We start from the raw sequence: 288358 nt of genomic DNA, 5'->3' as shown, positions 1-288358 counted from the left end.
AGTACAGTAATGAAGTATTTGTACTCCACTACTTCCCACCTCTTATTAATACTTCAAAATGAACCAAGTTCCTTCCCTCTGATACTCGATCTTTGGTTAATGAACTGTTGACTGATTTTGACACAACATGTCATCAGTTAATCAGGCTACCAACCACAGTGATGCACGATGAGTCTCTCCACTGCATGACATCAGCAGTAATCACTGTTATCACACCAATCCAAAGGCCAACAGCAAGGGGTTATGGGTACATTCCCGCTCCAGGGTAGTATTAATGTGTCACCAGATTTCCATAGAGAGGGGTGTGTTAGTCACTGTTTTCCTGTACGAGTTAACCTTTAACTGTTGAGCTGGAATCGGTCTATTAATAGTTCAGAGGACAATGAGGGCGACCAGGGTACATTAGATGTGAAACATTAAACAGCAGTAAATGATTGCAGATCAAGATGAATCCATGATTGAGTAATGTGCAATCTGGCAGGTCAGGTTTTGGAGGGAAATCTGATGTATTGCTTGACAGCACAAAGGGCACCGTTTATCCTACTGAGCAAACTAAGGTCAAGTTGACTGGAGTAAAAGGCTGAGACTTACAACACGTTAACTCTCAGGGGCAACATGCACAGGGTTGAGAAATGTTGTCTGAATTTGGAAAACCAATAAAACTGACAGCCATTTTTTGTTCCTCTTTCTGACCTGTTTACAGTCCAGTAACACACACTTTATGTGGGAAAATTATTTGTACAAATACTTTATCCTACAATTTTTAGGGATCTTATAGAAATTCTGGGATCTACTGGAAAGTGAATGAGCTTTTTAGCCAAGAATGGCCATGAGTGTCATCGGTTCACACCTGTGGCGCAGACTGAAACATTACAACAGTTGTTTAATGGATCAACATACAGTTCAGATCATACATTCATGGTCCCCAGAGGATGAGTTATAATAATGTGCCATGGTCCCAATTCCCATCAACCTCAGCTAAGCGTTTAGTTTTGTAGCTCCAGCTAGCAAATGCTAATGCTAATCAGCCTTTCACACCTAATTCCTTAGTGACAGGTGCGTAAGATAAACATCCGTCTCAAAATGTCACTTGTACCTTATGGACATTTCTTGCTTCAGCCATGAATGAAGTTCAACTTTGCTATTTGAAAATTGTCAATAAACACCAGGGCTTTCAAAGCTCTCAAGTCTCACGCATTTGGCGTGAGACACACGCATTCCACTCCATTCACACGCTCACACGCCACACCTTGTATTTCTCACGCAGAGATTTCTTTCCAGGGTACCGCCCACCAAGTGGCGCCGCAATTTTGTAAACAAACTAGTACAGAATCACTGTAGCCACGCATCAACCAATCAAAAGAATGTAAGCTGTCGAACAGCCAATTAGAAAATAACATGGCTGTATCCGGGTAGGATTTAGACATTCTGCCCTATACTTTATAGACAGGTAAGGGTTTCAACATTTTCCAGGATTTCAATACTTTGATTGAATACATTAATCAGTTCTTTACACATGGTTCTCTTTTTAGATTTCAGGAACTACTACCTTTCCATGGGCCGGAAGAACAGGACAAGGACGTGTGAGGAGTTCCTGGAATATCAGCTGATGGATATCCCCATGCCCCAAGATCCCACCACCTTTAATGTTGAGGAGTTTTGGGGGAGTATGTCCTCAATCAAGTGCAAGGTAAGAAATATTTGGCACCACATGACATACACATAATCAATTGAAATCAAAAGCAAAGCATTTGAGTAATAGAGTCTCTTGGTTCCTTTTTTTAAAGGTGACCGGTTTGAGCCAGTTTGGGAGGCTCACTAAAATAGCTCAACTTGTTCTAGTGCTCCCTCACTCTAATGCCGACGCGGAGAACACCTACAACAAAACACACACACACACACACACACACACACACACACACACACACACACATCCCTTCACTAAGAATGAAATAAATATGTTTTTATTTGTATGAATTTATGTGTCATTTATCAGATAAGCTGCCAAAATCTCACTCTGAACTCTGTTCAAAACTTGAGAGCCCTGGCTTTGGTATTGTGAGCGTGTTGCTAAAAGCACGGCTGCACCACACTAACTGCCTGATTTTCCACCAGTTGTAATTGAAAATCTTCTGACAAATAATTGACATGTATGGCTCGATTAACCGACAATACATTTAAAAACAGAGAACTTGAATCATTGAATGTGAAAGTTTTTGGTTTTTTTATCTGTAGCCTTGTTTTTTATAAAGTAATATTCACTTTGTGCATTGTCCCTGTTCATTTCCCAAGTACATTTATTATAATCTATGCAGTGGGTGTTTTCACAGTGGGCTTGTAAAAAATGTTTCCCTGTGTGAATCATCTGCAATTTCACTAACAATTAACATTAAAGAAACAATTTCTCTCTCGTAAACGTGTAATCATTTACAAAAGGTTTCAAAGGCCCAATGGTCGCGGGAAACCCAACAACCTGGGACTGCATTGTTGTTCTGGTTACTCAGACGGCTAAACATCCTCCTGGTGGTTTCCAGGCTGTATCAAAGCCTTCCTGCTCTCAGCTGATGTCACTGGTGCCCAGTCCAATTTACAAACCCCCATTCATGTCCTTCCATAATAGCTCACACACCAGTGAACACACACAGCACTGCAGCCAAACATGAACGAGCTGAACTGTGTTTAGGGATTCCTGTTTGGAGAGCCAGAATAGTGGGTGACCTCATTGTTGTTGAGATGAATGGTTTGTTTGAAACAAAAAAGAAAAAGCATCTGGAAAAAAGCTTTCCCAATCAGTCCGAAGTCCTCTGGGATGAGGGACATTAAGCAGGGCCGCCGCCTAACACAGAGCGAGTGTTTATATACTGGATTTCCTGCCATTGCCACCATGACAGCAGGTGACCAGCTGCTCCTCCAAACCTTCATCTGTTCTCTCACCATTTTCTGCCTTTAAACAATGGAGGACAATTACAGGAAAAAGGCAGGAGAAGAAGAGGTTGTTGCCACCTCTCTGCTCACTTCCCTCTTCCCAATACTGATGTGTATCTATCGGAAGAACCTCAGTGTTCACAGCACACACAGAGAAAACATCAGACACTCGGGTTCATACGTTTACCATCATAACAAATCGTTAGAAGAATAATGGACCTGCCCAGTAACCTGAGAACTACACTGAAATCAGACGATTCTGTTCATCTATTTAGGTTCAATGGTAATGTCCAGCACCGCAAAGATGTGCATCCTTGTTGAAATAACTAGCATGATCCCCAGAGGATACATCTTACTGACGCCACTTAGTCTTCCACACCACATTATCTATCACACGATTGCAGACTTGTTTGGTTTAAATTGTGAAAAACCTCAACTGGTGAAAAAACATTTAGCTCAAAGCACAGGTTCCTCGTTAACGTTGCTGTCCCCAATGCTGTACTCTTTACCTTTCTGCATATCATGTTGATACAAAGTCAAAGTAGCTTTGTTGTCAAAATTACTACATGTGTTATACATCCATACATCTCGAGATATCGTTTCCCGCAGTCCCACAGTGTGACATATACATAACACAAACAAATAGGGCCTAGATAAACGGGGTATACAATTTAAATGGCTCACAATTATTCCCTATACATGTGTCAGATGATTTGCACTTTTGGTTATCTGCTGAACTCATCTGCTATGCTACATTTTAAAATCTTTAAAATCTTTGCAATGACAATGACAGTCTAATTGAGTCTAATTGAGTTCACTACACCCTAGAGGCAATTTTTCGACATTATATTTGATATCTTAATTTTGCACTTTATACTTTAAAATGTTAAGAGCTTTGTTTTGTTTAAACATGGGCTTGTTGTTGTTGTTGTTGTTGTTGTTGTTGTGCATACAGAATGCTTTGGTAGAGTGTTAGGGCATGATATAACAACAAACAGCTTTAAAGTATTTTTGTTTAGTGGAATCCTGCTTACCGTCCATCATCCCACGCCACCCTGAAAAGACCTCTTGCCAACCGCTTGCCCCCCTATGTCAACATGTCTAGATCCTCCACTGATGGGTGAATGCTGACGTGTAAATGTGAAAGCACTTTGAGGGGTTGTCGGGCAGAACACGTTATTTAAACACAGTCATTGGATTGGCATTGTCAGAGATGGCAAAAGTCCACACATTTCAAAGCCTCTTTACTTTGACTTGAGTAAAGGTACTCAAGTCAAAGTAAAGAGGCTTTGAAGTGTACTTCAGTAAAAAGTGCCCATAACTACCAGCTGTTTTAAAGAGTACCTGACCTCCCTTTATATTAATAGAACAATAATGTCGTTGTTAGCTAATGAATGTTTCCATGCCGACCAACGGCAACATGACAACGTTTCCATTGGTCCCTCTTCTTTAGAGAAGACCAGGAAGTGATGGATACACGGATCGTGTTTCAATCAATAGGCACGCAGTGACTCTAAAGAATAATGATCACGCACCAAACACACATTCAGACTAAAGGAACCAGCTGTTTGGGAAATGAGAGAAGTAGAAAGTACAGGTATTTGAGTTCAACTTGTGAGAAGTAGAAAGTACAGGTATTTGTGTTCAACATGAGAGAAGTAGAAAGTACAGGTATTTGAGTTCAAAGTGTAAGAAGTAGAAAGTACAGGTATTTGTGTTCAACATGTGAGAAGTAGAAAGTACAGGTATTTGAGTTCAACATGTAAGAAGTAGAAAGTACAGGTATTTGAGTTCAAAGTGTAAGAAGTAGAAAGTACAGGTATTTGAGTTCAACATGTAAGAAGTAGAAAGTACAGGTATTTGGGTTCAACATGTGAGAAGTAGAAAGTACAGGTATTTGAGTTCAACATGTGAGAAGTAGAAAGTACAGGTATTTGGGTTCAACATGTGAGAAGTAGAAAGTACAGGTATTTGAGTTCAACTTGTGAGAAGTAGAAAGTACAGGTATTTGTGTTCAACATGAGAGAAGTAGAAAGTACAGGTATTTGAGTTCAAAGTGTAAGAAGTAGAAAGTACAGGTATTTGTGTTCAACATGTGAGAAGTAGAAAGTACAGGTATTTGAGTTCAACATGTAAGAAGTAGAAAGTACAGGTATTTGAGTTCAACATGTAAGAAGTAGAAAGTACAGGTATTTGAGTTCAACATGTGAGAAGTAGAAAGTACAGGTATTTGAGTTCAACATGTAAGAAGTAGAAAGTACAGGTATTTGAGTTCAAAGTGTAAGAAGTAGAAAGTACAGGTATTTGAGTTCAACATGTAAGAAGTAGAAAGTACAGGTATTTGAGTTCAAAGTGTAAGAAGTAGAAAGTACAGGTATTTGAGTTCAACATGTAAGAAGTAGAAAGTACAGGTATTTGAGTTCAACATGTAAGAAGTAGAAAGTACAGGTATTTGGGTTCAACATGTGAGAAGTAGAAAGTACAGGTATTTGAGTTCAACATGTGAGAAGTAGAAAGTACAGGTATTTGAGTTCAACATGTAAGAAGTAGAAAGTACAGGTATTTGAGTTCAACATGTAAGAAGTAGAAAGTACAGGTATTAGTGTTCAACATGTAAGAAGTAGAAAGTACAGGTATTAGTGTTCAACATGTAAGAAGTAGAAAGTACAGGTATTTGAGTTCAACATGTAAGAAGTAGAAAGTACAGGTATTTGAGTTCAACATGTAAGAAGTAGAAAGTACAGGTATTTGTGTTCAACATGTAAGAAGTAGAAAGTACAGGTATTTGAGTTCAACATGAAAGTAAAAAGTACTGATACCAGAAACATTTACTTAAGTACAGTAACGAAGGATTTGTACTCCACTACTTCCCACCTCTGGGCATTGGACATATTGACAGTAAAAGTTCAACATCATGACATTGAGACATTGTCCTCCTTCCAACAGTCAGGTCCGTAAACTTGTCAGTAAATCAGGTCAGTCAGAAGTCGGCTTGACGTCCCTTGATGCCGCCGACCTTCTTTCAGTGTTTCTGATTCGGCGGCTCGACACTGCAGCAGCTTGTTCTGCGGCATAAAGACCTGTCTACTGTTACACACCAGCATCCCTTTTCTCCAGACGCAGAACCTGAGACTTTAACTTTAGCCGGCGCTGCTTTCTGACGGATCCTCATCCTCTTCAATGCTCTGTCTGTCTCTGTGTGTCCAGGGAGAGGTCGGGCCTCTCGCTGTCCCGCTCCCATTGTCCCTCGGCTATTGAAGGAAGGAGCGTAAACCAACACTGCCGTTCCCATTCGGATTCAATATGGCCGAGATCCGACACCATGTGAAGCGATGGCTCGGCTTCTCTCAGAGGGATCTGGTTGCTGAGGCAGAACCGTAAAAAAGCTCAGGTCCAACCTCAGCGTTATAGGGAGGGAACCGTGTCAGCAGGTTTAGAGGAAAAGGAGGAATACATGTGAGATAATTGAAGACAAAATGATTACAGCATGATTCGGCAAAGTTGTACTATTTTTTCACAGAAAGAAATCCCTTAGAAAAGTCCTTAGTTTTTACCCGAGTTAGAACAAAGCACAGCCTTTTGGGGGGTTTTCCCTTTCCCGTTGTGTGTTATATTGGTTGTGTAGTGCATGTAAATGGTCTGCAAAGGCTACAATCCCAAAGTTGCACACCCCCCCCTGCCTGAAACGCATTCGTTGTACTCCTTTGTTTACTTCCTAAACATAGTGACATCACTATGTAACACTCACACTTCTATTGGCTGGCGGCGCTCAAACACATTGTACGTGATAGGCTAAGGGGCGGGACATCTCTAGGTGGCTGACCAATCACAACAGAGGCGGCCAGCTAACCAATCAGAGCAGACTGGGCTCTGGTTTCAGACAGAGGGTGAAAAGAGGTGCTGCAGCACAGGCAGTATGAGAGGAATAAAGAGCTTTTTGAACATTAAAGCATGGAGACATGTCCCAGGAGAGGAACACAATACAAATACGAACCTGAATATTTAGCAGGATATGTCCTCTTTAACTGTCTGTTAACATCTGGTGAGATTCTGATCATTATTTCCAGAGATACATGTGATAAGGCAGACACAGTCCCCTTTCCCGAAGCCTACATTTCTACGCTTTTTGTTCAAGGAAAGGATAAAAAAAAAAAGAATTGCAGTTAAACATTTGTATACATTCTTTCATTAAAAAAAATAGACATATTAAAGTATGTATAAACTCTGCTCTTTCACAACTTTTAGCGACCTCAGTTCCTCTACCCTCCCTGAGGATGTTGTATTTTAAATTGTTCTTCCACTCCTCTCAGGTTTATTACTTCCATTCCTCAAGTGCAGCAGAAAACAACTTCTCCGACTCTAATCAGTCAGCTGCAGCCGCTCCTCCATTATAACTACAATTCAAGCGGGAGAGAGTGTGCTCAGTCCATGTGGAGGTGAGTCAGCACTATTTGTTTCCTGCACGTCCAGATGAACCTGCCTCTGGGCCCTGGGGCAAACGAGAAACCCCCCTCTGTCATGTGTACATTTGTTTACTGGAATAAATCCCTAGTTGTGGTCATTTCAGAATATTCTCCTAATTTATTTCAGAATATTGACAATTTTAGCATAATATTAATATAAATAGTGTAAGTTAGCAGATCAACCTTAAGGTGTTCTGATACATGTCTCAAAAAGTCAGTCAAATGAAAACACACACTTACATAACATATACATACATTGGGGGTTTTATTTTCTTGTGTTTTATATTGTTCGTACATCGTGTATGAGAGTTTTTCAGTCTGTGCCTATGGTTTTATTGTCTTTTGTTTTTACATTAGTTTTTTGTCCTTTCGGTTTTGTCTAAATGTATTTATGCTGCCTTTTATATATAAAGTTTGATCGGATTGGATATTCTGGAACATGTTAAGGCCCTTGCTTGTTTTGCGTTTGCAGAAAACAATGTTAGTGTTATTTCTTGTTTTGCAGGTTTAAAAAGATACACAAGAGGATCAATTATCCATTGTTATGAACCGAGATACAGGACGCAGGACCCAAAAGCAGGATTCGGAGACAGATGTCCAAAAATAGAATGTTCTTTAATCACAAACTAAATCGTACTTTCACAAAAAATAGAAAGTAGATAAAAAGCCAAAACAAAGTTGTACAGCAACACAAAAACTCACTTGACAAAAGGTCTAAATCCCAAGGTAGGTATCAGGAGTCAAAAGGCCTGGGTGCTCACGACATGAAACATAACGAACTGACAAAGGAACAAAGGAACACCAGGGCTATATATAGGTGAGGGGGATGGGCACAGGTGAAAACAATCAGGGCAGGGCCAAGCAATCTCACGGGCGGGAAACACACAAAGGCAGGAACTGTGGGATCTGAAATGACAGGAAAGATTACTTTCAAAATAAAAACATAACTAAACCCAACATATCTGTCGAGTCACCACATTACCCCCCCCCCTCTAGGGACGTCTCCTGACGGCCCAGGCAGATTAGGATGTTGCCTGTCGAAATCCCAACGTAGCGAGACGGGATCCACATCCTATTCTCTGCACCATAGCCTTTCCAGTTAATGAGGAACTGCCTGCCACGTCCCCTTCTCCGGCCTGCCAGCAGTTTCTTGACTGTATAAACAAGGCCACCATCAACCATTCTGGGGGGTGGCGGAGGTTTAGTTGCGGGCACCAAACTGCTTTCCTTGACAGGCTTGATCTTCCCAACGTGGAATGTAGGGTGGACCCGCAGGGATCTGGGGAGTCGCAGGCGATCTTCGTTATTGGAAAGGGACCAACAAACCTGGGGGCTAATTTTCTTGAAGCGACATGGAGGGGTAGATCTTTCGTGGACAACCACACCTTCTGCCCAGGCTGATACACTGGAGCTGGCCGGCGGTGTCGGTCAGCCCCCCTCTTCATTGAAGAAGAACTCCTTAGAAGGGTTCGAGGGGCAGCCGCCCAGATGCGATGGCAACGTCTGACCAGGGCATGTGCAGACGGGACCAAGACCTCCTTTTCAGTCTCAGCAAACACGGGTGGTTGGTAGCCAAAGACGCACTGGAAGGGAGTCATACCAGTGGCAGAGGTAGGGAAGAGAATTGTGGGCGTATTCCACCCAGGTTAGATGCTTGCTCCACGATGAGGGATTCTGAGCCACCAAGCACCTCAGACATGTCTCCAACACTTTATTTAATCTCTCCGTTTGTCCGTTGGACTGGGGGTGATACCCAGAGGAGAGGCTAGCGGTGGCTCCAATGAGACTGCAGAACTCCTTCCAGAACTTGGAAACAAACTGTGGGCCCCGGTCTGACACAATATCCCATTGGAAATCCATGTATCCGGAACACATTGACCATCATAATTTCCGCCGTTTCCTTGGCCGAGGGTAGCTTGGTCAATGGAATAAAATGAGTCATTTTCGAAAAACGATCTACCACTGTTAGTACAGTGGTCTTACCTTGAGACACCGGGAGTCCAGTAACAAAGTCCATGGATATGTCAGACCAGGGCCGTTGGGGAATGGGCAACGGCTGCAGCAACCCAGCCCGAGGCATGGAAGAGGTTTTGCTGCAAGCACAAACAGGACAGGCATTCACATATTCACCAACATCTTTAGCCATGGACGGCCACCAGAAACGCTGCTTAAGTGCGAACATGGTTCCTCTAATCCCAGGATGACAAGTGAGCAAGGACGTGTGAGCCCAGTGAATGATCTTGGAGCGTAAGGGCACTGTAACAAACAGCCTATTAGGCGGACACTCACTAGGTGCTGGATTCTCAACATTTGCTTGCTGCACCTCTTTTTCTATCTGCCAAGTTACCGCTCCTACCACACGGTTCAGTGGTAGGATGGGTTCTGGTTCCTTGGCAGCAGGCTCAGGGTCAAACAGACGGGACAAGGCATCTGGCTTGGTGTTCTGGGAGCCAGGTCTAAATGACAAGGTAAAATCAAAACGACTGAAAAAAAGTGTCCATCTAGCCTGGTGTGAATTCAGTCTCTTAGCCTTTTTCATGTATTCGAGGTTCTTATGGTCTGTCCATACCAGGAACAGCTGAGCGGCCCCCTCTAGCCAATGTCTCCACTCCTCCAAGGCTTGTTTCACTGCCAGTAGTTCACGATTGCCCACGTCGTAGTTCCTTTCCGCTGAGGACAACTTACGGGAGAGAAAAGCGCAGGGATGGAGCTTATTATCCTTTGCAGCCCGCTGAGAGAGAACTGCCCCCACACCGAGGTTAGAGGCATCCACCTCTACCACGAACTGTCTAAGTGGATCTGGGATGGTGAGGATGGGAGCAGAGGTGAACATCTCCTTTAGAGCTTGAAAAGCATTAGCAGCTTTGGAGTTCCATTCAAACGGGACATGAGGAGAGGTAAGTACATGTAGCGGGGAAGCAATAGAACTGACATTTCTGATGAAACGTCTATAAAAATGTGCAAACCGCAGAAACTGCTGTAGTTTTTTCCTGTTGACAGGAACTGGCCACTTGGCCACGGCACTGACCTTGGCAGGGTCCATCTTTAGTTGACCGGGGGCAATGATGAAACCCAGGAACGATGTGGTTTGGACATGGAACTCGCACTTCTCTGCTTTAACATAAAGTTGGTTCTGTAGCAGGCGGTCGAGGACTTGACGGACATGCTGCTGGTGGGTTATGTTGTCATCAGAAAAAATCAAAATGTCATCAAGATATACAAACACAAACTTATTCAGGAAGTCCCCCAACACCTCATTTATGAGGGCCTGAAATACTGCCGGTGCGTTTGTCAAGCCAAAAGGTACTCATAGTGTCCACTAGGTGTGTTAAATCCAGTCTTCCATTCGTCCCCCTCCCTGATTCTCACCAAATGATAAGCATTCCTTAAATCCAGTTTGGTGAAAATGTTGGCGTCTTGCAAAAGTTCAAAGGCGGAGGAGATGAGTGGGAGAGGGTACCTGTTTTTGATGGTGATTGCGTTCAGAGGGCTGTAGTCTATACAGGGCCGGAGTGATCCATCTTTTTTGTCTACGAAAAAGAAGCCCGCTCCCGCCGGTGACGAGGAAGGGCGAATGAGTCCGGCCTGCAAGGAGGTCTCAATATAATTGTTCATGGCCTCCCTTTCGGGTCCGGAAAGAGAGTAGAGGCGACCCTTTGGAATTGGGGAGCCAGGTACCAAGTTTATTGCACAGTCATTAGGCCTATGTGGTGGCAGGGCAGTGGCTCGGGCTTTACTAAAAACCTCCTTTAGGTCCCAATAGCAACTGGGCACCTTGGACTTGTCAGGGAAATCTTGCTCCTGTACTTGGATAGCCTCAGTCATTTCTGTACATGCAATCCTTCTAGCATGGGGAGTGTTGTCATCAGTCTTATTGTCTCTCAAACAGAAATGCTTGCAGTCCTTTCCCCATCCCTTAACTCTCCCAGATCTCCGGTCTATGTGTGGGTTGTGCTTGACTAACCATGGGTAACCAAGAATAAGTGGATGCTGAGCAGAGTCAAATAAATGGAAAGTCATGTGTTCAGTATGTGTTGCATTTACGGTTACTTCAATGGGCATAGTACAGTGGGTAACGGTAAACAATAACCGACCATCCAGAGCAGAGGCCTTTAACGGTTGCGTCAAAGGAATTACCCCACAGTTCCACTTCTTGGCCAACCCCCAATCCATTAAACTTTCATCCGCACCAGAGTCTATGAGAACCCCCTGAGTTAAAACATGTCTGTCTATTTGTACTTGTACCTGTGTCAAGGTACAAGGAGGGAATCCAGATGACAGTCGGCTCACCAGGGTCCTCCTCGTCCCTGATGAGCCCGATCTTTTGCTGTACATGAAGCCAGGAGGTGCCCCTGCTCCCCACAGTCAAAACACCTGCCCTCCTGAATGCGCCGAAGACGTTCCTCCGGAGTCAACTTAGCCCGACCCAACTGCATGGGCTCTTCTGAGACACTAGGGAGCACTCTTCTCTCAGGAGTAGTATCGGTAGGAGGTCTCCAGGCGGGACGATGGCTTGGTGTGTCCCCTTGGTGTCGAGGCAGACGTGCCACACTCTTGAACCTTTCTTTTTGTCTTTCGGCCAGTCTATTGTCTATTCGAACTGCCAGTGCAATGACAGAATCCAAGTTTTCTGGGAGGTCCAAAGGTATTAACTGGTCTTTAATGGAATCCGAAAAACCAGACAAAAAGGCGTCGAGCAGTGCTGCAGAATTCCAGCCACTATCTGCTGCAAGGGTCCTGAACTCAATGGCATAGTCCGATACTCTGCGCTGACTCTGCTTAATCTGCATCAGTGCTCTGGCTGCCTCCCTTCCAGGAGCCGTGCGATTAAACACCTTGTTGAGAGTGTCTGTAAATACATCCAGAGAATTACAGGTAGATGAATCTCTCGCCCATTCGGACGTAGCCCAGGCCGCTGCTCTCCCCGTTAAGTGGCTCACCATGAAGGCCACTTTGGAGTGATCAGTGGGGAATGCAGCAGGGTTATATTTATAATGGAGATCACAATGAACAATGAAAGGGCGGCAGTCACCGGAATCTCCGGAGAATCGCTCTGGAGATGCCAGACGAGGCGGTGGAGCATGGAGTGGCACATGGTCAGCTGGAACAATAGGTGTGTGAGCAACAGCAGGGTGCTGAGGGGATGAACCAGCTTCCAGGTGAGCGAGGACACGGTGCAGCTGTTCGGCAAGGTGATTCACCTGAGTATTGACTGAGGCTTGAACGTTTTCCTGACGGCCGGTCAGTTCCCTCACCCCCAGGTTGATGGCGCCCAGCTGCTCCTCAGGCTGGTGTAGTCTTGTTCCTTGAGCTCGCAGAGCTATCTTCACTGTCTCTGAATCCGCTGGGTCCATATTTTGGTCAGTTCGTACTGTTATGAACCGAGATACATGACGCAGGACCCAAAAGCAGGATTCGGAGACAGATGTCCAAAAATAGAATGTTCTTTAATCACAAACTAAATCGTACTTTCACAAAAAATAGAAAGTAGATAAAAAGCCAAAACAAAGTTGTACAGCAACACAAAAACTCACTTGACAAAAGGTCTAAATCCCAAGGTAGGTATCAGGAGTCAAAAGGCCTGGGTGCTCACGACATGAAACATAACGAACTGACAAAGGAACAAAGGAACACCAGGGCTATATATAGGTGAGGGGGATGGGCACAGGTGAAAACAATCAGGGCAGGGCCAAGCAATCTCACGAGCGGGAAACACACAAAGGCAGGAACTGTGGGATCTGAAATGACAGGAAAGATTACTTTCAAAATAAAAACATAACTAAACCTAACATATCTGTCGAGTCACCACATCCATGGCTTCTTGACAGCACAACATTAAAACATAAACATCTACACGTATATACCTGCCTGTCTATCTTGAGAATCTACTGCAGGGCTTCTCAAACTCCGGACCGAACTGCAAATCAATCCGGACCGAACCCTGTGTCCCATTATATATATATATTTTTTTTTTTAAAAGTGGACCTATATTGGAAAAATATATTGTCGGGCCATACCTATACAAAACATGTCTGTGAAGTTCTTTGCTTAAAATACCAAACAGATCACCCGTTGTAGCCATGCCTCAAACTGCTCAAACCCCTCTTTTGAAGCCCTGTTAGAGAAACGCGGATTTTGGGTCCTTAGCTTGAAAAAAAAAAAGAGGAGGCGGAGCTAATGCCTGATCAGAATTCTACCGGAGATAAAGTTAAATTCTGCTGTGATAAAACGCCATCCTGTTCTAAACCACATCAAGGATTATTTCTGAAACAGTCTGGAGCTCAAATGCTTTTCTCTTGCAGGTTTATCACAAGGTGAGTTCTTTTTTTTATTTCCTGCTTTTTAAACACATGTGCTCTCCAGTACAGGTTAGCTCTGAGTGTTAGCGAGGCTTGCTAATGTAAACAAAGACGAGATTACATCCAAAACACGTCAGGCATTGTTTCTGATAGCAACTTTCTGCGGGTCTGCTGCCGATTTGACGACAGATCGGCAGCAAATCTGTATCCGCTCGTTGTAAAAGATTTGGGTACGGAGGAAAAGAGAGAGGGTTTTATTTTCTGACGCTGCGTGAGTTTCCCGACGCACCGGGACACATATTTATGTATAAAAGACATCACAAAGCGCATTTTGCATGATAGGTCCCCTTTAATGTATATTTTCTTGTGTCTGACGCGTTGTGAGAATGAACGTGCATATATATTTACTTGTGTGCGCGAGCGTGACACGCATTGCAGACCGCAAGTTAACCGCAAGTTTACCTTGACTTGCTAATGCTTCTCATGCCATTTCTCCCACTAGTTCAAGCCATCATATGTATGTATTGAATGTGTGTGTGTATACAGGGGCGCGGTTTACCGACATGCAAGTGCTTGGACCAGAAGGGGCCCCCAAATAAAGTAGATTAATCCAATCCAATCCAACTTTATTTATATAGCCCTTTAAAACCTCCAGACCAAAGTGCTGTACAGAGAGATACATCAAATATAAAATCACACAGCTCAGCTCACAAAACATAACATAAATAAATACATTTAAAATAAAAGATACAAACACAAAACAAACCAGAAGAAACGTAATAATTAAAAAAAACAAAACATAAAAAAGATCAAGAAGGTCCACAGCAACGACAACATGACACACCCTTTAATTCACTGCAACGACATGTCGGGAAACCCCCTCAAGGGGCCCCATGCATAGCGCGCCGAAACTGCTGGGGGGGGGACTTTACTGGCATTGATCCGGACCATTGACCTTGTATAAAATTCACAAGTGGACCTTTAACCAAAAAGTGTGAGTCCCCCTGATCTACTGTACATCATTATTGAAATGAAGTGATCAAATATTTCTGTTTTTCGTAGGAATGCAGCGGGCTGATTGTGTGCATGCTGACTCAGCAGACCCTTTGATTGGTTAATTGTTTACAGTTGACTTGCAGAGCCAATATGAGAACGATCCCTACAGTTTGTGGATGACTCAGTTATAATTAGCTGCTCCATCATGAAGTTAATTCCTCCAACTTAAATTATAAAGACAACTGATGATCTCTCTGAATATGTTTTACAGCTGGACTAGTCGATTGCATGTATTGTTATCTTACTTAAATGTCATTAAGTCATCAAGTTTATTTATACAGCACCTTTCAACACAAGGCAATTCAAAGTGCTTTCCAACAATGAAAGACATTAAGAAACATTATGTGTAGGGCCGGGACTTTAACGCGTTAATTAAGATTAATTAATTACACAAAAATTAACGCGTTAAAAAAATTAACGCATTTTAATCGCACTTATTTTTGCACAGCGGAACGTTTCTCACTGGATGAGTTTCAGGCGTACCGATTATACTGGAGCACCAACTAACGTTCATGACTTCAGCATGGGACTTCAAACAACAACAAACCACGGTGAACAAGAGTCAAACATGAACGAACAAGCTGATGAGACCGCTTTGGTCGGCCCCGTGGATGGGACATTTTGTTTTAAATAACGGACGGATGGAAGCGTCGACAAGAGCACGGTTGTGTGCAAATTACGCAAAAAAGAATTTGCATATCACCGCAGCTCATCAAGCCTAAAGTATCACCTAAATGCAAAGCATGTAGCAGCTAGCGTGGACGTTAGCCCGACTCCGAGTGCAAGGAACCACACCCTGACCCTGAAGTCCACGTCTGAGAAAATAACCAACTCCCTGGCTCACTGGACTGCACTCGACTGTCGACCACGTGGAGTAAAATCCATGGGAAAATTGCTTCTCACTGTTCTCAGGTCAAATATGTATGTTTGATTAAAAATGCGATTAATTTCGATTAATTAATTACAAGGCCTCTAATTAATTAGATTAATTTTTTTAATCGAGTCCCGGCTCTAATTATATGTGTTATGTGTTACTCACCCCTCTTGCTTCAGAGTCACCACTTCCTGCCCTTGATTCCACGCCTGTATACTCATCCCAATTAGTCTCACCTGCCCATTATCATCTCTCTCCCTCTGTATTTAGTCTGTGCCAGGTGTACTGGGAAGTGGGAGTATCCGAGTTCCCAGTTGGAAATTTCAACTTGAACTACCCGAGATCCGAGTCGCCTCATGTGACCATTAAGAGAACACTTCTTTACTATTTGTGTCACTATAGGCGCGTTCAAACCGCAGTACTTTTCCCACTTTAGTTCCGATATAGTTCCGAAATGTTGCGTTCACACCAAAAAGAGCCGGAACTAAAATTAGTTCATGAGAACCTTTTCACCCCCTTTTCCGTCCCTGCTAGAGAGCAGGGACTTTCGTGGGAGAAAAAGGTTCCTATGTCTGATTGGCTGGGCGGATTGCAAACCACGCCCCGGAAAACTCCCAAAAAGTTTTGTGAAGCCGCCATTTTATTATCCTTGCATTAGCATTATTAGCATTAGCATTATTAGCATTAGCCCAGCGCAGAAACGCAGAGAGACTAACTTATGGCAACACAAAAGAAAACATGGGAGCGGTGGAGATGAGGAGGTGTCGGCGGTCTGGCGATTTACTCGGAAGGCTTCAGTAGAAGCTGCTGGGAGTCCCAGCAGCTTCTACTGAAGCCAGTCCCCAACTCCGGGGACTTCCGGCCGGGGACTTTGGGCGGCAGTATACGCCGTGAAGTGGTTTGCGGCCTGCCAGTAAACCCAAAGCAGAAGAAGAAGAAGTGACGTCAGCGGCTTCATTTGCCTAATCCTCCCCCAGGGACTTATTCCGGTGTGAACACGATCTGTACTTAGTTCATGCGAACTAAAGAGTTCCCATGAACTAAGTTCTCATGAACCTTTGTGGGAAAAGTACTGCGGTGTGAATGCGCCTATTAAATCTTCTTTACATGTGGTACTGCCCATCTTATATCTGTGGGTATGTTGCTATACGATGTGTGTATTCACAATTACAAAATATAGTGTAGTTATCAACCGGTATTGCTAACAATCGCTAACCGGAGGTGACTGCCAAAGCCAAAGTGAACAACTTTCCTGCGGGCGTCCATCTTTTTCCGAATTGTACGACTGGAACGCAGTTAACTCGAATGTGCCGTCACTTCCACTTCCAGCCTCCGACTTCAAATGTAAATGCAAGTGTTTCCCCGTTCCCATCTTTGCCAGTTTGTCTTTGTACCTCAGAGTTGTTCCAGCAGTTCTTCCCCAGTGTTAAGTGTTCATCGTGTACCTGATCGTGCTACGTTTCCTGACCCTGCTTTCGCCTATTCCTCGCCTGTTTGATCCACCGTGTACCGACCTTTTGCAAAGTAAAGACTGTTTGACTAAAGCCATCGTCTCCGAATCGTGCCGTTGTCAAGTCATTACTTGCTTTTTAATTGATGCAGAGCTTCTGAGTTACTCTTGACTAATGTTGTGTTTTTTAAATAAAAAGATGGACTTATTCTGGAGGAAAGAATTATATAATTTACTGCAGGACATTCCTGTAAGTGGAAATACTTTAATAAATTTCTTTCAGCCGGTCGGAGTTATATAAATTGCCTCAGCTTTCTTTGGATTGAATGTGTTTTGGCCAAATTTGCAGAAAAATTCAAGTAATGGAAACGTATCAGTTGTATAACGGTCCACCGTGTGACCTACTTGGCCGCCGTGAAGGAATAAAGCTGAAGTTTCCACAGAGTCCTGCTGACTGGTACAACCTCATGTTTGGTTAAACGGAGGAAAAATGTGAATCACTTCATTCTTTCCTGCATTCATAACGTTCCCCTGGAATGAAACAGCTGAGCCCTCAGCCTCTCACTGGGACAGCAACATTATCAGGAGTTTGTTCCCTGCAAACATTACTCAGTTTCAAATGTCTGTCTGAGTTTGGGAACTGAAAATAATTCGACAAGGCTTTTTTATAGTGGTGGTTAGACAAAAATCAATGCTGACGTTATACAGAAGTTCATCGCAAGTTAAGTAGAGCGGAAAAGCACATACATCCTTAAAGGGGCTCTTTCATGTTCACTTTCAGGTTCATATGTGTATGTTTGCCTCTACTGTCTCCATGCTTTTATGTTCAAAAAGTTCTTTATTTTTCTCATACTGTGCTACAACACCTCTTTTCACCCTCTGTCTGAAACCAGAGTCTGCTCTGATTGGTTAGCTGGCCGGCTCTGTTAGGATTGGTCAACCGCTTAGAGATGTCCCGCCCCTTATATTTAAGCAATAGCTCACGACAGGCCGTGGTATATGCTCATTATATCACAGCTAAGGGGCGTGGTTCGGCCCGACGCGAAGCCATTTGCTTTTCAGCCCAACGGTATACTGTTTTTCTCAAACACGGAGGGATACTGATTTGTTGTGAAAAGTAACTTACAATTCTACCCGTGGTATACGCTCAGTATATCACGGCTAAGAACCAATCAGATTGCTTGATTTGACTTGTCCGTTTTATAAATATATATATACCCTTATATCGCGTACAATGTGTTGGAGCGCTAGCCAATAGAAGTGCAGTGTTAAGTAGTGACAAGCAGAGGACACATACCTCGTGTAGTGGAGAGGGTCGTAACACTGTTATTTTGGAAATCCCAGCAAGAGTGAGTTCGATTTTTTTAATTGTCTAAACTAATAATTATTCCAATTAAAGTAGCGAGCACAACTTGCTCTATAAGTTGCTAACTATCGCGAGAAAGTCACCAAGTTGCAACACTGACAGCCCCTCTCTTCTGGCCTCCCTCCACTCCCCCAAAATGATCATTATTATCAAAACATATCATAATGAACTTGGACAACAACGATTTTTAGCACTCACAGCTATCACTCTGTCTTTCGTGCAATGATTTAAGGCAGGGGTGTCAAACTCAATTTCATCTCGGGCCACATCAGCATCATGGTCGCACTCAAAGGGCCGGTTTTATATACATACAAAAAAATACATATATAAATATTTAATATATTTAAAAGAATGTATTATATTACATTATTGTCGTCTGCATTGGATTATTATCGGATAGGGTAATAACTTAAGTCTCTTCAGTGAGAATGTCACAAAATGATTTAAAAAGAAAAGCCAAATTCTGGAAAAAAAGTCAAAATAAAATAAGTGACATTTTGAAAAAGAAGTCCGATTCTGAGAAGAAAAGTCAAACTTGAGATGCATTGTGGGACATGTAGTTTATGGGCAACGTGCTTCTGTAAAGTAGCATGTAACCGTATAGTAAACATATTATATTCTTTGCAGGCTCTTGTGGGGCCACATTAAATGAAGTCACGGGCCGGATTTGGCCCCCGGGCCTTGAGTTTGACACCCCTGATGTAAGGGATTAAGAACAGTCCTTCAACAGCCTTTCTTCTGCTTGAGCATTCCATTTAAATGTGTTATGGATGCAAGTCAACATGAAACCTTTTTGGCTCAATTTGTGACCATACGAGACACCAAACCTGAGAGACTGTTAACAGATAAAAACACATTTTATTTATGATATAATTAACATTCACATCAAGCTAGAAAAGTATGTAGGATTGGCCAAGAAGAACAGGAAGTCTAAGGCTGCGGCCCCACGAGGACGAAAACGGCTAAACGCATAGGATTAACGCAAACGCAATCGCAAACGGCTTCCGTCCACATGCAATAATTATCCGGATAGTGTCTGCCCACACGAGACCGCTCCGTTTAGCTCCAACCGCTGGAGAAGCTGCAGTACATATGCCGAGCCTGTACGTGGCGCTGTAACTTCCTCCACAAAAGCAGCGAAGAAGCATGGTTGTCATGGTTGCCCTTCTGTTTATTCTCCGCGGTGGGGGCCGAGGGAACCGGACAGAGTTTTTCGCCAGTCAGCGTGTATTAAAGTTGAAATCTTCCGGACAAAATTATAAAAGTGCCGGTCAAAGGTCTTCTTTGTTATTTATTGAGCTTTAAAACAAATGAATAACGACTCTATATAATATAATGATAAAATACACGGAGCCTCTCTTTTTCCTCCCTCTCTTCGGACAGCGCCAGTGTCTGTCTCATGCAGCAGCTCATCCAGTAATCAGTGACCCGGCCGACTGTAAAAATAAACATCTTTATAACTAGTTTAGGGAGTTTGAGAGGTAATTAAAATAGCTAAGGGTGATGATCTGACTTGAAGTGTGTGTTTTGCTGCAGCGGGAGGAGCTGCAGGTGGGCAGAGCTGCGTGTCTCCGTCCTGTCAGATTAGACTTCACTCGCGAGAGAAAGATAAATTATCTGAATTCAGGGTGCAGTTTACTTTGACGTGGGGGGGAGAGGCGGGGCTATTGCCTCATCATTATTGCTGTAGATGTTGCACAAACAACTGTAGCATGGTCAATAGCGTCCGGAGCACGATAGCAACTCTGCGATCCGCCATTGTTGTTGTTGTTGGTGGCGAAACACTTCAGCACTGGCGCGGGGTAAGCGGAGGTGAGCAGAAGAGGTGGGGAGAGGCGGGGCTATTGCGCAATCACTATCAGTGATCTGAAAATGTCCATATAGGGCGCACACACGGAGCCGTTTGACCCCCCAGAGAGTGGCGTATGCATTTCTATCCACCTTGGGACCCGTTGTCGTTTCCTCAGTCGTTTAGTGCCGTATTCGGTCGTCCTCGTGTGGCCGAACGGTCTATATGACACTAAACAGTAACGCAAACGACCAAATTCGTCCTCGTGGGGCCGCAGCCTAAGCCAGCCACAACAGGATTAGTTTCAACTAATATAACAAAAGATTGTTTCTAAAATCCAGGCTGGATGTAATATAAAGCAGATAAAAGTGCTCACTTGGTTCAGACATCTTTATAGAATGTCCTCTTTTCTTCTGGCGTTAAACTCGCTCAGACGAACTGACCACCTCCAAACCGAAGCCTTCCTCCCCGTGGAGAGATTCAGAGATTTCAAATTCCTCCCCTGATGTCGGTGAACTTCACTCAGTTGGCTGCGCTGCTTCTCCTCTGATTATTAGCCGGCGGAGCGCCAGGAGAGTTGTTAGCTCTTTGATGGGGAATATGGGAACTTTCTGCTTGAATAGAAATACCAAAGAGCTCCTATTACCCACAATGCATTATTCAAACACCTGCCGCTGAGCCCGGCTGATGCAAAATGGAGCCTAATGGAGAGATTTAAAGATCCAGACAGACGGTGGTGCATGTTTTAGCTGATTGACTTTAAACCCTGTATATTTTACATACATTATTCTCATTCTTTCTTTCCCTCTAAGCAGAAACTTCTCTTCACTCCTATAAAAATCTACTTTAGAAGTGTCCATTACAGTCAGTCATATTATGCTTTGTCACATGGAAATGCCATAGGAAATCAAAACTCTTCATGGTGATACTAAAAGGCCATTATTAAAATTATAGTTTGTAAATGAGTTAGCCTCCCCATGCTACCTTGAACTCTTCATCAAAAACCTTTCTTGTTGTGTGCTTCAACGGATAATGCAAAAACAGAGATAGGTTTTAAATGACGAGGCCCTACAGTATTATGCTTTTGGAGGTGTTCCCTTCCCTGTAGTGTGTTATCTAGGTTTGTGTGCATGTAAATGGTCTTCAAAGTCTAAAATCACCAATACCTACATATATTTGATGTTGTTAAATGCAATTCATCAAGACTTTTCTCAGTTCTTCCTTTGCAACAAAACAACATCTTCAAGAATTCAAGGTCAAACAGACTGAGTAACTGATACACGAATAGTTATTTTAAGGGTCAAGTGTTGCTTTAATTTCACTACTTACTGACTTCCCACCACTGAGTGAAAGTAATCACCTCACTAACACAATAGAGTTGGAAAAGTGCTAACATGAAGCTTTGTTCTACATGTCAGGCGATTCGATGACTCGGGCTCTGAATTTGCATACTGTGTTTACATACACGAACACACCCTCTCGTTTGGAGCCTGCAAACCACAAACACACACACACACACACACACACACACACACACACACACACACACACACACACACACACACACTCATACATCCATGTGTTTGCTGACGTCTCGTGTTTGTCCTGCCCAGCTCTGACCTAGCGTCCCTCCGTAAAACTTGTTGGTTGGGTTTATAAAAGAGGCTGTAACAGGAGGGCGTGTCCCTAGGCGCGCCGACCAAAACAACCACAGGGCAGAACGTGACTGATGCATGATGGGAATTGCAGAGAAACCACGGGCGCGGCTGACCTCCCTAAATATAGAGTGGAGAGCGTGAAACTGAGAGAGCAGGCTGCATGTTTACATGATCCATTGACTCTGTGGCAGCCATGTTGGAAATACTTGAATCTGAACCCAGACCACAAAGTTCTGCCATGAACACTTTGATCCAGAACCATTTCATTCAGTGTGTCGTCGGTGCGCAGAGGGGATACTTTCACTTTACTCAAGAACACATTTTACATCCACATGGAAAATGTGGACATGATGGAAAACCAAGAATGTATAAAAGTAGAAAGATTTTGTTCGTATTATTGTCTTCTTGTTTTGTTAAATCATGCACATGCTCATATTTCTTCTTGGGAACCCATGACAACACGAAACAATTCACAACTAAAAACGTATTCATCAGCAAAAAATAGATCTTTACCTCAGGAGTTAGTGGAGACTAAAAACACAGCTACATAATACATGACATAAACTCATCATGTCGACAGAAACACAAATACTCCACCACTCAAATACTTGAATACATGTCTGGTTCTTGCTTTTAATGTATTGTATATTAATGTATATCATTTTCTTTCTTTCTTTTTTTGTGGTATGGGTTTTTTAATCTTGTATTTGCTTTTTTTTTTATATCTTTTTTTTATCTACTATTATTTGTTTCGTTTTTATTTCAATTACATTTAAATATGTTGGCATTCTCAAGGTGTTTTACCATGTATATTTGTGACCTTTTATTGTCGCCTTTGTTGCACTAACCTGTAAGACAGGTGGAGACGTTGACACCTGAACACACCACCATGACATCTATCTGTTGTTTCCACCCCGCAGGTGTGCAAGCAGAACAACTTGATTTGTCTTCTTTTGAAGTGTGTGTGTTCATGGGGCTGAGGCTGCTTGCACACACACTTATTGCACTGTAGTACTGAACACACCCACACCCACCCACACACACACACACACACACACACACACACACACACACACACACACACACACACACACACACACACACACACACACACACACACACACACACAATATGTCATCAGCAGTAATGAAAACCAGCAGCAGCCTGAGGGGACGTCGCTGTGGAACGACAGAGAGAACGGAAAGAAAATATGGAGGAAGGAAATGTGAAATCTGAGAAGGATTTTTGCAGACAAAGACACACAGGAGCTCCTTACATCTGTTTGGTTGTGAATGTAACCCACCCAAGATGTTATATATATTCATCAATTGTCGAATTACTTATAAAAATAACATCGTCTGCAAAGGCTAAAATCCATGTGTTCCCTCCAGAGGGAGTTTCTTCAGCTAACCATTCAGAGCAGACTGGGCTCTGGTTTCAGACAGAGGGTGAAAAGAGGTGCTGCAGCACAGGCAGTGTGAGATGTCACAGTAAAGACACACATTACAAATATGACCCTGAAAATAAAATGGCCCCTTTAAAGGATCGGAATTAGTTTCCAAATAGAGATGCGATCTTTTTGTCCCTCGATCAAGCCGTGTTTTTTCTTCCCTGCTCAACAAAGAGCAACACATTTCAGAGCTGACGGTCGATGGTGACGACGTTACATCATGAACACTGAGATGATGAAGGAGACAAAGAGAGAGGAAGAGGAGGAAGCGGGGGAAGAGGGGGGGGCGTATCTGAGAGGCCTGAGAACAACTTGTAGCCGCAGAGCTATTTCTGTCACGACTCCCAGAGGAGGGAGGACGTGTTTGAATGTCTGTGTGTGTGTGTGTGTGTGTGTGTGTGTGTGTGTGTGTGTGTGTGTGTGTGTGTGTGTGTGTGTGTGTGTGTGTGTGTGTGTGTGTGTGTGTGTGTGTGTGTGTGTGTGTGTGTGCGTGCGTGCGTGCGTGCGTGCGTGTGTGTGTGTGTGTGTGTGTGTGTGTGTGTGTGTGTGTGTGTGTGTGTGTGTGTGTGTGTGTGTGTGTGTGTGTGTGTGTGTGTGTGTGTGTGTGTGTGTGTGTGTGTGTGTGTGTGTGTGTGTGTGTGTGTGTGAAGGGGGGGTTGTATTTAATTCAGGGTGAGCTGCAGAGAGAGATATGTTCTTGCATTCCAATGAGAGCGTGGCCGTGCAAGCCAAAGAGCTGTCCTTTCTACACGTCTCATCTTAATCTTCAACACACACAACCACACACACACACGCTCAATCATGCATGACTTCTTTACATGTTTATAAATGGAAGCCGTAAAGTCTTGAAGTCAACACAGAGGAAGTTTATCTCGCTGCCCACAAAGAGTTATAAAACTGAGTGGACGGATTCTAAAAACAAAATAAATCACATGACACTGGAAGGGCACTCGCCAAGGCCATGCCCTACTTCTCAATGTTAATGAAAGTGGAAACTACTTTGTGTAGACTTCGGTTCAGCTCCAAGATTAAATTGGTTCTTCCACCGAGTTTCAAGAAAATTGTGCAAAACCGCAAACATGACCTCCAATGTTTTGTCTATAATTGTATTTTAGTGGAATTTGAATACATTAGAGGACGATATAACTTAGCAAGAGGGACACCAATACAGTTTGAATAATAATAACTAATACATTGGATCTTTTGAAATATAATTAAATAAAAAACCTAGAACTATGAAAAACACCAAGCTAATAATAACCTGAAGTTAGACGTAAAGAAAATGAATGACATTGACTTTTTATTATAAGGACCAACAAGGACATTTGAAACAGGACTAAGACTGAATTAAAAATGACGCAAATTCGCAATAGCTGCTGCCACGTATGCACACACACACACACACACACACACACACACACACACACACACACACACACACACACACACACATGTATACACAGCTTCATGAACACTTGACTTCCATGCTACATTTCAGCCTCATAGGTCATAAAACGTGGCGGGAAAAGTTAATTTTTTTCATGAACTAAAAAAGCTGACAAAATAAAAAAGATTAGATTAGATATGAAAGGGATAATGTGCTAGAATGCTTATTAGACGGCCACATACTAAATAATCCATTAACATGACTCACAATATGTATTAGAAATGATTGAAAAGCCTCTGCAGATATACTGACGATTCTCTGTATTCACTTAGTAATCCTGAGCCTGGTCCACAGAGCATACTGTATAATGGAAATGAAACATTATGTAAATGTATTCTAGGCCGAAGGGGATGAAGCCAGCTGTTTCCCCGGTAACCAGCTGTTAATGAATGGGTCCTGAGTCGCTTCAGGGACATGAGATAATTAATACACCTCCTCTAAATGATGCAACCGAGTGAACTGAGACCAAAGACGATTCCTACTGTAACCACCGAGCAGAAAACAGACCGAGCAGCAACAGGTCTGCTGCGGGAGCAGAGAGGATTCTGGGTATTGTTGCAACAGCCTCGTGGTTTAGAGAGATGTAAATGTAATCAATGCAATAAACCATATCTGGGTTGTGCAATCAACTTTGATGTCACTCAAATCAGCTGATCCGCTGAGGACTGTTAAGAATCAGATATGAATATGTGCTTTCCTGGAGTTACGGCTGATTAAAACTAGTGTGTTGTGCAATCAAATGCACGCACTGGTTACACGTGTCGTAATGCATGCTAAATGAAAAATACATCAATAAAAGTAAATTAAATAACATCGAGAAGAAAGATTATTCTGGTGTAACCGGTCTTAGGTTAAAGTCCAATAGTTATTTCTAGTCGACATAAAATGGACATGCGGAGTGCAAAAGACAGAAATTACAATAAATAAAATGCTGCTAAATATTATTAAAGTGCTCGTCATGGAGGATGTAAGTATCCCTGCTGCCAAAGGCATCATATACCTGTATGGGCTCAGAACTGCCTCATAATACACACAGAAGGATTCACACTTGTATTTCATGATCCGCAAAATGATCCACACTTGTGTTTTTCAATGCACACACAAATGTGTTCCGTTTCATATGCATGTAAATAAAGTCCAAATACAGAAAAAAGTTTTACATATGTATTTTTGATCCTCACATATTTGTTTTCCGTGTAAATCCGCTGAACCTGCAAACCGCTTCCTGTGCACGGATCGCTGTGCATTCGTGTGTGGGTTTTTTGAGACTCCCCTAACGGTCAGCCGATTCGTACTTGTAATTTTTTCTATCTATAGCCAATCAGATGTCTCCTTCATTCTAAGCCAATCACATGAGCGCGCCCCCACGAGGGTATGATTTCTTGCGAAACACATTTGTGTGTGCATTGAAAAACACAAGTGTGAATCATTTTGCGGATCATGAAATACAAGTGTGAATCCTTCTGTGTGCATGTGTGTATTATGAGACTGTTCTGAGCCCATATGCCTGTTCATAGAAACCAGGGGTGTCAAACTCAAGGCCCGGGGGCCAAATCCGGCCCGCAACTTCATTTTCTGTGGCCCCACAAGAGCTCTGAAAGAATATAATATGTTTATTATACGGTTACATGCCGATTTACCGAAGCACGTTGCCCATAAACTACATGTCCCACAATGCATCTCAAATTTGACTTTTTTCTCAGAATTAGATTTTTTTTTTTTTAATGTCACTTTTTTCCCAGAATTTTGCTTTTCTTCTTAAATTATTTTGTGCCATTCTCACTGAAGAGACTTACATTTACTTGCCCTAGACTTCTGCTTTCAGACATAGTTAATTATTAAGTTATTACCCTATCAGATAATAATCCAATGCAGAGGCAATAATGTAATATAATGCATTATTTTATATATATTAAATATTTACATATGTATTTTGATATAGTCTTAAAGTTACAACCGGCCCTTTGAGTGCAACAATAATTCCTACGTGGCCCGTGATGACATTGAGTTTGACACCCCTGATATAAATAAACACACAGCTAATATAAACCAGGGGTGTCTCCGCAAATTCTAAAAGTATAATGTAATACGGCCCACACATGAAACGTGTGCTTGTCTTATATTGTACTTCTTGAATACATATGTAAATATATATCAGACAGTATTCATGTGTTAACAATTAGCGATTTTTTTCAAATAAATTCAGTCAATCTCAGTTGATAAAGACAATAACTTATTTACATAGTAAGCTTGAAATACACCCTTCCTATTTCCCCTTATTACATCTGAGGGTTCTGTTTTAAGGGATGAGCTGCAACACTGTTCGTAACAGAATAAATGAAACCCTGTGGAGAGCTGGGATGTAGTCTGTAAAGTATATTCAAGTATCATAATTTACCAACATTTGATTGATTTCGCTGCTTATAACGTAACTTATGAGGCAAAATACTCACCTCTAGTGAGTGGCCTTTGTACATGTTTCTGTATGCAGCCCTCCGTTCAAAAAAGATTGGACGCCCCTGATATACAAATCAACAGAGATGGATGAACATATGTATTGATGCAAGATACTTTTTAGAAAATGAATTGTGCTCTAAAAAAGAGATGTGGACAAACTCGTCCATTTCAAAAAGCCTCAGTGTAAACGCCACCTATGACCTGCTGCAGTTTGTTCCTAACAGGTTGTAAGAAATGTTGCTGAATATTTGCCAGACTTATCGTCCTCCCGATCTGTCGCGCGATGACAAACGAACGTCAACAATTGCGAACATTCCTCCGGGGTCAAACGGTTTGTGTGACCTTTAACTCCCGGCTGACGCAACACGCAGCAGCTCGTGAGATTTCATAAGAGCGTTTTCTCTGCAGATGCCCGCAGGCTGCGTGACAGACTACACCCACCATGCTCTCACAGTGTACACACACACACACACTCTGTGACACACACGTTGAGTCTTTGTGTTGAGGAGGTCAGAGGGAGTTCTCCATGGTGAGTCACTGTCGACAAACAAAATAAAAACCTGCTCGGGCTGATGTTGCGACACCAGAATGTTTCCCTGTCAGCAGCTTTCACACACAGGCATCCTCAGCGTTTATGCAAATAGGTTTTAGTTACTGAGTTCCACATCAACACCTCCAGTAACATCAGGTTTTACAAGCTGTGCTGGAAAGTACCTAAAGTCCCGTACTTTCCCTTGAGTCTTTGTTGTTATGCCACATCCCACTTTTACTCCATTGCATGTATTCGACAGCTTAATTTACCTTGAACAATTATATATGAATTAAACTCACCGTTGAAACAAAACAAAGTGCATTTACTCAAATACTGTATAAATACAAGGGATCATTTAGTTACTAGTTACTTTTCACAAGTTAGGTTGTATACACTCATTAGAGGAGCCATTGTCTGCTCATTTTCATGTTCATATATGTTGTGTCTCTGCTGGGACATGTCTCTCTCTGAACATAATTAGATAAGGCTTTTTTATAGTGGTTATGCTTAGAAAAAAATCAATGCTGACGTTATACAGAAGTTCATCGCAAGTTAAGTAGAGCGGAAAAATACATGAATCCTTAACGCGGGCGGCTCTTTTATTTGATGTTCATTTTCAGGTCCATATCAGTATGTCGTGTCTCCACTGGGACATGTCTCCTTGCTTTAACAAAGGAGTCCAATGGACCATTTTGCAACCATTTACATGCACAAAAACCTATGAAACACTACAGGAAACGGAAAACCCCAAAAAGCACAATTGGGCCCCTTTGAAGTGTGCTCCACGTGTACCACTGCTGGTGCTTGATGTCTCCACTGCCGTTAAACTCACCTGTCAAGTCCAGCCACACCTGCTTGTCCTTTTTCCTCCACCTGCCCTTTTACTGATTCCCAGAACGTAGTACTTCTCTATTAGCATTCAGGTGTGAGCACGTCACACATACTGACACACACACACACACACACACACACACACACACACACACACACACACACACACTGGACATTGTTCAAAAGCAGCGATCTGATTCCAGGCACGTCGGCCTGCGTGGCAGATGAATGGCCGGCACTGTTGGAGAGAGCCGCAGGAGAGGGATAATGGAGTCGTTTGATGTATGTATGTGTGTGTGTGTGTGTGTGTGTGTGCGCGTGTGCGTGCGCGCGCGTGTGTGTGTGTGTGTGTGTGTGTGTGTGTGTGTGTGTGTGTGTGTGTGTGTGTGTGTGTGTGTGTGTGTGTGTGTGTGTGTGTGTGTGTGTGTGTGTGTGTTATATATGGGGAAATATCATTTTACAGTATCACGTCATGGGGAACGGTTTTAAGCCTCATTCAAATGAAGTGTTTATCTGAACTGGATTTGCCTTTAAAAACAGTCCAGACGTACTGGTACTTACTGACAGTGGTGTAATGTACCAAAGCATGTGTACTGAAGTACTGTACTTAATTACAAATCCAAAATACTTTTACTTTATTTGAGTATTTCCATTTCAAAAATAATACTTCAACTAAACTATTGAATTGAATTCGACTACAAAATATTATATAAAGGAGTTCAAATTAGCACAACCTTAAACATACAGCAGTAAAATGCAACATACTTATTAATGCAGCACTAATATTAATACAAAAAACATAATGTATAATGGTAAAACACGCACAGGGAACATTTCACTGCACAATAATTGCTTTTACTTTTCATACTTTAAGTACATTTAGCAGACTTGCTTTTACTTGAGTGAGGTTTTGAATCCAGGAGTTTAACTTGTAATGGTTAATGTGGTGTGTCAGTCAGTGGCGAACCGTGCCTATCACAACTGGACCTTCTGTAGACACACCCCCCCCCGCCACCCCCGCCAACCGCCGTCTTGAAAAGGGTACTCCGCAACAACTTCATCTTCACCTGTTGCACTTGTCATTTCAACGTTAAAAACAATAAAACTGCATGAACTGCTTCGTCGCATTCATCTAGATCCTCTGCCTCCAGCCAGTTAACTAGCGGGCCTTCGCAGTGGTTCCCAACCTGGGGGGCGCCAAAGATCGCAGGGGGGGCGCCAGGCCTCAGATGATTTGAGGCCAAATATCATATTTAGACTTTTTTTTGTTTACATATAAAGCAACACATGATTGTTTCTAATAGCCTTGTCTCTATATTACAATAAAATATACACAATAAGTGATTAATACATTTTAATACAAATTCAAGTTAGTAGCTTTTAAAGGCATAAAAAGACAGAAATGTATAATTCTTTCTTTAATAGAAATGTTTCTTCTGCCCGTAAAGTGTCCAAACCAGGCTTGTCTGGATAAGCGCATTTTTAAAACATAGTCATTGTCCATGCCGGTTTCAGTTGGATGATTTGTCACAGTTGCTCCGATCAGATCGGTCTCCTCCATTTTGTAGATTATTTACAACTTTTGAATCCACATAAACACATCGGCAAAATCCGGCTTACTTTGAGCATGTGTTTTAAACAGTTTAATACCTTTGTGAATTGTTTCCACTTCCACGCCGTCCTTTAATTTCTTCATACAGCGGGAATCCAAATGAATTAATCCTGAGTCCAATAACCATCAAAGTCGCTCCAATAGTGCTCCTTGATTATGCTTTCATTCTCCTTTAACAACACACTTCACATTCATCCAGTTTGCGACAGTAGTTGTAGCATTTTTGAGACTTTTAAACTTGAATTACCGCTGTTACCCCCTTGTGTGTGTGGGGGGGGGGGGCGCAACTTAAGACAGGAGTCATTTGGGGGGGCTCTTGGGAAAAAAAGTTGGGAACCCCTGTTCTAGAGCACCCTGGAACCGAGGGAAACTCTGAAAGAATACGCCCATTGGCTACAAATCAATATATCAGGGGTCGGCAACAGGCGGACCGCTGTCCGGAACCCGGACCCAGACAACGACCTATACGGACCCGGACCTATAATCAATACATTAATAGGGGATTTCAATTTTGACGGGGCGATTCTATTTTAACCGCCGCCAACAGGGGGCGAAAGAGACGAGTGAGCGATACAGGGAGAGAAACACAGAAGAAGAGATGAGAGCGCGGCAGAGAGAAGCGGAGAGGAAAGTGAACAGGCGTGTTAGCAGCAGACAGGGAGAGACAAATAATTACACATGGTGCTCTCCAAGAAGAGGAAAGTGGACAGTGAGAACAGAGCCTTTAACCCCGAGTGGACGGACTCATTCATGTTCATCCTGCCCACTGGGAGCACAGAGTTTCATTTGTTCAGAGACCGTGGTGCTTATTAAAAGTGCCAAAACACAAAGTGTTTGGCAAAACATTCCCTCTCAAGTCAGAACTGAGGTCACAAAAAATAAGCAGTCTCAGAGCCCAATATGATCAGTCCACCAGGATCAAAATTAAAACTAAATATCATTCCAGGGCACCATTTCAGCCCAGATTTAACCTGTTAGGCCCCGAGCCTGTTTTTCAGGTCTCAGGCTCGAAAATGACATTCCCAGAACAAATGACCATATCTTCCCTTCTAAAAGGGTTAGATTAATAATCTTTTTTCTCAAAGCAATGATAAACCTGTGAGTTGGATGTAGAAGAGTCAGAATCAATATAGATGTTTTTTATTTTAAAGAAAATTCAGATTGAACATAGTAAAAAGCTGTAAATTATAGTGTCCGTCCAAAAAATATGTTGTACTTATAGTGAAAACTAACCTTGGATGATGGTTTAGTAGACTAACATTTTTAGGAATCCAAATTACAACATATAATAAGTACCCTGTATCAAGATTGATGCAAAACAAGTGATATTTGAACTTTTTAGACAGATTTAGCAAAAAAAACCTCTTCTGGGGCCATTTGGGTGGATTTTCCTTATCTCTGGCCCCCCTTGCTCGATTTTGACATGGGACATCTCTTTCTGACCGTTAGAGCCAATAGAATCCAAGGGAAATCGACCCACACACACTCATGTTAAAAGAAAGTAGCCTCTCTGCGCATGCTGGCTTGCCTTAAAGGGGAGAAATATCGCTGCTCTGATATCAAGCAACGGAAAAGCTGTTTTATTGCTTATGGATTATCAGAACATTTCAAAGGGGACGCAGTCACATTGGATTAACCTATGGATTAACTACACCATCGTTTTTATCGTTTTAATGCCATTGAAGACCAGTTTAGACCAGACAAAATCAAGGTAAACCATGTTAGCGTTGTGGGCTACCTAGCGCCACTTGTTTTGATGTACGTTTTTGTTGATAACGTCGCGAGTTTGTATCTTTCAGTGTTGAGGTGGGCATCGTTAGATTCTGTGTCTTTACGATCATAAACGATGTGTTGGATGTGCGGCTAGGATAAGTAATAAGGGAGCTAGGAGTGATTATCGGTGCAGTAATAGGTTAGCATTTTTCGCTCAGGAGTCATTTTGATGCTTCTTATGAGACTTGTGTTTTGTTTGGTTAAAATGGTTTGTATCGTCAGTTAGCTGAGATTATTCCCGTTAATCTGGTATAACACATTAATAGGTTCTTAAATATTAAGATCACCTGAGACCAGTGTTGGGACTAACGCGTTACTGTATAGTTCAATGCTAATTGACAATAAATATTGTTGTTTTTTAATTGTACTTTCTTTATTTGATTGGCAGTCAGTTGTTGATTACATGCAGATGTTGATAAAGCTGCAGGCTACTTATATATCACACTAATTCATAAAGCAACTTAGACATTTTGATGTTCCGGACCTTTGCATGGGGAGATTTTCTCTAACTGGACCTCGTTGAATTTTAGCTGAATACCCCTGCAATATATGATTGGTTGATCAAACTGTCAGTCCAAACGTACGCTCTCATTCAGTGCAACGGCCAGGGCATTCGATCAAGGATGTAGAATACCTGGTTGAAGGATATTCTACCCAGAGACCCAGAACACGATCTGATTGGTTGCTTTCACAAAACCACTGAAATGCGTAGGGCATGGTCCGAGAAGGACAAACAAATCAACGTAACACTGTGATATCACAGATCAACAACACAGATGCGACTCTCATTTATTCATTTTATATACATTTTATTTATATAATTAAATCGATGTTTTGTTTGTTTTATCTGAGTGTTCCAGGGTATTCTCTGAATACCTTGAAGGCCCCGACGGTTCGCCACTGGTGTCAGTACTTTTCCTTCAGTAAATACTCTGAGTACTTCCTCCACCCTTATTCTTTATCTCTTAGGTGTCATTTTGGACGGGTTCCACTTCCTGCCTCCTGTTCCCATGACTGTGTGTTATGTCTGGTATGTCTGACGTGATGTTAAACTACTGGTGTGTTTTTCTCTAATAACCTGCAGCGCTCCTGTCACACTGAAGTGGATTCACTAACCTGTTTTTACAAACAACTGGTTCTTCAAGTGTAATAAATCATGGAGACAAAGCAAAATGTCACAGTAGTAGCCCTAGGGGATACAAGATTAATTACACCTCGTAACACAACGTCATTCTGGCATTTTAGCTTCCTCACCTCAGACAAATGGCGCCATGAGGAATACAAAACCGGTAGGTTAGCATTATTTGTTGTTAATGCAGGCTCACAAAGACATGTAGATAGACTTATTTTTGAATACTGCATACCAAGTACAACACATGTGAAGTATTTCAATGGTTTTAAGTGAGTTTCTTTAATCCTTAATGAGGGAAATATCTATAACTAAACTGTCATGACGAGATACCCATCATAGTGACAAATGTGGATTAATCCACCGCTTAAAATAGTCCCACCTCAATGCACTACACCCTCCTGTTTGTTTGATAAACACTGCCGTGGTCAGTATTTAAGGTATGGTTGATTAAATGCTTTATTTTCATATTTTTCTGTTTTATTTCATTTCCAATGTTTTGTTCCCTAATATTCTAGGATTAAAGGGAAGTAACAAAACATAAAATACCCGGGAGAAAAAAAGTGAACAAAAATGTAAAATATTGTTTAGTCAATCAAAATAAAAAGGGCTCACCATCCAAGTTGCACAACACAAACTGCTGACAAAACAAAATAACTTTCTTACAAAAGAAAGCGAAAACAATAAACACGATAAAAAATATAGACACTTAACAAAACACTTGTCAAAACTAGATAACACGTATCACACAACACACACACAACACACACAACCTGAAGGGAGACAATCAGGGGGAGAGAGACACACACACACCCTACGGCACCTAACAATGTATTAAGTAAGAGAGCAGCAGCCTGGAAGTCAGACAATATTGAGAAACAAGCAATCAACACATTTCTGTGAGTTTCTAAATACAGTCTTACTTCCTTTTTCGGCAAAAAGGTGCGTTTTTTAATCTGGATTTAAAAATAGGAAGTGTTTCAGCGGACGTGCACGATTTGGGCAGTTTGTTCCAAATTGTTGGGGCATAATAACTAAAAGCTGCTCTTCCATGTTCAGTGGTTATTCTCGGAACAGAGAGCAGACCCGAGTAGTAGTAGTAGTAGTAGTAGTAGTAGTAGTAGTAGTAGTAGTAGTAGTAGTAGTAGTAGTAGTAGTAGTATAGTAGTAGTAGTAGTAGTACAATGCAGAATAAGGTATTATTTAATATATATTTAAAAATAAACTGTCAGTGAATGTATTTCCTGCATATGCCCTCTTCCTGTCGTCAGACTACCTTCACGCACCCTCGCGCTCATACCGTCTGTTACCTGGCAACCCTGATTTGACACGGGGCAGCTTGTTGCCATGTCAACGATGATGCTGAAGTCCTGTTCCATTTGGGGGGGTTTCTGTTGGACCCCATTGTTTTGAGGTGGTAGTGACTCCTGGAGTGTCTTTCACACTGAAAATCATTCATAAATAAATACATTTATTAAATGAATTATGTCAACAAGTGTCACATAAGTGTATTAAGTTAGTTGAAAGCAATAATTAAAACCTATTTAAACGTAATATTATCGCTTTAAAGGTCCCCTATTATTCTCTTTTCAACAATAAAGTATGGGATATTATAAGTTGTAGTAATGAAATATAATGTGGAAGGATGTTGGACATATCTTTTAAAAAATGTAATTATGATTTTGTATCTTAAACAAAGAAAATGTTACCTTCAGCTCAACTTTTTCCTCTAATGTTACTTTTTTTGTATTCTAATTTAATAAATGTAATAAAAGGAAAGTCCTCAAATATTACTTTTTCCCCAAATTAAAGACTTTTGTCATGCTTTTCCCTCAATATATTAAAACATGTTTATTACTATATAAACAGTCTTGTTCTTGTAAAAGCAAAAAATCAATAAAACAAGTCCTAACTGTTTCTTGTAAACTTACACATTTGGTCTTTTAATATATATTTGTTCTCAAATAATAACTTTATTCTTGTGACAACTTTTTCACAACCGACTTTAATACCAACATTAACATTCATTCTCCTTCTGTGGCATCTGCTGTGTTACTCAACTTTCCATTTGAACTTTACTTTGTTTCATAAAAAAGAAGGGATTTCACAACAGGAAAATGCAATAAAATTCAACAAAACAACCAAATAAAAACACCAGAACATTTTCATAAAAGAAGGATGTGTTCCATCCGATGTTCTTGTGAGTTTGTACACACAGTCCAATGACAGAATAACGAAGCTGTGCTGTCAGAGTTGATCAGCGCTGACCATAAATCCCACTGAGACACTGGAGTGAGAGGTCCCACCTAACAACACTTTAAACTGCAGGGACAAACAGAGGAGGGGTCCTGCAGGGCGGAGTGTGTGTGTGTGTGTGTGTGTGTGTGTGTGTGTGTGTGTGTGTGTGTGTGTGTGTGTGCGTGCGTGCGTGCGTGCGTGCGTGCGTGCGTGCGTGCGTGCGTGCGTGCGTGGTGTGTGTGTGCGTGTGTGTGTGTGTGGTGTGTGTGTGTGGTGTGTGTGTGTGTGTGTGTGTCTGCTGACTGATTCATGTCCACAGTCTGCAGAGGGAGAAACTGTCTGAGCGATGCATTCAAGGACCAACGGGGGAATTTCTTTCTTCAGAGAGTAAACAGATCATAACACGCTGTATCTGTGAGAGCTATCGTCCAGACGTGCAGAACAATAAATCTCCACATGCTGCAGATTAAACTCCGCTGAACATCTGAACATCTGCAGGGGCGGGATGTTACTCACTATGTTTATTAAGGACTGCACTGAAGTACATATTTGAGATACTTTGACCTTATTTGACTATTTTTTGACCTTTATTTGACTACCTTTATGCCGGCTTTTGCTCAGGGAGTCAGCAGTAAAATCCCACCTCTTGAAGACTTGTTGAGACGTCCTTGGGCAAGAAAATTAACCCCACATTTCTCCCATAGGCATGTCTGCGAGTGCCTCGAGTGTATGTATGTAATGTAAGTTGTTTTGGAGAAAAGCATCAGCTAAATAATATGTAATGTAAAGTAGTTTATCTGAAAAATGTAGATACTTTGCAAAATATTGTGATTTTCTTTACACACATACAGCTTTTCAAAATATGATGCATTGTTAGAAATAGAACTACAATTTGAATGATTATAGTTTATACAAGTACAGTACACACTATTATTCAATCAACAAACAAAAAATGTGTAATTTAAAAGACCATTTTGTGGTTCCAGCTTCACAACTGTAAGGATTTTCTGCTTTTCCTTTGAATGCCGTGATTGAATTAGTATGTTGGGCTGATATGTACTATGTGTGGGCTGTTAGTTAGACAAACCAACTTTGTGAGGAGTCACTTTGGGCTCTGGGTAATTCTAAAGGTATTTCATATTATGTGCTAACATAGTGCCATGCTCCCTTGGGATGCACTTGTGCTTTTTGGGTTTCAAAGTGAGTCCATGTACACGGTGTCAACGCGACATCATGAGTATAAAAGCTCCTATTAAAATGTTAGGGCCTGTATAACGTCAAAACCAAATTAAATGAGCACACCTAGGGTGCTATGAACGCTTTGGAAAGAAGTCACAGTTCAGATTTGCCGATACAAATAGAGACAGCTTCATTTCAAAAGCAGTGTACTTATTTCCACACGCCTTTTTCCAGACATTTTACGAATAAAACATGGCAACGCGTTAACACACGGTGTTAACGCCGTTAGCGGACATGGTCTGTATGACTTTTTTTTTACTTTTGTAGCTTAGTTAGCGCATATGCTAACCAAATCCGGATGGGCAAACTGAGCATTTGAAGTTCCTGCAGCTACTCGGCAACAGACACCCCAATTCTGAAGGAGAATGGTTTTAGGTTTAGGGAGATAATCATAACTCGCATATACACACACACACACACACCACACACACACACACCAACACACACACACACATATAAACACACATAGATGTCTGTGATTATAGAATGACACAGCAGTAGCCAGTTTATTAGGAACACATAGCTTAAAGTAAGAGTCCAATAAAATAACCTTGCACCAAATCTCCCATCATGAAGGTTATAACGTTCAGTTTGGGTTAGTTTTATATTGCAGAGAGATTTTTATTCCAACTCTAAATGTAGTGGACGATATCACACATATGGGTCTCAGTGTAACACAACGCTGTGCTGTCAGGACGTTTAGCACAGTGTTTCCTTTCTGTAGAGAATGTAAAACATGGAGAGGAAGAAGAGGAGAAGAAGATGTCCGCCGCTGCAGGGAGCTGTAAAGCAAACATGGCTGCAGTCGGAGGGAAACTTCAAAGCTCAGCGTGACATCTCAGATAAAGACATCAAACGGAGAAAGCCTCTCAGATGAAGACTCTTCCTGCCTTCGCCCTGACATTGGCTTTATGAAGAATACTGTCATGACATGTTAGAGAGCGCTCAGACATTCCAGTTTTATTCTGATATAATACATTTGACAGTAAGTCATATTTTTACAGTATCCTCAATAGAAACTCAGGTCCTTGGGAGTTTTAAGGCCAATTTAAATCTGAAGTTTGTGAACTTGTGAAGACGTGGTAATAACAAATCAAACAGACATGTTGCTTGACAAAAAATCTCAACTCAAATGTCGACTATCTTTTTTCGGGTTTTCAGCAATGTTATGGGGTAAAACTGAATTAAAAAGACACCTAATTTTTTTGTGCACGATAAAACACCATAGGGTAATTATAACATTCATAACTCAGTCTAGCTTGTCACGCTAACATATGCTGAAGTGTCTTTATATCAATGCAGTGGTACAGGAATACAACTGCATTGAACAAGATAGGGCACAGAAAAAGGTACTTGAGTACTAGCATAATAGTTAAAGGTAGTGAAAGAAAGTATGGTCTTCAGGCATTTTCATGTATGTAACAAGCAAACTGCTGTCCGACAGAATTAGCTAATAACACAACGTGAAAATACTCGTAGAAGTAAACGTCCTGCATCAAATTCGTATTTAAGTAAAGGTACATGCATAAGGGTGCCGTAAAACATGGCAGCCTCTTCCCTCCAACATGTCTCTATAAAAACAATGCGTGTGTATTCACAGACTAATGTGTGTCCATGTATGTGTGTATTTGTAATGTGTATATAAACTAACACGTATATAGTATATGTAATAATATGTATAATTATTTTTGGATTATAATTAGTGATGAATTAAGGTGTTCATCGCTTGCAGCGGGGAAAGATAGAGCCATTGGTAATTACTCTATAAATGAACCGGTAGTTTTAATCTATATTAATGCACCATAGTTTATTCATACATTTGTATTTGATATGATACATCTGATTCTGCAAAGTGTAATGTAGTGGAAATGCACAGCAGTCAAAAGTTAAAAGTAGCAGAACAAGGAGATAGCACAACTACCTAATAATGTGTATAAATAAAGTACTTGAGGAAATCTTTGTAGGTACTTTCACCCACTGGTACTTTTCCAGAGATCCAGAGAATAAAAAGGAACCATTTCAGACTGTGTGACTGTTTTTTTCCTACAGCCTAGTTTGTGTTTTTTCGGGAATTTCCTGCTCTCAGTGGAGTTGTGTTGAAGCGTGTAGTGAGGATGACAAATGTGATGACACATGTATTTGGTTAGGAGGTGATTTCTCAATTCAGCAGACATGTTGGATGACGGAGGTTTTGGATGATGAACCGCATTCGATTTACGACCACCAATAGCAGCAGCAGAACACACTTCCAAACACATCTGACTGCACAGCATCACTTTCTGTGTGTGTGTTGTGTGTGTGTGTGTGTGTGTGTGTGGTGGTGTGTGTTGTGTGTGGGTGTGTGTGGTGGTGGTGGGTGTGTGTGGGTGTGTGTGTGTGGTGTGTGGTGTGGTGTGGTGTGTGTGGTGTGTGCGTGTGCGTTGTGGTGTGTGTGTGTGGGTGTGTGCGTGTGTGGGTGTGCGTGTGCGTGTGTGTGTGTGTGTGCGTGTGTGGGTGTTGTGTGTGTGTGTGTGCGTGTGCGCGTGCGACCTCAATATCTAACAACATAGCAGACATCACCAATACAAGAAGAAACACAAAACCTCTCTGTGTCTTTCTGTCTGGATGGTGTTGTTGAACCAGAGCATATACAGGAAGTAGGGGTGTGCGAATAACAGAAAAAGAGTGAATGAGCGAGCGAGCATGTCACAGAGAGACAGAGAGAAAGAGTCGTGGAGGTCAGATTGCATCATCACAGTTTCCCTCCATGGCTGGGCGCTGGTCAGCTCGGCCATGTAAACAGGAAACAGAAAGAGAGGAAAAGAGGACAAAGGCTTTCATCATCTGAACATTTCCCAACCCTACGAGGGAATTCAAATGAATGAAAATAGAAAAAATAAGGTGTTATTATATTTCGGCATGCATTCCTGAAACGTTCTGTGAGAGTAGGTTTTTATGCAAACACACTGATCATTTAGCTTTTCTGAGAGTTTTAAAGGAATAGTTCAACATTGTAGGAGCTGGAGTCAGGAGTCAGGACGTGGTTAGCCTAGCTTAGCATACAGCCTAGGAGCGGAGGTACACTAGACTAGCTTAGCATTAAGACTGGGAGCAGGAGGAAACAGCTAGCCTAGCTTAGCATAAAGACTGGAAGCTGGCATTAGGACGTGGAAAGCCTAGCTTAGCATACAGCCTAGGAGCGGAGGTTCACAGCTAGACTAGCTTAGCATTAAGACCGGGAACAATGGGAAACAGTTAGCCTAGCTTGGTACAAAGGCTGGATGCTGGCATTAGAACGTGGAAAGCCTAGCTTAGCATACAGCCTAGGAGCGGAGGTACACAGCTAAACTGAAGTCGAATAGTCCATTAGCTTAGGAACCTACCCTAAAGGAGTGAAATGACCCGGAAGTCCCTCAGTGGCAGCCATGATAAGTGCCGTTCGAATTCTCTAGAATGATGAGAATGATAGGAAAGGAGGTTTCAAACTTCCTTTATAACCTCCTTTAGCTTAGGAACCACTGGACCTCCCTCACCGAGAGGAGAGGAGAAATGCTGCCCCCACAATGCCTTGCAGCCGCAGCATTTGCCGTCACCTCAACAGTCGGCCGTTCACGGAACACAACCGATTATGACCGAGAACTGATATCATGAAAGTTACGGTGCTTATTAAGCTTTTTTAAAACGTATTGTGGTAAGTTGCCAAAGTGCTTTGTTTTGAACGTTCATCAGTATTATAATCAAAAAGAGAAATATGAACGTTAGTTTTCACTGAAATTATCAAATAAAGTCAACATCTCACAGTCTTTACTGAGCTGTGTGGGGTTTGTTCAACTTTTAAAAGATGTTTGAATGGTGAATATACACAGTGATAGATGTTAAGGACTAACGTTTATATAAATACATCTGTATTGATTTAAGATCTTTAGTTCATACACTCATACGTATTGGGATCATTTGTATTAATGTGGACCGGAGGGCGAGGGTGACGAGCATAGGTTTCACTTTCCTTTTTTATTTCAATTCCAACTTTGGTCATGAAGAATATGTTTCTCTGTTGTCCACGTTCATAAAGCAAAGCAACAGCATCGAGCACGGTGCAGAGTCTCTAGATGAGTTTACAGTAGTCCCTCGTTCTTATTAAACATCCATGTTGTAGTCCGCTGTATAGAAAACTGTAGTTTCCATAGTTCCCCCACAGCAGCAGACGCACATTCATGACGTCCGCTGGCGCATCATAAACACGTCGGATAGTGAAAGTGCATTCGGATTCTCTAAAGTACCGCAGTCTCTTCTCCTAAGTCCTTTTGAATTCTCCTGTCCACTATCCCTTAACCCCGTGACGTTTCACTCAGAGGTCAAGGAATAGACGATAGGGTTAGAACTTAGGAGCTGATTTTTAAACTATCCGACTGCAGCCCTAGACTAGCTTAGCATTAAGACTGGGAACTGGCATTAGGACGTGGAAAGCCGAGTTTAGCAATCAGAATAGTGCCGGGAAGACAGCTAGCCTAGATCAGCATATCTGTTGCACTTTTAATCAACTCTAACAAGAGTTTAAACTTCCAAAAACAAAATAGTGTTGAAGATATTTAACAGTCATGTTGATGGTTCAAAGATCTGCTTTAAAACTAATACTGTAATAAGTTTCTATTTCACAGAGATTATGCACCAAATATTTTTGCGGCCATCCTGGAATAACTTGGACACTCAGAAAGTTAGATAATATTCCCAAATGTTATCTTCATTTAAGAATTCTTCACTCTTTCTAGTGTAAATACACCAGGGCATGATCAATAAATCAATCAATGTTTATTTATACAGCCCAATATCACAATGTTACATTTCTCTCAGTGGACTTCACAGTGTGTACAGAATATCAGTATGACAATACGGACACCCTCTGTCCTTAGACCCTCACATCGTACAAGGAAAAACTCCCTGAGAAAACCCAGTTTAAAGGGAAAAATGGGAGAAACCTCAGGGAGAGCATAGAGAGGGATGCCTCTCCCAGGACGGACAGACGTGCAATAGATGCCGTGTGTAATCGAAAAGATAATACATTTGCAACATAGGTAGTCCAAATGAAGAAGGAAGATGAATCCACTAGGATATCCATCCAGGACCTATGATCCAGGACCACAGCCACGACTCAAGATCCAGGGCTCGCGATGCAGGACACAGGACCGCAGGATCATCCATGGACTCCGGATCCCGGCGTATATAGACACCAAAAAGAAAGACATTTGGGGAAGCTGGGTTAATCGGAACATGAGAGTACACAGGTATAGACAGAGAGAAGGAAGAAGTAAGATGTCTCTCGACTAACTAAGCCTATATCAGCAAAACTAGGGGCTGAATCTAATCAGGCCCATAAGCTTTATCAAAAAGGAAGGTCTTAAGCGACTTGACTGACTTCTTGGTACACCCTGATAATAAGGAGTTACAATAATCCAGCCTTGAAGTAACAAATGCATGGACTAGTTTCTCTGCATCGTTTTGAGGCAAAATATGCCTGATTTTTGCAATGTTACGTAGATGGAAGTAGGCGGTCCCTTGAAATTGATTTTATGTGGGCGTTAAAGGATAAATCCTGATCAAATATAACACCAAGATTCCTTACAGGAGCCAAATTAATGCCATCCATAGTTAGTATATCTTTAGATAATTTGTTTCATAGATTCTTCGGGCCAAGTACAATAACTTCAGTTTTGGTCGTGTTTAACATCAAAAAGTTTAAGGTCATCCACGTTTTTAAGTCCTTAAGGCAGTCTTGAATTTTATTTAGATGATTAATTTCATCAGGCTTGATTGATAAATATAGTTGAGTATCATCCGCATAACAATGAAAATGTACAGAATGATTCCTTGTAGTATTGCCTAACGGAAGCATATATAATGTGAACAAAATAGGTCCGAGCACTGAGCCCTGTGGCACTCCATGGCTAACTTTGGTTTGCGTGGAAGATTCATCGTTAACACGTACAAACTGAGAGCGTTCAGATAGATAGGACCTAACCAGCCTAAAGCAGTTCCCTGTATGCCAACTAAGTTGCTCTAGTCTTTGCAATAGGATGTCATGGTCGATAGTATCAAATGCAGCACTGAGATCGAGCAAAACAAGAATAGAGACAAGTCCCTTGTCTGAGGCTATTAGAATGTCATTTGTGACTTTAACCAGAGCTGTCTCTGTGCTATGATGTGTTCTAAGCCAGACTGAAAATCTTCAAATAAATCATTTGTTTTTTATGTCATCACACAGCTGTTTTGCGACCGCTTTCTCAAGAATTTTTGAGAGGAACGGAAGATTAGAAATAGGTCTATAGTTGGATAAAACCTCTGGATCGAGGTTGTGCTTTTTAAGAAGCGGTTTTTATCACTGCTACTTTGAATGATTGTGGATCATAGCCTGATAATAATGACATATTCATAATATTTAATAAAGAAGTGCTAATTAATGGAAAAACTTCCTTCAACAGCTTAGTTGGAATTGGGTCTAACATGCACGTTTATGGTTTAGAAGAGAGAATCATTGAATGTAATTGTTCAAGGTTTATGGCTGAAAAGCATTCTAGTTTACTATCTAGTGTAATATTAGACTTACGTTTCCGGGAGCTGTTGATAACACTATACTGGTCAAGGCAAGAGGTCATTAATTTTGTTTCTAAGAGTAACATGTTATCGTTAAAAAAGCACATAAAATCATTTCTACTGAGTACTATGGGAATAGAAGGCTCAATGGAGCTGTGGCTCTCTGTCAGCCTGGCTACAGTGCTGAAAAGAAATCTTGCATTATTCTTATTCTCATCTATTAATGAAGAGTAGTAGGCTGCTCTCGCTTACGCAGTGCTTTCTTATATTCATTGAGAGTAATATGCCAAATTAAACGAGATTCTTCAAGTTTAGTGGAACGCCATATCCTTTCAAGTTGTCTTGACTATTGCTTTATTTTGCGGGTTTCGGCATTATGCCATGGAGCTAATCTATTTTGTTTTATTTTCTTCTCTTTCAAAGGAGCAACAGAGTCTAATTTTATTCGCAGAGCATCTGTAGCACTATCAACAACATGATCAATTTGGGGTGGTGTACATTTTGTATAAGTTTCCTCCCCTACATGCAGACATGCTATCGAGTTAAGTATTGGTGGAATATCTTCCTTAAATTTGGCTATAGCACTAACAGATAGGTTTCTGCTGCAGAAGCTTTTGACTAATGCGTTGTAGTCTCGTAACAGTACTTCAAAAGTTACTAAGAAATGGTCGGATAGAGCAGGATTATGCGGTTCGACTAATAGTTGCTCAATTTCAATACCATAAGTCAGAACAAGGTCGAGAGTGTTATTTACACTCTGACAGAAACCAACAGAATCTAATATAGAGTTAAAGATCAGTGTCTAGCAGTCACCAGAGGGACATTTAATCTGACTCTCTTCTTCAACACTTTTTTACTTTAAATGCGCTGAATGAGAGCTGAAGTTTAACACTTTCAATGTAGACGTCAACATGTAAAACGGACTTGACCTTAGTTGAGTTTTAGAGGTCACTTCCTGTCAGTGTAAACAGAGTTTTTCCTGAGAGATGTGATGTCAGACTTCACGCCTCTGTCACACACAGACAGAGAGGATGCTGGGAGTTTGCTGCCTGGAGCCACAGCGCCCCCTGCAGAGAAGAGCTGCAGAAGGTTACCATTAATTTAGCTCTTACATCAAACAACTTTGTCCCTTATATACTTTATCAACCGTTCGTGTTATAATCAACAAGCATACATTTTCTTATGTAAACTATTCTCATTTGTATTGCCAAATCCTGTTATACCGTCACATATTTCTTCATTTCTTAAATAATATTAGAAATATTGGATGAAAAAGCCTTAACTTTCTACAAAAAAATGGAAACTGATAACAACAATATGTTGCAAGTGTGTGTGTGTGTGTGTGTGTGTGTGTGTGTGTGTGTGTGTGTGTGTGTGTGTGTGTGTGTGTGTGTGTGTGTGTGTGTGTGTGTGTGTGTGTGTGTGTGTGTGTGTGTGTGTGTGTGTGTGTGTGTGTGTGTGTGTGTGTGTGTGTGTGTGTGTGTGTGTGTGTGTGTGTGTGTGTGTGTGTGTGTGTGTGTGTGTGTGTGTGTGTGTGTGTGTGTGTTCTCAGCAGAAGGCCGGTCACTGACACACTCTGCAGGACGTTTTCATCCAAGCTGCCATCAGTGGTGGAAAATAGCCAAGAATAACCTCAAATACTGCCCTATAGTACAATTGTGTGTTATTTTATTGAGTATGTTCTTGTTATTTCACTTAATACTCCTCTACATCTCTGAAGAAAATAGTGTACTTTTTACCTTGACATTTTATTTCAGATTCAGATTCAACAATTCAATATTTGATGAACAAATAAATGGCCATTGTTATGTGTTTTGTCCTTTAATCAAAGATATGTTTTAGAACATTTTAGAGTGGAAAAATCCTCTCTAGTCCTGTCTGATAGAGTGACGCATGAATATTAATGTGAAGTATGGTTTGATTGCAATTTAATAACCTTAATCCCGACAAGGAGGAGGAATCTGCAGCCATGCAAGGACAGAGTCTGGTTTTGTGGAGGTGAGAGTGTCATGAATATTAAAAGCTCCTTCCTCCAGGTTGTGAAGGGAACACATGAACTTTTAATGAGCCGCAGGTTAAATGGGACATTTTATGTCTGCAAATGGCTCATCAAGTGAGGCTGAACTGTTCGCTGAATATCAACAAGGACGCGGTCACTTTTACTCCCTGAAACCAAACTGGACACAGACCTCCGCAGAGTCTAATACAGTAAATGCAGTGTTCTCTTATTTTAATGTCGGATCTGCTCTAATTTGACCTAAAGAGCACGTATCATGTTCAGGTGTATATCAGCATGTAGTGTCTCCACTGGGACATGTCTCCATGCTCTAATGTTCAAAAAGCTCATTATTTTTCTCATACTGCCTGTGCTGCAGCACCTCTTTTCACCCTCTGTCTGAAACCAGAGCCCAGTCTGCTCTGATTGGTTGGTAAACTGCAATGTCCCGCCCCTTAGCCTATCAATAACCAATAGAAGCCAGAGTGTTACATAGTGATGTCACTTTGTTTTTCTGAGTGGGAAAAATATATAAAAACAAAACCCAACTTGTAAAGAATCAGTATAATCCTTTAAGAGCTTTAAGTGCTTAAGTGAATATTAAAAGGCAAAGTCAGTGTGTCAGTGTGCGCGTGTGTGTGTGTGTGTGTGTGTGTGTGTGTGTGTGTGTGTGTGTGTGTGTGTGTGTGTGTGTGTGTGTGTGTGTGTGTGTGTGTGTGTGTGTGGTGTGTGTGTGTGTGTGTGTGTGTGTGTGTGTGTGTGTGTGTGTGTGTGTGTGTGTGTGTGTGTGTGTGTTTGAAGCTGTGCAGGATTCACTGACTTGGGGAAACTAAAGTGAAAAGTTAAATCTTTAATGTAAAAGTTTATTCTCCCTGATTTCCTCCTCTATAAACCCCAGAGTCTGTTCATGGATGAGAAAGACAAAACCCATTTCCCAAACAAGAGTAAAACCAGACTGCGTAATGTGTGTGTGTGTGTGTGTGTGTGTGTGTGTGTGTGTGTGTGTGTGTGTGTGTGTGTGTGTGTGTGTGTGTGTGTGTGTGTGTGTGTGTGTGTGTGTGTGTGTGTGTGTGTGTGTGTGTGTGTGTGTGTGTGTGTGTGGTGTGTGTGTGTGTGTGTGTGTGTGTGTGTGTGTGTGTGTGTGTGTGTGTGTGTGTGTGTGAAGCTTCAGTAACTGCAGAGATTCTTCCTCAGGAGGCCTGCGGTCACCGGCTGATTGCTGCAGGACATTAAACTGAACCTCCGACTGAAATACACTCCGCCGTCAAAGAAGAAGTAAGGAGAGCGTCAGGCAGGAGAACAACGACAGCACAGCCACGACTCGGGATCCACGACTCAGGAATCACTTATATATTAGAAAGTTACCCGCAAATGCTTTTTAGTTATTTGTAAATTATAATATTCACAGATCTTCTTTATTTGTGGAAGTAGTTTGCGTATTTGTAGATAATTTTTATGTTTGCAAAAAAACATATTTGTGAGTTGAGACAATTTTTTGCATTTCTGGAATGTGTTTTACTTTTACAGATTACACACGGATTATTATTCTGTTCACACAAAGAATACTGAGACACATCTACCTCCATATCCTGTGTAGTTATAAGACGTTCAGCGCCTAACATTGGACATGAAAAATATTTGAAATATTCAACCAAAGATTTGTTTAAAAGAAAGCAGTACAAAAGGAACATGCAATGATAACAATACGTCTACTATAAACCACTATATTGAATAAGTAATTTAAAAGACCACAGAGTGTGAAGCCCTGCTCTTATATGTAAGGTTACATATCTTTTTGTTTGAATAATTAAAGGTAGGGTAGGTACATTTGAGAAACCGGCTCGAGATCGCTAGAATTTGAAAATACACAACCGGAGAAAATCTGCCACTTCCTCACAGAGCCCCTCCTCCAACACACACGAACGCGCACATGACCAATGAGGGCACGAGATAAGTGTGTGCCCCGATGGAAGGCTGACAGGCAGGTAGGCCATCCAATCCGTTTAACTGGGCCGGCTAAACGGATTGGTTGTACTTTTTACAGTATTACGGCTTCTACAGATGACATTTTTTTATGGATTTTTTGTCAAAGCACTTCAGATATTCATTGCTATCGGGATGTTGAGAGATGTTAAGATGTCCATGGAATATAACAAAAAGTGTATCTCCAGCCGGTTTCTGAAACTTACCTACCTCACCTTTAATGTAGCTGCTCTTACAGTAAGCACTGTCGCATGCAGTATTACACAATATGCACCATGAACTTTAAAGCCTCTTTTTCATACTCCACTGTGCTCAAATATGTCAGATTTGCAGAGAAAACCCCGATGTATTGGTACATATTCAACTTGGCTCATGGCATACTATAGTTGAATTAAAGTAGTCTGTTTCCTCCTCTGCAGATTCAGTGGACGTGATCACTTTTTTGTTAATTCAATTACAGTTAATGGAGCGTGAAGTGAGTTTCAGTGAGATCCACTCTCACTAGCTCCTCTAATGACGTCTGTAATTAAAAAAAAAAAAGGAGGAGGAGGAGGTAATGACTAAACCACTGCACCACTTTCTCACAACAGATACAACTGTTGTGAAGCAGCAGAAAGCGAGCGCCTCTTTGTGGATGTTACGTCCCCACTAAGGTCTAGGGGACCTGGAGACAATAACGTACAACCAATAATTATGAAAGAGTCAGAGTAAAGGTTGACAAAAGATTAAACATAACATAAAATTAAACAGAAACACTCTGTTGGTGAGGAGGAGGAGGAGGAGGAGGAGGAGGAGGAGGAGGAGTAGTGTGCCAAACAAAAGAAACAAGCATAACAAAACCAGGCCTATCTCTACTATCCTTTGAAACCAAACTCAAACAAAAACCTTCACTAACTAACTACAAAGAATTTGACAAAACAATATACAGGGGTGGCAACAATCCGCTTACCTAGTGGGTCTAAACAATAGTTAGCTCGGTGGTGAGAAATGTACAGGGTGCCCCAGACGTACCTAACTCCTCCACCTCTCAACACACACACATTAACAAACGTCGGAGTATTCAAAGAGCTTTAGTTGCTAAACACAGCCGTGTTCCTTCCTCAGCAACAGGCCCAGAGTGAGAGAGAGAAGACTTCCTGGGTGCCTCCTTTATGGTCGGCCCTGGTTGCTGATAGGCCAGCTGAGGGTGAGAGGATCCAATCAGCCATCAGACTCAGGTGCACGGGCAGATACCGATCAGCTGCTGATTAGCTGTGCAGAAGACAGGGGCTGCAGTCGGATAGTTTAAAAATCAGCTCCTAAGTTCTAACCCTATCGTCTATTCCTTGACCTCTGAGTGAAACGTCACGGGGTTAAGGGATAGTGGATAGGAGAATTCAAAAGGATTTAGGAGAAGAGACTGCGGTACTTTAGAGAATCCGAATGCACTTTCACTATCCAACGTGTTTATGATGCGCCAGCGGACGTCATTGTGTGCGTCTGCTGCTGTGGGGAAACCATGGAAACCACAGTTTTCTATACAGCGGACTACAACATGGATGTTCAATAAGAACGAGGGACTACTGTAAACTCATAGAGACTCTGCTCCGTGCTCTGATACTGCTGCTTTGCTTTATGAACGTGGACAACAGAGAAACATATTCTTCAGGACCAAGCTGGAATTGAAATAAAAAAGGAAAGTGAAACTTATGCTCGTCACCCTCTCCCTCCGGTCCACATTAATACAAATGATCCCAATACGTATGATTGTATGAACTAAAGATCTTAAAATCAATACAGATGTATTTATTATAAACGTTAGTCCTTACCATCTATCACTGTGTATATCACCATTCAAACATCTTTTAAAAGTTGAACAAACCCCACACAGCTCAGTAAAGACTGAAATGTTGACTTTATTTGATAATTTCAGTAAAAACTAACGTTCATATTTCTCTTTTTGATTATAATACTGATGAACGTTCAAAACAAAGCACTTTGGCAACTTACCACCTATGTTTTAAAATGCTTAATAAGCACCGTAACTTTCATGATATCATTTCTCGGTCATAATCGGTTGTTTCCGTGAACGGCCGACTATTGAGTGACGGCAAATGCTGCGGCTGCAAGGCATTGTGGGACAGCATTTTCGCTTCTCCTGTCGGTTAGGGAGGTCCAGTGGTTCCTAAGCTAAAGGAGGTTATAAAGGAAGTTTGAAACCTCCTTTCCTATCATTCTCATCATTCTAGAGAATTCGAACGGCACTTATCATGGCTGCCACTGAGGGACTTCCGGGTCATTTCACTCCTTTAGGAAGGTTCCTAAGCTAAATGGACTATTCGACTTCAGCCAGGGAGAAGAGAGAAACACAGAGGGAAGGAAAACATGTACAGCCTGCCTGGCACGTGACAGTGGACGCTTTAAAACAAATGTGTGATCTGATTTACTTTAAAATGTGTACACTTGTTCATGGTCAGCACTTGCATCAATCACAAGTGACGAAACATTTAAAAACGGTGAATGTAACGTATCTTCATTTGAGGAATGGGAAGTGTTTATAGTCACATTAAACTTAGGAGTTTTGTTTTAGTTGATTTTATAACTCTACATGTATTTGCTCTGTGTATTTTTCTTTGTTATTCTTATTTGATCATTTATGTATATATCTTAAAGGTAGGGTAGGGAAGAATGGAGAAACCAGCTCGAGTGCGCTAGAATTTGAAAGTACGCAGACTGTCTTGCAGAGCCCCTCCTCCAACATACACATGACCAATGAGGGCACGAGATAAGTTTGTGCACAGATGGAAGACTGACAGGCAGGTAGACCATCCAGTTTACTTTAGCCGGCTCAGATGATTGGTCGTGCTTTTTACAGCACCACGGCTTCCACAGATGACATTTTGTTATGGATTTATTGTCAAAGCATTTAATATATTAATTGCTATCGCCTATCGGGATGTTAAGAGCATTCCATGAAATATAACAAAAAGTGTTTCTGAAGTGAATTACCTACCCCACCTTTAAGTGATATCCATCAGTTATTTATAGATTCCTTTATGGATTTTACGTCCTAAAATATTGTCAATATTGTTCCTTGTTTTACAGTTTGCATTTTAAAAATGTGCTTTGGCAATAACATGTATTAATGCAAATAAATCCTCTTTAAAATGTAATATCTGAAACCAAAATAAAGTTAGTTAAAGTCAGATGTGGTTTTACTATCACGATGCAATCTAATTATCCTGAGTGAGTGAGAAAGTTGGAGAAAGTATTCAGATGCTTAAAAGTGAAGATACTACCACACTGCGTTAGCAAAAAATGTCCCCTATAATTGTAATATCTTAATCAAATGCAGTAAAGGATATACATAATACAGCTAGTTATCAGCTCATCTTAGAGTTAGACCTAAAATATGGATTTCTGATCAATTGAGGGAAGCTCTGTGATCAGATGTGTGGATCTTTGCTGCCATCTAGTGTCTGGACATAGGACATTTATTGGATGTTTTTTTACTGGATGTGGACGTACAGAAACTGATTTATGAACCTTCTGCACAACTATTCAACTCGACAGCCTCACTTATGTCCCACAATGCACTGCAATATAGTTTGGATAAGTGAGGAGGAACGGAAAGAGTCAGACGCAAAACTGCTGACTGTCAAATTTGAGGTACTTTTTAAGCATTAGGCTAAAACTTTAAACATTTTACTCCAGCTAGCACATCTTAGGAGGTACATATTGTACCGTTCACTATTTGAGAGCTTTAATTACGCTCAGATAATTCTCCTTCCCATCCAGAGAAAAACATTGAGATGTATTGAGTTTGAATATTTGTGATGTAAAAGTGTAGTTTATAAACACTTTTAAAACGCTTATACAGACACTTCCAAATGGTGCCTTTCCTGAAAAAGTGTTTGAAAATCTGCAGCAGCATATAATATACAAGTAATACTTTTAATAATTGAGTTTCAAGAGGGGCTTTGAATCTAATGAAGTCATATTTGATCAAGCAGAACCACCACACAGCAGTCATTCATTACATAAGATTTATTGGATCCACATACTTTAATTAAAATCCCAAAACAGTAACAAATATTACAATAAATACAACATGTTTTTTTCTATTTACAGCAGATACGGAGGCCAGCAGCCGCCTCCTCCTCCGCCGCCATTTAATACTGAATAAAATGTAAAGCTATGAGCTCTGTGCGTCAGTGTCCGAACATCTCCTGTGAGGCGTAGGTCATGTAGAGGAAGCCGTCCTCGTCCTGGTGTTCTTTGTAGACCTGAGCCATGGTGAGGGACATGGAGGCCAGACCGCTGTTACTGATGAGCAGGTAGAAGGCCTGAGTGGGCAGCAGCGCCATGCGGTTCCTGAGGGACAGAGAGGAGACATTAATGAGGGACAGAGAACCAGAGGGAAACAGTACATACATCCTTTACTCAAGTAGAAGTACAGATACTCGTGTTTTAAAGATACTCTGGTTAAAGTAGAAGTACTGACTAAACGTCTTTACTCAAGTCAAAGAAAAGAGGCTTTGAAATGTACTTCAGTAAAAAGTACCCATAACTAGCAGCGGTTTTAAAGAGTACCTGACCTCCCTTTATATCAATAATGTCATTGTTAGCTAATGAATGTTTCCATGCCGACCAACGGCAACGTTTCCATTGGTCACTCTTCTTTAGAGAAGACCAGGAAGTGATGGATACACGGATCGTGTTCAAATCAATAGGCACGCAATGACTCTGAATAATAATGATCAGGCACCAAACACACATTCAGACTAAAGGAACCAGCTGTTTGGGAAATGAGAGAAGTAGAAAGTACAGGTATTTGAGTTCAACATGTAAGAAGTAGAAAGTACAGGTATTTGTGTTCAACATGTGAGAAGTAGAAAGTACAGGTATTTGAGTTCAACATGTGAGAAGTAGAAAGTACAGGTATTTGTGTTCAACATGTGAGAAGTAGAAAGTACAGGTATTTGAGTTCAACATGTGAGAAAGTAGAAAGTACAGGTATTTGTGTTCAACATGTGAGAAGTAGAAAGTACAGGTATTTGAGTTCAACATGTGAGAAGTAGAAAGTACAGGTATTTGAGTTCAACATGTAAGAAGTAGAAAAGTAAGCAGTATTTGATTCACATGTTAAGAAGTAGAAAGTACAGGTATTTGAGTTCAACATGTAAGAAGTAGAAGTACAGGTATTTGAGTTCAACATGTAAGAAGTAGAAAGTACAGGTATTTGAGTTCAACATGTGAGGAAGTCAAAGTAAAAAGTTGTCAGTAAAATAAGTAGTGGAGTAAAGTACTGAAACCAGAAAAATGTACTTTAGTATTTGTACGTCCACTACTTCCCACCTCTGCAGAGGACAGAGAGAAGACTTTAATGAGGGACGACCAGCACACGTTAGCCGCAGCGCTAATGGTGAAGCTGCTATTGTTTTATCACCAGCAGCTCTGAGAACATTCCAGTGTTAAAGTCTGAGTATTTTAAGTATGCGTGTTCACATTCGGAACTCAGATGCATTGCACAAGGAAAAAAGGTGCTGCGCCACAGCAATAATGAAATAAGAAAAACATTGTAGACACGCAGAAAAACAGCTCAAGAAACATTATTTTTTTTTAAGTTTACGTGTTGGGGAAAAAAAAAATGGATAAATAAGAGGTTGAGATGACACTCAATTGAGGCAAAAATAAAAAGCTTATGGGAGATTATCCCACCAGCAAAGAAAACGCTATGTAAATGTTTTATTTTCTCAATCTAGTGTCAGGGCTGACCAGATTCCAGTCTTCATGCTGAGCATTTTACTTTGTGAAATTGCACTGCACCACAGCTCATAGTGTTATATAAAAAACACCACTAAAGTGTAGTATGTAATGATTGAAAACTTGAGTCACAAGTTCTTCAACAACGCAATTACAATACTTAAAATCAAAAAATAGTGCAAGCTCAGGCATTCAGTAGTCTTATGGCCTGTGGGTGATCTGTGATGCCTCTCAATCGATCAAGACGATCTTACCCAAGGCTGCCGACGTCAGCCCTGAACAAAGGCCTCTTAAACCTGGGCATTTTAGGCATTTGTGCTCACATTGGAAAACACAAGAATGCGTCGCACAAAGACAAAGTAGAAATACAAAAAACTAACAGGAAAAAGTGATAAGAGTTTGGAAAAGAAGCCTCCGTTAGATTTATCCCAATTAATCCAAACAGTCATTTTAAAAGTGTTGATTACCCCGACACAACATTAACAAATGCTTCCCCTCCCCTAATCCAACATTCTTCTGTTGTACAAACAATAATCCCAGATTAAATGGCGACAGATTTAACATTAAATGAAGTAGACACAAGTGACTTCATCCCTTTATAAAATATACTTAATCTTTCTTCTTCATAGAAAGACACTATTGTATTATTGCATACTGAACACCGAGTGGTTGAATTGTCAAATCCAGCAGAGACGACCAGCTGCTAAACTGAGATTAAAGGAAACTTCAGAAACTATTCTCCAGCAGATCCATGTGGACACCAACTCTGCAACAGACCTTTAACATTTACTTTTAAAGTATAGTTTATTTAAGCCGCGTCGTTTGAAACTAAGCAGCATGTCCTAGTGTAAAATGACTATCCAGTGCACTACCAGCATGTAGTATTGATTTGGGACAGTGTTGCGTGAGGAGCATGTTCACACGTCATGCTTTTTAAAAAACGTGCTTTTTGCAGTTTCGTCATATTCCATGATGGAAGCTGGAACTGATCACGGAGCAGTCAGGAGATTAACACGCTCTTTACCTCTGAAGATGAAGTGCTGATTTTCTGCGGTGTAACGGTGACAAACACAAAATCAGGAACCAAAGAAAGTGAAGGGGTTATTGCTTAAGAGCAGAACAACAACAGTTTGTATTCTTTGTAGAAATATGTTGCATTTGATTATGTTTTGGTTTCATGTAACTAAGTATTTGTAAACTGTGACTGACGGCCAGTGATTTTTTTTTTCTTCAACAGTTTAGAAAGATTGTGTAAAGTCTACATGTTCGTTTTATAATAATTGCCATGAGTGGAATCTAATAAATATTATCAACATTATCTAAATTATTACAAATAATCTTCACAGTTAAGGAGAATCACAGATTATAATCCATCACCATTATTATTTTTTAAAGAAGCAATCTTTGAGTATTAACTACATGGAGAATAAAAAAAAAAAAGTAAGCCATCGACCCATGAAGATTGCAGTACAGCGCTGCCATGCGACAATGCAGTTCATCCAGACTTAGACAAGGAGGGCCAGGTTAAGAACTAGACCAAGTAATGTCACTGTTAAGGTTCTTAGCGCGACAAAATAAAACCCATTTACTTCCATCAAACTATTGGCAGAACAAAAAGACACATCTGACAGCTTCTATAAATCAAACTATCTTTAGAAAAGAGAGACGGGATTAAAAAAAGGTAAAAATGTATTCAAGAGCTGCGTCCTTACATTCAAATACGTAATTTAATTGATTAAACAGCAACATGTATTAACAGGCTGCTTGGATCCAAGTGTAATTATTACGCTAAAAAGCAGCAGAGACGAGCGTGTGACCGACCATTTATTTTAAATCTGAAGTGACCGTGTCAAACAGTCAGATGTTTTGTAACAAACATCCTCGAGACACTTTACATAAAGCAGACGTCTGCGCTGTAATCCATTAATATTATAGATCACCCTTTTAAAATGAGCATTGTTTAATATGTTGATTACATTTTAAAGAATAGTTGAGGACTCCAAAGTGTGCATTAGGACTCAGCATTAGAAGAGGAACAACAGTGTGTAGTAAACGGGCACACTCAGTTTCTGCCGTGTAATCATGACTAACAGCATCTCAGGAACTCCAGACTCAGAGTGACGTTTCTTTTTCTATAGATTAACATTTAGAGAAGATACACCCTAACCCACATCTCCTTACTAAACAGATATATATTTTAAATCTCTCCTCCAGCTTCACACAGTACCACTTGCCAATGTAAAAGAGCAGCCTTGAATTAAAGTAAAGACAACTTAAAAAGAAAAAGCAAAATGTGCAAACGTGTATTTAAGATTAAATACATTTCCACAAAACAATACTCCATAGTTTTAAATTAAAGCTTAAACAATTGAGCAGATATTGAGTTTTTTTAGCAAATGCCATTTTTCAATAAGAAAGATGTCCAGTCCCCAAGTGTATGAAAACCCTTTAAGTTTTGGAGGGTTGGTTTACAACAAGGGGCTCAACAGGTTACTACCTTTCATAGGCAAATCAATCAGGAAATCATCAGCACATTAATCGATAAGATAAATCCCATATCCATCAAAACTGGAATACATATTAAAACCTGGTTGATCACCTGGTTTAATGGATGCAAATTCCAGCAAATAGTCAGATCCTAATGTTTAAAATATTTGTAAACAGATCAATGAAGCCCTTTCTAATGTAGGTGCATGTTCAACATGTATAATACATTTAATTTGTTAGCGCTTTTACAGGTGCTCAAAGACGCTTTACAGATATAGTGAAGGGAAAAGAAAGAGGAAGGAACAACAAATAAATATATATATATATAGTTAAAGTCAAATAATATATATATATAGACTTTTGAAAAACAGTGAGATTGTACCTGATGATGGTGACAAACTGAGTCATGGTGAGTTCATGCGGCACCAGGAACTTGGTTTTATCCAGAGGAGGCAGATACTTCTCCCTCTCATAGCACTCGATGATCACCTGCAGACACCAGGCGAACCGGTGAGTACACGGACATGTAGAAAACACTTTTAACGCTTAAAATGGAGGCATTTCTGCTGCAAACTTACCGGGATTTTGTTGGGGAATTCAACCTGATCGCCGCCACTTCTTGTTTCCTTGTAGCTGCAAGAAAACACAAATCACCAGAGTTTTTAAAAGAGTTTTTTTAAAGAAGTTTGTCTTACTTTTTTTCTCATGTTTTGAGACATTTACCGAAGCTCTTCCTCAGTTTGAAGGACTTGCTCTGCACCTGGGTCTTGTCAAACGGAGGCTGATGTATGTCACCCTGTGTGTGTCACCCTGTGTGTGAGTGTGTGTGGTGCAGGAGAGGAGTGGAATGGGCTTAACATGATGCTTGCAGAGAGCAGGAGTTAAATAGCGGGGACAGGCGGCTGTGGCGCATCAGCTGATTGGCACATGGCCGCAGAGCATGGTGAATCATCTGAAATCAGGTCAGATCAGGTCAGATCCGCAACTCTCTGTCCAGGCCCGGTTCTACGGGGGTGCATAAGGGTGCATTGCACCCTCAGTTGAGTCGTTATGCACCCTCATTTGAAAAAAAAAAAAAAAAATTACATTTGCCTACATTATAACAAAGTAGTAAAATAATAATAATAATAGAAGAGAAGAAGAAGAAGAAGAAGAAGAAGAAGAAGAAGAAGAAGAAGAAGAAGAAGAAGAAGAAGAAGAAGAAGAAGAAGAAAAGAAGAAGAAGAAGAAGAAGAAGAAGAAGAAGAAGAAGAAGATAGTTTAAATAAAATAAATTGTAATTGTGATTGAATAGCATTGTCAGCTGCATTTATTTGATCAATTTAAACGGTAAGTAACGTTATTATGTCAGGTGCGCGTGACCTGTGCCGCTGCACATTCATCATCTGCAAGGTGCTTACACAGCAGTCAATGATGGATCAGAAAATGGTTAAAACAACCAGCCCTTATCGCCAGCATACACTGCATCTACTGCAGGTAATAACAGTTCAGATCTTGGGGACATTACGTTACTGTCGTGGACACTAACGTCCTCCTGCCCGACTCGCCGGCTTTGCCCGCCTCGCCCACAGAGGCGGAGCAGCCACAGCCGTCTTCGTTACCCCAAACACCGCCACCCCTCGGCGGCCCGCAAGTGCCAGAGGACCTCTGCAAAACAGAGCCTGTCCAGGTATATTTAAAAAGTACCCAACTCGCCTGTACATTGGGGTGAGGCGCTCATTTTGCAGCTCATGGTTTCAAAACAGAGATTGGCTGGAATATTCATGTAAAAAAGATGCCATCTTCTGCTATGCATGTAGACATTTCGGTTCAAGTAAGTCAGATGCCTTCACCACAACAACTGGCGCCATGCTCTTATAGGCTACGTGATAAGGGACTGGGAAGGCATAATCAAGCAAAGAGCACATAGATCCATAGATCTCTTAATGTTGCTCTCAAAGTGCACCAGATTGATGCTTTTAACTTCAATATTTAAAAACAATTCTTCCCGGGGGAGCATGCCCCCGGACCCCCCCAGAGGAGGTGAGGACCCCCATAGAGGGTGTTAGGTCCACTCCCCACTTATAAAAATAGCACTTTACCACTGCACCCTCTCTAATCTCAGATGCACCCTTAGTCATTTTGTTCTGGAACCGGGCCTGTCTCTGTCAGACCCTGAGCTGAAGTACACATACTAAGACCACAAATACTTTATTAGAGGTAGAAACGCTGAATTGAACATAGGCTACTTGAGTAGGATAAAAGTACACACATGTAAACAGAGGTGGAAGAAGTACTGAGCTGTATTATCTTTTACATTGTTATAGTTATAGTAGATCATATTGATGATTATATGTTGTATTATTTATCTGAATCTACAATAATAGCACCTCAGAATTGTATTTGAATAAATGTTTCTCATTGATTACGCAGCAGAGGAGGGAGAAGTACTCAGATTATGTACTTAAGTAAAAGTGAAGTACCAGAGTGTAGGAATACTCTGTTACAAGTAAAAGTCCTGCATTCAAAATGTTAGTAAAATACAAAAGTATTGGCATAAAATATAAAGGAATCAGTGCTCTATTGATTGTTTCATAAACACAAGCTGAGAAGTCATAGCTTACTTCTTTCACCACTGCTCAAAAGTATATTACAACCCAGAACAGCAGCAAAGGTGGAAGAAGTACTCCGATCTTGTACTTGAGTAAAAGTATAAGTACTCAGAGTGTAGGAATACTTAAAAGTCCTGCATTCATAATGTAACTCAAGTAAAAGTAGAAAAGTATTATCATCAAAATATAGTTAAAGTAGTGACAGTAAAAGTAGTCGTTGTGCAGATTGGTCCATTTCAGAATAATATATATGATATGTTTTATAATGATGATCATTAAAGTGTTCTCAAAGCTGGTAAAGGTGCAGCTAGTTTGAATGGCTTTGTAGACTGCAGGGTTGCTGGTGAATTTACAGTGGAACTAAAGTCTGATTTATTATTTAAAATAATATGTTCAATTTTCAAAATGAATATTAATAAAGACAAGTTAAAGTCTACATGGCCAACAATTGTGTTTGTTCATATTTAATTAGGACTCCATGACTTAAAAGGAGTAAACAAATATTTAATTTTGTTTTATTTCATTTTATTTAAACTCTGAGACTATAATGAGTTATTAAATAAATGCTAAAAACTCAATTTGTAAGAAACATGAACCTAAGATCTGCTTCACACATAGCGTGGTGATGCCCACGCTCTTCTTTAATTCCATAGTTTTCTTGTCATTCATCTGATCAGCCAATGGTGTGACAGTATTTACAGTAGTGGGAGGGACTAAGCTGGGTTGATGTCACCGCACAGGTGTGTCAAGAGACGTTACATTAGCCAAAGAGATACCGGTATTAAAACGGCTGTGCCTTCAAAATAAAAGTCTTCGTCGAATTTTAGTGAGTAAAACAAGTTCTCGTTACTATTTGAAATAGATCATCCAAAAATACATATATATTAAATCCTGAATGATTTTTAAAAAAAAAACATGATAACCAACATAGTACATAATAATAGATTCATAGTCAAACAAAGAATGGACTAAATAAAACCCTTTAAAATTATTATTTTTTTGTAAGATGTGTTATCTAACTATTTTCAATGTCAAGTTGAGTATGTGTGACATTTGGTAATTGAATTAAATAATGTATCTGCTATTGTCATTGCATCCTACTGTTGTGTCATGTTTTTGTATCTCTTGACTCGACTGAAAAATATCATAATTCACTAAATACACAAGAAATACTACATATTTCCTATTTAATCATTATTTTTACTTTGGTGTCTGGTATTGTTATTATTATTATTATTATTATTATTATTATTATTATTTATTGTTATCATTATTATTATCATTATTATTATTGTTATCATATGCATCATATGGGACTTTTGGGACATTTCCACACCACTGTTGGAAATTGCCAAATGTATCCCCACCACTAAGCATTTTTCTCAAAATAGTATGCACAAAGAATTGTACACTTTGAGTTTATTTGCACAAGAGAACATGTACAATCTCCAGGACTGTTCACACTTGTTGGGTGTACCTCTGTTGCAATTTGGACCTGCAACACTTTTTAATATGAGTAATAACTTAATAGAGAATAGAAAAGAAAGTGTTTCTCCCGTGTATTGTTGCAGTAGTGTTTTTTATATCTGAGGAAAGTGTCCCCACCACTTTCTCTAAAAAAGGGACGTCCATGATTGTTATGTACTGTATTCATTTTTGAGTTATTGTACAGTGCAACAACGTTTATTTTATTTTGAAATCGTACACCAGAAGTGTGCGTCTGTATTATTTCCGGTACCTCGCAGTCGTCGCATCATCTGACAGCTGCTTCAGACAGGAGTTGTATTGCAGAAACAGGACCGTTTTTAATGGACCGTATTTCCCTCCGGAGGATATTTTACCGACTCAGGTGAGAGTACCGCACCCGAAGAAGATGCAGCATCAGCCCGCTCCGGCCATGGACGAGCAGGCGGCCCCCTTCTTCAATAACAACAACAACTCGGGCTTTCCTGGGAATATTAAAGCTCCGCAGACTGTGGACGCGGGATGCGGAGAAGCGGCCAGATCTCAGTACAACATCCCAGGGATCTTACACTTCCTCCAGCATGAGTGGGCCCGCTACGAGGTGGACAGGGCGCACTGGGACGTGGAGAGGGCCGAGCTGCAGGTAAGCAGTCCTGGAGGTTTCCATTGTCGGACACTGTTTGGTTTGCTACGTTGCGCCGAACCACGTTAAACAAATGTCCATTTTAAGGGTTTCATTGCTCATTTACGACTAAATATTCATGGTAAAGTAATATATGTAACTTGGGTTGGGGGAGGAACATCTATTCTTCAATTCGGCATTGTTTTTATCCAGATACCAACACATTTTGGTTATAACATTTGCACTTGTATGGATGCTTGAAGCTCTGTTCTGTGGTGTTGAATTCTGAAAACGTTGCGTTGAACCACGTTGAAAATATTGGCGTTTTAAAGGTTTCATTGCTTATTTGCGACTAAATATTCAAGATAAAGTAACATTTAGAACTTGGGTTGAGTGAGGAAGATCTAATCTTTAATTCGGCATTGTTTTTATCCACATACCAACACGTTTTATTTATACTATTTGCACTTTTAGGGATGCTTGACGCTTTTTTCTGTGGTGTTGAATCCTGAGAACGTGACCAAACATGTGTGTTTTAACTGTTGTATTGCTCATTTATGACTAAATATTCATGGTAAAGTAATACATGGATCTTGGGTTGGGTGAGGAACATCTATTCTTCAATTCGGCATTGTTTTTATCGAGATACAAACACATTTTGGTTATAACATTTGCACTTTTAGTAATGCTAGACGCTCTGTTCTGTGGTGTTTCGTTGAACCATGTTGGAGAAATTAGTCTTTTAACGGTTTAATTGCTTATTCGCGAATACATATTAACGTAAAAGTAAAATGTATAACTTAGGTAGAGTGAGTAAGATCTATTCTTTAATTCGGCATTATTTGTATTCAGATTCCCACACATTTCCTTACAGTATGTTCACTTTTAGGGATGCTTGACGCTCTGTTCTGTGGTGATGGGAAGCAGCCTCAGTCACTGAAAGTTCCATTGTCGGACACTGTTTGGTTTGCGATGTCGCTTTGAATTATGTTGCGTTGAACCACATTGAACACATCGGTGTTTTAACGGTTTCATTGCTTATTGGGGAATACATATTCACGGTAAAGTAACATGTATAGCTTAGTTTGAGTAAGACATATCTATTCTTTAATTCGGCATTATTGCAATCCAGATACCAACACATTTTATTTATAATATTTGCACTTTTAGTGATGCTTGACGCTCTGGTATGTGTGTACGTTGCTCTGCAAACGGAATGACGCACGTACTCTCTGACATGTAAAGTTTTCTGTTATACCAGCTGCTTTGTTGATCAATTTAATACCGAATAAAAGTGCAAGCTCAAATGCATCTAACAGGGGTGTGTGGTGTGTGTGTGTGTGTGTGTGTGTGTGTGTGTGTGTGGTGTGTGTGTGTGTGTGTGTGTGTGTGTGTGTGTGTTGTGTGTGTGTGTGTGGTGTGTGTGTGTGTGTGTGTGTGTGTGTGTGTGTGTGGGTTGTGTGGTGTGTGTGTGGTGTGTGTGTGTGTGTGTGTGTGTGTGTGTGTGTGTGTGTGTGTGTTGTGTGTGTGTGTGGTGGGTTGTGTGTGTGTGTTGTGTGTGTGTGTGTGTGTGTGTGTGTGTGTGTGAAGCAAGACGACATAGACTTGCGTAATATTGAAATGGATATCAATTCCAATTATATCTACTCCACTGCCCTGCCTGATACAAATATAAGCTGTGGTGGAGATGTAAATACGTTTCTGTTGTTAAAGTATCGATTGTGATTATTCACATCACAATCTAATTACATGCTTGTATATTTAATATAAATGAGCCAACCTACGTAGTTTGATGTATGTTGGTCAGTCACCTGTGCAGCGCTTTATGTGAGATCCATTATCGGACATGCAGCTAGTGCCTGATATTTTTCTGGTGTTTTCTCGGATTCCCACTATTTTTCTTTCATAATTATCTCTTACTAACACATAACAATCACTACCACGCAGAGCCGGGAACCTGACTCAGACTGCGTGTGGTGCTTAATATTGTCCGATAATGGACGCATATGTGTTGCATTTCCATGTAGTTCGTGATGATGTAGTTGAGTCACTACACTGTTGGCGTTTTTGTGTATCAACTTAATAACAGGAGCTAACCTAAGGGGGTCTACTGAAAGGCTCCAGTGTTTCCTCTGCATGGCCAGGCATTCTGATTCACCCCCTTGAAAACTGTTTACCATCCGCATGAGTAATATAACCTAATGTACCTACCTACTTATTATTTGTAAAGGATGTCCTGTATGGTAATAGAGCATACCTAACAAACTGTAATGGATAATTTGTCCCTGTCAGGATATCTTGCTTATAACACATCTGAATTATCTGGCAACAAAACATGATGTGATATTGATATTATTGTACATTTGTGCACACAGCACAAGGTACTTTATTAATTAGCCTTTTCATTGACCTGATTGTAGAGGAATGGAGGCCAATCTCAGTCTGTATTTTAGTCTTATTTACTGTCATGACACCTGAATTATTATCTTATCCTGTCTTATCTAGCAGCTGTGAACAACATATACTGTAAGACTCAGTCATATCCATGTATAAAACACATAGAATATACTGCTTTAACTTCATTATCAGTCTATTTTTTGATGCCGCTGCCACATTTTCTGAAATATCTGAGATTCCTAAAACTGATATGGTAACAGGCTGACACATGCGATGCAATGACCCCGCAGGATGGTTGTTATTGTTATTATGTTAAGTGAAGTAGGAGGCTTTATCTTCCGTGTCACTGATGACCAAATGTAGCTTCACTGTGTATTAAGCTCAGTCTAACAAGAGGAGCGCTCTCTGTATATTAAGTAAGTAAGGGCATCCATATAGGGAAGCACGCTGAGTTAATGATGATAAAGTGGCTCCGTTTACCTCCACTAAAACCTCCATGCCTCTCTCAGCAGCTCCTGTGTCTCACCTGGCTGTTTGAGGACTTTTGTGTTAAGGAAATTGAAGGTTTTGGCTCCACAGAGCAAGAGACTGTGTGAAAGCTCCACTCTACAGCCCCGGTGATTTTTATTTTCCTTCCCATTGAGCCGGGAGCCGATCAGAGCGTGACGGAAACGAATTTCATCTGTAAATCCATTTGTTCTGCTGCCGTGTTCAGTGTTTCCACAGATCTGAAATATACTTGGGGGGAGTGGTGGTAGCGCGGGGGGGGGTGGTGGTGACGTGACGTGCAGTGCAGTGCAACCACATTAACATGAACCTTTCTGTTGGTCGCTTGTTCGCAGACCCTTCACGCGATGGCAGAGCGAAACAGGTACAGGCAGGGCCCTATAGTTTAAATTGACGACCCACAAATAAACATGGACATGGGTTACTATTTAAAAACAATGGAAAATGTATTTAGGAACCTATCAATGTGATTTTTAAGTGGGGGTGGTCCTCAAATCTTCTAGGGGGGTTTCGGGGGCATGCCCCCCCGGTAAGATTTATTTTTTTATTTTGCAGTTAAATGCATCAATCTGGTGCATTTTGGGGGGGAAAATAAAGAGACTAGATCTATGGAAACACCTATATGAAACAGAACTGTATACATTTCAATAATCATAAAATCATGGCCATAACCAATAACATACCATTTCCAATATGAAAAAACACTGAAACTTGTTTATTTATTTATTTCATTTATAGTTGTGAGTGTGTCTGTGCTCCTGAATCAGCCTCTCCTGTCTCCCTCCTCTCCCCCTGCTCCTCTTTGAGGCAGCAGCAAAGACTAGTTTTAGCTCTCAACAAGTTTTAAAAGTGTATCTTACCTTTTTTCACCCAGTTAACTTTTTATTTATTTATTCATGCATATTTTACTAATCACTACCCTCTCAAATAGAAATATGTGTTTACATAACCAATCAAGGGCTTTGATTTATGATCTGTATGACAGTGGCCATGTCGGCAGGCCACATCATGTAGACAGCCAGTCACCCTGTGTGAGGCAGGCCACTTAACAGGCCAGGCCATCGGGAAACCCCCCAGTCCTCCCGATGGCCAGTCCGGGACTGGGTACAGGAGGCGTAGAGCGAGGGATCATTGTCCACAAGTTAATCGATCGCAGATGGCGTCGTGGTCACGAACGAATACAAAAAAAACAACTAAATGGGTCGCGAAATATACTTGGGCGGCCATTATACCTGGGTGGCCCGCCCAAGTATAGTCTGTGTGGGAAACCCTGCGTGTTGTTTGAATGTTCTGCTGCAGAGCGACTGCGTGTCATTAGAGACGGAGAGTCACTTCCTCCTCGGAGTAAACCCTCTGCAGGGAAGAGGAAGAGGAAACGGAGGAAGCTGGCACTCAGGCCGGATTACCCAGAGTTCATTATCCGAAAACAAAGAAAGGGTCTTGTGTCAACGAGGTTTCCTGGAGAGAGGGAGGAGGTTCAGTTTGATTCAATCATAACGACTCTCAGATCCAGTTTGTTCAGGACTGGACTGCTAGAGTTTACAGTTTAGAGATGAAATCAGACTGCGAGGTGTTTCCAGATGTATCACGCTCTCATGTTCAATTGTTCCTGTACGAAAAGTGAACAGCCAACACGAAATAATAGAGAAAAAACATAGCATGACAGGAATACCATACTTAATGACATGCATGCATCCATTTAATTAGGTTTTTACATAATAATTATTCACATATGTACCAAGTACCACATTTTATAGTCGGAAAATAACTAACTACATTCTGAAATAACTCAAAGTAACATATTACTGGCCTATATATGCTACCAAGAATATAATGTAATAAAAATAACATTTCTTGATCCCGAAATGGGAAATTCAGGTTGTGCAAAAGTAAAAAAGAAAGTAATGAATTAAATATATAAAATAACAATACTGTATAATACAAATAATTGTACTACAGCAAAGTGAGCAAAGGATACTACGGTGTTCACAGTAAATTGATTATTCGAAGCTATTTTCAATAAAAAAGATTAAGAGTATATTTCATTTTAACATTAGTAGAATGTATGTGATATATTAACGTAACATGGAACAAAAGGCATACTTATAATCATGTTATAGGTGATGATTTGCCATATTGTGATATAAATGGTGATTCAGATTTACATTGTAATATTAATTTCTTCGTCTAGATTTCCTTCTCTAAACAAATCACTTTTTCACAAGGACATTGAATTAGCAAGTACAGATGTTGTCTTGTCTCAGGACATAGGACCTCCTCTCCAAATAACCATATTTATTACCATATTTATTATCTTTTGGACGTTACCGTCGGTCAATTACACCCAAAATAAAAAGCAATTTTCTTCCTGGAGGCTTTGAGGTGAAGTCATGCATGAGCCCTGTGAGCGGGTTACACACAGGATGTCATCCGCTCAGCTTCCTTCCCCTCCGGACTGCTATAAATACACGACGACTGGCCCACACACACCACACACACACACACACACACACACACACACACACACACCCCCCAACATGAGGAGAGAGGCAGTGATGGTGCACTAGGCTCACCTGACAAATAAAGAAAAAAGACCCCCGTCACAAATCTATTTTTTAAAAACATCTTTTAATACCAAAAGAAGAAGTTCAGAATGGTCGGTTTCAGAATAATATTTTACTGGATTTGATTGGCCATTTTCAACTTCTTTTGTTCTGTCAGGTATTAGATGATTTATATCTTCATTTATAAAATGGACAAGTCAAATCAAGCAATCTGATTGGTTCTTAGCCGTGATATAATGAGTGTATATCACGGGTAGAATTGTAGTTACTTTTCACAAGTCATGTATCCCTCCGCATCTGAGAAACAGCTACAACCGTTACAGCTGTTACATTACGTCCGTTACAGCTGTTACATTACGTCCGTTACGAAACTAACTAACTAACAAAGCTTAAGATGGAAACATTTAAGGTTAACTTCGACCTCCGGGTGGCCTTACTATGGAGGAGTGGATTGAGCAGTGCCCATCTCCAGAAAGCACCTAAACGACGACATGCAGAGCTACGTGAAGAGCAGGTAGACCAACTGGAAAAGTAGCACCATTCAAAAGCTTTCTGATGCGGGCCTTGAAACAAAGCAGAGAAATTATGACCGTTAGTGGCCACAGGTGCGAAAGCTCTCTCTAGAGCGACTGGAAGCCCAATCTCGGGGACCGGAGAAAGTGGAGCAATATTCTCACCACGCCAAGCAACAGCCGAGAACAACCTCAACCTATACAAGTAACCTCGTAAGCCATGCTGCTGGTGCTGGACAGGTTTTCAGTGGCTGCACAACAAACGGCAACAAACACATGAATGTAAATAAATAGCCAAATAATGGATCAACGCTCTCCGTCTAATATGTTCGCTAGCTATTAGTGTTGTTGCATAGCAACCACCTCGCACTATGTTTCCTGCAGAAGGCAACGGAGGGACTATTTTATTTTGAACATAATTATTTACTAATAAAATCTATTTAAATTAGTGTGTGTGTGTGTGTGTGTGTGTTGTGTGTGGTGTGTGTGTGTGTGTGTGTGTGTGTGTGTGTGTGTGTGTGTGTGTGTGTGTGTGTGTGTGTGTGTGTGTGTGTGTGTGTGTGTGTGTGTGTGTGTGTGTGTGTGTGTGTGTGTGTGTGTGTGTGTGTGTGTGTGTGTGTGTGTGTGTGTGTGTGTGTGTGTGTGTGTGTGTGTGTGTGTGTGTGTGTGTGTGTGTGTGTGTGTGTGTGTGTGTGTGTGTGTGTGGTGTGTGTGTGTGTGTGTGTGTGTGTGTGTGTGTGTGTGTGTACACACGTTGTTCACATTCCTCCCTCCACGGCGCTGCACATGCTTCATACAGGAGACGCACTGACTCATGCACAATCTGTGTTGTTCCTGATTTAGATGTAGTGCAGAAGACATTCGGCTTCAGGTTCAGCTGGGTTTGTTTCTCCAGCTTCTATGTGCAGTCTGCTCTGGACGGTGGGATGATTCTGCAAACAGGACAAAGGAAATGATTGTTGTTGCAGCTTCCTGACGCTGGATTTGTGTCTCAATACAGTTGCATAGTTAGTGTTCTGTAACCCGATTGGTTTCTCATTGAATACGTTAAGTGCTCATAAATTACATAGTGTTCTATTTGTGAAGGCTCTACATCTGCCCTTTCCAAGAAGATGCACATCTGAGATCTGGAAGAAGATATGTGCTGTATGGCATGATGTCTGCAAGTCACAGTTGATGTACTGCATTAAAGTCATACAGGAGACAAAAACACTACACACTCTAAAGTGTCCTGCCTTTAGTTTCATAGAAAAGGAGCATTTTGCGCACATCCAGCTGCTAGGGTTAGGGTGCACACCGAAAGAAAAGGCAAGCCTAAATTGTTACCAATAAAATGTTCTGAAAAAAGAGTTATCACATTTGAACAACTATCTTTGGTGCTGTTTACCAACTGGAGGAATCTGCTGTGTGGAGAAACTCCTCTTAACTGTTTCTCCTCGACAAGCTGTTTATCCAGCTGGAAGCCTTTTTCCAGAACCAGAATACCTAGATGCATTGACACAAATAGGATTTTGATCAATTAACGTTTTTAATTTGCATTAGTAGGCATGTATGTGCAGGATTCTGATTTGAAACCGGTTGCTTGCAGATTATTTTGAGTCTTGTTACAAAGGTAAACCAGACAGATTTGCTGCTTATGTTGTTTCTTTTATGAGACTATTATTTACAACCGTTTCCTTGTTCTAGTCTAACAACATGACTGTTGAGCTATAGGTTAAAGTTCCCCCTTCATCCATTGAGTTTTAAACATTAGCATGTGCAGCTAACTCATCCAACTTTGCCTAAAAAAATGGTCTGTCTTTTCCGAACAATAAATATGGTTGCTATCTGGTGAATGTGCTCTCTGCAAACTCACGTGTATTCAGCCCGAGATGGAGTGTTTCTTGTGGGGAAAAACAAAATGAGGAGAAAACTAAAATCAATTAAAAAAATGTTGCTTTGTTGGAACTCGAACACTTTTCTCCTTTATCACCTCCTTAGCCGCTTTCACACCAAGTACTTTGCCGTACTTAGTGCCGGCACCTAGTGCCCCAGGGCACTGAGTACCACTCGCGTTCACACCGGAATAAGTTCCTGAGGGAAGATTACGCAAATGAGCCGCTGACGTCACTTCGTCTTCTTCTGCTTTGGGTTTACTGGCAGGCTGCAAACAACTTCACGGCGTATACTGCCACCCGGAGTCCCCGGCCAGAAGTCCCCGGAGTTGGGGACTCCAGCAGCTTCTACTGAAGCCTTCTGAGTAAATCGCCAGAACTCCCACCGCTTTTTTTTGTGATGCCATAAGTTATTCTCTCTCCGTTGGTGCGTGGGGCTAATGCTAATGCTAATAATGCTAATGCCAGCAAATACAATGGCGGCTTCACAACACTTTTCAGAGTTTTACGGGCCGTGGTTTGCAATTCGCCCAGCCAATCGAAATTGGTACTTTTTTGGTACCACCTCTCTATCAGGCACTAAAAATGGGGGTAAAAGTTCCCGGCACTAAGTACTCTTTTTTTGTGTGAACGCGACATCAGGGGTACTAACGGAACTAAACGGGAATAGTACGGGGAAAAGTACTCCGGTGTGAACGCGCCTCTTGTGTCATACATCTTATAAACAAGGTGTTAGAGCCAGTATTTTGATTTTATAAGAAAGGCCACCTAATTGTCACATCTGTAGTCAACGCACTATAAAGGACTACAATTCCCACGGCGCCTGCGCTAAAGCCACAGTGATGGGCAACCTGTTTGAGAGACGCCGTCGAGGAACAGTTTTTAACCGTGGCTTGATAGAAAGACAAGAGGCGCTTTCACACCGGAATACTTTTCCCGTTTAGTTCCGATCGTGCCTGGAATTTTTAAATTAAAATAATTTCAGTTTGAACAAGAAAAAATAAATAAGATGGAGTGTTACGATTTGATAAATAAGATAGATATAGAAATCTATAATAATCTAAATAGACTCAAATCCTGAAATGATGTTCAAAATGAAATTGAATTTCTTCCCCTCTTACTATGAAGACATCTCAGTCGGATAGTGTCTCTTGTGACTCCGAGCAGCACCACTCCCACACTTCAAATCTAAATAATGCAGCTGGAGGTTCCCACAGTGTATGAAGTTACACAAAGGAAAGAAAAGTGTCTTACGTAACCACTGAACATGACGAGCTGTGAGAACAATACTTCCTCCTTCTCTTCAAACAAAACAACCCAGCCGGACGACCTCTCTCAAACCTCCTTTAATACTTTTCTTTCTGTCTGTGCAAATGTGCCGTATAAGGAATGGCATGCACACCTGCTTGTTTTGCAGACGGTACCCGCTCCAGAGGAAAATGCCACGCCTCAGCGCCGTAACCAGGCTTTGTTTCACCGGGCCTTCTGCCAACATATTCCCTGACATGAGCTTTCAGCCTCACGTGAACCGAGAGATACAGTCAGAGCTGTGCTCTCGAAGCATCAGTAGTTAGCTAAGATAGTGCTGGATTTCTGACGTTCAAAAAGACAAAAATAGCGGATTAAAACAGTGCGAGTCATAATAACACACAGTTTCATTTGGATGTTTTTGAATGTGTTTTATATTATCCGGCGTGTTCAGAGTAACCGGTTTGATGAGAAATCTCTTTGATATCTAAGATCAAATCATGAATCCCGTAGCTCAAATTCCACTGTCATAGCAGCAATCAGAGGTAGGACCGAAAGAGTTCACACAAGGATTATTGGAATAACAAATGTCATTAAATCCACATGTGAAAGTGAAAGTCCAAGTTAGTACATCAAGAGCAGTCATATGTGCATAAGGTGCAGGTTGTTAAAAGTGTTTACGTTTTTGAGTGGGGTCGAGCCTCAGTTATGGACCCTGACGGCTGCTGGCACCAAGCGCTTCGTGGTAGGGATGGGCGATATGACGATATATATCGTCGTGACGATATTAGGTCTCCACGATATGCTTTTTCAGAGATATCGTATATATCGTGATGAAAAAAAAAAAATTGAAAAAAAACCTATAAAAAAATAAACTTTTCCCTTCAGTTATGCTAAAGTCTTTTATTGCACTTCAAGTCTAAGTTTACATTTGAATTGTTTGGTACTGACTTTTCCTCATTGATGTTTTACCCTCCTTTTCATGTTTATTGATGTTCACTGCTAGTGCTACCTCAGAAAGTTAATTTGTATACTGAGAAACTGTGCCTTGAAGCCATATCAAAATGTTGAATTGTTCATTTCAGAATTCAAACCAGCTTGAAATGCTGTTTTGGTCTGCTACTCCTTTTTGTTTTAGTTTCTGTTACCTTGTACTGTTAAGTAACTTGAAAAATAACCGACATGAAAAAATATCGTGATATATATCGTCTATCGTGATACTGCTTGAAAGATATCGTGATAATATATTTTTCAATATCGCCCACCCCTACTTCGTGGTGTGTCGAAGAGGTATGAATATGTGGCTGAACGTGCTCCTCTTCCTCACTAGATGTTTTTAGATGTGTAACTATCACGCCACGGGTCCTTTAACTTATAACGTTCTGCTTTTTTAAGTAGCAAAATATCTGGCAAGTCAAATACTTCTGTCTTTCCTACTATTTCATTTGAATAAAACACAAGAATGTTTGACAGATGAGCTTATTGGTTGCTTCTATGTAAGTAAAGAAACCTTCATTTAGGTTCTAGTAATTTACGAGGAATGAAACGGGAGAAGCCGAACATTAGGATAATCAAACGGTAGCATCCACTATTACACTTTGAGGAGCTTCAGAGGAGGATCGTCTCGTTAATCCCTCGTGTTTCCAGCGGGTTGGTCTGATGCTGTGGATCCGAGTTGGTATTTAGTTTGAGTTGCTGGGACGACCGTGGATGCTGTGATGCTCTAAATCCGTCAGACTGGTGACCTGATTCCAGTTTGACCTCGTCTGAGCAAATCAGACCCACTGCAGATCCTCAGCCCTGATGCCGGGCAGAGAGAGGAGAAGGCTTGTTTTTCCACTGTCTTTTGAACATGTGTGACAGACCCAATATCAAACCATGTTCCATAAACCGTCCCGCTGTTAGAAGAATAAACGGAGGATATGTATACCTCTTGCACGACTGATTGCTGTGTTTTGATTCACGTCAGGTTTACTCTGTGAGGAAAGCCAGAACCCGGTCGACTCATAACAAAGCGTTAATCATCATCTCTGGCTTTGATGACCTTTGACCTCCCTCTGTTGACAGCTCTCAGTTAGAGGCTGACAATTACCAGGAAGTTATTCACACACACACACACACACACACACACACACACACACACACACACACACACACACACAAATAGGACAGTACACAAAGTACCCACACACACTGATATCATCTCACATACTTTCAGCAGTGACTGGCCTGGGGATTTGAAGGCTTGCTCACACACACACACACACACACACACACACACACACACACACACACACACACACACACACCACACACACACACAGAGAGTGAAGTGGAGTGTATAACTGTCAAGCGTAGGTGGTGTCTGGCGTGAATGTGAAACACAAACACACATACAGTGAATTCCTCTTGTCTGATAAAAGTTGTGTGTGTGTGTGTGTGTGTGTGTGTGTGTGTGTGTGTGTGTGTGTGTGTGTGTGTGTGTGTGTGTGTGTGTGTGTGTGTGTGTGTGTGTGTGTGTGTGTGTGTGTGTGTGTGTGTGTGTGTGTGTTTGTGTGTGTGTGTGTGTGTGTGTGTGTGTGTGGTGTGTGTGTGTGTGTGTGTGTGTGTGTGTGTGTGTGTGTGTGTGTGTGTGTGTGTGTGTGTGTGTGTGTGTGTGTGTGTGTGTGTGTGTGTGTGTGTGTGTGTGTGTGTGTGATGAAGAAATTAGATCTCCTTAATGAGATTGCTTATCAGAAGAGATACAGATGGTAAACATTAGAGAATAACTTTCCAAACAGTCACTTTCCCGGTGCAGTTGTGTCGGTCTGTTTTAAATCCACTGTCGCTTCATGGATATTATTAAGAAAACTAGTTACAATATTTGTGAAAATAACTAATCGCAATTATTTTTGACATGTTTTAGGATTGACTGATTGCAGTAGGACTAACGATGAAGTCGGGATTGATCTCTTTACATTATTAATTATATTAAAATGATCAAAGTGAGGATCTATACCGAAAGCGATTTGCAGGCTGGGATATCTCTCCAGCTCCACATTCAAAATGGACTCATATGTAGCCATGAACAAACATTGTGCTTCCTACAATTGCACTAGTCCATGTTGCAATTTCGATAAAGCATTGATTAATAGCCTTGAATAAAACTAGGACACCGTTATGAACCAGTGGCTCAAAAATGGATGTATTAACCAAACTGGTGGTCATCCCTCCTCGTACATAATCACGCATACAAAGCAAATCAATACCAGCATGTACAGCAAGATGACAAACAACACAAATTGCCCCCTGGGTAACATTGGACAGTTAGTCTTCATTCCTCTCCTCATTCTCCTTGGAGCACAGCTTCAGGGTTTTCTCCTGGGGAACACTTTCGCCAAGAGTGTGATGTTAATAAATCACCGCCTCTTACTGTGGCTCAGTGCTGGACCTCCACAAAGACCACGACAGACAAGTTCCTCCAGTCTCTGAGGAGAACCCATGTATAGCGGCCAAAATCATAAAAATATAAGAAAGAAATATAACTCAAAGTAAAGCGCCGCTGTGGCACCCGTCAGCGAATCTTACGCATGGGTAAAAATCAAGGTCCGAGCAAAAGTCGTTTCAGTGCCATTTATTATCAACACATCAAGCATTTTCTCTTCCTTCTTACCCGATGGTAAAAAACCATAAGCCTACCGGGTGCGCCGCTCACTACCACCTGTATCCCATATTTATAATGAGCAGGCCTCCCCTCCCCCGGCGCCCAAAGGCTGCCTTTACAAAAAACAGAGGCATAGTACAACTTATTTGATCAACTTAAATAATAATTAAAAGGAAGATTTACTATAAACAAAACAGAACAATAAAATAAATGGATAACTATTAAATAATATTAGCTCCTAGATATGGCTTCATCACCATGAATATCAGCACCACCGTCTTAGTTAGCTTTCTCTGGTGGGGATATAAAGAGCTTTGAGGTACAGCATATCGGCACATTTTGATGTCTTTTGGGACGTCTAAGTTCAGTCAAAACATATATTATTTGTGACAAAGTCTCAAGTTATTCTGGACAAGTTATGCCAAATGTCGATTTATTGGAGAAAGGCTAACTCAGAAGATATTTGGGATAAGTCAAGGGTTTTACGAGTGAAGTCGAAGTCAATTCTCAAGATATTTGAGACAAGTTGACGTCACAATCCAAGTCATATGACACAACTTCAAGTGACGTCCAACATCTGAGCGGGAAAGTACCGGTCCAGTCTCAAACTGATTTGAGAAAAGACCAAAACAAGACTCAAGCTTGTCAGAGCATTTCGAATGGAAGTCTCTTGTCGAGTACATTTTCCTTCGAGTCTGACATCTGAGAGGACGAGAAGAAGTCAAGTTATTTGAGACGAGTAATTCAAGTTTCTGATGTCTCTGAGGAATTACAAGGCAAACCAGAAGTTATTTGAGTTCGTTAAACCATAACTCCAATAAGGCAAGTCAAAGTATTTTAGACATGATCTTGACAAACCGGTCCTAGTCGAGTCCAAGCTTGTGTTGTTGATAAAGTCATCAGTGATGGAGAGGACTGATTGGAGATAATTATAGTTCTTGTACGTTTCTGTCCATCCAGTCGTTTCCCTGATGCTGTTAACTCATCTGATTGACATTTGGGCGACATCAGAGTGTGAATGTGGCACCTGGTGGATCGTTGAGGACAAACGCTACTGTCATTGTTGACGAGACAGAATACAAAAGATTTTAATTGGTTGAGAAAGTATTTTGTGACTGATATTTCGTTATAGTTGTGCTGTGTACCTGAACACATTATGTTTTCTTAATCCCTTTAAGAGATGATGTTGATTGTTCAATATCCTCAGTGGATCTGTCCGTCCGTCTGCCGTAAAATGTGGTGGAGGGATTACCAAAAGAAACCTTTCCATCCAAATCTGCGATGGCTTTTGATCGATTATCTATTAGACCATGTCAATTCTGGAATACAAAATTCGGCCATACCATAACATGATTTTGTTGGAGTCATTATCTTGTCAACAAAAAGGAGTCCTCGAGAATGGTTGTTTCCTTTGTCTCTCCCGGAGAAATCTCTGCATACATTTTGCGCCAAGACAGACTTGATGGTTGGCGAAGACTTTCTTCCTCCTCCTCCTCCTCCTCCTCCTCCTCCTCCTCCTCCTCCTCCTCCTCCTCCTCCTCCTCAGCTCTGCTCTCGAAGTCTTGATGTTGTTCTAATTAAAGTCTTGTCAGCTTCAGAGGGGCATGCGTTTCGCTGACGCTCCCCGAGGGCAAGAAGTGAGTGGGCAAGCGTCTTCATCGCGTATAATTTTGTTCCCAGTTCATCCCGAAGACTTCCCTTCCCCCTTCGCCTTCTCCATTTCTGTGTCTTTCTTGATCTGTGCACCTCTGGGCATCTTATCAAAAGACCCAACGCGCCCCTCATCCGATGTCTAATTGAAGCGTCCCCTCCTTCCACGCGTCTCTTCACCTCCTTTGTGAAACCAGAGTTTGGCATCAGCGTGGTGGTGCCAGCGGCGTCTGTAAATCTGAAGTGCCAAGACTCTTTTTCGCAATATAGAAAATGAGGGAAATTGTGAGGAATTGGAGCATTTTAAATGAACGTGCTGGTGCTGGGGGTGGATTACATTGAGGAAGGTTTGTCTTCGTCCTCCTTCTAGAATCGGTTAGCGCCAATTCTGATGTTTCTATGGAGGCGGTGTGTTTCCTAACAACCACTTGCTGAATGACAAACATGGAGAACGAACCAATCGGCAGCTATTAATCAATCAATTAGCCAGTTGATCAGTCAGTCGGCACATCTAAACTGGAAAGTTATGCAATTTAATTTATTTTGCCTGAAAACATTCAATAAGGAGCAGATATATATTTTAAAATACAGTATTTCCTGTATGATATATTTCTATGTCGTTAATATTGACCCGTTCTTTCCTTTTTGTTTGAACAGAGAAACTTGCCTACTTTGTCCACTCCATTTATATTAATATTGGAAGGCTAAATAGCACCACTACCTGTGTTACACACCAATATGAGTATACAAATGTGTATTTAAAGTAACTAAAAGGTGAGGTATGTAATTTTGGAGAAACCAGCTCGAGTGCGCTAGAATTTGAAAATACACAGCCGGAAAAAATCTGCCACTTCCTTACAGAGCCCCTCCTCCAACACACACGAACATGACCAATGAGGGCACGAGATAAGTTTGTGCCCAGATGGAAGGCTGACAGGCAGGTAGGCCATCCAGTTACTTTAGCCGGGCTGGCTCAGATGATTGGTCGAGCTTTTTACAGCACCACGGCTTCCACAGATTACATTTTGTTATGTATTTATTGTCAAAGCATTTGTGGCAACAACAAGTGTTTCTGAAATAAATTACATACCCCACCTTTAAGCTCACAGATAGTGTAGTGAGGGGAAAAGTAGACTTAGACCTTTTTTAAATAAAGTACAGCAGAAGTAGAAAGTGGCAAAAAATGCATAGTGAACAGAGATGGGGTCGTTACTAAAAAAAAGTAATATCTTACATATTACTTTAAAAAAAAAAAGTACTATATTACACTACTTCGTTACACTCTACATAAAGTAACTCGTTACTTTACTCGTTACTTTACTCGCAGGGCCGGCCCACCACCCCTCCCTACAGGCAGATCACGCAGACTTCGGCGCACCTACAGTGTAAGCGCGCCACAGTTTTGCCTCTGCGAGACTCCACTTGCACCCCCAATTACTATTGCATTAAGGAAGACATAACACAAGTCTTTCTTATGCTCTAAAATAGGCTACCAGCCTAGCACAACAAGCTAACAGTCTGTGAAGCGTCAAGACACTAATTAATGAAACCAGTTCAAGACGCATTATTCTTATCATTCCTTATGAGCGCAGTAACGGTAAGGTATCTAATTACTTATTTATTTAGTATTCCATAACTTAGTAACAGAGATGGTCAAACTAAAGTGGTAGAGGCAGAATTCCTACAATGAAGCGGGACATTGAACTGTTCACCGGTGAGAGGGCGATCGACAAAAGAGAGCGAGCGGCCCGGTTGAGGGAGTTTCCAGATGAGAAGACTCAGCCATGTTTATGCAGCACTGCACGTGGAGATGTGGTCTCGCAGGTCGCGCAGATTACACAGGCCTACATGTATGTAAACCTGCGGCGGAAACCCCTCTTGTCTGTCAGTGAGTGTGATTATTTTATAAAAGTAACTAAGTAACGCGTGTCGGGGCAAGTAATATTATTACCCAACTCTGATAGTGAAGTACCTCAAATTTGTACTTTACTTGAATACATTTATTTAAAGACTTTTCACCGCTACCTCACCCATTATGGGGGAAATGTGGCTCCTCGATATGACTACTTTTCCCTGGAATGAAGATCCAGCTTTTCTGAAGTCTCAGACAGAAGTGATCTTCTCCTCTTCATCCCAACAACTCCTCCTCCCCCTCTCTCTCAGCAGCTTATCCTCCTCTTCACCCTCTCATCTCCCCGGATGAATAATCCCCTCACTGCTCCAGATTTAAGCGGCAGGAAATCCCCCTCCCACAGGATTCTTCTTACATCGTGTCCCAAAATATGGCTGCATTGTGAATAAGACGTCAGGGAAGGGTCATGCGTCGTCATCATTTAAAACGAAATGCATTGGCTATTGAAGGTGGTTAAAGGGTTAAAGCTCAGGTGACTGTATTATGGGACCCTTTTGTTTGATATGTGCACACTATCTGTAATGAAACAAATATTCAAAAACCCTCGTCAGTGTTTTTGAATGTTTTAGCCCATTTACTGCAAGTCATAGCTGCGTACTAATTTCCAAACCTACTCTTACGGTACGTCCACACAGCAGCTTTTCAAAAATCTTGAAAATCTTGGAGCTGGGCGTGTCTGACAGCTTGGGGATTTTTTGCGAGCAATGCGACCAACAACCAATCACATGAATCTCCCGCCCCCGACATACAAAGCAAAAAAAAAACGGGGTTTTATGCGAGCAATATATATATATATATATATATATATATATATATAAACTCCCCAAACAGGCGAAAACCTACCAGTTTCCCCCACTGTCTCTGCCACCTCCCTCCATGCCTGGTTCCTCCGGTTTGTATCCCGTTAATAGTTCTGGTCGTAAAGAACCGGGTGATTTGCTACCGTAATTTCTCGTTTGGAATATGAGGAAATGAACTGCGGTCTGGTTCTCCCTGCTTACACGCGGTTTGGTTGGCTAGCGCTTCTACTGTCAGATTTGCATAAACGTGTTTGATTGGCTGACGCTTCCAGCTCAGCTTCAAAAGTTGAACATTGCTCAACTTTCGAATCCTGGAAATCCTGGACATCCTGGAAATCTGCGCTTCGCTCCCCCACAATGCAGTTCAGCGAAAAGCGAGGCAAAGTGACGTCATCCCCATTCAAAGTCAATGGGCAGAGAAGCGTTGGAAGCGGTGGAAGATTCTTCTGAAGCTGCTGTGTGGACGTACCGTTAGTCCTTACTGTACATTGACTTCCTTCTTTCCAGTGAGCCTTTTTTTTTTGTACATACATTTCCATGAACTAGCAGAGAAAGTTATCTGGAACGAAGCCAATCAAGTCAAAAGTTATTCAAGTTCAGTTCAAGTCCGGTCTTAAGATATCTGAGAAAACGCCAAGTCACGTTCCAGGTTCAAGTCAAGGATCACTTGGTGGTAGTGGGACAGAGGAAAAAGATTTTGTTTCCTTCACTTAAGTATGACATTGAATGCAAGACTTTTTATTGTAATATGTTTGCTGTCGTATTTTACCGGTAGTATTTTGAAGTACTTCTTCCACCATCTTACATTTGTACAAGACACCAGTACAACAGCCCGTTAGCAGGAACACTTGAAACTCACATGAAATCATTTTGTTTTGATTTGGGCTGTAACTAACAGTCATTTTTATTATCGATTAATCAGGCAATTCATTCTTAAATAAACGATCCACTGTTTGGTAAATATGAAGAAAGAGAGTGTAAAATGTCTTGATTTGTCCAAAACCCAAAGATATTCTGTATAATATAATATACCGTACTTTTCGGACTACAAAGCGCACCTGCATATGAGCCGCAGCAGCTAAATTGTCCGTCTGTCTTGCTCTCGTTCTGTCTCTCGGTTCCACTTTTACTTTGGCGCGCTGCCTGTCTCACTCTTTTCCGGCCTCCAGCTTTTCCTGCTGGAGCCCGCCCTTAAAGGTGGCGGGCGCGGACCGGTCCTAGAGCCCATAGCGTTAAAGGTGGTTAATTTTACCTGTGAAATCCATAGATTTAGGAGGTTCCCTAGTGGCCGGTAGCTGTACAAAAAAAATGGGGAAAAAAGTCGCGGCTTATAGTCCGAAAAGTACGGTAGTCCACACATGTATATATCGCCATATACAATATTTGTTCCCACTGTACGGTATTTTTTGTTGCGTTGTGTTTCATCTTATTCTATTTGACGTGTATATATTTAACTTAACTTTAGCATTGTACTTGCCCCCTTATGTCCCTGTTGGTATTTTATTTATGTATTTTAAGTATGATGTGTTACATGGTTGGAGGATCCTGCTATTTAAGATTAGCCAACAACTACTGTATGCTCTGGCTGTTGTATCAGAATAACACCATTTTATTTATCATACATTTTCAATTTACAACACCGTACAGAAGACAATTCAGGTTGCACAACATTTTGGATTAATTCAATCCATAATAACATTGAGTCTTTAATCTGCTGAATGTGAAACAGAGTAAAGCACCGTGTCTTTATGTAAGAGGCTGAAAGGTGCCGTTTCGACCATGTTTGCATGAAAAATGATCTGTGTGTGTGTGTGTGTGTGTGTGTGTGTGTGTGTGTGTGTGTGTGTGTGTGTGTGTGTGTGTGTGTGTGTGTGTGTGTGTGTGTGTGTGTGTGTGTGTGTGTGTGTGTGTGTGTGTGTGTGTGTGTGTGGTGTGTGTGTGTGTGTGTGTGTGTGTGTGTGTGTGTGTGTGTGTGTGTGTGTGTGTGTGTGTGTGTGTGTGTGGTGTGTGTGTGTGTGTGTGTGTGTGTGTGTGTGTGTGTGTGTGTGTGTGTGTGTGTGTGTGTGTGTGTGTGTGTGTGTGTGTGTGTGTGTGTGTGTGTGTCCTCCCACGCGCCTGTCCAGCAGGACGAGGTGTTGTTTTGTTTCTTTCCGTTTGTCTCGGAGGTGAAATGTCGACGGCAGCAGTGAAACCTTCTGCAGCAGCTCCTCAGGGGGCTGTAGTGAGTGGGAGCGCACAGTATTGATCTTATATACAAATGGAATCAGTTTTAGTATTCCGACATCCCACACGTTTGTAGAAAAGCAATGCGTTGTGTTTACCATATTCTGGACATTTTAATTCAACGGTTTTATTGGCATACGCACAAAGCTACAGTGTAGAAATGGTAACGGAGTTATTCTGACCTGAGCTTTTCCCACAATGCAACATAACAAAATACAAAAATAAAAAGTAGTTCCAAAGTCAATATACATGTCGATAGAATATGGGGTGTCTCGTACAGCACCCCGTTTCATGTTTAAGATAAGATGAATAAGTTAAGAGGCACTTTATTGATAGCACATTTGGACATGTTTGCGGTGCGGCAGCATAAAAAACAAAACGAGGCATTTCAGAAAAGTAGAAATGTAAAGAGTAGAAGCAAACAATACTAGAAATTAAACATTTCAAAATAGATTTAAAACAGCATTAGAAAGTAGAACATATACTGTGAAGATAAACAATCTATAAACTCTGACAGTAAAACAATATTTTGTTAATTTTCATCAATATATTACAGCTCTCAGATATATACAGAACCTGTCTCTGATTGCAGCATTACCCATAATCCCCTCTGTTTCCAAAGTGCTGATTCTCTGTCTGTTACTTTAGATGAAAATAAGGAGCCCCTCCCCACGCCCCTCTGAGAGACATTTGTTAAAAAGAACTCAGAACATCGTGATGACATCATAAAGTGGCCAAAATCTGATCAGCTCATTTTCAGACAGGTTTTTATAGAAATGGATCAAAAAGAGAGAGAATCTTTGTTCCTGAAACTTTCAGAGTCTCTTTCCACAGAGGGGACACATGTTGATGTAGAAGAGACATGAAGAAGAGGGGACACATGTTGATGTAGAAGAGACATGAAGAAGAGGGGACACATGTTGATGTAGAAGAGACATGGAGAAGAGGGGACACATGTTGATGTAGAAGAGACATGGAGAAGAGGGGACACATGTTGATGTAGAAGAGACATGAAGAAGAGGGGACACATGTTGATGTAGAGGAGACATGGAGAAGAGGGGACACATGTTGATGTAGAAGAGACATGGGGAAGAGGGGAAACATGGTGATGTAGAAGAGGGGACACATGGTGATGTAGAAGAGACATGAAGAAGAGGGGACACATGTTGATGTAGAAGAGACATGGAGAAGAGGGGACACATGTTGATGTAGAAGAGACGTGAAGAAGAGGGGACACATGTTGATGTAGAAGAGACATGAAGAAGAGGGGACACATGTTGATGTAGAAGAGACATGAAGAAGAGGGGACACATGTTGATGTAGAAGAGACGTGAAGAAGAGGGGACACATGTTGATGTAGAAGAGACATGAAGAAGAGGGGACACATGTTGATGTAGAAGAGACATGAAGAAGAGGGGACACGTGTTGATGTAGAAGAGACATGGAGAAGAGGGGACACATGTTGATGTAGAAGAGACATGGGGAAGAGGGGACACATGGTGATGTAGAAGAGGCATGAAGAAGAGGGGACACGTGTTGATGTAGAAGAGACATGGAGAAGAGGGGACACATGTTGATGTAGAAGAGACATGGGGAAGAGGGGACACATGGTGATGTAGAAGAGGCATGAAGAAGAGGGGACACATGTTGATGTAGAAGAGGGGACACATGTTGATGTAGAAGAGGGGACACATGTTGATGTAGAAGAGGGGACACATGTCAATCAACACATAAATAGCCAACCCTTTTCATTATGAGGACAACTTCTACTTCATGGTGTTTTTTCTGTACATAATTGACTGAACAGTTGCTTCTTCTTAAGAGTTATTACAACACTTAGTTGAATATCTGATGGAATGGCCTTGTTTAAAGACCAACTGAAAAGAAAATGTGCTTTAATTTTATATATTAAAAAAAAAAAAAGTGTATATTTGTATTGAAGTTTTCAGATATAACGAACATTACACACACCAGTCAGCGAGGTGGCAGACAAAGTGTCAAATCAAATGAATAGGCATGTAAATAAACACAGTTCAGTATACAGATGATACGGATAACAAAGTCCAGAAATCTGAAAGAATATGACGTGGGCTACTACACTTTATATTTGTTTGCTAGCTGTAAAGCACTAATGCCGGCATATGTCGACACTTCTCAAACGTTGACATAATATGAATTGCTAACTTAAGAAGGCGACAGCGCTGGTTGAACATTATCCCTCTTATGATTCATTAACAATATATTTATAAATCAGAGACTTGTGATTGCCCCTTGAACCCGATAGTCAGAAGGGATCGTGGCATGGGTTGATTTAATACGTATTATTTTACTTTGTACACTTTTGCATTATAGCTTAAAGAAAACGTAAATATGTCACTGTCTATATCAGGGGTGTCAAACTCAAGGCCCGGGGGCCACATTCGGCCCGCGACTTCATTGCATGTGGCCCCACAAGAGCTTGCAAAGAATATAATATGTTTATTATACGGTTACATGCTACAGAAGCACGTTGCCCAAAAACTACATGTCCCACAATGCATCTCAAATATGACTTTTTTTCTTCAAAATATGCATTTTTTTCATAGAATTCCTTTTTCTCAGAATTAGATTTTATTTCAAAATGTCACTTCTATTTCTTTTTTCTCCAGAATTTGGCTTTTCTTTTTAAATCATTTTGGGACATACGCACTGAAAAGACTTGCAATCTTTTGCCCTAGACTTCTGCTTTCAGACGTATTAATTATGAAGTTATTACCCTATCCGATGATAATCCAATGCAGAGGCAATGATGTAATATAATACATTATTTTATATATACGATATATTTATATATGTATTTTTAGATAGTCTTAAAGTTACAACCGGCCCTTTGAGTGCAACCATAATGCTGATGTGGCCCGCGATGAAATTGAGTTTGACCCCCCTGCTCTATATAATCCATTATAAAATGTTAAATGCACTCCGTTCACATCACATGTTCTGTTACTTCCATATAGTCCTGGTTGTTGAAAATAGAACATATTCAGTACCTCTGTGTTCAGAGCTGATAACACACTTTAGGAGGCTGGTAGTTGTAGTCGAACGCTGACTGTACATTCAGAGCTGTATTGTAGTTCCGAGCAGACGTGTTGTTGTTTCTGTCTGAGTGGTGTTTCCTGTATTGAGGGCAGCTGAGAGCCGACACAATGTAATCTTCCTGAGGCCTGTAATCCCTGTTGTCTTAAAGAAGACAAAGTAAAACTGTGCAGTCCGACACTTCCTGTGAGCCGACTGCCGCTCAGCGAAAAAGAGCTGAAGGCAGCAAACGTGCTTATCATGATCAACTTCTGTCGTTTCACCCCAGAGACTGAAAATCCACATTTTGTATTACATTAAGCGACGGGAAGTAAACCATCGAGGTCTAGGTCAATAAAAAAAATCCACATTTCATGTTTAACTTAACGTTTAAACACCTATACTTAATATTTGTTTGATAGCAATGTATACATTGACAGAGCAGTTCAGATGTATGGAGGGTTTGAGCTAGTTTCATATCTCATGTCCACAACCTGACTTGTTTGGTTCACTCTCTCTGCTCTCATATCATCCTTTTCAGAATAAAATATATAAAAAGTAACTTTATACTACCTGGAAAACAGCAAATGGCTCACTGAAACAGAATAGATATTGAATTAAATTAGAATTTAGCAGCTAACGAGAGAGATATTTCCCTCAGGAGGTGGAGGAGACCAGACACTGAGCTATGGAGAGAATATGGAACTTCATCTGTATCTACTGCTTCCCAGCGGCTCACAGACGACACAACATTCAGTTAAAACGACACTATATACTTATGAAGACTGTTGAGACGGTTAACAGCTCACAAGTTGAGTAATGTGCTATTTGACTTTGTCCTTTTCGTTTCAAGTTGTGTTAAATCATCGAGTGTCCTCAGCTTCATGCACTAAAATAACAACCACCACAAAGTGTAACTTGACATCTTGTTGAAACTCATCACAGATTTTTTTTACTTTCACTGCGTATCCTTATTAGGAGTTTCCAAACGTATTATTATTACCATCACTTTCTCTCAGTGCTCAAAGCAGCTGTTTTGCACATCTGCTCCTTCTCTGATGTGATGTGGAGCACCGACTCGTTCTGAATCAGACGAAAAAGGCAGAAGGTAATTTTTAACAAGTGGGTTACCCAGTTAGTCCTGCATTTAGACCGAATGCCGCTCTGAGGGGTCGCCCTCGCTGACGGAGAGTTCCTCTGCAAAAACGTGGTTTAGTCGAAAACTCTTGTACGTGCTTCTAGAGAGGATTAGTTTGTGGCCCTAATCCTCTTTTGCTTCAAACCGTGAACTCAATATATACATATCACTCAATTCAATCTGCAAGTTACCTACATAAGAGTCTGGTGCACTTGCAAGTAGTATTTATTAAGACTTATATGCATTTGTACATGTTGATATACATGCTTATGTTCACTACTTCACTTTCAAAAGTGCAGTCATACATGTATAGGGAAAGATACTCAGTGTTTATACTCTTATTTTTTCAAATTTCTATTCAAATTGTTCTGGTTTTTTTATATTTTAGTTTCATTTGTATTCTTATTAAAATATGTTTCATGTTTTATAATCCATTTTTTGTGTAACAGTGAATCTGTATGGTAGTCATATTTATATGCATTCATACATTGACTGACTTATGAACATATCCTGTGTCCTTGGGCAAGACACTTCACCTGAACTTGCTCCTGTGGGTATTGTCCACAGTACATGACCATTGCATGTATGTGTAATGTGTATTTGTGAAGCGCTTTGAGCATCTGGAAAAGCGCTATAATAAATATAAGGAATTATATAAATATTTAAATGTAACTACTTCACTTTCAAAAGTGTAGGGATAAAAGAACTCATCTCTTTCGACTCCACTTCGAGCGATAGAATGACTAACAAAGAACTATTAACAAAGCACTTATAAACTAAAAAAGGACTGGCTTATCTAAAGCCAGTTGAGTAGCACTTGAAATGCTTGGCTCTATGAAACCTGATGTAGCCTACTTATGATTCTGTTTTCCTCAAGGTTGTGTCTTCCTGGTCGAATGTACTTATTGTAAGTCGCTTTGGATAAAAGCGTCAGCTAAATGCAATGTAGTTATTATTATTATTATTATAAAAAAATCCATACATTTGTATTTTATATATTTTAATATTGTGCCTCATGTTGTAATATTCATCCTTCATGTGACGGCAAATCTGTCTGGTTGCTGAACCACTGAGTTTATTTTAAATGTTAAAAAAAGACTCATAGTTATTATTGTGGTTTTATAAATTATATTTGATTGAGATAACGCAGTTTCCCACTGTGATGGTTTTTCATATCCTGGGATTTAAATGTGTAAACACAGAGAACATAAGGGCATTAGTTTACAGCAGAATGTGCTTTCCAACCTAGTTCACATATTAACGCATTCACTTGATGTTCAGCCGAACTGGAGTGGAAAGCAGAGTGAAAGAAACACAGGACTAAACCACAGAAGAAGAGCCGTTTGAGGGGCTTTAAAGGTCCCCAATTATACTGTTTATCATCAGTGTATCACAGCTCTCAGATATATACAGAGCCTGTCTCTGATTGGCTGAAACACCAAACAGATCATTGCAGCATTACCCATAATCCCCCCTGTTTCAGCCCTGTTTCCAAAGTGCTGATTCTCTGTCTGTCACTTTAGATGAAGATAAGGAGCCCCTCCCCACGCCTCTCTGATGCGGCTTTCACACCAGCGCTTTCCCCGTTCTAGCTCCGTGCTAGAGCTTTTCTGGTTCAGAACCGGTTTCCCTTTTCTGTTCACACCGCAGAGAGCCGGGGTGGTGCTGCGTCATTGCCTCATCGTTTGCGTCATGACGTGACCGTTTACGTGCCTGCTTCATAAAAGCCAAACCGCGCGGAAATCCCTCACGTCGACAACAACAACAATGGCCGATTTTATTGAAGCGCTGTTCGCTTTGGTCATCGCCATCGTTGTGTACAAACTGGATAAAACGCGGGCATTTTGTTGTTGTTCAGGAGGTTGATCCCGCCCCTGCCCCCGCCTCGACATAAGAGAGACGTAAGCGGCCTCTTAGCTCCGGAGTCTTGCTTCTAGACCGACAATCTTTTGGAGCTGGAAACGAACCGGATTCTGGAGCTAAGAGGCGGCGCCTCTGCGGTGTGAAGAGGACAAAACGGTACTTTTCAGGCTCTAGCTCCGAGCCGACCCTGAAAACGCGTTGGTGTGAAAGGGGCATCTGAGAGAGATTTGGTTAAAAATAACTCAATGGTGCTCTAGGAGGAGATTCAGGTGATAAGGTGGGGGGGGGGGGTTACCTTGGTTGCTGATTGGCTAATGGCTACACAAGACAATACATCGTTATGACATCATAAAGTGGCCAAAATCTGATCAGCTCATTTTCAGACAGGTTTTTATAGAAATGGATCAGGACAAAAAGAGAGAGAAACTTACTTTCTCTTTACACAGAGGGGACAAATAAAAGACATGAAGAAGTGGATTTTGCATAATAGGTGACCTTTATTTAAAAAACGCTGGAACATCTTGTAATTGTAAAGAGTCGTGATGAGTGTGACCGCTGCTATCAAAATGTTTTCTGCCTCCACATTCAGACGGGGACATTCAGTACTTCAGCATCCAAAACATGACATTCAGACATAACATTGAAATCTATAATCATGAGATAAGACACCTCCGACGTGATGCAGATGCCTTCCTACACAAAAGCTTGTTAAACACCATCCATCCTCAGACGCCATGGCAACAGACGAGGGGCCATCGCTGGAGGTGGCAGACGCGCTGAAGGTGTGTTCAATATAGGCTGCAAAGCATCTCCATGGATATAAACTCAGTGCCCTTCATATTGTAATAGCGTCTTGCTTCCAGAGGACGTACTGTAACACCGACAGAGATCAGCAACCAATCAGATGCAAGGGAGGGAGGTTAATGTGACTGATTGGAGACACAGAAATAATTTAATATTAAAGATCAAATACCTGGATATTGATATTGCCCCGATATTGTGTTATGTACTCCTGGTGTGTTCACAAATCATTGGATGTGTGGATAGGACAACTGACTGGGTAAAGACAAATAATGACAGGGCACCTCTTGTCACGGTCTGTTTATGTTTCAGTCTTATTTTGAAATGACCTCTTTGTGTCTTTTCTAGTTTTAAGGCCCTTACACACCGAGCCGATTTTTGCAGTCGATAGATGTCTGGCCGTCGATGAGCGTCCTGTCGCCCTACTCAGATTGGTATGTCCCGCACCGTCGTGTCTTTTCGGCCGTGCCGACACCTTCCGCCGCCGATCGGGAGGCTGTCAGCAAAATAAATCACTCTGATTGGCTGTTCAGCTTAGCTAATCAGTGCATGAGAAGCGAAACGGAAGTGAAGAAGGCACACACAGACGGCTATTACTTTTCTTTTTCCAGTACCGCACTAAACATGTTTTCGATAAGTCGTTCTGTGAAACAGTCTGTGATGGACGAGAGTGAAAATGGAACGCACGCTATTTTTTTGTTTGTATATATCACGCAGTCTGTCTTCCGGTTGCCTCTTTTGAATGACGAATACACACTACCGCCGCCTGCTGGTTAGGAGAGTTATTGCCACTCACGCATGCGCAGTGCGTACGTGCTACTTGGCTGTCGGCTTGAAGTCTTTGCGGTGTGTTTCGGTGCGACTTTTTGGCCAAGATGCAGGAGACTTGAGGCGACACAACAATCGTGTCCGTCAGGACGTGTCCTTTGGTGTCAGTTTGGTGTGTCAGGGCTAGAGATGTCCCGATCCGATCACGTGATCGGGGATCGGAGCCGATCACGTGATTTTCAAAAAATCGGGGATCGGGAGAAAAAAATCGGGGATCGCGATTTTTTCTTTTTTTATAATTTTTTTTTTATTATTTAATGTTACAAAACAAAAATGACCATGTTCACGTCTTAAAGTCATCCTGAGGACTTAGTTTTGGTTTAAAGTTACACAACATCATGTATGTGTTGCTTTCTTTGGGCTTGTTTTCAGACCTGGTTGCTTATTCCTCTCAAATCTGGCAACAGAGTGGGCGCAGTGTCTAATAGTAGCAGTAAGCTAACGAGAGGCTACGTTCAGCTGGTGACTCGGGACAGAGAACATTTCAGGAGTTTGGAAGTATTATAAAATTGAAAGCGAAGGCAGTGTAACAGCCAGATGCAATGTTTGCAAGGCGGAGGTTCCGCGTGGTGGAAAGAACAGAGCTACGTTCAACACGACCAATCTAATACGCCACCGGAGAAACAAACGCCAACAACAACACGGCGAGTACACAGCGGCCACTCGGGTGACGGCACTGAAACAACCGACACTTTCAGAGACTTTTAAAAGGAAAGAGAAACGGCCCCAGAACAGTGAAAAGGCCAAACAATAACAGCCAAGGTAGCTGAATTCATCGCGTTGGATGACCAGCCGTTATCGGTTACTTTTTTCTCTCTTAATGCATTGCATAAAGATCGGATCGGGAAAAATCGGTATCGGCAGATTGTCAAAATCAAATGATCGGAATCGGATCGGGAGCAAAAAAAGGTGATCGGGACTTCCCTAGGCAGGGCCTCACTTGTCTTTAGTTTCCCGGTGATTGTCTGACTGTGTTCGCCTGGTGCCCTTGTGTTCCTCAGCCCTAATTGGAGATCATCTTAACTTAGCTGTCTGGAAGCAACAGGATTTGTGTAATTGAATAAGAAATAATACAACAGGATCTTAACAAACAACAGTCTTCGTTACTTAGCTGGATTCGATTGTTACACATTTTAGTGTTGCCAGTTTAGTAACCGAGTTAATATAAGAAATCAATTCATCATCACGGTAATAATTCAAGCCAAAACACTAAATAATCGCTGGTTCCAATTTGTTAAATGTCCCATCACTCAAATCTCAGATGTCAGATTGTCTTTAAACACTACGCAGTTACCCAAAGTCATTCATTTTGATAATGTGATCAACGTCCTTGATTTTATTAGTCATATGAGACGAACACTGCACCAACAGGAGCAAGAAGACGACCATGTCTGTAGTACATCACGACACTTTCCACAAAAGTTTAAATCTCTACAATGGCTACAGGAAAGCTTCTTTAACTTCAAGTTCTTTTTCTGAGAGACTTTTTCTCCCCTTCAGAATTAAGTTTACGGTCATCATCATCATCTCGAGGCAGTTGCCCCGAATGCGGATCGACCCAGTTAGTGTGTGTGTGTGTGTGTGTGTGTGTGTGTGTGTGTGTGTGTGTGTGTGTGTGTGTGTGTGTGTGTGTGTGTGTGTGTGTGTGTGTGTGTGTGTGTGTGTGTGTGTGTGTGTGTGTGTGTGTGTGTGTGTGTGTGTGTGTGTGTGTGTGTGTGTGTGTGTGTGTGTGTGTGTGTGTGTGTGTGTGTGTGTGTGTGTGTGTGTGTGTGTGTGTGTGCTGTGTGTGTGTGTTGTGTGTGTGTGTGTGTGTGTGACTACATGCTGCTCCATTTCTGAATATGTAAGAGAAAGTGTATAAGCATTTAAACTCAAGATCAAATATTATGCAGATTTTAAATTCAACAGAAAATTCTTCAGAAACTACTTTTTTACTTATTTTTCTTTTTTAATAGTATTTATTAAAGTGTCTCTACTGGGACATGTCTCCATGCTTTAAAGTTCAAAAAGCTCTTTATTCCTCTCATACTGCCTGTGCTGCAGCACCTCTTTTCACCCTCTGTCTGAAACCAGAGCCCAGTCTGCTCCGATTGGTAAGCTGGCCGGCTCTGTTGTGATTGGTCAACCGCTTAGAGATGTCCCGCCCCTTATCCTATCACGTACAATGTGTTGGAGCGCTAGCCAATAGAAGCGTGAGTGTTACATAGTGATGTCATTATGTTTGTTTGCATGCACAGGAAAGGGAAAATAGGGCCTCTTTAATATGTTATCAGGGGATCCCTGTTAGCTGCAACCAAAGTATAAAGTCACCAATATCAATATATAAATCCACCCGTACCTTTGCTGCTGTAACGCCTTAAATGTCCTCGCTGCGGGACGAGAAAGGATTTCTGATTCTGAAATACTACTTTTTGTAGCATCTTTTATTTTATGTGGAAGACTCAGGTGACAAAACACAAACCCTCGTGTACGCAGTGTTTCTCCTGCCAGCTGCTACCGTTTGTTTTGAACTCTCATGCTAAATATAACATCTGCCCTGATTCTCATACCGTTAGTAAACGCAAACAACTGTCACTGAGAGGAAGAGGGGGAGGAGGAGGCAGTGACGCAGATAACCTCTGGGGTGCAGAGCGGTCTGTGGGGTGGGTGGGGGGGGGGGTCCTGCTGCCTGCTGCCTAACAGCTGACTCCATCCTGCACAAACAGCAGAGTCATGGTGTTATAGTGGAAACAATATTGGTAAACTAAACTGACATGTCATTGTTTCAGACCACAAAACATGTAGCTACTCCACAGAGATGGGCAATATGATGTGTTGTTGATTCAATATAGAAATCTATATTATATTTATTTTTCGAAAGTGTTTTTAGGTCGTTTATGGGCTGGATCTATACACAGTTATGTTGCTTATTATTATGATGAATGCATCAATCAATCAAACGTTATTAGTACAGTACATTCTGTTAGCCTTAGACTCAAAAGGTAGCTGTGAGCCTCTCCGCTCACAGTGTTCAAAGGGACGGAAAGAGCAGGTCACAGGCTTTTATTAGCTCCACACAAAGTCTACACCGGTCTCCAACGTTGCCCGTGTGGGACCCTTCACAGGTCCTTTGGCGACCTCCAAGGATCCCGCCTACTGCAAAACAGACCAGAACCAGGTTACGACATGCTTTTATATTTATTATTTATATAAATACATTTATTATTTATTTATATTATGCCTCCGGCCGAGCCCCTCCCTTCACGCCAGCAGCCGGCGCCCTAACCACACCCCGCTGCCACAGTAACCCAAAGAGCTTCACAAACCAAAAACAAATAATAAAAGAAATACCTTCCCACCTAACTTTGTAACTGATAAAACAAACAATAGAAGTAAAAAAAAAAATACAAATAAACACAGGACCGGATAAAAAAAAAAAAAAGTTTCTTTATTTCACTTAAAGCTGTTAAAGGCAAAAATACTTTACACATGTTAGTATTTATTTGACACCAAATCAGTGTTGACCATGTGGCCAAGTGAGTGTTTGACACACAGCTCATGGTTTCAGGGCCGACTCCTCTTCTGCGTTCTTCTTCTCCTCTCACATTATTTCATATAACAGATTCTTTAGTTTCTGAAGCCCCAGTGCGGGTCGTCAGAGCTCTACCCACTGATCTGTACGGCGGTCACATGGTGGTCTGTTCCCACGCTGCTCTCTGAGTCGCTGCCTGGCGTCCGCCTCGCGTCTGAGAGGCGACTTTAAGACGGATCAGACGCAGAGACGTGTCACAAGTTGCCTTTGACCCCCCCGTCACATTTCCCAGGAGGCTTTGGGACATTTTCTACTTAAAGTGCATTTTCCTTCTTCTTCACACCGTCTGTTCTTTTTAGCCTCATGCAATTAACTTCTCTTAGGTGTTAAATAGAAAACACACAGCAGGGATCAGGAGGTCTTATTGACTCGAGGGATAAAAGACAGTAGTAAGAAGTAAAAATATGGTTTTCTTTCTCCTCTCCGTGTAGTCATCGTTTGTGTTATATTCTGCTGCGTTTAAAGTTCTTAACAAATAATCTGAGGGGAATTTCTTGTTGTTTATTTTTAACGTGTGATGTGTCATTCTGTAAAGCACTTTGAGCTGCATGTGTTGTATGGAAAGTGCTATATAAATAAAAGCTTTATTATTAAGTATTTCCTGTGTGTCCTCCAGGCGCAGATCGCCTTCCTGCAGGGCGAGCGGAGAGGCCAGGAGAACCTGAAGAAAGACCTGGTGAGACGGATCAAGATGCTGGAGTACGCCCTCAAACAGGAGAGGTGAGGACGCACACGTGCAGAAATAAAACTTACATTTGATTAAATTAATCTGGTTTTTCTGTTCCACATTTCAGCTTTTTTAGTTTTCTTTTTTTTCCTGCAGAATTCAGAAAAGATTCGGATGTTCTTTATGTTTTTATTCTAAAAAGGAATGTGCTTTGGTGTATATTCGTTGACACATAAACACAACAAGAGAAATAAATCTGAAATACAGTAGGAGCACATCTTGAAATGTTCTAACGACATTTGTAAAAAAAACGATATTAAATTCAAATAGATTTAAAAGATATTCAATCAAATGCTATTTGTCTCGGTGTATAATCGTACAAAACACAGTAAGAGAATAACACGTTTTTAAAGAGCAAATATGTAATATTCTAAAAACTATTATAAAATAAAACAGATTTTGTTTTTTATATACAAATAAAATAAAAAAGGAAAAACATGGTATTTGCTTTGGTTTTCAATAGCGCATGACACACTGTAACAAAAACACAAATTTAAAGGGGACCTATCATGCGAAATGTCTTTTATACATAATGTGTCCCCGGGATCTCACGCAGCGTCAGAAAATAAAACCCTCTCTCTTTTCCTCCGTAACCAAATCTTTTAAAAACAGGGGTACAACGAGCGGATACAGATTTGCTGCCGATACAGAAAGTTGCTATCAGAAACAATGCCTGACGTGTTTTGGACGTAATCTCGTCTTTGTTTACATTAGCAAGCCTCGCTAACACTCAGAGCTAACCTGTACTGGAGAGCACATGTGTTTAAAAAGCAGGAAATAAAAAAGAACTCACCTTGTGATAAACCTGCAAGAGAAAAAGCATTTGAGCTCCAGACTGTTTCAGAAATAATCCTTGATGTGGTTTAGAACAGGATGGCGTTTTATCACAGCAGAATTTAACTTGATCTCCGGTAGAGTTCTGATCAGGCATTAGCTCCGCCTCCTCTTTTAAGGACCCAAAATCCGCGTTTCTCTAACAGGGCTGCAATAGAGGGGTATGAGCAGTTTGAGGCATGGCTACAACGGGTGATCTGTTTGGGATTTTAAGCAAACAACTTCACAGACATGTTTTGTATAGGTATGGCCCTACAGTATATGTTTCCAATATAGCATGATAGGTCCACTTTAAAATAAGAGAACATTTAGAACAATAAGACAAATGACTCAACTGTGTGCAGTCAATCTGAGTTTAAAAGTCACTGATTGAGCGTTTGAAATGTATCCGTCTCCTCACAGAGCAGCTTATTGAGTTATTAGTAATAAATCACATAATCTGGCGACAGGGTTCACAGTTCAGTCGTCCGAGTGTTTGATTAGCAGCTCTGCGTGTTTACTGAGGCGTGAGGAAGAGGAGGAGGGGGGGGGGGGGTGTGACTTCCTAAAGGTCGTGACCGGACACCTCAACTCTGTTTAGCGTTAGCTGCTCTTTAAAGCACCATGTTTGTGTTTGTCGCAGCTTCCTTCCTTTGCTTTCTGTCCAAGCCACTTAAACACACATTTCTAACACGTTTTCCTGAGATAACACACATGTGGATGACTTGCTTGGCCTCCGGTGGTGTGTTGATATTGTGCTATGCATTTACTCCAAAGAAAATAATAAACTGTTCACACAGTCAACAAGGAAAACAGGCCTTTACAACAGTCCAAACATAAGAGGCAAAACAACTTTGCCTGTCTGTCTGTCTGTCTGTCTGTCTGTCTGTCTGTCTGTCTGTCTGTCTGTCTGTCTGTCTGTCTGTCTGTCTGTCTGTCTGTCTGCCTGTCTGCCTGTCTGTCTGTCTGTCTGTCTGTCTGTCTGTCTGCCTGTCTGCCTGTCTGTCTGTCTGTCTGTCTGCCTGTCTGCCTGTCTGTCTGTCTGTCTGTCTGTCTGTCTGTCTGTCTGTCTGCCTGTCTGTCTGTCTGTCTGTCTGTCTGTCTGTCTGTCTGTCTGTCTGTCTGTCTGTCTGTCTGCCTGCCTGCCTGTCTGTCTGTCTGTCTGTCTGTCTGTCTGTCTGCCTGCCTGTCTGTCTGTCTGTCTGCCTGTCTGTCTGTCTGTCTGTCTGTCTGTCTGTCTGTCTGTCTGTCTGCCTGCCTGTCTGTCTGCCTGTCTGTCTGTCTGTCTGCCTGTCTGTCTGCCTGTCTGTCTGTCTGTCTGTCTGTCTGTCTGTCTGTCTGCCTGCCTGTCTGTCTGTCTGTCTGCCTGCCTGTCTGCCTGCCTGTCTGTCTGTCTGTCTGCCTGTAACTTTAACTTAACAGTAATACCATCTTTTAAAATGTATTTATTTTTGTTGTAACCTGATGGTTTGATTTAATTTCTGTTATAAATCCACTATAAAACAATACAGTGTTTCATCATTATCATTTAAGAAAGAAGAGACACACAATTTTGTTATTTTAGTTTGTTATCCTATATGTATGTAGATTATTTTTAGTAATTGTCTTCTATATTGCAGATTATAAATCTTTAGGATTAATGTAATTAAGATTGTTTTGATCTTAAAACGTGTCTTATCTGTTCTGTACTAAAAGTAAGATAAACTGATTCCAGTATTTTGAATGCCACTTTGAGAACACGTTTTGATTAAAAGTGCATCAATACTATGAATCAAATCATCCTGACCAGGCATATTGTGACATGATATTTTTATAACGTCCCGAAGCTGACTTTACTTCGATGTGTTCGCCCTTTATGGTCTTTTATTGACAATTGATCCAAAAATAAGTCTCACATAGCCAGTTCATTGTTATAATGAATGTGTCACCCCCAGGGCCAAGTACCATAAGCTGAAGTACGGGACGGAGCTGAGCCAGGGAGAAATCATACCTCCGAGCTATGACTCAGGTGAGACGAACCTCTCTGTTATTGAAATGCTGCTTGTATTGTAATGAAAATGTGCAGCCCTCGGATTGAAGCCGTTGTGGTCAGACCCGCCTCTTAATACGACCTTTCAGATTAGGAAACACACATTCCTGTCATGGTTTCTCAGAGAAACATGACGTGTGAACAAACAATGGCATCCTGGGCGACTGTGGCTGCGAGGGAGTGCGGTCGTCTTTCAACCAGAAGGTCGTGGGTTCGATCCCAGCCCATGCAGTCAACATGTCGATGTATCCTTGGGCGAGATACTGAACCCCGAGTTGCTCCCGATGGCCAACGGTGTGTGTGAATGTTAGTTCCTAGAGTAAGACTGCTCTGTGTGAATGAATGAACGACATGTAGTATGTAAAGCGCTTTGAGTCTTAAAGACTGGATAAAGCGCCACATAAGTACGTCCACACAGTACTTATGCAGCTTTTCAAAAATCTTGAAAATCTTGGAGCTGGGCGTGTCTGACAGCTTGGGGATTTTTTGCGACCAACAACCAATCACATGAATCTCCCGCCCCCGACATACAAAGCGAAAAACCCCGGGGATTTTATGCGAGCAATATATATATATATAAACTCCCCAAAAAGGCGAAAACCCACCAGTTTCACCCACTGTCTCTGCCACCTCCCTCGATGCCTGGTTCCTCCGGTTTGTATCCCGTTAATAGTTCTGGTCGGAAAGAACCGGGTGATTTGCTACCGTAATTTCTCGTTTGGAATATGAGGAAATGAACTGCGGTCTGGTTCTCCCTGCTTACACGCGGTTTGATTGGCTAGCGCTTCTACTGTCAGATTTGCATAAACGTGTTTGATTGGCTGGCGCTTCCAGCTCAGCTTCAAAAGTTGAACATTGCTCAACTTTTGAATCCTGGACATCCTGGAAATCTTCGCTTCGCTCCCCCACAATGCAGTTCGGCGAAAAGCGAGGCAAAGTGACGTCATCCCCATTCAAAGCCAATGGGCAGAGAAGCGTTGGAAGCGGTGGAAGTTTCTTCTGAAGCTGCTGTGTGGACGTACCGTTAGAGTGAACTTGTCTGGCAGCACGCAATCACCCCGCCAGCTCCTACATGCTTAACGTTGTAAGACTGATAGATGGTCCGTGCTCCTATTGGTCCACGATAAAGTCATTAAAATGTGCTTGTTGACAGAAGCAACATGGGGTGTTTCAGATCAGTCGTGGCCTCATGACCTCGTTATGTGGGGTTCAAGTTCTGTTCAGACTCACTAACAAAGGAATGTACTCGTAAGATAATGCCTTAAACCGGCGCTAAGGCCAGAGACCAGCGCGAGGTGTTTCGGATCAGCACGCCTCTTGGACGCCTCCATGTGGATGTTTTCTGAGCACCAACGGGAGAGAAAGCCTGAGAGCAGACACGCACTCTGGGGGGTTATTCCTCCCAGCTGGAACGTCAGGATCCCCCAGCAGGGGGAGCTGCAGGATGCTGACGCGTGAATGAATGAATGAATGTAAACATGTTGCTAATTAGTTCTGTCCCACACACAGACGAGGGGAACGACAGCGAGGCTGCCAGTCCTCCAAACAGCAGCCATCAGCTCAGCTGGAAACAAGGACGCCAGCTGCTCAGACAGTGAGTTCACACACACACACACACGCACGCACGCACACACACATACATGAACACACACACATACATGAACACACATACACACACACACATACATGAACACGCACACACACACGCACACACACACATACATGAACACACATACATGAATACACACACACATACACACACACACACATGAACACACACACGCACACACACATACATGAACACGCACACACGCATGCACACACACATACATGAACACACATACATGAACACACACACACACGCACACACATATACATGAACACACACACACATATACATGAACACACACACAAACACATACATGAACACACACACACACTCATTTAGACGTTCACAGTGTCATGGGACAGCTGAGTGTGTGTGTGTCTCAGGACAGAAAGCGGAGTCAATCTTCTTAATGGAGATTAACACTTTTAATGGGAATCAAACAGTAATCCAGTGGGAACAGAGCTGACGGAAGAATTAGAATAAGAATACCAAAGAGTTCAACATTTAAAACAACGAGGTAAAGGCAAAGAGTGATGAAGAGAACAGGTTATAAGTTACAAGATATAGAAAAAGCGTTAAAAAGATAGAAATAAAAAGTGTGTGTGTGTGTGTGTGTGTGTGTGTGTGTGTGTGTGTGTGTGTGTGTGTGTGTGTGTGTGTGTGTGTGTGTGTGTGTGTGTGGTGTGTGTGTGTGTGTGTGTGTGTGTGTGTGTGTGTGTGTGTGTGTGTGTGTGAATGGAGGATTGTGTGAGGCCTCCTGCGATCGGAGAGGCTGGTACAGAGACACCCCCCCCCCTCTCTCTCTCTCTCTCTCTCTCTCTCTCTCTCTCTCTCTCTGTGAACAAACACGCTTCATGTTATACAGAATTAAACCTCCGTCCTCTGAGGGTAAAGCTCTAACGCTGCTCTCAGGTCAGCCAGGTCGTCCTCTAGGTGTCCCGGGGTGAAGGTACAGTACAGAGATTAGGTTCCTTTGAGCAGCTTCTTTTGGACCTTTGCTTGATTCTGATTGGATGATGCAGGTTAAAGGGTAATTGTGCTTCTTTGCAAGTATTATCACATTTGTGGATTGCATTATTTGTAACCATGTCTTCCTACTTGCATCTGCACAAAGACGTGTTCCTGTGTCTTATTTCCTACTTTTTACATTTTATTTAGACTGTTGTTTTTATTCGTATCCTCGTGTGACCGTATGTTCTGACACCTTACATCCAAATCAGACCAAACTTGTATTTGTCCAAACATCGAATAAAGTGCTAAATAATTATAAAATTAAAGAAATATTACAGGTCAATGAAATCAGCCACTCAGTCATTGATAGTTGAGCAAAAGAAAACTAGACTTTTCTTGCCAAATATTCCGTATTTCCTCCATTTTTGTTCTCGTTCTGCGTCTTGTTAAACCCCGGCTGAGCTGCAGCTTTGCACAGAGGACACGCAGTGTGCTCGAGTTCCTAAACGTGGTGGCACGGCCCTTTTTAAGACGCTGCTCCATTGATGATTGTTGTGTTGTGAGGCTGAGCGGGTACAGCACGGCACCGGCGCTGCAGGAAGAGACTGGTGAACTGAATGGAGAGTTCAGTCCGGACAGACGTTTATAAAAGTCTCTGGAGAAGTCGGAGAAGGTCGATGGGTTTTACAGGTCCGAGTACATCACATTACATCCCAGTGCATTTAGCTGACGCTTTTATCCAAAAGCGTCAGCTAAATTGTCCGTCTGTCTTGCTCTCGTTCTGTCTCTCGGTTCCACTTTTACTTTGGCGCTACCTGTCTCTTTTCCGGCCTCCAGCTTTTCCTGCTGGAGCCGCCGCTTAGAGGTGGCGGGCGCGGACCGGTCATAGAGCCCATAGCGTTAAAGGTGGTTAATTTTACCTGTAAAATCCATAGATTTAGGAGGTTTCCCTAGTGGCCGTTAGCTGTACAAACAAAATGGGGGGGGAAAGTCGCGGCTTATAGTCCGAAAAGTACGGTAAGTGCTTTGTTAGTAATTATTTGTTAGTCATTTTGTGGAGTCGAAAGAGATGAGTTTTCAGTCTGGAAGGTGTGTAAGCTTTCTGCCGTCCTGATGTCAATGGGAGCTCATTCCACCATTTTGGAGCCAGGATAGCAAACCCACGTGTTTCTGCTGATGGGAACTTGGGTCCCCCTCGCAGCGGGGGGGCAGCGAGCCGTTTGGCCGATGCAGAGCGGAGTGCACGTGCTGGGGTGTACGGTTTGACCCTGTTGACTTTTACTTTTCACATGAACTCCTGATTCTCCCCTGACCTGTCTCTTGTCTCTTGTCTCCGTCTCCCCTCAGATACCTGCAAGAGGTCGGCTACACGGACACCATCCTGGATGTGAAGTCTCAGAGAGTGAGATCGCTGCTCGGTCTGACCGGAGACTCCGGAGACAAACCTTCGGAGAACAAAGCCGAACACATGGTGAACGGCACCGAGCCGTCCTCCATGAAGGACAGCGGCATGGTCGGGTAGGAGAGGAAACCGTTTATGTGACCCGCTAAAAAATCCTAGTTTGTTTTACCATACTTTAAAGGTCCCCTCTTCTCCATGTCTCTTCTACATCAACATGTGTCCCCTCTTCTTCATGTCTCTTCTACATCAACATGTGTCCCCTCTTCTTCATGTCTCTTCTACATCAACATGTGTCCCCTCTTCTCCATGTCTCTTCTACATCAACATGTGTCCCCTCTTCTCCATGTCTCTTCTACATCAACATGTGTCCCCTCTTCTCCATGTCTCTTCTACATCAACATGTGTCCCCTCTTCTCCATGTCTCTTCTACATCAACATGTGTCCCCTCTTCTCCATGTCTCTTCTACATCAACATGTGTCCCCTCTTCTCCATGTCTCTTCTACATCAAACACGTGTCCCCTCTTCTTCATGTCTCTTCTACATCAACACGTGTCCCCTCTTCTTCACGTCTCTTCTACATCAACATGTGTCCCCTCTTCTTCATGTCTCTTCTACATCAACATGTGTCCCCTCGTCTCCATGTCTCTTCTACATCAACATGTGTCCCCTCTTCTCCATGTCTCTTCTACATCAACATGTGTCCCCTCTTCTCCATGTCTCTTCTACATCAACATGTGTCCCCTCTTCTCCATGTCTCTCTACATCAACACGTGTCCCCTCTTCTTCATGTCTCTTCTACATCAACACGTGTCCCCTCTTCTTCATGTCTCTCCTACATCAACATGTGTCCCCTCTTCTTCATGTCTCTTCTACATCAACATGTGTCCGCTCTTCTTCATGTCTCTTCTACATCAACATGTGTCCCCTCTTCTTCATGTCTCTTCTACATCAACATGTGTCCCCTCTTCTTCACGTCTCTTCTACATCAACATGTGTCCCCTCTTCTTCACGTCTCTTCTACATCAACATGTGTCCCCTCTTCTTCACGTCTCTTCTACATCAACATGTGTCCCCTCGTCTCCATGTCTCTTCTACATCAACATGTGTCCCCTCTTCTCCATGTCTCTTCTACATCAACATGTGTCCCCTCTTCTCCATGTCTCTTCTACATCAACGTGTTGTCCCCTCTTCTTCATGTCTCTTCTACATCAACATGTGTCCCCTCTTCTTCATGTCTCTTCTACATCAACGTGTGTCCCCTCTTCTTCATGTCTCTTCTACATCAACGTGTGTCCCCTCTTCTTCATGTCTCTTCTACATCAACGTGTGTCCCCTCTTCTCCATGTCTCTTCTACATCAACGTTGTGTCCCCTCTTCTTCCATGTCTCTTCTACATCAACGTGTGTCCCCTCTTCTTCATGTCTCTTCTACATCAACGTGTGTCCCTCTTCTTCATGTCTCTTCTACATCAAGTGTTGTCCCCTCTTCTTCATGTCTCTTTCTACATCAACATGTGTCCCCTCTTCTTCATGTCTCTTCTACATCAACATGTGTCCCCTCTTCCTCATGTCTCTTCTACATCAACATGTGTCCCCTCTTCTTCATGTCTCTTCTACATCAACATGTGTCCCTTCTTCTTCATGTCTCTTCTACATCAGCATGTGTCCCCTCTTCTTCATGTCTCTTCTACATCAGCATGTGTCCCCTCTTCTTCATGTCTCTTCTACATCAACATGTGTCCCCTCTTCTTCATGTCTCTTCTACATCAACATGTGTCCCCTCTTTCTTCATGTCTCTTCTACATCAGCATGTGTCCCCTCTTCTTCATGTCTCTTCTACATCAACATGTGTCCCCTCTTCTTCATGTCTCTTCTACATCAACATGTGTCCCCTCTTCTTCATGTCTCTTCTACATCAGCATGTGTCCCCTCTTCTTCATGTCTCTTCTACATCAACATGTGTCCCCTCTTCTTCATGTCTCTTCTACATCAACATGTGTCCCCTCTTCTTCATGTCTCTTCTACATCAGCATGTGTCCCCTCTTCTTCATGTCTCTTCTACATCAACATGTGTCCCCTCTTCTCCATGTCTCTTCTACATCGACATGTGTCCCCTCTTCTCCATGTCTCTTCCACATCGACATGTGTCCCCCTCTTCTTCATGTCTCTTCTACATCAACATGTGTCCCCTCTTCTCCATGTCTCTTCTACATCAACATGTGTCCCCTCTTCTCCATGTCTCTTCTACATCAACATGTGTCCCCTCTTCTACATGTCTCTTCTACATCAACATGTGTCCCCTCTCTCCATGTCTCTTCTACATCAATACGTGTCCCCTCTTCTTCATGTCTCTTCTACATCAACATGTGTCCCCTCTTCTTCATGTCTCTCCTACATCAACATGTGTCCCCTCTTCTTCATGTCTCTCCTACATCAACATGTGTCCCCTCTTCTTCATGTCTCTTCTACATCAACATGTGTCCCCTCTTCTTCATGTCTCTTCTACATCAACATGTGTCCCCTCTTCTTCATGTCTCTTCTACATCAACATGTGTCCCCTCTGTGGAAAGAGACTCTGAAAAGAGATTCTCTCTCTTTTTGATCCATTTCTATAAAAACCTGTCTGAAAATGAGCTGATCAGATTTTGGCCACTTTATGATGTCATAACGATGTGTTGTCTTGTGTAGCCATTAGCCAATCAGCAACCAAGGTAACCCCCCCCCCTCCCCTATCACCTGAATCTCCTCCTAGAGCTCCATTGAGTTCTTTGTAACCAAACCTCTCTCAGAGGGGCGTGGGGAGGGGCTCCTTATTTTCATCTAAAGTAACAGACAGAGAATCAGCACTTTGGAAACAGAGGGGATTATGGGTAATGCTGCAATGATCTGTTTGGTGTTTCAGCCAATCAGAGACAGGCTCTGTATATATCTGAACCTCAAAGAGCCTTCAGCTCTGTATTCACTGTGAGGATTGACTGGAGCACAAAGGATGCTTCAGTCCGACTTCATTGTATCTCCGATTGGATGGTAGCAGTTGTCTTGTTTTATTACCAGACTAACCTCCTCTCTTCTCTCGCTCTCTTCTTCCAGTAAACCTGACCTGTCGGACTCGGCCACGGTGTTGGAGGCCTTTAAATTCATCGAGAGCGCTGCAGCAGAATTCAGCGACGATGATGATGAGGAAGACAGCGAAGGGAGGGACAAGACCATCTTAAACATGGCCACAGTAAGACATTTACACACTTCTTTCAAACGTCTGTTACCCTTCAGCAAATCACAGCTCTTGGTAAAGTTGCGGAGGAGGTATTCAGATCCACTACGTGTACGAGGTCTGCATTTAAAACCTTACTGTAGTCAAATCGTGTGAGTATTATCAGGGAAATGTACTTCAAGTAAGTTTAAGTACTCACTGTGCAGTTAAACGTTCCCTTTCAGTGTTTTACTATTATACAGAATATGATGCTTTGGGATTCATATTGGCATCGATGTGTATGGATGTTGAGATTATTTGAACTCCTATAAGAGTTGAGACGTTCTTTATTGATCCCAAATTGGGGAATGTTTGCATTGCAGCAGCTTAAAAAACAACAAAACAAAACAAGGCATTGCACATAAGTAGATATTAAGAGTAGAAAAAAACAATACTAGAATTGAAACATCTCAAAATAGAATTTAAAGCAGCATTAAAAAGTAGAAAATACACATGAGGCCGTATATATATACTGTTGGGTAGTTTCAAGTTCAAGTATATCCAAAAAGCTTTAAAAGAGTTTATTTACTCTAAGAAGGTAATTTCTTCTCAACCCATAAGGAACACCTTATTCTTCAGTTTAGCACAAACATTCAAAAATCAACACATCTGGAGATAAATGATCTCCACTGGACAGGAAGGGGAGGACAAGCTGTCAGACGTCTGGAGTGGAGTTAACCGTGGTGTGAGGTTGAAGGAAATGCAGATACCTGAAGTTTGTACTTCAGTGCAGTTCTTAATGGGGTTGGAAGTAGAGGAGTACAAATACTTTGTTACTGTACTTAAGTACATTTTTCTGGTATCAGTACTTTACTCCACTACTTATTTTTCTGGCGACTTTTTACTTTGACTTCTTACATTTCTAACACAAATACCTGTACTTTCTACTTCTTACATGTTGAACACAAATACCTGTACTTTCTACTTCTTACATGTTGAACACAAATACCTGTACTTTCTACTTCTCACATGTTGAACTCAAATACCTGTACTTTCTACTTCTTACATGTTGAACACAAATACCTGTACTTTCTACTTCTTACATGTTGAACTCAAATACCTGTACTTTCTACTTCTTACATGTTGAACCCAAATACCTGTACTTTCTACTTCTTACATGTTGAACTCAAATACCTGTACTTTCTACTTCTTACATGTTGAACACAAATACCTGTACTTTCTACTTCTTACATGTTGAACACAAATACCTGTACTTTCTACTTCTCACATGTTGAACTCAAATACCTGTACTTTCTACTTCTTACATGTTGAACACAAATACCTGTACTTTCTACTTCTTACATGTTGAACTCAAATACCTGTACTTTCTACTTCTTACATGTTGAACCCAAATACCTGTACTTTCTACTTCTTACATGTTGAACTCAAATACCTGTACTTTCTACTTCTTACATGTTGAACTCAAATACCTGTACTTTCTACTTCTTACATGTTGAACACAAATACCTGTACTTTCTACTTCTCACATGTTGAACTCAAATACCTGTACTTTCTACTTCTTACATGTTGAACTCAAATACCTGTACTTTCTACTTCTTACATGTTGAACTCAAATACTTGTACTTTCTACTTCTTACATGTTGAACACAAATACTTGTACTTTCTACTTCTTACATGTTGAACTCAAATACCTGTACTTTCTACTTCTCACATGTTGAACACAAATACCTGTACTTTCTACTTCTTACATGTTGAACTCAAATACCTGTACTTTCTACTTCTCACATGTTGAACACAAATACCTGTACTTTCTACTTCTTACATGTTGAACTCAAATACCTGTACTTTCTACTTCTTACATGTTGAACTCAAATACCTGTACTTTCTACTTCTCTCATTTCCCAACAGCTGGTTCCTTTAGTCTGAATGTGTGTTGGTGCGTGATCATTATTCTTTAGAGTCACTGCGTGCCTATTGATTTGAACACGATCCGTGTATCCATCACTTCCTGGTCTTCTCTAAAGAAGAGGGACCAATGGAAACGTTGTCATGTTGCCGTTGGTCGGCATGGAAACATTCATTAGCTAACAATGACATTATTGTTCTATTAATATAAAGGGAGGTCAGGTACTCTTTAAAACAGCTGCTAGTTATGGGTACTTTTTACTGAAGTACATTTCAAAGCCCATACTTCTTTACTTCTACTTGAGTAAATGATGTGTGTACTTTTACCATCTCTGGTCACAGGTATGATGATGGTATATTTGAGCATACATGTATTTTACCAACAGAGGATTTAAGGCTTCATCATTCCACCTTAGTGAAAATATTCAAACTATCTCTGGCTCCTCAAGACATTCCTGAAACTGCTTCAAGCTGCAGAACGGAGACGGAGGTGACCTGTGGTTTCATTTCCTGTTGGGATGTTGTCAGCAGTAAGAGACATATTTTGAGTCTTCCTCATCTGTGTAACTCCTAACAGATGGTGAGGAAGAAGCATTCGTCTACGCCTTCCTCCACGACCTCTGACCTCAGCGACGACCCCGACACGGAGGAGGCTCTGAAGGGCTTCGATTTCTTAGCGAGTCCCGACGAGTTGGACGGATCGACTGAGTCCAGGAGCGGAGAGGACAGTGGAGAGTGGGGTGAGACTTGCAAAGAAACTGTAAAGCATATTCAACCAATAGCAATGTGGAGAAATGTGGGTGTGTACATTCCTTTAAACCAGGGGTGTCCAAACTATTTTTAATCGGCCCTCACGTAGCAAATAACAAAAGTATAATGACTTGTATTGTACTTCTTAAATATATATATCACACAGTAGTATTCATGTGCTAATAGGCCCAATTTTCAAATAAATGCAGTCAATTAAAGTTGAAAACATGTTCTAACAAATCTAAGTTGATAAGAAAAAAGCCCAATAACACATTTTCATAACAACCTTGAAATACACCCTTTATATTCCCTCTTATTATAATCAATCTGAGGCTTCTGTTTTAATGTCATGGCCATTTCCACTGATCATAATTCCATTGTTGAGCTCTACTAGAATAGATTTATACTGTGCAATTTTCCAAACTCACATTGTTTCGCATACAGCATCTCTGTAAAGTATGTGTATTCACTCTCTCCACTAAACGGCTCGTTGCAGCTCTTGCCCCCCCCCTCCCTATGAGCCCAGTGTGCTCCGATTGGTCGGGACCAGTCGGGACGTTGTGAATCGCGCTAAGCTCCGTGGAGGTGTTGTTTCCTTGTTAGCGATACACAGCCAAACTCACCCTGCAGCAGGGAGGAGAGATCAGCTGAGCTGCGTGTGTGTGTGAGGAAGTCCGTGGATTGGTCAATTTGGACCAATCAGCGGGGGCTTAACGTAACGGCTCCACGGATTGGTCCATTTCGTTCCGGGGACGACATGACATCATGACGTCCCCGGAAGAATCAAATGGACAGTGACGTGTCTCCAACGAGGCTTTTTGGGGATGTATTTTCTGTGTTAGAGTTTTACTCGCTACAGGGTGTACTTTGAGGGTTTTGACTCTGCAGACCGTTTACATGCAGACAAACCTTCATAACACAAGGGGACGGGTACTAACCGGAAAAGCATGACATGGGACCTTTAAGGAATGAGCTGCTAACACAATCATTGAAACCCTCCGGAGAGCTGTGAGCTGTTTTTCTCTTACAGCATTTTCAAGTATCAAGAATAATTGACCTGCTTTGGATTGGCTTTTCCAACGTATAACTGAACTTATGAGGCAGTATACCTCGCCTCTAGTGAGCGGCCCAGCCCTTCGTATATTCCTCTGTATGTGGCCCTCGTGAAAAAGGTGTGAACACCCCTGCTATAAACTGTACGTCTACAGGTTTCAGTTTACGTCAAGAAGACATTTAACCACGGGAAGAGCCACCAAGATTATCTGAATTTGACTCTTTTTTTGTATTCATGTTTTCTTTTCCAGAGTGACTTACTACTTCAACGTACCAATAGAAAAAGAATAAACCTGAAATCTTCTCAGTCGTAAAGAAAACTATCGACATGATTATCCTGCAGATAATTACAATTTGACACTCGTGTCTTTTATTCCAGAGTTTACTTCAAAGCACCAATACAAAAAACAATAAGACTCTTAAAACGTTGTAAAAGAGTTATCAATCAATGTGGACACATGTGAGTGTGCAGATTCCTCTAAACTAATCGTCTGCCGGTTTCAGCTCACGGTTGGAAATGAAGTCAAGAAGACATTGGGAAGAGCCAGCATGATAATCTGAATTTGACAATTTGAATCTGAAATCTGTCTTTTTTCCAGAGTCAAGGCACCAAATGAAAAAGTGTAAAATGCCGTGTATGCAGTTGACAAACCAAAGAAATGTTGTAAACTGTTCGAAGTAAAAGAATAATAATAATAATAATATATTTAATTTATATAGCGCTTCTCATCTGCCAAGACAAATCTCGAAGTGCTTCACAACAAGGGATACTGATACACTTTGAGAGATTAAACAAATAATTGTAATAATAATAAGAAATCAAAAAATAAAATATAAAATAGAGTACAAAAATAAAAGTCGGAGATAGCGATAAAAATGGCAGTACTCCAGGTGTACCGTGCTCAAAGTTTATTGGAAGGCCTGCCGAAAGAAGAGGGTCTTAAGGCCGGTTTTGAAGACCTCGGTGGAAGGGGCAGATCTCAGCTGATCTGAGCTGTTCCAGAGGCGCGGGGCGAATGAGCAGAAGGCTCGGTCTCCCATTGTTCGGAGACGTGTGCGGGGGATGTAAAGAAGAATAACTTTTATCAGTGGAGGGTTAGTGGTGAACAATTTTTTTAATTCTGACCAAAAGTGCTTTATTTCTAAGATTAAAGTCAGATCTCAAAACGTTTCCTAATCCAACTTGATCTAGAATTAAAACCCACACATTTAAACTTGGGCACAGCCATCATAATAATCTTCATTTGACTCTATTCATTTAACATTAATGTTTTCTTTTCCGGGGCTTGATTCAATGCATCACTTGAACAAGCGTCAAACTCCATGGAAACGGCTGATTCCAAAAACATGAGAAAGCCCCAGTATAAACCTGAAACCCTTCTAAGTCGTATAAATAGAAGGCTGTATCAACGTCCTGCAGCCACCACGATCATTACTTTTTGACCCTCATAACTTTTATTCAGAGCTTACTTCAAAGCACCAATAAAAAAAACCTAAGTTGAGTGAGTACGGCTGATTGAAAAACACGAAAAATATCAGTTTGAACCTGAAATCGTTGTAGTACAAATCAATGTTACAGATCTACATCGGTGACTGCGATGGACTGTACTTACATATATATATATATATATATATATACCGTACTTTTCGGACTATAAAGTCCGCATATAAGCCGCAGCAGCTAAATGGTCCGTCTGTCTTGCTCTCGTTCTGTCTGCACGCTAATACAACATAAAATAGCACTGACACTTGTTATCTATATATATCTATCTATATATATATATAGATATATACGGACACCTTGTATTGTAGTTACTATCAGTACAGCCGCAGCGCCACTTTCCGAACAGGAAATGCACGCTAATACAACATAAAATAGCACTGACACTTGTTATCTATATATATCTATTTATATATATATAAATACGACATCTTGTATTTTAGTTACACCCGCTAGACCAGTGGTTCCCAAACTTTTTGTGCCCAAGGCACACCAAAGGACAAGGACAAGTACAAATATCAAGGCACACCTATTGTGCAAAATAGCCCTTATAACACGTGTTATCACTCATATCCTGTAAAATATCTGTAAATGTGCATAATTATTTACTAATGCCAAATAAAATGTGACAAAGACAACTATATTACCAGTGTGCGAAAAAGTACACGTCCCACCGTCCGGGACGTGTTATTTACAATATCGGACAAGTAGATCTTTGAATTGACTTGTCCGCCGGACAAGTGACGTTTTTCGACCTGATTTATTGACAAATTATTGATACATTCAGTTTACAAAAGGCAGAACTCATTCGCAAATTGTACGTGTCCGCCATTGTTCGTTTAGAAATGTAGTTTCGGTTCTGCTTGTCGATTCCTAAGGAAATGCATCTCGCCGCTTTCTGTACAGTTAACGGGGCGGGCGGAGCGGGAAGTGTAGCACAGTGGCAGGCTTGGGAAGCAAAACTCGGTTCCGAGTAGGAACAAATAACAATTGTCCGGTCCCGGGATTAATAAGAGTTGTGAGGCCAGGAAGCGAGGCCGAGCCCCGCGGACTGCAGCTCTCTCTATGCTCCGTATCAGCTGATCGCTGCACGGTGCAGCTCAGCGTCTCTCTCTCTCTCTCTCTTTCTACACACAGCAGATCCGCTGCCCGTTTAACAGCCGCATTTTTGTCAAACTTTCTTATGTTCTTTCTCTAACACGTAATGAAGGTTATTAAGCGTTTTAGCTCATGTGTTTGTAAAAGTAAATAAATGCGTGCAAGCGTCTTTGAGTTGTAGAAAAGCGCTAAGCCTATAGGCTATACATATAATGTATTATTATTATTATTATTAGGTTATGTATGTCCTATGTGTTGGACATGTGTGGTTGGACTGTGTCTCACAGCAGGCTGCAGTGTAACATCAGAGGACACTGGGCCAATTGTACATTCTCAAACTGCACCACTTAGAACTAACTAAACAATGCAAAGATTATTTTTATATAATTGTATTCAATAACAATAAGAAATTCAACAGTATGAAGTGATTTGTAAATAGGAATACAGATTAGGACTTAATGTTTTCATAAATATATTTTTCTCCCAGTTTGTCATGGGACTTATTTTTACCCTCTCAAAGAACTGGAACTGAGAACCGAAAATAACCGGAATCGAAAAGCAGAACCGGAATCGTTAAAATCCAAACGATACCCAACCCTTTGTGTGATGCAGTACAATCTTACCGCTCACTTACGTTAGCGGTGTTGTAAAAAACGTGGGAAAATGTAAAATACGATGACGAAGAAGAAGATTCCAGTGGCCCCAATTTTTGTCCATTCTGGACAAGTGAAAAATGTATTCGGACAAGTACATTTCCAAACTCACTTGTCCATGGACAAGTACTCTCTAAAAACGTTTTCTCACACTGATTACTCATGAAATATTTATTAACGAAATATTTCAATTTATTTGAAACGTTATCAAATTAGGCTTCATCAAAGCAGCAACACACATTTAAACCAGACAGGTCACAACATTAAAAATGAGAAAAAGGAAATTCAGCACAGAGAACGGTCAATGCAAGGAAGCTGCATTGTCCATGGTCCTGAACTACAAATTATAAATGTAACATTTCAGCAGAGATGGGGTCGTTACTAAAAAAAAGTAATATATTACACTACTTCGTTACTCTCTACATAAAGTAACTCGTTACTTTACTCGCAGGGCCGGCCCGCCCCTCCCTGCAGGCAGATCACGCAGACTTCTAAAGTTTCAAATGTTCTCTTTAGTTCAGTTTCCATTGTCGCATAAGACTGATCCAGATCCTGAATGTTTTCCTATCTGACCGTGGCTGTCCTCTGTCTCCTGCTATCTGACCGTGGCTGTCCTCTGTCTCCTGCTATCTGACCGTGGCTGTCCTCTGTCTCCTGCTATCTGACCGTGGCTGTTCTCTGTCTCCTGCTATCTGACCGTGGCTGTCCTCTGTCTCCTGCTATCTGTATATTTTGCGCAGTCTATCTCTGCTCACGCTGTTGCGTCGGCGTGTTCTCCTGCGTGTTGGCCATGTGTTGCACTGGAACCAGACACCGCAAAGACTTCAGCCGAGCACGTACGAACTGCGCATGCGTGAGTGGCAAAAACTCTCCTTACCAGCAGGCGGCGGTAGTGTGTATTCGTCATTCAAAACAGGCAACAACCGGAAGACAGAGAAGAAGAACAGACTGTGATATAAACAAACAACAAATAGCGTGTGCGGTAGCTCCACCTTAGCATGTGTTCTTTGCAGGTGCTTGTTGAGGTTTGACGTGGTGTTTACAGCAGTGGATAACAGCTTCTGGCCTGGACACAGTTTGCACCTCACCGTCACATTCCTGTCTATTCTTCGGATGAACTCAAAGTAATGGCCATACCTCCACCCCTCGAGAGTTATCGCTGACTCAGCCATGTTTATGCAGTACTGCACGTGGAGATGTGGACGCACAAGTCGCGTAGATTACGTACATATAAACCTACAAAGTACTGATATAGTAAATTAAAAAAATATTATTTTTGTGTAGTTGTATATTGCAATAATAATGTATGGTTGTCACAAAATCCCACGGCACACCCGGACTTGCCTCACGGCACACCAGTGTGCCGCGGCACACCGTTTGGGAACCACTGCGCTAGACAACAGTGGAAGGTTCGAGAAACAACCGTGTTTGCCGGGTGCACCGCGGCAGAGGTTCCAGCTGGGAACCTCCACCCCGCTGCGGGACCCGTGGGACCCCTGGACAGTGCGTCTTGGTCACGCTTTATATCGGCCGGCGCGGAGACAAATGCAACAACAATTGTCAAAATCCGTTAATATATGGATGAGTGTGGGGGAGGGGGGCTGGACACAGGCCGTGGGGGGACACCCGAGACCGGGCAATGTCCCCGGTAGAAACCGGGTGAAATAGCCAAAAAAAACAATAAAACCGGGGAAAAGTGGAAAAAAGTGTCCGAAAATAGGCACTCGTGAGGAGGGCAGAGTCAACTCCCGTTACATTCCTCCATGGTGTCATTTGAGCGAAAAACTTTTACAAGAACCAGGCTGGGGGGGTCAAAAGGGCTTGACCAAGGCCGACCCAAAGTGCGCGGTGGGCGGACTTATCACCTCCGTGATGAGTCTCCATTGTGATTTGAAAACTTCCATCAAACGAGTCCTTCGGTGGGCGGGGAAAAAACGCGTCAGAATCGTCACTTCCTGTACTGACAGTGGAGGTGTCCTGAGAGTGGAGGTCTGCACCGGAACTGTCCTGAGAGTGGAGGTCTGCAGGCAGGCTCCCATGGAAAAAGTCGCGGCTTATAGTCCGAAAAGTACGGTATGTAAAATGGTTGAAACAAAACGACAAAAACAAATAAAACAACAAAATAAAAGCAGCGACGTTTACACCGGCATGGCAACAATATGTATGCAAGTGCAGTCCATTTACCATTCACATGAATATTCTGCCCATTTTACATCAGATCAAACTGGTCCGTGTCGAGAACACAAACCTCCTTCACTGACGCATTTCCTGTCTATATTTATAAAACTTTCTGAACAACATAAAGTTTGCAGCTGGCGACCCGGCAGCCCCCGCACATCACACCAAATCCTGTCTCTTAGCAACGCTTTCACTCTGATCAGTCCAGCGACAGAAAGCATCCCCACGCAGAAAGTGATTCAACAACTTCACAGTCCATGGAGTTGAAAAGGAGAGCGGAGTCGTGAGGCGATGAAGCCACGAGAGGAACGATCTCTATACTTTATTTTGAGCTAGGAAAGCATCACGCTGTTGTTTGGAGGGGATGGAGCCGTCTGGTTAGAAACCGTCTCTGTGCTCGGGAGCATTATGAAACGCATTTGTCCTTCCTGAACCAACGATCAAACGCTTGCCCCAGTCTACGGGGAAAGACCCTTTCCTTGTTTTTCTAACGGATATCACTTTATTTGTGTCACCATTTCGGCTCTCAGGAGGAGTTGAATCCTTTTACAACTGCGAAATCGATCTTCAATGTTTATTTTGTAATACTCTGACAGATACTTTGACTCTGACTTCAGCAAATAAAGAAGAACAAGCTAAAGTTTAAGAATTGAAAGTCAAAGTCAACTTTATTATCTCTGCTTGTGTGATGCAAACAGGGAGAACAAAATGCAGTTTCTCACCGTCCCTCGAACATATTCAAATATATACAACAATAAATATACAAAAATAGTAGTCTTCACACACATTTGAGCAGGACACAGATTGGTGACTGAAACGGATGAATATATGACAACAGTGCAAATATACAACAGTGGAAGTAACTGTCTGTAGTGGCGAGGGAACAAGTGGTTCGACAGCAGGTTTTTCTTCAGGGTGAAGACTTTGTTAATGTGTATCTATCTCATGAGCTGAGGTTGAGTCTAGGTTTTAAAGGGACCGATCATGCAAAAATACACTTTGTGATGTCTTTTATACATAAATACGTGTCGGGGAACTCACGCAGCGTCAGCAAATAAAACCCTCTCTCTGTTCCTCCGTACCCAAATCTCTAAAAACGGGGCTACAACGGAGCTGACCCAGATTTGCGTCCGATATGACGTAATATCAGAAACGTTGCTATCAGAAACAATGCCCGACTGTTTTGGACGTAATATGGTCGGTGTTTACATTAGCATCGCTAGCACTCAGAGCTAACCTGTGCTGGAGAGCATGTGTGTGAAGAAGCAGGAAGTAAAAAGGAACTCACCTCGTGGTCTAACCGGAAAGAGGGAAAGCCTTTGAGCTCCAGACTGGTTCAGAGAGAATCTTTCTTTTTTTTTTTAAGCTACTGACCCAGATCAGAACGTCTCCATCAGGGCTGAAATAGAGGGGTATGAGGGATGTCTAAAATGCATCTGTTTGGTACTTTGAGCAAAACACTTCATAGACATGGTTTTTATATTTATATTTTTTATATATGCCTAAAATAGAATAATAGGAGAAGTTTAAAAGGGGAGAGGGGAGATGTGGGAAAGGAACAAGTGGTTCAGCCGCAGGTTTGTGTTCTTTGTTAATGTGTATTCATCTCACAGCTGTGTGTACTAAGTGTGTGTACTAAGTGTGTGTACTAAGTGTGTGTACTAAGTGTGTATACTAAGTGTGTGTACTAAGTGTGTAACCGTTGTCCCTGCAGAGAAGGATGACCCCTCCTCTCCGGGGGATCTGGCCTGGGACGTGGACCAGGGTCTGATCGCTCAGCTGAAGGAGCAGTACAGGAAGGAGCGCAAGGGCAAGAAGGGCATAAAGAGTGAGTCCTGCACCCAGTTTACCCCCCCCCCCCCCTCTTCCTGCTTGTATTGGTATCTGTTCCTTTATCTCACTTTGATGTCATGTGTTTCCTCCCCTCACTCCGTCAGGGTGTAACTACTAATCACAAGCATCAAATCAGCTTTTGACTTCACCAGTATCTGCAGGCCCACGGCTTTAACTCACATGCTGACTCATCAATGCTCCTTTAACACTTGCAACGACTTGCGTACGGGGTTGCCCAGTTAGATAGATGTTAGATGTTTTGCTGACTGACGCTATAACCGTCAATCTCTTGGTGATATTTAGAAAACCACTTGTTTGATTTCTTTGTTAGAAAACATAAATCTGGCATATAATTGTTAGAGAATAGACAGTTTAAAGTCTGTACGAGACTGTCGGATACAATACCTCCATTTTGAAGTAAACCAAAACCTATATTCTGCTTTACCGTCCCTAAAACCCTAAAACCCTAAACCCTGTCTCTGCTTTGCCTCAGTGTCTCCCCGTCCCTGTCTCTCAGAGATGTAGTGTCTTCTCCTCTTGTCTCTGTCTCTTTGTCCTCTTCTTGTTTAGTTTTGTCTCCTTTGTTTTTCTTCTTCTTTTCTTATCGTCACTTCTTTATATGTTCTACTTTAATGTTCTGAAGATCCCCTCAAGTCCTAACAGCGATGCATTTTAAGCATCGCATTCATGCTGCCAATATCATATACACGTCTTCTCTTTCACTCTGATTCACTATAGTGCCATGAGTCATCCTCTGTGTGTGCAAACAGTGAGGGGCTTTTACAAAATGCATTATGTTCTTGACATTCATCCGTCGTGCAGTTTTCTGATATCGATGAATTATGATAATATCAAATATGGATGTCTCTTCGTATCCGGATTGTTGCTGGTTCATTTCATCTGTTCCACTTTGGATACAGAGATTCTTCTGTTGCCGTTTCCTGTCACGTTGTTTCTCCGGAAATGTATTTTATTTCTTATTTTTTAGTAATAAATGTTCTGATACCTTTCCATTTTGAGCTAATAGTGCTTTTACTTGAGTATTTTGATTTTATGATACTTTAAACGCATACTTTTTTATATCTCAGAAGCAAATAGGTACATTTATTACATGATGCAGTAATATACTTCTAATGTTACCCTGTAGCATACAGTGTCGAAAACGGGTGTGCAATTGGGACACGACAACATCAAATAGTATTCGTCAAAACCATTAAATACAATAGTTTGTTTCTGTGGTTCTATTTGCTTGATCTTTTCTGTTGGACCCTCTGCTTTACTCCTCCTTCATGCTGTGCAGATTTAACTGTCTTTCTTACAACAATATTAACCTTTCTTTCACTGTTCACTAATGTCTGCTTTTCACCTCTCTCTCCCTCTCTCTCTCTCTCCCAAACCTCCCCTTTTCGTTCACCGTCTCTCCGTCTCCTTCCGACTCCATGTTAGTTTCCTCGTCTGATTTTTGTCTCCCTCCTCCTTCCCGTCCTCCTCCAGGACCGAACCGCTCTAAGCTTCAGGACATGTTGGCGAACCTTCGGGACGCGGAGGACCATCCCTCCATGCAGCCGCCCGTCACCCCCCCCTCCCGCCCCACTGTTCCCAGACTCAACGAACAGGAAGTGGGACGCTCTGAAGATGGTAACCTACCCTACTAAACCTGGTTTATGCTGTTGATGTACTGAGATTTTAAGGGTGTCCATTATCATCTGGCCGGGGACAACAGCAGGGGGTTACCTTGGTTGCTGATTGGCTAATGGTTACACAAGCCAAAAAATCGTTATGACGTCATAAAGTGGCCAAAATCTGATCAGCTCATTTTCAGACAGGTTTTTATAGAAATGGATCAAAAAGAGAGAATCTTTTTTCCTGAAGCTTTCAGAGTCTCTTTACACAGACAGGGTGTCCGCGGGGTCTTAAAAAGTATTAAAAGTTGATAAATCAATTTAGCGAAAATTAAGGTTATTAAAAAGAATTAGACGGCATTTTCCAAGGTATTAAGAAGGTCCACCGCAACGACAACATGAAACACCCTTTAATTTACTGAAACAACATGTCGGGAAACCCCCTCAAGGCGGCCCTATGCATCGCGTGCCATAAAATGCTGCTTCTTATTTTAAGTTTCGTTGCCTTGCTCCGCTCTGTGGGGGGGGGTTATCGGCTGGTGGACTACCTGAGAGATATCCAGCAGGAGAACACGCCATCCACCACGGAGAATAAACAGAAGGGCAACCATGACAACCATGCTCCGGAGTCTTCTTCGCTGCTTTTGGTGTATTTTGTGGCGGCAGCAGCGCCACTTACAGGCCTGGCATATGTACTACAGCGTTTCCAGCATTTCCAGTATTTCCAGCGGTCTAGTGTGAACGGACACGTTAATGAATCGAATGCGTGTGAATGTGTTTTACTGTATGCGTCCTCGTGGGGCCGGGGTCTAAGCCAAACTATATCCGGTCACAGAGATCTGCTATTTTAAAGTAAGGTCAACACATATCGACCCTAAATATAGTCTATATTAAAGGTGGGGAAGGTAAGTTTGAGAAACCGGCTCGAGATCGCTAGAATTTGAAAATACACAACCGGAGAAAATCTGCCACTTCCTCACAGAGCCCCTCCTCCAACACACACGAACGCGCACATGACCAATGAGGGCACGAGATAAGTTTGTGCCCCGATGGAAGGCTGACAGGCAGGTAGGCCATGGTTGTACTTTTTACAGTATTACGGCTTCTACGGATGAAATTTTTTTATGGATTTGTTGTCAAAGCACTTCAGATATTCATTGCTATCGGGATGTTAAGAGCATTCCATGGAATATAACAAAAAGTGTATCTCGAGCCGGTTTCTGAAACTTACCTACCCCACCTTTAAGAACGAGAAAAGTCTTAACATATATATCGTTTTTTGTAAACATATGACCAATGTGTGAGGGTGATGACGTCAGAGCATCGTCCTCTGTGCCGGGCTTAGCCCCGGACAGCCCCAGCCCAATTTAACCCCTGGGTATTTGTGAGGGAGCTCCTATATGGCATTACCCCGCTGAAGCTCACCAAAGTTTAATATATTTCATAGTTCAAAGTTTTGTCAATTGTTTTGTTTATTGGTCAAATACTGGTTTGTACTGGTTTCTGATGGTTTCACTGGAATGAAAGAGCACAGAAGCAGCAAAGCAGCATGCTGCATTAACCCTGACCTTCACAGAGAGGTTGAAGTTCATGTGGAGAGGAGGCTTCAGTAGTCTGTCTGCACTCTGTTTAGTTGTGCTATCTTACAATCAATATAGTCAATGTGAGGTAAAGTGTGTCGCCAAGGTAACCGGTTAGAACTCGAAGTTGCGATGAGGTCTTAAAATGTATGGAAAGGGTCTTAAAAAAGGTATTAAAAGGTTTTACATTTGACTTCAGGATTCCTGCATATACCCTGACAGAGGGGACACATTGATGTAGAAGAGACTTGAAGAAGAGGGGACACATTGATGTAGAAGAGACATGAAGAAGAGGGGACACATGTTGATGTAGAAGAGACATGAAGAAGAGGGGACACATTGATGTAGAAGAGACTTGAAAAAGTGGATTTTGCATAATAGGTGACCTTTGAACCCAGGTGTCTGTTTGGTCTCCGTAGAAGCGATGACTTTCCTGCCGTCTCCTGGGAAGTCCTTCATAATGGGCCGAGTGGACGAGGCGGTCTCCAACGAGCTGGGACTGGGAGAACTGGCCGGACTGACGGTGGCCAACGAGGCCGACAGCCTGGCGTACGACGTGAGTACAGAGTGAAACCGTTTGCGTGGAGAAGAGACAGAAAGGCCACACTTGTGAGGAAGGAGCTGCTTGGCTTGGGCAGAGGAGATGTGTCCCATGTTTCATGGACGCACCCCACACACTCAGCCCTGCTGCTCCTTCCACAAATGCTTGTTCCTCACAAATGTGGCACCATTGGAATGGAAAGAAAACAGGCTTTCCAACGGTATAGGATTTATTGCCAAGAAACATTGTTACGACAACTAAATAATCTACCAAACACAGATTTCCTTACTTTTTGTGTTAAGTTTATATGTGTAGACTTTATATAGACCTTTTGCACGACTTTTGTTGGATTGTTGGAGGAGCTCAGGTCAGAAGAATTTCATTGCCGTTTCTGCACCGTAGCTTTGTGCATATGACAATAAAACCTTTGAATCTTTGAATCTTGAGACGAGAGTTTAAATTATACCCCCCTCCCCCCTCAGATCACCAACAACAAAGACGCTCTGAGGAAGACGTGGAACCCGAAGTTCACCCTGAGGAGTCACTTCGACGCGGTGCGCGGTCCTGGCTTTCCACCCCGTGGAGCCGGTGCTCGTCACGGCCTCCGAGGACCACACGCTCAAACTGTGGAACCTGCAGAAGACGGCGCCCGCCAAGAAGTGAGGCTTTATGTCAGGAAAGATCTCACTGCAGCTTGAGCTCCAGGCTCAGGATCCATGTGTTTCTGATCCTCTCCAGAAAGGAAGTAGTCTTCACATACAGAGCATCAACTAGTTCCTGAGCAGTGTCCTTCACATGCTGATATCCAAGAGAGGAAATTACACAGTCACGAGATGGAGGAATACCGGTTCATGTAGGAAATCATACATCCTGTCATGTTCAAAATACTGTGTGTTTCTCTAAATCGGAAAATTCTGACTTTTTCTCAACATTTCAAAATAATTTTTCTTAAAATCTCAAAATTCTGACTTTTTTTCAAAATCTAAAAATTCTGACTTTTTCTCAAAATTCTGACTTTTTCTCCAAATCTCCAAATTCTGAAAAAATAATCTGGAAGTAGTCTACACACACAGAGCATCAACTAGTTCCTGAGCAGTGTCCTTCACATGCTGATATCCAAGAGAGGGAGTTACTCAGTCACAATATGGAGGGACATAAAGCAGTATTCAATGTTTACTTCAGATTAGCTCCACGTCAGAAATGAGCATGCTTGATGTCTCTCTCCATAGAGGCTGAATCATCATGTTAATCACATAGCTATCATCTGCCTCAAACAGTCCTGATGCTCTTCTAGGTCATCACACATCCTGTCATGAACACAGCTGCAGTTGGGATACCTTTGTTATCACGTTGCTCTCATGCTGGAAGAGGACTTTCACTATTTTCCCAACACTTTACAATGTCATTCAGGCCAGGGGTGTCCAAACTTTTTTCACCGAAGGCCACATACAGACAAATATACGAAGGTCTGGGCCCCTCACTAGAGGCATATCGCCCCGTAAGTCAAGTTATAAGTTAGCTAAATTAATCAAATTTAGGTCAATTGTGCCTGATACTTGAAAAGAAGAAGGAAACCGCCGACATCTCTCCAGAGGGTTACTCAATTTAGTCAGCAGCTCATTCCTTAAAACAGAAGCTCAGATTGATTACAATAAGGAGAAATATGAAGTGTCTACGTCAAGCTTGTTAAGTTAATATGTCATTGGGCTTTTTTCTTATCAACTAAGATTTGTTGGAACATTTTCCAACTTTAACTGACTGAATTTATTTGAACAGTGGACTTATTAACACATGAATGCTACTGTGTGATAGATGTTTACATATATATTTAAGAAGAAGACGAGCTCAAGTTTCATTTGTGGGCCGTATTACAGTACATTATACTTTTTGGAATTTTTGGCCGATTCACCCCTGAATCAGGCATTCATGTACTGTAAATATCTACCTCAGTATTTATTTACATGTTTATTCTATTTTATCTTTATTGTGTACCTTGTGTGAACATTGTTTTTCACTCTGCTGCTAAAAAACCCTAAAGTTCCATCTTATCTTATCTTAATCTGAAAAGGGCTATTTCTGGATTTATAAGGAAATATTTCAGTGAGATGTGTTTTCTTGTTTTCTGTTCATCCTTATATTTATTATAGCGCTTTATCAAAGACTCTCAAAGCGCTTTACAAATACACATTACACACACAGATCATACATGTAATGGTGGACAATACCCACAGGAGCAAATCCGGGTGAAGTGTCTTGCCCAAGGACACAACGGCCTGACGCAGTGGGGCGGGAGCGGGTTTCGAACTGGAGTTCCCCAACGCCCCCTTGAACTGCGCCACCCGTCCCTAATATAACCTCTGTTCTGGTTGTTTCCCCTCCAGGTGTACTGCTTTAGACGTGGAGCCTATCTACACATTCAGAGCTCACAGGTGAGATCCCTTTCACTTTTCGTTTTAGCAATAAACATATAGATATTTCCTGTAGAACAAAAGCTTGATTAACAGGCTGTTTGAACTCAGCCGAAGAATGTTTATTTAAAATATTCAGAAGTTTAAAGAAAATGAAGATACATTTTGAATTTTGATCTTGGACGTTTAATTATGATTCTGCTTTTACTCAAGTAAAGGACCATTGGAGACATTCTTATATTCATGTCGTACATCAACTTATCTCGTTCTTTTAAATAAAATAACATTAATATTATTCATAACGACATGTTTGTGCGCTGTGCAATAGCTGGCTCCTAGTACTAGGATGGGTCAAATGTCACTGTGTGCTGTGTATGTGTGTGTGGCAGTTAAAGAGGGTTTCATCCTCCTCTTCTATTGGATATTTGATTTCATGAGGCTCCACAGAAATGAACTATCTCATTAAAATATAAAAACGTCTCCCTGTGCAGCGGTGCGGTGCTGTGCGTCACGATGAGCTCCAGTGGAGAGCAGTGCTTCAGTGGGGGGGTGGACGGTACCATCCAGAGCTGGAACACCCCCAGCCCCAACATCGACCCCTACGACTCATATGGTACGCTCCAGCAGTAATTTACCTGCATGCAGAGATGGCAAAAGTACACGTCCTTTACTCAAGTAGAAGTACAGATACTTGTGTTTAAAAAGACTCTGGTAAAAGTAGAAGTACTGACTAAACTTCTTAACTCAAGTCAAAGTAAAGAGGGCTTTGAAGTGTACTTAAGTAAAAAGTACCCATAACTAGCAGCTGTTTTAAAGAGTACCTGACCTCCCTTTATATTAATAGAACAATAATGTCATTGTTAGCTAATGAATGTTTCCATGCCGACCAACGGCAACATGACAACGTTTCCATTGGTCCCTCTTCTTTAGAGAAGACCAGGAAGTGATGGATACACGGATCGTGTTCAAATCAATAGGCACGCAATGACTCTAAAGAATAATGATCACGCACCAAACACACATTCAGACTAAAGGAACCAGCTGTTTGGGAAATGAGAGAAGTAGAAAGTACAGGTATTTGAGTTCAACATGTAAGAAGTAGAAAGTACAGGTATTTGAGTTCAACATGTAAGAAGTAGAAAGTACAAGTATTTGAGTTCAACATGTAAGAAGTAGAAAGTACAGGTATTTGAGTTCAACATGTAAGAAGTAGAAAGTTCAGGTATTTGTGTTCAACATGTGAGAAGTAGAAAGTACAGGTATTTGAGTTCAACATGTAAGAAGTAGAAAGTTCAGGTATTTGTGTTCAACATGTAAGAAGTAGAAAGTACAGGTATTTGAGTTCAACATGTAAGAAGTAGAAAGTACAGGTATTTGTGTTCAACATGTAAGAAGTAGAAAGTACAGGTATTTGTGTTCAACATGTAAGAAGTAGAAAGTACAGGTATTTGAGTTCAACATGTAAGAAGTAGAAAGTACAGGTATTTGAGTTCAACATGTAAGAAGTAGAAAGTACAGGTATTTGAGTTCACCATGTAAGAAGTAGAAAGTACAGGTATTTGAGTTCAACATGTAAGAAGTAGAAAGTACAGGTATTTGTGTTCAACATGTAAGAAGTAGAAAGTACAGGTATTTGTGTTCAAAATGTAAGAAGTAGAAAGTACAGGTATTTGAGTTCAACATGTAAGAAGTAGAAAGTACAGGTATTTGAGTTCAACATGTAAGAAGTAGAAAGTATAGGTATTTGTGTTCAAAATGTAAGAAGTAGAAAGTCATCAGAAAAATAAGTAGTGGAGTAAAGTACTGATACCAGAAACATGTACTTAAGGACAGTAACAAATTATTTGTACTCCACTACTTCCCACCTCTCCCTGCATGACAGCAGATGCAGAAGATGTTATTTTGTAATGTTTGATCCCTGTTTTACTTTTATGTATGCAGCACGATGCCAAGTCAAATTCCTCGTACGTGTCAACCTACCTGGTGATAAACCTGTTTCTGATGTGTCCTGCAGAGCCGTCTGTCCTGCGGGGGGCGCTGCTCGGTCACTCAGACTCAGTTTGGGGTCTGGTCTACAGCTCGGCCCACCAGCGCCTCCTCTCCTGCTCGGCTGATGGTACGGTCCGGCTGTGGAACGCCGCCAGCATCTCGCCGCCTCTCGCTGTCTACAACGAGAGAGGAGGTACGACACGATGTGATAAAGCAAGACAACATCTTCAAGACCCTTTAGTGAATTGAATACAAGTCAATAGTTTAAAACAGTAGGGAGACTATAGTATAGACTGTAAAGTATGACTTCCTCGAAGCATGCTGATGTATATTTCATTAAAGGTTGGCTTTTTCAAATAAAACAAGACCCATCAACAGACTCTGAATAATAATAATAATAATAATAATACAAATATATAAATAACTAACGCAACCCTACGCTGTGTGTGTGTGTGTGTGTGTGTGTGTGTGTGTGTGTGTGTGTGTGTGTGTGTGTGTGTGTGTGTGTGTGTGTGTGTGTGTGTGTGTGTGTGTGTGTGTGTGTGTGTGTGTGTGTGTGTGTGTGTGTGTGTGTGTGTGTGTGTGTGTGTGTGTGTGTGTGTGTGTGTGTGTGTGTGTGTGTGTGTGTGTGTGTGTGTGTGTGTGTGTGTGTGTGTGTGTGTGTGTGTGTGTGTGTGTGTGTGTGTGTGTGTGTGTGTGTGTGTGTGTGTGTGTGTGTGTGTGTGTGTGTGTCAGAGCTGGGAGTGCCCACCTCGGTGGATCTGGTGAGCAGCGACTCGGCTCACATGGTGACGTCCTTCAGCACCGGACACATCGGACTCTTCAACATGGAGACGCAGCAGCTGGTCCTGCAGCTGGACTCTGCCGGACCTCCAGGTTACATCATAATAATAATAATAAAACTACATGGGATTTGTATAGCGCTTTTCCTAATGCTCAAAGACACTTCATAAACTCAGAACAGAAACAATACAAAGAAAACAAATAAACGACCATCCACAGGCTGACCTCCACACTCATGAGGGAAACTGTAATACTGTTCAATGTCATTACTACGTCTCTCTCTTGGTTGTAAACAAAACCACATAGTTACACAAACACCAGCTCAACAACATATATAACGTTGTTCTGCTGTGAAGATCCCTCTCCTGCTGCTGTGCGTTCCCTCGATGCTTTGAGTCTCTGTGTTTCCTGCAGCAGCCTTGAGATAACACCGTCTCTCAGAGTGCGTTCGGTCCCCGATGGACTAAAGATTGTGGGTTTTAAATGTTAATGCTGTCCTTCTCACGTCCGCCCACACACAGAGGCTCCCTGCAAGATCAACAAAGTGCTGAGTCATCCCACGCTGCCAATCACCATCACAGCTCAGGAGGACCGGCACATCCAGTTCTTCGATAACAACACAGGTGACAGAGGAGAGCTTTCATTACATTCAAAGACTCAAAGGTTTTAAAGAGGACCTATTATGCAAAATCCACTTTTTCACATCTTGTAAAGAGACTCTGAAAGTTTCAGGAACAAAGATTCTCTCTCTTTTTGCCCTGATCCATTTCTATAAAAACCTGTCTGAAAATGAGCTTATTAGATTGTGGCCACTTTATGATGTCATAACGATGTTTGGCTTTTGTAATCACTTGAATCTCCTCCTAGAGCACCATTGTGTTCTTTGTAACCAAATCGCTCTCAGAGGGGTGCGGGGAGGGGCTCCTTATTTTCATCTACGGCAGTGGTGGGGAACCTCCGGCCTCCGGGCAGTATACGGCCCGCGAGACAATTTGGTACGGCCCTCGAGGTAATTTATAAACACACGCAAAAAAGAAAAAAAAATTAAGAAATCTAGAAAAAAATTAAACAAGCGAGTGCCTGTTTTTCCTGGCCAAGGTCTGGGTCCTTGAACACAACACGAGCCTAACGTGTCATCACGTGGTATATGTCTCGTCTGACAGGGGGCAGTTCTGACGGGGAGCACCAGAACGCGGTTCCGGCACTTCAGAAATTGCAGTACCCAAAGTCCGTACACATGCCGCAGTTTTTGCGTGGCTGTGTCTTTAGTTGAAAGCCCAGTGGCGATCTGTTCATCTGTCATACTGATCATACAGTCATTAGCATCTGGTTAGCTAGATATGCTAACGAATATAAGAAGCTTTTTCTCCAACCAGTGAGGTAAAGGCACATCTTTATATGATCATTATAGTTATAAAAAAACAAGAGAATAAAGTAAACGGGTATAAAATACTATATGACAGTAAAAAAAAAAGTTGTTATTAACAAAGAAGAATACAGTTTGAAAGGAGAGTGATTTTTAAAATATTCATAAAGAAAAATAAATCTGCTTCCAGTTGTGTTTCATCTGGGTGTTGAGAGATGTGTCCATAGATCTCCTAATGTTGCTCTCAAAGTGCACCAGATTGATGCTTTTAACTTCAACATTTAAAAACAAATCTTCCCAGGGGAGCATGCCCTCCGGACCCCCCTAGAGGAGGTGAGGTCCCCCCCACTTAAATCATGTTCACATGGATAGGAAACTAAATACATTGGCACACATCTTGTGTCCATATCTTTCTGTTTTGGTGGTCACGCCACACCGTGCACGTGCATGCATGCGCGAGTCATGGTGAGATATCTGGATTAAGAGGTTGCTTTTTCTTTGCTGCACAGAATGAAATGAATGGGCTGTGATTTTAGTTTTTTTTAATTCAATAATTTGTACGGCCCTCTGAGGATATTGTAAAAATTGAAATGGCCCTTGAGAGGAAAAAGGTTCCCCCAAGTGATGCTCCAAAGATGCTACTGAGCTATAGAAATGTTTTGAGCTTGACATACAGGGGACTTAAAAAGCTGTAATTGAGTTATATTTAATCTCTTTCTGTCGTTATCAGAGTGATTAAATTGGATAAAGGGTCATTTGTTCTTCTTTTTCCGGTTTGAAGGTAAACTGATCCACTCGATGGTGGCTCACCTGGACTCCGTCACGTGTCTCGCTGTGGATCCTAACGGACTGTACCTCATGTCAGGAAGTACGTATTCAGCCATCATTTCTGTTGTTCATTGTGAAAAATGTAAACATTCAAGGATGGCATTGTTGGGAATAGTCTGTCTGTTTCACAACAATCTAAGAAAATGTCTTTATATCGGATCCATTGTACACAGTTACATTTCTTAGCACAGAAACATCAAAAGACTGTTCAGATTTAGGAAGCCTTCACTCTTTATCCTCTATTTAATATCACGAGAGATTCATTGCTGTGTTTAACATTTCAATCGAAACATAAACTAAGACTGGAGCCACATGAGAACGGGAACGCAAACGAACCAAAATCGTTATCAGAAAAGTCTTCCGTCCACACGCAATAGGCACCAGAAACGTGTCCTTCCACACGAGACCGCTCGACCCGCTGGAGACGCTGTATCAATCAATCAATGTTTATTCATATAGCCCAATATCACAAATGTTACATTTGTCTCAGTGGTCTTCACAGTTTGTGCAGAATATCAGTATGACAATACGACACCCTCAGACCCTCTGTCCTTAGACCCTCTGTCCTTAGACCCTCTGTCCTTAGACCCTCACATCGTACAGGGAAAAACTTCCAGAGAAAACCCACAGTTTAAAGGGAACATGGGAGAAACCTCAGGGAGAGCAACAGAGGAGGGATCCCTCTCCCAGGACGGACAGACGTGCAATAGATGCTGTGTGTAAATCGAAGAGATAATACATTTGCTGTAGTACATATGCCGGGCCTGTAAGTGGCGCTGTACTTCCGCCACAAAATACACCAAAAGCAGCGAAGAAGACTTCCGAGCATGGTTTCCATGGTTGCCCTTCTGTTTATTCTCCGTGGTGGATTTAGCAGCAGAGGTCGGGAGAGGCAGCAGCAGCTGATCTCTGATCTCTCTCTCCTGTCCGATTAGACTTCACTCGCGTTTATGTCGATCAGATCTAGGTAGTTCTAGCTAATGATAGGACTGCCTGAGTGTCAAAGGACACTTAAACAATAAGCGACATTTTGACCGGAGAATTTTTGATTTCGGCTCACGGAAACTCTGCTGTGCGGGGGGGGGGTCTGCTGGAGGCACCTGCTGGGTGCACTGTCCTGCGAGATACCGGGACCTGGCTCGAAACACTCAGAAAACTGTTGTTGTTGGCGAAACACATCAGCAATGACGCGGGTGACACGGGGTGAGCAGGAGAGGCGGGGCTATGGCGTCATCGTTTTCAGAAAACGATCGTATAGGGCGTACACACAGAGCCGTTTGGCCCCCCAGAGCGTTTCGTCCGCAGATCGACCCACCTTGGGACCCGTTATCGTTATCTGCGTTTCCCCGTCGGCCTCGTGTGGCCGAACCGTCTATATGATGGAGAACTGTATGATATGACCGTTTTCGTTCTCGTGTGGCTCCAAAAGAGATGCCCCTTGCAAAATACGAATTGCAGTAAAAAAAAAAAACAGCAACATTTAGTCAGAGTATAAAGTACTATCGAAAATCGGAATATTGTGAGTTTACTCTACCGGGACTGAACACCGGAAAGACTGATTCACTTTATTGATCCCAAATTGGGAAATGATGAGCAGCAGCAGCAGCAGCAGGTTAGCAAGGCATTGTTTAAATAAATAAACTGTGGGGTCTCGAGAAATACATCCTCATTGTCTCCTTCCTTTTCCTGTTTCTCTTCCTCGTCCTCCTCCACTTCTTCCTCTCCTTCTTCCTCTTCCTCCTCCTCCTTCTTCCTCTTCCTCCTCCTCCTCCTCCACTTCTTCCTCTCCTTCTTCCTCTTCCTCCTCTCCTTCTTCCTCTTCCTCCTCCTCCTTCTTCCTCTTCCTCCTCCTCCTCCTCTTCCTCCCAGGTCACGACTGCTCCATCCGCCTGTGGAACATGGAGAGTAAGACGTGTATCCAGGAGTTCACGGCGCACAGAAAGAAGTCGGAGGAGTCGATCCACGACGTGGCGTTTCACCCGACAAAATGTTACATCGGCAGCGCCGGAGCCGACGCGCTCGCTAAAGTCTTCGTATGACCGGAGACACGGAGGAAATGAGAAAGAGGAGACACGGAGGAAATGAGAGAGAGGAGACACGGAGGAAATGAGAGAGAGGAGACACGGAGGAAATGAGAAAGAGGAGACACGGAGGAAATGAGAGAGAGGAGACACGGAGGAAATGAGAGAGAGGAGACACGGAGGAAATGAGAGCGAGGAGACACGGAGGAAATGAGAGCGAGGAGACACGGAGGAAATGAGAGAGAGGAGACACGGAGGAAATGAGAAAGAGGAGACACGGAGGAAATGAGAGAGAGGAGACACGGAGGAAATGAGAAAGAGGAGACACGGAGGAAATGAGAGAGAGGAGACACGGAGGAAATGAGAGAGGAGAACGTCTCTACATCTGAAAGCTGAAGGAGACAGTTTACCTGGACTGCTCCTTCTAAGATTTGTCAAATATTCCCCCCTCCCCTCTTCCCCTGTTGGGACTTAGGCTGGCCCGGGTCCCGAAAACAAACAAACCTCTGGATGAGACGATGAATGAAAACAGGAAGTGGCAAAAAAAACAAAAAAACAGGGACTCTCAGAAGTTTTCAGTAAAGCTGGAATCTCTTTTCTTTTCTCTCCACTGACCCCAGAACAGCCTGTGTCTGTCGGTGTTGCTTAGAAATGTCGTTCATGATAATGTGCCTTTTTACTTCACAATATGAATCATTTAAGGTGTTGAGGAAAATGTATTTCGTGCATCAGAAGATCCACTTTTATCTCTCAAAAATAGACAAAAGTAACAACCCACTTTTTCGAATATTCAGTCCGATCTGAATGCTTCTTTTGAACACTAAATCCTTTCCTTATGATCAAAAACGCTCTAATTTCGCCTCTCGATGACCTCCCACTCTGCACAGAACTCGTGGACTTTTGCTTTCAATCGAATTTGGTGTGCTTTTTCCTGTTTTAAGTTTTTGCTTGCAGCCTGAAGAAGACTTTTAGTCAGACCCATACAGGTTTCATCCAGTTAACGCTTACACTCGGAGGTAAGAGGTCAAAAGCCATGACCCTTGTTCTGTTTGGAGATGGTAGTGCGGGGTGGACACTCTGAAGGCAGGTCACATGATAAACATCTGGTGGGTTTCATTTCAAAATGTGAGGGTTTTCAACACATTAGTGATCCCATTAGTAGACGAAGAAGAAGTTATGGCGCATTTCCACTACAGCGCGGTTTAAGAGTGCCGTGCCCGGTCCGTTTTTGGTTGCGTTTCCACTTGGCGTAGTTCCGGCTAGCGGGTACTTTTTCACAGTTTTTCTGGCTCTCCAAAATCGAGATTCTTTCCGGGCCAACAACCGGGCTGAGTATGCTAAACTAGTGAGAGAATCGCTGGCAACGACAACAACATGAACATATTTTACCGTGATTTAATTGTAATACACGTTTCAAAATGATGCCGAAGTAACAACATACTGATACCGTTTAGTAAAAACCATGAATTAATGCTTTGACAAGTCTGCAGACAGACGGCAGGCGAAACACCTTTTAAAATGCGTGTTTTCTGAATGGAGATCGGCTAAGCTAACGTTGTATATGCTCCGACCGTCCACACTCGCAACAACGGCCTACAGACATAAATAAACCAGCGACTGTATTCTCCATGACACAGGCAGTCTGTGGTTTGTACTTGTTTAACTTCTGTCTAGTTTCTGAACAGATATGAGGAGCTGTGAGCTCTGAGGGCTAAGAGCTAACGGCTGGTTTTGTGTTTCGCATTGAAGATGACGTCACGGCTCCGCCTACACTGCGTTACTATAGTTACTACCCCAGTTCCTAAACTGTAATGGAAACGCAGCATAAAGTGAGCCTGGCCTAACGAGGCCTAACGAGGCCTAGCCATACCGTACTAAGCCGAGCGAGGCCCTGCAGTGGAAATGCGCCGTTAGACTCTGTTGATGGAAGATGGGGAAGAGTTGCATGAACCAGCAGAAAATCAGGAATTGGCTCGTTGATTGATTTTGTCTTCACTCTGCTCCTGCCAATTTAATTTACACATTTCCATCAGAGCAGCAAACATACATGAACACACTACAAGCTTAATATCTTTGTTTAACCCATACTGACAGAAAGAGGAACACTACAGAGAGATGTTGCAGCCTCTTGGTCATTTGAATTGAACCCCTTCAGAGTGTTTGGATGCAGCAGTGACATGTTGTTGACGATTACTGTAAAATACTGCACCTGTAAACACATCTGCCGTCATGTGACTCTTTAATAGTTGAAGATCAAACAGAAAACTTCTCTCCAAAGTGAACAAAAGAATCTGAAATATTTTGGGTTTGATTTTCCGAAATTCGCTTTCCTGTGAAATATTTTGGATCGAATCCTTTCTGATTCAGTGGTTTTGATCCACGTCGTGCTGCTTTTCATTGTGTATTTAAAGTCTGACAAACTAAAGCTTCATATATATTATTTTTCTTTGTATTAATGAATTACTTACTTAAAAAAAAACGCCAAATTAAAGCCAAAAGACTCAACGAGGGACGACGAGTTGCTTCCTACTAAACCCGACAGTTGTTGTTGCTAATGCTAATTAGCTCCTTTTGTTGTGAAATAACATTTGAACAGCTGTTTTAGTTCCCAAACCACACACACACACACACACACACTCCCCTCCAGATTTGTAAAACGCTTTATATGCTGACTGCCTGAAAATATTGTATTTTGTGTAATTATTATTATTGTTATTTTGAGCAACGACTAGTTTTTTAAACAATTTTTTGTGTTTGGTGACAGAATTGTAAAAAACACAGGTAGATATTTTTTTTATTCTCTGTTTTACTTGAAGTGTACTCCTTTGGGGTTTCTGCTGGTGTTGTAAGAAGTATTTATTTACTTGACTTTACCTCTCAGCACTACATAACACTTTGTTGCTTTTTACCAAATTATCATCTCAAAAAATTGCAGCTGTTTGTGAGACGGGGAAAGTTTTGGGTCGGATTTTGTGTTGCTTTTCTTTTAAAATTGCAAATGTGTAAAAAGGGTTAGCAGATATGTGTACAGTTTTAAAGCAGATCTATTTATAAACGTGGTGTAATTTAAGGGAAATTCAGTGAATCATTTATGGACTTTAAAGTGAGCTGAACGATCAAATATTATTTATGTTACACGTACACATTTAGAGAGTCAATGGCTGCAGTTTAAAGATGTCCTGTGAAATGATGCATTGTTCACCTCCTCGTCGTAGTCTGAGTTCAGTGACGGGATGTTTTGAGTGCTGTTCCGTTAAAAGGCCGAAAATGTTTGTTGAATTCTGGAACATTTTAAAAGCTCTTTATTCAAAAAGTTCACTTTAATTCCAGAAGAAAACAACTCACCCGTTCAGGTTCATCAGACACACCGAGTTTAGATATTTCTATTCCAATAAGATACTTTAAAGAGGCCCTGTTATGCTCTTTGGGGTTTTCCCTCTCCTGTTGTGTATTCTATTGGTGTGTGCATGTTAACGGTCTGCAGAGACAACATTTCCATGGAATTGGGATTGAAACGCCTCCTTTGTTTATTCTGTAACATAGGGACATCACTATCACACTGTAACGCGTTTCTATTGGCTAGCACTCCAACACATCGTACATGATAGGCTAAGGGGCGGGACATCTCTAAGTGGTTGACCAATCACAACAGAGCCGGCCAGCTGACCAATCAGAGCAGACTGGGCTCTGGTTTCAGACAGAGGGTGAAAAGAGGTGCTGCAGCACAGGCAGTATGAGAAGAGCTTTTTGAACATTAAAGCATGGAGACATGTAGAGACACTACATACTGATATACACCTGAACATCAGCAGGAGAGGACTCTTTAAAGTAGAGACACAACATACTGATATACACCTGAACATCAGCAGGAGAGGACTCTTTAAAGTAGAGACACTACATACTGATATACACCTGAACATCAGCAGGAGAGGACCCTTTAAAGTAGAGACACTACATACTGATATACACCTGAACATCAGCAGGAGAGGACTCTTTAAAGTAGAGACACTACATACTGATATACACCTGAACATCAGCAGGAGAGGACTCTTTAAAGTAGAGACACTACATACTGATATACACCTGAACATCAGCAGGAGAGGACTCTTTAAAGTAGAGACACTACATACTGATACACCTGAACATCAGCAGGTGAGGACTCTTTAAAGTAGAGACACTACATACTGATATACACCTGAACATCAGCAGGAGAGGACTCTTTAATAGATACACTACATACTGATATACACCTGAACATCAGCAGGAGAGGACTCTTTAAAGTAGAGACACTACATACTGATATGGACCTGAACATCAGCAGAATGGGGCCTCTTTAAACTTAACAGGGACAGAAATATAATGGCTTACTGTATGCCAATAGCTAAGTAAACAATTTGTAGATCCAACATCTCTGAACCAGGAACTAAATCCCAATTTTCAAACAAAGAGAATATCACATATGAGTTAATACCACAAAAACTGAAAAACATCCAGAGCAGTGATTCCCAACCTGAGGTGATTACAAAGAGAGAAGAAATAAATACATTCGTTTTTTTATTGTGAAAATCTAGTTCGGAGTCTTATTGTCATTAGGTGCAGGAACTACGTAAGGAAACGGTTTCTCTGCATTTGACCCATCCTAGTGTTAGGAGCAGTGGGCTGCCATTATGTACGGCGCCCGGGGAGCAGTGTAGACTCTGATCAGTCCAGCGACAGAAAGCATCCCCACGCAGAAAGTGATTCAGCAACTTCACAGTCCATGGAGTTGAAAAGGAGAGCGGAGTCGTGAGGCGATGAAGCCACGAGAGGAACGATCTCTATACTTTATTTTGAGCTAGGAAAGCATCACGCTGTTGTTTGGAGGGGATGGAGCCGTCTGGTTAGAAACCGTCTCTGTGCTCGGGAGCATTATGAAACGCATTTGTCCTTCCTGAACCAACGCCACCTCCACGATCAAACGCTTGCCCCAGTCTACGGGGAAAGACCCTTTCCTTGTTTTTCTAACGGATATCACTTTATTTGTGTCACCATTTCGGCTCTCAGGAGGAGTTGAATCGATCTTCAATGTTTATTTTGTAATACTCTGACAGATACTTTGACTCTGACTTCAGCAAATAAAGAAGAACAAGCTAAAGTTTAAGAATTGAAAGTCAAAGTCAACTTTATTATCTCTGCTTGTGTGATGCAAACAGGGAGAACAAAATGCAGTTTCTCACCGTCCCTCGAACATATTCAAATATATACAACAATAAATATACAAAAATAGTAGTCTTCACACACATTTGAGCAGGACACAGATTGGTGACTGAAACGGATGAATATATGACAACAGTGCAAATATATAACAGTGGAAGTAACTGTCTGTAGTGGCGAGGGAACAAGTGGTTCGACAGCAGGTTTTTCTTCAGGGTGAAGACTTTGTTAATGTGTATCTATCTCATGAGCTGAGGTTGAGTCTAGGTTTTAAAGGGACCGATCATGCAAAATACACTTTGTGATGTCTTTTATACATAAATACGTGTCGGGGAACTCACGCAGCGTCAGCAAATAAAACCCTCTCTCTGTTCCTCCGTACCCAAATCTCTAAAAACGGGGCTACAACGGAGCTGACCCAGATTTGCGTCCGATATGACGTAATATCAGAAACGTTGCTATCAGAAACAATGCCCGACTGTTTTGGACGTAATATGGTCGGTGTTTACATTAGCATCGCTAGCACTCAGAGCTAACCTGTGCTGGAGAGCATGTGTGTGAAGAAGCAGGAAGTAAAAAGGAACTCACCTCGTGGTCTAACCGGAAAGAGGGAAAGCCTTTGAGCTCCAGACTGGTTCAGAGAGAATCTTTCTTTTTTTTTTTTAAGCTACTGACCCAGATCAGAACGTCTCCATCAGGGCTGAAATAGAGGGGTATGAGGGATGTCTAAAATGCATCTGTTTGGTACTTTGAGCAAAACACTTCATAGACATGGTTTTTATATTTATATTTTTTATATATGCCTAAAATAGAATAATAGGAGAAGTTTAAAAGGGGAGAGGGGAGATGTGGGAAAGGAACAAGTGGTTCAGCCGCAGGTTTGTGTTCTTTGTTAATGTGTATTCATCTCACAGCTGTGTGTACTAAGTGTGTGTACTAAGTGTGTGTACTAAGTGTGTGTACTAAGTGTGTATACTAAGTGTGTGTACTAAGTGTGTAACCGTTGTCCCTGCAGAGAAGGATGACCCCTCCTCTCCGGGGGATCTGGCCTGGGACGTGGACCAGGGTCGGTCTGATCGCTCAGCTGAAGGAGCAGTACAGGAAGGAGCGCAAGGGCAAGAAGGGCATAAAGAGTGAGTCCTGCACCCAGTTTACCCCCCCCCCCCCTCTTCCTGCTTGTATTGGTATCTGTTCCTTTATCTCACTTTGATGTCATGTGTTTCCTCCCCTCACTCCGTCAGGGTGTAACTACTAATCACAAGCATCAAATCAGCTTTTGACTTCACCAGTATCTGCAGGCCCACGGCTTTAACTCACATGCTGACTCATCAATGCTCCTTTAACACTTGCAACGACTTGCGTACGGGGTTGCCCAGTTAGATAGATGTTAGATGTTTTGCTGACTGACGCTATAACCGTCAATCTCTTGGTGATATTTAGAAAACCACTTGTTTGATTTCTTTGTTTAGAAAACATAAATCTGGCATATAATTGTTAGAGAATAGACAGTTTAAAGTCTGTACGAGACTGTCGGATACAATACCTCCATTTTGAAGTAAACCAAAACCTATATTCTGCTTTACCGTCCCTAAAACCCTAAAACCCTAAACCCTGTCTCTGCTTTGCCTCAGTGTCTCCCCGTCCCTGTCTCTCAGAGATGTAGTGTCTTCTCCTCTTGTCTCTGTCTCTTTGTCCTCTTCTTGTTTAGTTTTGTCTCCTTTGTTTTTCTTCTTCTTTTCTTATCGTCACTTCTTTATATGTTCTACTTTAATGTTCTGAAGATCCCCTCAAGTCCTAACAGCGATGCATTTTAAGCATCGCATTCATGCTGCCAATATCATATACACGTCTTCTCTTTCACTCTGATTCACTATAGTGCCATGAGTCATCCTCTGTGTGTGCAAACAGTGAGGGGCTTTTACAAAATGCATTATGTTCTTGACATTCCGGTCGTGCAGTTTTCTGATATCGATGAATTATGATAATATCAAATATGGATGTCTCTTCGTATCCGGATTGTTGCTGGTTCATTTCATCTGTTCCACTTTGGATACAGAGATTCTTCTGTTGCCGTTTCCTGTCACGTTGTTTCTCCGGAAATGTATTTTATTTCTTATTTTTTAGTAATAAATGTTCTGATACCTTTCCATTTTGAGCTAATAGTGCTTTTACTTGAGTATTTTGATTTTATGATACTTTAAACGCATACTTTTTTATATCTCAGAAGCAAATAGGTACATTTATTACATGATGCAGTAATATACTTCTAATGTTACCCTGTAGCATACAAGTGTCGAAAACGGGTGTGCAATTGGGACACGACAACATCAAATAGTATTCGTCAAAACCATTAAATACAATAGTTTGTTTCTGTGGTTCTATTTGCTTGATCTTTTCTGTTGGACCCTCTGCTTTACTCCTCCTTCATGCTGTGCAGATTTAACTGTCTTTCTTACAACAATATTAACCTTTCTTTCACTGTTCACTAATGTCTGCTTTTCACCTCTCTCTCCCTCTTCTCTCTCTCCCAAACCTCCCCTTTTCGTTCACCGTCTCTCCGTCTCCTTCCGACTCCATGTTAGTTTCCTCGTCTGATTTTTGTCTCCCTCCTCCTTCCCGTCCTCCTCCAGGACCGAACCGCTCTAAGCTTCAGGACATGTTGGCGAACCTTCGGGACGCGGAGGACCATCCCTCCATGCAGCCGCCCCGTCACCCCCCCCCTCCCGCCACACTGTTCCCAGACTCAACGAACAGGAAGTGGGACGCTCTGAAGATGGTAACCTACCCTACTAAACCTGGTTTATGCTGTTGATTGTACTGAGATTTTTAAGGTGTGTCCATTATCATTCTGGCCGGGGGACAACAGCAGGGGGTTACCTTGGTTGCTGATTGGCTAATGGTTACACAAGCCAAAAAATCGTTTTATGACGTCATAAAGTGGCCAAAATCTGATCAGCTCATTTTCAGACAGGTTTTTATAGAAATGGATCAAAAAGAGAGAATCTTTTTTCCTGAAGCTTTCAGAGTCTCTTTACACAGACAGGGTGTCCGCGGGGTCTTAAAAAGTATTAAAAGTTGATAAATCAATTTAGCGAAAATTAAGGTTATTAAAAAGAATTAGACGGCATTTTCCAAGGTATTAAGAAGGTCCACCGCAACGACAACATGAAACACCCTTTAATTTACTGAAACAACATGTCGGGAAACCCCCTCAAGGCGGCCCTATGCATCGCGTGCCATAAATGCTGCTTCTTATTTTAAGTTTCGTTGCCTTGCTCCGCTCTGTGGGGGGGGTTATCGGCTGGTGGACTACCTGAGAGATATCCAGCAGGAGAACACGCCATCCACCACGGAGATAAACAGAAGGGCAACCATGACAACCATGCTCCGGGTCTTCTTCGCTGCTTTTGGTGTATTTTGTGGCGGCAGCAGCGCCACTTACAGGCCTGGCATATGTACTACAGCGTTTCCAGCATTTTTCCAGCGGTCTAGTGTGAACGGACACGTTAATGAATCGAATGCGTGTGAATGTGTTTTACTGTAGTCCTCGTGGGGCCGGGGTCTAAGCCAAACTATATCCGGTCACAGAGATCTGCTATTTTAAAGTAAGGTCAACACATATCGACCCTAAATATAGTCTATATTAAAGGTGGGGAAGGTAAGTTTGAGAAACCGGCTCGAGATCGCTAGAATTTGAAAATACACAACTGGAGAAAATCTGCCACTTCCTCACAGAGCCCCTCCTCCAACACACACGAACGCGCACATGACCAATGAGGGCACGAGATAAGTTTGTCCCCCGATGGAAGGCTGACAGGCAGGTAGGCCATGGTTGTACTTTTTACAGTATTACGGCTTCTACGGATGAAATTTTTTTATGGATTTGTTGTCAAAGCACTTCAGATATTCATTGCTATCGGGATGTTGAGAGCATTCCATGGAATATAACAAAAAGTGTATCTCGAGCCGGTTTCTCAAACTTACCTACCCCACCTTTAAGAACGAGAAAAGTCTTAACATATATATCGTTTTTTGTAAACATATGACCAATGTGTGAGGGTGATGACGTCAGAGCATCGTCCTATGTGCCGGGCTTAGCCCCGGACAGCCCCAGCCCAAATTTAACCCCTGGGTATTTGTGAGGGAGCTCCTATATGGCATTACCCCGCTGAAGCTCACCAAAGTTTATATATTTCTATAGTTCAGGTTTTGTCAATTGTTTTGTTTATTGGTCAAATACTGGTTTGTACTGGTTTCTGATGGTTTCACTGGAATGAAAGAGCACAGAGCAGCAAAGCAGCATGCTGCATTAACCCTGACCTTCACAGAGAGGTTGAAGTTCATGTGGAGAGGAGGCTTCAGTAGTCTGTCTGCACTCTGTTTAGTTGTGCTATCTTACAATCAATATAGTCAATGTGAGGTAAAGTGTGTCGCCAAGGTAACCGGTTAGAACTCGAAGTTGCGATGAGGTCTTAAAATGTATGGAAAGGGTCTTAAAAAAGGTATTAAAAAGGTTTTACATTTGACTTCAGGATTCCTGCATATACCCTGACAGAGGGGACACATTGATGTAGAAGAGACTTGAAGAAGAGGGGACACATTGATGTAGAAGAGACATGAAGAAAGGGGCACACATGTTGATGTAGAAGAGACATGAAGAAGAGGGGACACATTGATGTAGAAGAGACTTGAAAAAGTGGATTTTGCATAATAGGTGACCTTTGAACCCAGGTGTCTGTTTGGTCTCCGTAGAAGCGATGACTTTCCTGCCGTCTCCTGGGAAGTCCTTCATAATGGGCCGAGTGGACGAGGCGGTCTCCAACGAGCTGGGACTGGGAGAACTGGCCGGACTGACGGTGGCCAACGAGGCCGACAGCCTGGCGTACGACGTGAGTACAGAGTGAAACCGTTTGCGTGGAGAAGAGACAGAAAGGCCACACTTGTGAGGAAGGAGCTGCTTGGCTTGGGCAGAGGAGATGTGTCCCATGTTTCATGGACGCACCCCACACACTCAGCCCTGCTGCTCCTTCCACAAATGCTTGTTCCTCACAAATGTGGCACCATTGGAATGGAAAGAAAACAGGCTTTCCAACGGTATAGGATTTATTGCCAAGAAACATTGTTACGACAACTAAATAATCTACCAAACACAGATTTCCTTACTTTTTGTGTTAAGTTTATATGTGTAGACTTTATATAGACCTTTTGCACGATTTTTGTTGGATTGTTGGAGGAGCTCAGGTCAGAAGAATTTCATTGCCGTTTCTGCACCGTAGCTTTGTGCATATGACAATAAAACCTTTGAATCTTTGAATCTTGAGACGAGAGTTTAAATTATACCCCCCTCCCCCCTCAGATCACCAACAACAAAGACGCTCTGAGGAAGACGTGGAACCCGAAGTTCACCCTGAGGAGTCACTTCGACGCGGTGCGCGGTCTGGCTTTCCACCCCGTGGAGCCGGTGCTCGTCACGGCCTCCGAGGACCACACGCTCAAACTGTGGAACCTGCAGAAGACGGCGCCCGCCAAGAAGTGAGGCTTTATGTCAGGAAAGATCTCACTGCAGCTTGAGCTCCAGGCTCAGGATCCATGTGTTTCTGATCCTCTCCAGAAAGGAAGTAGTCTTCACATACAGAGCATCAACTAGTTCCTGAGCAGTGTCCTTCACATGCTGATATCCAAGAGAGGAAATTACACAGTCACGAGATGGAGGAATACCGGTTCATGTAGGAAATCATACATCCTGTCATGTTCAAAATACTGTGTGTTTCTCTAAATCGGAAAATTCTGACTTTTTCTCAACATTTCAAAATAATTTTTCTTAAATCTCAAAATTCTGACTTTTTTTCAAAATCTAAAAATTCTGACTTTTTCTCAAAATTCTGACTTTTTCTCCAAATCTCCAAATTCTGAAAAAAATAATCTGGAAGTAGTCTACACACACAGAGCATCAACTAGTTCCTGAGCAGTGTCCTTCACATGCTGATATCCAAGAGAGGGAGTTACTCAGTCACAATATGGAGGGACATAAAGCAGTATTCAATGTTTACTTCAGATTAGCTCCACGTCAGAAATGAGCATGCTTGATGTCCTCTCTCCATAGAGGCTGAATCATCATGTTAATCACATAGCTATCATCTGCCTCAAACAGTCCTGATGCTCTTCTAGGTCATCACACATCCTGTCATGAACACAGCTGCAGTTGGATACCTTTGTTATCACGTTGCTCTCATGCTGGAAGAGGACTTTCACTATTTTCCCAACACTTTACAATGTCATTCAGGCCAGGGGTGTCCAAACTTTTTCACCGAAGGCCACATACAGACAAATTATACGAAGGTCTGGGCCCCTCACTAGAGGGCATATCGCCTCGTAAGTCAAGTTATAAGTTAGCTAAATTAATCAAATTTAGGTCAATTTGCCTGATACTTGAAAAGAAGAAGGAAACCGCCGACATCTCTCCAGAGGGTTACTCAATTTAGTCAGCAGCTCATTCCTTAAAACAGAAGCTCAGATTGATTACAATAAGGAGAAATATGAAGTGTCTACGTCAAGCTGTTAAGTTAATATGTCATTGGGCTTTTTTCTTATCAACTAAGATTTGTTGGAACATTTCCAACTTTAACTGACTGAATTTATTTGAACAGTGGACTTATTAACACATGAATGCTACTGTGTGATAGATGTTTACATATATATTTAAGAAGAAGACGAGCTCAGTTTCATTTGTGGGCCGTATTACAGTACATTATACTTTTTGGAATTTTTGGCCGATTCACCCCTGAATCAGGCATTCATGTACTGTAATATCTACCTCAGTATTTATTTACATGTTTATTCTATTTTATCTTTATTGTGTACCTTGTGTGAACATTGTTTTTTCACTCTGCTGCTAAAAAACCCTAAAGTTCCATCTTATCTTATCTTAATCTGAAAAGGGCTATTTCTGGATTTATAAGGAAATATTTCAGTGAGATGGTGTTTTCTTGTTTTCTGTTCATCCTTATATTTATTATAGCGCTTTATCAAAGACCTCTCAAAGCGCTTTACAAATACACATTACACACACAGATCATACATGTAATGGTGGACAATACCCACAGGAGCAAATCCGGGTGAAGTGTCTTGCCCAAGGACACAACGGCCTGACGCAGTGGGGCGGGAGCGGGTTTCGAACTGGAGTTCCCCAACGCCCCCTTGAACTGCGCCACCCGTCCCTAATATAACCTCTGTTCTGGTTGTTTCCCCTCCAGGTGTACTGCTTTAGACGTGGAGCCTATCTACACATTCAGAGCTCACAGGTGAGATCCCTTTCACTTTTCGTTTTAGCAATAAACATATAGATATTTCCTGTAGAACAAAGCTTGATTAACAGGCTGTTTGAACTCAGCCGAAGAATGTTATTTAAATATTCAGAAGTTTAAAGAAAATGAAGATACATTTGGAATTTTGATCTTGGACTTTTATTATGATTCTGCTTTTACTCAAGTAAAGGACCATTGGAGACATTCTTATATTCATGTCGTACATCAACTTATCTCGGTCTTTAAATAAAATAACATTAATATTATTCATAACGACATGTTTGTGCGCTGTGCAATAGCTGGCTCCTAGTACTAGGATGGGGTCAAATGTCACTGTGTGCTGTGTATGTGTGTGTGGCAGTTAAAGAGGGGTTTCATTCCTCCTCTTCTATTGGATATTTGATTTCATGAGGCTCCACAGAAATGAACTATCGCATTAAAATATAAAAACGTCTCCCTGTGCAGCGGTGCGGTGCTGTGCGTCACGATGAGCTCCAGTGGAGAGCAGTGCTTCAGTGGGGGGGTGGACGGTACCATCCAGAGCTGGAACACCCCCAGGCCCCAACATCGACCCCTACGACTCATATGGTACGCTCCAGCAGTAATTACCTGCATGCAGAGATGGCAAAAGTACACGTCCTTTACTCAAGTAGAAGTACAGATACTTGTGTTTAAAAAGACTCTGGTAAAAGTAGAAGTACTGACGAAACTTCTTAACTCAAGTCAAAGTAAAGAGGGCTTTGAAGTGTACTTAAGTAAAAAGTACCCATAACTAGCAGCTGTTTTAAAGAGTACCTGACCTCCCTTTATATTAATAGAACATAATGTCATTGTTAGCTAATGAATGTTTCCATGCCGACCAACGGCAACATGACACGTTCCATTGGTCCCTCTTCTTTAGAGAAGACCAGGAAATTATGGATACACGGATCGTGTTCCAATCAATAGGCACGCAATGACTCTAAAGAATAATGATCACGCACAAAACACACATTCAGACTAAAGGAACCAGCTGTTTGGAAATGAGAGAAGCAGAAAGTACAGGTATTTGAGTTCAACATGTGAGAAGTAGAAAGTACAGGTATTTGAGTTCAACATGTAAGAAGTAGAAAGTACAAGTATTTGAGTTCAACATGTAAGAAGTAGAAAGTACAGGTATTTGAGTTCAACATGTAAGAAGTAGAAAGTACAAGTATTGAGTTCAACATGTAAGAAGTAGAAAGTACAGGTATTTGAGTTCAACATGTAAGAAGTAGAAAGTACAAGTATTTGAGTTCAACATGTAGAAAGTAGAAAGTACAGGTATTTGAGTTCAACATGTAAGAAGTAGAAAGTTCAGGTATTTGTGTTCACATGTGAGAAGTAGAAAGTACAGGTATTTGAGTTCAACATGTAAGAAGTAGAAAGTTCAGGTATTTGTGTTCAACATGTAAGAAGTAGAAGTACAGGTATTTGAGTTCAACATGTAAGAAGTAAGAAGTACAGGTATTTGTGTTCAACATGTAAGAAGTAGAAAGTACAGGTATTTGTGTTCAACATGTAAGAAGTAGAAAGTACAGGTATTTGAGTTCAACATGTAAGAAGTAGAAAGTACAGGTATTTGAGTTCAACATTAAGAAGTAGAAAGTACAGGTATTTGAGTTCACCATGTAAGAAGTAGAAAGTACAGGTATTTGAGTTCAACATGTAAGAAGTAGAAAGTACAGGTATTTGTGTTCAACATGTAAGAAGTAGAAAGTACAGGTATTTGTGTTCAAAATGTAAGAAGTAGAAAGTACAGGTATTAATGTTCAACATGTAAGAAATAGAAAGTACAGGTATTTGAGTTCAACATGTAAGAAGTAGAAAGTATAGGTATTTGTGTTCAAAATGTAAGAAGTAGAAAGTCATCAGAAAAATAAGTAGTGGAGTAAAGTACTGATACCAGAAACATGTACTTAAGGACAGTAACAAATTATTTGTACTCCACTACTTCCCACCTTCTCCCCTGCATGACAGCAGATGCAGAAGATGTTATTTGTAATGTTTGATCCCTGTTTTACTTTTATGTATGCAGCACGATGCCAAGTCAAATTCCTCGTACGTGTCAACCTACCTGGTGATAAACCTGTTTCTGATGTGTCCTGCAGAGCCGTCTGTCCTGCGGGGGGCGCTGCTCGGTCACTCAGACTCAGTTTGGGGTCTGGTCTACAGCTCGGCCCACCAGCGCCTCCTCTCCTGCTCGGCTGATGGTACGGTCCGGCTGTGGAACGCCGCCAGCATCTCGCCGCCTCTCGCTGTCTACAACGAGAGAGGAGGTACGACACGATGTGATAAAGCAAGACAACATCTTCAAGACCCTTTAGTGAATTGAATACAAGTCAATAGTTTAAAACAGTAGGGAGACTATAGTATAGACTGTAAAGTATGACTTCCTCGAAGCATGCTGATGTATATTTCATTAAAGGTTGGCTTTTTCAAATAAAACAAGACCCATCAACAGACTCTGAATAATAATAATAATAATAATAATAATACAAATATATAAATAACTAACGCAACCCTACGCTGTGTGTGTGTGTGTGTGTGTGTGTGTTTGTGTGTGTGTGTGGTGTGTGTGTGTGTGTGTGTGTGTGTGTGTGTGTGGTGTGTGTTGTGTGTGTGTGGTGTGTGTGTGTGTGTGTGTGTGTGTGTGTGTGTGTGTGTGTGTGTGTGTGTTGTGTGTGTGTGTGTGTGTGTGTGTGTGTGTGTGTGTGTGTGTGTGTGTGTGTGTGTGTGTGTGTGTGTGTGTGTGTGTGTGTGTGTGTGTGTGTGTGTGTGTGTCAGAGCTGGGAGTGCCCACCTCGGTGGATCTGGTGAGCAGCGACTCGGCTCACATGGTGACGTCCTTCAGCACCGGACACATCGGACTCTTCAACATGGAGACGCAGCAGCTGGTCCTGCAGCTGGACTCTGCCGGACCTCCAGGTTACATCATAATAATAATAATAAAACTACATGGGATTTGTATAGCGCTTTTCCTAATGCTCAAAGACACTTCATAAACTCAGAACAGAAACAATACAAAGAAAACAAATAAACGACCATCCACAGGCTGACCTCCACACTCATGAGGGAAACTGTAATACTGTTCAATGTCATTACTACGTCTCTCTCTTGGTTGTAAACAAAACCACATAGTTACACAAACACCAGCTCAACAACATATATAACGTGTTCTGCTGTGAAGATCCCTCTCCTGCTGCTGTGCGTTCCCTCGATGCTTTGAGTCTCTGTGTTTCCTGCAGCAGCCTTGAGATAACACCGTCTCTCAGAGTGCGTTCGGTCCCCGATGGACTGAAGATTGTGGGTTTTAAATGTTAATGCTGTCCTTCTCACGTCCGCCCACACACAGAGGCTCCCTGCAAGATCAACAAAGTGCTGAGTCATCCCACGCTGCCAATCACCATCACAGCTCAGGAGGACCGGCACATCCAGTTCTTCGATAACAACACAGGTGACAGAGGAGAGCTTTCATTACATTCAAAGACTCAAAGGTTTTAAAGAGGACCTATTATGCAAAATCCACTTTTTCACATCTTGTAAAGAGACTCTGAAAGTTTCAGGAACAAAGATTCTCTCTCTTTTTGTCCTGATCCATTTCTATAAAAACCTGTCTGAAAATGAGCTTATTAGATTGTGGCCACTTTATGATGTCATAACGATGTTTGGCTTGTGTAATCACTTGAATCTCCTCCTAGAGCACCATTGTGTTCTTTGTAACCAAATCGCTCTCAGAGGGGCGCGGGGAGGGGCTCCTTATTTTCATCTAAAGCAGGGGTGGGGAACCTCCGGCCTCCGGGCAGTATACGGCCCGCGAGACAATTTGGTACGGCCCTCGAGGTAATTTATAAACACACGCAAAAAAGAAAAAAAAATTAAGAAATCTAGAAAAAAATTAAACAAGCGAGTGCCTGTTTTTCCTGGCCAAGGTCTGGGTCCTTGAACACAACACGAGCCTAACGTGTCATCACGTGGTATATTTCTCGTCTGACAGGGGGCAGTTCTGACGGGGAGCACCAGAACGCGGCTCCGGCACTTCAGAAATTGCAGTACCCAAAGTCCGTACACATGCCGCAGTTTTTGCGTGGCTGTGTCTTTAGTTGAAAGCCCAGTGGCGATCTGTTCATCTGTCATACTGATCATACAGTCATTAGCATCTGGTTAGCTAGATATGCTAACGAATATAAGAAGCTTTTTCTCCAACCAGTGAGGTAAAGGCACATCTTTATATGATCATTATAGTTATAAAAAAACAAGAGAATAAAGTAAACGGGTATAAAATACTATATGACAGTAAAAAAAAAAGTTGTTATTAACAAAGAAGAATACAGTTTGAAAGGAGTGATTTTTAAAATATTCATAAAAAAAAAAAAATCTGCTTCCAGTTGTGTTTCATCTGGGTGTTGAGAGATGTGTCCATAGATCTCCTAATGTTGCTCTCAAAGTGCACCAGATTGATGCTTTTAACTTCAACATTTAAAAACAAATCTTCCCAGGGGAGCATGCCCCCCGGACCCCCCTAGAGGAGGTGAGGTCCCCCCCACTTAAATCATGTTCACATGGATAGGAAACTAAATACATTGGCACACATCTTGTGTCCATATCTTTCTGTTTTGGTGGTCACGCCACACCGTGCACGTGCATGCATGCGCGAGTCATGGTGAGATATCTGGATTAAGAGGTTGCTTTTTCTTTGCTGCACAGAATGAAATGAATGGGCTGTGATTTAGTTTTTTTAATTCAATAATTTGTACGGCCCTCTGAGGATATTGTAAAAATTGAAATGGCCCTTGAGAGGAAAAAGGTTCCCCCAAGTGATGCTCCAAAGATGCTACTGAGCTATAGAAATGTTTTGAGCTTGACATACAGGGGACTTAAAAAGCTGTAATTGAGTTATATTTAATCTCTTTCTGTCGTTATCAGAGTGATTAAATTGGATAAAGGGTCATTTGTTCTTCTTTTTTCCGGTTTGAAGGGTAAACTGATCCACTCGATGGTGGCTCACCTGGACTCCGTCACGTGTCTCGCTGTGGATCCTAACGGACTGTACCTCATGTCAGGAAGTACGTATTCAGCCATCATTTCTGTTGTTCATTGTGAAAAATGTAAACATTCAAGGATGGCATTGTTGGGGAATAGTCTGTCTGTTTCACAACAATCTAAGAAAATGTCTTTATATCGGATCCATTGTACACAGTTACATTTCTTAGCACAGAAACATCAAAAGACTGTTCAGATTTAGGAAGCCTTCACTCTTTATCCTCTATTTAATATCACGAGAGATTCATTGCTGTGTTTAACATTTTCAATCGAAACATAAACTAAGACTGGAGCCACATGAGAACGGGAACGCAAACGAACCAAAATCGTTATCAGAAAAGTCTTCCGTCCACACGCAATAGGCACCAGAAACGTGTCCTTCCACACGAGACCGCTCGACCCGCTGGAGACGCTGTATCAATCAATCAATGTTTATTCATATAGCCCAATATCACAAATGTTACATTTGTCTCAGTGGTCTTCACAGTTGTGCAGAATATCAGTATGACAATACGACACCCTCAGACCCTCTGTCCTTAGACCCTCTGTCCTTAGACCCTCTGTCCTTAGACCCTCACATCGTACAGGGAAAAACTTCCAGAGAAAACCCACAGTTTAAAGGGAACATGGGAGAAACCTCAGGGAGAGCAACAGAGGAGGGATCCCTCTCCCAGGACGGACAGACGTGCAATAGATGCTGTGTGTAAATCGAAGAGATAATACATTTGCTGTAGTACATATGCCGGGCCTGTAAGTGGCGCTGTACTTCCGCCACAAAATACACAAAAGCAGCGAAGAAGACTTCCGAGCATGGTTTCCATGGTTGCCCTTCTGTTTATTCTCCGTGGTGGATTTAGCAGCAGAGGTCGGGAGAGGCAGCAGCAGCTGATCTCTGATCTCTCTCTCCTGTCCGATTAGACTTCACTCGCGTTTATGTCGATCAGATCTAGGTAGTTCTAGCTAATGATAGGACTGCCTGAGTGTCAAAGGACACTTAAACAATAAGCGACATTTTGACCGGAGAATTTTTGATTTCGGCTCACGGAAACTCTGCTGTGCGGGGGGGGGGGTCTGCTGGAGGCACCTGCTGGGTGCACTGTCCTGCGAGATACCGGGACCTGGCTCGAAAAACTGTTGTTGTTGGCGAAACACATCAGCAATGACGCGGGTGACACGGGGTGAGCAGGAGAGGCGGGGCTATGGCGTCATCGTTTCAGAAAACGATCGTATAGGGCGTACACACAGAGCCGTTTGGCCCCCCAGAGCGTTTCGTCCGCAGATCGACCCACCTTGGGACCCGTTATCGTTATCTGCGTTTCCCCGTCGGCCTCGTGTGGCCGAACCGTCTATATGATGGAGAACTGTATGATATGACCGTTTTCGTTCTCGTGTGGCTCCAAAAGAGATGCCCCTTGCAAAATACGAATTGCAGTAAAAAAAAAAAACAGCAACATTTAGTCAGAGTATAAAGTACTATCGAAAATCGGAATATTGTGAGTTTACTCTACCTGGACTGAACACCTTGAAAGACTGATTCACTTTATTGATCCCAAATTGGGAAATGATGAGCAGCAGCAGCAGCAGGTTAGCAAGGCATTGTTTAAATAAATAAACTGTGGGGTCTCGAGAAATACATCCTCATTGTCTCCTTCCTTTTCCTGTTTCTCTTCCTCGTCCTCCTCCACTTCTTCCTCTCCTTCTTCCTCTTCCTCCTCCTCCGCCTCTTCCTCCTCCTCCTCCTCCACTTCTTCCTCTCCTTCTTCCTCTTCCTCTTCCTCCTCTCCTTCTTCCTCTTCCTCCTCCTCCTTCTTCTTTCCCTCCTCCTCCTCCTCTTCCTCCCAGGTCACGACTGCTCCATCCGCCTGTGGAACATGGAGAGTAAGACGTGTATCCAGGAGTTCACGGCGCACAGAAAGAAGTCGGAGGAGTCGATCCACGACGTGGCGTTTCACCCGACAAAATGTTACATTGGCAGCGCCGGAGCCGACGCGCTCGCTAAAGTCTTCGTATGACCGGAGACACGGAGGAAATGAGAAAGAGGAGACACGGAGGAAATGAGAGAGAGGAGACACGGAGGAAATGAGAAAGAGGAGACACGGAGGAAATGAGAGAGAGGAGACACGGAGGAAATGAGAGAGAGGAGACACGGAGGAAATGAGAGCGAGGAGACACGGAGGAAATGAGAGCGAGGAGACACGGAGGAAATGAGAGAGAGGAGACACGGAGGAAATGGAGAAAGAGGAGACACGGAGGAAATGAGAGAGAGGAGACAGGAGGAAATGAGAAAGAGGAGACACGGAGGAAATGAGAGAGAGGAGACACGGAGGAAATGAGAGAGGAGAACGTTCTCTACATCTGAAAGCTGAAGGAGACAGTTTACCTGGACTGCTCCTTCTAAGATTTGTCAAATATTCCCCCCTCCCCTCTTCCCCTGTTTGGGACTTTAGGCTGGCCCGGGTCCCGAAAACAAACAAACCTCTGGATGAGACGATGAATGAAAACAGGAAGTGGCAAAAAAAAACAAAAAAACAGGGACTCTCAGAAGTTTTCAGTAAGCTGGAATCTCTTTTCTTTTCTCTCCACTGACCCCAGAACAGCCTGTGTCTGTCGGTGTTGCTTAGAAATGTCGTTCATGATAATGTGCCTTTTTTACTTCACAATATGAATCATTTAAGGTGTTGAGGAAAATGTATTTCGTGCATCAGAAGATCCACTTTTATCTCTCAAAAATAGACAAAAGTAACAACCCACTTTTTCGAATATCAGTCCGATCTGAATGCTTCTTTTGAACACTAAATCCTTTCCTTATGATCAAAAACGCTCTAATTTCGCCTCTCGATGACCCTCCCACTCTGCACAGAACTCGTGGACTTTTGCTTTCAATCGAATTTGGTGTGCTTTTTCCTGTTTTAAGTTTTTGCTTGCAGCCTGAAGAAGACTTTTAGTCAGACCCATACAGGTTTCATCCAGTTAACGCTTACACTCGGAGGTAAGAGGTCAAAAGCCATGACCCTTGTTCTGTTTGGAGATGGTAGTGCGGGGTGGACACTCTGAAGCAGGTCACATGATAACATCTGGTGGGTTTCATTTCAAATGTGAGGGTTTTCAACACATTAGTGATCCCATTAGTAGACGAAGAAGAAGTTATGGCGCATTTCCACTACAGCGCGGTTTAAGAGTGCCGTGCCCGGTCCGTTTTTGGTTGCGTTTCCACTTGGCGTAGTTCCGGCTAGCGGGTACTTTTTCACAGTTTTTCTGGCTCTCCAAAATCGAGATTCTTTCCGGGCCAACAACCGGGCTGAGTATGCTAAACTAGTGAGAGAATCGCTGGCAACGACAACAACATGAACATATTTTACCGTGATTTAATTGTAATACACGTTTCAAAATGATGCCGAAGTGACAACAAACTGATACCGGTTAGTAAAAACCATGAATTAATGCTTTGACAAGTCTGCAGACAGACGGCAGGCGAAACACCTTTTAAAATGCGTGTTTTCTGAATGGAGATCGGCTAAGCTAACGTTGTATATGCTCCGACCGTCCACACTCGCAACAACGGCCTACAGACATAAATAAACTAGCGACTGTATTCTCCATGACACAGGCAGTCTGTGGTTTGTACTTGTTTAACTTCTGTCTAGTTTCTGAACAGATATGAGGAGCTGTGAGCTCTGAGGGCTAAGAGCTAACGGCTGGTTTTGTGTTTCGCATTGAAGATGACGTCACGGCTCCGCCTACACTGCGTTACTATAGTTACTACCCCAGTTCCTAAACTGTAATGGAAACGCAGCATAAAGTGAGCCTGGCCTAACGAGGCCTAACGAGGCCTAGCCATACCGTACTAAGCCGAGCGAGGCCCTGCAGTGGAAATGCGCCGTTAGACTCTGTTGATGGAGATGGGGAAGAGTTGCATGAACCAGCAGAAAATCAGGAATTGGCTCGTTGATTGATTTTGTCTTCACTCTGCTCCTGCAATTTAATTTACACATTTCCATCAGAGCAGCAAACATACATGAACACACTACAAGCTTAATATCTTTGTTTAACCCCATACTGACAGAAAGAGGAACACTACAGAGAGATGTTGCAGCCTCTTGGTCATTTGAATTGAACCCCTTCAGAGTGTTTGGATGCAGCAGTGACATGTTGTTGACGATTACTGTAAAATACTGCACCTGTAAACACATCTGCCGTCATGTGACTCTTTAATAGTTGAAGATCAAACAGAAAACTTCTCTCCAAAGTGAACAAAAGAATCTGAAATATTTTGGGTTTGATTTTCCGAAATTCGCTTTCCTGTGAAATATTTTGGATCGAATCCTTTCTGATTCAGTGGTTTTGATCCACGTCGTGCTGCTTTTCATTGTGTATTTAAAGTCTGACAAACTAAAGCTTCATATATATTATTTTTCTTTGTATTAATGAATTACTTACTTAAAAAAAAACGCCAAATTAAAGCCAAAAGACTCAACGAGGGACGACGAGTTGCTTCCTACTAAACCCGACAGTTGTTGTTGCTAATGCTAATTAGCTCCTTTTGTTGTGAAATAACATTTGAACAGCTGTTTTAGTTCCCAAACCACACACACACACACTCCCCTCCAGATTTGTAAAACGCTTTATATGCTGACTGCCTGAAAATATTGTATTTTGTGTAATTATTATTATTGTTATTTTGAGCAACGACTAGTTTTTTAAACAATTTTTTGTGTTTGGTGACAGAATTGTAAAAAACACAGGTAGATATTTTTTTTATTCTCTGTTTTACTTGAAGTGTACTCCTTTGGGGTTTCTGCTGGTGTTGTAAGAAGTATTTATTTACTTGACTTTACCTCTCAGCACTACATAACACTTGTTGCTTTTTACCAAATTATCATCTCAAAAAATTGCAGCTGTTTGTGAGACGGGGAAAGTTTTGGGTCGGATTTTGTGTTGCTTTTCTTTTAAAATTGCAAATGTGTAAAAAAGGGTTTAGCAGATATGTGTACAGTTTTAAAGCAGATCTATTTATAAACGTGGTGTAATTTAAGGGAAATTCAGTGAATCATTTATGGACTTTAAAGTGAGCTGAACGATCAAATATTATTTATGTTACACGTACACATTTAGAGAGTCAATGGCTGCAGTTTAAAGATGTCCTGTGAAATGATGCATTGTTCACCTCCTCGTCGTAGTCTGAGTTCAGTGACGGGATGTTTTGAGTGCTGTTCCGTTAAAAGGCCGAAAATGTTTGTTGAATTCTGGAACATTTTAAAAGCTCTTTATTCAAAAAGTTCACTTTAATTCCAGAAGAAAACAACTCACCCGTTCAGGTTCATCAGACACACCGAGTTTAGATATTTCTATTCCAATAAGATACTTTAAAGAGGCCCTGTTATGCTCTTTGGGGTTTTCCCTCTCCTGTTGTGTGTTATATTGGTGTGTGCATGTTAACGGTCTGCAGAGACAACATTTCCATGGAATTGGGATTGAAACGCCTCCTTTGTTTATTCTGTAACATAGGGACATCACTATCACACTGTAACGCGTTTCTATTGGCTAGCACTCCAACACATCGTACATGATAGGCTAAGGGGCGGGACATCTCTAAGTGGTTGACCAATCACAACAGAGCCGGCCAGCTGACCAATCAGAGCAGACTGGGCTCTGGTTTCAGACAGAGGGTGAAAAGAGGTGCTGCAGCACAGGCAGTATGAGAAGAGCTTTTTGAACATTAAAGCATGGAGACATGTAGAGACACTACATACTGATATACACCTGAACATCAGCAGGAGAGGACTCTTTAAAGTAGAGACACAACATACTGATATACACCTGAACATCAGCAGGAGAGGACTCTTTAAAGTAGAGACACTACATACTGATATACACCTGAACATCAGCAGGAGAGGACCCTTTAAAGTAGAGACACTACATACTGATATACACCTGAACATCAGCAGGAGGAGGACTCTTTAAAGTAGAGACACTACATACTGATATACACCTGAACATCAGCAGGAGAGGACTCTTTAAAGTAGAGACACTACATACTGATATACACCTGAACATCAGCAGGAGAGGACTCTTTAAAGTAGAGACACTACATACTGATATACACCTGAACATCAGCAGGAGAGGACTCTTTAAAGTAGAGACACTACATACTGATATACACCTGAACATCAGCAGGAGAGGACTCTTTAAAGTAGATACACTACATACTGATATACACCTGAACATCAGCAGGAGAGGACTCTTTAAAGTAGAGACACTACATACTGATATGGACCTGAACATCAGCAGAATGGGGCCTCTTTAAACTTAACAGGGACAGAAATATAATGGCTTACTGTATGCCAATAGCTAAGTAAACAATTTGTAGATCCAACATCTCTGAACCAGGAACTAAATCCCAATTTTCAAACAAAGAGAGTTAATACCACAAAAACTGAAAAACATCCAGAGCAGTGATTCCCAACCTGAGGTGATTACAAAGAGAGAAGAAATAAATACATTCGTTTTTTTATTGTGAAAATCTAGTTCGGAGTCTTATTGTCATTAGGTGCAGGAACTACGTAAGGAAACGGTTTCTCTGCATTTGACCCATCCTAGTGTTAGGAGCAGTGGGCTGCCATTATGTACGGCGCCCGGGGAGCAGTGTAGGGAACGGTGCCTTGCTCAGGGACACCTCGGTAGCACTTGGTCTTTCCGGGACTTGAACTGGTGACCTTCCAGTTGCCAAGCCAAGTCCCTATGGACCTCGCTACCATCGCCCTCCTATCAGAAACTATACCAATGGATTTTGAGTTGAACAGCATAACTCAGCCTGGGATGAGGGTTCCATACACTGAGCATCTTTAAAGTGTCACGAGCCAAAAGAAAAAGGTTGTACACTTGTGAATCGAGACTTTTAAGGGAAGCTTGCATTTTTTTTTAATGGAGTCTGATTGCTTGTTGAGGTCATTTATCACGGTGTTGCAGAAACATGACAGTTACATCACCGCTGTCTACAGATGGCAGTTTATTGCACCCTAAATTAAAGCTTAAATAAAATAAAGCTTCATATTTTGGTTTATTTTCATCTAAAAACAACTGGACTAGAATCAAACCCGACTAACACCAGACTCCATTCACATTGATGTACCTTTTCCACTTTCAGAGCAATGTTCGCCAATGATTGAACTTCATTTAGCATTTTACATTTTGTTTTATAAAAGCATTAGAGTTGATATCGTCTCTCACACTAAACTAGCCAGTAGTGACGTAGGCAGCTGAACTCTTTAAGATTTATATTTTGTCGTCTTCAGTGGCCAAATGCAGATCTGAACCTATGATCTGAACCCACAAACTGAATGAAGACGGTTCAGTTTGCCTGTAAATGATTGTTGTCCTTTAACGTGTACAGTGGTTCTATTGAAGAGATTTTAGATGCTGGCTGTACATAAAGTACAAACAGGTGTTGTTCTCCTTTTTCATTGTTGTTCTTTTTTTTCAAAATGGGATTTATCAGTAACAACAATAAAGGAATATGTTGTATATCATGATGTGTGTGTTGTTTTCAGCTTCACATGGGGAGAATACACCAACACACCATCAGGACGCTGAACCCATGCACAAATATACATACAAATAGTTATTGACTCAGTTTTGTTATTTCATTATTAACAGAAACGTATCATTACATGTTACTTGTTAGACGCTTTTATCCAAAGCGACTTACATACTCAATACTGTGGACAATCCCCACAGGAGCATTTTTGGGGTGAAGGGTCTCAAGGACACAACGACATGCTGACTGCAGTGGGGTTTGAACCTGTGCTCCCCTGATCCCAACACCAACGCACTATCCACTGCGCCACAACCCAAAAAAACATTGTGCATTCCATTAATGAAGATCGTGCAAACAATGCCTTGTCTTTGAATACTGTTAATCCTTAAAAACCCTTTGAACATTTTTATTTCTATGTTTTATTTTTACTGTATTCAGTTTCTTACATATTTACATTTTGTGGAAATAGTCTTTATTTTTAATTTGTTAGGAAAGTCTTTAAAATTGTTTTTAAAAATATCTTTTATAATACTATTTTTTTCTCTGTATTCTTCCTTGTTTCCTTTAATGCACCATTTACATGAAAGCTGATTACTTGTATTTGTAAACAGAATTGGCAATACAACCAATTCTGAAATACTAAAAAATAGTTAGTTATTAAAAATAATTTCAATTTATCAGCAAAATATTTGTAAAGCCATGTAAAAAAGGCACTTCAAATGGGAATGGATAAAATAATTAAATTGAGTGAGTTTTGAAATGTCATTATTGACAGAAAAAAAGGAAACAAATACCAACAACAACCACCTGTTGTTATTTGTGCATTATAATACAGTGTAGGTGCAGCTTCCGGCCGCCAGGGGGCAGCGCGGTGCCGGCAATGAGTTGACTCTGCAGTAAACATTAGCAGAAGAAGCTAGCTAGCTCCTGTAAACAAAGCTGATCCGCCTGTCTGTTAAAACAACCAACACACTGCTTAACCCGGAGAGGAGATATGATTATAAACACGTCTACATAACACTTAGGTAAGTATACATTCAGTTTATCGCCAAATAGTTTAATGCTAAGCGAGAAATTAACTCGAAAAAGCACCTTTTGGTTTGTCAGCTAACTAACTAGCATACACATGCTAAAGTTAACACTAGAAAATCATCCGGGATCTGAACGTTGACTTTATTGTTTCATTTTTTACTTTGATCACGACTAATTTGACTTTGTATTATATATTGTCAGGTGGGAATTATGGAGTGTTAAGTTAAAAAAAACTGGTGTAACGGATGTGGATGTGTGGCTAGCTTAGTTAACGTTAAGTTAGCTCAAAATGAACGTCAAATGTAACGGCTTTATTGTCATATGCACACTATCCACAGTGTAGATATGGCAATGACAATGCCCCAAGCTCCTCCAACAATGCAACATAATATATATAAGACATAAACAATAAAACAATAGTGCAAACTGAAGTAAAATAGTGCAAGATGATGTTGTAGATGAAGTAATGCAGGAGAAGTGAACTAAATACATGTAAATAGAATGACCTAAAAACAGGGTGTACAATTAAATACTGTACAAGGATCAAATACTGCTTATGGATTGCTGGGGGTCTTTGATGATCCTTTGACGTATATTGAAGTTTGGATGCCTTTTCTCAGTGTCTGAACATAAAGGGCATTTCTCTGCGTTTCTCTCCAGACTCCGGTCCGACAGCAGCAGTCCACTCCGGTCCTGGAGCTGCCATGTCCCGGCCTGCAGTCTGACTGTAAGATAATGGCTGCAGAGCTGTATCCCACCAAGAAGCTGGTCCCCTCCACCTCAGCGAGCAGCACCGCCACCTCTTCCTCCTCCTCATCCTCCATCCAGCAGTACCAGCAGCAGAACCAGACCAACAACAACTCCAGCAACCAGAGCTGCTGCAACTGGCAGGGCCTGTACCCGACCATCCGGGAGAGGTCAGCCCGAACACACCACACTACAGATATATAATAGTGATGAGGTGTTTGAGACAGGTGCAGGCTGCTGGGTGATGGGAGTGGGAGAGGTTAGACCTGTCATTATGGTTTATACATTGTCCCAGAAACAATGGCGATTCACAATGTTAGTGTCATTTAAACAGCACGTTATGCCACTGATATAATGATAATATCATAATGTAAGTATCGCCTTTCCAAGAGCAATACACTTAATGCTAAAGACCATTCAGACCTTGGATTGCTATTTGAAACCGAATCCTCAATTAATTAAACAGATACGATAGAATCACACAATTAAAACGTGACAATGCCCACGTCTTATTTTGATAGGGGACGTAATGTCTATATATTAGAACAAGTTGATAACGTAAAAGAAATGGAGGTGATGTAAATGTAATGTACCATGATTGTATGGAGAGATCCATACGAGCATAATATGTTGAGTTTACAGAAAAGTATGAAGTTTTAGCTAGGGTTGCCAGAAACTGACCATGATCAAAATCGATTATTCGGCAGCCCTGGCCCCAACCAAAATAACAATCATTGTTTTTTTGTGTCCTTGTAGGAATTCAGTCATGTTCAACAATGAGACGATGGCAGATGTTCACTTTGTGGTCGGACCACCTGGCGGGACGCAGCGAGTGCCAGGACATAAGGTACGACGCGTTTTCTCCAGGCGTTAACTGTGATGCTTTTAAAGAGGGAGACCGAACAGCTGTTTGTGGTTCTTCATTTGTCATACGCAGTTATATCAAAGATAGTTTATTCTTTTTTCCTTTGACTAAAACGAGGCTAGGTGGACACTAGAACAAAGCAGAACATGCAAAACGGGGAAACCTTTGATGTTGAAACATCTTTTGATAAGTCATAAGAATCAGACACGTCCAAATATCAGACTGAAAGGTTCAAGGCTTTTATTAGTCACAGGTACATACAGTGTAGTTACGACGTCACATGTGTGTCTGTTTTAAGACCGTGTCTCTCATGTTGTTATACTTGCTCCTCTGCTCTGGCAGTACGTCCTGGCCGTCGGCAGCTCCGTGTTCCACGCCATGTTTTATGGAGAACTGGCCGAGGATCAGGAAGAGATCCGGATCCCTGACGTGGAGCCGCCGTCGTTCCTCGCCATGATGAAGTATGTCTCAGATTCATTCAGTGTTTATGGACTGTGGGCTTTTTGCTTTGTTCCTATTAAAACAATATACTTCACAGTGCATGCAATCGTGAGCTAGTTGTATTCCACTATAAAATAAGAACAAGTTAAATGTACGTTTTCGAAGTGAAGTTTAGTTTGCTTTGACAGCCCTTTGAGGCGTTTCTTGTGAGCTGGGGCTATACTACATTTTGATTTGATTCGAAGGCTTTAATCCCATCCTTTAACTTCTCAGGTATATCTACTGCGATGAGATCGACCTCTGCGCTGACACGGTGCTCGCCACCCTGTACGCGGCCAAAAAGTACATCGTACCTCACCTGGCGCGGGCCTGCGTCAACTTCCTGGAGACCAGCCTGAGCGCCAAGAACGCCTGCGTGCTTCTGTCCCAGAGCTGCCTGTTCGAGGAGCCCGACCTGACGCAGCGCTGCTGGGAGGTGATCGACGCTCAGGCCGAGCTCGCCCTCCGCTCCGAGGGTTTCTGCGACATCGACTCTCAGACGCTCGAGAGCATCCTGAAGCGGGAGACTCTCAACGCCAAAGAGATGGTGGTGTTCGAGGCGGCGCTGAACTGGGCCGAGGCGGAGTGTCAACGCCAAGATCTGTCGCCGACGATCGAGAACAGACGCTTGGTTCTGGGGAAAGCCATCTACCTGATCCGCATCCCCACCATGGTGCTTGAGGATTTCGCAGACGGCGCGGCGCAGTCCGGCGTGCTCACGCTCAACGAAACCAATGACATCTTCCTGTGGTTCACCGCCGCCAAGAAGCCCGAACTCTTGTTTTGCAGCAAACCTCGTAAAGGATTGGCGCCGCAGCGTTGCCACCGCTTCCAGTCGTGCGCCTACAGGAGCAACCAGTGGCGATACAGAGGGCGCTGCGACAGCATCCAGTTCGCCGTGGACAAACGGGTCTTCATCGCGGGATTCGGTCTGTACGGGTCCAGCTGCGGCTCGGCAGAATACAGCGCTAAGATCGAGCTGAAGCGCCAGGGCGTGTCCATGGCTCAGAGGAACATCAAGTACTTCTCTGACGGGTCCAGCAGCACGTTCCCCGTCAGCTTCGACTACCCGGTGCAGATCGAGCCCGACACTTTCTACACCGCCAGCGTGGTGCTGGACGGGAACGAGCTCAGCTACTTCGGGCAGGAGGGCATGACGGAGGTTCAGTGCGGGAAAGTGACCTTCCAGTTCCAGTGCTCCTCGGACAGCACCAACGGCACCGGGGTGCAGGGAGGGCAGATCCCCGAGCTCGTGTTCTACGCCTGAGACGAGCAGAGACTCCTGCTTCACTGCCATGGACACTTTTCCTTTGAACGTGTGGAGACGAGTTGTGTTTTTATTCGGAGGGACGGACTCCCGGAGTTACTGCTGAGTCATACAGCGCTGCAGTGACGAGTCCTACAACCCGGAAGTGAGTCAGCGTTTCACCTCTACCGGTTCCCTCGTCTCAGAGCCGACGGGATTTTGAACTAGTTTTTTGAAAATAGCTGGAAGTAAGGTCTGTGGTCGAGACGCATGTAAGAGACGGATCCCGTTTTGTTCTACGACATTAAATCCATCAGCGGTGACGCCACTGGAGATTTTTGAAGAGTTGACGTGTCTGAAAATGATGGTTGTTACCGAGTGGCTGAATAGGACTACAGAAGTTGTCGAGGTCGTTGTACGTCATTACGCCGAATGCGTAAACACTCCCGCTAAGTGTGTTCGCCCTGTTCTGCTTGAAAGCGAGTTCCTGCCTCCTGCAGAGTGTTCAGACAAACGCTTCTACTTGGACAATTTAGAATCTGTAGTTTGAATATCGATCTAAAGTTGGCGTGACGTTGAAGCAGCGACCCTGCTGTAGTTCCTTTATAGCATAACGTTAGCATTTAGCTTCTGGCGATTAGATTTACGATTGGAAAGTTATAAAGTAGGGAAGACGAGGAGATTATCCGGCTGAACAAAACGTGCGTTTATCGAACAGGTCCGTTTTCCACAGACCTTATTTTTTACAATATTCCAAAATCCCGTTGCTTTTTCGTCGAGGGAACCCTTGCACCGCTTACTTCCGGGTCGAACTACAACCATACGTCATCACTGCTCCGCTCTATCGAGACGTGACGGTGGAAACATGAAGACACGATGGAAGAACCCTCACATTCCTTCACTCCTCTGTTGTTGTTGTTTTTGTTTCACAGCTGCTGTCGTTGTGGTCATCGCTGCTTCACTTTCTCTTGAAATATAAGCCAACATTACGGGTGGGAGATATAGAGGAAATCATGGTGTATATGCAATTTTATATTACGATTAAATATAACAGAAAAACATTTAATGGGGAAATTAAGAATGGATCAAATAATCTTAAAGGACTGTCCGTATTTTCGCTGCAGTGAATTAAACAAATCAAAGTATTCATCCCAATAAGCTGATACTAAAAACACCATAACGCTGATTCTTGATTTACAGCATTGCTCGTAATGTCCGTATGCAGTTCGATGTTATTACGAATATAACGCTAAAGTAAACGAGACACTTTCATTGGACGATGACTAACCCCAGGAACATTAAAATGCTCTCATTAATGTGCAACAAGTGCAGCGCTTAAAAGACTTAAGCACAATGCCACGTGCTTTTATTTAAATTAATATAATACGTTATCCGCGACCTGGACAACTTTTCAGGCAAATCCTCATCTTTTATTCCTTGCATATATAAATGGTAAAAATACAAACCAATCCAACAAAACCTGGAACAATTAATCTGTTTGAGTAATTTCCAACTAAAACAAAGTCAGAATTCTCTTAAATTTGAAGACGTTTTGATTTATTTTCTACTTAATGACCGTAAACTAAATATTGTATAATAAGTTGTGGACAAAACAACACGTTTGAGGAAGTTATGTTGGGTTAGGGACACATTTATAGTTTTCGCCCTATCTTCTGATAGTTAATTGATTGATTGACAATGACATGAATTAGTCGTTGCCATGCCACCAGATTTAAAATAGTCTCACGGTTCAGTTTGAGCGTTCATGTACTTCCACCATCTCTACATTTAAAAGAGCTTTGCAGTTGTATTGCCTCGTAAAGAATATGTTCCGCGTTATGATGAGAGCCACATGGATATGTTGACATTTCAGCTGAATGATCCCTCATGACGTTTAGACTTTGGCTTGACCCTTAGATGCCCTTAGAGTGACTACACTTCCATAAGTGGGTCAAAAAGGACCTGTATTAGAATAATGTATTTTTAAGCCATTTTTGTCATTTTGGTTAAGAAAATCACTTGTATAATATTTAGTATTATATTTTGGTTCACGCTAGAAATATTTTATATTTAATTTAATTTTTTTTACATTTTGAAAAAAAAACGTTTTCCCAAAGGATCCCATAGGAAATGCATGCGGGTCATTTTTGACCCACTTATGGAAGCTTGGGGTAGTAATACAACAACTACAATTTCTTAAAATGTCAATTTAAAATTTGAATGGCGTGATATCCAATATGTGTTTTTTGAGGAATAGCTACAAAGATACTTCCAGAGAACCACCTCACCGGGTCAAAAAATACCCACTTATGCATCTAAGGGTTAATATAATTTAAAGTGTTGTAAACATTCCTGCTGTTACTGAAGGACAGAAGGACTTGTAAAAAAAAAAATGAAGCACTACTTTTCACCTGAGCAGGTGCTCTGGTATTTAAAGCTGAATTGTACGTTCTTATATAAGTATTTGAAACTCCCGTTACATTTCATTCACACTACGTTCAGACGTACTGTAACCTTCCTCTGGTGCTGTGTCCTCTCCTTCTTCTCGTGAAGGGGGTTTTCACACGCCTCAAACACTACCTGTACTCCTGAAAGGATTTCAACTATAACTATATTTTTTGTGTTTATATTTAAAGAACAGTATTCCTCATTCAGACCCTGATTTTCATCCAGTCGTGTAAATATTTCCGTGATTGTGTCCTGAGAAACTTCTTCTTCTTCTCTTACTCTCTTTGAAAATGGAGGAAAAAGCTGTTTTATATGATTCTATATTGAAAAAAACATATTTTTGGATGTCTTTGTTTCCTGTTATCTGATTCCAACCAGAATGTGCAGTGAGTCGGTGGCCTTATGAATGTGTTGTGAAACATTTGGAAATAAAAGGTTCAGATGTGAAACTGTTGGTTTTCTTCATCCTGCAGACACTCGTGTTTCTTAAAGTACAACTTTAATGTGTTACTTGTATTTTCTGTTGATAAATGTTAGTATGAATCCATTTAGGGCAGGGGTGTCAAACTCAAACACACAGTGGGCCAAGATTAAAAAATGGGTACTAGTCGAGGGCCGGACTGGTTCAATGTTTATTGCAAAACGTATTAATATTAAACCTGGAACTAACAAAGCTTAAACTATTGCCTATAAAAACATTAAACATTAAATAATCAGTTGCATTCATTTCTTATGGCTCTATCTGCAGCTTTTCCAGAGTCATTTCTTATGAGTACATTTTCCCACAGGCCAACAACAGCTTCAACAAAACTATTTCCCTCAAAGAGAAACCAACCATGCCCTGCTGTCGTGAGAGAAAAAGTGCATTAGGAAACATCCATTGAACTCAGTGTGCTGCTCTGTGATGCTAGCTCAGATACTTAGCATCTCATCTCGGGTGCAGGTTCATCAATGTTTGGGCTCAGACTCTGAGCGGAGGAGACCCTCAGGATGGAGTGAAGGTGTGCGTGCAATATACCGGCGGGCCAGATCTAATAGTCATTAGAAATGATCCTGCGGGCCGAAATTAAATCCACCAAGGGCCTGACTTGGCCCCCGGGCCTTAAGTTTGACACACGTGCTATAAGGAGTTTTTTAATGAATCCATGAGCAGAAATAAAGAGAGATGCTGTGATATCAAGCATAGTGCTAGTACATTTACTTAAGTATAACTTTGAGATACTTTCGTTCTAGATTCATACAATATTACAACAACAATACATCACTATGTATTGATCAGAACCTGTTTTTTTAAAGTTCTGAATGTACTATGAAGGGATAAAATAGCCAGTTTCCTAACACAAAATGAATTTAATCTACCTCATTGGCAAACATGAGAGGTTAATAAAAACGGCAGCTGCGTAATCAATAATAATAATAATAATCAATACAATTTTTAAGTGCTTTTATTGAAGATTCAGATAAATAATACAACATAAAGTCAACAATATTATCTATAACTATGTAAAAGATAATACAGGTCAGTAAAAATAAAAATGTATACATTATACAAACATTAATGCAAAATAACCAAAAATTAAAGAGACAATTATTTTTCATGGGAATAAAATACTGTAATAAAAACGTGGGTATTCTTTATAATGAAATACTATAGAAGTACATGTATCCTTATTCAATTATCAAACTAGTGTCACATACATTGTTATTCATCTTTCTGTGTACCATTATGTTGAATACATGTCTGCAATTGTTGTGTATATTAAAGTTTTTAAATAAAGATTGAAGTATTAAAAAAACGGTTTTCTCGATTCGCTGTAGTTTGTCCCTCCGCGCTCCCCGTCCTCCTGACAGCAGAGAGCAGAGTACAAACAGGCCCATGCAGATCTGTGAATACAAACAGTTTTTTAATCGTCGTAATGCACAGATTAAAGATCATTTCGGGACACCTGTCTCCCCCCGGATCCTCTGAACACAGGCGGGACTTATGGAGGTCTGACTGCGGGGCTATAGTCACCGAAAGCCCGCAGGATGTGGTGGTTGTTCACGGGCTGAGGACTGCTGTGTGCAAGGCGAAGAGAGGAGCCTTCAAAGTAAATAACTTTAATCTGTAAACTACTTCATCTGTAAAGGTCTTAACATTTGATCTGAGGGGAACTTCTTGTTGTGTATTTTTTACTTGTGCCATTTTGAAAAGCACTGTAAGAAAAGTGCTATATAAATAAAGCTTTATTTCTTGATGTTTCTGCCAAGTGGGCTAAAGTTTAGGGACAGATAATCATGAAGCAGAGAAACTGTTATCTGCGGCATGCAACTGTGTTCCTGTGGGGAAGAAATATTCACAACTTAATTACAAGTACTGAAAAGACTAAGTCCTGCATTCATAACTTTACTTAAGTCACATGTGTAAGTGTTATTAACAAAAAGCACTTAAAGTAAAGTATTCATTGTGCTCTAAGATGTTCCCAGTCATTGTTTTATTATTACATATGAGTTTTTATAAGAATATTACCGCTGCATTAATGTGTATTTTGCATTTTACTGCTGTAGATGTTGAAGGTTCAACTCCTTTATGTACTCGTTTAATCTACGGCATCGCATCATATCGTAAATCCTCTTATGTTTGTATCTTTGTCCTGTCAGAACTGGGTATCTCTAAAACTTCAACTTTTCATGAGTTTCTCTGAAAAAACAGCCCTTTTTTCAGCTTTGTTGACCATAACATTTCCCCCAAATCTAAACAGAGATCGAGCCCACCTCCTCACAACATGTTGAAATGTCCTTGGGCAAGACCTAAAATGAACGAGCATTTCATCCTTCAGATTATTACATACATAACAAATCTACACATCTGGGCATGCATGGTTTTCCCTGAACAGGGAGAGGATAAAAAACACATCTGGACTGAAGCTTTCAGACACATATAGTGCAGGGAAAAGGGACTGTATCCCCTCTGAGATGTGGGGTCAGTCCTCCAGTCACCATTAATGATATTATAATACTGATATAATGTCTCCTGCAGGACACCACGCCTGACGAGATGCTCAGCGCCGTGATGAAAGCTGTGATGACAGACGTTGGACTCTCCGCCGACAAACTGGGAGACGTCTGTGTCGGTGAGATAAGACTTTACAAATCGTCCTTTGACCGCTGTCCTGTTGAATAGCGGATTTAATCTGAACTGATTTCATCTCCGAGAGATTCAAGGCTTTATTGTCGTACATTAGCTACAGTGTAGATATGGCAGTGAACAACTTAAGTCACACACACACACACACACACACACACACACACACACACACACACACACACACACACATATAATAAACTAATAATGTATTCTGTGTTATATTATAGTACATTGAATACAATCAAATGTATTTCTTGTCGTATTAGCTGCAGTATTTAGGTAGCACACACTTTAAATGCACTGTGTTTTATCGGCAGGTAACGTTCTGCAGCCCGGAGCCGGTGCTCTGGTGGCCAGAATAGCTCACTTCCTCAGGTCAGTATCACCATCATCATCAGAATCATCATCATCACCATCATCATCATCATCATCAGCATCATCATCATTTACAAGCATGAACAGAAAAAAGACTAACCCCCAAAAACATTTAAAAAACACGTAGAAAACGTACATGACTGCTAAATGATATAATTAACTACCAAAGACATCAACTGACATGACAATACTTACATTAAGATAAGTAAGGCTAGTAACAATACATACATACATTAGAAAAAACAAGATATATAATTATGACTAATCTGCGTCTCTCAGCGGGTTTCCAGAGACGGTTCCTGTCTCCACGGTGAACAGACAATGCTCCTCTGGACTGCAGGCGCTGTTCAACATCGCAGGTACAACTCTGCTCTCATCACTTCATAACGAATACATACACCGTGTGTTTACCACAGGCTGTATATGTATTTATAAATGTATACACAGACTGTATATGTATTTATAAATGTATATACAGACTGTATATCTGTGAAGGTGTGTACTCTGTGTGTGCAGGAGCCATCAGGGGCGGATCCATCGACCTGGGCCTCGCGTGTGGGTACGTGAAATCATCATTTGAACTTTGAGAAACTACATTTACATTTAAATTGTGCTTTTCCTGACAGTAAGAGTATAAAAGTGTGTGTGTGTGTCCTTTGTGTGTGTGTGTCAGTGTGGAGAGCATGTCGCTGCGTTCCATGGGGGACCCTGGAGATCTGAGCCCGAGGCTGACGGACTTCGACAAAGCCAGAGACTGCATCATCCCCATGGGGTGAGACCACTGGTGTGTGTGTGTGTGTGTGTGTGTGTGTGTGTGTGTGTGTGTGTGTGTGTGTGTGTGTGTGTGTGTGTGTGTGTGTGTGTGTGTGTGTGTGTGTGTGTGTGTGTGTGTGTGTGTGTGTGTGTGTGTGTGTGTGTGTGTGTGTGTGTGTGTGTGTGTGTGTGTGTGTGTGTGTGTGTGTGTGTGTGTGTGTGTGTGTGTGTGTGTGTGTGTGTGTAATCACAAAATGTATTATCACAATACCAAAAATGCTGAAATCCAAATGGTTCTGTTCTTCGACTTGCCGATGTAGTCATCATGAATTTGCTGTATTCTAAAACCCAAATTAGTTTTTAAGGCTTTTTTGAATGATCTCCAAAATGCTCCAATCTTTGATTTTGTGATGAGCCCTAAAAGGAATTTATATAACGCAGCACATGTCACCAAAAGTATTTATCATCTTTATAGGTGTTCCTTTGTTGTTGCAGCGTCACCTCAGAGAACGTAGCAGAGAAGTTCGGGGTCTCCAGAGAGAAGCAGGACGCCTTCGCGCTCAGCTCCCAGCAGAAGTGAGTCAAAAACATCAACGCATTTAAATATTGATGACAAACTTAAATTATATGTAAAAGATAAGATTGTGTCTCACTATTCCTCCTCAAGGTCCATTGCAGATTCTGTCATGATTGCGCATCACTTATTAAATTAACATACACTAATCTGCATAATGTGGTGAAGCAAGTGTTCAGACTACGTGTAAATATACGTGTGTGTGTGTGTGTGTGTAGAACTTTGAATATATTGATATACTAAAGTACTCATTATACCCTTATGTACCCAGTGTCTCCAGGCAGTATTCATGTGTTTATTTCCCTCCTCTCGCAGAGCGGCGCGGGCTCAGAGCTCCGGGGTGTTCGAGCAGGAAATCGTCCCGGTCAGCACGAGGATTATAGACGAGGACGGGACCGAGCGAGAGCTGACGGTTGCTAAGGACGACGGGATCAGAGCGGGAACCACTCTCTCCGGACTGAGCAAACTCCGAGCCGCCTTCAAACCGGACGGCAGCACCACAGCAGGTCCGTCTCACACACACGTTCAAATCTCTACAAACCCTTCCTCCACAGTGAGGGGGCTTTAGGCTTGCTCTGACTCCAAAGCCCCCTGAGACTAACGTGTGATGTTTGGCTATAAACTAAATTAGATGTGATATTGTTATTTAATTTGATTGTGTTTTTTATTCCAATAATTATATATTTTTTTATATTTGTTTTAACTCTCTCACACACACTTTGTGTCTCAGGTAACTCCAGCCAGGTGAGTGACGGAGCAGCGGCCGTGCTGATTGGCCGGCGGTCAGCGGTGGAGGCTCTGGGTCTGCCGGTGCTCGGGGTCCTGAGGGCGAGCGCTGTGGTGGGGGTCCCTCCAGACCTGATGGGCATCGGACCGGCGTACGCTATCCCTGCAGCTCTGAAGCAGGCTGGTGAGAAGTGTGTGTATATATGTGTGTGTGTAAGTAAGTTAAGATTTTAAGTTAGAATCAGCTTTACAAAGATAGAATAAAATAAAAACAATGGCGTGTGTGTCCTCACAATAGTAGAGTAACGAAGTACATTTATTTAAGTGAGGTTCTTTGCTTTTGAATATTTCCATTTGTTGTTAATTAATATTTCTACTCCATTTCTTCTCAGAGGTAAATATTTTAACTTTAATTCCACTACGTTTATTTGACCGTGACAAGCAAATCTACTTTACAGATTAAGTTTGATAGTTAATGTGATGGCTTTCAAAGTATACTCTGTTGATTATGTTCACCTTCACAACGTGATGAATGCATCAATAGTTATAATGTAACATTATAATAAATATATTTGCGTTGAGGGACGTTTGAAGTTTTTAAAGAAGATGCTCTGGTGTCAGTCAGACCAGATGATATCCTGTAACCAGGAGACGATGAGAGACGGCTTTATACGCGTGTAGCCTCAGTTTGGCTGCCTTTAGTCTGAAGAGGAAAAGCATATCACGACATCGATCAGAGGGACGTCTGCACCCAGAGGAGAAACCTCGCTCGTTCTTCTTCTAACTTCCCGTTTCCTCCTCAGGACTCACCGTGGCTGACATCGACGTGTTTGAAATCAACGAAGCCTTCGCCAGTCAGGTGAGTTCAGACGTGAAGACTGATGGATTTCATCGGCTACAGCTTTCTGAGCTCCTGTCGACGGTGTTTTTTAGCATGTTAAGGAGATGCACGCTTGAATTTAAGAATGAACAAAGATGATCTCACAGGAAGCTGTACATCAAGGTGTATTATTTCCTCTCCCTGTCCCTCCTCTGCCCAGGCGGTGTACTGCGTGGAGCACCTGGGGATCCCTCTGGAGAAGGTGAACCCTAACGGGGGGGCCATCGCTCTGGGTCACCCTCTGGGCTGCACCGGGGCGCGGCAGGTGGTCACGCTGCTGCACGAGCTGCGACGCCGAGGGCAGAGGTTCGTCTGATCAGATTCATCATCTCCTTTATCACAGACACACGAGACCCGTTTGAAGCGTGTCCTAACCACTGTTGTGTCCTCCCGTCTGCAGAGCGTACGGAGTCGTGTCCATGTGCATCGGGACTGGGATGGGAGCGGCGGCTGTCTTTGAATACCCCGGACCGTAGGAGACAAACGCTGTGAATGTAAACCCCTTTCCGACATGACGTGTTCTCTGCCTTCTCAAATTAGGCGCATTGGCATTTACCAGATTACCACGCACATACAATCAAGATGTTTTACAGCACGGCGACCAACAGAAATCTACACTTTACATTCTTTTGAAAGCTACAAGTTTCTTCCTGTAACGCCAGAGAAACAGCTTCATTCCAAAAGGACTCTTTTTTTGCTTTTTGTCGCCATGCTGTTTAACATCATGATCATGTGACCCGGATTTATGGCAGTCTCACTACAGAAATATCCTCCGAGCCGTGTGCAAAATGTTTTAAACCCATCCTTTACCATCCTGGAGCAGTGAACATTTCTCTCTGCTCATGCAACGCTTTGTTTTCTCTTGCTCGGATGAAGTTGTTCTGAATTAATAATAATATGTAAACAACATCCGGTCCGCATACAGCCTGCTCAGCTCCAGATCCTGTGTCACGTCTGAAAGGAGCTACGAAACAACCTTCAATGAATCTCCCTCTGAACTAATGCTGCTGTTCTTTAAATGTTAATACTTGCGTAGAAGATGTATTTCAAGTGCCTCTGATTCCACATGATTATCTAACCTCTCTGGTCGTTTTTCAAGAATGGATTCATCCTGCTTTTATTCTCTGAGTAAAGTGGAGAAGTAGTGAGTGAGCATGGGGCCGGTTTTGATGTGTTTTCTGTAAAAGTCAAAGCGAGAGAGAACCTTATTTGACATAACATTAAACTGCACCATGCCAGCAGGCCTGACGCGTCTATATTCCCTACGAATGTGTGTAGAGAGAATTTACTGAATGTTTTTGAGGATGTAATGACTAGAGCAGTGATTCTCAAATGGGGGTACGCGGACCCCTAGGGGTACGTTGGGGTACTGCAGGGGGTACGTGAGATTTATAAAAAAAAAAAAAGTGAATTAAAAAAATACCATGCATGATTACAAAAATAATCTTACTACAATAAGTTAAGTATAAAACATTCCTAGAACCTATAAACATGTCAAATTGGTGTATTGTATTTTATAGTTTTGCATAATATATAATTTTGTTCATTGGTTTGTTAAACAGATATTACTCCTTTGAAAAATCAGTTTAAATAGTTTTTCTTTGTTCATGCATGAAGGAGTTAATACATCCCACACTGAGGGAACGTCACTATATTGGAATTATTCGTATAGGCTTTTTCGATCAAACATTGTTGGGGTCGGTCAGGGGGTACATGGCATCAGAAAATGTTTCAAAGGGGGTACATGGCTCGAGGATGTTTCGTCAGATCTAAGGACCAATCCAAAACAGTTGCTTATAAATCAATTAGAATGACTGCTTTTCTTGCTAACTGTAAAGTGATTTTTTTAATAACTTGTAAAAAAAAATTCTTCTTCAAACGGAGTCACAATAAAAGATTTGCACAGGATCTGATGTAGCAGGATTACGTTTTACTAAAAGTGTGCACAGTTCCTCCTCTCACACTCGTCGTCCTGTACACACACAAAAGGAATACACACAGCTGTCCACTTTCTCTCTGATGTTGGAAGAGTCTCGGTCCTACAGGAGCTTCTGCTTCTTCCGGGCCTGAAACTGCTCCGTTTTGCTTTTGATGGACTTGATGAGCAGAGACAGACTGGGGTCGACTGCTTTCTTCGAGGTGGTCTCGGCGCCCTCGGACTCATTCTCCCGTTTCTCCCCCTGTGGTTTGGGGAGGCTCTGAGCGCTGAGTTCCTCCTCGGTGCGCCGCTGCTCCTCCTCTCGCCTCCTCTGCTTCTCCACCTGGATGCTCTGTGTGGCTTTGGTCTTCTTGTAGCTGGGGTTGGAGGGGTCCAGGTTGAACAGGTGGGACGTGAACATGGCCTGGAAACGAGGGTCTTTAACGTCCACCTGGACGCACCGAGGGGAAGGGAGAGGGATTAGTGGTGTTTTATCGTGTGAAGTAGTCCACTTCTATACTAACAAAGCACTTCTATACTAACAAAGGACTGGCTTATCTGAGGCCAGTCGAGTAGCACTTGAAATGTTTTGGCTCTATGAAACCTGATGTACCAATAATAATAATAATAATAATAATAATGTAATAATTACAACTCCAGCGAAAGTGGATAAATATGTTTTGCCATGTGGGTCCCGACATGACTTTTCAGAATGTAACTTTTAGAGTTCTCCTGCAGCCGTCTTTACCCAGACTACATCCCACCCCACGATGAACTCTCTACACAGACCTGGAACTCGTCTCCCTCCAGCTTCTCCTCGCCCTTCTTCTTCAGCAGCTTCTTCTTCTTCTGCTTGCTCAGGTTCTGCACCTCCACGATCTTGTCGTAGTTGAAGTGTTTGTGTTTCGACTCGTCATCGTCGTCCTCCATCAGCAGGGCCATCTCCGCCTGCGCGCACACACACACACACACACACACACACACACACACACACACACACACACACACACACACACACACACACACACACACACACACACACACACACACACACACACACACACACACACACACACGTTTAGCATCATGACAGAGTGTGCTTCCTTCACCACAGATGTGACGAGCCGCTGTGGAACTGTTGGATTTGAACTCTGACCTTTTGTTTCTGCAGCTCCTCTTCCTCCTCTGGTGTGCGCTCCTCCTCCTTCTTCTTCTTCCTATTCCTCCCCTTCTGTGTCTTCTGCGTCTTCTGCTTGTCTGCGGACACATCAAACAACACTGATACCAAACCTTTCAGAGTAGATATCGGATGTTCACTAAACGATTATCCCGGCCAAATGAAGAAAACTTTACATTTGGTGGCAGGACATTTTTTATCGTCTCTTTTTTGACAAATGTGGGGAGAGAATCTGTAACCTCAGCGGTCAGGGTTCATACACTTTTTCACCAATGATTTTCCATGACTTCTCCATGACCAAAAACATTACTCTTTCTCAGCGGTTCCACTGAAAATGGTTTATTTGAACATGGAACAGGAAAATAAGGTCTGCATATGAAACATGTCGTACTATCTAAAACAAATCAAATCGGCTTGCTAGCTTCCACACGCTAAAGCAACTAAAATCTCTCACCAGCAAAACACCTCGTCAGTTAAATGCCATTTTACGTTTCATTACTATACAGTATTTATTATCATTATAGTATTACTATGTTGGCGATTAGATAAAATATATTTGATGCAACTTTAGTTACATTTCCATGACTTTTCCAAAACTTAGCATTTTGAATTTCCAGGTTTCTAATGACCGTAAGAAACCTGAACTATACAAAAGCATATATTTATTATCCGATGGATCAGTAACATGATATAACAATTTTATTTTATATTAAATATGATTTGTATCGAGAATACGGGTGTATTGTGACACCCCTCGTCCTAAGTATCACCTGCTTTATGCGGCTGCAACACACACTAAAGTTCCATCTTCTCTTAGAAACTAAATACACAAGAAGTCGTCTCTTATAGCGTCCCAAGGTAATAATAAAACACACCGTATGAACACAGCTCTTTGTAAAACAACTGCAAACCCCTTTTTTGACAGACGTATTTTTTATGTAATATATACGTTTTGATTACCTGCAGCGTTGAGCTCCTCGGCGAAGAACGGGTCGTTGAGATCGACGTCTGGAGGAAGCTCGTCGTCACTGAGAGCCTCCTCATCCTCCTCGCCCTGAGGAGAGCAAATGTATAAAACTGATGAAGAAAACTACGATAGACACCATTAGGGGAAACTGAAATGTCGTTAGGAGTTAGTTGAGTTCCTACAGACAGATTTGCTGCTTTCTGATTGGCCGAGTTGTGACTGAGGATTATTTCAGTCAGTGCTAGAAAAGCGACGACCATATAATGACCACTGGTAAGGAAGTTACTTATCAATAAGGGAATTGAAGCCGCCTTATTTCTAATATACTGAGAGTATCTAACCTTTCAAGGAGATTCAAGGCTTTTATCGTCATGCGTGTATCGTCATAGCAACAGTGTAGTTATGACGATGAGGTCACAGGCTCCTCCAACAGTGCAACACAATAACACAGATACAATAGTGCAACTACATAAAAAAGAAATATAGGAGAAATAGTGCAGAATAGTCTATATACGAGTAATTGGAATATTGATATATATAAGTTGAAAACAGATGAATGTTCTGGATGTTTTTTCTAAAGGTCAGGTGTTCAACAGTCTTTGATTCCAGTGCTGTGTCGGCAGGTCGACTCACCTCCTTCTTCTTGGTTTTCTTCTGCTTCTTCTTCTCCTTCTTCTTCTCCAGGAAGCCCTCCCACGGCGTCAGGGTTTCCTTCCCCTCCAGTTTCTTCTTCACCAGCTGCTCCGTCGACTCCTTCAGCCCTGCAACACACATCACACACACATGTAGTAACCTAAAGACAGCTCATAACTGCTGCTGACTGAAGGGTTTCACAACATCTAGTGTTTACTCTGACCCATACACCGATAGATGCATCGTTTGAGCAGGTCGAAGGATATCACACTTTAACAACTAAAGGAACATTTATTCATCAAAGCAACGCACATCTTGTTCATTGTAATACTGTGAAGCTTGCCAATGCTTTGTATATATATATATATATATATATATATATATTGCACATTTCTGTAAAACGGTACCTCCTTAAAACAGCACAACGTTCACTTCAAATGTTAATATACTGCGCATCTCATTGAGTCATTTGTAATATATATATATATATGCTGTAAGTTAAGAGAAGATGTACTTTATTGATCTCAATTTAGGATTTGTTTGCGTACTTGTGTATATTTATATTTCTTGCAGATATTTCTCTTTTCTTTATTTTCTAAACGTTTCTAAATTAGTTTTTATTTTAAAGGTCACCTATCGTGCTATTTGTAGGCAATAGCATAGGTCTCCGATATATAAATATATATTGAAAACATGTCTATGAAGTGTTTTGCTCAAAATACCAAACAAGTCACCCATTCTAGCCATGCCTCATGTCCCTCTATTTCACTTCCTGTTTCAAAAGTGCTGATTTTGGGTATCAAGCTTAAAGAGATTATTGATAATCTCTTCGTCTTCGTCTGAGCTCATGCGGGACCCGGCAGCTACTGTCTAAACTAAATGCTGCGGTGATGAAACGCCATATCATGGATTATCAAGGACTCTCTCTGAAACAGTCTGGAGCTCAAAGGCTTTCTCTCTTGTCGGTTATACCACAAGGTGAGTTCCTTTTTACTTCCTGCTTCTTCACACGCATGCTCTCCAGCACAGGTTAGCTCTGAGTGTTAGCGATGCTAATGTAAACACCGACCATATTACGTCCAAAACAGTCGGGCATTGTTTCTGATAGCAACGTTTCTGATAGCAAAGTTTCTGATTGGGCCGTGGGTCCACATTTCAGATATTACGTCATATCGGACACAAATCTAGATCAGCTCCGTTGTAGCCCCGTTTTTAGAGATTTGGGTATGGAGGGTTAGGTGAATATTTTTTTGCCGCACACATTGAATAGAAAAAGACTGAGCATGCGCAGTGTAATTTTTACAGCTTCCATTCACTTAGACAGTGAGAGGGGCTTGACCCACGTCACTCAAAACCGCTCAATAGGCACACTGTAGAAACTAATCAGAAGAACACAGACTATAACAGCAATGTGCAGACGAATCAGATGATTAAACATGATCGTAAAATATATTTTAAGATGTCTTTTTTTGCATTATTTGTAATTATTATTTTAATACTTTCTGCTGACACTAGGTGGCGCTGTGCCCCTAATGACCAGTCGCCACTGCAAATAAGACAACTTCTACTCTTTTCAGAAACCCCTTTAATAAACAATGCATAGGGTAAACCCAGTGGAGATAAGAAGCTCTCCTCGTACCTGGCACCCAGGTGATCTCCATCCCCATGTCCTTCTCCTCGTGAAGCTTCCTCTCTTTCTCCTGGATGCCTTTCAGCAGCTCTCTGTACTTCGAGATCTGCTCCTCGCTTTTATTCTTCTTCTTCTCCTTCTTCTCCTCTACCACCTTCTCCGGTTTCTTCTGAGCTACAACTAGAAACAAAAAGAGACAATTATAACGTATTGGTGTTGCTTCAAATAAACAATGTTGTTGCTACAACCCACAGATTTGAATGAATTTCCACTAAATATAAGCAGCTTTTATTTTCTGGATTCAAAAGGATATATTGTGAGCGTACGTAGTGTTGTCGAATAAAGGTCTTACATCCCAGGCTCCTCCAACAATGCAACTTGCAAAATACTTGTTCAACCCTTGTGTTCGAAAGCTGTTCGCGGGTCAATTTTGACCCATGACTTATTTCAGTCCAAAACACCAAAAAATGTTTACCATCATCCAATATTGGATATAACTAACTTGTAATGCACTCATAAGTCATAACCGTACAATCCTGTTGTAGTTTTATTTGATGGCCCAAAACACATGACACCACATATTGCACACGTGCATGTGTGTGTTCAGGTTCAAGTGTTAGTGTACATATTCTTTGAGAAAGGTGGAGTTCCCGTGGGGGGAGGGGAGACCAGGGGTGTTTCTCAATGTCGAGTACGCTTGCTTGGTAGCACATGTCTTCCGAGTCAAAAGGGAAAAGGGCAGAGGCGCACAAATCTTCTGAATGTCCGCTAAAAGAAACGAGAAAACACATCAAACATCAAGAGCTCTAGCCAGGGTGAGCCGCCTAGTAAACGAATCCAAGTGAATATGGAATACACCGTTCCTCAAAGAAGAGATGACCCTGGAACCAAGGCCCCACTACCTGAGACGATTCAAGAAGCCGCGGCTCAACCACTAGAAGATGTTGAGCAGCCTCCCCACAAAGATGAAGAAAAGGTGACGAGACGAGACAAACAAGAAATGTGACCCAGCAGACGCAAAGCGATGCGCTTCATGGGCAGGAGAGTCCTGCACCCGCGGGTACCCAACGGGTGACCCGCAAAAAAAGTGATTTGCGGGTGGTATTTTTTCAGTCTTGAAAATCAGACCCATGCAGGACTCTGTGCCGGGGTGCCCGTAGGAATATCACACAATGTCCCGCCAGGGTGGGTGATAGGCACATGGGGAGGTGACTACTTCATCTGCCCAAAAGAAAGGTGTCCGGCATACGGGAAATGGCTGGACAAGGAAGAACCTCCCATCAGAGATGGGGACTCGAGTCTGCGACTCAGACTCGAGTCGCACTTAAGTCGCACACACAGAGACTTCAGACTCGACTTGGACTCGTGTGTTGGGACTCGTGAACAATCATTGTGTTTTCTATTTTTGGCGTATTAAAGGTGGGGTAGGTACATTTGAGAGAAACCGGCTCGAGATCGCTAGAATTTGAAAATACACAACCGGAGAAAATCTGCTAGAGGCTGCTACTTCCTTATAGAGCCCGCCTCCTCCAACACACACGAACGCGCACATGACCAATGAGGGCACGAGATCAGTCTGTGCCCAGATGGAAGGCTGACAGGCAGGCAGGCCATCCAGTTACTTTAGCCGGGCTCATTACGCAGACGTGCGCGCCTCTGTTACTACCTCGTAGTAACACCATGGCGACCGGCTGCACACCTGCGGCTGTACCGCTTGTAATTAGGTTCAACTACAAAAACTTCGAACAAAACGCCGGCGGCACCAACAAAAGGAGCGCACACTGCAAAGTCTGCAATATCAAAATCAAGGATGCTGGCGCAACAACGTCGGATTTCATCAGGCACTTGAACTCACCCGGAGAGGTCAGTCACATTAACGCATATGGACGGTTAGCAAACATGTTTAGCTCAGCATCAGCTATGTAATGCTAACTTAGCTTGCTACTAGCTTTGTATTTGTGATACTGATTTCTGATTCTGAAGTGTTTTGCTTACAAGTTGTTTGCATTTAGCTAAAGTGTGATGTTTTTCCTCATATAGCATTGCAATAGCCTGTTTAAAGTGATCATATAACAAACAACTAATCAGTACTGATACTGTATGCTAATAGATATAGGAGTGATAATAACACAGTACATGCTTTGAATTTCTTAGATATAGCTGTGCAGTATTCTTAACAGACTGGATAGCAGCAGACGATAGAAGGCTGATTACAACCAGAAGAGACATGAGACTTTTATTTTTTAGAGACTTGAGACTTGACTTGGACTCGTGACCAAAGACTTGAGACTTGCAAAAAAAGACTTGTGAACATCTCTGCCTCCCATGCATATACAAGTAAGGGATGCCTCGAAACCTCTGATGAAAAAGGTTTCAGAGGAAAATGATTTCCGAAGCCAGAACAACCCGTTCGTTCTCCCAGAAAAGAAGGATTGGGATAACTGGCACCCGAATGGTGAACGAACCAAAGGAAGAGCAGTGCTGTGCACCCATAGTCCCACCCGTGGATACAAGCGCTGCATCAGGTACTTCTCCAATTCAAATAACTGGGACACTCTCGCGGGATTCCGCTATGGGGAAAGAGGTTTCCCCCACCTAACTTACATCTGGGAGTATGATGAAAACCGGCACCGAGCGCTACATAACCGTTCAGCAATGATGTGGCAGAATAAAGGTGACAGAGAATTCAACACAAGGGAGGGAATCAAAAGCCTCCAAGTGACATGTTCCAAAACCAACAGCTCATATTTTGCTGTCACCGATGACGGATGTGGAAACATGTATATGCTAACAGACCCAGAAAGAGAGGAATGCTGTGGAGAAGTCCGAGACAAATCGGGAAGCGCATGGGCCGGATTGGAACGAAAATGTCATAGATGGTCATGATGGAAGATGCTACAAAGGACACCCGGGAGACGGAAAAAGACTGAACAACCTAGCAGCTCTTGAAAAAGACTGAACAAACTGGCTAACGCTAACTAGTAGTACAGCAAAACCTAGACGGATCAGATATAATATATATCCGAGCAAAACATATCTATTATTTTTGTATTTCTGCCAATTAGGTTTGATGTAAAGATTAGGGTTGCAAAATTCCGGGAATTTTCAAAGATGGAAACTTTCCATGGGAATTTACAGGAATTAACGGGAATTAATGGGAATAAACTGGGAATTTTCAAAATGGAAGGTTGGCTCTTTATAGGGAACTTAAATATAGTTGGGGAAAGTATATTTTAGCATAATCTTGAATAAAACAAACCGATGCCCTTCAAGTGCACTTGAATATCCATGCCATTCCTCCATCACATGCCCATAGCACACTGATTACAGCATGGCTATTGAGACCACACCCATTTTTTTGTTCTTTTTTTTTTATGAGGAATGAACAGTGACGGACTGGCCATCGGGAAGTTCGGGACGAATCCCGATGGGCCGGTACTGAAGTGAGCCGGTCGGATAAGTCACTAGCACCCCCCGTCGACAATTTACTAGCGGTATTTACTTGCGGTACCGGGGTCGGGCCGGCGGAGTCCCGGGCTGATTTTTAGTCCCAGTCCGCCCCTGGGAATGAGTCATATTTAACTCAACATTCATGTTTTTGTTCTTCAATTAAACAAATGATTGTTCAATAAAATAATTAAAACTTGTTCTGTTCTACTTACAAATAAATCTGTTGAAATGTCATGTTTTTTTAATTGTATCATTTTGAATGGATGTTTTCTTATGACAAAACAAAATGTTTATATTTATGCTTGGATATGACACAACTTGATTACATTACCCTCAATTCCCAGTTAGTTCCATGAATTCCAATATGGAATATTTCCAAAATTCCCCAGCTTAACTTCCCATGGAAATGTACCGGAAATGTTCCGCCCCTTTGCAACCCTAGTAAAGATACACCCGAGCAAAAAACTAGGTTCGATGTAAAGATACATGCGAGCAAAACTTATTATTTTGTGTGGTGTGATATAACTTGTAAAGCGTATAAATAAAACTGCCTCTTCACACTTGTGAAAGGAAACTAAGATCCTCATAGGCCTCCTGGTCAACTCTGTTGCAGAAAAAGGCAAGTCATATTGGAGGTCGCCAGGATCGTTTGATCTGAAATACGGCGGCAGTGCTTTACGGGTATTACATCCCAAAGGTTTCAGAGGCGTGTTCATTAACTGTGACATCTAAAAGGGATACACTAACAGGTAAAGATACATAATGTAAACTGATGAATGGAGGTAGTATAGAAAGAAGGGAGTTGATGGGTACCTCGAGGTGGTGTGTGAGGACACACCTTGTATGCCCCGACAAACCGTATCAATCAGCAGTGTGTAGAGGTGACACTTCACAAGAGTTTAACAGTCTCATGCTTCAGGGACAGAAATGATCCCCGAGTTTCCTGCACATGAATGCGTCTTGAGTTGCCGTCTCACCCTCTTCTGCTGCCGAGTCATCGTCTTCACTCTCCGGCTCTCCAAACACAAACCCTCCTCCCTCCTCCTCTTCCTCACTGGAGGAGGCCAGGTACGCTTTAAAGTCCATGGCCAGCAGCTCGTCTTTGTTGAAGTTTCTCTCCAGAGCCGTCACTCGCTCGTTGTCCGTCTCGTCCCACGTCAGCTGCACCTGAAGGTTGAACACATGTGACGTTAACACTGAAAGCCCTGCCGATTATGTTGAAATATCTGTGCAACACTTACTTTACTCTACGAAAGTCAGGAAGATAGTCGTTGAAAAACCCATTAAATGCTTAGGCCATCAAATTAAAACCAAGACAGTTTTAAGAGTTTCTCAATATTTTACATTACAGTGAATCGCTCTGTTGCCCTTTCCTTCTGACTTCTCCATGCAGTATTTTCTACTACAGTAACTCTGAGTCTTCTTACCTTTGACGTAGCGTTGGCGGAGGAGGTGAAGACTTTGGGAGTGTACACTGCGAGGTTCACATCCGTCGCCACGTCTTTGGGCTCATCGTCAAACGTTACTCCCTCAGGAATAAACCTAAAAGGGTTAGAACGATATCACTGGTCACCGGCTTGAGCTTCACTATCAGGATGTATTTGTGATCCTCTCCAGAATGGAAGGAGTCATCACATACAGAGCATCAACTAGTTCCTGAGCAGTGTCCTTCACATGCTGATATCCAAGAGAGGGAGTTACACAGTCACAAGATGGAGGAATACCGGTTCTTATAGGTAATCATACATCCTGTCATGTTCAAAATACTGAGTTTTTTCTGAAAAAGTTGGCTTTTTTCTGAAAATGTCAAAATTCTGACTTTTTTCTCAAAATCTCTAATTTCTGACTTTTTCTCTAAATTCTGACTTTTACTCAAAATGTTGACTTTTTCTCAAAATCTCTAAATTCTGACTTTTTCTCTCAATTCTGACTTTTACTCAAAATTTTGAATTTTTCTCAGAATCTCTAAATTCTGACTTTTTCTCTAAATTCTGACTTTTTCTCAAAATGTTGACTTTTTCTCAAAATCTCTAAATTCTGACTTTTTCAAAAAATTCTGACTTTTTCAAAAAATTCTGACTTTCTCTCAAAACCCTCACACTCAAGATGGAGGAATATAAAGCAGTATTCAATGTTTAGTTCAGATCAGCTCCACGTCAGAAATGAGCATGCTTGATGTCTATCTCCATAGAGGCTGAGTCATCATGTTCATCACATAGCTATCATCTGCCTCAAACAGTCCTGATGCTCTTCTCGGTAATCACACATCCTGTCATGAACACAGCTGCAGTTGGGATACCTCTGTTATCATATTGCTCTCATCCTGGAAGAGGACTCTCAGTATTTTCCCAACAGAATCATTGTTTTTTCAGCGAGTTAGATCTGAACTGTTCCTCCTCTTCTCACCGTAGGTCCAGCACCGAGCAGCTGCTCTCGTACTCGTAGCCGTCGCACTCCTCGTAGATCTTTGCAGCGGTGTCCGTAGTATCGCACTGAACAACGGCGTAGAAATACTTCAGCCGCTTGAACTGGTAATCACGCATCTTCTCCCTGTAACCTCTGAGAGGACACCACACACACACACACACACACACACACACACACACACACACACACACACACACACACACACACACACACACACACACACACACACACACACACACACACACACACACACACACACCACACACACACACACACACACACACACACACACACACACACACACACACACACACACACACACACACACACACACACACACACACACACACACACACACACACACACACACACACACACACACACACAATTTTTGTTATGGTGTATTTAAAGCATCGTTAAGTGCATACAATACACACAAAAACAAATCAAGACCATACATATATCAAAGCTAACATAATCTGAATTATACCTATTAATCGCTGTACTTTCCATTGGTGTAAAGTAACTCGACTACATATTCTCCTAGTTTCAGTTACTAGTTACTTTTGAGATTGAGATTATGAGCCAATACAAAATATTAATCAAATATTGAAGTATAATTATAGGTTAAAATATCCAGCAGCAGAATATAAAGCTGATGATTTGTGTGAGCTGACTGATTAAAATATATGATTTATATTAATGTCAGTCTCAGCGATAAAACCGCGCTGTGTGTTACCTCTCCTCCTCGTTGTCGTCCTCCGAGTCGTCGGGAAGAGCTTTGAGCTCCATCGGTCCCTGCGTCTCCTCGCCCTTCAGACGCTGCTTCCCGAACTCTGACGGGAAGATCTACAATAAAACCCATAATGCATTGCTGTTTAATGCTCCGACGGACAACATTCACCTGTTTAAAAAGTGCCCTTATTTAGACTTTATCCACTTTGAAAAGATGCCATCTGTAACGGTCTTCATTTTCTCTGTCATTCATTTGCTCCACACTCTGTATTTTGGTTCCTATCTTTAATGTGCAACGCTAATAGAGGCGGAACTAATCTGCGGTGTTATATGCGTTACACCGGTTTTATTAATCGCTGTACTTGGCAATCGCAACTCCAGAGCAACGCAGTGTTCTAGTGATCTTTCTGGATGTTAAAAGAAAACTAAAGGAAAAGGTGCAGCCTAAGTGCTCTGCCCCTCTAGGTGACTAGCAGCCTACGAGGTACGTTTTTGCTGGTTGTTTGTGCAATTGTGTGTGGTTGAACTGCATGTAATGTGTGTGTATGTGTGTATGCTATGTGTTAGCTTGTGCTAGCTGCTATGTGTTAGCTTGTGCTACATGCTATGTGTTAGCTTGTGCTAGCTGCTATGTGTTAGCTTGTGCTACATGCTATGTGTTAGCTTGTGCTACATGCTGTGTGTTAGTGTGTGCAACATGCTGTGTGTTAGCTTGTGCTACATGCTATGTGTTAGCTTGTGCTACATGCTGTGTGTTAGCTTGTGCTACATGCTGTGTGTTAGCTTGTGATACATGCTGTGTGTTAGCTTGTGCTACATTCTGTGTGTTAGCGTGTGCTACATGCTGTGTGTTAGCTTGCGCTACATGCTGTGTGTTAGCTTGTGCTACATGCTATGTGTTAGCTTGTGCTACATGCTGTGTGTTAGCGTGTGCTACATGCTGTGTGTTAGCTTGTGATACATGCTGTGTGTGATATGTGTGCCGTTTATTGTGTAAGTTAGCGGCATTAATAGTGATGATTCATCTTCTTATTACAGACACATGCATTTCCTAACATTCGGTCTATATGCTGTAAAATGTATTATCTCTTCGATTTACACACGGCATCTATTGCACGTCTGTCCGTCCTGGGAGAGGGATCCCTCCTCTGCTGCTCTCCCTGAAGTTTCTCCATGTTCCCTTTAAACTGTGGGTTTTTCTTCGGAAGTGTTTCCTTGTACGATGTGAGGGTCTAAGGACAGAGGGTCTAAGGACAGAGGGTGTCGTATTGTCATACTGATATTCTGAACAATCTGTGCTGTTGTATTTGCTGTAAAGTGTCTCTACTGTAGGCTATTTTTATTATATGTACAGCACTTTGGCTCGACCACAAATCGTTTATAAATGTGCTATTTAAATAAAACTTGATTTTATTTGATTTGATGACATATGCATATATATTACATATTTACATCCGGCAGTGGCTCAGTCCATAGGATCGCCGGTTCAAGTCCCTGACCAGACCTAAAATATGGAGTGTGGACTGCTACTTGGAGAGGTCCCAGTTCACCTCCTGCCCTGCCGTGGTGCCCTTGAGCAAGGCACCGGACACCCCCCTTCCCACTCCCATTGCTCCCCGGCCGCTGTGCACTAGCTGCTCCCTCCCAATTATATTCTATATTTATTTATTGTTCACCTTTTATATTTTTCTGTATATGTATATATATATATATATATATATATATATATATATATATCACACACTTTATTGTACATCTAGTGTGGCTTATAAACGGTGTTACCTTGACAGAGAGCACGGCACCTCCTTTAGGGAGGAAGGAGTTGAACAGAGCCAGCAGGTCTTTGGCTTTCATCCGATCCCAGTCCATGTTGCAGACGCCCAGCCGCGCAGAAAACCTGACACACACACACACACACACAGTGAATGAGTGTTAACACCTCGGCATCACGAGGGAGATGTTCAGCTTGTTATGTGTTCAGATGTGTGTGTTTATAGCAGTGTTAATGTAAAAGGTGTACATGTTGGAAGGGTGTGAGTTTTTTTAAGTTGAACTTCAGCTCTAATATTAAGTCTATACCAAGCTGTGTCGCCAAATTACAGACACTCTCATGGAGACAGACAATTAATGCTTTTTTGCCTAGTTTCCTGCACTCAATGAAATAAAACTAATGGAAATCAATGTTCTTGCATCAATCACTTTTGTATTTAGTTTATAGAAAGTATTGCACTTGTTTTTTAAAAATAAAATGATAATCAGAAATACAGCTGTTGCATTATGTAGACAAAATGCTATATAAAGGTTAAAATAATAACGAATGTAATTATATTTGGTCGTGATAATCGAGACTAAAGTGATATGGGATGTGCCGTTTTTAAATGAAGACATGTCTCCTCTAAAATAGAGACACTGCGGTGAGAGTACTTTGCATGACGACAATAAACATATATCCTTTTTTAAACATGAGACAGAAGAGTTCCCCCCAGCAGCCCCTAACCCCCCCCCCCCCACCTCGTCGTTCCTCAGAGCGTCTTTAGCGAGCTCGCCCCAGTCGTGTTCGATCTCCTCTTCCTCTTTCTTCAGGATGGCGTTCACATACTCTTCATCATCTTCATCAGAGCTGGTCTCTACGTTTCCTTTTCCTCGGGCCAGATCCGGCTCGCTGTCGCTGTCTGAATCCAAACCGGACTCCTCCTCATCGGATCCGCTCGCAACATCACTCCCCTCTTCATCATCATCATCATCATCATCATCATCATCCTCGTCACTGCCGTCTGTGAAGCTGTCTCCCAGATCAACGTCTCCCTTCTTTGCAGTTTCCGGCTCCTCATCTTCCTCTTCATCGTCTGAAGGAAATAATAATAAAAAGGGTCATAAATATGCTGACCTTTCAGCATCTGAGGAAGTGGCTTCAAGAATGTCTGATCAGTTCTCGGTTCAGGTACTAAAACAACAACAATGTTATTATTAATGCTTAATATGTTGATGATGCACAAATAAAACATTATACAGAAACAAATTAGGTTGTAATGTTGAATCTGGGCTCGTTTCCTCAACAGACCCTCAGGGACACAACTGAAACATGTTGCACCACAAAAACATACACTTTGGCCCAATCCCAAACCACCACGTGCTGTTCCAAACCAACGAGTGTGGAGGGGGAGTGGGCTATCAAGCCCTCGAACAGCGAGTCTGCATCGGTGCTGACTTCACGTGCTGCCCGACCTGACCGGACTCAATGCCGTGTGTGTCCGTCAGGAAACACGCTGTTTGTAGGGCGTGGTTTGGGATCGGGCCATTATTTCCCCAGGCGTTCAATCGAGAGAGGTCTGGCTTCAATATTAGAGTTTTTGTTCTGGTTTTCCAAAAAATGACAATTCCTGGCAAAAGACTGGGCATAACTAATGAACAGAATCAGTTAGAATCTTCTAATCAGTTCTGAAACGATGATAATAAATGTGTGCAAATGTCTGTGTTGAATGTTTCTCTAAATGTTATGGTTAGCAGTTCTTTTTAATGAAATAAGTCAAAGATTCAAGCTCCGTTTTTTATTTATTTATGTCAAATACCCCCCTATTATAGTGCATATAAGTCTCTAATGAGTGACATATATCATTAGCTGAGGTTGTGCTGATTTCTGGGATGTGTAACACCTGATTATACTGTAAAGAAATTACAATTTTATAGGCAAAACACCAACCTATACAAAAACTGAAATGTCCTATGTGGGTCTCAGGGGGTTAATAGTATCCGTGCTTGCTTTGCTCTGTCTGAATATCTACTCTTCTATGACTCTGACCCTTCGTTCAGGCGGCGGCCCAACAATGTTATTATTGATGTCTAATATGTTGATACACAAATAAAACATTATACAGAAACAGCGCTGAATGATTAATCAATTTTAAAATCGAAATCGCGATTTTAAATGATGCGATTATTAAATCGCAAAGCCTGCGATCTTTTTAACATTTTTTTCTTCTTGTGTGTCAGTCATCCACACCAATCAGAAGTGCTGTGCTCCACATGTACCAGCCATTGTTAACCAATCAGAAGTGGCCCATGATAGAAGGTGATAGACAGATTGATCCAATCACCTGCCAAGTCTTTTTGAAATACTTTTCCAAATGGCTTCCAATGGAGCTTTAGATGGTTTGGTGAACCATCTGAGTCAGGTTAGTGATGCTCCATAACATGTTTCTATTACAGGGTGAATCTTAAACTGAAGCTCGACTTTAAAGCAACCCAACGGAAGTTTCCTGTAAGTTTAGTTCTTTCACTCGTAGCTCGGGTGCTAGAGACGGGAGCACGTTGATACGACCTTCCTAGCCGGAGATATGGCCGCATTTTACTTCCGTTGAGTCGCTTAAAAACAAATATCGCAAATCGAATTGCAATATTATCAGAAAATTCGCAATTAGATTTTTTCCCAATATCGTGCAGCCCTATGCAGAAACAAATTAAGTTGTAATGTTGAATCTGGGCTTGTTGCCTGCATCATCCAACAGACCCTTATGGACACAATTGAAACCTGTTGCACCACAAAATCATATATTGTATTAAAAGTACGGTAGGTTAGAATGGAGAAACCAGCTCGAGTGGCGCTAGAATTTGAAAATACACAACCGGAAAAAAATCTGCCCCTTCCTTCAGACTTCCTTACAGAGCCCCTCCTCCAACACACACGAACGCGCACATGACCAATGAGGGCACGAGATAAGTTTGTGCACAGATGGAAGGCTGACAGGCAGGTAGGCCATCCAGTTACTTTAGCCGGCTCAGATGATTGGTCGTGCTTTTTACAGCGCCACGGCTTCCAGAGATTCATTTTTGTTATGTATTTATTGTCAAAGCATTTCATGTATTAATTGCTATCGGGATGTTAAGAGCATTCCATGGAATATAATACAAAGTGTTTCTGAAGTGAATTACCTACCCCACCTTTAACCAGGCTTTCAATCTAAAGCTCTTGCTTCAATTTTATAGTTTTTTTTTGTTGGTTTCCTCCTGCATGAAATCTATTGAAATGCATGCACATTTGCACACGAGCTATCTCTCTTAGTATCTGCACATCTTTCCCCTTTTCATATCAATACTGCACATATTTTATTGTTTTATTCTGAGTATGTTGTCATAGAATACTGTACATAGATTTTTGGGATATCCAGATTAAATGTAAATTATTTTCTATATCTTAACATATAATAGTTGTTTTTTTTAAATCTTTTTTTGGTTGTTTTTCTTACTTTTTCTCTTCTTTACCTGTGTTTATGTATGCACCTTATACACCAAGGCAAATTCCTTGTATGTGTAAACCTACTTCTCATCTATTAAGTTGAATCTGTGCTCGTTTCCTCAGCCTGGATCAGTGAATATGAGCCTCAGAGACATCTACTCACCCTCTTCTATGACTCTGACCCCTCGTTCAGGCGGCGGTCCTTTAGCTTTAACGTCTTCGCTCTTCACTGCTTTTCCTTTCTTCACTTCTTTCTCCACCTTCACCAGCTTCTTCTTCACTTCTTTCTCCGCCTTCACCAGCTTCTCCTTCACTTCTTTCTTCTTCTTGCGCTCTGCCACCTTCTTGCTCTTCACACCCTCCTCATCGTCGTCTTCGTCCTCTGAGCTGGAGACGTTGTAGAAGCGCTTCAGGTCCTCGGTGGAGGTTTGGTTGATGGGTCGGCCTCTCTTGTCCACCGTGTATTTCTCCGTGAAGCGCTTGTCGTGAAACATGGACTGGAAGCGCTTGTCGATCTTGATCTTGCGTTCTCTCTCGGGCATCTCCCAAAACCTGGGGTCCTTCTGAACCCGGAGGAAACGCTCATCGCCGCCCTTCTTATTGGACGACATGGTGGCAAACTGTACGCGTCACCTGACCAATAGAGAAAGGACATATTGTTGGATTAGTCACATGGACAACAAGCACTACGCTTCTTTCTTATATCGTGTGTATGAGCGTCTTTATCACAGAAGATTGTGTGTATTTAGTGCACCAAACGTTCAAGCTTATGATTATATAGCCGTACATTTAAGATGTTGGCATGTTTTATTACACATATCCTGAAGAGGTTATTGGAAAAAAGTATTGATTTTGGTTTAGGTAATGGTGAAAGCTAGACAACAGTGATTCAAGAACTGAAAATATATGTATGTTTCTATAAACCTCGTTATAACACAAGCTAGCTAGTATTGATTATCCTCTACAAACGGTTAATGTACTGAAGATTATTGAGACAATCAATTAACTGTTTCTTAAACCTATGTTTTGTACTGTTTTTAGAATTTGGTTTGGAAATAATTAAGTAGTCTCGCTTGTCATATGAGTTTTAAACACCCCTCTTTTACATTTAACAAAATAAACCATTACTTGAAGACAATAAGGGGGGGGGGGTGTATATACAGATTAACCTAAATAAAAGTAGCAATACATCGGTGTAAAGATTATTTGTTACAGGTGAAATCCTGCATTCAAATATACTTTAAATAACTCAAGGTTCTTTATTGCCAAACTAACATAGCTACAGAGTAATTATGTCGTTGAAAATCTTAGAAACTGAAGTAAGAGTACTTGTTTTGCAGAATGACCCAAATCAGCATCATATACAGTGGGGCAAAAAGTATTTAGTCAGCCACCAATTGTGCAAGTTCTCCCACTTAAAAAGATGAGAGAGGCCTGTAATGTTCATCCTAGGTATACCTCAACTATGAGAGACAAAATGAGAGAAAAAAAAAAATCCAGAAAATCCCATTGTCTGATTTTTAAAGAATTTATTTGCAAATTATGGTGGAAAATAAGTATTTGGTCAATAAAAAAAGTTAATCTCAAGACTTTATTATATACCCTTTGTTGGCAATGACAGAGGTCAAACGTTTTCTGTAAGTCTTCACAAGGTTTTCACACACTGTTGCTGGTATTTTGGCCCATTCCAGGACCTTACGAAGCCACTCCTTCGTTGCCCGGGGCGGTGTGTTTGGGATCATTGTCATGCTGAAAGACCCAGCCACGTTTCATCTTCAATGCCCTTGCTGATGGAAGGAGGTTGTCACTCAAAATCTCACGATACATGTCCCCATTCATTCTTTCCTTTACACGGATCAGTCGTCCTGGTCCCTTTGCAGAAACACAGCCCCAAAGCATGATGTTTCCACCCCCATGTTTCACAGTAGGTGGTCTTTGGATGCAACTCAGCATTCTTTCTCCTCCAAACACCTCTCGTTGAGTTTTTACCAAAAGTTCTATTTTGGTTTCATATGACATTCTCCCAATCCTCTTCTGGATCATCTAAATGCTCTCTAGCAAACTTCAGACGGGCCTGGACATGTACTGGCTTAAGCAGGGGGACACGTCTGGCACTGCAGGATTTGAGTCCCTGGCGGCATAGTGTGTTACTGATGGCAGCCTTTGTTACTTTGGTCCCAGCTCTCTGCAGGTCATTGACTAGGTCCCCCCGTGTGGTTCTGGGATGTTTGCTCACCGTTCTTGTGATCATTTTGACCCCACGGGGTGAGATCTTGCGTGGAGCCCCAGATCGAGGGAGATTATCAGTGGTCTTGTATGTCTTCCATTTTCTAATAATTGCTCCCACAGTTGATTTCTTCACACCAAGCTGCTTACCTATTGCAGATGCAGTCTTCCCAGCCTGGTGCAGGTCTACAATTTTGTTTCTGGTGTCCTTTGACAGCTCTTTGGTCTTGGCCATAGTGGAGTTTGGAGTGTGACTCTTTGAGGTAGTGGACAGGTGTCTTTTATACTGATAACGAGTTCAAACAGGTGCCATTAATACAGTTGGAGGACAGAGGAGGCTCTTAAGAAGAATTTACAGGTCTGTGAGAGCCAGACATCTTGTTTCTTTGAAGGTGACCAAATACTTATTTTACCGAGAAATGTACCAATTAATTCATTAAAAATCCAACAATGTGATTTCCTGGATTCTTTCCCCCCCATTCTGTCTCTCCTAGTTGAAGTGTACCTAGGATGAAAATTACAGGCCTCTCTCATCTTGTTAAGTGGGAGAACGTGCACAATTGGTGGCTGACCAAATACTTTGTTGCCCCCCAATAGTATGCATGCAACACTAGTAAAGAACACATTCATTACTAAAGTGTAGTACTTAAGTAAATGTATTTAAACCACTTATAATGGTTAACATAGTTAGGTATTACTGAAGCTGTGACTGGATCACTAAGTGAGCATGTAATGAACAACATAAACCCAGTCTTTTCACTGTGAGAAATATAGAGCCGTTTTGACTTCTGCTATCTAAAAATGAAATGTTAAAACTGAGTTAAATGCATGATTAAATGTCAGAAATCCTGCGCTTTGCTTCGGTTCCAGTCAACATGTAAACAATATGTCCGAAATAGTGAATATGAACAGTAATGGCGGGGAAACCAGACAGCAGCTGACAAATGCACACAACACTGAGCATGTATATGTAAACATATAATGAGAAATATGTTTGAAACATCGTTTAAAAATAACAATAATCACAAAACTGTTGCCATACCTTTCTGGTCTTCCACTACACGTGTTTTCCCAGCATGCACCTCTTCCGTGACCTTTCTATGATCCCGCCCCTTTGTTAGTAAGGAAAGCGAAGTGGGACAAAGGAGGGAAAACGCGCACGGAGAAATCCGATGGTTAAACACTTTAAAGCTAAAAGAAATAACAGAAAAGTAAGTCTCTATACATTTTACGTTGAGTCATTCAATAGAAAATATGTATTATATTTCTTGTTTCAGCTTTCCATATATAATGATGTTTGATTCATGTAATTGTAATTTAAAATACAGTACTTGGTGTTCTTGGAAACTGTCAAATTTGTCACTATTTTCTGCCATTTGATGGACTAAGGAATCACTCAAAAACATATAGTTGAAGTATATAGTAGTATATATACATATCAAGCGCTTTACGAAGACATATGTACTCACATTTGACATACATTAAAATATAAGCATACATTTTAGTCCATTTCTTTAGTCCATTTCCAGTCAGTAAATCCAGTTCCATATTTTCAATTGAGCCCATGATAATCCAGCTCCACAGTTTCCCTCCTCCCCTCCTGAGGTCACGGTGTGGAGGACAGCAGGAAGTCAGTTGTTGTACAATGCTCTGATGTTCAGAAGATTTCTGCTTTAATTCTCGCTTTTAACCGGCACCATGAGCACCGGAGTGTGCCTCAGACTCCTCCAGACAGCTGGCTCTCCTTCCGCTGCCTCCTGCCGCAGATGGAGCCTGATCTCCGGCTGCAGAGGGATGTCTTCTGCGGGCAGAGGCTCCATGAATGTGTTCAACAGGGAGATGAAGAGGAGGCAGAAGAACTGGGCAGCTTCTCTGCAGGAAGGAAACCAGTACGACTACCTGCGGGACGAGGTAGGAGTCACAGAAATATTAAAAGTGCATATTGTTAGCTGTAATTGGCCCTTTATAGTGTATATGTGACAGAACTATAAGATGGGTTGTTGTCGCATTACATTTTTGAATTTTTTATTAACATTTCTTTTCGATTTATTTAATTGTATTTTACAATATGTGTTACAAAACCTTTTATAATCAGAAAAGAGCCAAAGGACAGCTTAATGTTACCTAAGAAGCATGCATACAATTTACAAAATACACATCTGTAACAGTTTTAAAGATATGCATATATGTTACTTTTTAGTTCTGTTGTATTTACTATTTTGAGATGATTATATCCTATGTTTACGTTTCTTTATTTCCTACTATATTTCATTGTCACACTGTGTGCAATCATGCCTTGTTTACATGCTGCTGTGACGACAACAATTCTCAAATTGGGATCAATAAAGTATATCATATATTATATTTATACTGCATTTACGTGCTTTAAGTTGGTACAAAGTAGGTAAAAGTCACTGTCTTGGTGTCTTCTCCACCAGGATGCTTCTTAGAGGGACATATAGTGTAGGGATCGACCGATATGGCTTTTTCAGGCCGATACCGATTATTACTAATCAAGGAGACCGATAACCGATATTTGGAACCGATATACATTTGCAGTAAAATCAGAAAATCTTGGTGTCAAAATGTAGAATAAACACAAACTCCAACACAACTTCTTTGAAATGCATTTAAGCATATATTATGTTTAATGAACTTTTAAACATCTTACAACTGGTTTCCTCTCTGTGCCCTTTTCTTTAGTGCAGCCATCTGCTATGAGTTAGAGAGAGAGACAAGAAGTGGGGGCTGCAGGCTGACATGCTTAACTAACAATATGCTTAATTTATTATATCAAAACAATGCCTGTCTGTCTAGCATAAAATCCCAATAAGCTGCAACTGCAAAACACTAGTGCTAGCTAATGTTTTGCAAACTATTAAAAGTGAGGCTATTACAGTAGACCTAACGTTAGACTAGTAGCCTCACTTCTAATATTTTGCTAAACATTTGCTAGATACACTAGCTAATGAGCTTCACATATCAACCTGAAAAACTGCGAGGCTCCACTCGCAGCCCCCCCCCCCACAGTTTTATCGGCAATTTGATTTAAAAAAAGGCCGATACCGATAATAGATTTTTCCTATTTTGTACCCGTGATCCTTTGATCCCTTGTAAACAAAGTAAGTAAGTAAATATGTCAAACATGCATTCATTTGTAAAATATATGTCATTATTATGGGAATTAAAAAAATCTTCACACCCAACTTAGATCCCAATGTGTACAAACTTTAACATCTTTCTAATCAAACACACCATTTCAATAAGTGATCTACTGTATGGCATATACAGTGATTTTATATATATATATATATATATATTTAATTGAGGTTTTTATGGGCTAAATGAGTCCTTGCTAATGTTGGGAAAATCTTGATAAAAATACAAATCTGCAAGAAACATTTGAATGACTGTTTCAAGTTTATTTATATATTATAAATATGATTACATAGTATTTCATTTCAGCGACAAGGCGATATAAAGCACTTTACATTAACCATCAAAAGAGTTCAAATGCAAAGAAACACATTTAAATACGAGAAGAAGCTGTCATTAAATACAAATTGAATCAGTGACTCGTTTGCCCTTTCTCCCTGCAGGTTGGCGGTCGAGTGGCTGATCGAGTGTACGACATTGCGAGGTGGGTTTATTCTGGGACAGATTATTTCTTATCAAACACACACTTCCTACTGTAAGAAATTAAAATCAATATATTACGGGAATATTAAATAAATACACCGTTTTATTTTGAAAAGCTTTATTTTGAAGGAAAACCCGGTTGTTTACATTACGTCACTTCCGGGTTCACGTTATCTTTGTTTTCAGCTGTTAGAATGGACCAAATAAAAAGTCATGAATGAGAATATGAGGAGAAAAGGCGTGTGGAGTAATACAACAAACACACAACGTCTAAATCCTCTGATTTGATGCGAAATAAATCCAGAGGAACGAAGCCGGGAGGAAGACCCGCCCATCGTCGAAGCAGCCAATGAGAAGAGGAGAAAGGAATCAGATATACACACGGTGCATTGCGGTTCTATTTCGTATATGGCTTCGCCCTCTAAGGCTAACCCTATTGGGTAATCCCCCTGCGCACCCCGCACAGCACTGAACGCTTGTAGTCCACGCCCACCCGCAAGGTGGGCCCCACCCTCGGGCTCCCTTCCGGTATAAATAGGAAGGAGGCCCCAACAATCTGCTCCCTCTTTTCTTCAGTACACCGTTACTGAAGCACAGAGTCTTCATTTACAGAGTCAACCATGAGCAACAACTGTGTTCGAGATTGTCCCTCATGTGGCTCAGGATACATCATGAGCTACGACCAGCACGCAATGTGCGAATCCTGCCTGGGCCAGAGCATGCGTACGCGGCTCTCAGCCAGCAGGTCGCATGCTCACACTGTGCCCGTCTCCCCTCGGCGACGGGAAGCGAAGAGGCGGACGCTCTTCGCTGCTGCGACCGAGGAGGACGATTGGCCCGTCCAGGCTTTCGAGCAGGTGGACGGCAGCATGTCCCTGGAGCCGAGTGCCGGGCAGGAGTCGGACGACTCCTACCCCGTCTCCCTCCACGGTTCACCATGCGGTTCTCCCTCCCTCCTCCTCCCCCGGACGGGGAGACAGAGTCGGAGCAGGGTGCCAGTTTGGCGGCCGAGCACGAGGTCTCCTTCTCCGTCACCACGGCGCTGCTGGCGCTAGGTGGGCATCATGGTGGAACTGCCGGAGATCATCTGCAGTGTGCTTTTCAGGGCGTCGGCGAACAACATCGCGTTGCTCTCCAACTCGGTGGTGACGCTGGTGGAGCGGTCCACCACCTTGGCTGCGGATGAGGCGGAGGAGATCAGCAAGGCGGCCAGCACGGCGCTCACGCTGTGCGCGTCCGTTGCTGTCTCCCAGGCAAGGATCGCTGCGTGAATGACGCAGATTCAGCGCCACCTCTGGCTGCAGCAGGCGTCTGTTACAGAGCCGGCCAGGAAGGTATTACTGGACGCTCCGATCAGCCCGCAGCAGCCGCAGCGTCCAACCCGGCCACAGCGGCAGGCGGAGAGACGCCTACAGCAACCGCAGCCGTGGCGTCAGACTCGACTGTTGTCCCGCGTCACCTCCCCCCCGCCAGCGGTGGGTCAACGGGGAGTGAGGCATGCCCGCTCTTCGTCTGCTCCACGAGAGCCTCCGAGGAAACAGAGCCGTTCTTGACGTGTTGCGGGGGATTGTGAGAAAAAAAAAAAGCTCATTTTCCAACCTTTTGTTGTCATCACCTCCACTCATCCCCTGAGCGCGTACGCGCCTCATGATGAGAGTCGGAGTGAAACGCAGCGTGTGGAGGCTTCCTCACAGCCCTTTCGCTCTAGGCCCACCTTGGGTTGCCTCACGGGCAGCGGCGGCGAGGGCACTGGCGTGGCTCGTCGCCATGACGACCACAACACATCTCGAGCATGTGCGCCCACTCTCAGTGTTTCTCAGAGTGGCAGTGCGTGTGTCTGATGGACAGATGGATGAGCAGACTGATCAGCAGAGGGTACACCCTGCAGTTCGCCTCCCCCCCACAGTTCAACGGGATACAGGAAACACTCCTGTCATCCCAGGAACAGTGTCTTCAACTCCTGTTGAAAGAGGCTATTTCCAGGGTTCCTCAAGGGGGGAAAAAAGGGGTATTACTCCCGCTATTTGCTTGTCCCGAAAAAGACAGGGGGAATGAGACCCATCCTCGATCTGTCAGCTTTCAACGAGGCAATAATGAAAAGGCCTTTTCACATGCTGACGATCAAACAGGTGCTAGAGTGTGTTCACCAGGGAGACTGGTTCACCTCTACAGACCTGAAGGATGCTTACTTCCACGTACACCCATCATCCCACAACACAGGAAATGCCTGCGGTTTTCATTCCAGGGAATATCGTACCAGTACAAACCGTCTGCCGTTCGGTTATTACCTGGCTCCTCGCACCTTTTCAAAGTGTGTAGAGACGGCGCTGCAGCCGCTACACAGAGGAGGGATGAGAGTGCCTGGACGACCTGCTGCTGCTGGCTCGCTCCAGGGAGGAAGTTGCTTTACAGACGGTACAGCTCGTATCGCATCTGTCAAAGCTGGGTTTCGTGATAAACTGGAAGAAGAGCTGCCCTCTTCCCTCCCAGAGTATTGTTTACCTGGGTGTGGAATTAACTCAGCCCGCATGAGAGCGCGACTCTCACAGCAGAGAGTGGAGGCACTGACAGCTCTCCTTCGACGCGTCACACCCCGCAGCGTGGTGACAGCCCTCTCCGTGATGCAGCTGCTTGGCATGATGGCAGCCGGTCACGTGGTGATTCCCCTGGGTCTCCTTCACACGAGGGAGACTCCAGAGGTGATTTATTCGCCTACACATCGACCCCGTGCGACAGAAGAGACGCATGGTGGCCATCCCTCCTTCCGTGGGTTCAGACTTAACCTATTGGAAAAGTCCCCGCGTCCTGTCAGCGGGGGGTTCCCCTGGGCAGAGTTACGTCACACATCTCGGTGTTCACAGACGCATCTCTCTCAGGGTGGGGAGGAACGTGTATGTCGCAGGCAGTGGGGGGACAGTGGCCGGCTCACATGTCCCTCCACATAAACGTGCTGGAATTGCCCCGTTGCTGCAGAATCAGCATGTGTTGATTCACACAGACAACAGAGCCGCGGCAGCCTACATCAATCGCCAGGACAGAGTACGCTCAGCGCAGCTTCTGAACACAGCCAGGCGGCTGTTGATCTGGGCGCTCTCCATCAGAGCAATGTATGTTCCCGGCGAATTGAACAGAGGGGCAGACCTCATGTCCAGAGGAGGTCCTCGCCAGGGGGACTGGAGCCTCCATCCCGAGCTGATCTCCTAGGTTTGGAGCCGGTTCGGGAGAGCAGAGGTGGATCTGTTCGCCGCACGCGGGAACGCGCAATGCGCCCTCTGGTTCTCACATGGTTCGCACATCGTCCATGGCACAGGGGACTGTTTGTACGCTTTCCCACCAGTCCCGCTGATCCCTCGGTTCTCCCTGGAGTTACAGTAGGTAACTTCAGATTCTCGCTCTCTTCACCTCTATGTACACAGCTGTGTTTACTACCTGTTTGTTCCAATACAACGATATTTTATTAAAATTACTCTTTTGAACTTTCCGAGATTCCGTTCATCTCCTTTTTAACTCTCTCCTGGACTTGGAAATAAAGAACAGATCATCACGACCAGTGTTGGGACTAACGCGTTACTGTAACGCAACTACCTTTTGCGGTAACTAGTAGCGTTACTAGTTACCTATTCCCATTCAGTAACGCCGTTATAGTTACTGTGATTTAAATGGGTGCGTTACATTATGTGATCTGCCGTCTCACCCTTCTCTGCTGCCGAGTCATCGTCTTCACTCTCCGGCTCTCCAAAACAAACCCTCCTCCCTCCTCCTCTTCCTCACTGGAGGAGGCCAGGTACGCTTTAAAGTCCATGGCCAGCAGCTCGTCTTTGTTGAAGTTTCTCTCCAGAGCCGTCACTCGCTCGTTGTCCGTCTCGTCCCACGTCAGCTGCACCTGAAGGTTGAACACATGTGACGTTAACACTGAAAGCCCTGCCGATTATGTTGAAATATCTGTGCAACACTTACTTTACTCTACGAAAGTCAGGAAGATAGTCGTTGAAAAACCCATTAAATGCTTAGGCCATCAAATTAAAACCAAGACAGTTTTAAGAGTTTCTCAATATTTTACATTACAGTGAATCGCTCTGTTGCCCTTTCCTTCTGACTTCTCCATGCAGTATTTTCTACTACATAACTCTGAGTCTTCTTCCTTTGACGTAGCGTTGGCGGAGGAGGTGAAGACTTTGGGAGTGTACACTGCGAGGTTCACATCCGTCGCCACGTCTTTGGGCTCATCGTCAAACGTTACTCCCTCAGGAATAACCTAAAAGGGTTAGAACGATCACTGGTCACCGGCTTGAGCTTCACTATCAGGATGTATTTGTGATCCTCTCCAGAATGGAAGGAGTCATCACATACAGAGCATCAACTAGTTCCTGAGCAGTGTCCTTCACATGCTGATATCCAAAGAGGGAGTTACACAGTCACAATGGAGGAATACCGGTTCTTATAGGTAATCATACATCCTGTCATGTTCAAAATACTGAGTTTTTTCTGAAAAAGTTGGCTTTTTTCTGAAAATGTCAAAATTCTGACTTTTTCTCAAAATCTCTAATTTCTGACTTTTTCTCTAAATTCTGACTTTTACTCAAATGTTGACTTTTTCTCAAAATCTCTAAATTCTGACTTTTTCTCTCAATTCTGACTTTTACTCAAAATTTTGAATTTTTCTCAGAATCTCTAAATTCTGACTTTTTCTCTAAATTCTGACTTTTTCTCAAAATGTTGACTTTTTCTCAAAATCTCTAAATTCTGACTTTTTCAAAAAATTCTGACTTTTTCAAAAAATTCTGACTTTCTCTCAAAACCCTCACACTCAAGATGGAGGAATATAAAGCAGTATTCAATGTTTAGTTCAGATCAGCTCCACGTCAGAAATGAGCATGCTTGATGTCTATCTCCATAGAGGCTGAGTCATCATGTTCATCACATAGCTATCATCTGCCTCAAACAGTCCTGATGCTCTTCTCGGTAATCACACATCCTGTCATGAACAGCTGCAGTTGGGATACCTCTGTTATCATTTGCTCTCATCCTGGAAGAGGACTCTCAGTATTTTCCCAACAGAATCATTGTTTTTTCAGCGAGTTAGATCTGAACTGTTCCTCCTCTTCTCACCGTAGGTCCAGCACCGAGCAGCTGCTCTCGTACTCGTAGCCGTCGCACTCCTCGTAGATCTTTGCAGCGGTGTCCGTAGTATCGCACTGAACAACGGCGTAGAAATACTTCAGCCGCTTGAACTGGTAATCACGCATCTTCTCCCTGTAACCTCTGAGAGGACACACACACACACACACACACACACACACACACACACACACACACACACACACACACACACACACACACACACACACACACACACACACACACACACACACACACACACACACACACACACACACACAACACACACACCCACACACACCACACACACACACACACACACACACACACACACACACACACACACACACACACACACACACACACACACAATTTTTGTTATGGTGTATTTAAAGCATCGTTAAGTGCATACAATACACACAAAAACAAATCAAGACCATACATATATCAAAGCTAACATAATCTGAATTATACCTATTAATCGCTGTACTTTCCATTGGTGTAAAGTAACTCGACTACATATTCTCCTAGTTTCAGTTACTAGTTACTTTTGAGATTGAGATTATGAGCCAATACAAATATTAATCAAATATTGAAGTATAATTATAGGTTAAAATATCCAGCAGCAGAATATAAAGCTGATGATTTGTGTGAGCTGACTGATTAAAATATATGATTTATATTAATGTCAGTCTCAGCGATAAACCGCGCTGTGTGTTACCTCTCCTCCTCGTTGTCGTCCTCCGAGTCGTCGGGAAGAGCTTTGAGCTCCATCGGTCCCTGCGTCTCCTCGCCCTTCAGACGCTGCTTCCCGAACTCTGACGGGAAGATCTACAATAAAACCCATAATGCATTGCTGTTTAATGCTCCGACGGACAACATTCACCTGTTTAAAAAGTGCCCTTATTTAGACTTTATCCACTTTGAAAAGATGCCATCTGTAACGGTCTTCATTTTCTCTGTCATTCATTTGCTCCACACTCTGTATTTTGGTTCCTATCTTTAATGTGCAACGCTAATAGAGGCGGAACTAATCTGCGGTGTTATATGCGTTACACCGGTTTTTTAATCGCTGTACTTGGCAATCGCAACTCCAGAGCAACGCAGTGTTCTAGTGATCTTTCTGGATGTTAAAAGAAAACTAAAGGAAAAGGTGCAGCCTAAGTGCTCTGCCCCTCTAGGTGACTAGCAGCCTACGAGGTACGTTTTTGCTGGTTGTTTGTGCAATTGTGTGTGGTTGAACTGCATGTAATGTGTGTGTATGTGTGTATGCTATGTGTTAGCTTGTGCTAGCTGCTATGTGTTAGCTTGTGCTACATGCTATGTGTTAGCTTGTGCTAGCTGCTATGTGTTAGCTTGTGCTACATGCTATGTGTTAGCTTGTGCTACATGCTGTGTGTTTGTGTGCAACATGCTGTGTGTTAGCTTGTGCTACATGCTATGTGTTAGCTTGTGCTACATGCTGTGTGTTAGCTTGTGCTACATGCTGTGTGTTAGCTTGTGATACATGCTGTGTGTTAGCTTGTGCTACATTCTGTGTGTTAGCGTGTGCTACATGCTGTGTGTTAGCTTGCGCTACATGCTGTGTGTTAGCTTGTGCTACATGCTATGTGTTAGCTTGTGCTACATGCTGTGTGTTAGCGTGTGCTACATGCTGTGTGTTAGCTTGTGATACATGCTGTGTGTGATATGTGTGCCGTTTATTGTGTAAGTTAGCGGCATTAATAGTGATGATTCATCTTCTTATTACAGACACATGCATTTCCTAACATTCGGTCTATATGCTGTAAAATGTATTATCTCTCTCGATTTACACACGGCATCTATTGCACGTCTGTCCGTCCTGGGAGAGGGATCCCTCCTCTGCTGCTCTCCCTGAAGTTTCTCCATGTTCCCTTTAAACTGTGGGTTTTCTTCGGAAGTGTTTCCTTGTACGATGTGAGGGTCTAAGGACAGAGGGTCTAAGGACAGAGGGTGTCGTATTGTCATACTGATATTCTGAACAATCTGTGCTGTTGTATTTGCTGTAAAGTGTCTCTACTGTAGGCTATTTTTATTATATGTACAGCACTTTGGCTCGACCACAAATCGTTTATAAATGTGCTATTTAAATAAAACTTGATTTTATTTGATTTGATGACATATGCATATATATTACATATTTACATCCGGCAGTGGCTCAGTCCATAGGATCGCCGGTTCAAGTCCCTGACCAGACCTAAAATATGGAGTGTGGACTGCTACTTGGAGAGGTCCCAGTTCACCTCCTGCCCTGCCGTGGTGCCCTTGAGCAAGGCACCGGACACCCCCCTTCCCACTCCCATTGCTCCCCGGCCGCTGTGCACTAGCTGCTCCCTCCCAATTATATTCTATATTTATTTATTGTTCACCTTTTATATTTTTCTGTATATGTATATATATATATATATATATATATATATATATATATCACACACTTTATTGTACATCTAGTGTGGCTTATAAACGGTGTTACCTTGACAGAGAGCACGGCACCTCCTTTAGGGAGGAAGGAGTTGAACAGAGCCAGCAGGTCTTTGGCTTTCATCCGATCCCAGTCCATGTTGCAGACGCCCAGCCGCGCAGAAACCTGACACACACACACACACACACAGTGAATGAGTGTTAACACCTCGGCATCACGAGGGAGATGTTCAGCTTGTTATGTGTTCAGATGTGTGTGTTATAGCAGTGTTAATGTAAAAGGTGTACATGTTGGAAGGGTGTGAGTTTTTTTAAGTTGAACTTCAGCTCTAATATTAAGTCTATACCAAGCTGTGTCGCCAAATTACAGACACTCTCATGGAGACAGACAATTAATGCTTTTTTCCTAGTTTCCTGCACTCAATGAAATAAAACTAATGGAAATCAATGTTCTTGCATCAATCACTTTTGTATTTAGTTTATAGAAAGTATTGCACTTGTTTTTTAAAAATAAAATGATAATCAGAAATACAGCTGTTGCATTATGTAGACAAAATGCTATATAAAGGTTAAAATAATAACGAATGTAATTATATTTGGTCGTGATAATCGAGACTAAAGTGATATGGGATGTGCCGTTTTTAAATGAAGACATGTCTCCTCTAAAATAGAGACACTGCGGTGAGAGTACTTTGCATGACGACAATAAACATATATCCTTTTTTAAACATGAGACAGAAGAGTTCCCCCCAGCAGCCCCTAACCCCCCCCCCACCTCGTCGTTCCTCAGAGCGTCTTTAGCGAGCTCGCCCCAGTCGTGTTCGATCTCCTCTTCCTCTTTCTTCAGGATGGCGTTCACATACTCTTCATCATCTTCATCAGAGCTGGTCTCTACGTTTCCTTTTCCTCGGGCCAGATCCGGCTCGCTGTCGCTGTCTGAATCCAAACCGGACTCCTCCTCATCGGATCCGCTCGCAACATCACTCCCCTCTTCATCATCATCATCATCATCATCATCATCATCCTCGTCACTGCCGTCTGTGAAGCTGTCTCCCAGATCAACGTCTCCCTTCTTTGCAGTTTCCGGCTCCTCATCTTCCTCTTCATCGTCTGAAGGAAATAATAATAAAAAGGGTCATAAATATGCTGACCTTTCAGCATCTGAGGAAGTGGCTTCAAGAATGTCTGATCAGTTCTCGTTCAGGTACTAAAACAACAACAATGTTATTATTAATGCTTAATATGTTGATGATGCACAAATAAAACATTATACAGAAACAAATTAGGTTGTAATGTTGAATCTGGGCTCGTTTCCTCAACAGACCCTCAGGGACACAACTGAAACATGTTGCACCACAAAAACATACACTTTGGCCCAATCCCAAACCACCACGTGCTGTTCCAAACCAACGAGTGTGGAGGGGGAGTGGGCTATCAAGCCCTCGAACAGCGAGTCTGCATCGGTGCTGACTTCACGTGCTGCCCGACCTGACCGGACTCAATGCCGTGTGTGTCCGTCAGGAAACACGCTGTTTGTAGGGCGTGGTTTGGGATCGGGCCATTATTTCCCCAGGCGTTCAATCGAGAGAGGTCTGGCTTCAATATTAGAGTTTTTGTTCTGGTTTTCCAAAAAATGACAATTCCTGGCAAAAACTGGGCATAACTAATGAACAGAATCAGTTAGAATCTTCTAATCAGTTCTGAAACGATGATAATAAATGTGTGCAAATGTCTGTGTTGAATGTTTCTCTAAATGTTATGGTTAGCAGTTCTTTTTAATGAAATAAGTCAAAGATTCAAGCTCCGTTTTTTATTTATTTATGTCAAATACCCCCTATTATAGTGCATATAAGTCTCTAATGAGTGACATATATCATTAGCTGAGGTTGTGCTGATTTCTGGGATGTGTAACACCTGATTATACTGTAAAGAAATTACAATTTTATAGGCAAAACACCAACCTATACAAAAACTGAAATGTCCTATGTGGGTCTCAGGGGGTTAATAGTATCCGTGCTTGCTTTGCTCTGTCTGAATATCTACTCTTCTATGACTCTGACCCTTCGTTCAGGCGGCGGCCCAACAATGTTATTATTGATGTCTAATATGTTGATACACAAATAAAACATTATACAGAAACAGCGCTGAATGATTAATCAATTTTAAAATCGAAATCGCGATTTTAAATGATGCGATTATTAAATCGCAAAGCCTGCGATCTTTTTTAACATTTTTTTCTTCTTGTGTGTCAGTCATCCACACCAATCAGAAGTGCTGTGCTCCACATGTACCAGCCATTGTTAACCAATCAGAAGTGGCCCATGATAGAAGGTGATAGACAGATTGATCCAATCACCTGCCAAGTCTTTTTGAAATACTTTTCCAAATGGCTTCCAATGGAGCTTTAGATGGTTTGGTGAACCATCTGAGTCAGGTTAGTGATGCTCCATAACATGTTTCTATTACAGGGTGAATCTTAAACTGAAGCTCGACTTTAAAGCAACCCAACGGAAGTTTCCTGTAAGTTTAGTTCTTTCACTCGTAGCTCGGGTGCTAGAGACGGGAGCACGTTGATACGACCTTCCTAGCCGGAGATATGGCCGCATTTTACTTCCGTTGAGTCGCTTAAAAACAAATATCGCAAATCGAATTGCAATATTTATCAGAAAATTCGCAATTAGATTTTTTCCCAATATCGTGCAGCCCTATGCAGAAACAAATTAAGTTGTAATGTTGAATCTGGGCTTGTTGCCTGCATCATCCAACAGACCCTTATGGACACAATTGAAACCTGTTGCACCACAAAATCATATATTGTATTAAAAGTACGGTAGGTTAGAATGGAGAAACCAGCTCGAGTGCGCTAGAATTTGAAAATACACAACCGGAAAAAAATCTGCCCCTTCCTTCAGACTTCCTTACAGAGCCCCTCCTCCAACACACACGAACGCGCACATGACCAATGAGGGCACGAGATAAGTTTGTGCACAGATGGAAGGCTGACAGGCAGGTAGGCCATCCAGTTACTTTAGCCGGCTCAGATGATTGGTCGTGCTTTTTACAGCGCCACGGCTTCCAGAGATTCATTTTTGTTATGTATTTTATTGTCAAAGCATTTCATGTATTAATTGCTATCGGGATGTTAAGAGCATTCCATGGAATATAATACAAAGTGTTTCTGAAGTGAATTACCTACCCCACCTTTAACCAGGCTTTCAATCTAAAGCTCTTGCTTCAATTTTATAGTTTTTTTTTGTTGGTTTCCTCCTGCATGAAATCTATTGAAATGCATGCACATTTGCACACGAGCTATCTCTCTTAGTATCTGCACATCTTTCCCCTTTTCATATCAATACTGCACATATTTTATTGTTTTATTCTGAGTATGTTGTCATAGAATACTGTACATAGATTTTTGGGATATCCAGATTAAATGTAAATTATTTTCTATATCTTAACATATAATAGTTGTGGTTTTTCTTTTTTGGTTGTTTTCTTACTTTTCTCTTCTTTACCTGTGTTATGTATGCACCTTATACACCAAGGCAAATTCCTTGTATGTGTAAACCTACTTCTCATCTATTAAGTTGAATCTGTGCTCGTTTCCTCAGCCTGGATCAGTGAATATGAGCCTCAGAGACATCTACTCACCCTCTTCTATGACTCTGACCCCTCGTTCAGGCGGCGGTCCTTTAGCTTTAACGTCTTCGCTCTTCACTGCTTTTCCTTTCTTCACTTCTTTCTCCACCTTCACCAGCTTCTTCTTCACTTCTTTCTCCGCCTTCACCAGCTTCTCCTTCACTTCTTTTCTTCTTCTTGCGCTCTGCCACCTTCTTGCTCTTCACACCCTCCTCATCGTCGTCTTCGTCCTCTGAGCTGGAGACGTTGTAGAAGCGCTTCAGGTCCTCGGTGGAGGTTTGGTTGATGGGTCGGCCTCTCTTGTCCACCGTGTATTTCTCCGTGAAGCGCTTGTCGTGAAACATGGACTGGAAGCGCTTGTCGATCTTGATCTTGCGTTCTCTCTCGGGCATCTCCCAAAACCTGGGGTCCTTCTGAACCCGGAGGAAACGCTCATCGCCGCCCTTCTTATTGGACGACATGGTGGCAAACTGTACGCGTCACCTGACCAATAGAGAAGGACATATTGTTGGATTAGTCACATGGACAACAAGCACTACGCTTCTTTTTATATCGTGTGTATGAGCGTCTTTATCACAGAAGATTGTGTGTATTTAGTGCCCAAACGTTCAAGCTTATGATTATATAGCCGTACATTTAAGATGTTGGCATGTTTTATTACACATATCCTGAAGAGGTTATTGGAAAAAAGTATTGATTTTGGTTTAGGTAATGGTGAAAGCTTAGACACAGTGATTCAAGAACTGAAATAATGTATGTTTCTATAAACCTCGTTATAACACAAGCTAGCTAGTATTGATTATCCTCTACAAACGGTTAATGTACTGAAGATTATTGAGACAATCAATTAACTGTTTCTTAAACCTATGTTTGTACTGTTTTAGAATTTGGTTTGGAAATAATAAGTAGTCTCGCTTGTTCATATGAGTTTTAAACACCCCCTCTTTTACATTTAACAAAATAAACCATTTACTGAAGACAATAAGGGGGGGGGGGTGTAATATACAGATTAACCTAAATAAAAGTAGCAATACATCGGTGTAAAGATTATTGGTTACAGGTGAAATCCTGCATTCAAATATACTTTAAATAACTCAAGGTTCTTTATTGCCAAACTAACATAGCTACAGAGTAATTATGTCGTTGAAAATCTTAGAAACTGAAGTAAGAGTACTTGTTTTGCAGAATGACCCCAAATCAGCATCATATACAGTGGGGCAAAAGTATTTAGTCAGCCACCAATTGTGCAAGTTCTCCCACTTAAAAAGATGAGAGAGGCCTGTAATGTTTCATCCTAGGTATACCTCAACTATGAGAGACAAAATGAGAAAAAAAAAAAATCCAGAAAATCCCATTGTCTGATTTTTAAAGAATTTATTTGCAAATTATGGTGGAAAATAAGTATTTGGTCAATAAAAAAAGTTAATCTCAAGACTTTATTATATACCCTTTGTTGGCAATGACAGAGGTCAAACGTTTTCTGTAAGTCTTCACAAGGTTTTCACACACTGTTGCTGGTATTTTGGCCCATTCCAGGACCTTACGAAGCCACTCCTTCGTTGCCCGGGCGGTGTGTTTGGGATCATTGTCATGCTGAAAGACCCAGCCACGTTTCATCTTCAATGCCCTTGCTGATGGAAGGAGGTTGTCACTCAAAATCTCACGATACATGTCCCCATTCATTCTTTCCTTTACACGGATCAGTCGTCCTGGTCCCTTTGCAGAAAACACAGCCCCAAAGCATGATGTTTCCACCCCCATGTTTCACAGTAGGTGGTCTTTGGATGCAACTCAGCATTCTTTCTCCTCCAAACACCTCTCGTTGAGTTTTTACCAAAAAGTTCTATTTTGGTTTCATATGACATTCTCCCAATCCTCTTCTGGATCATCTAAATGCTCTCTAGCAAACTTCAGACGGGCCTGGACATGTACTGGCTTAAGCAGGGGGACACGTCTGGCACTGCAGGATTTGAGTCCCTGGCGGCATAGTGTGTTACTGATGGCAGCCTTTGTTACTTTGGTCCCAGCTCTCTGCAGGTCATTGACTAGGTCCCCCCGTGTGGTTCTGGGATGTTTGCTCACCGTTCTTGTGATCATTTTGACCCCACGGGGTGAGATCTTGCGTGGAGCCCCAGATCGAGGGAGATTATCAGTGGTCTTGTATGTCTTCCATTTTCTAATAATTGCTCCCACAGTTGATTTCTTCACACCAAGCTGCTTACCTATTGCAGATGCAGTCTTCCCAGCCTGGTGCAGGTCTACAATTTTGTTTCTGGTGTCCTTTGACAGCTCTTTGGTCTTGGCCATAGTGGAGTTTGGAGTGTGACTCTTTGAGGTAGTGGACAGGTGTCTTTTATACTGATAACGAGTTCAAACAGGTGCCATTAATACAGTTGGAGGACAGAGGAGGCTCTTAAAGAAGAATTTACAGGTCTGTGAGAGCCAGACATCTTGTTTCTTTGAAGGTGACCAAATACTTATTTTACCGAGAAATGTACCAATTAATTCATTAAAAATCCAACAATGTGATTTCCTGGATTCTTTCCCCCCATTCTGTCTCTCCTAGTTGAAGTGTACCTAGGATGAAAATTACAGGCCTCTCTCATCTTGTTAAGTGGGAGAACGTGCACAATTGGTGGCTGACCAAATACTTTGTTGCCCCCCAATAGTATGCATGCAACACTAGTAAAGAACACATTCATTACTAAAGTGTAGTACTTAAGTAAATGTATTTAAACCACTTATAATGGTTAACATAGTTAGGTATTACTGAAGCTGTGACTGGATCACTAAGTGAGCATGTAATGAAACAACATAAACCCAGTCTTTTCACTGTGAGAAATATAGAGCCGTTTTGACTTCTGCTATCTAAAAATGAAATGTTAAAACTGAGTTAAATGCATGATTAAATGTCAGAAATCCTGCGCTTTGCTTCGGTTCCAGTCAACATGTAAACAATATGTCCGAAATAGTGAATATGAACAGTAATGGCGGGGAAACCAGACAGCAGCTGACAAATGCACACAACACTGAGCATGTATATGTAAACATATAATGAGAAATATGTTTGAAACATCGTTTAAAAATAACAATAATCACAAAACTGTTGCCATACCTTTCTGGTCTTCCACTACACGTGTTTTCCCAGCATGCACCTCTTCCGTGACCTTTCTATGATCCCGCCCCTTTGTTAGTAAGGAAAGCGAAGTGGGACAAAGGAGGGAAAACGCGCACGGAGAAATCCGATGGTTAAAACACTTTAAAGCTAAAAGAAATAACAGAAAAGTAAGTCTCTATACATTTTACGTTGAGTCATTCAATTAGAAAAATATGTATTATATTTCTTGTTTCAGCTTTCCATATATAATGATGTTTGATTCATGTAATTGTAATTTAAAATACAGTACTTGGTGTTCTTGGAAACTGTCAAATTTGTCACTATTTTCTGCCATTTGATGGACTAAGGAATCACTCAAAAACATATAGTTGAAGTATATAGTAGTATATATACATATCAAGCGCTTTACGAAGACATATGTACTCACATTTGACATACATTAAAATATAAGCATACATTTTAGTCCATTTCTTTAGTCCATTTCCAGTCAGTAAATCCAGTTCCATATTTTCAATTGAGCCCATGATAATCCAGCTCCACAGTTTCCCTCCTCCCCTCCTGAGGTCACGGTGTGGAGGACAGCAGGAAGTCAGTTGTTGTACAATGCTCTGATGTTCAGAAGATTTCTGCTTTAATTCTCGCTTTTAACCGGCACCATGAGCACCGGAGTGTGCCTCAGACTCCTCCAGACAGCTGGCTCTCCTTCCGCTGCCTCCTGCCGCAGATGGAGCCTGATCTCCGGCTGCAGAGGGATGTCTTCTGCGGGCAGAGGCTCCATGAATGTGTTCAACAGGGAGATGAAGAGGAGGCAGAAGAACTGGGCAGCTTCTCTGCAGGAAGGAAACCAGTACGACTACCTGCGGGACGAGGTAGGAGTCACAGAAATATTAAAAGTGCATATTGTTAGCTGTAATTGGCCCTTTATAGTGTATATGTGACAGATATAAGATGGGTTGTTGTCGCATTACATTTTTGAATTTTTTTATTAACATTTCTTTTCGATTTATTTAATTTGTATTTTACAATATGTGTTACAAAACCTTTTTATAATCAGAAAAGAGCCAAAGACAGCTTAATGTTACCTAAGAAGCATGCATACAATTTACAAAATACACATCTGTAACAGTTTTAAAGATATGCATATATTTTACTTTTTAGTTCTGTTGTATTTACTATTTTGAGATGATTATATCCTATGTTTACGTTTCTTTATTTCCTACTATATTTCATTGTCACACTGTGTGCAATCATGCCTTGTTTACATGCTGCTGTGACGACAACAATTCTCAAATTGGGATCAATAAAGTATATCATATATTATATTTATACTGCATTTACGTGCTTTAAGTTGGTACAAAGTAGGTAAAAGTCACTGTCTTGGTGTCTTCTCCACCAGGATGCTTCTTAGAGGGACATATAGTGTAGGGATCGACCGATATGGCTTTTTCAAGGCCGATACCGATTATTACTAATCAAGGAGACCGATAACCGATATTTGGAACCGATATACATTTGCAGTAAAATCAGAAAATCTTGGTGTCAAAATGTAGAATAACACAAACTCCAACACAACTTCTTTGAAATGCATTTAAGCATATATTATGTTTAATGAACTTTTAAACATCTTACAACTGGTTTCCTCTCTGTGCCCTTTTCTTTAGTGCAGCCATCTGCTATGAGTTAGAGAGAGAGACAAGAAGTGGGGCTGCAGGCTGACATGCTTAACTAACAATAATGCTTAATTTATTATATCAAAACAATGCCTGTCTGTCTAGCATAAAATCCCAATAAGCTGCAACTGCAAAACACTAGTGCTAGCTAATGTTTTGCAAACTATTAAAAGTGAGGCTATTACAGTAGACCTAACGTTAGACTAGTAGCCTCACTTCTAATATTTTGCTAAACATTTGCTAGATACACTAGCTAATGAGCTTCACATATCAACCTGAAAAACTGCGAGGCTCCACTCGCAGCCCCCCCCCCACAGTTTTATCGGCAATTTGATTTAAAAAAAGGCCGATACCGATAATAGATTTTTCCTATTTTGTACCCGTGATCCTTTGATCCCTTGTAAACAAAGTAAGTAAGTAAATATGTCAAACATGCATTCATTTGTAAAATATATGTCATTATTATGGGAATTAAAAAAATCTTCACACCCAACTTAGATCCCAATGTGTACAAACTTTAACATCTTTCTAATCAAACACACCATTTCAATAAAGTGATCTACTGTATGGCATATACAGTGATTTTATATATATATATATATATATATATTTAATTGAGGTTTTTATGGGCTAAATGAGTCCTTGCTAATGTTGGGAAATCTTGATAAAAATACAAATCTGCAAGAAACATTTGAATGACTGTTTCAAGTTTATTTATATATTATAAATATGATTACATAGTATTTCATTTCAGCGACAAGGCGATATAAAGCACTTTACATTAACCATCAAAAGAGTTCAAATGCAAAGAAACACATTTAAATACGAGAAGAAGCTGTCATTAAATACAAATTGAATCAGTGACTCGTTTGCCCTTTCTCCCTGCAGGTTGGCGGTCGAGTGGCTGATCGAGTGTACGACATTGCGAGGTGGGTTTATTCTGGGACAGATTATTTCTTATCAAACACACACTTCCTACTGTAAGAAATTAAAATCAATATATTACGTGAATATTAAATAAATACACCGTTTTATTTTGAAAAGCTTTATTTTGAAGGAAAACCCGGTTGTTTACATTACGTCACTTCCGGGTTCACGTTATCTTTGTTTTCAGCTGTTAGAATGGACCAAATAAAAAGTCATGAATGAGAATATGAGGAGAAAAGGCGTGTGGAGTAATACAACAAACACACAACGTCTAAATCCTCTGATTTGATGCGAAATAAATCCAGAGGAACGAAGCCGGGAGGAAGACCCGCCCATCGTCGAAGCAGCCAATGAGAAGAGGAGAAAGGAATCAGATATACACACGGTGCATGCGGTTCTATTTCGTATATGGCTTCGCCCTCTAAGGCTAACCCTATTGGGTAATCCCCCTGCGCACCCGCACAGCACTGAAACGCTTGTAGTCCACGCCCACCCGCAAGGTGGGCCCCACCCTCGGGCTCCCTTCCGGTATAAATAGGAAGGAGGCCCAACAATCTGCTCCCTCTTTTCTTCAGTACACCGTTACTGAAGCACAGAGTCTTCATTTACAGAGTCAACCATGAGCAACAACTGTGTTCGAGATTGTCCCTCATGTGGCTCAGGATACATCATGAGCTACGACCAGCACGCAATGTGCGAATCCTGCCTGGGCCAGAGCATGCGTACGCGGCTCTCAGCCAGCAGGTCGCATGCTCACACTGTGCCCGTCTCCCCTCGGCCGACGGGAAGCGAAGAGCGGACGCTCTCGCTGCTGCGACCGAGGAGGACGATTGGCCCGTCCAGGCTTTCGAGCAGGTGGACGGCAGCATGTCCCTGGAGCCGAGTGCCGGGCAGGAGTCGGACGACTCCTACCCCGTCTCCCTCCACGGTTCACCATGCGGTTCTCCCCTCCCTCCTCTCCCCCGGACGGGGGAGACAGAGTCGGAGCAGGGTGCCAGTTTGGCGGCCGAGCACGAGGTCTCCTTCTCCGTCACCACGGCGCTGCTGGCGCTAGGTGGCATCATGGTGGAACTGCCGGAGATCATCTGCAGTGTGCTTTTCAGGCGTCGGCGAACAACATCGCGTTGCTCTCCAACTCGGTGGTGACGCTGGTGGAGCGGTCCACCACCTTGGCTGCGGATGAGGCGGAGGAGATCAGCAAGGCGGCCAGCACGGCGCTCACGCTGTGCGCGTCCGTTGCTGTCTCCCAGGCAAGGATCGCTGCGTGAATGACGCAGATTCAGCGCCACCTCTGGCTGCAGCAGGCGTCTGTTACAGAGCCGGCCAGGAAGGTATTACTGGACGCTCCGATCAGCCCGCAGCAGCCGCAGCGTCCAACCCGGCCACAGCGGCAGGCGGAGAGACGCCTACAGCAACCGCAGCCGTGGCGTCAGACTCGACTGTTGTCCCGCGTCACCTCCCCCCCGCCAGCGGTGGGTCAACGGGGAGTGAGGCATTCCCGCTCTTCGTCTGCTCCACGAGAGCCTCCGAGGAAACAGAGCCGTTCTTGACGTGTTGCGGGGGATTGTGAGAAAAAAAAAAAAGCTCATTTTCCAACCTTTTGTTGTCATCACCTCCACTCATCCCCTGAGCGCGTACGCGCCTCATGATGAGAGTCGGAGTGAAACGCAGCGTGTGGAGGCTTCCTCACAGCCCTTTCGCTCTAGGCCCACCTTGGGTTGCCTCACGGGCAGCGGCGGCGAGGGCACTGGCGTGGCTCGTCGCCATGACGACCACAACACATCTCGAGCATGTGCGCCCACTCTCAGTGTTTCTCAGAGTGGCAGTGCGTGTGTCTGATGGACAGATGGATGAGCAGACTGATCAGCAGAGGGTACACCCTGCAGTTCGCCTCCCCCCCACAGTTCAACGGGATACAGGAAACACTCCTGTCATCCCAGGAACAGTGTCTTCAACTCCTGTTGAAAGAGGCTATTTCCAGGGTTCCTCAAGGGGGGAAAAAAGGGGTATTACTCCCGCTATTTGCTTGTCCCGAAAAAGACAGGGGGAATGAGACCCATCCTCGATCTGTCAGCTTTCAACGAGGCAATAATGAAAAGGCCTTTTCACATGCTGACGATCAAACAGGTGCTAGAGTGTGTTCACCAGGGAGACTGGTTCACCTCTACAGACCTGAAGGATGCTTACTTCCACGTACACCCATCATCCCACAACACAGGAAATGCCTGCGGTTTTCATTCCAGGGAATATCGTACCAGTACAACCGTCTGCCGTTCGGTTATTACCTGGCTCCTCGCACCTTTTCAAAGTGTGTAGAGACGGCGCTGCAGCCGCTACACAGAGGAGGGATGAGAGTGCCTGGACGACCTGCTGCTGCTGGCTCGCTCCAGGGAGGAAGTTGCTTTACAGACGGTACAGCTCGTATCGCATCTGTCAAAGCTGGGTTTCGTGATAAACTGGAAGAAGAGCTGCCCTCTTCCCTCCCAGAGTATTGTTTACCTGGGTGTGGAATTAAACTCAGCCCGCATGAGAGCGCGACTCTCACAGCAGAGAGTGGAGGCACTGACAGCTCTCCTTCGACGCGTCACACCCCGCAGCGTGGTGACAGCCCTCTCCGTGATGCAGCTGCTTGGCATGATGGCAGCCGGTCACGTGGTGATTCCCCTGGGTCTCCTTCACACGAGGAGACTCCAGAGGTGATTTATTCGCCTACACATCGACCCCGTGCGACAGAAGAGACGCATGGTGGCCATCCCTCCTTCCGTGGGTTCAGACTTAACCTATTGGAAAAGTCCCCGCGTCCTGTCAGCGGGGGTTCCCCTGGGCAGAGTTACGTCACACATCTCGGTGTTCACAGACGCATCTCTCTCAGGGTGGGGAGGAACGTGTATGTCGCAGGCAGTGGGGGGACAGTGGCCGGCTCACATGTCCCTCCACATAAACGTGCTGGAATTGCCCCGTTGCTGCAGAATCAGCATGTGTTGATTCACACAGACAACAGAGCCGCGGCAGCCTACATCAATCGCCAGGACAGAGTACGCTCAGCGCAGCTTCTGAACACAGCCAGGCGGCTGTTGATCTGGGCGCTCTCCATCAGAGCAATGTATGTTCCCGGCGAATTGAACAGAGGGGCAGACCTCATGTCCAGAGGAGGTCCTCGCCAGGGGGACTGGAGCCTCCATCCCGAGCTGATCTCCTAGGTTTGGAGCCGGTTCGGGAGAGCAGAGGTGGATCTGTTCGCCGCACGCGGGAACGCGCAATGCGCCCTCTGGTTCTCACATGGTTCGCACATCGTCCATGGCACAGGGGACTGTTGTACGCTTTCCCACCAGTCCCGCTGATCCCTCGGTTCTCCCTGGAGTTACAGTAGGTAACTTCAGATTCTCGCTCTCTTCACCTCTATGTACACAGCTGTGTTTACTACCTGTTTGTTCCAATACAACGATATTTTATTAAAATTACTCTTTTGAACTTTCCGAGATTCCGTTCATCTCCTTTTTAACTCTCTCCTGGACTTGGAAATAAAGAACAGATCATCACGACCAGTGTTGGGACTAACGCGTTACTGTAACGCAACTACCTTTTGCGGTAACTAGTAGCGTTACTAGTTGCCTATTCCCATTCAGTAACGCCGTTATAGTTACTGTGATTTAAATGGGTGCGTTACATTATGTGATCCAACTGAACCGAATCTCCCTGCGGATGTAGCTTACAGGCGAATACAGCGATGTCCTCTCATAGTACCATGGAAAAGTGAAAGTGACCAGAGAGGAGTGATGATTGGTTAACGCGGGGTAACATTTCAGGGTAAGCCAATCAGAGACAGAGTTGGGCGGGTCTTGCCTTATGGGGAAAATACACAGACACACAAACACTTGCTAACACACACACATACACGGCAACGTCCACCACCACCAGCACACACACAATGGCAGATGAAAGTATCAGCGAGAGCAGCAGCGCATTTACATCTTCGAGATATAACCACTATTTTCAATTTGTGGGATAAAGGACGCAACAAATATTACGGTCAAATGTAAACTGTGTGCAGGACAGAAAGCAGTGTCTTACTGTGCCACAGAACAACACAAAAACTTGTATTCTTATTGTTATTATTTTTAAAGTAAAGTAACTTGTTAATAGTTACCGTACTTTTCGGACCATAAGCCTTGACTTTTTTCCCCATTTTGTGTGTACAGCTAACGGCCACTAGGGAACCTCCTAAATCTATGGATTTTACAGGTACAATTAACCACCTTTAACGCTATGGGCTCTATGACCGGTCCGCGCCCGCCACCTTTAAGGGCGGGCTCCAGCAGGAGAAGCTGGAGGCCGGAAAAGAGTGAGACAGGTAGCGCGCCAAAGTAAAAGTGGAACCGAGAGACAGAACGAGAGCAAGACAGACGGACAATTTAGCTGCTGCGGCTTATATGCAGGTGCGCTTTATAGTCCGAAAAGTACGGTACTTTTATAATTTAGTAACTAATAAAGTAACTAGTTACTTTTTTGAGAGCAGTAACTCTAACTATTACTAGTTACTTTTTAACAGAAACTTGCCCAACACTGATCACGACACAGGTTTTCTTTCCTCTCTCTCTTCTCAAACGTTGTCCCCTCCGTCTCCTCTCAGGACGTTTCCTCTGGCTCTGGACATCGGCGGTGGAAAAAGTCACATTGCAGAACATCTAAACAAGGTACGGTGTGTTCATGTTGGTCATAACGTGTTATTTAAAATGCTCTGTGTCAAAAATATCGTCTTTATTTGAGTTGAATACTTTCAGCCTCAACTGACTTCTTGTCTTTTTTCGCTTGTTGTCGTTTCAGGAGTTTGTGGAGCGTTTGTTCCTGACGGACATCTCAGAGAAAGCTCTGGTGAGGGTTGAAAGAAATCATCTGATAATCTGGTCGTTCTTGAAGTCGCTGAGAAATTAGAAATAATAAAAACCGTAGTTAAAAGGGTTCATTTGGGAGAATTAAGCATGGATAAAAATGGGTAGTAGACGCATAAAATGCAAATATAAACCTAAATATGAGCACAATATGTCCTCCTTACGTTAAAATATGAGTGAACCCTGGTGAATATGATCACTAGCATCAGTTATGGGCTTAAAACAGTAATTACTGATGAGGGCAGATGTTGTTTGTACTGATACATGATGCTGATCTAAATGTGTTTTATGCTCTTCAGAAACAGAGACGACAGACTGAGATCCCGACTCATCACGTTCTCGCTGACGAGGAGTTTCTGCCCTTTAAAGAAAACACCTTCGACCTGGTGGTGAGCAGCCTGAGGTGAGCAATACACGACTTTAATAGTTATCATTCATGTTTTATATGTTGGTTCAGGGTTTTCACACATTTAAGGAACATACGTTGTCTTTAATTGTACTAAATACAAGAGTCAAAGGTTTTATCGTCAAAGCTACAGTGTAGAAAGGACAATGAAATTATTCTGACCCGAGCTCTTCCAACAAGGCAACATATATAATACGATACAAAATAAAAAGTAGTGCAAAAAGTATATATATATATGTCAATAGAATATGGGATATGTACAAGAACATAATATGAAATTAAATAATGTAAATCAAGACAAAATTATATACGCTTAATTACAAGTCAAATTATCCACTTTATATTAATCCTGTATTTTTTTCTATTGAGATTTTTTTTTCAAATTGTGCAAATTAAACATACAAAACTGTACCTTAAGACTGTAGATCCTATTTTCTAAAAAGACCACCACTGTACTGTACCTAAAATAACACAAAAACAGATCATGTAAAATGTATTATCTCTTCGATTTGCACACGGCATCTATTGCACGTCTGTCCGTCCTGGGAGAGGGATCCCTCCTCTGTTGCTCTCCCTGAGGTTTCTCCCATGTTCCCTTAAACTGTGGGTTTTCTCTGGAAGTGTTTCCTTGTACGATGTGAGGGTCTGAGGACAGAGGGTCTAAGGACAGAGGGTCTAAGGACAGAGGGTGTCGTATTGTCATACTGATATTCTGTACACACTGTGAAGTCCACTGTGATATTGGGCTATATAAATAAACATTGATTGATTGATTGATTGAACTTCACACCATAGTAATGTCATCTCACTTGTCCTCTCTCCTCTTTCAGTCTGCACTGGATCAACGACTTGCCTGGAGCTCTCAGACAGGCGAGGATAAAAATAAGAAACTCTACTTATACAAGTTTTTTATTTACATGTTAAAGTCTGTTTGCCTTCTGATGATCTTCCACTAGAGGTCGCTGTTTCCACTATTTTAAAGTATAATTAGGCTGAGTCGGACAGGACAACATTTGGTCATCTTTTTGTTTTCCTATGGTTTATCTCGTCTTGATCTTAGCTCACTTCAAGAAATGTTGGAAGGCCCTCTGTCTCATTCAAAACAGTTTAAAAGCCTTTAATCAGATCGCTATTTTACGGTGAAATTCAAAAAATGTAGACATTGTTAAAGCTGTTTTTTTAACTTGTTGCCAGCAAAGTGCCTCGGACATTTCTTCTTATTTACACGTTTGTGTTCCCATTGCGCTTGATTTCACTGTCTTTACACGTGTTTGAACCAATGAGCTCTCCGAATCTTTTCTTTCTGATGTTTAATTCAACTGTATGTTAACACCTTTATTCGTAAGGATGCAATTGTAATTGATTTCCCTTTAATTTACAAGAAGACTCCAGTGTGTTGGCCTTTTTTTCAACTTTGCTGATGTGTTCAGAGTTTATAGAGAAATAAGCAGTTTGTATTAACAGTAGCTGTTTCCTCCTCTTCCTCCTCCTCCTCCTCCTCCTCCTCCTCCTCCTCCTCCTCCTCCTCCTCCTCCTCCTCCTCCTCAGATCCACCAGGTGCTGAAGCCGGACGGGGTGTTCATCGGGGCGATGGTGGGGGGGGAGACGCTGTACGAGCTGCGCTGCTCCCTCCAGCTGGGGGAGACGGAGAGGGAGGGAGGGTTCTCCCCCCACGTCTCCCCCTACACCGCCGTCACTGACCTGGGGAACCTGCTGGGTCAGGCCGGATTCACCATGCTCACTGTGGTGACACACACTCATTCACTTATACATACACACACACACACACTCACTCACTCACTCACTCACTCACTCATATACACACTACACACACTTATATACACACTACACACACTTATATACACACTACACACACTTATACACACACACACACTCACTTACTTATATACACACACACACACTTACTTATACATACACACACACACACACACACACACACACACACTCACTCACTCACTCACTCACTCACTCACTCACTCACTCACTCACTCATACACATAAACACACACTCACTCACTTATACATACACACACATACACACACACACACTCACTTATACATACAGACACACTCATACGCACACACATAAACACACACACACACACACACACACACACACACACACACACACACACTCACTCACTTATACACATAAACACACTCATACGCACACACACACACACTCATTTACTTATACATACAAACACACTCATACGCATACTCACTCACCCACTCATACTCACTCAGGCGCGCGCACACACACACACACACACTATGAAATAAAAATTCTGCAGTTTAACATAAACCAAAAACAATGGAAAATGTAAATTAAAAACTGAAATGAAAAGAAATGGCATTCTTTTTTATTTGACATAAAGTCATACATTAAAAGCTAATTCTTCTCTTTTCGGTCGTTCTGTTTCAGGACACGGATGAAGTTCAGGTTCATTATCCAGGAATCATCGAAGTCATGACCGACCTGCAAGGTACGCCCTCCTCTGTGTTAACGTGCGACTCCATCCGTTCATCAGAACATACAGCGTGAAACTCTAAGGATGATATCAACGCTGTTAATGTGTGAAACCCTTTAGTGTCAGGTTTCACACATATCATTTTAGTGATTTATGTGGGGCTGGATTTAAGCTCTTTACGTAGCATTTAAGAGCTCTTTACACCTTCTACTTTTGAGGAGCTTTCAATGTTTGTATATCGTTGTCAGTCATTTGTAGAATTATAGTTGTTTCAATAGCACTTTATTCCAATCTGTCAATTACATGTCATACATCTCTGTTTTTCAGTCGTCTAAACCAGATCTGGCAACTTTTATTCTACGTGTTTTGCAATGTTTATGTAATGATTCTGCAGGTATGGGTGAGAGTAACTGTGCGTGGAACAGGAGGTCGATGCTAAACAGAGACTCCATACTCGCAGCAGCAGCTATTTATAAAGGTGAGTGTTAAAGCGGCTCCGCCTCCTTTAACAATAAAACACGATATCACAGATTAGTCTCCAGCTTTACAAACGTGTCGTTCCTTCATTCGTGCATTTATACTAGAGCCGGGACTCGATTAAAAAAATGAATCTAATTAATTAGAGGCTTTGTAATTAATTAATCGAAATTAATCACATTTTTAATCAAATATACATATTTGACCTGAGAACAGTGAGAAGCAGTTTTCACATGGATGTGACTCCACGTGGTCGACAGTCGAGTGCAGTCCAGTGAGCCAGGGAGCTGGCTATTCTCTCAGATGTGGACTTCAGGGTCAGGGTGTGGTTCCTTGCACTCGGAGTCGGGCTAACGTCCACGCTAGCTGCTACATGCTTTGCATTTAGGTGATACTTTAGGCTTGATGTGCTGCGGTGATATGCACATTCCTTTTTGCATAGTTTGCACACAGCCGTGCTCTTATCGACGCTTCCATCCGTCCGTTTTTTAAAACAAAATGTCCCATCCACGGGGCCGACCGAAGCGGTCTCATCAGCTTGTTCGTTCATGTGACTATTGTTCACCGTGGTTTGTTGTTGTTTGAAGTCCCATGCTGAAGTCATGAACGTTAGTTGGTGCTCCAGTATAATCGGTACGCCTGAAACTCATCCAGTGAGAAACGTTCCGCTGTGCAAAAATAAGTGCGATTAAAGTGTGATTAAAATGTGTTAATTTTTGTGTACTTCATTAATCTTAATTAACGCGTTAAAGTCCCGGCCCTAATTTATACATGTCTGCACTACAGATATATTCAGATTCACAATACTCTATTGTCCATTACATTTACAGAAAATGGAAATGTGTCATTGGCACCGGCAAATAACACAACATACAGTTCACACACAAGCATCTTAGTCTTTTTACTTTAACCCATAGAGCTCCATTGTTGTCCAAAAACTATTAAAACACATACTTGTAGATTGGATTGTGCAAAGTACACTGCTTCCAACCAGTCTCTCGAGTCTTCTGGCCAATCAGAATCAAGATTGTTGCCGGAAGTCCCCACGGAGAATAACTACGGTAGAACTACTCTTTATACATCCATGGGTACAACTTCACATTCAATGCCATTTTCTTAATGTCTTTCGTTTTTTGTAAAGCACTTTGAATTGCCTTGTGTTGAAAGGTGCTATATAAATACATGTGCCTTGCCTTCAGATACAAATGAACACATAATGAAATATGGCCCCCGGTTTGATGATTGACAGGTCACAGAACAATGGGGGCTGTCTCCCCTACCCACAATTCACACAGACAAGTTCAGCTGTCAGAACAAAGTGAAAAACAAACATCAAATATTATTAATACGTCGGGTAGTAATAGATGTATTTATTTTCTTCTCAGAGTGTACCAGAATGCGTGGTTTATATGTATGTATGTAAATCTCCTGGGGGAGAATCCCCCCAGACCCCCCCTGCTGGGGTTGGGTTTTCAGCGTGTGGGCCTTTTGATGTTCTACAGTTCAGCTTTGATTCCATCATCTCATTAAACCTTTTTTAAAGCATACTTTAGTTCTGTGAAGGGATGTGAGGGATATATGCACTGTACTTCACTTTAATTAATATTGTGTGCTGAAAAGCGTATAAATTACAGCACGATCTTTTGTTGAATAGATTTGAGTGGTTCAACATTTCGGGTCGCGATTTATTGACTAAGGAACAAGTGGGTCCCGAGGCCTGACCAGTTGAGAACCACTGCTCTAAGGTAGTGATGGCAGTTTGACGCTGAAGCTTCGAACGGAGCTTCAACCCTGGACTTCCTATTCCATAGAAGCAGTGCTTCGAAGCATGCTTCATATCACGTGACATGTGACGTCCGAAGCAGCAACTGCTTCATTTCCTGAATGAATCACTTGACTGGTTCGCGGTCCATTCACGCGATTCAATGCACTGCCTCGTCTCTATTCTGACAGGTGACAGGTTGAAACAGTTTCAAATTTGAACGCTTCAACACTTTATGACCGCTCTAAACAATGCGCAATGTGTGGGTTGTTGTCGTAGTTTGTGTTGTTGCTGTTGGTATTGCATTTTATATCATTATAGAGCAAGCCAGGAAGAAAGGTAGGTCGTTCTGGCTCGGGAAACACTTAGAAATTTGGAGAAGTTGTGAAAAAAAAGACAATTATCAGTAATATAAAAACAGTTAAATATTTTAAGGAATAGATAGTCCAGTGGGTAGAGCCGGCGGCCCGAATGCGGCGATGTCCTCGCGCAGCTGGTTCAAAGCCCGGAATGGATGTATTGTAATCATTGCTTTTCAACTTTAATAACTGATAAAAAACCCTCTCCTCCCAAAAAAATGTCCAGCACTCTCTAGTCTCTTCTCAATAACCCAATACACCCAATTATCAATCTTTAATTGCAAATAGAACATGATATTCAGTCTTGGTGTGTGTGTGCATCGAATATTTTTCAAGGCAAAGATACGTTAAACCAGCCTTGCACTTCGCCAGGAGAGGTCACTGTAACTGAAGCTTCGAGAAATGAACCTATTTCTGACACAATTGTCCAAGTGGTTCGATGCTTCGTTCAAAGCTTCATTTTGCCATCACTGCTCTAAGGCATACAGATGTTATCGATGTGGCTGCACAGTGTAATTTAAGCATTAATTAAACAGAGTTAGTGTTCAGTTTTTATGAATGGTGCAAATGTGTTGGAGCAGAGAGACACATTTTTGCGATATGTTAAAAATAGGAAAAATATAACATTGGGTCTGATTTATTCTTGAAATAAGATTCCATATTTAGGTGTTTCTTTATTTCTGACACTTCTGTTTTCTCTGTTCTCATTCTCCCAGTGTTGACCTTATTAAGCCTGATCTGGTGTCATGGTTCCTCAGTATGCACACTGACACATCAGCCTCAAATACTCTGCCGCTGTTTGAACTCTGCTGGTTTCACTTCCTCTATTGAAGTGTTTCGCTTTGCATTCTCAAATGATATCAGGTTTCAGTCGTGAAGAAGTACTCAGATCTTTGAGTAGAAGTGCAACAATACTATGTTACATGTAGAAAGCCTGCATTCGAAACTTTTTTCAGATACAAGTACAACATAAAAACATGAAAGTAGGAAAAATACTCAACATGCAGAATACCATTTCAGAATGATATTATAGTTATTAAAGCATTCATGTGTTCATTAGTTTAATTGTTGCAGCAGCTACATGTGGAGCTCATTTACCTTATGTATGTACTGCCGGGTAGTTTAATTAATTAAAGACATTATTTTATATTTATTTATATTTTTGTATAAATCTTTTTCTGCAAACTAAATGTGTCAGACAAATGTTCATATTTTCTGTTCACTTAATAATTGTGGAGCCATTGACGTGTGTTTATTTATCTTAATTGTATTACTAACTTATAACTAATTTTTCTATATATTTAATATGTTTATTATTTATCCTTTTATTGTCTGCTTTGATCAGGATGAAGTATAGTTGCTTTCAATGGAGCTACTTAAGTATCTGAACATTTTACTTAAGTGCAGTACTTTTGTACATGAAGTTACTTTCAGCGTTAATGGTCAAACTCGTCTTTGTGCTGGTTAGCCTCCTGTAGCTTAGCACAAAGACAGGAAGCAAACTGCTGGCTTTGCTTCATGAAAAGTAAAATAAAACACCAATGTTTTTGCTTCCTTATTGCATGTGTGTGTGTTTCAGAGATGTACGGCAGCGAGGACGGGTCGGTGCCGGCCACCTTCGAGATCCTCTACATGATCGGCTGGAAGCCTCACGAGTCTCAGGTAACTCAGGTGTTCACAAGAGGAACACAAACGGTGCTTCTAAAGGTTGTTGTTTATAGTTTATTTGTCTTTATTCGTGATACTAAGCACTACGGATGCACCAGTGTGATAGAAAGTATTGGTGTCGGTCGGACGCTGGCCAAAATCACTGGGCATCGTCATTGAGTTATATGGAATATGTTTTACTAAATACTCTAAACTTTGGCACATGGTTGCAAATTAAATGTATTTTTGACTTCTTAAATGGTGCTATAAAAGGAAGCAGAAAAATGCCATTTTAGTTAGTACAATTCCCAGAGTTCAACTGTCTTTATCAAACTGTATGTGCATCATTATGATATTCCTTCAAAGTTTATTGACTCGTATATATGCCAAATACTTGTTTTCTGTTTATTCCAAATAACCAAAAATGTACGCACCTTATCAGAAACAATCACTGCTGTGTCTTATCCATCAGATGCTGAGCAGAGATATTTCATCAAGAAAAGTGATTTAATTGTTTACATTTTGTTTGTTTCTCTTTTTCAGGCCAAACCAGCGAAGCGAGGCTCGGCCAACGTGTCGTTTGCGGATCTGTCGCAGATCGGCCAGCCGCCCAACACCACCAAGTCCTAGAAGCATCTGAGCTAATTAACAACTGCAGAGTGTAAATAATATATTTTATTTAAACAACTATGTGTTGTACTATAATTGTCTGGAATAAAGAACAGCATTTCCTCTTGCAGGAAAATGTACTTTGAGAAAACCAGAAGCAGTGGCGTGTTGTTTTAAATACCAGTTCACGTAATGAGATCAGACCTTTATCAATAAGAGTGGGGGAGGATAGAGCAGATGGGAGTTCCCACAGGGATAAAAATACAAATAAAAGATACCGAATTTTCTTTTTATCTTTGTGTTTTTGGGGCATACATAAAATAAAACAAAAGTCTAAACACGGATAAAAAAAATATCTTAAGAAAACTATAATAACGTAAAAAATATAGCAATATTTACATCGAATATGGTTGAAATATACAGTATGTATACCTGTAGAAATAAAATAGGAATAATACAGTGTATCAATAGAGTATCTAAGGAATGCAGTGGGGTAGTGCGAGTACAATATGTGCACATTGTACAGCTGTACTGAAAAAAACATGTATACAGTATAATAATATTCAATGGGTAGACTAACAGTAGATCTAATTTCAGTCTGAGTGAAAGAGAAATGGTGCAAATCACTTTATTAAATATTTCAGCAGCAGATGTCCTGTCTCTCAGTGACAGAAAAAAAGTCGTTTTAAAGGGCCCATGTCATGCTTTTCTGGTTATTACCCATCCCCTTTTGCGTTATGAAGGTTTTTATGCATGTATTGTTTGTAGCCTTGATTTAACCAGGTGAAAGCCCCTTGATCAAAATATCTCTTTTTCAAGGGTGACCTGCAGCACAATGTAAACGGGTAAAACTCCAACACAGAGAAGACCTGTCTGTGCTGCCCCAGAACGCCTTGTTGGGGATTTCTCTTTCTCCATCATTTGCTTCCTGGGTTCTGCGACGTGTTTTAGTTTACAATCTTTAGTTTAGTATAGCTTAAAGGGGCTCTATTCTGATTTGTTGGGTTCTCTCTTTCCTGTAGTGTGTTATACAGGTTTTTGTGCATGTAAATGGTCTGCAGAGGCTGAAATCCCTGTGTTCCCTCCAGAGGCACTTTCTCTGGGAAAGAGCTTTTTGAACATTAAAGCATCACATTACAGTAGACGTACAAAATACAAATGTGAACCTGAAAATTAGCATAATATGAAAAAGAAAAATAATAAAATCATTTGAGTTAACAGGCTCTTTCGGTAAAATCTAGCCCGGACAAAAATGTAACTTGTTTCTTAGGTTTGCCTGTTTTTCTAAATATAGAAAAACTATCAATTGTCCAGCTTGTCAAGGCTGTTGGGTCAATAAATGTGTAACTACTTTTTGCTTTTCAGCTGATCCTAAACAAATAACAGCGCTGCCGGGCACGCATCAATCAATCAATGTTTATTTATATAGCCCAATATCACAAATGTTACATTTGTCTCAGTGGTCTTCACAGTGTGTACAGAATATCAGTATGACAATACGACACCCTCTGTCCTTAGACCCTCACATCGTACAGGGAAAAACTTCCAAAGAAAAGCCAGTTTAAAAGGGAAAAATGGGAGAAACCTCAGGGAGAGCAACAGAGGAGGGATCCCTCTCCCAGGACGGACAGACGTGCAATAGATGCCGTGTGTAAATTGAAAAGATAATACATTTGCAACATAGGTAGTCCAAATGTTTGGAAATGCATGTGTGTATAATAGGAAGATGAATCCACGAGGATATCCATCCAGGACCACAGCCACGACTCAAGATCCAGGGCTCGCGATCCAGGACCGCAGGATCATCCATGACTCCGGATCCCAGCGTATATAGACACCAAAAGAAAGACATTTGGGGAAGCTGGGTTAATCGGAACATGAGTGTACACGGGTATAGACAGAGAGAAGGAAGAAGTAAGATGTCCCCCGACAGACTAAGCCTATATCAGCAAAACTAGGGGCTGAATCTAATCAGCCCTAACTATAAGCTTTATCAAAAAGGAAGGTCTTAAGCGCACTCTTAAAAACGGATAGGGTGTCTGCCGCCCGAACACAAACTGGAAGCTGATTCCACAAATGTGGAGCTTGATAAGAAAAGGCTCTGGCTCCCATTGTACTTTTAGAGATTCTAGGAACAACCAACAACCCTGCATTCTTGGAACGCAATGCCCTAGTAGGACAGTAGGGTATAATGAGTTCTTTAAGGTAAGATGGCGCCTGCCCATTAAGGGCTTTGTAGGCGAGAAGAAGAATTTTAAATTCTATCCTGTGTTCTATAGGGAGCCAGTGTAAGGCAGCCAGAACAGGAGTAATGTGGTCCCTTTTCCTAACTCTGGTTAGTACACGAGCCGCAGCATTTTGAATCAGCTGAAGCGACTTGACTGACTTCTTGGTACTCCCTGATAATAAAGAGTTACAATAATCCAGCCTAGAAGTAACAAATGCATGGACTAGTTTCTCTGCATCATTTTGAGGCAAGATATGCCTGATTTTTGCAATGTTACGTAGATGGAAGTAGGCGGTCCTTGAAATTGATTTTATGTGGGCGTTAAAGGATAAATCCTGATCAAATATAACACCAAGATTCCTTACAGTCTCACTGGAGGCCAAATTAATGCCATCCATAGTTAGTATATCTTTAGATAATTTGTTTCATAGATTCTTCGGGCCAACTACAATAACTTCAGTTTTGGTCGTGTTTAACATCAAAAAGTTTTTTAGGTCCTTAAGGCAGTCTTGAATTTTATTTAGATGATTAATTTCATCAGGCTTGATTGATAAATATAGTTGAGTATCATCCGCATAACAATGAAAGTTTACAGAATGATTCCTTATAATATTGCCTAACGGAAGCATATATAATGTGAACAAAATAGGTCCGAGCACTGAGCCCTGTGGCACTCCATGGCTAACTTTGGTTTGCGTGGAAGATTCATCGCTAACACGTACAAACTGAGAGCGTTCAGATAGATAGGACCTAAACCAGCCTAAAGCAGTTCCCTGTATGCCAACTAAGTGCTCTAGTCTTTGCAATAGGATATCATGGTCGATAGTATCAAATGCAGCACTGAGATCGAGCAAAACAAGAATAGAGACAAGTCCCTTGTCTGAGGCTATTAGACAAGCATGCTACACTGCCCTGTCCTCGTAAGAAAGGAGATGTAACGTGGAGTTGGTTTAACCAGCATAATGGTAAACTGCCTCTTGTCACTATAGAAAAGGGCAAAGTGAACGTCATTGAAAAACGCTTTGCTTTTGGATCAGATAATTCACTGGTGACATTACACACTCTTGAAACAATGTGTTTTTGTAATAACTACTATATATATTTGAATGTAATGAAGGATCCTAACATGGTGCACCCTGAAGCTGGATATAAACCAGTCAAACAGAGAAACAAGGGACTGGGTAGTGACTCAGGACAGGAGGGAACCACTGCAGAACCAGAGAACTTGTTACTTGTTGGACGGTTTTAACCAAAGCGACTTACATACTCAATACTGTGGGGTGAAGTGTCTCAGGGACACAACGACATGCTGACTGCAGTGGGGTTTGAACCTGTGCTCCCCTGATCCCAACACCAACGCACTGCACCACAGCCTCCCTGTAATAATTGTACATCTGATTTGTATCCACTTGAGCTTTTTTACCTGTGTTTATGTTGTTGCCATCCTTCATACTGAATCAATGAAGGTGAATGGTTGCTCAGAAAAAGTCCTAAAGAATCCAACTGGGTTCAATAGCTGGATCATTCCTGTTCTTCTTCTGCAGTGGAGTGAGATCTTGTTGTTGTTGTTGTTGTTGACTTGCATAACAACAAATGTTAGTTTACAAGAAGTCATTGATACCCTAACATTTGATTCATAACTGCTGATGACAAATAAATCCTGGGGTCTACAAAAGTGAATGTGTTTCATGCATCTGATTTGTATCCACTCGAGCTTTTTTACCTGTGTTTACCTTCGTTTATGCTGCTGCCATCATTTATACTGAATCAATTAAATATGTTGCCAGAAAGGTCAAACTTTAGGAATACAGAGCAGTTCTTATCATTTCATAACCATAGCCGAGGAGGCAGTGCAAACTAAAATACAATATTAGTGACAAAAAACAGAGCCATCAATTTCTTTGATATTCTAGGCGTTAATTATCTATTTATTATATGTGAATACTTGTATGTACATAATTGTACATCATTTGACTGTAACACTATTGTAGAGGCTAAGCCAACGCTTTAAGCCTCTGAGGATCCGCTTGGTGGGTGTAATTGACGCACACAAGTTTGGTAAAAGGTCAGAAACAAAGTCTCCAGTTCGAAACTGGCCATTTATCTTCATTTTTACTGGTTTCCATTTTACTTGCTTCTTTCCATATTCACCACACGGTGTGTGTGTGTGTGTGTGTGTGTGTGTGTGTGTGTGTGTGTGTGTGTGTGTGTGTGTGTGTGTGTGTGTGTGTGTGTGTGTGTGTGTGTGTGTGTGTGTGTGTGTGTGTGTGTGTGTGTGTGTGTGTGGTCAAAAACTGTATGGGCCTTCCGACAGAACCTCTCACCAACACACATGTTCCTACCTTTATACCCACAGTTAATCGGCTCCTACACACCAGCCCCTAACTGATAGTACAGGTATCAATTGAAAACAATTAAGGAGCCAAATGTAAAAATCATTTTTCAATACATAGAAATGCACATCCTACACTTCCTGTGCTAAACATAGTTTAGTAATAGGTCGCACAATAATGTTGGTCTTGGTCTGTAGCTTGACAGAGCGCACCAGTCCTCCTTTGTCAGGAAAAACCTCCAATACTTTGCCAAGAGGCCAGGAACCGCGGGGAGCTGAGGAATCCATGATGACTACAATATCACCAGCGACTATATTCCTTTGGTTCCACTTCTGCCTCTCTTGTAGCAACGGCAGGTATCCTCGCAGCCAACGCTTCCAAAATAGATCAGAAATGTACTGAACTTGTCTCCAGCGACGTTTCACATACATGTCAGATGGTTCAAACAATCCAGGTGGCAGAGCTGGTTTCCCTTTCCAAAGAAGAAGATGATTTGGTGTTAGAGGCTCCAAATCATTTGGATCGTCAGACAGCTTGGTGATTGGCCGATCGTTAAGAATGGCTTCAATTTCACACATGACTGTATGGAGTCCATCATCATTCAACATCTGTTGCTGCACAACTGAATTGAGGACGCGCTTTACCATGCGTATCAAGCGCTCTCAAACACCACCATGATGAGATCCTGCTGGTGGATTAAAACTCCAGCTGAAATTAGAGCTCCTTGAATCTTCTCATTATTCAATGCAGCGAGGGCCTCTCTTAGTTCTCTTTCTGCTCCAATGAAGTTGGTTCCATTGTCTGACCTCATACGAACAACTTGAGCTCTTCTACTGATGAAACGTCTTATAGCATGTATGCATGCGTCAGTGTCAAGAGAGGGTGCAACCTCCAAGTGAACTGCTCTACTTGTTAAGCAGGTAAATATCACTCCATAACGCTTGCAAGTAGATCTGCCCCTTCTGATTTCCACAGGTCCAAAATAATCCACTCCAACATTGGTGAATGGAGGTAGATCTGGAATAATTCTCTCCTTTGGAAGATCTGCCATTTCTTGCTCCATAGCTCTTCCATTGTAACGTCTGCAAAAGTGGCATGACAATATGATCTTCCTTATGGCAGAGTTAGCACTTGTTATCCAATATTTTCTTCTCAAAGCAGACAGTGTATGGTTTCTACAGCTGTGCCCTAGTAGTTGATGAATGTCCTTGAGGATGAGTGTGGAAATATGCTGCTCTTTGGAGAGGATCAGTGGATGTTTCACCTCCAAAGGCATTGCTCCTTTGCTTAGCTTGCCTCCATCTCTTAGTAGTCCATCTTCCAGAATCGGATCCAGCTTGTCGATGGAACTGTGTCTGCTCACTGTTCCTGTTTCAGATGTTAAAGAAGTGATTTCATCCTTAAACCTATGCTGCTGACCGTAGCGTATTATAGCCAACTCAGCTTCCAAAAGATCTTTAGGTGTCAAGATGTGACTCTCCGGGTTGACTTTGGGTTTCAGTCTTTTCACTTGACCAGCTTGTGCTTTCTTTTACGACTCAACTCCAACAGAATTGTCTTCAGCCTGAGAAGCCGACACTTTGAGCCTTTTCCAGTCTGAGAAGTAAGTCATGAGCTGGTCTGTTGCATCAAGTGATTCATTGACTATGATATTAACCGAGGTATCTTTTCTGACTTCTGGGTCAACTAAATCCAATATGACATCACCGCCATAATATGTAGGCCATTCCTCTTCAGATTTGACAAGAAACGTGGGACCCTCAAGCCAACTGCGGCTCTTCAGAAAGTCAGGGATCTTCATTCCTCTGGATGCAGCATCAGCTGGGTTGTCTTTGGTTCCAACATGCTTCCATTGACATGGTCTTGAAACCTCTCTTATGGTTGTGATCCTATTTGCCACAAATGTGTGGAAACGCTTGTCCTCGTTGTTAATGTACTTCAGAGCTGAAGTACTGTCTGTCCAAAACACAGACTCATCCAAATGAAGTTGAAGCTCTGATTTTAACATCATATCCACTCTGGCAGCCAGAACAGCAGCTGTTAGTTCCAGTCGTGGAATGGTCACCATTTTTATGGGTGTAACTCTAGCCTTTCCGAATAGGAAAGCAACATGAACATCGCCTTTGCAGTTCAGTAGCCCGATGTAAGTTACAGTCCCGTAGCCATTTTCACTGGCATCAGCAAAGTGATGTAGTTGAGAGTGTATGGGTTCACCGAAGTCCTTTGGCTTCATACATCTGTCCACTTTGAGTGATGCCAACAACTTAATGTCCTCCAACCACCGTCTCCACTGTTGTATGATATCTGGTGGAATGGCATCATCCCATCCACATCTTCTCCTGCAAAGCTCTTGTTGCATTATCTTGGCTGGCAAAGTGACTGGTGCCAAAATACCCAAAGGATCATACAGCGAGCTTGTTCTGGATAGCATGCCACGTCTGGTTAGAGCCTGCCGTTTCACTTCCATCTTAAACTTAAAGGAATCTGACTCGACGCACCAGAGTAGTCCCAAAGGTCTCTCAAGAGGAAGATTGTCTCTATCCAGATCCAGGTCCTTTAGCTCTTTAGCCTTCTGCTCTTCTGCGATTGTCTGCAAAACTGCCCGACTATTGCTGATCCATTTTTTCCAGCACAAAACCTCCTCTTTTACAGAGAGCATTAAGATCTTCAACCATTTGTATTGCTGCCTTCTCTGAACCCAAACCCATCAAACAGTCATCCACATAGAAATTTCGCTTAACTGCTTCAACAGTCTCAGCAGAAAAGTCAGACTTGTTGTCGTCAGCAGTTTTGCTTCGCGCATAGCTAGCGCAACTGGGAGAAGAGACAGCCCCAAACAGATGCACCGTCATTCTGTATTCCTGGATCTCTCTGGTGAAGTCTCCCTCTGGCCACCAGAGAAAACGAAGGAAATCTCGGTCTTCTTCTGTGACTTTGACCTGGTGAAACATAGCCCGTATGTCGCCCATGAATGCCACAGGTTCCTGCCTGAAACGAGTGAGAACTCCAAGCAGTGAACTGGTGAGGTTGGGACCTTGATAAAGTACATCGTTTAATGATGTTCCTTTAAAATGTGGCACCACAGTCAAACACCACTCGGAGAAAACCTTTTCGTGGATGGTAAACACTGTGGTGCGGGATGTACCATCATTTTCCACTGCCACAGTGCTGCTGTGTTGGTACCTGTTCAGCATAACCCTTTTCAATCACTCCATTCAGAAAGCTGGCATATTCCTTATGCAACATTGGGTTACTCACAAATCTTTTCCTCAATCCAAGTAGCCTTTGCTTTGCCACTGCAAAGTTGTTTGGAAGAAGGACATCAGGTGTCTTAAGGGGCAACTTCAGCCTATACCTGTTGTCCGCTCCCGCCGCCACTGCGTCAGGCCGTTGTGTCCTTGGGCAAGACACTTCACCCGGATTTGCTCCTGTGGGTATTGTCCACAGTACATGTATAATACCAATGTATACTTGTAAAAGCGCCTCGATGACCTCGAGGCGTGAAGATGGACGGTGTGGCGCAGTGCGCTGTGCAATGATCATCAGATCAAGGGGTGAAACCCGCCGCTGCTGCGTCTGTAAAGCCGGTGGGTCCTTGGGCAAGACCCTTCACCTGAACTTGCTCCTGTGGGTATTGTCCACAGTTTCTGACCATTGCATGTATGATGTGCAATGTGTGTATATGTAAAGCGCTTTGAGTCATTGATAATGCGCTATAATAAATGTAAGGAATTATTATTATTATTATTATTATTATTATTATTGTCCTGTAGTGTTGCAGATGTATTCATGATTTCCATAAATGTTTGGTCTTCCCTTCACATCTCTTTTTCCTCTGAGGGCTTTTCATTAAAGTCATGATTATACTGACTGCTAAGCATGAGCTCCAATTTGGAAATAGAAATCCTTTTCAACACAACAGAAGAAAGCTCCATGTCAACATCGCTGCCATTGCTGCTTCCATGTAAAGGACCATTGATGACCCATTCCAACACTGTTCTTATAGTGTATGGGCCATTTCCACAACTGTTGACAATTTGCCAAGGTTCCAATATCTTGGGAGCGTTGGTTCCAATCAACATGTCAACATTGGCATTTATGCTGGGGATATGAACTTTTGACAAATGATTCCACCTCTTCACATCTGCGGCTGTAGCAATGTGTTCTTTGGTTACTGGCATTTGCTTCTGTGTGAGGACTTCTGGAAGGGAATAAAAGTTATTTTCCTCAGGACCAGATACCTCCATCCCAGATAAGGAGTAAGCTGGAACAATCTTTTTCTGTCCCATAGTCTTCAAAAGAAAATTAGTTATTTTTCCTGTGATGTTTAATCTGTGCATGAGATCTTCTGAGCAGAATGTGGCTGTGCTTCCAGGATCTAAAAATGCATAAATCTGTATAATCTCACTTCCCTTTGTAGACTTGATCGGCACTGGAATAATTGAAAGAATGCAGCCATCATTTCCGGCCCCTGTACGTCCACATGTCTGAGGGGGGGTTTGTGATTTAGCGGTTTGTCCCAATTCCACATTAGATGTATTTATGTGGAGCGCAGTAGGATGTTGCTTTTCACAAACCTCACAGATCAAGCGTTGTTTACAGTCCCGGCTTGTGTCCAATACACAAGCATCCAAAGCAAATTCCTTTCTCCTTTAGAAATTGAATTTTGTCTCTGCTTCCTTTTGCTGAACTGCTTACATCTGTCCAAAACGTGAGTGTTGTGATCACAACAATGACACACCAAGCTCTCCTGTGGGTTTGAGTTATTTGTCGTTTTAATTCCGACCTCACTCATTGGGAATACTGTAGCGGCAAAACTACTTCCTTTCATTCTGTTCTTTGATTGTGGCTGAAACATGTTGGAAGATTTTATAGCAACTGATTTATGTCCTGAATCCTCGATGTCTCCAAAGATCGGATCAGAAAGGACTCGTACATGTCTGTCAATGAATTTGACCAAGTCAATTAAATGAGCTCTGTTGTTTGAGGCTTCCATGATGTTATGAGCTTTGTTTCTCCATTGTTCCCTTAGTTTGTATGGCAACTTGAAGACAACCATTTTCATATTGGAGGGCATATCCAACTCCTGCATGTACTGAAGTTCTTCCATCACATTACCACATCCACGCAGAAATAAAGCATAGGCTTGTAGTGCTTTAATGTCTTCTGCCTTTGTTATTGTTGGCCAAGCTAGAGCCTTTCCTATGTAAGCAGCAGCGATCTTGTACTCATTCCAAAAATGTTCTTGCAAAAGACCCTTTGCCACAATGTAGCCTCGTTCTGAAGCCATGTGCTGGCAGCTACGAACCAGTTCCTGTGGCTGTCCTTTTGTGAACTAAATAGTACAAGCAGTCGGCTTTGCTGGCTTTGTTTTCCACTCCTTGTTCAAATGCTTTAATGAAAGCCTTGTACTGAAACAGGTCTCCATCAAAGATAGGAATGTCTCTTGCTGGTCGAGACAGTAAACGTTGCTGGTGAACCAGTGCAGCTGTCATTTCATTTTGCTTTTGTATTATCGTGAATAAACCTTCAGGTGGAATTCGATTGATTTGCTGATTGTGATTTTGCTGTTGACTTTCCCATGCAGTTGATTCACCAGTTATCAACCCATGTGATGTTCCCAGATAATGTTGATTTTGTACATAGGCATCTTCCTTAAATGCAAACTGCCTTTCAGCTTGCTTTGGTCCCATGTCCATCTTTGTTGGTTTGCTGGAGGATATTTTCCATGATGTGGAATCATACTCCTTTGCCACGGGGTCAAGTATGTTTAACGATGCCAGTTTCCGTTTTTCCTTTTCCAGGTATGAGTTCATTCCATTTGTTGGTGCAAGAGAGGAACGTCGTGAATGTGAACCCTGTCAAACTGCTAGCCTAGCAGTAGATGCAGCTAGCTCAGTTTCCAAATCAAGCTGTTCCTATCTCCGCTTTAATTGTAGCTCCTGTTCCTCCAGTGCATGCCTCTCAGTTAAACCTGCCATGCGAGCAACAATTGCAGACCTTTCTGCTGTTGCTATAATTTGTGCAGATGAAGTTACTTGACTCTGTACTGCTGTCACTTTTGTTTAAACATTTACCAACATTAGAAACACTGTCATCAGGATTAATTTCATCATTATCACCAGTACCTTCAGTTTCACAAAACCACACCTTGATTTTGACGATAAATTCATCATTGAACATCATTTTGGCTTTAAACCATGTTTCATGTCTTTCCCTTTCATCGTGTGGCAATAAACCCATTAAAGTGTCATGCATAGACCTGGCTTCAATACACTTCAATATAACCATCAAGAGCATTTTGTAACCTTAGTATGTTCACCACTTAACATCAAATCTCTTATATTTGTTCTTAAGTTTTAACTACCCGCTTAGTGCTTTGCACATCACTACAGCTGGCCACGCTATCCAGCTTGCCAGAAGTTGACGCGCTGTCAGCTGCTGGTATGTCCGCAGCGTGCTCCTCCATATTTGAATGTCTTAAAGTCAAACGGATTGTCACAAATCAGTACAATGCAAGCGCTTATTGTTCATCCCTTTCACAACCAATGCATTGGAATTACGCCCCTTATGTGTGTGCACACAACTTAATTCATATGGCCATTTAAACCGGTTGTAGCGCGATACACATACCTCCTTAGATGAACGTTGTTCCGTGACAAGCAGCGAAAAGCTTCCCGGCACCAATCCCCGCGTTGCTCCTGTCGCCTTCCTGTGCAGCAGATGAGCAAACGAGTTGTAGCCGTCCTCCTCTCGGCGTCAGGTGGCTGATAACAGCTGAGCAGCCAGCGTGTTGATGTCCTCCTCCCGGCATCCGGCAGAAGGTGAACAGCCGCTCTCAGCGTTCGATAAACGCAACGAAAAATGTCCTCTTGTTTTAACTCCAAAAAAGGCTAGTTTTTGACTATATGTAGAGGCTAAGCCAACGCTTTAAGTCTCTGAGTATCCGCTTGGTGGGTGTAATTGACACAAACAAGTTTGCTGCCGAATAAAGGTCAGAAACAAAGTTTCCAGTTCGAAACTAGTTTCATTTTTACTGGTTTCCATTTTACTTGCTTCTTTCCATATTCACCACACGATATTACCGTTTACACAATACCTTGTGCTTGTTTGTAATCCTGTGTTTGTGTGTGTGCTCCGTGTTAGTTCCGTGTGGTCAAAAACTGTATGGGCCTTCCGGCGGAACCTCTCACCAACACACATATGTTCCTACCTTTATACCCACAGTTAATTGGCTCCTACAACTATGGTGTTTTCAATTGAATGCACTTTATACAATAAAGTGGTCAGTGCTACAGTAACAGTGAGTCGTGAAATATGAATTAATAAATACAATAATGGGGATTCATTTGTTTATCTAAATATAGGGACAAAGGTAGAGTGCCAGATTACTTGCACAGTACACAATGATCAGGTGACTTTGCCCAAAAGCAAACATTTAAAGGGGACCTATCATGCAAAATGCACCTTTGTACGTCTTTTATACATGAATGTGTCCCCGGTGTTAACAAACGTAATCTTCTGTAGGTAAGTGCCGTTTTTTCCAGCGTTATATATAAAAGCTTTTGTGATTGTAGTCTGTAAGAACGATCAGATATCATCGATCTGTAAGCTACGCTACGCTAATGAGACATGCCGTTTTTTGCAGCGTTATATGTAAAAGCTTTTGTGTGTTTACTTGTTTGCGCACATGAATATAAATGGGGATGTGTTAGGATACAACACTGTGTGTATGTATGCGAGGGGGGACACACACCACGAGTAAAATGGAGCTAAAGCCCCGTTGGTCTGTTGTTGTTGACGAGGCCTTACCTCTAGCAACAGGCTAATTAGTGGCTAGCACTCATTACAGTCAGTCTACTGAGCTCAGCCCCTCTCCAACACATCACCTGCATTGAGTCAGAAACACAGCATGTACGTTACGGTTCAAAACTAACTCAGATTGGAAAAGGCTAAGCAAAGAGCTTTGCTAAATAGAGAGTTTAAGCCCCCATCTTTTGTGATTTCAGACTATATTTATCCAAATAGTATTTTCTCATCCTGAATACTAGTCTACAATGAAAACGCTGAGCGTGCACAAGCCACTATATCCACTGGAAACCCTCTGTATAAACTGCAGTTCCCAAAGGCCAGGAAGGGAGAATGCAAAGCAAAACCAGTAAAGACTGACCCCACATTCCTTAAGTGTTTAAAATATTTATTATACAACTATTTACAAATATAAAATAAAAAAATTAGAAAGAACTTTCAGTTTTTTACATGCATATACTAATCTAAACCACATTTTTTGTTGTGCTTTTTTTAACATTGCACAGGCCAACTTGATGGACCTCATCTTCGACCAAGTCTTTGTGGAACCTGCACCATTATGAGCGACCTGACAGGGAGGAGGTCATCGCCGGGTATGCAACACGGTTCAATTTGGCTACTGTGTGAACCCAACATAGACATTTCGCGGATCAGGAAACTCCCTGCGTATCCTGAGGACAACGCAGGCCGGAAACACCACTCTGATCCTGCGTCCAAGGAAGCCCCAGCACCAGCTCACAAAGCTTCTGTAGGCTAGATACCTGTAACGCCTGAAATCATTAAAAAATATATTTAGTGTCATTTATACAAAATACAAGTACAGTTAGTTTTTTTTTATGGGTTCAAAGAACCGTTGATTTTGACAATAAAGTTCCAAGTTGATATCAAATGCGATTATTCGGATGGGTAAAGAATATTCTGATTTCAAAAGAATAAGGTTGTGTGTGGACTTTTGTTGTCGTACACATGGGTGTGTTATGCCATTGTTGTGTAGTATATAATAGTACATGTTCAATGAAAGATTGCATAAAGCCATATACACCAGTATTTATTTCCATGAACAATATTAGCATTCGTTTTACAATTTCAGTCAAAACAAACCAACCACTCACTGCTCTATTTGCCTCAACTGTAGTCCACCATGTTCAGCTCTGTAAATATTCAATGCATTCTGCAGGGAGAACACATATAGGCACACAGGCTCCAATCCAGTATGGTCCACCATACAGGTTACAGAGTCCTCAAGTTCCTGCATCCGTCTTGACACCTCGTGTGATAAACATATATTGAATGACATGTGAAAAATGTATTCTCTAAACAGACAACTTAGTGAAGCTATCAAAAATGTTACCTGTGGTATCTCCATGCAGCACACATTCTCCGGTTCAGAAGGCATCGTGGCGCAATTTGCACATGTACACCTGTAGAAAGAAGTCAATAACTGAGCTTTTAAAAACACATGAAAATGCACACATTGCTGACAACTGAGGTGTTGTTGGAGTTATACTTTTTATCACCCTAAGTTATTGAACTTTCCAACGGTTGTTGCACGATGTTGGAAGAAAAGGACTGTAAACTATTAATAAACGCAATGAGGCCATTGTATATATGCTGAAAATATGAATGTCTCCCTTTATAAATATATATATGTATCGCTGTTTTTGCGTTACAAGCTCTAAGTTACAAACTGTACACATTACGTCTGTCCGTCCTGGGAGAGGGATCCCTCCTCTGTTGCTCTCCCTGAGGTTTCTCCCATTTTTCCCTTTAAACTGGGTTTTCTTCGGAAGTTTTTCCTTGTACGATGTGAGGGTCTAAGGACAGAGGGTGTCGTATTGTCATACTGATATTCTGTACACACTGTGAAGACCACTGAGACAAATGTAACATTTGTGATATTGGGCTATATAAATAAACATTGATTGATTGATTGCATTCTTGCTAATTAGCCAAAATATGAACGGAATAAGTAGCAAGCATCGTAACAGAGTAAAAATAAATAGGGACAACAGCTTGTCAACTAACCATTCAGAAACGTCCTGCTGCAACAGAGATGTTTGCACCTCCACCAAAACCTCCGCTGCTTCAGGGTCAGTCTCTGGATCAAATTGATAATATGCTTGAACACATGCATTGCTCTGAGATGACATGTTTATTCCACACTCGTAATCACAGCAAGCATGGTAACGTGACTCTCGCAGGCTCATGCCTGCTCTTCTGCAGGGGGGCGTGGTCAGCTGCTGCTCAGAATTTTCAAAGACAGGCTTGGAATAGAGCGAAAATTAGCGAAACGAGGCATGGCTAAAAAATGATCTGTTTGGTATTTTGAAAAATAAAATGTATAAATATACCTTATATAGGTATGGTCATACACTATAGCATGATAGGTCTCTTTTAAGTTGCTTGAGTCAGACTCAGAAATATTAAACTAATTTTAAAATCAGACTCAAGTCATAAGGAAATCCATAAAGATATCTCACTGAAGAAAAGACACATTTTAATGAAATAAGCTTTATTTCAATGAGACTATACAACTACAGCTCTCAGGACATCAGGAGAAGGAAACAGCTAGCTTGGCTCTCATAGTTTTCCCACACTCTTAAACCCACTATGGCTTTTCTCCTGTGTGAACACGAAGATGTGATTTGAGAGCATCTGATCTAGTGAACGTTTTTCCACACTCTTCACACCAGTACGGTTTTTCTCCTGTATGAATACGGTGATGTCTTTTGAGATGACTTGATGTAGTGAAAGTTGTCCCACACTCTTTACAGCTGTACAGTTTTTCTTTAGTATGAATACGGTAATGTGTTTTGAGAGCACCTGATGTAGTGAACATTTTCCCACACTCTTCACACCAGTACGGTTTTTCTCCTGTATGAATACGGTGATGTATTATGAGAGCACCTGATGTAGTGAAAGTTTTTCCACACTCTTCACAGCTGTACGGTTTTTCTCCAGTATGAATACGGTGATGTCTTTGGAGAGCACCTGCTGTAGTGAAAGTTTTCCCACACTCTTCACATCAGTATGGTCTTTCTCCAGTGTGAATAAGGTGATGTAGTGAAAGTTTTTCAACACTCTTCACAGCTGTACGGTTTTTCTCCTGTGTGAATACGTTGATGTGATTTGAGAGCATCTGATCTAGTGAAAGTTGTCCCACACTCTTCACAGCTGTACGGTCTTTCTCCTGTGTGAATACCTTGATGCGATTTAAGATTATCTGACCTAGTGAAAGTTGTCCCACACTCTTCACAGCTATATGGTTTTTCTCCAGTATGAATATGTTGATGTGATTTGAGAGCATCTGATCTAGTGAAAGTTGTCCCACCCTCTTCACAGCTGTACGGTTTCTCTCCAGTGTGAATACCAGGTGGCGCTTTAAAGTTACAGATGTTGTAAAGGATTTGTCACATTGCTGACAGCTGTGGCGTCTCTCTCTTCTTTTCGGTTTCTAAAACAGATGGACAGAGAAAGAGAGAAAGTCAATCTAAAAAGCATAAATACACAAGTTAACACAATAAAAACTCACTTAATATAAACCTTGAGTTAGTAAAATACTACTTATCATCTGTTTGTGTTTATTATATTTGATACAGTAATACAGCAACATGCTAACCACAGTATATACCAGAGGTGGGGAACTCGAGTCACATGACTTGCATATTTTTTGACTTGAGACTTGCTTGAATAACATTGATAAAAGACTCGACTTGTAAAAGAGATCCATGATCTCAAGGGACCTATCTGTCTAAATAAAGGTTTGAAATGAAAATGAAATGACTTGACTTGTGTAGGGGTGTAGAGTTATTTTTTCAAGCACCGGATCGGCAAAACAGGAGAGTCTGTGAACCAGTCTGCCTTGTAGGGCTGTAGCGATACACTAATCTCACGATACAATACACGATATTCAGCCAACGATACGATATATATCACGATATTCAGCCAACGCTACGATTCGATATAATTCGATACACTTATATCATTTTCTGAAAGATTTTAAAGGGACAGTGTGATTTTGGTGACATCTTGTGAGTGTTCCATTGACTTGGATTGAATTAATTCAACTGAAAGCATCAATTATACAATATATGGCTCTGACAGAGAGTCTACAGCTTGCAAATGCTGGACAAAATGAATCAAAAGATGTGGTGAGAAAATGAGTTTCATTTATTGAAACAGTGCAAACTGTAGCTTACAAGCCTTTGAAACGTAAGTACATAAAGTGCAGTATCACAATGGACAATGGAGAATTAAAAGGTGCAGCAGGTGGCCGAACACAGGGGATTTTAAATGGGACTTGTTAGAAATTAAAATCAATGTTTTGATGGCATAAAGTACCATAAACATACCGTCAGTTTAAATGCTGTTTTATACTGAAAAAACAGACGTTCTTGTGCACAACCAGTTGTTAAGCTTTTATTCTGAAAATCCTTCATCTCCGGTTAGCATTTAGCATGTGGCTAATATACCATTTACTATAGAGGTGAATTTAGTCGCGATATGACACGGAGTGTTGCACACCGAAACCTACTGATTTCAACACTACAACTATAGACGTCGAGATATTATTATTGCTGAATATTAAATGAAGGTACAGTTTATTTGAATACGTTTGTTTACAGACGTGGGTAGCATGAGACAACATTCGGAACTACCGGAAATAATACCAGCCGTGAGGTATTTTTGAAGTATTGATTAGAGCGTTTAAAATGTATTAAATTAAAAGTCATGAAAGAGATAAGGAGGAGAAAAGGCGTGTTTAGTTATATATTTAATGTACAATGTCTGAATCCTCTGTAATGCGCAACAACGAACATTGGAGACGTGGAGGGCCGGCCCCCAGTAGCGCCAACCGGCCCACAGAGGATATTTAACAGCTGGAAAGGCGGAGCTTGCTCTCTTCCCTTCGCTCACCGGAGCCAGAACACAGCTGTTTTTCTGACTGAACCATCTTCTGCTTGTAACATTACCGCGCTTTTTATTAATTAAAGTATACATTTGAACCTTCTCAGAGACTCAATTAGTCTCCTTTTTAAAGCTTCTCTCCTGGACGCGGGGATAACGAACACAGTTATCAGACTTAATGTATCGATACCCGCTTTCTCGGAAAACTAAATATCGATATATATCGCAGGATCGATTAAATTGCACAGCCCTACTGCCTTGACCTATGTATTCATGTCTGTGACTCTCACAGTATCTGCTGCGCACAGCTCTTTTATAGAAGGAAAACCTCCTTCACTTCATGAAATCTCTGCAGCACCAGGAGGCAGTAACGTGTAACTCAGCAGAATCTGAGAAGAGCAGCACCAGCTGCAAAGAGCTTTGCCTTTTACTGTGTTTACCTTCATTAGAACAGCTAAAGAGCGACCGCAGGCTGCTACGTTTTAACTACATGCACTAGGGGTGTAACGGTTCACAGAAGTCACGGTTCGGTTCGTACCTCGGTTTGGGGGTCACGGTTCGGTACGGTTTCGGTACAACAAGGAAAAGTAAAAAAAAGTCCCAAATGCATAATTTCTTTTGCTGTTATTTATTTTCAACAGTAGTGCAAGTTTTGGTATGAAAATAAGGAACTCTAACATTTGGAATCATTAACTGTATTACACAGTTAAAAACAAACACAAACAGTAACACACACTCAGATGGCCATATTATTTATAATGGCTGATGTCAAACAAAAAGGTTAAATAAGCTGTACAACTAAAAAGAATGTCTTGAAAATATTAAAATAAATAATAAGAAAGTGTTTCAATCACAATCAATAAAAGGCAATACAGAACTGTACAACATCTCCTGATGTCAAAATATAAAATAAATACAATGATAAATATAAAACAAATACAATATGTATGTGCCCAACCAGTCGATCGCGAGATGTGTCTAAAAATAGAACAACAATATTCTGTTTTATCGTTAAATGTCCTATAACATAATCTTCCTGTGCCAGAATAATGCACTTGAATGCATCAAAGCTTTGTGATTGGCCGGCGTGACCCCATGTGTCGGGGCGTGGCTGGTGGGCAGTGCACTAGTTCGCTGACGTTGTCCGTGGCAACAGGAGTGACAGTCGGCACTCACACAAGACTGCAATTATGGCAGAAGCAAAAAAGCCCAAAATATATCATTTTCACTCCGAGTGGGACGATGATTATTTTTGCATCTATTCCAATTCAAAGTCCATCTGTCTCATCTGCAATGCGAGCGTGGCTTTATCGAAGAAGGGTAATTTAGGAGCGGCATTTCAAAACAGTGCACAAACGCTACGAGACGGAATTCCCTCCTAATTCTGCCCTACGCTCCAAAAGGGGAGGGGCCTGAGAGGACAGCTAAATGCACAGCAGTCCATTTTCACCAGGCCCAACAACAAGAGCAAGGCTGCTCCCATAGCATCTTATCGTGTCAGTCACGTTCTTGCGAAACACATGAAGTCTTTCAAAGACGGCGAAGTTGTGAAAGAAGCTTTCCTGGAGGCTGCCGACGAGCTTTTGGGGGACAGTAAAAATAACAGAAGCATTTCAACAGGTTTTTGATATAATAAAAACTCAAGTTAGATACCGTTATTAATCAGCTGTAAGTTTTAATTTGTTTGAACTTATTCATTATAATTATTGTACAAAATGGTATAAGAATGCAAACTTAAATAGATTATAGTCTATTATCAATTCAGGTTAAGAAACTAGTGTTGCTTGCATCCTATTTTAAAGGCATTTCTTTTTATACTCAAAAAAAGGGTTTGATTCTATTAATTTTGTCTCTTTTATTGCACTTTGGCAGCAGATTCCTGAGTAGCTTCAGATCTGAGTTGTCTTATTAGCAAGCCTAATTTATACTTTTGTAGCAACACTATTTTTATATAATGGCAAAGAAGGGGTTCAGAGTCTTTTCTTTTTTTCCCTGTGTCATATGTGGCAGCACTGTTCAATGTTCCTCTTCAGAGAGGGTCTTCAGTACAGGTGGCTTGTCACCTGCCTGCGCTCATCTCTGAAACCAGACCATGTAAACAGGCTGGTGTTTCTTGCAAAAAATCTTTAAGAGATGACGTGAGCAGCCCTACCAGCATTTGCCATGGTGGCCTAAACATTTTTATTTGGTCGTAAATGGTTCAACATTTATTTCCTGTTACTTCTGGACCATGACGGTTGGCCAGCCTTCAACGTTTAACTGAGTGGAATATGTTGAATATGTTTGACCAAAATGTTGGCTATATGTTAAGGAGTTTTCAGTAGGTTGTGCTAATTTATTTTTATTTATCATATTAATATATGTTTAGTATGGTTTTGGAAATGCGCTCCAACATATTTGTTGATCTTGTTTATTGGTAAAATATTATTTGTTTTAAAGTTCAATAAATGGTCAATGAATAATCGTCCAAATAATCGTGATATCAATTATTGACCCAAATAATCGTGATTATGATTTTTGCCATAATCGCACAGCCCTACTATGGAGCACTTAGACAGAGAGAGAACTGAAAGTCAAATTGAGGGAAGCAAAACTGGCACACAGAGCTTTTGGGAAATGCTTTTAAAGCCAAAGACCCCAAATAAGTGTGGGACACTATGAGAACCATGACAGGGATGACCTCTTCAGCTAAACCTATTGTGACGGACAAGACATACTTGATCCATACCAATTTGCCTATAAGCAAGGAGGTGGTACTGTTGCTACTCTGTTTCATATTATTACTAAACATTCAGATAAACGTCACACCTATGCAAGAGCCCTCTTCCTAGACTTCTCAGCAGCATTCAACACAATACAAGCAGACATCTTGGTGTCAAAAATGGAAGTAAATCCACTGTCCTCACTAGTAGAGAGCAACTTGTGAATAGGGAAGTCCCGATCACCTTTTTTTGCTCCCGATCCGATTCCGATCATTTGATTTTGACAATCTGCCGATACCGATTTTTCCCGATCCGATCTTTATGCAATGCATTAAGCGAAAAAAAAGGTAACAGATAACGGCTGGTCATCCAACTCGCTGAATTCAGCTATCTTGGCTGTTATTGTTTGGCCTTTTCACTGTTCTGGGGCAGTTTCTCTTTCCTTTTAAAAGTTTCTGAAAGTGTCGGTTGTTTCAGTGCCGTTACCCGAGTGGCCGCTGTGTACTCGTCGTGTTGTTGTTGTTGTTTGTTTCTCAGGTGGCGTATTAGATTGGTCGTGTTGAACGTAGCTCTGTTCTTTCCACCACGCGGAACCTCCGCCTTGCAAACATTGCATCTGGCTGTTACACTGCCTTCGCTTTCAATTTTATAATACTTCCAAACTCCTGACATTTTCTCTGTCCCGACTCCCGAGTCACCAGCTGAACGTAGCCTCCTGTTAGCTTACTGCTACTATTAGACACTGCGCCCACTCTGTTGCCAGATTTCAGAGAAATAAGCAACCAGGTCTGAACACAAGCCCAAAAGAAGCAACACAAACATGTAACTAAGTCCTCAGGATGACTTTAAGACGTGAACATGGTCATTTTTGTTTTGTAACATTAAATTAAAAAAATATATTTTATTTAAAAAAAAAAAAGATCCCGATCCCCCGATTCCGATCTTTTGAAAATCACGTGATCGGCTCCGATCCCTGATCACGTGATCGGGACATCTCTACTTGTGAAGGTTAACAAAACCCTTTCATCTGCCATCACAACCAATGTAGGGGCCCCCCAGGGCTGCGGGAGTTCAGCTGTGCTCTTTACCAGCTTCTTTTGATGACTTTACTGAACTGCTGTCTATAGTGTGTATTGACTTTGACCATCTAGTCATTGTTGGTGATTTTAACATCCATGTTGACAACCCCCAGGACAGAGGGGCTAAATAGCTGTTTTGTGTTCTTGATAGCTATGGACTGACTCAGCATGTGACGGAGCTCACGCACAATAAGGGGCACACTCTGGACTTAATTATCTCAAAGGGTCTGAATATCTCTGAGGTTGTGGTGACTGATGTTGCACTCTGATCATTCCTTTGAGAGCTCTATTTCTGTTCACACAAATGTTCAAAAAGAGGTAACCACAAAGCGATACTTAACTGAAAACACTAGGGAAATGTTTACTCCGAATGTTTCTTCCACACTTGCCCCTGCTAACCTCTCAGTAAATGAGCTAGTAGATCATTTTAATTCAAAAATAAAAAAATGTATAGATGCCATTGTTCCAACTAAGGTAAAGGAAGTGACTGGCAAGAAAAGATCTCCATGGAGAAAGGCCATGACCGTGAGAGCAGAAAAAAGAGAGTCAATCCTCTCAGTAAACACAGAGCTGAATCCAGATCAGATGCACGCTGAAGGCTCTTTGAGCAGCTCTCACTGATCCTGCTGTTATGTTACATGTTTGTTTCTCATGTATTGTGTTTGTCTTATGTGTCTATGTTGATGTTACACATGGAGCTGCTGTGACGCAAGTCACATTTCAGACTTTATCTGACAATTAAAGTATTATCGTATCGTATGCAACAACGTTCTAACCATATTGTGCATTCATATTGTATATTTCAAAACAGGTTGTGACCTTTCATTTGGGGATAACAGTGTTAGACATTTGTGAGGTGCGACAACATTAACCTTTCTGTTGGTCGCTTGTTAGCAGACCCTCCACGCGATAGCAGAGCGAACAGGTACAGCAAGCGAGGGATCATTGTCCACGAGTAAATCGATTGCAGATGGCGTCGTGCTCGCGGACGGATACAAACAAAATAATAATGAATGGGTCGCGAAATAGACTTTGGTGGCCGTTAAACCTGGGCGGCCCAAGTAAAGTCGATGTGTGGGAAACCCTGGACTTGAATTTTGAATTGAGCCGTCCCCTATAGATACCATCTCTTTACGCATTAGTGATGGGAATTCTGGCTCTTTTTAGTGAGTCGGATCATTTGGCTCGGCTCACTAAGAGCTCTTTCGGCTCCCAAACGGCTCTTCATGTTACCACAGTTTACCAGAGCCTCAGTTTCTCCAGTTCACGCGCCTGCTCCACTAGCACCCCCCGTCAAGGCTCGCCGGCAGTACACTTTTCTGGCGGTGAAAATAATCCCACCAGACTCCTTTGCCCCTCCAGCAGAGGGATGTCCTTGTCCTTTTCGTCATTTCAAGCAATAACAACTCTTTTGGACGCCCTCGGCTCGAGTTCAGTGCGTTCCGAGCTAAATAAGGGCGTCAAATGACGGCAAGACGCCCGCCTGGCGGAAACGCTGGAATTAGGAATATATTGTGATGAAGTGCACACTGACCTGCGCTCCAGCGGTCTCCTTGTTCTCCTCCATGCTGCTGAAAAGGATAGAAAGGTCAGATAGTTATTAACGATAAAAAGTTATTATTATTAAATCATTATTAATATAATACAAATATTTTTGATATAATTCTTCATAATCTGTGTAGCAATTTACATTCCAATTTACAGCTCAGTTTGTTCACTTTTATTTCATTAAAATGACTTTATTCACATAGAAAGTGACATTAATGGTTGTTTGAACCACGGTTATAACGCTATCTGTGTCATTAACTATCACTAAGTTAACACAGAAGGCAAACATTAGCTAGTGAGACTGTTTAATGTACTCCATGTATACAGTATTTTCTGCATATTGTGTATTCTTTAGATACTCTAGTGCAGGGGTAACTACAATTCAACGAGGTCCAGTTAGAGAAAATGTCCCTGTGCAAGGTACAGAACTTCAAAATGTCTAACTTGCTTTATGAATTAGTGTGATATATATTGAATTAGCTGTAGCTTTTTCAACGTATGCATGTAATCAGCAACTGACTGCCAATCAAATAAAGAAAGTACAATTAAAAAAATAACAATATTTATTGTAAATTAACATTGAACTATACAGATATACAGTAAATAATGTGGATATGTGTAATGTTCCTCTCGGGCTGCATTTAAAAATAAAATAGAGAAAATAAATAAAATAGCTTTTAAAAATATGTGCATCTTAAAATAAAGTGTAGCAGCAGCTTGAGTTTCTCTTTTTCTTTGTTAACCGTTTCACATCATGACTTAACAGTTTCAGCCGATTATAGAACAATATCAGTCTTTACACATCATAACAATTGAACAGTTTTAAAGTTTCTCTTTCCTTCTTATATTGCAGTCCCCCACTCACTTTTTTTTTTTTATTCAGTGCGAGAATTGAGCTGGAGCTTGTCCTGCCAGGAGTTTGTAAATCAGGGCTGAAATGGTGTCAGGGCCATTCTCATACACATGCAGGTGCTCATTGGTTAGCCTGCCCTGCTTTAGTTTTAATCCTGGTCGACTGATCATATTCGGCTTATTTTTTGTGACCTCAGTTCTGACTTGAGAGGGAATGTTTGGTCAAACACTGTGTGTTGTCTCATAGTGGCTTTTGGCACTTTTAATGAGCACTATGGTCTCTGAACAAATGAGAAACACTGGTTCTGTGATCCCAGTGGGCAGGATGAACATGAATGAGTCCGTCCACTCGGGGTTAAAAGCTCTGTTCTCACTGTCCCCTTTCCTCTTTCCTCTTCTTGGAGAGCACCATGTGTAATTATTTGTCTCTCCCTGTCTGCCGCTAACACGGCTGTTCACTCTCCTCTCCGCCTTCTCTCCCTGTATATTATTCTCTTCACTCACTTTCCTCTCCGTCGTGCTCTCATCTCTTCTTCTGTGTTTATCTCCCTGTATCGCTCACTCGTCTCTTTCGCCCCCTGTCGGCAGCGGTTAAAATAGAATCGCCCCGTCAAAATTGAAATCCCCTATTAAAGGTGGGGTAGGTAAGTTTGAGAAACCGGCTCGAGATACCCTTTTTGTTATATTCCATGGAATGCTCTTAACATCCCGATAGCAATTAATATCTTAAGTGCTTTGACAAAAAATCCATAAAAAAAATGCATCTGTAGAAGCCGTAATACTGTAAAAAGTACAACAAGTAGGATGGCCTACCTGCCTGTCAGCCTTCCATCGGGGGACAAACTTATCTCGTGCCCTCATTGGTCATGTGCGCGTTCGTGTGTGTTGGAGGAAGGGCTCTGTAAGGAAGTGGCAGATTTTCTCCGGTTGTGTATTTTCAAATTCTAGCGATCTCGAGCCTGTTTCTCAAACTTAACTACCTCACCTTTAATGTATTGATTATAGGTCCGGGTCCGTATAGGTCGGTGCCTGGGTCTGCCTGTTGCCGACCCCTGTTCTAGTGATATGTGTCCTGTGTGTAAACTTCCTGCTAATGCTTCATTTTTATTATATCTTATTGCATCTTTTAAATATGTTTAACTTGTCTAATGCCTGAAACCACTTCTGCTGTGACACAATCATTTCCAAGTTTAAGATAAATCATTATTTAAATAAACTAAAAAGTATATCTATGTATCTAATGAGCTAAACCGTCGCTTAGCGTTAGCTGCTAACTGAAGAACCCCATTCATTTCAATGGGAAAAATGCAACGTCACGGTGAATGTCGAGTTAGCATATATTTAAAACCATATCTATGGTAAAGAGCACCAACACAACAACTCAAACTGTCTTAAAGACAACTGGTGTAATAGATGACTAACATAAAATCAGCTGAGCATTACAAATAAACTGTTACTCACCCAGAGCCGAACTGGAATAATAACTTTAGCTGTTAGCCAATAGCCATTAGCTGTTAGCCGATAGCTTTTAGACGATAGCTGTTAGCCGATAGCTTTTAGACGATAGCTGTTAGCCGATGGCTTTTAACCTTTATTTAAAGATAATTTGAGAAAAATGTTGGCGCACATTTCAAGTTTTTTTGTGAGTTTCTTTCTTCTAAGATTACAGCTGTTGTGTTAAATAAGAGAACTTCTGATTCGTGATTAACTGTAAACTAAGGTAACAGGTGTAAATACACTTAATGAAACCTTTGCAGGTGTTTAATCCACTCACCACCACCTCTTCTTCTTCTTCTTCTTCTCGGTTTTTGGATTATGGGTCTGGATGGTCTGGATGCAGACCGCAGGCAGGGGGCGTTTCCTAAAGGGTTATGAGCCACGTGTTTACTTGAGAGTTCCTCGTCACGTCTGTTCTGTCTGTTAATAATAATAATGTATTTGTTGTCGAGAGGGTAATGGCGTAGCTCGTTTTAATCATACTTATGTTTAAGTCCTGCATCCTCCACAACTGCACAGTGCTGCATATGTTTTCCTATAAACAGACCAATGCTTAAGTTATGGAGCGCTGCGGGGGAAAGGAGTTACGCCTTCCTCACCAGCTCTCTCCTTCCGCTGTCATCGGACACAATGGGCTGATGTCTTTATACTTGAGTAATTTGTGCATACAAATATTGTGTTTCTAGGCTTTACATGTTATACAAAATAAACTTTTATACTTCTCTCATATATTTGTCCTTTTTTCAACAGTGCTAACTGCTCTTTGTACAGCCCAGGATGCTGATGAAAATCGTATGGTCTGATTCTATTACACTGTTGAAAATGAAATAACCTTGTATTTTAATGTTTCAGATAGCAATGATTTTTAATAGCAATCATTATTGTAAGATTCAGAAAACTGTCTTGCCTGCCACATTTTGAAGGGACACATCATCTGCCTAGACAAGTACACAAAAACACATACAGGTCAAGCTGTTCACTTAAATATTTGGACCGGGCAGATATGTAACTGTGCTAAAGGACAGACTATTACTACTTTAACACAGAATAACAGACAACAGGAGTCAAAGAATAGGCAAACATTTTGCACTGTCGTACACGGGAGCGTACCTCCAGTCAGCCCTATGTTCCCTCAAAACTATCTTTACCCCTAGCCCCAAGCCTAACCCTAATTAACCCCATAATGGACACTGGTCTGTGTCTCTTGTTTAAACTTTTAACACATTGAAGGCCAGTCTAAGTGAGTGATCGTAATATGCGTGTATCAGGGGCGGCGGGTGCTGTAGTACGGAGCCCCCTATAGGGGACATGGAGAAGAAAAAAAAAATTCTTTGAATAAAAATCAAATGTTTTGCGAGATATCGCAAAACCCCGTTGCAGTTTGTAGACGGTCCCTAAGCACTCCTCTCCTTCCTCCAGCTGCAGATTGTGACCAATTATTGATGTTTAGCTCGGATGACGGCGCGTATCGAACTGTTCTGATAAAAACGACTCTGTAGCTCGTTGTCTACCTTGCTATGATAGTAAAGTCATGTTCTTTGTATTTTTACAACGTTATGTTCAATTACACTATTATGTATTTCTTTCTCCTCTATCCATTTCAATGACAACACCAATGCCAACAACTCTGTGGTGTATACTGACACATGGTCTGTTACCCTTTTCTTTATATGTGTATTACTCACTGGGATATAAACTGCTGCCCCTGCACGCCCTGTCTCTGGATCTTTGGAGCCATCTGTAAATATGGTTGTTGAGTCTGAGTGATATCTTGCAAAATAATTCTGGACTATGCGCCATACTGGTAGTTCTTTCTTTTCCTTCAACTCTTTTTGTATATTGAGGTCTACCCTTGGCATTGGGAATAACCAGGGTGGAATGGACGAGATTGGAACTGTGGGCATACTGTATTTTATTCAAACCTATACTTGCTGCTTTAACATCGCCAATCCATCCAAAACTTGTTAAATGTGACTCATTGTGCTCCCAGCAGTCTTTCAAAAATACTTTTCACAGGATGACTATCACAATGCCCCTGAAGGTTTACCCAGTATGCCAACATTAGCTTCACTCTTCTTATCCTTAAAGGCATTTCTCCCATTTCCACCTGTATTGTGATGGCCAAAATGGCGCAGATTTTGAAAAGGCCGCATATTTATAAAAAGGCCGCACAATCCCCGCATTTTTCTACACAAAGTTGAGAAAAAAAAAAGTTAATTCGTCTTGACATGAAGTGATGATAATCTTTCTTAAATGTTTGAGCTAGAAGTTCTGCCTTTCCTAAGTTTGTGACAGCCATTATGTCCCCTCTGCTCAAAACTGGCAACTCATAATTCCTTCGAATTCCCCCCATTCTCCTAATCAGGCCCCAAACATCTGCAAGCTGTACTTCTCTTCCAATACTATTGCAATATTGCCTCCAAAAAGTGCGTTTTTATTGTTCTCCAGGCTATAGCCTGAGCCCTTTTATACTGATTTAAAGATTCCTGAGAATGGAGTTTTTTTAGTTGCCTGAATGCTTTATTTCTGTCTTTAATGGATTTGCTACATTCACCATTCCACCAGGGTGCGCCTAACTCCTGCAATTCCCGGAATTGTTTCTTTAGCTGAATGAATGATAACCTTAACCAGCTCATCATTGCATTTATTTATATCATAATTTTCCTCTTGAAGTGTTTTACATCTATTCGTACTTACAAGGCATCCCAATTAGCCTTTCACAATTTCCATCTAGGAATTTTCTTTTCCTTTTCAAACCTTATGTTGGTCCCAACTTTAGTCATTACCGGATAATGATCGCTACCATATTCCATGTACTTATACCTGCTATTGCTCCAGATACAAATGTCAGATCGAGTACTGTTGCTATATTCTTCGTGCAATTATATCGTGTTCCTTCTCCAGTGTTAATGCACACTAGCCCGTGGTCATCTATAAATTCCTCAACTACTGCACCATTTGCTACTGCTTCCCCATAGCGAGTTATGAGAATTAAAATCCCCACACCATATTACTTTGTCTTGCAGTGAACCCCCAGCATCCTCTAATATACTTTGATCTAATTTCCCACATGGATTATAATAATTTACTATATGTATAAGTCCTCTATCATTCCATACCCTTATAACTATTGCTTCATGATCTGTACTTACATACATAACGTTGTAACTTATACCACTCTATATGAATGTTGCAACTCCTCCCCCTCTGCCAGAGTCCCTATCTCGTCTAACTGCAGTATATCCCTTCACAATAAAATCCAGTTGTGGTTTCAGCCATGTTTCCTGAATACAAAGAACATTAGGTTTCTCTCCCAGGTTGTCAATATATTTTTGAACTCTTGTCCATTTGCAATTAAACTTCTAGCATTCCACTGCAGTGCAATTACCACCATCAGGATGATCCAGTCCATGTCTGAGGTTGTTGGACGTCATCATTTAGGATATCTTTCACATGTTCCCAGTGCATCCCTTTCACATCAAGGTACTCTTCAGCTGATTTGACAATTATTTTTGACTCTTTCATTCCGGCTTGTAGTCTGCGCTGAACAGTTGATAATCTCTGCCATCAATACAAACTTTTTCCGAAATAAGGTCTGAGTCCCACCGGAAGGGGAGGGACTTCGCCTCTCCCTGTTCTTCTTCGTTCAAAACAACTTCAATGCGCAAACCGTCACCTACTGTCCAATAGTGTTTTTTTTTGTTTTTCCTCTTAAACTACAGAAACGGCAATCAACAACCCTATTAACATTTGCATTGGAGGCATTTCATTATTTAGGTGAAACGTTTGTGCGTAAAGTTTTAAAAGATGCAGATAGTCTCTCCTGCATTGATTATCGTTCCATGTGTTTTATAGATCTAATCTCATCCACCATCTTTGTTTGTGACGTAAAAGGTGAAAGAGTCACGTTTCTGAATCGGACACTGAGTGGATGCAGTCAGCCACTCGTAGTCTGATTCAGAGGGTTCCCTGTCAGTAATTTCCTATCTCTATCTTATTATTATTTATAATGATTATTATTATGTATTTATTTCAAAAAGGACCATGCATAGGTGTGTGTTGTACAGTGTGTGTGTAACAAATTAATGTCTAAAAATCTTCCAAATGGACCCAGTTAATACATTAGAAAGCACAATATAATACAAGTATAGGAACACATTTTTATTAACATTTCTGAAAATCAAATAATTAACGGTAACGCAGTGTATGTCTGTCTGTCTGTCTCTGTCCCTCTCTGTCTGTCTGTGAGAAAGACATGTCTTTGGCATTTTTGTAAACATTCTATGAATGTTTACAAAAATGCCAAAGAAATTTCTTTAAATAATTAAAGAGGACCTTTTCCCCCTCCACATTTAGGTGGACTCCATCCCCAGTAAAATAATTTAGAATAATCTGTCTGTGCTTGAGAAACAGTTTCTCGGTAGCGAGGTGAATTGTGTCCCTCTTCCTCCGACACAATTCGTGGAACCTGCGGTTGGTGTCCCGCACCGTACCCATCGTCCTTTGGTTGTCCACCGGCCGGGGGAGGATAGAGCAGACGGCCACATAGAGAGGCTCTGGATGGCCGTGCTGGATCCGGTCAATGAGGGCCTCCATTTGTCCCACGATGGCTGCTGGGGACAGTCCGGAGGCCACATCATCGGTTCCGATGTGCACGACCACCAGCGCCTCCCCGGTCACCCGATCAAATTTCCAGGCGTGTTGCTCCAGGCTCTGCTGGAGGAATGTGCCTGGGTGGACATATGCAGCAGTCAGGTGTGGTATCTGCTCTTCAACACCCCGGCACATGGAGGATGTGAGCAGGTACACTGGGAGCCCTACAAACACAGAACAGCCGTTACTAAATAGTGTACACACAAAACCAGAGCTTCCCGAAGAAATGTTTTGTAGCCGGTTAACATCGACAAAATGAGAAAAAAGTGCAGGTCTAACGTCTTCTATGGTATTTATATTTTTTAAAGAAATTGATAACGACTCTATATTAAACAATCTAATTATGCTAGATTAACTACATGATTCAAAAGTGTACAGTAACTTTGGATAATAAACGGAGCCGGTGTTTTCCTCTCTCCTGACAGCGCGTCAGTATCTCATGCAGCTGGCTGATCCAGAGTAATGAGTGAGCCGACAGTGAAGAATAAACATATTTATAATAGAGAACCGCAGTCCTAATAGTCCTAAAACCCGCATGTAAACTCCTTCCGGTTCCTTCGTCAAAAACGCAATGAAATTTCTCCATAGAATGTTGGAAAATAGCTGGAAATCAGGTCTGTGGTTGAAACGCATTGAAGAGACGGATCACGTTTTGTTCAGCCGGATACTCTCCACATGTCTACCCTACCTTTCTAATGATAAATCTAGTCGCAAGAAGCTAACGCTATGCTATAAAGGAACTACAGCAGGGTCGCTGCTTCAGCGTCACGCCAACTTAAGATCCATATTCAAACATAACCTATGGAGAAACTGCATTGCTTTTTATCGAAGGAACCGGACGTGGTAAAAACGCTAACTTACTTCCGGGTTTTAGGACGCGTCACTGCGGTTCTCTATTGGTTTATCTAGTTCCAGAGGTAGGTAGAATAGCTAAGTGTGTTACTTCTAACTTTAACAATATTAAAGCAGCCTACCTTTTCTCACAGCGAAGGTCTTCTCTGCTGCAGTGTAACGCACAAGTTCATCTGAAAAGATAATTGTCAACCATTAGTTTAATAAATTCAATCATATTCTAACAGGCAGCGCTAAAGCAAGCACACAATGAATGAATAACAAGCAGCATTAATCTAAATCCGGCCATTTACCATGGGAATCCATTTTTTCTCTGTCGCTCTTGTCTTCGTGCAGAATAAGAGGCAGAAGATGCAAGTCCTGTTTAAATACTGCATCATTTTTAAATCGAGCACATCAGCCAACCAGACACAAGTATTAAAAAAAAGCTTCTTTTTTTTTAACAACCACGAAGACAAACAGCCAATTAAAAAACGGCTATTAAAACTGTTTATTTTTTTAGACTACTATTCAAATCTATAGACCTTTACCAGCCCTGAGCAGTTTACAACGCATCAAAAAGAAATACTGACGTTAATAAAATAAAATCAAAGCAATTTATTAATGAAAATGCAACAGTTCCTTGAGTTTATATGAAGGCAGATTTTTGAAGCAGTTATTGGAAGTTTTGGGCGAAAGACTGTATTTTCCAAGAGGCGTTTGAACGCATCATACTTCACCTCCTGTGAACGTTAGTTCTGTCCCTCATTTCTGTCATCGCATCAAACGAGTAAGTTGCTCTTCTTGACTTTAGCTTCGCAGCCTCTTCTTGTGCTTAGTCATGTATAGCATGAATGTGATGATATGTCGTTTATTTTGACGCTATTGTCATGTTTCAGCAGTTAAACCCTGCAGCCCCCGTTAGCGGAACTGTGTCTCAGGGCTTGTTAAAATGTAACAACCTATTAATACTCAGTTAACGGGAAGAAACTCCGCTAACTGACGCACTCAACAAATTAAGTTGTAATGTTGAATCTGTGCTCGTTTCCTCAGCCTGCATCAGTGAATGTGAGCCTCAGAGACATCTACTCACCCTCTTCTTTGACTCTGACCCCTCTTTCAGGCGGCGGTCCTTCAGCTTTAACGTCTTTCTCCACTTTCACTTCTTTCTCCACCTTCACCTCCTTCTCCACTTTCACTTCTATCTCCACCAGCTTCTCCTTCACTTCTTTCTTCTTCTTGCTCTTCACACCCTCCTCATCGTCCTCTGAGCTGGAGACGTTGTAGAAGCGCTTCAGGTCCTCGGTTGAGGTTTGGTTGATGGGTCTGCCTCTCTTGTCCACCGTGTATTTCTCCGTGAAGCGCTTGTCGTGAAACATGGACTGGAAGCGCTCGTCGATCTTGCGTTCTCTCTCGGGCATCTCCCAAAACCTGGGGTCCTTCTGAACCCGGAGGAAACACTCATCGCCGCCCTTCTTATTGGACGACATGGTGGCAAACTGTACGTGTCACCTGACCAATAGAGAAAGGACATATTGTTGGATTAGTCCCATGGACAACAAGCACTACGCTTCTTTCTTATATCATGTGTATGAGCGTCTTTATCACAGAAGATTGTGTGTATTTAGTGCACCAAACGTTCAAGCTTATGATTATATAGCCGTACATTTAAGATGTTGGCATGTTTTATTACACATATCCTGAAGAGGTTATTGGAAAAAAGTATTGATTTTGGTTTAGGTAATGGTGAAAGCTAGACAACAGTGATTCAAGAACTGAAAATATATGTATGTTTCTATAAACCTCGTTATAACACAAGCTAGCTAGTATTGATTATCCTCTACAAACGGTTAATGTACTGAAGATTATTGAGACAATCAATTAACTGTTTAGGTCACTCCAGAACAACGTTTCTTAAACCCGTTTTGCAGCTTTTAAAAATTGTACTATTTTTAGAATTTGGTTTGGAAATAATTAAGCAGTCTTGTCACATGAGTTTTAAACACCCCTCTTTTACATTTAACAAAATAAACTATTACTTGAAGACAATAAGGGGGGGGGGGGGTATATTCAGATTAACCTAAATAAAAGTAGCAATACCACAGTGTAAAAATGGTTTGTTACAGGTGAAATCCTACATTCAAATATACTTTAAATAACTGAAGTAAGAGTACTTGTTTTGCCCAAATCAGTATCATATATAATAGTATGCATGCAACACTAGTAAAGAACACATTCATTACTAAAGTGTAGTACTTAACTACATTTATTTAAACCACTTATAACGGTTAAAACAGTTATTTAGGTATTACTGAAGCTGTGACTGGATTCTTTTCACAAATAGAATTAAGGTTTCACAAATCTGAAACTGTGTTATAAAGAATCTTTAGAGTCTCTGGGATAATCCAGTCCAGATTTGATGAGTCTAGGTACAGTGGTTTTAGATCAGGACCTGGTCTTATGTGGACTAGATGTATAAAAAAAAAGCAGCAAAATCTCCCTTTTTTGTATTTTCACAAATAGAATTAAAGGTGGGGTAGGTAAGTTTCAGAAACCGGCTCGAGATACACTTTTTGTTATAGTCCATGGAATGCTCTTAACACCCCGATAGCAATGAATATCTTAAGTGCTTTGACAAAAAATTCATCTGTGGAAGCCGTAATACTGTAAAAAGTACAACCAATCCGTTTAGCCGGCCCGGATTGGATGGCCTACCTGCCTGTCAGCCTTCCATCGGGGCACAAACTTTTCTCGTGCCCTCATTGGTCATGTGCGCGTTCGTGTGTTGGAGGAGGGGCTCTGTAAGGAAGTGGCGGATTTTCTCCGGTTGTGTATTTTCAAATTCTAGCGATCTCGAGCCGGTTTCTCAAACTTACCTACCCCACCTTTAAGGTTTCACAAATCTGAAACTGTGTTATAAAGAATCTTTAGAGTCTCTGGGATAATCCAGTCCAGATTTGATGAGTGTAGGTATAGTGGTTTTAGATCATTATGTGGACTAGATGTAAAAAAAAAAACTGAAACTGAAATCTGCCTCTTTTTTTCCCAAATAGAATTAAGGTTTCACAAATCTGAAACTATGTTATAAAGAATCTTTAGACTCTGGGATAATCCAGTCCAAATAAATCGGCCTTCTATGTTCCCGCCCTTGTTAGTAAGGAAAGCGAAGTGGGACAAAGGAGGGAAAACGCGCACGGAGAAATCTTATGGCTCTGGGTTAAACGGGTTAAAGATCAACTTGCAGGTTAGACACACCAGTGAATAAATGTGTAGGAAAATGATGTAGATTTTCAAAAAGTATACAGAAATATACACTACAGTGACATCTGGCGTCGTTTTTGTAAGACATTTTTACTTCCGCATACAAAAAGCCTCCCCACGTGACCTCCCGCGTGTGACGTAACATGGGGGAGAGCGGCCGTTAGATACAGACTGCTGTTAGCTAATGTCGGTCACATCACAACATTGTAAAGTTAGCTATCATATATCAGGCTATAACTAAAGTAGTATTGATAATATAGTAACGTTACTATGGGCTCAGAGAGGATCAAAAATACATATATAAAACTTTTTTCTGTATTTGGATTTTATTTACATGCATGAAACGGAACACATTTGTGTGTACATTGAAAAACACAAGTGTGGATCCGGAAATACAAGTTTGAATCCTTTTGCAGATCATGAAATACAAGTGTGAATCCTTCTGTGTGCATGTGTGTATAGGGTAATGTTGTGAATTGAGTGGCCTGTGTTCGTCGTCCATAACATACGCCTGCCCATACCATAACCCCACCACCAGGAATGACCTCTTCAGCTAAACCTATTGTGACGGACAAGACATACTTGATCCATACCAATTTACCTATAAGCAAGGGGGTGGTACTGTTGCTACTCTGGTTCATATTATTACTAAACATTCAGATAAACGTCACACCTATGCAAGAGCCCTCTTCCTAGACTTCTCAGCAGCATTCAACACAATACAAGCAGACATCTTGGTGTCAAAAATGGAAGTAAATCCACTTTCCTCACTAGTAGAGAGCAACTTGTGAAGGTTAACAAAACCCTTTCATCTGCCATCACAACCAATGTAGGGGCCCCCCAGGGATGCGGGAGTTCAGCTGTGCTCTTTACCAGCTTCTTTTAGCTTTTTTTGATGACTTTACTGAACTGCTGTCTATAGTGTGTATTGACTTTGACCGTCTAGTCCAGGGATGGGCAAATGGCGGCCCCCATCTCCTCTTTTTCCGGCCCTCAGATTAATTTATAAACAACGTAATTAATAAAAAAAAATGTTTTTTAAATATTATTATTTTTTACTTGTAGTACTGATACCATCCACTAGACTCCTAGTTACGTCGCGAGCTGCGTAGATGATTTCAAATACCGCAAAATAATCTGTGACGCATCTGTGTGTATTGTGTTTGTTTCCCGGGGAAACCCTCACAAGAAACACCGGCTGTTGTCATGTCTGCTGTGACGTTAAGTTGCCTCTTGTAATTATGCCTTTACAAGCTTAAAAGTTGTTTTTATCATCTGAATTTGACGAAACAAGTTTAATATTCTTAAAACCAAGACTTTGTTTATTTGAAATCAGATGAAAACAAACTGCCGTGTTATCTATGATTACTACGCTTTTCATTCATAATTTCAGTGAGAGGGAGGGGGAGTGGTGCTGAGGAACAGCAGAGTGCTGGTTGACAGGTGTCTGTGTTGACATTCCCCTTATTGTGGAATAAGGGGAATGCAGAGACAGGCTACAAGTGTTTTAGGTTCAAGTTAGACAACTAATGTCTGGGTTAGTGTTCATGACTTCATGTGTATGTCATCTAATGGTTAGTCTCAATACACACACATTTTTCGTGCTTTCCAATAGTTTAAAATAGTTTTATTCCACTGTTTAATAACCTGTTCAATACAAACATAGTGAGCTTATTAGAAGATGTTCCCATTTTTTGGGGATGTTCCCTTTGATTGTAAAATGTCAATGAAGATGTCAGACTTAGTATATTTGTTAATAATTACCGTACTTTTCGGACTATAAAGCGCACCTGCATATAAGCCGCAGCAGCTAAATTGTCCGTCTGTCTTGCTCTCGTTCTGTCTCTCGGTTCCACTTTTACTTTGGCGCGCTACCTGTCTCACTCTTTTCCGGCCTCCAGCTTTTCCTGCTGGAGCCCGCCCTTAAAGGTGGCGGGCGCGGACCGGTCATAGAGCCCATAGCGTTAAAGGTGGTTAATTGTACCTATAAAATCCATAGATTTAGAAGGTTCCCTAGTGGCCGTTAGCTGTACAAAGAAAATGGGGAAAAAAGTATAGTATAGTCCGAAAAGTACGGTACATACAACACATAGAATTTGTGTGTGTGTGTGTTCCAAGTGAATCTGCGGCCCCCTGGTGGCCAGTACATCAATGATGTGGCCCCCACTACCATCACAGTTGCCCATCCCTGGTCTAGTCATTGTTGGTGATTTTAACATCCATGTTGACAACCCCCAGGACAGAGGGGCTAAATAGCTGTTTTGTGTTCTTGATAACTATGGACTGACTCAGCATGTGACGTAGCCCACGCACAATAAGGGGCACACTCTGGACTGAATGATCTCAAAGGGTCTGAATATCTCTGAGGTTGTGGTGACTGATGTTGCACTCTCTGATCATTCCTTTGAGAGCTCTATTTCTGTTCACACAAATGTTCAAAAAGAGATAACCACAAAGCGATATTTAACTGAAAACACTAGGGAAATGTTTACTCCAAATTTTTCTTCCACACTTGCCCCTGCTAACCTCTCAGTAAATGAGCTAGTAGATCATTTTAATTCAAAAATAAAAAAATGTATAGATGCCATTGCTCCAACTAAGGTAAAGGAAGTGACTGGCAAGAAAAGATCTCCATGGAGAAAGGCCATGACCGTGAGAGCAGAAAAAAAAGAGTCAATCCTCTCAGTAAACACAGTAGAGATGGCATATCCGGATCATTTTATGGACTCGGAGTCTTCTGAGTCAGTCATTGAAGAGATCCGGATCATACGAGTCATACGAGTCATTTGAGTCATATGAGTCAGCATGACCAAGACCGTAGAAATCCTACCGGTGAAACCGAAAAGTTGTTGCATTTAACCAGCATATTAAACTAACGTTACATTAACCTCCGCTACACAGTGTCTTTTGCTTTAATAAAACATGTGTGTGTGTGTGCATTTTAAAAAATAAGTGTTTTGCATTATATGTATATAGTTATTTTAATATGTTCCTGTACTTAAGCTAATTTTGCACAATTGTGTTTTCATTTAATAATAATAATAATAATAATAATTGTATAATTACATTTTATATATTCTAACTGTTTTGCAATTTTCTATCATTTGTTTCTTTTTGTGTGCCATGTTCAAAATAAACGAGTTTCCAAGTAAGATCCTTATTGGAAATGCAGATATTATTACAGGAGACTGTTGCACAACATGACCATTTTGTTAGAAGTCTACACTGAAACTTAATTTAGAGCCGGAAAAATCGCGGGATCCGTGAATCCAGGTCAATGATCGAGAGAGACCAGTAGCCTACGAGGACTCAGAGCCGTAACATATAGCAGGCAGCAGATCCAGAGATCCAGCAGACTCGTCCCCATGCACGAATCTACAGCAGACTCAGCCCCTCCTCCGGCTCGCACGGCTCCCTCGACGAGTCGCAGCAGACTCAGAGATTTGCGGACTCACGGCTCACTCACGGCTCCCGCGAGTCCAGCGACTCACGGCTCACTCACGGCTCACGGGACTCTCGCGGGAGCCGGAGGAGGGGCTGAATTTGCTGTTGATTCGTGCATGGCGACGAGTCTGCTGGATCTCTGGATACAACAACGTTGTAATGTGATTGTACACGTTATAAAGAGAGTAAAGAGTGACGCAATTTATAGTTTTAATTGTTACGTCACATCAGGTGTAGGACTCAAAGGACTCGGGTTAATCGAGAGGGAGACTCGTCACGACCGGCTCATTACTAGGATCCGGGTTAATGATCCGGATGAATCATGACTCGCCCATCTCTAAAACACAGAGCTGAATCCAGATCAGATGCACGCTGAAGGCTCTTTGAGCAGCTCTCACTGATCCTGCTGTTATGTTACATGTTTGTTTCTCATGTATTGTGTTTGTCTTATTTGTCTATGTTGATGTTACACATGGAGCTGCTGTGACGCAAGTCACATTTCAGACTTTATCTGACAATTAAAGTATTATCGTATGCAACAACGTTCTAACCTATATCTAACCTATTTCTTTAAATATGTTTAACTTGTCTAATGCCTGAAACCACTTCTGCTGTGACACAATCATTTCCAAGTTTAAGATAAATCATTATTTAAATAAACTAAAAAGTATATCTATGTATCTAATGAGCTAAACCGTCGCTTAGCGTTAGCTGCTAACTGAAGAACCCCATTCATTTCAATGGGAAAAATGCAACGTCACGGTGAATGTCGAGTTAGCATATATTTAAAACCATATCTACGGTAAAGAGCACCAACACAACAACTCAAACTGTCTTAAAGACAACTGGTGTAATAAATTACTAACATAAAGTCAGCTGAGCATTACAAATAAACTGTTACTCACCCAGAGCCGAACTGGAATAATAACTGTAGCTGTTAGCCAATAGCCGATAGCTGTTAGCCGATAGCTTTTAGACGATAGCTGTTAGCCGATAGCTTTTAGACGATAGCTGTTAGCCAATAGCCGATAGCTGTTAGCCGATAGCTTTTAGACGATAGCTGTTAGCCGATGGCTTTTAACCTTTATTTAAAGATAATTTGAGAAAAATGTTGGCGCACATTTCAAGTTTTTTTGTGAGTTTCTTTCTTCTAAGATTACAGCTGTTGTGTTAAATAAGAGAACTTCTGATTCGTGATTAACTGTAAACTAAGGTAACAGGTATAAATACACTTAATGAAACCTCTGCAGGTGTTTAATCCACTCACCACCTCTTCTTCTTCTTCTTCTTCTTCTCTCGGTTTTTGGATTATGGGTCTGGATGGTCTGGATGCAGACCGCAGGCAGGGGGCGGTTCCTATAAGGGGAGGATCCTATAGGGGGCGTTTCCTAAAGGGTTATGAGCCACGTGTTTACTTGAGAGTTCCTCGTCACGTCTGTTCTGTCTGTTAATAATAATAATGTATTTGTTGTCGAGAGGGTAATGGCGTAGCTCGTTTTAATCATACTTATGTTTAAGTCCTGCATCCTCCACAACTGCACAGTGCTGCATATGTTTTCCTATAAACAGACCAATGCTTAAGTTATGGAGCGCTGCGGGGGAAAGGAGTTACGCCTTCCTCACCAGCTCTCTCCTTCCGCTGTCATCGGACACAATGGGCTGATGTCTTTATACTTGAGTAATTTGTGCATACAAATATTGTGTTTCTAGGCTTTACATGTTATACAAAATAAACTTGTATACTTCTCTCATATATTTGTCCTTTTTTCAACAGTGCTAACTGCTAACTGCTCTTTGTACAGCCCAGGATGCTGATGAAAATCGTATGGTCTGATTCTATTACACTGTTGAAAATGAAATAACCTTGTATTTTAATGTTTCAGATAGCAATGATTTTTAATAGCAATCATTATTGTAAGATTCAGAAAACTGTCTTGCCTGCCACATTTTGAAGGGACACATCATCCGCATAGACAAGTACACAAAAACACATACAGGTCAAGCTGTTCACTTAAATATTTGGACCGGGCAGATATGTAACTGTGCTAAAGGACCGACTATTACTACTTTAACACAGAATAACAGACAACAGGAGTCAAAGAATAGGCAAACATGTTGCACTGTCGTACACGGGAGCGTACCTCCAGTCAGCCCTATGTTCCCTCAAAACTATCTTTACCCCTAGCGCCAAGCCTAACCCTAATTAACCCCATAATGGACACTGGTCTGTGTCTCTTGTTTAAACTTTTAACACATTGAAGGCCAGTCTAAGTGAGTGATCGTAATATGCGTGTATCAGGGGCGGCGGGTGCTGTAGTACGGAGCCCCCTATAGGGGACATGGAGAAGAAAAAAAAAATTCTTTGAAGAAAAATCAAATGTTTTGCGAGATATCGCAAAACCTTTGCGAGATCTCGCAAAACCCCGTTGCAGTTTGTAAACGGTCCCTAAGCACTCCTCTCCTTCCTCCAGCTGCAGATTGTGACCAATTATTGATGTTTAGCTCGGATGACGGCGCGTATCGAACTGTTCTGATAAAAACGACTCTGTAGCTCGTTGTCTACCTTGCTATGATAGTAAAGTCATGTTGTTTGTATTTTTACAACGTTATGTTCAATTACACTATTATGTATTTCTTTCTCCTCTATCCATTTCAATGACAACACCAATGCCAACAACTCTGTGGTGTATACTGACACATGGTCTGTTACCCTTTTCTTTATATGTGTATTACTCACTGGGATATAAACTGCTGCCCCTGCACGCCCTGTCTCTGGATCTTTGGAGCCATCTGTAAATATGGTTGTTGAGTCTGAGTGATATCTTGCAAAATAATTCTGGACTATGCGCCATACTGGTAGTTCTTTCTTTTCCTTCAACTCTTTTTGTATATTGAGGTCTACCCTTGGCATTGGGAATAACCAGGGTGGAATGGACGAGATTGGAACTGTGGGCATACTGTATTTTATTCAAACCTATACTTGCTGCTTTAACATCGCCAATCCATCCAAAACTTGTTAAATGTGACTCATTGTGCTCCCAGCAGTCTTTCAAAAATACTTTTCACAGGATGACTATCACAATGCCCCTGAAGGTTTACCCAGTATGCCAACATTAGCTTCACTCTTCTTATCCTTAAAGGCATTTCTCCCATTTCCACCTGTATTGTGATGGCCAAAATGGCGCAGATTTTGAAAAGGCCGCATATTTATAAAAAGGCCGCACAATCCCCGCATTTTTCTACACAAAGTTGAGAAAAAAAAAAGTTAATTCGTCTTGACATGAAGTGATGATAATCTTTCTTAAATGTTTGAGCTAGAAGTTCTGCCTTTCCTAAGTTTGTGACAGCCATTATGTCCCCTCTGCTCAAAACTGGCAACTCATAATTCCTTCGAATTCCCCCCATTCTCCTAATCAGGCCCCAAACATCTGCAAGCTGTACTTCTCTTCCAATACTATTGCAATATTGCCTCCAAAAAGTGCGTTTTTATTGTTCTCCAGGCTATAGCCTGAGCCCTTTTATACTGATTTAAAGATTCCTGAGAATGGAGTTTTTTTAGTTGCCTGAATGCTTTATTTCTGTCTTTAATGGATTTGCTACATTCACCATTCCACCAGGGTACGCCTAACTCCTGCAATTCCCGGAATTGTTTCTTTAGCTGAATGAATGATAACCTTAACCAGCTCATCATTGCATTTATTTATATCATAATTTTCCTCTTGAAGTGTTTTACATCTATTCGTACTTACAAGGCATCCCAATTAGCCTTTCACAATTTCCATCTAGGAATTTTCTTTTCCTTTTCAAACCTTATGTTGGTCCCAACTTTAGTCATTACCGGATAATGATCGCTACCATATTCCATGTACTTATACCTGCTATTGCTCCAGATACAAATGTCAGATCGAGTACTGTTGCTATATTCTTCGTGCAATTATATCGTGTTCCTTCTCCAGTGTTAATGCACACTAGCCCGTGGTCATCTATAAATTCCTCAACTACTGCACCATTTGCTACTGCTTCCCCATAGCGAGTTATGAGAATTAAAATCCCCACACCATATTACTTTGTCTTGCAGTGAACCCCCAGCATCCTTTAATATACGTTGATCTAATTTCCCACATGGATTATAATAATGTACTATATGTATAAATCCTCTATCATTCCATACCCTTATAACTATTGCTTCATGATCTGTACTTACATGCATAACTTTGTAATTTATACCACGCTGTATGAATGTTGCAACCCCTCCCCCTCTGCCAGAGTCCCTATCTCGTCTAACTGCAGTATATCCCTTCACAATAAAATCCAGTTGTGGTTTCAGCCATGTTTCCTGAATACAAAGAACATTAGGTTTCTCTCCCAGGTTGTCAATATATTTTTGAACTCTTGTCCATTTGCAATTAAACTTCTAGCATTCCACTGCAGTGCAATTACCACCATCAGGATGATCCAGTCCATGTCTGAGGTTGTTGGACGTCATCATTTAGGATATCTTTCACATGTTCCCAGTGCATCCCTTTCACATCGAGGTACTCTTCAGCTGATTTGACAATTATTTTTGACTCTTTCATTCCGGCTTGTAGTCTGCGCTGAACAGTTGATAATCTCTGCCATCAATACAAACTTTTTCCGAAATAAGGTCTGAGTCCCACCGGAAGGGGAGGGACTTCGCCTCTCCCTGTTCTTCTTCGTTCAAAACAACTTCAATGCGCAAACCGTCATCTACTGTCCAATAGTGTTTTTTTTTGTTTTTCCTCTTAAACTACAGAAACGGCAATCAACAACCCTATTAACATTTGCATTGGAGGCATTTCATTATTTAGGTGAAACGTTTGTGCGTAAAGTTTTAAAAGATGCAGATAGTCTCTCCTGCATTGATTATCGTTCCATGTGTTTTATAGATCTAATCTCATCCACCATCTTTGTTTGTGACGTAAAAGGTGAAAGAGTCACGTTTCTGAATCGGACACTGAGTGGATGCAGTCAGCCACTCCTAGTCTGATTCAGAGGGTTCCCTGTCAGTAATTTCCTATCTCTATCTTATTATTATTTATAATGATTATTATTATGTATTTATTTCAAAAAGGACCATGCATAGGTGTGTGTTGTACAGTGTGTGTGTAACAAATTAATGTCTAAAAATCTTCCAAATGGACCCAGTTAATACATTAGAAAGCACAATATAATACAAGTATAGGAACACATTTTTATTAACATTTCTGAAAATCAAATAATTAACGGTAACGCAGTGTATGTCTGTCTGTCTGTCTGTCTCTGTCCCTCTCTGTCTGTCTGTGAGAAAGACATGTCTTTGGCATTTTTGTAAACATTCTATGAATGTTTACAAAAATGCCAAAGAAATTTCTTTAAATAATTAAAGAGGACCTTTTCCCCCTCCACATTTAGGTGGACTCCATCCCCAGTAAAATAATTTAGAATAATCTGTCTGTGCTTGAGAAACAGTTTCTCGGTAGCGAGGTGAATTGTGTCCCTCTTCCTCCGACACAATTCGTGGAACCTGCGGTTGGTGTCCCGCACCGTACCCATCGTCCTTTGGTTGTCCACCGGCCGGGGGAGGATAGAGCAGACGGCCACATAGAGAGGCTCTGGATGGCCGTGCTGGATCCGGTCAATGAGGGCCTCCATTTGTCCCACGATGGCTGCTGGGGACAGTCCGGAGGCCACATCATCGGTTCCGATGTGCACGACCACCAGCGCCTCCCCGGTCACCCGATCAAATTTCCAGGCGTGCTGCTCCAGGCTCTGCTGGAGGAATATGCCTGGGTGGACATATGCAGCAGTCAGGTGTGGTATCTGCTCTTCAACACCCCGGCACATGGAGGATGTGAGCAGGTACACTGGGAGCCCTACAAACACAGAACAGCCGTTACTAAATAGTGTACACACAAAACCAGAGCTTCCCGAAGAAATGTTTTGTAGCCGGTTAACATCGACAAAATGAGAAAAAAGTGCAGGTCTAACGTCTTCTATGGTATTTATATTTTTTAAAGAAATTGATAACGACTCTATATTAAACAATCTAATTATGCTAGATTAACTACATGATTCAAAAGTGTACAGTAACTTTGGATAATAAACGGAGCCGGTGTTTTCCTCTCTCCTGACAGCGCGTCAGTATCTCATGCAGCTGGCTGAGTAATGAGTGAGCCGACAGTGAAGAATAAACATATTTATAATAGAGAACCGCAGTCCTAATAGTCCTAAAACCCGCATGTAAACTCCTTCCGGTTCCTTCGTCAAAAACGCAATGAAATTTCTCCATAGAATGTTGGAAAATAGCTGGAAATCAGGTCTGTGGTTGAAACGCATTGAAGAGACGGATCACATTTTGTTCAGCCGGATACTCTCCACATGTCTACCCTACCTTTCTAATGATAAATCTAGTCGCAAGAAGCTAACGCTATGCTATAAAGGAACTACAGCAGGGTCGCTGCTTCAGCGTCACGCCAACTTAAGATCCATATTCAAACATAACCTATGGAGAAACTGAATTGCTTTTTATCGAAGGAACCGGACGTGGTAAAAATGCTAACTTACTTCCGGGTTTTAGGACGCGTCACTGCGGTTCTCTATTAGTTTATCTAGTTCCAGAGGTAGGTAGAATAGCTAAGTGTGTTACTTCTAACTTTAACAATATTAAAGCAGCCTACCTTTTCTCACAGCGAAGGTCTTCTCTGCTGCAGTGTAACGCACAAGTTCATCTGAAAAGATAATTGTCAACCATTAGTTTAATAAATTCAATCATATTCTAACAGGCAGCGCTAAAGCAAGCACACAATGAATGAATAACAAGCAGCATTAATCTAAATCCGGCCATTTACCATGGGAATCCATTTTTTCTCTGTCGCTCTTGTCTTCGTGCGGAATAAGAGGCAGAAGATGCAAGTCCTGTTTAAATACTGCATCATTTTTAAATCGAGCACATCAGCCAACCAGACACAAGTATTAAAAAAAAGCTTCTTTTTTTTTAACAACCACGAAGACAAACAGCCAATTAAAAAACGGCTATTAAAACTGTTTATTTTTTTAGACTACTATTCAAATCTATAGACCTTTACCAGCCCTGAGCAGTTTACAACGCATCAAAAAGAAATACTGACGTTAATAAAATAAAATCAAAGCAATTTATTAATGAAAATGCAACAGTTCCTTGAGTTTATATGAAGGCAGATTTTTGAAACAGTTATTGGAAGTTTTGGGCGAAAGACTGTATTTTCCAAGAGGCGTTTGAACGCATCATACTTCACCTCCTGTGAACGTTAGTTCTGTCCCTCATTTCTGTCATCGCATCAAACGAGTAAGTTGCTCTTCTTGACTTTAGCTTCGCAGCCTCTTCTTGTGCTTAGTCATGTATAGCATGAATGTGATAAAATGTCGTTTATTTTGACGCTATTGTCATGTTTCAGCAGTTAAACCCTGCAGCCCCCGTTAGCGGAACTGTGTCTCAGGGCTTGTTAAAATGTAACAACCTATTAATACTCAGTTAACGGGAAGAAACTCCGCTAACTGACGCACTCAACAAATTAAGTTGTAATGTTGAATCTGTGCTCGTTTCCTCAGCCTGCATCAGTGAATGTGAGCCTCAGAGACATCTACTCACCCTCTTCTTTGACTCTGACCCCTCTTTCAGGCGGCGGTCCTTCAGCTTTAACGTCTTTCTCCACTTTCACTTCTTTCTCCACCTTCACCTCCTTCTCCACTTTCACTTCTATCTCCACCAGCTTCTCCTTCACTTCTTTCTTCTTCTTGCTCTTCACACCCTCCTCATCGTCCTCTGAGCTGGAGACGTTGTAGAAGCGCTTCAGGTCCTCGGTTGAGGTTTGGTTGATGGGTCTGCCTCTCTTGTCCACCGTGTATTTCTCCGTGAAGCGCTTGTCGTGAAACATGGACTGGAAGCGCTCGTCGATCTTGCGTTCTCTCTCGGGCATCTCCCAAAACCTGGGGTCCTTCTGAACCCGGAGGAAACACTCATCGCCGCCCTTCTTATTGGACGACATGGTGGCAAACTGTACGTGTCACCTGACCAATAGAGAAAGGACATATTGTTGGATTAGTCCCATGGACAACAAGCACTACGCTTCTTTCTTATATCGTGTGTATGAGCGTCTTTATCACAGAAGATTGTGTGTATTTAGTGCACCAAACGTTCAAGCTTATGATTATATAGCCGTACATTTAAGATGTTGGCATGTTTTATTACACATATCCTGAAGAGGTTATTGGAAAAAGTATTGATTTTGGTTTAGGTAATGGTGAAAGCTAGACAACAGTGATTCAAGAACTGAAAATATATGTATGTTTCTATAAACCTCGTTATAACACAAGCTAGCTAGTATTGATTATCCTCTACAAACGGTTAATGTACTGAAGATTATTGAGACAATCAATTAACAGTTTAGGTCACTCCAGAACAACGTTTCTTAAACCCGTTTTGCAGCTTTTAAATTGTACTGTTTTTAGAATTTGGTTTGGAAATAATTAAGCAGTCTTGTCACATGAGTTTTAAACACCCCTCTTTTACATTTAACAAAATAAACTATTACTTGAAGACAATAAGGGGGGGGGGGGGGTATATTCAGATTAACCTAAATAAAAGTAGCAATACCACAGTGTAAAAATGGTTTGTTACAGGTGAAATCCTACATTCAAATATACTTTAAATAACTGAAGTAAGAGTACTTGTTTTGCCCAAATCAGTATCATATATAATAGTATGCATGCAACACTAGTAAATAACACATTCATTACTAAAGTGTAGTACTTAACTAAATGTATTTAAACCACTTATAACGGTTAAAACAGTTATTTAGGTATTACTGAAGCTGTGACTGGATTATTTTCACAAATAGAATTAAGGTTTCACAAATCTGAAACGGTGTTATAAAGAATCTTCAGAGTCTCTGGGATAATCCAGTCCAGATTTGATGAGTCTAGGTATAGTGGTTTTAGATCAGGACCTGGTTTGATGTGGACTAGATGTAAAAAAAGCAGCAAAATCTTCCTTTTTTTGTATTTTCACAAATAGAATTAAGGTCTCACAAATCTCAAACTGTGTTATAAAGAATCTTTAGAATCTCTGTATGGAAGCCCATTTCCGCCACTTGAAAAAAATAAAATCCCCATGAAAAGTCATAATTATGAGATAAGAAAGTCGAAATAATGAGATAGAAAGTCATAATTATGAGATAAGAAAGTCGAAATAATGAGATAGAAAGTCATAATTATGAGATAAGAAAGTCGAAATAATGAGATAGAAAGTCATAATTATGAGATAAGAAAGTCGAAATAATGAGATAGAAAGTCATAATTATGAGATAAGAAAGTCGAAATAATGAGATAGAAAGTCATAATTATGAGATAAGAAGTGCGCATGCGCTGCAGTGGCGCTATCTTTAAAGGTCCCTTCATCACCTTGCTGCTCTCCACCATGCAAACAGCATCTATCTAGTCCTAAATAAGGTAACTATTACAGGTGACTTTTGTAAATGTTAGATGTTACATATAGCCTATATTGCAGCTAAACTACAACAATGCAGTTCATAGCTTTGACATTACCCGTTATGAACTATAATATATATGCCTATAGTTTTGTGGTAACGTTCACGCCACTAATGACAATAGTGTAGGCATACTGCTGCTGTGAGTTGCTCTAACTCTAACCCGTGAACGTTACCACAAAACTATAGGCATATATATTATATTCATAACAGGTAATGTCAAAGCTATAAACTGCATTGTTGTAGTGTAGCTGCAATATCGGCTATATTTATAACATCTAACATTTACAAAAGTCACCTGTAATAGTTACCTTATTTAGGACTAGTAGATGCCGTTTGCATGGTGGAGAGCAGCAAGGTGATGAAGGGACCTTTGAAGACAGCGCCACTGCAGCGCATGCGCACTTCTTATCTCATAATTATGACTTTTTATCTCATGACTTTTTATCTCATGACTTTTTATCTCATTATTTCGACTTTCTTATCTCATAATGACTTTTTATCTCATTATTTCGACTTTCTTATCTCATGACTTTTCATCTCATTATTTCGATAATAATAATAATGACTTTTTATGGGGATTTTATTTTTTTCAAGTGGCGGAAATGGGATTCCATATCTCTGGGATAATCCAGTCCAGATTTGATGAGTGTAGGTATAGTGGTTTTAGATCAGGACCTGGTTTTATGTGGACTAGATGTAAAAAAAAAAAGCACTGAAATCTGCCTCTTTTTTCCCAAATAGAATTAAGGTTTCACAAATCTGAAACGGTGTTATAAAGAATCTTTAGACTCTGGGATAATCCAGTCCAAATAAATCGGCTATGCAGCGATTTAAGAGGTTCAAACACGGAAGATTGTTCGCTCAGCGCTGTAAATTAAATGTCCCTTAACTGCCGAATCGGATGCTCTGAATCGGAAGCCATGTAAACAATATGTCCGAAACACTGAATATGAACAGTAATGGCGGGAAAACCAGACAGCAACTGACAAATACACACAACACTGAGCATGTATATGTAACAATATAATGATAAATGTGTTTGAAACATCGTTTATAAACCACAATAATCAAAAACCTGCAGCCATACCTCTCTGGTCTTCCACTACACACGTTTTCACAGCATGCACCTCTTATATGCCCCTTCTATGTTCCCGCCCTTGTTAGTAAGGAAAGCGAAGTGGGACAAAGGAGGGAAAACGCGCACGGAGAAATCTTATGGCTCTGGGTTAAACATCAACTTGCAGGTTAGACACACCAGTGAATAAATGTGTAGGAAAATGATGTAGATTTTCAAAAAGTATACAGAAATATACACTACAGTGACATCTGGCGTCGTTTTTGTAAGACATTTTTACTTCCGCATACAAAAAGCCTCCCCACGTGACCTCCCGCGTGTGACGTAACATGGGGGAGAGCGGCCGTTAGATACAGACTGCTGTTAGCTAATGTCGGTCACATCACAACATTGTAAAGTTAGCTATCATATATCAGGCTATAACTAAAGTAGTATTGATAATATAGTAACGTTACTATGAGCTCAGAGAGGATCAAAAATACATGTATAAAACTTTTTTCTGTATTTGATTTACATGCATGAAACGGAACACATTTGTGTGTACATTGAAAGACACAAGTGTGGATCCGGAAATACAAGTTTGAATCCTTTTGCAGATCATGAAATACAAGTGTGAATCCTTCTGTGTGCATGTGTGTATAGGGTAATGTTGTGAATTGAGTGGCCTGTGTTCGTCGTCTATACCATAACCCACCACCACCATGGGCCACTCGATTCACAACATTACCCTAACCCTACCGCTGTCTTTAACTTTAACAAAGCACAATGTTTTCTAACTTGTTTGTCCGAAAAATGCCATTTTAGTTTGTTTAGTTAGCTTGTGAGAAATAGAGACATTTCATTTGGTGGCTCTGGTGTGAAATAATTGGTTATAATCTATGTTCATGTTTATTTATTCAACAGGAACAGTGCACATTCATCAACATTTCTGTAAATGTGCCAAGAGGCACATTTTCATCCGTAGTCCCTGGACAGATTTAGTTAGTCACCCTAAAGAAACATTTCATTTTAAACAAGTAAATACAATCAAATACAGAACATGCAACATACAGTAATGGATCATTTCTAATTACTATTAGATCTGGCCCGCCGGTATATTGCACGCACACCTTCACTCCATCCTGAGGGTTTTCTCAGCTCAGAGCCTGACCCCAAACATTGATGACCTTGCACCCAAGATGAGATGCCAAGTATCTGCTTGAGCTAGCATCACAGAGCAGCACTGAGTTTCAATGTTCAGTGTTTCTGCACTTTTTCTCTCACGACAGCAGGGCAGGTTTGGTTTTCTCTTTGAGGGAAATAGTTTTTTGAAGCTGTTGTTGGCCTGTGGAAAAATGTAATCACAAGAAATGACTCTGGAAAAGCTGCAGATAGAGCCATAAGAAATGAATGCAACTGATTATTTAATGTTTAATGTTGTTTTTATAGGCAATAATTTAAGCTTTGTTAGTTCCAGGTTTAATATGTGCTATAAGTTCATTTCAATACGTTCTGCAATAAACATTCAACCAGTCCGGCCCTCGACTTGTACCGATTTTTTTATTTGGCCCACTGTGTATTTGAGTTTGACACCCCTGGCATAGAGTATCGCTATCAGACAGAAATATGTGATCACTTTATCCCTAATTTGACTGTTGTGGTGTTTTTGTACTACAATTCCCAGAGTTCAACTGTCTTTATCAAACCGTGTATGCATGATTATGATATTTCTTAATTTTTGTATTGACTCATGTATTCCAAATAACCCGAAAATGTACTCACCTTTATCAGAAACAATCACTGCTGTGTATTTGTGAAGCTGACAATTGAGCGGCCCGACCAAGCAAGGAGGCAGAGGCAGAACGTCCAAAAATACAACCCGGTGTGGGCATTTATTCAAATCATAAGCACATGATTCACAGCCTCAATTGCTGTTTCCCTGAACACAGTCAGCAGCCACAAGGATCTCACCCACACTACCAGCCTCCAAACAGACAGGGCAGCAGAGCCTAAATACACACCCACACCAATCAACCCAACAGGTCACAGGTGAGGGGGGAGGAGACAACACAGGGCACCAGGTGCACACAATCAACGACAGACATGGGGAAAGGGGAACACTTTTCAACAAAAAAAACTAAACAACCCGTAACGGAGGCCGAGATCTATGAGCCCAGAGATCACCTCTGTGACAGTCTTATCCATCAGATGCATGAGCAGAGGAGATATTTTGTCAAGAAAGGTGATTTAATTGTTTACATTTTGTTTGTTTGTTTCTCTTTTTCAGGCCAAACCAGCGAAGCGAGGCTCGGCCAACGTGTCGTTTACGGATCTGTCGCAGATCGGCCAGCCGCCCAACAACACCAAGTCCTAGAAGCATCTGAGCTAATTAACAACTGCAGAGTGTAAATAATATATTTCATTTAAACAACTATGTTTAGTTGCTACGGTAGGCGATGTGTTGTACTACTATTGTCTGGAATAAAGAACAGCATTTCCTCTCGCAGGAAAATGTACTTTGAGAAAACCAGAAGCAGTGACGTGTTGATGTTTTAAATACCAGTTCACGTAATGAGATCAGACCTTTATTAATCAATCAATAAGAGTGGGGGAGGATAGAGCAGATAGGAGTTCACGCAGGGATAAGAATACAAATAATAAGATACTGAAAAACACTGATTAGCTGAATTTACATATAAACAGATATGAATTAAAAATAATTATGATTGAATATTATCATAATTATATATTATGGGGGTGGTGGTGGCAAAGGTGACTTGGCTTGGCAACTGGAAGGTCACCAGTTCAAGTCCCGGCAAGACCAAGTGCTACCGAGGTGTCCCTGAGCAAGACATCGTTCCCTACACTGCTCCCCGGGCGCCGTTCAAAATGGCAGCCCACTGCTCCTAACACTGGATGGGTCAAATGCAGAGAAACAATTTCCCCACGGGGATTAATAAAGTATATCAAATCAAATATAAATACGTTTGTATGTTTATGTGCAAGTTATTTCCATAACATTTGATTGGTTATACTTTATTGATCAATGTCACAGCAGCTAACAGGCATAACACGAGTTAAAGAAGAATGCAATTAAAAAAAGTTAACATACACATCATTATAGTGTTCTTAATGTAGTTTGCTATCTGTGTTCTTTTTTGAATTGTTGTTGTTGTTTTTATTTTTATGTATGCACCACGACACCAAGTCAAATTCCTCGTATGTGTGAACCTGGCAGTGTTGTAGTCAAGTCACCAATTCACGAGTCCAAGTCACTCTCGAGTCACCACTGTTCGAGTCCGAGTCCAAGTCTGAGTCACCAAGGGAGAGTCGTAGACGAGTCCAAGTCCGAGTCACCCAAGGAGTGTCCGAGTCGAGTCCGAGTCATCATTACCCATGTTCGAGTCCGAGTCCAAGTCCGCGTCACCTAGAAAGGACCTTTTGACTATGTAAATGTAGTCTTTTAAAAAAACAAAAACATTTACTGACTTTTTTGGATAGCTTAAAGTAATGTTGTAAAATTACAACCGGGTGCCTTACAGGGTTAAGGGCTATTGTTTATTGTTATTTACTTCAAGATGTTTATTCTTAACCAATCATTTAATTTAAAAACTCTTATGTAAATGATGTGTGTGTGTCTCTGTATTCCTGATGATACACTGAGAGAATGAGCTCTGAACACCATTTGTATAATGTAAGCTTTGTTGTTACTTTGCCTGTGGGAATAAGAAAAAAATAGTTAGATATATTATTTGATCTATTCCACTACTAGCTTAATCCCAAATAATGTAGAGGTGTGTTGTAGGTGATATATGTTTAAATTCATATAATAGTGATTTCAATGCCACCCCAAAATGATCACTGGTTCCATCCTGGCCACCCCACTGAAAATGTCCTGGCTCCGCCACTGAGTCCAAGTCGGAGCGTCAATGTACAAGTCGAGTCCGAGTCATCGTGGGGGGGGGGGGGACCTCACGAGTCTGAGTCCAAGTCATCGTGCACGAGAATTCCCGAGTCCAAGTCCGAGTCCCGTCAATCAGTGCGCGAGTTGAGTCACGAGTCCCGAAAATCGGCACTCGAGTCCGACACGAGTCCGAGTCCGGCTCCAGTACTCCATCTCTGATACCTGGTAATAAACCCGTTTCTGATTCTGATTCTGATCCACAGAATAAAATATCAGAATCGGGTTTATTGCCAAGTAGGTTCACACTTGTCTTGGTGTTTTTCTGCTAACAGTAGATCAAATTGAGTGAAAGAGAAATGGTGCAAATCAATGTATTACATATTTCAGCAGCAGGTGTCCTGTCTCTCTTTGCAGAGAAAAACCCAAAGAAGAAATGAGTAATGTAAAAAAGTCCCTCTGGATAACTGATCAAATATCTGGTGAATGCATCTGGGAGTTCTCACAGTGACAAAAAAATAGTCGTTTAAAGATCTGATTTATTTCAACCATGTGCAGAGAAACTCCCCACGGTATAACACAGCCAATCACTCAAGACCTTTTCCAACCACAGCCATATTACTCATAACTTCCTCTTAGATTAAAAATACTATATTTAAGTCGTATATGACACAGCAGAGTTCACCAGCTGCAGAGATGCTGCTTGGTCTCTACTTCCTGCTGCTCGCTGCATGCTTCTCTATCAGCTATACAGGTAAGAAGATCTATTTTTAACAGGTTTCTATTCAAATATTCATACATTTGGAGTTCTGGCTTTTGCCTTGTTTTCATTTATCAATCAGAGCAGACTGGGCTCTGGTTTCAGACAGAGGGTGAAAAGAGGTGCTGCAGCACAGGCAGTATGAGAAGAATAAAGAGCTTTTTGAACATTAAAGCATGGAGACATGTCCCACAGTAGAGACAATACTGATATGAACCTGAAAATGAGCAGAATACGGCGTCTTTAAACTGGTTATTCTTGAAGTCACTGAAAAGTTTGGGAGAATTAAGCATGGAAAACTTTTTCACTTTTTGTCTAAGGTTTGTGTTTTTATTCTTTCAATCAGTAGTTGATATTTTTTAATAAAACCACCATGAGCAAATCATCAATCAATCAAACCATCTTATCTGACCAATTGTCTGCTTGTCATGGCTGTTGTTGTCCCGCTGAAGATAACAAACTATACGAGGTACATACTGTATGTGATTGACAGAAAAGTTTACCACAAATGTTTAACTACTTTCTACGTTTTGCTTTTCAGCTGATCCTGAAAAAATAACAGTGCAGACGGGCATGAAGGCAACACTGCCCTGTCCTCATAAGAAAGGGGATGTAACATGGAGTTGGCATATGGATGGTAATGGTAAAACGCTGCCTCTTGTCACTATAGAAAAAGGCAAAGTGAACATCATTGACAGGCGCTTTGGTTCCGGATCAGATAATTCACTGGTGATAGAAAATGTTACACCCGATCTTGGAAAAATGTATTTTTGTAATATAGTCCGGATCTATCTGGAAGTAATGAAGGATCCTAACATGGATGATCATGATCCTGAAGCTGGATATAAAATAGTCACTCAGAGAAACAAGGGACTGGGTGTTGACTCAGGACAGGAGGGAACCACGGCATATTCAGATTAACCTAAATAAAAGTAGCAATATCACAGTGTAAAAATGGTTTGTTACAGGTGAAATCGTACATTCAAATACTTTAAATAACTGAAGTAAGAGTACTTGTTTTGCCCAAATCAGTATCATATATAATAGTATGCATGCAACACTAGTAAATAACACATTCATTACTAAAGTGTAGTACTTAACTAAATGTATTTAAACCACTTATAACGGTTAAAACAGTCATTTAGGTATTACTGAAGCTGTGACTGGATTCTTTTCACAAATAGAATTAAGGTTTCACAAATCTCAAACTGTGTTATAAAGAATCTTTAGAGTCTCTGGGATAATCCAGTCCAGATTTGATGAGTCTAGGTATAGTGGTTTTAGATCAGGACCTGGTTTTATGTGGACTAGATGTAAAAAAAAGCACTGAAATCTGCCTCTTTTTTTTCAGAAATAGAATTAAGGTTTCACAAATCTGAAACGGTGTTATAAAGAATCTTTAGACTCTAGGATAATCCAGTCCAAATAAATCGGCTATGCAGCGATTTAAGAGGTTCAAACACGGAAGATTGTTCTCTCAGCGCTGTAAATTAAATGTCCCTTAACTGCCGAATCGGATGCTCTGAATCGGAAGCCATGTAAACAATATGTCCGAAACACTGAATATGAACAGTAATGGCGGGAAAACCAGACAGCAACTGACAAATACACACAACACTGAGCATGTATATGTAACAATATAATGATAAATGTGTTTGAAACATCGTTTATAAACCACAATAATCAAAAACCTGCAGCCATACCTCTCTGGTCTTCCACTACACACGTTTTCACAGCATGCACCTCTTATATGCCCCTTCTATGTTCCCGCCCTTGTTAGTAAGGAAAGCGAAGTGGGACAAAGGAGGGAAAACGCGCACGGAGAAATCTTATGGCTCTGGGTTAAACATCAACTTGCAGGTTAGACACACCAGTGAATAAATGTGTAGGAAAATGATGTAGATTTTCAAAAAGTATACAGAAATATACACTACAGTGACATCTGGCGTCGTTTTTGTAAGACATTTTTACTTCCGCATACAAAAAGCCTCCCCACGTGACCTCCCGCGTGTGACGTAACATGGGGGAGAGCGGCCGTTAGATACAGACTGCTGTTAGCTAATGTCGGTCACATCACAACATTGTAAAGTTAGCTATCATATATCAGGCTATAACTAAAGTAGTATTGATAATATAGTAACGTTACTATGAGCTCAGAGAGGATCAAAAATACATGTATAAAACTTTTTTCTGTATTTGATTTACATGCATGAAACGGAACACATTTGTGTGTACATTGAAAGACACAAGTGTGGATCCGGAAATACAAGTTTGAATCCTTTTGCAGATCATGAAATACAAGTGTGAATCCTTCTGTGTGCATGTGTGTATAGGGTAATGTTGTGAATTGAGTGGCCTGTGTTCGTCGTCTATACCATAACCCACCACCACGGGCCACTCGATTCACAACATTACCCTAACCCTACCGCTGTCTTTAACTTTAACAAAGCACAATGTTTTCTAACTTGTTTGTCCGAAAAATGCCATTTTAGTTTGTTTAGTTAGCTTGTGAGAAATAGAGACATTTCATTTGGTGGCTCTGGTGTGAAATAATTGGTTATAATCTATGTTCATGTTTATTTATTCAACAGGAACAGTGCACATTCATCAACATTTCTGTAAATGTGCCAAGAGGCACATTTTCATCCGTAGTCCCTGGACAGATTTAGTTAGTCACCCTAAAGAAACATTTCATTTTAAACAAGTAAATACAATCAAATACAGAACATGCAACATACAGTAATGGATCATTTCTAATTACTATTAGATCTGGCCCGCCGGTATATTGCACGCACACCTTCACTCCATCCTGAGGGTCTCCTCAGCTCAGAGCCTGACCCCAAACATTGATGACCTTGCACCCGAGATGAGATGCCAAGTATCTGCTTGAACTAGCATCACAGAGCAGCACACTGAGTTTCAATGTTCAGTGTTTCTGCACTTTTTCTCTCACGACAGCAGGGCAGGTTTGGTTTTCTCTTTGAGGGAAATAGTTTTTTGAAGCTGTTGTTGGCCTGTGAAAAATGTAATCACAAGAAATGACTCTGGAAAAGCTGCAGATAGAGCCATAAGAAATGAATGCAACTGATTATTTAATGTTTAATGTTGTTTTTATAGGCAATAATTTAAGCTTTGTTAGTTCCAGGTTTAATATGTGCAATAAGTTCATTTCAATACGTTCTGCAATAAACATTCAACCAGTCCGGCCCTCGACTTGTACCGATTTTTTTATTTGGCCCACTGTGTATTTGAGTTTGACACCCCTGGCATAGAGTATCGCTATCAGACAGAAATATGTGATCACTTTATCCCTAATTTGACTGTTGTGGTGTTTTTGTACTACAATTCCCAGAGTTCAACTGTCTTTATCAAACCGTGTATGCATGATTATGATATTCCTTAATTTTTGTATTGACTCATGTTATATATATATATATATATATATATATATACTGTGTATTCCAAATAACCCGAAAATGTACGCACCTTTATCAGAAACAATCACTGCTGTGTCTTTGTGAAGCTGACAATTGAGCGGCCCGACCAAGCAAGGAGGCAGAGGCAGAACGTCCAAAAATACAACCCGGTGTGGGCATTTATTCAAATCATAAGCACATGATTCACAGCCTCAATTGCTGTTCCCCTGAACACAGTCAGCAGCCACAAGGATCTCACCCACACTACCAGCCTCCAAACAGACAGGGCAGCAGAGCCTAAATACACACCCACACTAATCAAACCAACAGGACACAGGTGAGGGGGGAGGAGACAACACAGGGCACCAGGTGCACACAATCAACGACAGACATGGGGAAAGGGGAACACTTTTCAACAAAAAAAACTAAACAACCCGTAATGGAGGCCGAGATCTATGAGCCCAGAGATCACCTCTGTGACAGTCTTATCCATCAGATGCATGAGCAGAGGAGATATTTTGTCAAGAAAAGTGATTTAATTGTTTACATTTTGTTTGTTTGTTTCTCTTTTTCAGGCCAAACCAGCGAAGCGAGGCTCGGCCAACGTGTCGTTTGCGGATCTGTCGCAGATCGGCCAGCCGCCCAACACCACCAAGTCCTAGAAGCATCTGAGCTAATTAACAACTGCAGAGTGTAAATAATATATTTAATTTAAACAACTATGTTTAGTTGCTACGGTAGGCGATGTGTTGTACTACTATTGTCTGGAATAAAGAACAGCATTTCCTCTCGCAGGAAAATGTACTTTGAGAAAACCAGAAGCAGTGACGTGTTGATGTTTTAAATACCAGTTCACGTAATGAGATCAGACCTTTATTAATCAATCAATAAGAGTGGGGGAGGATAGAGCAGATAGGAGTTCACGCAGGGATAAGAATACAAATAATAAGATACTGAAAAACACTGATTAGCTGAATTTACATATAAACAGATATGAATTAAAAATAATTATGATTGAATATTATCATAATTATATATTATGGGGGTGGTGGTGGCAAAGGTGACTTGGCTTGGCAACTGGAAGGTCACCAGTTCAAGTCCCGGCAAGACCAAGTGCTACCGAGGTGTCCCTGAGCAAGACATCGTTCCCTACACTGCTCCCCGGGCGCCGTTCAAAATGGCAGCCCACTGCTCCTAACACTGGATGGGTCAAATGCAGAGAAACAATTTCCCCACGGGGATTAATAAAGTATATCAAATCAAATATAAATACGTTTGTATGTTTATGTGCAAGTTATTTCCATAACATTTGATTGGTTATACTTTATTGATCAATGTCACAGCAGCTAACAGGCATAACACGAGTTAAAGAAGAATGCAATTAAAAAAAGTTAACATACACATCATTATAGTGTTCTTAATGTAGTTTGCTATCTGTGTTCTTTTTTGAATTGTTGTTGTTGTTTTTATTTTTATGTATGCACCACGACACCAAGTCAAATTCCTCGTATGTGTGAACCTAGCAGTGTTGTAGTCAAGTCACCAATTCACGAGTCCAAGTCACTCTCGAGTCACCACTGTTCGAGTCCGAGTCCAAGTCTGAGTCACCAAGGGAGAGTCGTAGACGAGTCCAAGTCCGAGTCACCCAAGGAGTGTCCGAGTCGAGTCCGAGTCATCATTACCCATGTTCGAGTCCGAGTCCAAGTCCGCGTCACCTAGAAAGGACCTTTTGACTATGTAAATGTAGTCTTTTAAAAAAACAAAAACATTTACTGACTTTTTTGGATTGCTTAAAGTAATGTTGTAAAATTACAACCGGGTGCCTTACAGGGTTAAGGGCTATTGTTTATTGTTATTTACTTCAAGATGTTTATTCTTAACCAATCATTTAATTTAAAAACTCTTATGTAAATGATGTGTGTGTGTCTCTGTATTCCTGATGATACACTGAGAGAATGAGCTCTGAACACCATTTGTATAATGTAAGCTTCGTTGTTACTTTGCCTGTGGGAATAAGAAAAAAATAGTTAGATATATTATTTGATCTATTCCACTACTAGCTTAATCCCAAATAATGTAGAGGTGTGTTGTAGGTGATATATGTTTAAATTCATATAATAGTGATTTCAATGCCACCCCAAAATGATCACTGGTTCCATCCTGGCCACCCCACTGAAAATGTCCTGGCTCCGCCACTGAGTCCAAGTCGGAGCGTCAATGTACAAGTCGAGTCCGAGTCATCGTGGGGGGGGGGGGGGGGGACCTCACGAGTCTGAGTCCAAGTCATCGTGCACGAGAATTCCCGAGTCCAAGTCCGAGTCGCGTCAATCAGTGCGCGAGTTGAGTCACGAGTCCCGAAAATCGGCACTCGAGTCCGACACGAGTCCGAGTCCGGCTCCAGTACTCCATCTCTGATACCTGGTAATAAACCCGTTTCTGATTCTGATTCTGATCCACAGAATAAAATATCAGAATCGGGTTTATTGCCAAGTAGGTTCACACTTGTCTTGGTGTTTTTCTGCTAACAGTAGATCAAATTGAGTGAAAGAGAAATGGTGCAAATCAATGTATTACATATTTCAGCAGCAGGTGTCCTGTCTCTCTTTGCAGAGAAAAACCCAAAGAAGAAATGAGTAATGTAAAAAAGTCCCTCTGGATAACTGATCAAATATCTGGTGAATGCATCTGGGAGTTCTCACAGTGACAAAAAAATAGTCGTTTAAAGATCTGATTTATTTCAACCATGTGCAGAGAAACTCCCCACGGTATAACACAGCCAATCACTCGAAGACCTTTTCCAACCACAGCCATATTACTCATAACTTCCTCTTAGATTAAAAATACTATATTTAAGTCGTATATGACACAGCAGAGTTCACCAGCTGCAGAGATGCTGCTTGGTCTCTACTTCCTGCTGCTCGCTGCATGCTTCTCTATCAGCTATACAGGTAAGAAGATCTATTTTTAACAGGTTTCTATTCAAATATTCATACATTTGGAGTTCTGGCTTTTGCCTTGTTTTCATTTATCAATCAGAGCAGACTGGGCTCTGGTTTCAGACAGAGGGTGAAAAGAGGTGCTGCAGCACAGGCAGTATGAGAAGAATAAAGAGCTTTTTGAACATTAAAGCATGGAGACATGTCCCACAGTAGAGACAATACTGATATGAACCTGAAAATGAGCAGAATACGGCGTCTTTAAACTGGTTATTCTTGAAGTCACTGAAAAGTTTGGGAGAATTAAGCATGGAAAACTTTTTCACTTTTTGTCTAAGGTTTGTGTTTTTATTCTTTCAATCAGTAGTTGATATTTTTTAATAAAACCACCATGAGCAAATCATCAATCAATCAAACCATCTTATCTGACCAATTGTCTGCTTGTCATGGCTGTTGTTGTCCCGCTGAAGATAACAAACTATACGAGGTACATACTGTACGTGATTGACAGAAAAGTTTACCACAAATGTTTAACTACTTTCTGCGTTTTGCTTTTCAGCTGATCCTGAAAAAATAACAGTGCAGACGGGCATGAAGGCAACACTGCCCTGTCCTCATAAGAAAGGGGATGTAACATGGAGTTGGCATATGGATGGTAATGGTAAAACGCTGCCTCTTGTCACTATAGAAAAAGGCAAAGTGAACATCATTGACAGGCGCTTTGGTTCCGGATCAGATAATTCACTGGTGATAGAAAATGTTACACCCGATCTTGGAAAAATGTATTTTTGTAATATAGTCCGGATCTATCTGGAAGTAATGAAGGATCCTAACTTGGTGGATCCTGAAGCTGGATATAAAATAGTCACTCAGAGAAACAAGGGACTGGGTGTTGACTCAGGACAGGAGGGAACCACGGCATATTCAGATTAACCTAAATAAAAGTAGCAATATCACAGTGTAAAAATGGTTTGTTACAGGTGAAATCGTACATTCAAATACTTTAAATAACTGAAGTAAGAGTACTTGTTTTGCCCAAATCAGTATCATATATAATAGTATGCATGCAACACTAGTAAATAACACATTCATTACTAAAGTGTAGTACTTAACTAAATGTATTTAAACCACTTATAACGGTTAAAACAGTCATTTAGGTATTACTGAAGCTGTGACTGGATTCTTTTCACAAATAGAATTAAGGTTTCACAAATCTCAAACTGTGTTATAAAGAATCTTTAGAGTCTCTGGGATAATCCAGTCCAGATTTGATGAGTCTAGGTATAGTGGTTTTAGATCAGGACCTGGTTTTATGTGGACTAGATGTAAAAAAAAGCACTGAAATCTGCCTCTTTTTTTTCAGAAATAGAATTAAGGTTTCACAAATCTGAAACGGTGTTATAAAGAATCTTTAGACTCTGGGATAATCCAGTCCAAATAAATCGGCTATGCAGCGATTTAAGAGGTTCAAACACGGAAGATTGTTCTCTCAGCGCTGTAAATTAAATGTCCCTTAACTGCCGAATCGGATGCTCTGAATCGGAAGCCATGTAAACAATATGTCCGAAACACTGAATATGAACAGTAATGGCGGGAAAACCAGACAGCAACTGACAAATACACACAACACTGAGCATGTATATGTAACAATATAATGATAAATGTGTTTGAAACATCGTTTATAAACCACAATAATCAAAAACCTGCAGCCATACCTCTCTGGTCTTCCACTACACACGTTTTCACAGCATGCACCTCTTATATGCCCCTTCTATGTTCCCGCCCTTGTTAGTAAGGAAAGCGAAGTGGGACAAAGGAGGGAAAACGCGCACGGAGAAATCTTATGGCTCTGGGTTAAACGTCAACTTGCAGGTTAGACACACCAGTGAATAAATGTGTAGGAAAATGATGTAGATTTTCAAAAAGTATACAGAAATATACACTACAGTGACATCTGGCGTAGTTTTTGTAAGACATTTTTACTTCCGCATACAAAAAGCCTCCCCACGTGACCTCCCGCGTGTGACGTAACATGGGGGAGAGCGGCCGTTAGATACAGACTGCTGTTAGCTAATGTCGGTCACATCACAACATTGTAAAGTTAGCTATCATATATCAGGCTATAACTAAAGTAGTATTGATAATATAGTAACGTTACTATGAGCTCAGAGAGGATCAAAAATACATGTATAAAACTTTTTTCTGTATTTGATTTACATGCATGAAACGGAACACATTTGTGTGTACATTGAAAGACACAAGTGTGGATCCGGAAATACAAGTTTGAATCCTTTTGCAGATCATGAAATACAAGTGTGAATCCTTCTGTGTGCATGTGTGTATAGGGTAATGTTGTGAATTGAGTGGCCTGTGTTCGTCGTCTATACCATAACCCACCACCACGGGCCACTCGATTCACAACATTACCCTAACCCTACCGCTGTCTTTAACTTTAACAAAGCACAATGTTTTCTAACTTGTTTGTCCGAAAAATGCCATTTTAGTTTGTTTAGTTAGCTTGTGAGAAATAGAGACATTTCATTTGGTGGCTCTGGTGTGAAATAATTGGTTATAATCTATGTTCATGTTTATTTATTCAACAGGAACAGTGCACATTCATCAACATTTCTGTAAATGTGCCAAGAGGCACATTTTCATCCGTAGTCCCTGGACAGATTTAGTTAGTCACCCTAAAGAAACATTTCATTTTAAACAAGTAAATACAATCAAATACAGAACATGCAACATACAGTAATGGATCATTTCTAATTACTATTAGATCTGGCCCGCCGGTATATTTCACGCACACCTTCACTCCATCCTGAGGGTTTTCTCAGCTCAGAGCCTGACCCCAAACATTGATGACCTTGCACCCAAGATGAGATGCCAAGTATCTGCTTGAGCTAGCATCACAGAGCAGCACTGAGTTTCAATGTTCAGTGTTTCTGCACTTTTTCTCTCACGACAGCAGGGCAGGTTTGGTTTTCTCTTTGAGGGAAATAGTTTTTTGAAGCTGTTGTTGGCCTGTGGAAAAATGTAATCACAAGAAATGACTCTGGAAAAGCTGCAGATAGAGCCATAAGAAATGAATGCAACTGATTATTTAATGTTTAATGTTGTTTTTATAGGCAATAATTTAAGCTTTGTTAGTTCCAGGTTTAATATGTGCAATAAGTTCATTTCAATACGTTCTGCAATAAACATTCAACCAGTCCGGCCCTCGACTTGTACCGATTTTTTTATTTGGCCCACTGTGTATTTGAGTTTGACACCCCTGGCATAGAGTATCGCTATCAGACAGAAATATGTGATCACTTTATCCCTAATTTGACTGTTGTGGTGTTTTTGTACTACAATTCCCAGAGTTCAACTGTCTTTATCAAACCGTGTATGCATGATTATGATATTTCTTAATTTTTGTATTGACTCATGTATTCCAAATAACCCGAAAATGTACTCACCTTTATCAGAAACAATCACTGCTGTGTATTTGTGAAGCTGACAATTGAGCGGCCCGACCAAGCAAGGAGGCAGAGGCAGAACGTCCAAAAATACAACCCGGTGTGGGCATTTATTCAAATCATAAGCACATGATTCACAGCCTCAATTGCTGTTTCCCTGAACACAGTCAGCAGCCACAAGGATCTCACCCACACTACCAGCCTCCAAACAGACAGGGCAGCAGAGCCTAAATACACACCCACACCAATCAACCCAACAGGTCACAGGTGAGGGGGGAGGAGACAACACAGGGCACCAGGTGCACACAATCAACGACAGACATGGGGAAAGGGGAACACTTTTCAACAAAAAAAACTAAACAACCCGTAACGGAGGCCGAGATCTATGAGCCCAGAGATCACCTCTGTGACAGTCTTATCCATCAGATGCATGAGCAGAGGAGATATTTTGTCAAGAAAGGTGATTTAATTGTTTACATTTTGTTTGTTTGTTTCTCTTTTTCAGGCCAAACCAGCGAAGCGAGGCTCGGCCAACGTGTCGTTTGCGGATCTGTCGCAGATCGGCCAGCCGCCCAACACCACCAAGTCCTAGAAGCATCTGAGCTAATTAACAACTGCAGAGTGTAAATAATATATTTAATTTAAACAACTATGTTTAGTTGCTACGGTAGGCGATGTGTTGTACTACTATTGTCTGGAATAAAGAACAGCATTTCCTCTCGCAGGAAAATGTACTTTGAGAAAACCAGAAGCAGTGACGTGTTGATGTTTTAAATACCAGTTCACGTAATGAGATCAGACCTTTATTAATCAATCAATAAGAGTGGGGGAGGATAGAGCAGATAGGAGTTCACGCAGGGATAAGAATACAAATAATAAGATACTGAAAAACACTGATTAGCTGAATTTACATATAAACAGATATGAATTAAAAATAATTATGATTGAATATTATCATAATTATATATTATGGGGGTGGTGGTGGCAAAGGTGACTTGGCTTGGCAACTGGAAGGTCACCAGTTCAAGTCCCGGCAAGACCAAGTGCTACCGAGGTGTCCCTGAGCAAGACATCGTTCCCTACACTGCTCCCCGGGCGCCGTTCAAAATGGCAGCCCACTGCTCCTAACACTGGATGGGTCAAATGCAGAGAAACAATTTCCCCACGGGGATTAATAAAGTATATCAAATCAAATATAAATACGTTTGTATGTTTATGTGCAAGTTATTTCCATAACATTTGATTGGTTATACTTTATTGATCAATGTCACAGCAGCTAACAGGCATAACACGAGTTAAAGAAGAATGCAATTAAAAAAAGTTAACATACACATCATTATAGTGTTCTTAATGTAGTTTGCTATCTGTGTTCTTTTTTGAATTGTTGTTGTTGTTTTTATTTTTATGTATGCACCACGACACCAAGTCAAATTCCTCGTATGTGTGAACCTGGCAGTGTTGTAGTCAAGTCACCAATTCACGAGTCCAAGTCACTCTCGAGTCACCACTGTTCGAGTCCGAGTCCAAGTCTGAGTCACCAAGGGAGAGTCGTAGACGAGTCCAAGTCCGAGTCACCCAAGGAGTGTCCGAGTCGAGTCCGAGTCATCATTACCCATGTTCGAGTCCGAGTCCAAGTCCGCGTCACCTAGAAAGGACCTTTTGACTATGTAAATGTAGTCTTTTAAAAAAACAAAAACATTTACTGACTTTTTTGGATAGCTTAAAGTAATGTTGTAAAATTACAACCGGGTGCCTTACAGGGTTAAGGGCTATTGTTTATTGTTATTTACTTCAAGATGTTTATTCTTAACCAATCATTTAATTTAAAAACTCTTATGTAAATGATGTGTGTGTGTCTCTGTATTCCTGATGATACACTGAGAGAATGAGCTCTGAACACCATTTGTATAATGTAAGCTTTGTTGTTACTTTGCCTGTGGGAATAAGAAAAAAATAGTTAGATATATTATTTGATCTATTCCACTACTAGCTTAATCCCAAATAATGTAGAGGTGTGTTGTAGGTGATATATGTTTAAATTCATATAATAGTGATTTCAATGCCACCCCAAAATGATCACTGGTTCCATCCTGGCCACCCCACTGAAAATGTCCTGGCTCCGCCACTGAGTCCAAGTCGGAGCGTCAATGTACAAGTCGAGTCCGAGTCATCGTGGGGGGGGGGGGGGGGGACCTCACGAGTCTGAGTCCAAGTCATCGTGCACGAGAATTCCCGAGTCCAAGTCCGAGTCGCGTCAATCAGTGCGCGAGTTGAGTCACGAGTCCCGAAAATCGGCACTCGAGTCCGACACGAGTCCGAGTCCGGCTCCAGTACTCCATCTCTGATACCTGGTAATAAACCCGTTTCTGATTCTGATTCTGATCCACAGAATAAAATATCAGAATCGGGTTTATTGCCAAGTAGGTTCACACTTGTCTTGGTGTTTTTCTGCTAACAGTAGATCAAATTGAGTGAAAGAGAAATGGTGCAAATCAATGTATTACATATTTCAGCAGCAGGTGTCCTGTCTCTCTTTGCAGAGAAAAACCCAAAGAAGAAATGAGTAATGTAAAAAAGTCCCTCTGGATAACTGATCAAATATCTGGTGAATGCATCTGGGAGTTCTCACAGTGACAAAAAAATAGTCGTTTAAAGATCTGATTTATTTCAACCATGTGCAGAGAAACTCCCCACGGTATAACACAGCCAATCACTCAAGACCTTTTCCAACCACAGCCATATTACTCATAACTTCCTCTTAGATTAAAAATACTATATTTAAGTCGTATATGACACAGCAGAGTTCACCAGCTGCAGAGATGCTGCTTGGTCTCTACTTCCTGCTGCTCGCTGCATGCTTCTCTATCAGCTATACAGGTAAGAAGATCTATTTTTAACAGGTTTCTATTCAAATATTCATACATTTGGAGTTCTGGCTTTTGCCTTGTTTTCATTTATCAATCAGAGCAGACTGGGCTCTGGTTTCAGACAGAGGGTGAAAAGAGGTGCTGCAGCACAGGCAGTATGAGAAGAATAAAGAGCTTTTGAACATTAAAGCATGGAGACATGTCCCACAGTAGAGACAATACTGATATGAACCTGAAAATGAGCAGAATACGGCGTCTTTAAACTGGTTATTCTTGAAGTCACTGAAAAGTTTGGGAGAATTAAGCATGGAAAACTTTTTCACTTTTTGTCTAAGGTTTGTGTTTTTATTCTTTCAATCAGTAGTTGATATTTTTTAATAAAACCACCATGAGCAAATCATCAATCAATCAAACCATCTTATCTGACCAATTGTCTGCTTGTCATGGCTGTTGTTGTCCCGCTGAAGATAACAAACTATACGAGGTACATACTGTATGTGATTGACAGAAAAGTTTACCACAAATGTTTAACTACTTTCTACGTTTTGCTTTTTAGCTGATCCTGAAAAAATAACAGTGCAGACGGGCATGAAGGCAACACTGCCCTGTCCTCATAAGAAAGGGGATGTAACATGGAGTTGGCATATGGATGGTAATGGTAAAACGCTGCCTCTTGTCACTATAGAAAAAGGCAAAGTGAACATCATTGACAGGCGCTTTGGTTCCGGATCAGATAATTCACTGGTGATAGAAAATGTTACACCCGATCTTGGAAAAATGTATTTTTGTAATATAGTCCGGATCTATCTGGAAGTAATGAAGGATCCTAACATGGATGATCATGATCCTGAAGCTGGATATAAAATAGTCACTCAGAGAAACAAGGGACTGGGTGTTGACTCAGGACAGGAGGGAACCACGGCATATTCAGATTAACCTAAATAAAAGTAGCAATATCACAGTGTAAAAATGGTTTGTTACAGGTGAAATCGTACATTCAAATACTTTAAATAACTGAAGTAAGAGTACTTGTTTTGCCCAAATCAGTATCATATATAATAGTATGCATGCAACACTAGTAAATAACACATTCATTACTAAAGTGTAGTACTTAACTAAATGTATTTAAACCACTTATAACGGTTAAAACAGTCATTTAGGTATTACTGAAGCTGTGACTGGATTCTTTTCACAAATAGAATTAAGGTTTCACAAATCTCAAACTGTGTTATAAAGAATCTTTAGAGTCTCTGGGATAATCCAGTCCAGATTTGATGATTGTAGGTATAGTGGTTTTAGATCAGGACCTGGTTTTATGTGGACTAGATGTAAAAAAAAAAAGCACTGAAATCTGCCTCTTTTTTCCCAAATAGAATTAAGGTTTCACAAATCTGAAACGGTGTTATAAAGAATCTTTAGACTCTAGGATAATCCAGTCCAAATAAATCGGCTATGCAGCGATTTAAGAGGTTCAAACACGGAAGATTGTTCGCTCAGCGCTGTAAATTAAATGTCCCTTAACTGCCGAATCGGATGCTCTGAATCGGAAGCCATGTAAACAATATGTCCGAAACACTGAATATGAACAGTAATGGCGGGAAAACCAGACAGCAACTGACAAATACACAACACTGAGCATGTATATGTAACAATATAATGATAAATGTGTTTGAAACATCGTTTATAAACCACAATAATCAAAAACCTGCAGCCATACCTCTCTGGTCTTCCACTACACACGTTTTCACAGCATGCACCTCTTATATGCCCCTTCTATGTTCCCGCCCTTGTTAGTAAGGAAAGCGAAGTGGGACAAAGGAGGGAAACGCGCACGGAGAAATCTTATGGCTCTGGGTTAAACATCAACTTGCAGGTTAGACACACCAGTGAATAAATGTGTAGGAAAATGATGTAGATTTTCAAAAAGTATACAGAAATATACACTACAGTGACATCTGGCGTCGTTTTTGTAAGACATTTTTACTTCCGCATACAAAAAGCCTCCCCACGTGACCTCCCGCGTGTGACGTAACATGGGGGAGAGCGGCCGTTAGATACAGACTGCTGTTAGCTAATGTCGGTCACATCACAACATTGTAAAGTTAGCTATCATATATCAGGCTATAACTAAAGTAGTATTGATTATAGTAACGTTACTATGAGCTCAGAGAGGATCAAAAATACATGTATAAAACTTTTTTCTGTATTTGATTTACATGCATGAAACGGAACACATTTGTGTGTACATTGAAAGACACAAGTGTGGATCCGGAAATACAAGTTTGAATCCTTTTGCAGATCATGAAATACAAGTGTGAATCCTTCTGTGTGCATGTGTGTATAGGGTAATGTTGTGAATTGAGTGGCCTGTGTTCGTCGTCTATACCATAACCCACCACCACGGGCCACTCGATTCACAACATTACCCTAACCCTACCGCTGTCTTTAACTTTAACAAAGCACAATGTTTTCTAACTTGTTTGTCCGAAAAATGCCATTTTAGTTTGTTTAGTTAGCTTGTGAGAAATAGAGACATTTCATTTGGTGGCTCTGGTGTGAAATAATTGGTTATAATCTATGTTCATGTTTATTTATTCAACAGGAACAGTGCACATTCATCAACATTTCTGTAAATGTGCCAAGAGGCACATTTTCATCCGTAGTCCCTGGACAGATTTAGTTAGTCACCCTAAAGAAACATTTCATTTTAAACAAGTAAATACAATCAAATACAGAACATGCAACATACAGTAATGGATCATTTCTAATTACTATTAGATCTGGCCCGCCGGTATATTGCACGCACACCTTCACTCCATCCTGAGGGTTTTCTCAGCTCAGAGCCTGACCCCAAACATTGATGACCTTGCACCCAAGATGAGATGCCAAGTATCTGCTTGAGCTAGCATCACAGAGCAGCACTGAGTTTCAATGTTCAGTGTTTCTGCACTTTTTCTCTCACGACAGCAGGGCAGGTTTGGTTTTCTCTTTGAGGGAAATAGTTTTTTGAAGCTGTTGTTGGCCTGTGGAAAAATGTAATCACAAGAAATGACTCTGGAAAAGCTGCAGATAGAGCCATAAGAAATGAATGCAACTGATTATTTAATGTTTAATGTTGTTTTTATAGGCAATAATTTAAGCTTTGTTAGTTCCAGGTTTAATATGTGCAATAAGTTCATTTCAATACGTTCTGCAATAAACATTCAACCAGTCCGGCCCTCGACTTGTACCGATTTTTTTATTTGGCCCACTGTGTATTTGAGTTTGACACCCCTGGCATAGAGTATCGCTATCAGACAGAAATATGTGATCACTTTATCCCTAATTTGACTGTTGTGGTGTTTTTGTACTACAATTCCCAGAGTTCAACTGTCTTTATCAAACCGTGTATGCATGATTATGATATTCCTTAATTTTTGTATTGACTCATGTTATATATATATATATATATATATATACTGTGTATTCCAAATAACCCGAAAATGTACGCACCTTTATCAGAAACAATCACTGCTGTGTATTTGTGAAGCTGACAATTGAGCGGCCCGACCAAGCAAGGAGGCAGAGGCAGAACGTCCAAAAATACAACCCGGTGTGGGCATTTATTCAAATCATAAGCACATGATTCACAGCCTCAATTGCTGTTCCCCTGAACACAGTCAGCAGCCACAAGGATCTCACCCACACTACCAGCCTCCAAACAGACAGGGCAGCAGAGCCTAAATACACACCCACACTAATCAAACCAACAGGACACAGGTGAGGGGGGAGGAGACAACACAGGGCACCAGGTGCACACAATCAACGACAGACATGGGGAAAGGGGAACACTTTTCAACAAAAAAAACTAAACAACCCGTAATGGAGGCCGAGATCTATGAGCCCAGAGATCACCTCTGTGACAGTCTTATCCATCAGATGCATGAGCAGAGGAGATATTTTGTCAAGAAAAGTGATTTAATTGTTTACATTTTGTTTGTTTGTTTCTCTTTTTCAGGCCAAACCAGCGAAGCGAGGCTCGGCCAACGTGTCGTTTGCGGATCTGTCGCAGATCGGCCAGCTGCCCAACACCACCAAGTCCTAGAAGCATCTGAGCTAATTAACAACTGCAGAGTGTAAATAATATATTTAATTTAAACAACTATGTTTAGTTGCTACGGTAGGCGATGTGTTGTACTACTATTGTCTGGAATAAAGAACAGCATTTCCTCTTGCAGGAAAATGTACTTTGAGAAAACCAGAAGCAGTGACGTGTTGATGTTTTAAATACCAGTTCACGTAATGAGATCAGACCTTTATTAATCAATCAATAAGAGTGGGGGAGGATAGAGCAGATAGGAGTTCACGCAGGGATAAGAATACAAATAATAAGATACTGAAAAACACTGATTAGCTGAATTTACATATAAACAGATATGAATTAAAAATAATTATGATTGAATATTATCATAATTATATATTATGGGGGTGGTGGTGGCAAAGGTGACTTGGCTTGGCAACTGGAAGGTCACCAGTTCAAGTCCCGGCAAGACCAAGTGCTACCGAGGTGTCCCTGAGCAAGACATCGTTCCCTACACTGCTCCCCGGGCGCCGTTCAAAATGGCAGCCCACTGCTCCTAACACTGGATGGGTCAAATGCAGAGAAACAATTTCCCCACGGGGATTAATAAAGTATATCAAATCAAATATAAATACGTTTGTATGTTTATGTGCAAGTTATTTCCATAACATTTGATTGGTTATACTTTATTGATCAATGTCACAGCAGCTAACAGGCATAACACGAGTTAAAGAAGAATGCAATTAAAAAAAGTTAACATACACATCATTATAGTGTTCTTAATGTAGTTTGCTATCTGTGTTCTTTTTTGAATTGTTGTTGTTGTTTTTATTTTTATGTATGCACCACGACACCAAGTCAAATTCCTCGTATGTGTGAACCTGGCAGTGTTGTAGTCAAGTCACCAATTCACGAGTCCAAGTCACTCTCGAGTCACCACTGTTCGAGTCCGAGTCCAAGTCTGAGTCACCAAGGGAGAGTCGTAGACGAGTCCAAGTCCGAGTCACCCAAGGAGTGTCCGAGTCGAGTCCGAGTCATCATTACCCATGTTCGAGTCCGAGTCCAAGTCCGCGTCACCTAGAAAGGACCTTTTGACTATGTAAATGTAGTCTTTTAAAAAAACAAAAACATTTACTGACTTTTTTGGATAGCTTAAAGTAATGTTGTAAAATTACAACCGGGTGCCTTACAGGGTTAAGGGCTATTGTTTATTGTTATTTACTTCAAGATGTTTATTCTTAACCAATCATTTAATTTAAAAACTCTTATGTAAATGATGTGTGTGTGTCTCTGTATTCCTGATGATACACTGAGAGAATGAGCTCTGAACACCATTTGTATAATGTAAGCTTTGTTGTTACTTTGCCTGTGGGAATAAGAAAAAAATAGTTAGATATATTATTTGATCTATTCCACTACTAGCTTAATCCCAAATAATGTAGAGGTGTGTTGTAGGTGATATATGTTTAAATTCATATAATAGTGATTTCAATGCCACCCCAAAATGATCACTGGTTCCATCCTGGCCACCCCACTGAAAATGTCCTGGCTCCGCCACTGAGTCCAAGTCGGAGCGTCAATGTACAAGTCGAGTCCGAGTCATCGTGGGGGGGGGACCTCACGAGTCTGAGTCCAAGTCATCGTGCACGAGAATTCCCGAGTCCAAGTCCGAGTCGCGTCAATCAGTGCGCGAGTTGAGTCACGAGTCCCGAAAATCGGCACTCGAGTCCGACACGAGTCCGAGTCCGGCTCCAGTACTCCATCTCTGATACCTGGTAATAAACCCGTTTCTGATTCTGATTCTGATCCACAGAATAA

The 288358-nt window shown here is 41.6% G+C and overlaps 9 protein-coding genes and 2 pseudogenes across 10 annotated transcripts; 5 read left to right on the top strand and 6 right to left on the bottom strand.

Annotated features, from left to right (window-relative positions):
* Positions 1–51142: 51142 nt before the first annotated feature.
* On the bottom strand, positions 51143–56308 carry map1lc3c (microtubule-associated protein 1 light chain 3 gamma). The gene is given in 6 exon segments (XM_071204135.1): positions 51143–51487; positions 55749–55855; positions 55945–55967; positions 55970–55999; positions 56090–56147; positions 56294–56308. Coding segments are annotated over 6 exon segments (396 nt in total). The 3' UTR covers positions 51143–51324.
* A 3414-nt stretch (positions 56309–59722) lies between these two features.
* Positions 59723–128918, top strand: LOC117450167 (striatin-like; annotated as a pseudogene).
* Positions 128919–131403: 2485 nt separating this feature from the next.
* Positions 131404–146087, top strand: LOC117451694 (striatin-like). Its single transcript, XM_071204130.1, is given in 15 exon segments — positions 131404–131416; positions 131688–131740; positions 131742–131805; positions 133303–133376; positions 133379–133448; positions 135425–135561; positions 136029–136204; positions 137926–137973; positions 138442–138529; positions 138531–138564; positions 140106–140273; positions 140782–140922; positions 141350–141449; positions 142972–143060; positions 144880–146087. Coding segments are annotated over 15 exon segments (1425 nt in total). The 3' UTR covers positions 145050–146087.
* A 5399-nt stretch (positions 146088–151486) lies between these two features.
* Positions 151487–157838, top strand: LOC117450469 (BTB/POZ domain-containing protein 3-like). The gene is made up of 5 exons (XM_034088288.2): positions 151487–151596; positions 152264–152520; positions 153107–153197; positions 153558–153676; positions 153930–157838. The coding sequence occupies exons 2-5, from the start codon at positions 152339–152341 to the stop codon at positions 154960–154962; spliced, it is 1425 nt and encodes a 474-aa protein (XP_033944179.1). The 5' UTR covers positions 151487–151596; positions 152264–152338; the 3' UTR covers positions 154963–157838.
* Positions 157839–159212: 1374 nt separating this feature from the next.
* On the top strand, positions 159213–165732 carry acaa1 (acetyl-CoA acyltransferase 1). The gene is made up of 12 exons (XM_034088297.2): positions 159213–159479; positions 160409–160502; positions 160834–160891; positions 161171–161250; positions 161408–161450; positions 161565–161663; positions 162140–162220; positions 162534–162724; positions 162949–163128; positions 163748–163803; positions 163985–164130; positions 164225–165732. The coding sequence occupies exons 1-12, from the start codon at positions 159306–159308 to the stop codon at positions 164298–164300; spliced, it is 1278 nt and encodes a 425-aa protein (XP_033944188.1). The 5' UTR covers positions 159213–159305; the 3' UTR covers positions 164301–165732.
* A 2-nt stretch (positions 165733–165734) lies between these two features.
* On the bottom strand, positions 165735–185321 carry LOC117450706 (ESF1 homolog). The gene is made up of 14 exons (XM_034088627.1): positions 185263–185321; positions 182158–182627; positions 179259–179607; positions 178544–178658; positions 176766–176875; positions 176006–176158; positions 175027–175141; positions 174577–174766; positions 170159–170329; positions 168520–168647; positions 167880–167973; positions 166899–166999; positions 166532–166690; positions 165735–166193 (listed from the first exon to the last, which is right to left on the bottom strand). The coding sequence occupies exons 2-14, from the start codon at positions 182603–182605 to the stop codon at positions 165864–165866; spliced, it is 2463 nt and encodes an 820-aa protein (XP_033944518.1). The 5' UTR covers positions 182606–182627; positions 185263–185321; the 3' UTR covers positions 165735–165863.
* A 6206-nt stretch (positions 185322–191527) lies between these two features.
* Positions 191528–202232, bottom strand: LOC117451685 (ESF1 homolog). Its single transcript, XM_071204127.1, is given in 10 exon segments — positions 191528–191601; positions 191604–191744; positions 192003–192113; positions 192967–193121; positions 193699–193808; positions 195472–195585; positions 196195–196529; positions 199071–199187; positions 199222–199541; positions 202174–202232. Coding segments are annotated over 9 exon segments (1455 nt in total). The 5' UTR covers positions 199520–199541; positions 202174–202232.
* Positions 202233–202754: 522 nt separating this feature from the next.
* ndufaf5 (NADH:ubiquinone oxidoreductase complex assembly factor 5) lies at positions 202755–217551 on the top strand. The gene is made up of 11 exons (XM_034088373.2): positions 202755–203045; positions 204735–204775; positions 209404–209467; positions 209598–209645; positions 209962–210065; positions 210899–210938; positions 211617–211814; positions 212515–212575; positions 212955–213038; positions 216738–216820; positions 217349–217551. Exons 1-11 carry the CDS (start codon positions 202833–202835, stop codon positions 217433–217435), a joined length of 1023 nt encoding a protein of 340 aa, XP_033944264.1. The 5' UTR covers positions 202755–202832; the 3' UTR covers positions 217436–217551.
* A 14727-nt stretch (positions 217552–232278) lies between these two features.
* Positions 232279–241428, bottom strand: LOC117450691 (zinc finger protein 716-like; annotated as a pseudogene).
* Positions 241429–246509: 5081 nt separating this feature from the next.
* LOC117450594 (uncharacterized) lies at positions 246510–255924 on the bottom strand. 2 transcript variants are annotated; one of them, XM_034088440.2, is made up of 4 exons: positions 255826–255924; positions 248947–249365; positions 247997–248047; positions 246510–247186 (listed from the first exon to the last, which is right to left on the bottom strand). In XM_034088440.2, the coding sequence occupies exons 2-4, from the start codon at positions 249341–249343 to the stop codon at positions 246651–246653; spliced, it is 984 nt and encodes a 327-aa protein (XP_033944331.1). In that variant the 5' UTR covers positions 249344–249365; positions 255826–255924; the 3' UTR covers positions 246510–246650. The 2 variants fall into 2 exon arrangements, with proteins under 2 accessions (XP_033944331.1, XP_033944340.1); XM_034088449.2 differs by lacking the exon at positions 255826–255924 and adding an exon at positions 255464–255515.
* Positions 255925–259756: 3832 nt separating this feature from the next.
* Positions 259757–265230, bottom strand: LOC117450586 (uncharacterized). Its single transcript, XM_034088426.2, has 4 exons — positions 265173–265230; positions 262186–262604; positions 261236–261286; positions 259757–260431 (listed from the first exon to the last, which is right to left on the bottom strand). The coding sequence occupies exons 2-4, from the start codon at positions 262580–262582 to the stop codon at positions 259896–259898; spliced, it is 984 nt and encodes a 327-aa protein (XP_033944317.1). The 5' UTR covers positions 262583–262604; positions 265173–265230; the 3' UTR covers positions 259757–259895.
* Between the last annotated feature and the right edge of the window lie 23128 nt (positions 265231–288358).

Source organism: Pseudochaenichthys georgianus, chromosome 1, assembly GCF_902827115.2.
Source record: "Pseudochaenichthys georgianus chromosome 1, fPseGeo1.2, whole genome shotgun sequence".
NCBI classification, from domain to species: domain Eukaryota; kingdom Metazoa; phylum Chordata; class Actinopteri; order Perciformes; family Channichthyidae; genus Pseudochaenichthys; species Pseudochaenichthys georgianus.
The sequence above is the reverse complement of the archived record's forward strand: the minus strand, read 5'-3'. Positions and strand labels throughout refer to the sequence as shown.

Excerpts from the sequence above, each read along its gene's own strand:
- LOC117450594 (XM_034088440.2), bottom strand. The coding sequence starts at position 249,343 with ATGTCGTCCAATAAGAAGGGCGGCGATGAGTGTTTCCTCCGGGTTCAG. Across the intron at positions 248,048-248,946 it reads GGTCAGAGTCAAAGAAGAGG|ATGAACTTGTGCGTTACACT; the intron begins GTGAGTAGATGT and ends TTATCTTTTCAG. Across the intron at positions 247,187-247,996 it reads GACCTTCGCTGTGAGAAAAG|GGCTCCCAGTGTACCTGCTC; the intron begins GTAGGCTGCTTT and ends CTGTGTTTGTAG.
- LOC117450586 (XM_034088426.2), bottom strand. The coding sequence starts at position 262,582 with ATGTCGTCCAATAAGAAGGGCGGCGATGAGTGTTTCCTCCGGGTTCAG. Across the intron at positions 261,287-262,185 it reads GGTCAGAGTCAAAGAAGAGG|ATGAACTTGTGCGTTACACT; the intron begins GTGAGTAGATGT and ends TTATCTTTTCAG. Across the intron at positions 260,432-261,235 it reads GACCTTCGCTGTGAGAAAAG|GGCTCCCAGTGTACCTGCTC; the intron begins GTAGGCTGCTTT and ends CTGTGTTTGTAG.
- ndufaf5 (XM_034088373.2), top strand. The coding sequence starts at position 202,833 with ATGAGCACCGGAGTGTGCCTCAGACTCCTCCAGACAGCTGGCTCTCCT. Across the intron at positions 209,646-209,961 it reads ACATCTCAGAGAAAGCTCTG|AAACAGAGACGACAGACTGA; the intron begins GTGAGGGTTGAA and ends TATGCTCTTCAG. Across the intron at positions 212,576-212,954 it reads AGTCATGACCGACCTGCAAG|GTATGGGTGAGAGTAACTGT; the intron begins GTACGCCCTCCT and ends ATGATTCTGCAG.
- LOC117450706 (XM_034088627.1), bottom strand. The coding sequence starts at position 182,605 with ATGTCGTCCAATAAGAAGGGCGGCGATGAGCGTTTCCTCCGGGTTCAG. Across the intron at positions 176,876-178,543 it reads GTGCCGTGCTCTCTGTCAAG|ATCTTCCCGTCAGAGTTCGG; the intron begins GTAACACCGTTT and ends GTTTTATTGTAG. Across the intron at positions 176,159-176,765 it reads GACGACAACGAGGAGGAGAG|AGGTTACAGGGAGAAGATGC; the intron begins GTAACACACAGC and ends GTGTCCTCTCAG.
- LOC117450469 (XM_034088288.2), top strand. The coding sequence starts at position 152,339 with ATGGCTGCAGAGCTGTATCCCACCAAGAAGCTGGTCCCCTCCACCTCA. Across the intron at positions 152,521-153,106 it reads TACCCGACCATCCGGGAGAG|GAATTCAGTCATGTTCAACA; the intron begins GTCAGCCCGAAC and ends GTGTCCTTGTAG. Across the intron at positions 153,677-153,929 it reads TCGTTCCTCGCCATGATGAA|GTATATCTACTGCGATGAGA; the intron begins GTATGTCTCAGA and ends TTAACTTCTCAG.
- acaa1 (XM_034088297.2), top strand. The coding sequence starts at position 159,306 with ATGCACAGATTAAAGATCATTTCGGGACACCTGTCTCCCCCCGGATCC. Across the intron at positions 159,480-160,408 it reads CGAAGAGAGGAGCCTTCAAA|GACACCACGCCTGACGAGAT; the intron begins GTAAATAACTTT and ends TGTCTCCTGCAG. Across the intron at positions 162,725-162,948 it reads GGACGGCAGCACCACAGCAG|GTAACTCCAGCCAGGTGAGT; the intron begins GTCCGTCTCACA and ends TTTGTGTCTCAG.